This window comes from Ursus arctos, unplaced genomic scaffold (assembly GCF_023065955.2).
Source record: "Ursus arctos isolate Adak ecotype North America unplaced genomic scaffold, UrsArc2.0 scaffold_24, whole genome shotgun sequence".
NCBI classification, from domain to species: domain Eukaryota; kingdom Metazoa; phylum Chordata; class Mammalia; order Carnivora; family Ursidae; genus Ursus; species Ursus arctos.
In genome coordinates, this window is record NW_026622919.1 from 24,450,161 (window position 1) to 24,726,389 (window position 276,229).

General features: G+C 54.9%; 9 protein-coding genes, 3 long non-coding RNA genes and 2 other non-coding genes across 22 annotated transcripts in view; 6 read left to right on the forward strand and 8 right to left on the reverse strand.

The window, feature by feature from the left end:
* The window catches only part of DLX3 (distal-less homeobox 3), a 5,154-nt gene extending 2,271 nt beyond the window's left edge, over window positions 1-2,883 (reverse strand). The window contains exons 1-2 of the mRNA XM_026512287.4: window positions 2,379-2,883; window positions 1,166-1,356 (exon numbers count right to left, since the gene is read on the reverse strand). Coding sequence (XP_026368072.1) covers window positions 1,166-1,356; window positions 2,379-2,703 — 516 coding nt within the window. The 5' untranslated portion in view covers window positions 2,704-2,883. The remainder of the gene's footprint in view (window positions 1-1,165; window positions 1,357-2,378) is intronic.
* Window positions 2,884-39,284: 36,401 nt separating this feature from the next.
* Window positions 39,285-67,762, forward strand: ITGA3 (integrin subunit alpha 3). 3 transcript variants are annotated; one of them, XM_044389294.3, is made up of 27 exons: window positions 39,289-39,344; window positions 39,774-39,981; window positions 47,467-47,594; window positions 47,914-47,993; window positions 49,717-49,966; window positions 51,228-51,314; window positions 51,693-51,900; window positions 52,327-52,523; window positions 54,177-54,265; window positions 54,393-54,529; window positions 54,685-54,771; window positions 55,871-55,938; window positions 56,011-56,147; window positions 56,714-56,863; window positions 56,961-57,058; window positions 57,420-57,567; window positions 57,843-57,911; window positions 58,749-58,828; window positions 58,939-59,016; window positions 59,545-59,647; window positions 59,791-59,973; window positions 60,179-60,301; window positions 61,046-61,159; window positions 62,113-62,211; window positions 65,042-65,167; window positions 65,560-65,702; window positions 66,414-67,762. In XM_044389294.3, exons 2-26 carry the CDS (start codon window positions 39,776-39,778, stop codon window positions 65,668-65,670), a joined length of 3,156 nt encoding a protein of 1,051 aa, XP_044245229.1. In that variant the 5' UTR covers window positions 39,289-39,344; window positions 39,774-39,775; the 3' UTR covers window positions 65,671-65,702; window positions 66,414-67,762. The 3 variants fall into 3 exon arrangements, with proteins under 3 accessions (XP_057174097.1, XP_044245229.1, XP_057174098.1); XM_057318114.1 differs by lacking the exons at window positions 65,042-65,167; window positions 65,560-65,702; window positions 66,414-67,762 and having other exon boundaries at window positions 39,285-39,344; window positions 62,113-63,469; XM_057318115.1 differs by lacking the exons at window positions 39,289-39,344; window positions 65,042-65,167; window positions 65,560-65,702; window positions 66,414-67,762 and adding an exon at window positions 39,385-39,508 and having other exon boundaries at window positions 62,113-63,469.
* On the reverse strand, window positions 48,563-51,597 carry LOC130544732 (uncharacterized). The gene is made up of 2 exons (XR_008961264.1): window positions 51,523-51,597; window positions 48,563-50,936 (listed from the first exon to the last, which is right to left on the reverse strand). It is a non-coding gene; the product is annotated as an uncharacterized LOC130544732 (long non-coding RNA).
* Window positions 67,763-71,676: 3,914 nt separating the features above from the next.
* Window positions 71,677-88,358, forward strand: PDK2 (pyruvate dehydrogenase kinase 2). Of its 3 annotated transcripts, none has more exons than XM_044389295.3 (11): window positions 71,677-71,811; window positions 74,545-74,686; window positions 81,783-81,854; window positions 82,237-82,421; window positions 82,936-83,025; window positions 83,233-83,310; window positions 85,450-85,526; window positions 85,620-85,718; window positions 85,880-85,987; window positions 86,585-86,698; window positions 87,286-88,358. In XM_044389295.3, the coding sequence occupies exons 2-11, from the start codon at window positions 74,619-74,621 to the stop codon at window positions 87,424-87,426; spliced, it is 1,032 nt and encodes a 343-aa protein (XP_044245230.1). In that variant the 5' UTR covers window positions 71,677-71,811; window positions 74,545-74,618; the 3' UTR covers window positions 87,427-88,358. The 3 variants fall into 3 exon arrangements, with proteins under 3 accessions (XP_044245230.1, XP_026368910.1, XP_026368911.1); XM_026513125.4 differs by lacking the exon at window positions 71,677-71,811 and adding an exon at window positions 72,432-72,667; XM_026513126.4 differs by lacking the exon at window positions 71,677-71,811 and adding an exon at window positions 72,437-72,667 and having other exon boundaries at window positions 85,453-85,526.
* Window positions 88,359-88,645: 287 nt separating this feature from the next.
* Window positions 88,646-104,546, reverse strand: SAMD14 (sterile alpha motif domain containing 14). Of its 2 annotated transcripts, XM_026513124.4 has the most exons (10): window positions 104,048-104,546; window positions 100,672-100,726; window positions 94,822-94,988; window positions 94,030-94,318; window positions 93,225-93,312; window positions 93,051-93,125; window positions 92,787-92,946; window positions 91,489-91,608; window positions 91,249-91,404; window positions 88,646-90,389 (listed from the first exon to the last, which is right to left on the reverse strand). In XM_026513124.4, exons 2-10 carry the CDS (start codon window positions 100,712-100,714, stop codon window positions 90,234-90,236), a joined length of 1,254 nt encoding a protein of 417 aa, XP_026368909.1. In that variant the 5' UTR covers window positions 100,715-100,726; window positions 104,048-104,546; the 3' UTR covers window positions 88,646-90,233. The 2 variants fall into 2 exon arrangements, with proteins under 2 accessions (XP_026368909.1, XP_057173908.1); XM_057317925.1 differs by lacking the exon at window positions 94,822-94,988 and having other exon boundaries at window positions 104,048-104,545.
* A 3,349-nt stretch (window positions 104,547-107,895) lies between these two features.
* Window positions 107,896-124,297, reverse strand: PPP1R9B (protein phosphatase 1 regulatory subunit 9B). Its single transcript, XM_026513123.4, has 10 exons — window positions 122,415-124,297; window positions 118,359-118,491; window positions 116,963-117,083; window positions 115,008-115,112; window positions 113,776-113,911; window positions 112,997-113,149; window positions 112,833-112,886; window positions 110,127-110,356; window positions 109,696-109,792; window positions 107,896-109,502 (listed from the first exon to the last, which is right to left on the reverse strand). The coding sequence occupies exons 1-10, from the start codon at window positions 123,789-123,791 to the stop codon at window positions 109,449-109,451; spliced, it is 2,460 nt and encodes an 819-aa protein (XP_026368908.2). The 5' UTR covers window positions 123,792-124,297; the 3' UTR covers window positions 107,896-109,448.
* Window positions 124,298-138,063: 13,766 nt separating this feature from the next.
* On the forward strand, window positions 138,064-148,086 carry SGCA (sarcoglycan alpha). The gene is made up of 10 exons (XM_026513127.4): window positions 138,064-138,138; window positions 139,236-139,355; window positions 139,456-139,610; window positions 139,769-139,841; window positions 140,195-140,393; window positions 140,796-140,958; window positions 141,906-142,114; window positions 142,313-142,339; window positions 147,436-147,628; window positions 147,893-148,086. Exons 1-9 carry the CDS (start codon window positions 138,105-138,107, stop codon window positions 147,614-147,616), a joined length of 1,161 nt encoding a protein of 386 aa, XP_026368912.2. The 5' UTR covers window positions 138,064-138,104; the 3' UTR covers window positions 147,617-147,628; window positions 147,893-148,086.
* LOC130544737 (spermatid-specific linker histone H1-like protein) lies at window positions 142,978-145,329 on the reverse strand. Its single transcript, XM_057318128.1, has 2 exons — window positions 145,236-145,329; window positions 142,978-143,782 (listed from the first exon to the last, which is right to left on the reverse strand). Exons 1-2 carry the CDS (start codon window positions 145,267-145,269, stop codon window positions 143,058-143,060), a joined length of 759 nt encoding a protein of 252 aa, XP_057174111.1. The 5' UTR covers window positions 145,270-145,329; the 3' UTR covers window positions 142,978-143,057.
* An 8,543-nt stretch (window positions 148,087-156,629) lies between the features above and the next one.
* COL1A1 (collagen type I alpha 1 chain) lies at window positions 156,630-172,853 on the reverse strand. Its single transcript, XM_026513128.4, has 51 exons — window positions 172,588-172,853; window positions 170,866-171,060; window positions 170,734-170,768; window positions 170,593-170,628; window positions 170,396-170,497; window positions 169,521-169,592; window positions 169,219-169,263; window positions 169,001-169,054; window positions 168,752-168,805; window positions 168,177-168,230; window positions 168,003-168,056; window positions 167,621-167,674; window positions 167,485-167,529; window positions 167,314-167,367; window positions 167,154-167,198; window positions 166,938-166,991; window positions 166,601-166,699; window positions 166,464-166,508; window positions 166,270-166,368; window positions 166,083-166,136; window positions 165,866-165,973; window positions 165,732-165,785; window positions 165,359-165,457; window positions 165,137-165,190; window positions 164,950-165,048; window positions 164,310-164,363; window positions 164,027-164,080; window positions 163,869-163,922; window positions 163,717-163,770; window positions 163,195-163,239; window positions 163,004-163,102; window positions 162,641-162,748; window positions 162,090-162,197; window positions 161,834-161,887; window positions 161,609-161,662; window positions 161,266-161,373; window positions 161,125-161,178; window positions 160,952-161,005; window positions 160,637-160,798; window positions 160,444-160,551; window positions 160,170-160,277; window positions 160,009-160,062; window positions 159,794-159,901; window positions 159,374-159,427; window positions 159,152-159,259; window positions 158,817-158,870; window positions 158,419-158,526; window positions 158,045-158,327; window positions 157,717-157,907; window positions 157,161-157,403; window positions 156,630-157,042 (listed from the first exon to the last, which is right to left on the reverse strand). Exons 1-51 carry the CDS (start codon window positions 172,679-172,681, stop codon window positions 156,896-156,898), a joined length of 4,386 nt encoding a protein of 1,461 aa, XP_026368913.2. The 5' UTR covers window positions 172,682-172,853; the 3' UTR covers window positions 156,630-156,895.
* A 38,066-nt stretch (window positions 172,854-210,919) lies between these two features.
* On the forward strand, window positions 210,920-210,999 carry LOC113265718 (small nucleolar RNA U2-19). The gene has a single exon (XR_003320123.2). It is a non-coding gene; the product is annotated as a small nucleolar RNA U2-19 (small nucleolar RNA).
* Window positions 211,000-211,156: 157 nt separating this feature from the next.
* Window positions 211,157-211,226, forward strand: LOC113265717 (small nucleolar RNA U2-30). Its single transcript, XR_003320122.2, has one exon. It is a non-coding gene; the product is annotated as a small nucleolar RNA U2-30 (small nucleolar RNA).
* A 19,284-nt stretch (window positions 211,227-230,510) lies between these two features.
* Window positions 230,511-235,379, forward strand: TMEM92 (transmembrane protein 92). 2 transcript variants are annotated; one of them, XM_026512289.4, is made up of 5 exons: window positions 230,511-230,667; window positions 233,309-233,334; window positions 234,154-234,228; window positions 234,352-234,547; window positions 234,789-235,379. In XM_026512289.4, the coding sequence occupies exons 1-5, from the start codon at window positions 230,599-230,601 to the stop codon at window positions 234,894-234,896; spliced, it is 474 nt and encodes a 157-aa protein (XP_026368074.2). In that variant the 5' UTR covers window positions 230,511-230,598; the 3' UTR covers window positions 234,897-235,379. The 2 variants fall into 2 exon arrangements, with proteins under 2 accessions (XP_026368074.2, XP_057174180.1); XM_057318197.1 differs by having other exon boundaries at window positions 230,525-230,667; window positions 234,352-235,379.
* A 1,889-nt stretch (window positions 235,380-237,268) lies between these two features.
* On the reverse strand, window positions 237,269-239,552 carry LOC130544747 (uncharacterized). The gene is made up of 3 exons (XR_008961293.1): window positions 239,426-239,552; window positions 238,516-238,748; window positions 237,269-238,191 (listed from the first exon to the last, which is right to left on the reverse strand). It is a non-coding gene; the product is annotated as an uncharacterized LOC130544747 (long non-coding RNA).
* A 19,475-nt stretch (window positions 239,553-259,027) lies between these two features.
* Window positions 259,028-266,388, reverse strand: LOC123001796 (uncharacterized). 3 transcript variants are annotated; one of them, XR_007191142.2, is made up of 3 exons: window positions 266,247-266,388; window positions 264,533-264,758; window positions 260,266-264,057 (listed from the first exon to the last, which is right to left on the reverse strand). It is a non-coding gene; the product is annotated as an uncharacterized LOC123001796 (long non-coding RNA). The 3 variants fall into 3 exon arrangements; XR_007191141.2 differs by having other exon boundaries at window positions 264,533-264,811; XR_008961299.1 differs by lacking the exon at window positions 266,247-266,388 and having other exon boundaries at window positions 259,028-264,057; window positions 264,533-265,831.
* Window positions 266,389-276,229: the final 9,841 nt, after the last annotated feature.

Below are 276,229 nucleotides of genomic sequence, written 5' to 3' on the forward strand. Positions count from 1 at the left end.
GGGCAGTTCGTGGTATTTCGTTCACATTAGAAACCCAGACGCAGAGGCGCACAGATCCACAGAGACAAACACACACCCACGGCAGCATCGCCATGTGCAGGAATGTGCCCACTCACAGCATCACACTCAGACCCCAGGTTATGAAGATACACACAGGCACGGAGGCACCCAGGTCCATGCCCCACGAACGGGAGCACCAGGAGTGCTCGGGGGCTGGCTCACGGGGGGGGGGGGGGTTTGACCTGGGGACTCAGGAGCAGGTGAGCCATGATTCCCCAAATTTCCCTTGGGGTATCTCCCCCTCCCCCTGCTGCTCCCCACCCCATGACTGGTACAAACAATGAATCAGCTCCTCACTGGGTGACCCAGATTCCCAGAGGACCGGGCCCCACGCAGCAACCCAGGCCCGCCTGTCAACACCTGTAGGGAGCCAGGCATCCACCAGCCACTCCTCCCCTGAGCAGGCACAGGCTGCTGGGGGCTCTAGAACAGGCTGGGGGGAGGGGTGGAGCTCACCTTTGAGTTCCTATCTCCCTTTGGGGGGAATCTCCCTTCCTGGCTTGGGGCAGGGGAAGGGCTGAAGCGTTTGGGTGCGGAGCATGAATGTGGCGTCTTGGTAGAACCATACATTTTTGTACACGCGCTCACCACTGTGCACAGCCATGTACACAGCCGCGTACACGTGTCCCTCCATCAATCGACACGATGACCCTGGAAAGGTCGCACTCCTTATGCGACCATTCCGACCCATTAGCATGTGTGCAAATATCCACGCATACACGCATGTAGGTACAAGGCTGCACACACATGCCTGGCCTAGTGGGGGGGACACGGGATGAGGACTCCTGGGAAGTGCGGGACAAGCACTGCTGAGAAGCCTGGGAGCTAGGGAGTCTGGAGTAAGGGGAGGATAGCTCTCCTTGTGACGGACACACACAGTTGCACAGGTTCACAAATATGCACGCCTGTACACGTTTTAATGCAGACACTTCCGACAGCAGTTGAGACTTGGCATGGGGGAGGGGTGGCCTTCCCTCTATCGGCAAGGGTTTCAAGGGCCTGCCGGGGATTCCAAAGGCCAGCCGGCTTCGGCGGCGCCTGGGGAGCCCCCGGGTCCCGCGCGGCCCCACCGAGCCCCGGCGGCCCTCGCCGGCCCCGCACTGACCTGTGTCTGCGTGAGGCCCAGCTGCGCGGCCAGCTCAGCGCGCTCGGGCAGCGCCAGATACTGGGCCTTCTGGAAGCGGCGCTGCAGGGCGGCCAGCTGGTAGCTGGAGTAGATGGTGCGCGGCTTTCGGACCTTCTTGGGCTTCCCGTTCACCATGCGCACCTCGGCTTCCGGCTCCTCCTTCACGGAAACTGCGGGCAACGCACCGGGCGGGGGGCGGCTCAGCTTGGGCCTGCGCCCCCTGCGCCCTCCGGGGCCCCGCCGGCCGCCCCACGTTGCGGGCCGCCCGGCTGCGCGCTCCGCCGCCCGTGCCCCGGCAAGCTGCCGCGGCCACCGAGCCGGACGGGGACCCGGACGTCGCGGCCGCCCACGACGCGCGCCCCCAGCCCGCAGCTCCGCGCCCGACCCCCAGAGTGCCGTCCCTGGCGCCGGCCACCCGGGCGGGGACCGCCGAGGCTTCGCTCGGACGCCTTCCCGGCTCGCCTCCCAGCCTCGCGGTTCCTCGCCATCCGCCTGCCGGCCGCCCCCTTCTCGCCCCACCTTGCCCTCGGTCACCTCTCTCGCTCTTCCCCTCCGTTCTCCCTTCCTTCCTTTTTCTTTTTTTAAACTTTTTAAATTTTGGAATAGTTTTAGATTCGCAGAAAAGTTGCAAGCATAGTACAGTCTCCCTCTTCCTTCCTTCCTTTCTCCTTCTTTTTTCTTGGCCTTTCCTCGGTTCCTTTCTCTCACTTTGTCGCTCCACATTTCTCTTTTGCTCTTTCTCCACCTTTCTCTTTTTTTCATTTTTCCACTTCTCAGTCTCCGCTTTCCTCTGTGTATGTGTGTCTGTCTGTCTGTCTGTCTTTCTCCATGTCCCCCTTACCATTCCCCCCTCTCCCCCGCCCACAGCCAGAGGGTCCCTGGAGCTTCCAGTCCCCACTGCGTAACCCCAAGCCCTTGCCACCCGATGGAAGAGCTGATGTGCCCGCAAAAACACCTCGCTTCAGAGGTCCCCTGACACCCCTCTTCTTCCTCCCCTAGTTGGCCCCATCCTCACGGAGACGCGGGTGCCCAGCCTTGGGACTGAAAGGTCGTCTGTCCCCTCTCGGGGTCATCTAGCCCACTCTGTCTAACTTGAGACAGCACTTTTCTCCCCCCCCCCCTCGACGCTTCCCCAGATTTGGGCTTCCGTTCCCCGCCTTTCTCTGCTTAGGGGAACCCTCCAAGCTCTCACCTGGGTCCTGGGCTGGCAGCGGCTGCTCCCGGTACGCCCCGTATTGCCTGTAGGAGGCTCCATAAGTATATTCCGACTTGGGCGAGTAAGCGCCCGTGCCCGCAAGCCCGTTGAGATTGAACTGGTGGTGGTAGGTGTAGGGGTTCACGGTCTGGCCGTAGGGCTGGCCCGAGTAGTAGTCGTGCTGGGGAGCGCTGTAGTAGCCCAGATCGGTGACCGAAGACTCGGGCAGGGTGGGCGAGTCCTTGGAGCCCGCATGGCAGCTCAGCGAGCTGGAGATGTCCGTGAGGATGCTGCTGAGCTTGCGATCGAAGGAGCCACTCATCCTGGCGGGCGCCGCGCGTCCCGGGGCGGGCCTGGGTCGCTGAGCCGAAGCGGGCAGGAGCTCCGAGGAGGTGCAGGAGACGCGGCGGGGGTGTGGGTCCGGAGGCCGAGGGGAGGGCCCGCGGGGTCTCGGGGGAGGGGAGGCCGAGGAGCGCCTAGACCATCGCCGGCCTTCCGGCGGTCGCTGCGCGCCTCTCGTCGCGTCCCAAGCCACAGTCAAATGCTGCCAGCACCGCCCGGCCAGCCGGTTATAGACTCAATAGTGGAGCCGCGGAGGGAGGCTCCAGCGCTCTGATTGGCTGCAAGTCTTGCCTTGGAGGCAAAACATGTTCTTGCGCTCTTTCGTTCTCTCTCTCTCTTTCTCTTCTCTCCCCCATTCTTTGTTGTTACCCAAAACACACACACGCACACACGTTACTCCTCTTGTGGCTCCCTCCCCCAGTTCAGACCCCCCTCCCTCCCCCGTGTCTCCCAAGGAAGGAGTGGGGGGAGGGTGTCTCCGCTGGGGCCCCCAGGATTTGTCAGTCTGTCTGTCTCCCTGGCTGCTGCTGGGAGATGGGGAAGCAGGGGAATTTGCCCATTGGGTGTTTGTGGAGGGAGGTGGTCCAAGGTGGTGTGTGTGCCGACACTCTGCAAATGACGGGCGGACAGATGTGCCCAGACTGGGAAGGACCCAGGGCTCGTGAAAATATTGTAATTTCTTTTGCAAGCATAAGAAAAGGGAAAGACATTTTAGGTTGAAGAAAATGTTTGACTATATATTGATATATTTACAGCAATGCAGTCATAAAATGTAATCTTGGATGCCTTTACAGAGAAAGGGGCCCGTCAGGGCAAAGTGCTTTGGTACTGTGAAAGTCATAATGGGGCTGAGAGGGTCCTGTTGGAGAGGCAGCCCCGGGGGGGGGGGGCAGGTGTGTGTGGATTTAGGGGCTAATGCAGAGGGTGGAGGGCCATGACCTGTCTGGTGATGCAGTTTCAGAGATTGCCCATGCTTGCCGGAGGGAGCAGGGGACCTGGGGTCCCCATGAGGCTGGGTGGGGGGAGACACAGGCTGGCTCTCTGTGTGTCTCAGTAAGTTTGGGGGCAGATTCTGTGCATTGGGGGCAATACTGGGGGAATGTGGGCATTTGGAGAGATCAGGTATATGGCACGGGTGTATTGGGGTATGTTGTGTAAAGGTTTCACGTGTTCCACAGTATACAGAGATGCACAAAAGTGCACGGTGTGTGTGCGTGTGTCTGTGTGTGTGTGTACACTCGCGCGGGCATGGTGGGGGAAGTATAAGCAGTGTGAGTGGAAGGCCATGGGAGGGGGTGTCAGCGTTGTGCATGTGTAGTTGTATGCAGATGTGTATAAAACTCTTAGCACCGTCCCAGTTTCCAGGAGCTGGGAACCGTGATGATCCATTGAGTCCTGTCCCTCCCTTCTAGAAGGCCCTGAAGAAGCTCCCCTTCCTGCGATTGGTGGCTCCACAGTCCTATCTGGCCTGTAAAGTCATCCAAGTTGTTCCCATCGCCTACAGCATTTCTCCATTCCACCCCCAATTCTGTTCTCCGCCTTCTTCTGGGGGGAGGGGGAGCTCCTCCAAATCTCAGTTCCTGGCCGTATAGGACCTTCACACAGGGCAGCCCCGTCAACTCTGAGGTCCCCTTCGACTGCCGGGCAGGGCTTAAGGCGACCCAGGACACGCAGTGCCAGCGCGCCACCTTGTGGTCATTTCTGGGCTCTGCAGCCTCCCCAAGTCTCGCCAAAGCCGGGGGAGGGGTTTCCCTCCTAGACTCTTCCGCCAGGCAGGGAAGTGTGCTGGGGGCTCTGTGCCTCTTTCCAAAGTTAGACTCCGCGGGCAGGCCATCAGGGGCTCCCAGGGCTTTGGGAGCTGCGGTGGGCGGAGGCAGAGGGCCCCGGTCCCCGGGCCGAGGGGCAGGAGTGCCCGCCAGGTCTGAGCCGCTCCGGGGAGGAGGCAGCGTGGGAAAGGTGGGGGCGGGGGCCGGGCGAGGGGAGCGCTATCTGTCTGTCTATCTCCGCGTCCCCCCAGCGCCTATCGCCCGCCGCTCTGAGCCCGTGGCGGGGCGAGTTGCCACCCGCTCGGGATGCCCTCTGTTCTGTTGCCAAGAGGGCGCCTAGAAAGCTCGAGGCGTTGGGGGCAGCGAGGGCACTGGCCCGGCCGGCTCCCCTCCCAGGATGCGAGCGGGGGAGGCGGGCAGGGCCTGCTTTGGAGCCCCCAGCTCCCCACAGAAAAGGGACAGCATATGGCAAGCCCCCTTCTCAGCAGTTCATTCATTCATTCACCACCGAGGCAAGGAGGGCCAGGTGATTCAAGATGGCAGGGAGTCAGTCTACCTTCCTCGTGAGGTCCTCGCAGAAGCCTCACTCCTTTCTCTCCTCACCACCCCGCCAACCTGCAGCTCTTAACTTCAGTAAGTGAGCACTGGACCAGGAGTCCGGAATCCTGGAATCCTGGAAGGGTGGTGGATTACATTAGCATAGTTTCTGTGCTCTCCGTTCTGCTTTGAAAGTCTGAAAGAAATGGACAAAAATGCACACTGAAGACTTAAGTGAACAATTCAACAATTGTTGGGTAATGTGAGATTAGCATCTAGTAGTCCATTGCACGCTGGGCTCCAAGCCTCCGGGGACTGTATCTTGCAGTTCACTACTACCTTTCAGGTACCTAGAGCAGGTCCTGACACACACAACCTCAGTCCTCAATAGATGTTTGTTGAATGACTAACTGAGACTCTCTAGTCCTGGAGAGGGACTGAATCATCTTGGCTGAGTGCGCTTGCAGAATGAGAAAAGGGGGAGGCATGGAGCCCACACTGGCATCAAGCGAGCTCACTCCAAGGTAGGAGCAGCTTCCCAGATAGGGCCGTGTGTGGCCTCACAGGGACCGGCAGGCCAGCAGAACTGGAACCCCTAGCCCTTGCACAGACACTTGCAGGCTCAGGAGTGGCGAGGTTGTCAGCCAAGTAATGGGACCAGTGCTACCGACTGCACCTCATCCGGGCCAGCAAGATGAGCAGGTGTCAGTCAGGCCAGAGTCCCGCCCCTGGTGGAAAGATGCTGCCGGGCAGTGTGTTAGGGGTCTCTGGGAGGCTGGCAGGACGGAGATGCTGTGCTGGCCAATGCCCAGGTCCAAGTCCATCGTCCACCCTCTCCCTGGGCATGAGAAAAGGTAGACTGTTGAAGCAAGCTGTTTCCTGGAACCCAAGTTTCATGCTATCTGGGCATGGCCACAGCCGCTGGGCTCGCAGAGTGCCAGGACCAAGGGGAGGAACTCAGGAAGGAGGTTGGAGACGGGGTGAGCTGGCCCACCCTTGCTCTCTCCTTTGCCCGGGGAGCTGACGCCATCTAGTGGTCGATATTAGGAGGCCAGAGTCCGGCTCCACTGGAGAGATGGTGGAAACGAGCTCCATGCAAAGCCCCCACCATCATACTCAGAAGGAATATTCTCTTCACTGATATTTTTTGGAGCCCTATATCAGCACGAAAAATTCACTTTTCATCATCACCTTGCCTTACTCCACAGCTGCCTCCTCCCTCCCCCACCCATCCTTGTCTAGCCAGTGGCTCCTTCTCTTAGGTTTGTCATTTGTAAAACAAAAAGTGGATTATTGTGGGGCACCTGGGTCCGACTCTTGAATTTGGCACAGGTCATGATCCTGGAGTCATGAGATCAAACTCCATGTCCAGCTCCAAACTCGGCGGGGAGTCGGCTTCCTCTCTCCCTCTCCCTCTGTCCCTTCCCCTGCCCCTGTACTCTCTCTCTCATATAAATAAATAATTCTTTTTTAAAAATGGATTATTAGATGGCTTCTGAGGTCCCTTCAAACTCTGATTCTAAATTCTTAGAGACTCTTGTCACTCAAGGGAGAACTCGCCTTTACCTTCTCACCAATTCCCTTGGACATATACCCCAGACCTCCGGCCCTTGGCAACCCAGATGTCTCCTGGAGTCCTTCATCCATTCAATAAATCCCTCCTGAGCCTCTGCTAGACTTGGTGCTGGGGATGGAGGATGAAAAAGACAGACACAATGCCCTCTGCATGGAGCCCACGGTCCAGCAGGGGGAGTAGACACAAAAGCCACCAGTTTTACTACCATGTGACATGTACTGGGACAGGTGTGGCACATGCTGCTGTGACATGGTGACATGGAGGCAGAAGATATCTGGACTGAGACCTGGAGGATGTGTGAGACTTGGCCAGGAAAAGCAAGGATAAGGGGAAGGAGGGAGTTCTGGGAAAAGTTTTTGCAAAGGCTCATGGGACTGCCTGGGGCACAGCATTGGGGGAGAGTTGGTTAAAGGTAAAGCTGGAGTGGAGCCGAAGACCCAGAGCACAGAGCCCTTAGAACCCCAGAGCAGGGGCGCCTGGTTGGCTGGCATTAGGCATCTGCCTTCGGTTCAGGGCCGTGATCCCAGAGTCCTGGGATAGAGCCTGGCATCGGGCTCCCTGCTCCGCTGGGAACGCTGGGAGCCTGCTTCTTCCTCTCCCACCCCCCCTGCTTGTGTTCCCTCTCTCGCTCGCTGTCTCTCTGTCAGATAAATAAATAAAATCTTAAAAAAAAAAAAAAAAAAAGAACCCCAGAGCAAAAGAATGGGCTTTATTTAGCGGCTACACAGAACCACTGAAAGATATTAATCAAGAGAAGACATGATTGGATGTTGGTTCTAGAAGCGTCCCTCTGGCTGCCGTGTGGGGATGAATCAGAGGGAACAAGATTAGAAGCTGGGGAACAACCAGGAGGCTCCTGAAGGAATCCAAGCAAGAGGGCAATTGGGTCCAACGTAAGGAGGAGGCAGTGAGGATGGAGGGAAGCAGATGGGTTTGAGAGACAGCAAGGAGGCCGAGCAGTAGTGCTTGGGAATGGACTGGAGCTGAGTGACCAGGAGAGGGGACCGTGGGGAATAGCCCCCACGCTTCTGACTTGGGCAACGAAGTGGAAAGTTGAGACCGTTCTCAGAGAGAGAGAGAGAGAGAGCACCAAGGAAAGGGGCTGCTTGATGAGCAAGAGGGTGCCTGTTTCCTTTTGCTTTTTTAAACTTTCACGCATGAAAGTGCGCAAATCAGGGGCGCCTGGGTGGCTCAGTCGTTAAGCGTCTGCTTTGTCTGCCTTCGGCCCAGGGCGTGATCCCAGGGTCCTGGGATCGAGTCCTGCATAAGGCTCCTCTGCTGGGAGCCTGCTTCTTCCTCTCCCACTCCCCCTGCTTGTGTTCCCTCTCTCGCTGGCTGTCTCTCTCTCTGTCAAATAAATAAATAAATCTTAAAAAAAAAAAAAAGAAAGTGCGCAAATCATAAATAACGAATTTGTGTGAACCAAACATGGCTGTGTAACTGGCAGCCAGGGCAGGAAGTGAGAGCACCAGCTCTCAGAAGCCCCCTCAGGCTCCTTTCCCGTTACGACTCCCCAAGGGTGAAGTCTCAGCTCCTAGTACTACAGGTCAGTTTTGCAGATTTTTGACTTTTGTGTGTGTGTGTGTGTGTGTGTGTGTGATATTTATTTATTTATTTATTTATTTATTATTTATTTATTAAAGATTTTGTTTATTTATTTGACAGAGATAGAGACAGCCAGCGAGAGAGGGAACACAAGCAGGGGGAGTGGGAGAGGAAGAAGCAGACTCATAGCGGAGGAGCCTGATGTGGGGCTCGATCCCATAACGCCGGGATCACGCCCTGAGCCGAAGGCAGACGCTTAACCGCTGTGCCACCCAGGCGCCCCAATTTTTTATTTATTTTTTAATAAGACTCTTTGATGTCTGTCTTCTTCTGTTCAACATTACGTTTATGTGGGTTTGGTATTATTGGTTGTATTTGTAGATCATTCATTTTCACTGTTGTATGCAGGGTTCTAGCATGTGAATATACCACCATTTCTTTATCCGTTCTACTGTTGGTGGGCATTTGGGTAGTTTCCTGTTCGGGGCCATCATGAGCAGTGCTTTGAGCTTTCTCGTTCATGTCTTTTGGCGCACATATGTACACGCTGTTGGGTGCCTGAGAGCGGACTTGTGAGCTACAGGGTGTATGTTTGGCTTTCAAAGATACTGCTGGGGGTGCAGGGGGGCTCCTGGGTGGCTCAGTTGGTGAAGCGGCTGACTTCAGCTCAGATCATGAGCCCAGGATCCTGGGATCGAGTCCCGCATCGGGCTCCTTGCTGAGCAGGGAACTTGCTTCTCCCTCTCCTCCCAGCTTGCTATCTCTGTCTCTCTCTCAAAAACTAAATAACATCTTTAAAAAGAGAGAGAGAGAGAGAAGATACTGCAGGGCCCCTGGATGGCTCAGTCAGTTCGGTGCCCAACTCTTGATTTCAGCTCAGGTCATGATCTCAGGGTTCGGGGTTGAGCCCTGAGTCAGGCTCTGCGCTCAGTGCCAAGTCTGCCTGAAATTCTTTCTCTCCCTCTCCTGTCCCTCCCCTGGCTTGCTCTCTTTCTCCCTCTCTTTCTCTGAAATAAATAAATAAAATCTCAAAGACAAAGAAAGAAGATACTGCCAAGTCATTCTCCCAAGTGGTTAGGCGCTTAGCTCAGTCTGGCCATGTTGAGTCTGACCGGCTTTGCTGGAGCTGTCCAGCAGGCAGTTGGCTCCATGGGTCTGAAAAATCAATAATAAGTCTGGGATGGGAGATGCAAATTGGGGGTTTGGGGCATCTTGTGGTAAGTGAAGCCACTGGCATGGATGAGATGGTTCTGGAAGGGAGGGAGAGAAGAGAGCCAAGGAGGGTTCTACGGCAGCTCCTGGGAGAGAGTGACCAGATTGGTGCGAGGCAGTGCGGAGGGAAGTGGCCCTGAGTGTGTGGGTGGGTGGTGGTAGTGGTGGTGAGTGTTTCAAGGAGGAGGGAGTGGTCAGCAAGCTCAAATCCTGCTGGGGACATGCGGTTCAGGCAGGATGAGGACTGAGACGTGCCCTTTGGATGACATTTCAAGGGGGCAATCAGTGATATCAGGAAGAGAGGTTCAGTGGAGGGGAAGCGGGAAGGCTGTTTACAGCTGGTTGAGGGACAAGTAGGAGGGGAGGAAATGGAGAGGACAAGTGCAGACAACTCTGTCATGAAGCTTGGCTATGAAAGGCAGGAGGGAGTGGAAAGCACGGTAGCTGGAGGGTATTTGGCCTCTTGGGGGGGCGTGGGTGTGGGTGTGCGTGTGTGTGTTTCAAATGGAAGCAAGCTTGTTTAGATGTCAATTATAGCAGCCAGTAGAGAGGGGTTAATCAAGAGATCCAACCCTGAGTAGGTGGGAGAGGAAGGATCTGGAGCCCCACCCAAGGGGTTAGCCTCCGTTGAGTCAAGAGGGAAGATGCAATGATAAGGGCTGGCTTTCACGGAGCACTCACTGTGTGACAGGCACTGTTCAAACATTCTACACCTGAGTTCATTCAGTGCCCCACCACTCTGTGAGGTGGGCACTCTCATTTCCACCTTTTGACAGAGAGGGAAACTGAGGCACAGAGAGGCTAAGTAAGTGGCACATTCAAAATTTGAACCCAGGCAGTCTGACTTTTAATCTCTATGGGTTGGAGGTATGTTTGCAGGTTAGGAGTCAGAAGTAAATGAAAACAAAAAAGGTACCGTAATCTCTACACCCAATGTGGGACTCAAACACAATCCCGAGATCAAAAGTCAGATGCTCTACTGAGCTAGCCTCAGAAGACAATTGGATAACATTGGGTACAGGACACATGGATGTTTGTGATGTATTCTCTGTATTTTTCTGGATGTTTGAGACATTTCAGAGTAAAAAGAATGGTTCAAGGTATTTGGGGGTTCCTGTATGGGTGTGTATGCAAGGTTTGTGTGAAGTTAACAGCTGAGGAGAGGGAAGGAATCAGAGGCTTAAAGAAAGTGCAGAAAGGTGAGAAAGTCTGAAGTGTAGCATTTGCCATGGGGACCAGGAAAGGACTGATTACAGACATAGAAGAACTTTGGGTTGTCGCAGCCCTCTCTGTGGTGGGACACTCTAAGGTTGTAGTGACCCAGGGTGCATCGTGGGGTCCATCCCAGGTGGTGGGCTGCTCTCCAGGGGGCTCTGTGGCTGGCTGTGAGCAGACAGTTGGGTTGACACGGGTGGAGGTTTGTTGGATAGGCAAGGGAGAAGCAGGCATTAGAAAAGTGGTTGCCGAAGTGGTTTCTAGGGGAGTCCAAGTTGAGCAAAGAAGGAAATGAAGAATGGGGTGATTGGTGGAGAAGCAGAAGAAAGGTCCAGGCTGGAAGTCCCCACGTGATCAGAGGGAGGCAGCAAGGGCTTCATGGAGGGAGAACTCTTGGGGTCAGAGAGTGGGAGGTTGGAATTTGTTCAAACTGCAGAAAACAAAAGAAGAAGAGAAAATCTTGAGTGAAGCCAAGGGGAAAATACCACCTTATTTATAGAAGAACACATATATGAATTATAGGGGCACCTGGCTCGCTCAGTCAGTAGAGCATGCAACTCTCGATCTCAAGGTCATGAGTTCAAGCCCTGTGTTGGGTGTAGAGACTACTTTAAAAAATAAATGAAATTTAAAAGAAAGTTATATATATATATATCTTATATATATATAATTCATATATATATGAATTATATTGGATATCTCAGAAACCATGCAAGCAAGAAGAAAGTGGAGTGACATCTTTAGTGTTGAAAGAAAAAAAACCCATAGAACTCTTTATCTAGTGAAATATCATTCAAAAATGAACATAAATATTTTCTCAGTCAAACAAAAACTGAGGGAATTTCTTGCCAGCAGACCTGCTTTGGAAGAAATGTTAAAGGAAGTTCTTCAGGGAGAAGGAAAATGGTAAAAGTAAAAACCTCAGTTCTGTGTAAAGAAAGGAAGAGTATAAGAGAAGGAATAAATGAAGATAAAATAAAATATTTTATTTTTAGAGGCGCCTGGGTGGCTCAGTCGTTAAGGGTCTGCCTTCGGCTCAGGGCATGATCCCGGCGTTCTGGGATCGAGCCCCGCATCAGGCTCCTCGGTTGGGAGCCTGCTTCTTCCTCTCCCACTCCCCCTGCTTGTGTTCCCTCTCTCTCTGGCTGTCTCTTTGTCTGTCAAATAAATAAATAAAATCTTTAAATATTTTTTTATTTTTATTATTCTTAACTTATCTAAGAGAAACATGTTTGTATAATAACAGCAACAACATATTGGGTAATTACAACTTATGGATAAGTGCAATGAATCACAGAAAAGTCATAAGGGACAGGAGGGACAAATGCAGAATATTCTGTTATAAGATACTTGTACTGGCCATGAAGCAGCAGAGTATTATTTGAAAATGGACTTAGATCAGGTAAGGTGTATATCACAAACTCGAGGACAACAACTAAAATGTTTTTTTAAAACTATAATTGGTATTTCAGAGAGAAGAGAAAACGGAATAATACAGAATGCTCAACTGAAGCCAGAAAAGGTACAAAAAGAGGGGACAGATTTCAAAAAGAAAGAAATGGAGGCAAGTGCAATAGACAGAAAACAGCCACTGAGATGGCAGGTATTAATCCAACCAAATCAATAATCATTTAAACGTGAATGATATAAACCATCTATTAAAAGACAGAGACTGACAGAGTGGATAAAAAAACAAAACAGAACAAAACCTAGCCATATGTCGTTTATAAGAAACCCACTTTAAATATAAAGATACAGCTGATTAAACATACAAGAATCAAGAAAGATACACCATGCTAACGCTAACGAAAAGAAAGCTGGGGTAGCTCTATTAGTTTCAGACAAAGCAAACTTCAGAACAAGGAAAATAATCAGGGATAAGAGGGGCACTATATTATGATAAAGGGGTTAATCCTCCAAGAAGACATAACAATCCTTGACGTATATGCACCTAACAGGAGTGTCACAATACGTGAGGCAGAAAAAAATAATTGAACGACAAGAAGAAAAAGATAAATTGCTATTATAGTTGGAGACTCCAACACACCTTCATTAGTGATTGAGTTCGAATTATGAACCGGGTTGAAGAACAGCGAGGAGTTCAGTGTGGTTGGAGAGAGAGTGAGCAAGAGTACCGGAAGATGAAGGCAGAGAGGTGATGTGACAGGTGTGGAGGGATTATGTCGGGCCTCACAGATGTGGTAAGGACTTCGAATTTTACTCTGAGTGAGATGAGGTGCCATTGCAGAATTGTGAGCAGACAAGTGATGTAGTCTGACTTGTTTTTTTATTGTCATGTGTCTCCGTGTGGATCTTTTCAAATTTATCCTACTTGGAATTCTTTGAGATTCTTGGATGTGTGGATTCATGTCTTCCATCAGATTTGGGTCAGTTTTAGCCATTATTTCTTCTAATAGTCTTTCTGTCTCTCTTCTTCACCTGGGACTTCCATAATGCATATGTTGGTATACCTGATGGTGTCCCACAGTTCTCTTAGGCTCTGTACTTTTTTTTCTTTCTTTTTTTTCCTTTCTGTCCATCAGGCTGGATGATTTCAATTGAATTTCTTTCCATCACTGACTCTTCTCCTTGGTTGAATCTACTGTTGAATCCCTCTAGGGAATTTTTCATTTCAGGTATTGTACTTTCAAGCTCCAGAATTTCTATTTGGTTTCATTTTATAATGTCTATTTCTTCACTGATATTCTCTATTTGTTCAGAAACCATTCTCTCAATTTCCTTTTGTTATATGTCCATGCTTTTCTTTAGCTCTTTGGGCATATTTTAAAAACCGTTGAAGTCTTTGTCTAGTAAGTTCAATGTCTTTGTTTGTTTCTTTGTTTGTTTGCTTGTTTTTGTTTTTGTTTTTGTTTTTGTTTTTAGTAAGCCCAATGCCTGTGCTTCCTTTCTGTTAGTGTCTTTTCCTGGGAATGGACCCTGTTTCTGTTTCTTTGTAGGCCTTGTAATTTTGTTGTTGAAACTAGGTACTTTGATTTTATAATGTGGGACCTCTGAAAATCAGATTTTTCTTTCTCTCCAGGATTTGTTGCTGTTGTTTGCTGTGGGACGCCGTCATCCATTTGTTTAGTGACTTTTCCAGACTACTTTTGCAAGGACTATATTCCTTGTCATGTGTGGTCAATGAAGTGTTTGCTCTGCTATTTTAGCAAATGCCATTCAGTCTATAAACTTCTTACCAAAAAATAGAAAAGATCTCACTTGCAAAATTTCCTGCACATCCTGTGAACAATGCTGCTAAAAGGCCAATGATGTACGTAGTTGAAATACTGAAGCTCTCGGGGCGCCTGGGTGGCTCAGTTGTTGGGCGTCTGCCTTCGGCTCAGGGCGTGATCCCGGGGTCCTGGGATTGAGCCCCACATCGGGCTCCTCCACTGGGAGCTTGCTTCTTTCTCTCCCACTCCCCCTGCTTGTGTTCCCTTTCTCACTGTCTGTCTGTCTCTCTGTCAAATAAATAAATAAAATCTTTAAAAAAAAAAAAAAAAGAAATACTGAAGCTCTCATAACATTTTTATTTTTTATTATTTTTAAAGATTTTATTTATTTATTTATTTATTTATTTAACACACGGGGAGAGAAAGAGAGCACCCACAAGCAGGTGGAGTGGCAGGCAAGGAGAGGGAGAAACAGCCTCTCCACTGAGCAGAGAGCCAGACATGGGGCTCAATCCCAGGACCGTGGGATCATGACCCAAGCCAAAGGCAGACGCTTGACTGACTGAGCTACCCAGGCTCCCCCATAACAATGATTTTTAGTCCTGTTTCAGTTTCTTTGAAATGTGCAGAAGCATTTAGTGAGATTACTAACCTTATACACCTGGAAAGAGATCATCCTTAGACACATGCCTACTAGATGACTATCAGTATCGCTGTCTGGGGCAGAGATGTTAGAATGTCGACCTGTAAAGTCATTTTTTAAAGGGTGAGAGAAGAGAAATGCCCTTCTCTAATTTGGAAGCATATGAAAGGCAAAAATGAAGAAAGGAGGGGCGCCTGGGTGGCTCAGTTGGTTAAGCATTTGACTTCGGTTCAGGTCATGATCTCAGGGTCCTGGGATCGGGTCTAGAGCTGGCTCCACACTCAGTGGGGAGTCTGCTTCTCTCTCTCCCTCTGTCCCTCCCCACATCTCTCTCTCTCTCAAATAAATAAATAAAATCTTTTAAAAATGAAAGGGATCACAGTAAAATGGAAATTTATATGCTATTTTTCCAAAACTGATGATTTTGGAGAGGCCATAAGGAGCCTACGGAAGGATGAACTGACTGCATTTGAGTTGTTCAATATCATGTGTAGGCTGTGACAAAACTCATCAAGAAAAAAAAAAGACTCACATTTAGGAAATAAGACTGCTTCCGCACTCAAAAAAAAAAAAAAATCAACCTAAGATTTTCTTAATTTTTTAAAAATAAGAACTGTAGCTTATTTAACATCTGCATTGTCTGGGTTCTCCAGAGAACAGAACCAACGTGATATCTGTCTATCTGTCATCTATCATCTAACTGTTGTAAGGAATTGGCTCGTGTAGTTATGGAGAGTGGAATCTCAAAATCTCTCTTACTCAGCCTTTTATTCTATGCAGGACTTCAACAGATTAGATGCGGTGGGGGGGGGATTTCCCTTCCCCCCCTCCCCTTTCCCCCTCTGCAAACCACACAGTGGGGAGTATAATTTGCTTTACTCAGTCTACTGATTCAAATGTTAATCTCATTCAGAAATACCCTCAGGGACACACCAGAATAATGTTTAGCCAAACACCTGGGCACCCCATAACCCAATTCAGCTGACATAAAACCAACCATCATACAATCCAACTTGGATTTCACAGTTCAGATTACCTTTGTGGGTTTGTTGTTTGTTTTTTTTTTTTTTTAAGATTTATTTATTTGAGAGAGAGAGAAAGTGCTCAAGAGAGAGTGGGGGGAGGGGCAGAGGGAAAGAACTTCAAGCAGACTCCCCACAGAGTGTGAGCCCCATGGTGTGGGAGGGGGGGATCAATCTCTTGACCCTGAGATCATGACCTCAGCCCAAATCAAGTCAGCCGCTTAACTGACTGACCCACCCAGGTGCCCCCAGATCACCTCTATGTTTTAAAACCATTTTCCCTAAGAACGAAGTCAACTTTCTGATGACATCCGAATATTTAAAAATGCTGGGATGTTTTAGATGTGGCTAGTCTATATGATAAATTCATAGACTCAAAGGACCAATTGATAAACAGCTGGTCTACCAAAATAAGCCTGTAGATACAAAGTAGATGGGCATTTGTGAGGAGCCCATAACGGATTCCCACAAGTCTAAAAGCCTGCTCTTGCAAGTAAGTAAAATCCCAAGCAGTCCATGCTCGTGTGTTTTTGTTGAGGGTGGATTTAGTTGGAAATTATCACACTGGACGGACACAAGGAATCAATATGATGTGGGCTTGATAAGCACAGAGCTGTGGGTCCAAGTGAATTTTACACTTGACTGTGTGAAGTTTCCACACTACATGAAAGAAAAGGAGGCTGTCCTAAATAAAGGCTGCAGGAAGTTCAGAGAAGTATTATTGGAATAGAAAACTGGGAGTCACATTATCCTACCATGTCATGGGCCAGACAGAAACATCCCATTGTTTTTTTATTATTATTATGAAATATGAGCAATATCTGCTTGATTTGTCCTATTACACTGATGTTCTCCTTTTTAAAGTCTTACATTTATATATTTTAAGAATATGCAATCTACAGTGCCTACCTGGCTCAGTTGGAAGAGTGTGCAACTCTTGATCTCAAGGTTATGAGTTCGAGCCCTACATTGGGCGTAGAGATTACTTAAATGAATAAACCTAAATTAAAAAAAAAGAATACACAATCATATAGCCCACAGAATTTAAAAGCCCAGCAAAGAGGTCTTTTTTTTTTTTAAGATTATTTATTTATTTATTTGACAGAGAGAGAGACAGGCAGCAGAGAGGGAACACAAGCAGGGGGAGTGGGAGAGGAAGAAGCAGGCTCCCTGCAGAGGATCCCCATGCGGGGCTCGATCCCAGAACGCCAGGATCATGCCCTGAGCCGAAGGCAGACGCTTAACCCCTGAGCCACCCAGGCTCCCCCCAGCAAAGAGTTCTAAAGAATTCAAATAAATTTGTCTATATCAGATATAAAGAGATATCCTAAAAATATCGTTATATTTTTCTCACACATATTATTTAATTGGTCCTATTATCATTCGGCACTAACTGCCTCTTTTAACTAGTCCTATTATTTCATTTAAGTAACGGCATTTATAGACCAGGAAAGAAAATAATAAAAGAATAACACAATTTCAAATAAATAACTATTTTCATACCTTTATGTTAAAGTCATAAAACATGCTTAGATCATATATTGTCAAGTTTTCATTTTTGTTTCTGGTATGGCTGCATCCCTCTTAAAAGATTGGCCCTCTAAAAAGCTAGTCACTGTGGCTGAGGGACTTCACTGCCTTCCAGAAGCCCGGAGCTTCACAGAGCTCAAATGAGGTCTACTTTTCTCTCCATCTGCTTTCTGTGTGGCTACCCCCGCCCAGCCTTCTTCACGGAACAGTCCTTGCCAGGAAAGCGCTTCCCCAGACACAGTCCTGGGATTGGGTCTCCATGGGTGCCCTGAGTTCACACGCCCGTCCCTGAACCACTCACCGAGTAGTGGCGGAGCCTGGGCGATCAGCTCTCCCCAGAGCTGGAGGGGGCTGGAGGGAGCCAGCGCCCTCCAAGACAGCTTGAGGGTGGAGAAGTAGCCAGGGGAAACCCGGGACTCTTCCCAGAAGAGGGAGAGGTGCTGTGTAGGCAATACATCCTTAGCCATCCATTACCCTGCCGGTGGCCAGCCAAAGTGCTTTCTGCTCAATTGCTCTGGGCCAGCTCCCTGGGGCCGAACAAACATGCATCCATTTTATCATTTACCATATTCTATTGAGATAATCCGTCACTGTGGCTCTTACTGATTGGACAGCGCGTTTGTCAAGGACAGGGGCCGCGTCTGATTCCCGCTCTGTCCCCCGCACCTTGCCCCCAGCCAGGCACGGAATGGATGCCCTGGGATCCCCGTTCTTGCCTCTGTTCTCGGCCCTCCCTTCCCTTGTTCCTTGCACAATCTCTTCCACTCCTATGGCCTTCGACGGCAGCTCCCGCACAGGTCTTCCCCTTGGGTCCAGAGCTGGGTTTCCTACTGCCTTCTGGACGCTCTATCTTGGACATCCCACCGGCAGTTCGAACTATGTTGGAAATGGAACCTCCCGTCTTTATCCCTAAACACTAAACTTTCTCCTCCACGGCTCCCTTTCTCAGGGACCATCGGTCATCAATTTACTTTTCTCTCACCTGCCACCATCACTCTACTCCCACGTGTTTGCTTTGTTTTTGTTTTCTAAAGATTTTATTTATTTATTTGTCAGAGAGAGAGAGCACAAGGGGGAGCAGCAGGCAGAGGGAGGGCTCTATGAGGGCTCAACCCCCAGCCTTGTCTTCCCTGCCTCCCATCCCCCTTGTTCATTCAGTGCTCTTTTCAGCGGTGCATTTGATTGTGTGGCCACTGGTGGACTTGACAGCAATTTGACTTCCTGTGGTAAAGCCTCTGGTTAGACAGGTGGTCCCTTTACTTGCCGGTTTCTCCCTGTAGACTGTGGGTGCCAAGGGAGCAGGCGCGATGTCCCTTATCTCTGTGACTCTAGCCAGCGTTTATCCCGGGACTGGCGTAGAGTAAGTGCTTAGCAATTGTTCAACGAGTGAATCAGCAAAGCAGTTACCGCAGAGTTCAGCAAACTTTGGAAAGGGCCAGGTGGAGAGTAGTTTAGCCTTTGTAGAGAGTGTGTTCTCCATTGCAACAAGAAAACACCCACAGACAATATACAAATAACACTGTATTTACAAAATCAGGTGGCCCCTCCTCAGGCTGACCTTCCAGTCTGGGTGAGGGGAGGGGAGCCCTCTGATTCTTTCTCTGCCCTGAAGACAAGAGGGAAAAGAGGAAAACATGAAGGTCAGAACACAGGTAGGACTTCCTAAGGAGCAAAGGTTAGGGAGGAATCTCTTTCCTTGGAGGTTTTATTTACTTTTTTTAAAGACTTCATTTCTTTATTTGAGAGAGAGAGCGAGTGGGGGGGAGCAGAGGGAGAGGGAGAAGCAGACTCCCCCCTGAGCAGGGAGCCAGATGCGGGGCTGGATTCTAGGACCCTGAGATCATGACCTGAGCCGAAGGCAGACGCTTAACCAACTGAGCCACCCAGGCGGCCTGGAGGTTTTAAAAATAAAAGAAAACTGCCAGAGTATGCTGAAAAACAAGGTGGTGTGGCCTGGAGGCCGGAGGAGGTGCGAGGACATTGTGATAACCCAGGGGTCTGCCTTTGGGCGAAGGGCGCTGCGCCCTGACCATGGGCTGCAATGAGCGCAATCGCCACCAGGTGGCGGGCCTGCCCATTTCTAAATGCTGAGGCCTCTGGCTGCTGGGAACTCCATTTGGTTGATACATTTATTTATCCATCATTTATTCATTCATGATTTGTATTCCCCAAGCACTTTGGACTCCTCATAAGTGCCAGCAGGCATTGTGCTAAGTGTGGGGGGAAGCAAGCAGCCAAGACTAAGTCTGTATTCCAGGCACCTGCATAATTCCTCCCTACCCAGCAGCAGGTGAAATGCCCAGATGAGCGTCCGTCCGTAGTGGTGGTTAGGCGTCTGTGGGGCAGGCCTGCTGCCTGGGTCTGTTCCCACTGAAGCCTTGTGGAATGGCACCCCTTGCCCTCCGTTCTCATTCAGCCAGAGCCAACGGGCAGCAGGCCCTGAGCAAGGTTTGGATTGCCTCCCACCCCAATCTCAGGTCGCCCACAACGTGTCTCAGGTGCAGCCACACACTGGTCCCTGGGGCTGAGGTTCTCTCCATCTCTGTTCCTCTTCCAACCAGGGCCAACCTCAAACCACCAGTTCCTCCCCTCCCCCGTTCCTCCCTTCCCTTTGCTCCGTTCTGGCAGCTTTCTCAGAAGTGTCCATGCAGAGAGCAAGAAACAGGCACCTGGAGCTGGCCCAAGGCCTGAGGGTCTCAGGGTTGCTGTACCCCTTCTGCCAGAGGGAGGCCCCACGGATCCACAGAAAGGCAGGGTGGGCAGGGGTTAGCTTGGAGGCTAAGAACACACCTGAGAGTAACGGCCTTGAATTGAATTGGAGGCTCTCTGCGCCGGCTTCAGTGAGGACCATAGGGGCCCCAGGCGGCTCCTTATGCTCTGGGACTCCCGACCCAGCAGGGATGGGGTAGCACCTACCGGGGTCACTTTCTGGACAGGGTCCCCAGATGGCTTCCTCGGCCATCTGCCATGGAGCCCCGTCCTCTGGAGGAGTGCCAGCCACTGTTCTGCCTTATTTCCTTCTCCCCTTTCCCCCTGCCCCAGCTTCCCTGGCAACTGGGAACCCCCTCCCTCAACCCAGGCCCCGTGCCTTCTGACTCACTGTGCAGCTCAGCTGGAAAGCATCTGGCCATGCCCATGGCCCTGGCGTCTGGCCCGCTGGCCCTGCATGAGAGGCACCCCTTCCTCAGAACTTCCACCAAGTGCCTCCATGAAGATTATGTCCGTTGAAAACTTCCCCACCCCATCCCCAAGAAGAAAATCCCCTCTGATAAGTGGGGGTGGCAAAGCACCCCACCCTCAGTACCCTGTGCCAGGTGGAGTGGGAGTCCCAGCTCTTATCAGTTCATCACATTCCGAACATTCCTCGTGGGCGGGGGAGGGGGGGCCAGAAGAGGAGAATGCCGCTTGACCTCAATATCCCAGGTCTCAGGATACTCCAGCTTCTCCCCCCACCTCCCACCCCCCACCCAGCGCTCAGGTGCTTCCCAGCCCCTTGCCTCTTGGTCTCTGTGTCTAGCTCCTCATCCTCTTCTGGGCTGTTCTGTTCTTCCTTTCCCTCCATTTTCTCTTCCCTCTCTCAGCCCTGTCATCCCAGGAATTTGCCGTAGAAAGTGAAGGGACCAGACTGGGGTTCTCTGCAGGGCCTTTGTCCCTGTTCTAGGCAATCAAAAACTCAGGGTTTGGTCTGGCCCCAGCTCAGCACCACTTCTCTGCAGGCCTTGGGTCCAGAACTTGCCCTCTCTGGTCATGGGCTCATCCCATCCCTTGAGTGCTGGGGTTCAGGGGTCTGAGTCTTTGATCTCTAAGGCCTTCTCAGAGTGATGGTCCAGGGTCGCCCTGGAGAGAGTTCCCCAAAGCTTCCTTCCAAACTGCACAGGACCAGAAGTGAGGGCCAGTTCCTCCATAGCCTCTCACCTCCACCCAGCCCAGGCCCCCTCCCTCTCTTGCTGCCTGCCCACCTTCTTTACACAGCATCTGTGGGTATGGGTCCAGTACTTGGGCAAAGTTGTTCTATTCCTAAAACACATGCACATCCCTCTACCTTCTGGCCACCTCCCAACTCCTGACCAGAGTGGTGGTTGAAGGGGGGGCTGGAATCTAGGACCTTGAGTTCTAATTTCTGTGTCTGCGACCAACTTACTAGGTGATCTGAGACTAGTCACTACCCTACCCTGAGCTTTAGTTACCTGAGAAATGATGGGAGTGGACTGGTCATCTCATGTTCCAGAGCCAGCGAGGATCCCCCAGAGACCTAGACTAGACGGAAGTTTAGATGGAGGTTATGAGGGGGAGTCATCCCTTTTGGAGACAACTCCTTTTTGTTTTTTAAGTGCAGAGCAGACTACTCTCAGGGGCTCCCCTCCCACGCATTGTTCCCTACCCCAAGCCTTTAGACCATTCTCTTATCAGAAAAATGTCCAAAAGAGTAGTGCTATGAAGAGTATCTCCAGACACAGACAGCCAACATCAAGCTTAAGGGCAAAATATTGAAAGCTTTTCTGCTGATATCAGAAACCAGACGAGGATCTCCCTATCCCCACTTCTGCCCAGCACTACACTTAGAAGTCCCAGACAGGGCAATATGTCAAGAGAAAGAAGTTATGAGAATTGTAAAGGAAAAAATAAAACTGCCAATATTTAGATGACATAATGGTACACAGAGAAAATCCAAAAAATGTATAAACTATTAGAATAAATAAGTGAATTTAGCAAGGTCACTGCATACAAGTTCAGCATAAGAAATCAAGTGTTCTTCAATATACTAGAGAAATTAGAGAAAGGAATTCAAAAGACAACATCATTTACACACCATTAAAATATCAAATTCTTATTGAGAAATAAATCTAACCAGAAAAGTAAAAGATCACTCAATACACAGAAAACCATAAAACATCATTGAGAAATACTGTAAAATATCTACATTAACAGAGAGGTATACCGTGTTCATGGATTGGAAGACTCAATATTGTAAGGGTATTGATTCTTCACAAATCAATCTATAGATTCAATGCAATCTCAATCAAAATCCTATCAGAAACGTGTGTGTGTTTGTATCAACAAGTTGATCCTAAACTTTATATGGAAATACAAAAGACCAAGAATAGCCAAGACAAGCTTTTTTTTTAGAGAGGGGAGGGAGAGGGGCGAGAGGGAGAATCTTAAGCAGACTCCATGCCCAGTGTGGAAGGGTTCACAACCCTGAGATCATGACCTGAGCCGAAATCAAGAGTTGGATGCTTAATCAACTGAGCCATCTAGGTGCCCCAAGATGCTCTTGAAGAAGAGAACATTTGGAGGACTCCTAGCACCGGATATTAAGACAGTGTGGTGTTAGTGTGAGGCTAGACCAGTAGAACAAAATAGAAAGCCCTGAAACAGATCCACACAAAAGTGATGACTTGATTTTTGACACAGATATTGTTGCTTCACTATATGGAGAAAAGCATGGTCAGCTCAATAAATGGTGCTGGGTTGATTGGACATTCATATGGAAAAAAGCTATCTTGATCCCTACTTCACATCACACACAGAAATAAACTTCAGATAGAACACAGATCTAAATATAAAAAGGTAAAATAACTAGAAGAAAATATTAAAATATCTTCATAAGTTTGGGGTAGGCAAAGTTTTCTTAAATAGGACACAAAAATCACTAACCTAATGGAAAAAACTTGATAAATTATTCTCCATTAAAATGAAGAACTTCTGTTTATCAAAAGCCCCATTAAGAAGGTGAAAAGGAAAGCTACAGAGTTGGAGAAGATATTTGCAACACATAAGGATTGTATCCAGAATGTACAAAGAACTCTTACAGATCAATAAAAGTAAAATGGACAACCCAATAGAAAATGGGCAAGAGACTTGAACAGGCACTTTGCAAATTAGGCTTTTCAAATGGCCTGTGAACAGAAGGGAAGGTGCTCGACATCATGTCACTAGGAAAATGCAAAAACCACAACAAGCTAAATGAAAAGACCAACGAAATATGGCAGGGATATGAAGCATATAGCACTTTCGTACCCGCCCAAGGGAGTATAAGTTGGCAGCACCACCTTGGAAAATTTTATGACAGCATCAGTTAAAGCTGAACATACTCAGCCTCTATGGCCTAGCATTTCCACCTCTGGGCACGTATCCAACATGAAAAGCATACATTATGTTCCAAAAGAAACACACAAGGATGTTCACCACAGCACTATGGCCAGTGGCCCTGAACTAAAACACCCAGATGTCCATCAGCAGTAGACTAGATCAATAATGGGTGGTCTATTCATATGGCAGCATACTATACAATGCAAAGGAACAAGTTATAACTGGAAGAAACAATGCAGATGAATCTTGGGCAGCGTGGGTGGAAGGAAACAGAGACAGACAAAGCAGAGGACAGAGAACCAACAAGATCACAAGATGATGGGCGGACAGGGTGAGATGGAGCATGGCCGTGGGAGGAGAGGCCGCTGGGTGCTTGGACACCAGTGGTATCTGGTAGTCAGTGGTGGGTGGAAACATAGGCCACCTCCCTCCTTGGTCACCTCCACCCCTCAGGAATGACACCCTCCCTCAGTGTTCCATGGGCAATATTTAAGGAGGAATTAAAGAGGGAGGGCCTGACCAAGTGTGGAGCCAACAGCTCACGGGAGAAGGGCTGTAAGGACATGGAAAATCTGGCAATCGGTGGAAATCAGAGGGAGAGGGGAGCACTCAGGCCCCTTGGGGTGAGGGTTGATGCTTAAAACCCCAGCATGGATTTTCACATGGGAGGGGCAGACTGAGTCTGGAAGTCTAGGGAGCTCATGAACCTGGGTGAACCTGGGGTTTCACGTGAGGTGAGCAGGGGAGATTAGATGTGGTGTAGGGCCATCCATTCCATGAACTTCCCCCTTCCCCCTTCCTGCACTGGTGCAGGGCTGCAGAAGGTCAGCCCCTCTCTGTCGGACATGACACTGACACGTGGACAAAGTCAGTGGCCAAAGGCCTAGATGGCTGGAGGAGGCCAAGGAGATTCACCTCAGTGATATCGGGAAAGACATGCAGGAGAGACCACCCTCCCCAACCCACCTCCCAAGTCTTTGGGTGGAAGGACTCGGACCCCCAAAGAGCCAAGCAGCGTCAGCAAGCCCTGGGGAGCTGGGAACAATGACCTGCTGCCTTGCAAGTCAGGGGCCAGTCTGGGGAAGCTGGGGCTAAGGGACCGGGGTCTTCTGCTCCCCCCAGGGCCAGTGGAGGAGAAGGACGACAATGGTCTCATTCGTCTCTCACAGTTTGGAGATCCCAGTCCTCTTCAGCCTTTGTTTAAGCTGCTTCCCTATGGATCTGGTCTGTCCGGACCCTGACAAGCCCTCACCTTCATGGACCAGCATGACCCCAGCTGATCAGCAGGAAAACCAGGGGAGGCAATGTCTTACTATCTCTATTGTACAAATGAGGTCCCGTCATGGGCCCAAAGTGCACGGCTGGGAAGCCATGGGGCTGGGGGTCCTTGGGAGGTGGGAGGCTGTAGAGAAGAGGCAGCACCCTGGGTGAGTTGGCAGGAAGACAGGGAGCACGCTCTGCTCCTGTGGTTAGGGGGGCTCCAGTTTGGTGTAGAGGTGAGGGGGTGGCAGGGCTGGACATAGCCCCCAAGAGGAATAGGACCCTTCTCATTCGAGGCCCATCTCCAAACGCCACCTCCTCCAGCAAGCCTTCCTCGACGCCTTCAGAGAGGCTGTCCCTATTCTCATCCCCATCCCCCAACCTCCCAAAATGTAGAGCACGCCAGCCCCTCCAGCAGAGTAGGGCGCTCGCTCTGCCTGTCTCCCCACATAACTCACAGACATCTGTGCAGCAGGGCCAGGGGCTCCCGGGGGCAGGCCCAGGGCAGGCGCTCACCAGCACTTCCTGAGTCAGCTCCACCTGGAAGACTTCCTGAGGGACGGAGCCTTGGAGCTTGGGAGAGGCCAGAGGACCTTTCAGATGCTGGGGGGAATGAGAAGAGAGAAGAAGGGACATGAGTGCTGGGAAGAAGTGCTCACATCTGCCATGACAGCCACATTTCCCACCAAACACCCCAAGTCTAGGGTAGGCCTGCTCTTGCTGCCTTGGCTGGGAACCCCCAAAAGGTGTGGAAGACCCGGCCTACTCCTCTGACCAGTCCCAGCCAGGGAAGCCCGGGTATGGGGAAGGAGAGGCCACGGTGAGGCAGAGGGCCTGTCCTTTACCGGTGCCCTGGACCCCAGGGGACCCGAGTTTCTCAGGACTGCAGGCTGACAGCCCCTCCCAGCACTGACCATGAACAGATGGGGGCTCCTCTGGGGGCAGATGGGTGGCTCCTCCCATTGTCCTCAGGGGTGTTTGTGGGGAAAGGGTGGCCTTGTGGGAAAGGAGAGCAGGTGTTTACCTGGTCAGGAGAGACTTGGCTGAAGTTCAGATTCAGCTCCTTCAAGCACACCCTGAGGGAGAGAGATGCCGCCCCAAACCACCCAGGCATGGGCGGGGACGGGCAGACACAGAGAAGGCCAAGGGTCTGGGCCCTCAACACTTCCGGAGAATCTACAACCACTTTTCCAGGCCTAGGCCCGCTCCTCTCCCCAAGGCTTTCAGGTGGGCGGCACCTGGGTTCCTGTCCCAGCCTGTCTGTGCAGAGATGAGAGATGAGGACTGGGGGGACAGGGACACGGAGGGAACCGGGACAAGAGGGCGGAAGTAGGGTGATGGAGCCGAAGGAGGGGGCAAGGGAGAAGGCTCCAGAAGGGACATGGGCAGGGGCCCTGGGAGTGGGGCAGGGCCCCACTGGCCCAGAGGTGGGGAGCTGCACAGGGCCGGCCCCTCGCCACTGCCACAACCTGGGTCTTCACTTTCCGGGGGCCCGCCCCCCACTAGCAGGTGGTTCCAGGTATGTGTCCAGGGGCTGTCGTGGGTGATGTGACCGTAGTCTGGGAGGTGGCTGCTTGCCGGCCCAGGGCAGCGCCCCCCACTCCCGTCAAGCTCCTTGATGATCTTTTCCCATCAGCTCTGCCTTGACGGCCATCCTCCCGCCCGGGATGGAAGGCAGGCAGCAGCTTATCTGACCCAGCCCGGCCCTGGGGGAGCCGCCGCTCTTGGGGGCCTGGAGAATGTGAACCAGGGAGACCAGAGAGACTGTTCCCACCCCCATCCTGGGAGCCTGGGAGGCCCTCTTCCTGCCCCCAGTTTCCCAGTCTCTCCTCTGGGAGCAGGCCTGAGGCTTCTGGGCGGCAGCCAGATTCCTGGCGGGAGGGTGGGCTGTGGGAGGGATCTGTGGGTAGCAGCTACTGTTCTTCTATGGGTCCCATCCCCCACGTGGGGTGAGCCAGGCTCCTGCCTCCTCCAGCTTCCCCGCCCTGCGTCCGGAGTCGGCTTGCCCGCCCGTGTGAGACGAGAGTAATGGACGCAGCCAGGGCCTGACCCAAGAGTCTTGGCTCCGGGCCCAGCACTAGGAACACTGTCCGTAAATATTTGGGGAGTGAATCGTGCCCGCCCCTCCGCACACAGACGACTCTTTCCTGCAGCCACAGAAGGCTTGCAGGAGCAGGAGGCCGCAGTGTGCGTCCCTCTGCCTCTGAGCTGGGATCAGCATCAAGGATCAGCAGGGCCCTCCGCCAGATCCGGCCGCAGACAGGAACAATCTTCTTCACCACCCACCATGGTACCACATCAGCCATCCCCCTGCCTCGAGGCTGGACAGAGTCTGCTCCAGCTGGGAGACCCCCGAGCCTTCTCTCCCGTTTGCTGATGGGCGTTCTTTCTGAACCCTAGCATCCGCCCTCCTGGGAGCCCTTGGCTTGGTATTGGGGTGGAAACGAACCCTGTCTGGCCTTTGGAAAATAAACTATGGTCCTCACCCGGCTCTACCGTGCCCCTTTCTGGAGAGCTGTCTGCCCGCTGTCACCCTGGCGGGAAGGGCTGATCCCTGGGCAGAAGCCCCGAAACTCCTTGGGGGTCCCCTTCCTTGCCCCACCAGGAGCCTGGAGGGGGTCACACAAGGGGACCTTTCCACTTTCCTGCAGTGTCAGATTGAGACAACAAGGATGTCTTTTGAAGGACACCTCTGGACCACTCCCACCCCAGGCAGCTGAAAATTCACCTGCTGCAGGGGGACGGCTGAAGTGCTCTCAGGGTGCTCTCTGCCCGCGCTCCTAGGGATCAAGGAGCAGCTGCGGATGCAGGGCGGACCTGGGCTGGGCTGTGGGACAGGAACGCTGGTCAGGGCTGGGAAGAAGGCAGCTGCGTGCGCTTTTCCAACATCGCCCTTGTCTAGAGCTCGGTATCTAATCTCATTTCATGAGGCTGCCTTGGCCCACTGTCTCATTGTGTAATATCAGGCAAATTATTGCAGTGCTCTAGAGCTCAGTTTCCTCATCTATAAAATGGGGGTAATAATAGTGCCTGTTTCATAGGATTGTTTTAAGGAGCAGATGAGGGGCATTTAGCATGGGATAGAGTATACACTAAGTATGCAATAAATGTTAACCATTATGACTGAGGCTTTCAAGACTTAAAAGCCAAGTTTCTCAAGTTCTCTCGGCCCTGAGCTGTGGGTGTGCTTCTCATGGCCTGGGGGAAATAAGGTACTCTGGGACCAGACAGGCTCTGATCAGGTCAACCTGGTCCTACCCACTCTTGCCCCCCACTGCTCCGGCTCCTCTAGGTCTCCAGACCTGGTGCCTTCTCCCAACCCCCTCCAGCCTTGCCAGCTGGTGCCCATCCCACTTCCAGGAAAAGGGACATAAACACAGCCAGGATGAATGAAAGCCCCCAGCATCCTCTCCGGAAGCGCCAGGGTGGTGGGGAGCTCCTGTCCGGGTCAGGGAGGGTCTCGGAATTCCTAGAGCTTGGGTGGGGGAACCCAGGGAGGAGGGAAGCACCGTTTTCAGGAGCCAAAGAGAGGTGAGGCAGGATGGTGTCCCCCCTCCCCCCAACAAAGGTCCTGTTCAGACCCCTGCCACCCTGCCTGCACACCCAGGGGATGAGAAGTGCTTTCACACTGTGGTTTTGACTTGCATTTCCCTGATGACTAATAATGTCGAACATCTTCCTAAGTGTTTATTGGCCATTTGTGTATCTTCTTTGGAGAAAAGTCTATTCAGATGCTTTTAAACCACCTCGCGGGCACCAAGTCGCTCGGCGGTCCTTCCTCTTTCCATTCTCCCCACTGCTGCCTGTTCTTCCTCGAAGGAAGCCCAGCTCTAGCCAGACCCACCCCCCACTGCTTGGACCTTCAGTGGCTCCCCATTGCTTGTGGCCAAACTTGCCAAACTGTGTTCTGTGAAACATGTTTTGGAAACAGCAAAGAGAAGTTCCTCTGAATATGGTGCCACGGTAAACTACGGTCATCATCGCGGGAAACGTTGCAAACTCCAACATACTCCAAGTTTGCGAGCGCACGTCGGCTCAAAGCATTCCCAAAGCAAACACTCCCCTCCTGGACCCAGAACTTCCTAAATGAACATGACAATAGATTCACACCCTGCCTTGTCTGTTCTTTTTTACAGCTTTATTGAGATACAATTCACATGTCACACAACTCGCTCAAAGTGTACAATTCTGTGGTTTTTAGTCTATTCGCAGTCATGCAACCCTCACTACAATCAATTTTGGAACATCTTCCTCACCCCAAAAAGAAACCCCACACATGCCCTTTAGCCATCATCCCCAACCTGCTCCCCCATCCCTCCCCCGGACCCTAGGCGACTACCAATGTGCTCTGTGTCTCCGTATTTGCCGATTCTGTACATTTCATGTAAATGGAATCGTACCACATACAGCCTTTCGCGACTGGCTCCTTTCACTCAGCAAAATGTCTTCGGCCATACCGTCATGTGGATCAGCCCTTGATTCCTCTTTAGGGCCAAACGACAGTCCGGTGTGTGGACGTGATACGTTCTGCTTGTCCATTCATCAGTTGCTGGACATTCGGGTGAGTTTTACTTTGGGGCTACTGTGAGCAATGCTGCTAGAAACATCCGTGTGCAAGCTTTCGTGGAGGCGTATGTGCTCGTTTCTCTTGGGTGTACACCAGGGAGTGGAATTGCTGGACCGAAAGGTCACTCTATATTTAACTCTTCGAGGAAACGCCAGACTGTGTTTTGAAGCCATGACATCATTTCACATCCCCACCAACGGTGCGCGAGGGCTCCGAGTTCTCGGCGTCTTTACCGACGCTGATCTGCCTTTTCGGTTCTAGTCATCCTGGTGAGCGTGGAGTGGCTTTGACTTGCATTTCCCCAATGTCTAGCATCTTCTAGGCTTGTTGGCCGTCTCCGGGCCTTGCTTGGAGAAATACCATTCAGATCCTTTGCCCGTTTTTAAGCTGAATTACTCGTCTCTTTCCTATTGAGTTGTAAGAGTTCCTTATATATTCTACTACCAATCTCGTATCCGATACGTGATTTAGAACTATTTTATTCCATCCTATGGGTTATCTTTTTGCTTTCGTGAAGGTGTCCTCTGAAGCACTGTGACGTTTTAAAGCGTGAAGAACAGTGTCTTAGTCCGTTCGGGCTGCTGGGGCAAAATGCCACAGACTGAGGAGATTCTGAACAGCAGACATTTACGGCTCCCAGTCCTGGAGGCTGGAAGTGGAAGGTCAGGGCATGAGCGCGGGGGCGGGTGGGTGCGGGTGGCGAGGGCCCTCTTGCAGGTGCAGATTTCGCCCTGTATCCTCACATGAGCCTGGGAAGCTCTGTGAAGCCTTTTAAAAGGGCATTAATCCCAATCACGAAGCTCTGTGCTCTTGACCTAATCACCTCCCGAAGGCCCCCCCCCAATACCACCATGTTGGGGATTAGCTTTTTAGCATGTGAATGTCAGGGTGGGCCACAAACATTCAGACCACCCCCCTACCCCCGTGGCATTCGGTTTCCCTATATTTTTTTCTGTTGCTTGTGCTTGTGGGGTCGCATCTGGGAATCCATTGCCAGATCCAAGATGACAAAGATTTAGCCCAGTGTTTTCTCCTAAGAGTTTTATAGGTTGAGCTCCTGCATTTAGATCTTTGATGCACTTTGACTTCATTTTTGCATGTGATCTGAAGTGGGGGTCCAGCTTCATTCTTTTGCACGTGGACATCTAGTCCTCTCCACCGTTCCCCCTTGTGTGTGTATGTATATATATATTTTTAAGATTTTATTTATTTATTTGAGAGAGAGTGAGAGCTAGAGAGAGAGAGAGAGAGCACACACAAAGGGAGAGGGAGAGAGATAAGCAGACTCCCCTCTGAGCAGGGAGCCCGATGCCGATGACAATGCCGGTCTCGATCCCAGGACCCTGGGATCATGACCTGAGCCGAAGGCAGATGCTTAACCCACTGAGCCCCCCAGGCTACACCGTCCCCCCCCTATATTTATAAAACATCCAGTAGCAGCTCATGGAACTCTGGGGGAGCACTAGCTGGGAAATGGCAATCTACAGGGTCGGATCCAAGTTTCTCAGCCTGACCAAAGCCCCCGGCCATGTGCGCCCGACTTAACCTCTTTCCACCTTGTCTGCACTGGCCTCACGCTGCTCCTTAGACTCCTACTGGGTTTTCCTGCCTCTGTATCCAAGGACACGCTGTTCTGATGCTTCCCCCGCCAACGCCAGCCCTGCACACACGCACACACCACCCATCTTTGCCTGCTGAAATTCACTCATCTCCAAGGAATAATAATAGCTAACATTTATTGGGCACTTGCTATGTACCATTTCCCCAAGCAATTTATTTGCATTATCTCATTTAATTTTTGCAATAATCCCATGAGGTATATACTCCTAGTATCTCCCTCTTACAGATGAGGAAGCTGAAGTTCAACGTGAGTAAGGAGCTTGCCCGAGGTTACTCAGTCAGCAGGTGATGGAGGGAGAATTTGAACCCAGGCCATCTGACTCCAGAGTCCCTTGCTCTTAACAAATCACCACCCTCCCCCAACCTTTGCTTATTACTGCCACTCTGCCCACCACGTCATTAGTACCAAAATATATTTACGGAGCTTTACTATGTATTTCACTGAAATAACAAATTAGTGAGCGAGTAGAAGAATGACTAAGACTGCATTGTCAGAGCTGGAAGGGGCCCAAACCGTGATGGGCATTCCAGGACAACGCTCTGATCTGATGGATACGGAGGTTCTGACACTCGTCCAGAGTCGCTAGGCAGGGGGCAGAAACTGTGTCAGGACCAAGTCTCTTCCCCTCCAGCCTGGCAGTTTTGACACCACACCTGCCGTCCTTCCTTTCAACACACATCTATCGAGTACCTTCTCTGCGCCCCACCTCAGTCCGAGCTCCATCTGAGGCAAACAGGACAAGACCCCTAGGATCCTGCTCTGTCTCTTCTCCTGGGACAGGGGTGGGGTAGGATGGGGGCTTAGGTCTGGTAGGGCTCCCCCTGGGCTTCAAGACCCTCCCGGCCATCCCTGGGCTCCGGCCCAAGTTTCTCTGTTCTCTTGCAGAGAACACTGGGAATGGGAGGCGGCAGTTGGCCAGGGGCACAGGGCGGGCCGGGAGGAAGGACCCCGGGTCCGGTTCATTTCCTGGCACCCTTGTTTGCCGCGTGCCGCTGGCTTCTGGTGGCTGTTTCCGCCCCTCCCACCGCCTCCCTGGATGCGTGGGCAGCTGGCCCGAGGCTGGAATTCTCCCACCACACTCAGTTTGGGCTGCCTCTCAGCTGCGCCCTCCCCTCAGAGCCCAGCAGGTCGGGATTAGAATCCTGCCCCCTCACCAGCGCTGTGACCTTGGGCCTGTCAGTTTGCCAGTCTGGACTTTTGTTTTCTTCTGGAAAAGGGGATAATAGGACTGACCTCACAGGCTTGTCATGAAGAATAAAGGTCGTGATCTACATAAAGGGCTTGGCAGAGTGAAACCCTTTTCTCAGCCCAGTTCCCCGCATTTTCCTCCTCCAGGAAGTCTTCCAGGATGCCCACTCTCCACTGTCTCCCTATCCTTGTGTTGGAGTCCCACTCTGAGCCCTGGGGAAGGTCAACCAGGCTCCTCTGTGATAAGGGTGTTGTGATGGGGTTCTCCAGGTGCCAATACCTCCACTAGCTCTCAGGGGTCCACTTCCTGGACAGAGAAATGTCCATGCCCCACATGAATGGAGCCAAGGGGAACCTATAAGAAGCACTATGAGTTGTTTGATGGACCAGAGAAGATTCAATTTGATGCATATCATTGACCTCCACTCCAAGCAGAGCACTGTAGTAGGAGCTATTGGCAGGGTGGAAAGAGAGAGAGGGTCTGAGCTTGCTTTCCCTGGGAGTCAGGACTGTTGGGAGGTAGACAGCCACTGTCACCCCCACCTCTGTCTCAATAAAAAATAACATGTATTGACCTATTTACTATGTGGCAGGCACTGCAATTCTCATTTACTCTCCACTGTGACTCTACGGTTGCGTGCCCCTACTCACTCCAGTTTGCAGATGGAGAGACTGAGTCACAGCGCTCTTAAGCAACGTTGCCCAAGCTAATAAGTGACATATGGCTCAACGTGACACGTGCTCTATCCGAGAGAAAAACAGGGTTATCCTGGAGCAGAAAGCATCTGTGGAGGCCCAGGGAGCCAGGAAGACGGTGGACCTCAATTGGCCTTGACGGAAGGGGAGCTGTCAATGGGCAGAAAGATGCTGGGGTGCTGCTTGCAGGTCAGGGAACACCCTGGGCAAAGGTCTTGAGAAAGGGGTGAGCAGGATTTGGAGGGTGAAGATCTTCCCCCCAAGGCTGGGACCATGGGGAAAGGATGGGAGTGTGGAGTGCGAGGACCAAAGGCAAGCAGGGGGTCATGGAGGACCGCAAGCCCCAGGCTGAGCTGAGCAGCTGGGTTTTTTAGGCTTGGTTCTGCAAAGTTGTCCAAGGTTTTCTTGTTTTGTTTTGTTTTTTAAGATTTTATTTATTTATTTGAGAGAGTGAGAGCAAGAGCATGAGCGGGGGAAAGGGGCAGAGGGAGACACAGACCCCCGCTGAGCAGGGAGCCCAACTCAGGGCTTGATCCCAAGACCCCGAGGTCATGACCTGAGCCAAAAGCAGACACTTAACTGACTGGGCCACCCAGGCGCCCCCAAGGTTGGTTTTGAATAGGGTCAGGGTAGGAGGGCCTCGGCGGCCGGATCATGATTGTCTAAGGCAAGAGAGGGTAAGGGCACAGTGTGTGCCCCCATGCCGGGTGCTCTCCAGGTATGATCTCGGTCAGTCTGCCAGCTGTCCCCAGGGTTGGGCACAATCATCACCACTCTGCAAAGAAATGGAGGCTTGGAGGTGACCAAAAGTGAGTTCGAGGCTGAAACGCGTTGGGGTAGCAGATCCCACTGACTGGCACCCTGGCAGCGAGCATGGGGGTGCAGTGCTGTGAAGCCTAAGGCTGTCTATGGGAGCAGAGAGCAGGGTAGGCATGGAATAAATGAAGTGGGAGCCCCTGGGGTTGTAACTGAGGTCACCAAGAGAGCGAGAACAACAAGAGGGCTAGACAGAACGAAGGACAGGGCTGGTGGGCCTGGAGTCCCGAGTCCAGGTGGTGAGTGGCCTGTGGGGCTTGGGGCTCTGGGGACCATCTCAGGGGAGCTTGCTGTGACCCCAGCCTGACCACAAGGAGCCAGGATGCCACGGCCCGGTTGATGTCCAGGCTGAGGCTAGTGCTTCTAGGGAAAGGCCTCTGAGAACTTCCCTCTGCTGGTAGGTTTGGGGTACACCACTTTGGGGCCCATCCTGGGCTCTGGCCTCCTTGTCTCTCTCCACCTCTGTCCTGGGGCCTCTGGCAGATGGCCGGGCAGACCTGCACCTGCACCTAGGAGGCCCTAGACGTCCCACAGACTCACAAGCCATCCCTGCCACTGACCTCTCCCCGCGTCCCCTGCACCCACCGGCCACCAGCTCTTGCTCCCGCCCTCACCCAAATACCTCTCAAGCCCGTGTCCCTCTCTGTAAGAGTCCAGGTCCTCATCCTCTCTCATATCCCTCCCTGCATCAGCCCCAGATGGGTCTTTTGAATCCCCAAATGCTCCCACTGCCTGGTGGGAACCCATCCGCTCCCTTCAGTTCCAAGGCCAGCAAGCTGAAGCCTGCGTGTGTCCCTTCCAGCCTCTGTGCTTGCGATCGCTGCCCGGCTGCCTGGTCCAAGGCACCTCACTGGGCCCATGCCCATGTGTATGTCTGCTAGTCCTCCCCCACGCCGTACACCTGGGTTCCGTCTGGCTCCCAGTCCAGCCTCCCAGCTACCGTCAGGAGGGCTGCCCAGAGCCGTTCTGCCACTGAGGGAGTGGCCTTGTCATCCCTCAAGCACCCTGCGACTGACTCTTCCCTTCAGTGGAGCCCAGGACAAGGTGGGGAAGGGGACCTCCAGAGGGAAAAGGCCAGGACTCTGGGCATTGTTTTGCAGGAAAGTGAAATGCCTTCCTCATTGCCCGATCACGCTAACAGTTAACCAGGGAGGGCAGTGCCAGGGGCCTGTCTGGAACCCCTGCCCGCCCCTCCCACCCCCATGAAATCATTCTTTGTCCCAGCTCTGGCCTTTTCCCTCCCTTCCTCTACCTTCATGCTGCCTGAATCATTTATCCCCCGGGGCCCTGGTTTCTGTGGTCGATGCTGTAACATCCTGCCCCGTCCCTGCCAGGGAGCCCACGTGCTACACCGCCAGGTAGAGCTCCCCGCCTTTTAATAGGAACCTTCAGGAGACAAGGCCTTAGGCCACAGGAAGGTTGCCTGATGGTGAGAATTTCTGTGATCCTGGCAGGAAAGGAGAGGGCCCTTAATGAAGAGGGGAATTTCTGCTACCTCCCAGATCGAACTCCAGAGGGTGCCCTGCCTCGCACATCAGACTCAGGGCGCCTAAGAGCTGGGCTTGTGCCCTCTCCCTGCCCCCCCCCCCCCCCGTTGCCCTGTAGTCTGCTCCTTAGCTCACTGAAACCTGTAAGCAGATTGCAAATCAGGGGTAGCTGGCTTCAGTGCCCCGCTGCAGCGGTCCCCGCAGGGGTGGGGGCCACAGTGAGGCCCCAGGGGGGTAGGGTGCTGGGAGGAGGAGCAAGGGTGGGGAGGAGGCTCCAACCTGTTACTCAGGGCCCAGCTGGGTCCGGAGTGGGTGGGGAGGAGGAAGTGAGTCAGTGGGCACAGCGATTCATGCCTCAGAATTCCAACCTTCCTTTTCAACCCACTGAGCCAAGACATTTGTCCCAACAGGATCCCAGGCTTGGGGAGGGGACAGGGGCAAGAGGATATGTATGAGACAGAGCTGGCCTCCCACTCACCTCTCCTGGGTTCTCTGCTTTAGGGCCATGAGGAGTACGCAGCCAATTGCATTCGGCTGGACATGCAGTGGGTTGAGGGGACTGTGTCTGAGGGACTGTCGGGGCTGCTGGAAACGCAGGTATAGTGAGAACAACTACCACGTACTGAGCGACTTCTGGGCCCCAGTTCTGCTCTTTTCCCACAGACCTGCGAGTCTGGTATCTATAATCACACTGCAAGCCCAGACTAGAAGTCATGGTAAGGGCTGGAAGATTTGAGAGTGACTGTGGGTCACCCCCCACTGCCCTTCCCCCCATTGTCCCATAAGCACGGGCCCTAAAATATCATGCCCCACAGGTTTAGACTTGCCATGTGAGAGCTCTCCACATGTGGGGTCACGATGAAAGCTCGGGCTCCCCCAAAGTTGCCCCGCTTTATCTTTGACACTCCTGGAGGTTCTCAGCTCTGTGCCAGTACATAGTAGGGTGTCCGTGAAGCTTTGAGGCTGACACATTCCGAGCCAGTGAAGGGCGCCTGCCTGAACGTATCTAGGTCACCGGAGAAAGGAAATCTGATAAAACCATTCATGCTTCGTTGCTCCTCCCTCCCTCCTCAGTAATTTGCATTTTCAACTCAGATCAGAGATAGAGACCTGAGTCTTAATTCAATAGCAAAGATTTGGTCCACTTAGTTCAACACATCTTAGGAGCCTTGGGACACACGGGATGCTGGCTGGGGAATAACGAGACATTTCCTCCAGCCCCTTCATTGCACCGATGGGGAAATCGAGGCTTGGAGGAGGAAAGGACCTTGCCCAAGGTGAGAGGGCTGAAGAGAGCCCCCACTCAACCCACAAGGCGCCTCAATTCTGCTCCATTTCTCTCTCCTCCAGCTGCCCGTGCACAACCTGTCTGCGCTCGGACCTTCCTGTGAGGAGTGAGGGAGCAAGTGGTGCGGTCCAGGGCCCTGGGAGACCGAGATGGGGGGGGGGGGGCAGAGAAAGGCTAATGCAAACCCAGCAAGAGCTGAAAAAACCAAGGCACCTTTATAGAATCCCGACATTGTCATCGTTGTGACAGAGAAAACTTCACCCCAAACCAGGCCCCAGTAACTCTTCTGCTTTCTTCTCTCCCGAGCCTCTGCCCTGCTAGTCCTTCCCTTCTCTCTTGTCCAGATACTCCTCCTCCAAGAAGCCTCCCAGCCTCCACAGCAGAACCCATAGTTGACTTGTTGTCACCATTCCTCGCAGAAGCAGACGGACCCCACCCAAGGTTTTGCTTGATATCAAGACTGATGACACCACACACAGGCCAAGAGGGTATTAAAAAGTTTATTATTTACATAACTGAGGTCTCTGGGGAGAGCAGGGCTGGCCTGTTGAACAAGGTCTGAAATGGCCTGAGAGAGCAAGGAGAGGAGGTGGCCTTCTTGTGGTTAGGGACTGAGATCAAGGTGAGCATTTGTGTGGGAAAGGGGTTCGAATCCCCCATGGCCGCCAAAGAAGGGAACAGGGCCCCTGGGCTTTGTTATCAGCTTGTCCGGGTGTGAGGCAAAGGGGGAGAGGTGGGCTTACAAGCTGTCAGCGCTCAAACATCAAAAAAAGGACTCTGATTCCTCCTCACACGTGTTATTCATGTGCCCTTGTTTCTTTCTGTCTACCTTTCTAGGTGGGGCCTTTCTCCATGGAGAAGCATTGACGTGACCGAGTCAACTGAGGGATGAGATCAGGCTGTGGAATGATAACGTCGTCGCCAGAACCAGGGGACTTCAGACCATCGTCATGAACTTGATGTTTCTCTTTCTGCATCTCTCCGGCGCAGAGCCCCTTCCAACGTCCACATCTCCCTCCATCCCCACTTTGTCTCCCCCAGATCTCTCTGACACTCCCCCACATTCCTTAGCTCGAGCCCTCCCCCGCTCCCAGGCGCCCTGCTCCCACTCCCACATTCCCTCAGGATACTCCCCTGGAGTGGAAAAACCATCCCTCATCCCTTTCCTGCTCCCAGCCCTGGGATCGGACATGCTGATCATTCCTGTTTGGGATGGCCAAAGAGATAACGCCTGGCATAGAGCCCATCTGTCATCACAGGATTCTCAAAGCTGTTTCAGGTGGGACTCCTTGCCCACACGGAGCATCCACCCTGGCCCCTGCCCTCCTGGCCCCAGCCGTCTCCCCTTCTCCAGGAATAAGGTGGAGGACCCGGCAGCCCGTCCAAAGGAGAACAAGCTAACTGGTCAACTTCCATCCAGGTCAGCTTTCTGGTCCTTGCCCCCAGATGTCTCCTAATCCCTTGTAGGCCATGGGGACAGACCCCAGGGAGAGGCTGGGTGGCTCTGGGAGTCACAGCTCGGGAACCAGTGCTGTCCTAAGGGCAGACAGCGATGAGCACCGTAGAGAAAGCTGTTATCGCAGTGGCTTTCGTTCAGATGCGTCTGGCTGTCTGGCCAACATCTGTCTGGGACTCCTCTCTTCCAGATGCAGCTGTGGTGAGTAGTTTCCAGTCCTAGCTCTGCCCCCCTTGAGCTGTCTGACCTTGGACATCCAGGTTTCCTCCTAAGTCAAATGAGGTTGATAACCCTGACCTCACGGGGAGGATGGGAGGATGAAATAAGAGTCTGCACGTGAAATGATTCATCAGCTCTAACGTTCAAGTCCCCTTCCAGGCGCTCAATCTAATTTTGTACTCTGACTCCTTCTTCCTTTCCTTAGGGTGGGTGCCAAATTGTACAAGCTTCACCCCCCCCCCAACCTAGACCTGCCCTGAGTATTGTGCAAATGTTAATGATTAGCATAAGGGGTCAAGAAGGACTCCTAGAGGTCAGATAATACAGGACTAAAATCCAAGCTGTGCGGTCTTCACCAAGTTGCTTAACCTCTCTGAACCTCGGGTTTCTCATCTTAAAGCAGATAACCCTCAAAGATTGTTGTGAAGATTTAATCTAATAATCTTTATAAAGCACTTAGCATAGTTCCTGTTGCATGAGCACTTTCTTTTTTTTTTCTTTTCTTTCTTTCTTTTCTTCTTCTTCTTCCTTTTTTTTTTTTTTTTTTTGGAGCACTTTCTACATAGTAGTTTTCTTTTTATTATTATAAACTTTCAGAGACAGGGACTCTAAATAAAACTAAACTAAACTAAATCAAGAGTGTGAGGGCTGAAGGCTGAACTTCTGAGCCAAAAGAAGAAAGTTCCTTCAGCCTGGAGGGGAAAAAAAATGTGCAGGGGAAGTGGGTCTTTGTGCTGCGATATGAGAAATCTGAGTCCGATTCAAGAAAGTACATAGTGATCTCTCGAAGTCCCGTTTCAGTCAGATTCTTCTGAGGATGACCGGACCTTTGGGCCCCGCCCACCTACCTCCACCTGGCACCACCCACTACACACCTGTGGAGGCTGCCGTCCCCGCCCAGTCTCCAAACACTTAGGCTGAGCCTGAGTAGGAGGAGGAGACCTTTGGGAATCTGCTGGGCTGGGCCCTGAAGGCAGGAGTGAATGAGATGTGAGCACAGTCTGGGCCCAGCTCCCTGGCCACGCGGTGCATTCTAAGGAGAAGGGACTCGTTTCCACCCCGAAGGGTTTATAAGGGATAGCAGAAGGCGGGGCCCTTTGGGGGAAGCGCTGTCTTGTTGCTTATCACAATTAGCAAAGCTTGGTTAGTACCACTGCGAAATATCTGTCTGGCTTTGCTGAGGTACCGTACCCAGCCCGGATCGGGGTGGGTGCGGGCGGGTGGGCAAGAGAAACACATCTCGACAAGGACAGCGAAGGGCCTGGGAACGAGGAAGAACGTCCAGAGACCGCCAACCGCCTCCCAGCGCTGCGGAGGCGAAGCCAGCATTCCACCCAGCGGCGCGCGGATGTCGCCTCCCAGATGCGCCAACGCCGGGGCTCTCCAGCCGGCCCGCAGAGGTGGCCGCGCTTGGAATGGCCTTTCCAGCAGCAGTAGGAGCCGGAGCAAAGCAGCCGGACAAATCCCACCCCCGGCCCCGCCCGTCCAATCCATCTTGCTGGGGAGGTGACGCTTCCTGGGAGAAGCAAGGGGCGGAGAGGGGAAATCCAAGCCTTTGGGGGCTCCCGACAGGTGTTTGGGGGAGAGGGCGGAGCCTGATTAGGGAGGATGAGGAGGGAGGGGCGGTGCTGCCCCTTTAAGAGGCGGTGGCGGAGCCGGGACCTTTTCTCTTTCCCCGGAAGGAAAGCGGAGCCCCGGCTGGGCGCGCAAGGTGGGGAGGTGCGGAGTTGGGCGTGGGGAGGCGGGGCGCGCGCGGAGGGGACCGCTCCCTCCCGTCTTCCTTGCGGTCTACCGGTCTGCGTTCCCAGATTCGCCGCCAAGCCGGGATCGCAGGCTACCGTGCGGCCGAGGGGGCGCGGCCGGGACCAGCTCCGGGTAGGGTGGCCGGGGCGGGGGGCGGTGACTCGCCGGCCGGGAGGGCAGGAGAGTAGACCCGCGAACCTCGGAGAGGAATCTGAGAGCGCAGAGCCTGAGCGGACGTGAAACTGCCCGGGGCTGGGGGCCAGAAACTTCTCAGCGCTGCCGGGCTTAGCGACGCAGCCCGCCCTAGTGTTCTCCGGTGGCGCGGGGAGCAGGTGAACAGGTCCTCGCTCCCAGCTCCACGCCCTCACGCGCTCTCGCCCCGGCCCCCGCCCCGCAGCCATGGGACCTGGCCCCCGCCGCGCCGCCTGCGTCCCGCGCCCGCTGCTCTGCGCGCTCGCCCTGATGGTGGCCGCCGGCGGCCGCGTCGCCTCCGCCTTCAACCTGGACACCCGATTCCTGGTGGTGAAGGAGGCCAGGAACCCGGGCAGCCTCTTCGGCTACTCGGTCGCCCTCCACCGGCAGACGGAGCGGCAGCAGCGCTACCTGTAAGTGAGGCTGGTGGGGGTGGGGGTTGGGGGGGGGAGAGTGTGTGTGCAGGGTGCGGATCCAGAGCCGAGTTGCAGCCTGGCTTCCAGGCCCGCGAGGCGCGGGCTCTAGTGAACCGGGATTAAGGGGGCGGAGACCTGGGCAGCCCTTCCCTGCCCAGGTCTGGCGGGAAGTGGAGGGATGGGGTGTGGGATGGGGTCAGCAATCACCGGCAAGTGCTGACCCCGCCGGAACCTGTCTAAACTCAGCCCCTCAGCCCTTTAAACCACCCTTGAAAGTAGAAGTGGGATCCCCATTTCCTGAGCCTCCTCCCACTCTGTCGACCGGGTACCTAATATACGAGTACTTCTTTCCAGGGCTGGGACCTGGGGAAAACTGCCAGGTAAACACCCAGTGGATCCCTCTTTCCCCCTTTCTGGGGAAGAACCTGTGGGCCTATGTGTTTAACCGCCCGGGGCCTTTACACCTCGCGTTTAGTCAGCGGGCCCTGCCAGCCACACCCTCTGCAGAGCCAGGCTGGAGGGCCTGTGCCGCAGCTCGGTGCTTGGTGCTTGGCGCTTGGCGGTTGCAGGGCGAGGTAATGGGCGAGTCTGGGCCTTTGGAACTGTCCAGGAGCTCCCTCTGACCCCTTGAAGATGGGGAAGTAGAGGGAGCTGTCCCAACTCCTGCTTGGTCTCCTGCCCCCCACCCCACCCCCAGCAGGGACGCCCTCCCACCAGACATCTTCCCTGCATTCCACAGATTCATGCTGAATCTTCAACCCTGAGTGTGTTTGTTTTGGTTTGAAGAGGGAAATGGTGTTTTTCTCTTCTGTTCGCCTTCCCCGACAGCTGTAAGGAGAGGGAGGGGGAAGAGCTATCCACAGGGGAGAGGAGCGAAGGAGATTGCACCCAGCTGTTTGTGTTTCCTATCCCCCCCCCCCTCCTTCCCCGCTGCCACTGACACACTCCAGCCTAGAGGGGCAAGTCTAGGTTTCAGAAGTTTCTCTGCCCTGGGCTCAGGTGCTGAGGTTGGCGGCTGCAGGGAGAAGGCGGCTGGGGGAGGGGAGGCTACCCCAGGAGGGAAGGAGTTAGGATGGGTCAGGCAGGTCCCACCTACCTCTTTGGGCTGGGGGACCTACCAGGTAATCTACCCCTACCTGGTGTCTAACTCGGCTGAGCAACAGGACGTGTCTGATACAGGGTGTACTGAAACCTCTCCCAGCTCTGGCTGGGGCCTGCAGAAACTTGAGGAAGCTTGGAATGTCTAAAGTCCAAAATCTGCCCCAGCCTTGGCCTCTGCCCTGCTGGCCCAGCCCTGCCCAGTCTACCTACCTACTTGGCCTACTAGCTTGTAGCAGAGGCTAAGGCCACCACACCCTTCCCAGCACAGCGCCAGCAACTGTGGGCTGCCCCCAGCCAGCCCTTCATCTTCGGGAGACCCTAAAAGGGAGCTCAGCACCAGTTTCTATGCTGGTGCTCTTCCTGCCCCAGCCCAGAAAAAGATTTTTAGAATTTCTTTTTTTTTTTTTTTTAAGGTTTTATTTATCTATTTGAGAGAGAGAGAGAGAGAACAAGTGAGCACGATCAGGGAGAGGGGCAGAGGGAGAAGCAGACTCCCCACTGAACAGGCAGCTGAAAGTGGAGCTCCATCCTAGGACCCTGAGATCATGACCTGAGCTGAAGGCAGACGCTTAAACGACTAAGCCACCCAGGCGCGCCCCAGATTTTTAGACTTTCAATACTTAATCTGCATGATATAAGGCAACACTGGGTAAAAAGAATATCAGGAATCCAGAGTAAATAATGAAAAGCTGGAGTAGATAATGGACTCTGTAAACCCCACCCCACCCCCCTACCCGCTATGTGACCTTGAGCAAGATATTTCCCTTCTCTGGGCCCAGTTTTCTCCAAAGAGGGGTTGGACCTGGATCTGTATCCTCCTTCCTGCCTCTGTTGGCCTAGAAGAGGCAGCTTGGCACTGGGGAGGGAGGAGAGGCGCCAGAGTCCCCCTGCCAGTTTCCAGTCTTGGATCTGTCACTAATACCTGAGTCTTAATGTGGGGGAGGGGGACACCATGCCTCCTTCATGAGGTGCCAGTGGGGCTCTGGTGAGACGCTGTGTGTAAAACGCTTTATACGTGCCCATGTCTCTGGGGAGCAGCTTAGGGCTGTTGTGCTGAAGCCAGGCCCTTACTACCCACGGGCCTCCCCCAAGATGGCTGAGCAGAGGCTTTTCTTCCTGGGTGGCTAGAGATGGCATAAGGCCTGCTAGGAGCCCAGAAGGTTCTCAAACTAATGAACCATGGAGAGGCAGGTAGTTCTAGATAGAGTTCTGGGCCATTCTCTCGGGTATCCTGTCTTTCCCCGGAGGTGGTTCAGTATCATGGCTCATCTCCTCCTCTCACTGAATTCTGCCCCTTGGCCCTTTAGGAGGGCCAGCTGGGCCAGCTGGGCTTAGCTGCAGCCAGCTGTGTAGCCAGATGTGAACAGCTGCCTGAGTGCACAGCTCAGGGGAACCAACAAGTTAGGTCTTACGTTCTGTTAGCCTACGAGCCCTTTCGGAAAAGGGGAGAGATTTCCTGGTCCTGAACAAACTCTGAGCCTGGGGTTCACAGAAGGTCTGCAGGAGGTTTGCGGGGGGCTCCTGCAAATACACGTGAAATCCTGCGTCTGTGCGTTGTTCTGGGGGCAGGGGGAGGGGGAGAATACGGCTTTCATCATATTCTCAAAGAAGACCTTATTCCAGAAATGGTTAAAAACCCAAGTGTGGACCCTCTTTGTTCTGGATCGGAGTTCCCTGCCCACAACATCGGAGTTCACCCCAACCCAGGCCCCAGCTTCCCAGGTGCCGGAAGGGAGGGGTGACAAGCAGGGCCGAGGACCAAGGTGCTTCGGGCTTCTGGGTGAGATGCGTGTCGAGGCCTGGGGAAGCAGAGGGACTGTTCCTCTGGGAATTGGTCCCTGCCCCCCAGGCCCCAGCACCTGCTCTGTCGTTCCCTCGGGGAATCCAGTTGTCCTGGTCTGGCCTGACGTTGTGGGCTATGGAAGATACCTCTGGGGCTCTCTCTCCCCTTTGCCCTCGTGTGGAATTGAGGGTGTCTGTGGAGCCTGGGGCGGGAGGCGGTGGCCCTGGCTCCTGGCCCATGAGGTCATAGCTGAGGTGGGTAGGAACCGGGCTTACCTGCCGCACTCTCCTGAAACATGTTTCCCTGGGCAGGGCAGGCGCCTGGCAGCCTCCAAGGCTCGTGCCAGAGGAAATGGGCAGAACAGCTGCGGCTGCAGGCAGAAGGCCTGCCCGCGGGGCGCCCCGTTCCTCGGGCTCTCTCCAGTGACCAGCCCAGGCCAAGGAGTTTTGTACCGGGCAGGAGGCAGGGGAAGCCTGATCTCGTAGAAAAAGAAGTGGAAGGGGGTTGGCCGGAGCCCAAACAAAGGAGGAAGAAGATGTCTGTTGCAGCACGAGGGATGGAGGGTAGACCACACGAAGAACGCCCTGAGGGATCAGATATGGAAAAGATACTAAGGAGGCAGCCAGAGGGAGAAGAAATGGGAAAAACAGCCTTGTCTGGGGCCAAGGCCTCCTTCTCCTATCCTCTCTCATTCTCTCGCTTCCTCCAGCCTGTTGCTCTGGTTCTAGGGCTGAGTCACCAGAGGGGAGAGGGGGCTGGGTGGGCAGCGTCAGGACGATGTAGGGGGAGGACGGAGAGGGCTGCGGTTCAGCTGCCACAGGAGCAGCCTCTGGGGAGACGGCTAATTCAGGCAGCAGGATGGGCACGGAGCTGGCATCCAGCATCTGAGAGCGGCCCCCACCCGCCCCCGGTCTCGGAGCTGGAGCGGCGCCCTGTGCCATCAGCCTCCCGGCCTGAGGTGGTGGGGAGCCCTGAGGGGTGAGGCGCGGGGCTGTGGTCTCAGGGCTGCCCCTGGTACCCTCCAGGTTAACCGAAAGCCTCCCAGGAGCCTCCCTGAGGTGAGGCCTGTAGAGTCTTACAGGCGCTGTCTCTGAGCATCACCCCATCCCAGGGCTCCCCAGGGAGCCTTCTTCTCTTCGGGAAGAGCCAACCTGGTGCCTGGAATGCTCCTGGGCCCCATTCTCCAGCCTCCTCCGAGTCTGCTGTTTTCGGCTTGGCTGTTGCATTAGCTGTGAAATCCCCCCCCCCCCAGGAAGAATGATGGAATGGGGGTGAGGAAGTGCTTTTATGGAACTTGGAGTTCAAGGGCTCCCCAGAGGCCAGGAGGGGCTGGCTGGCTGGAGCCAAAGAAGAGGCTGAGGAGCTGTTCAAAAGCGCTTGAGAGGTCATTTCATCCATCCCCCTAGCTCCCGGAGGGGCCCAGCCCAGCTCCGGGAGAGGGCAAGTCAGATCTCCTTTCTTCCGTGCCCCAAGAGCTGGGCAAAGCCTCCTGCTAGCCTCCCCTTCTGACTGCTGCCTGGAGGTTGGGCTCAGTGGTGGTCTGGGAGGGGTCAGCTTTTGGACTCACTGACCTGGACCAGACCCAAGAGTAGGCTGCAGAGGTGCTCATTTGCGTGCTGTTTTACATTTCATTTGCATGCCAGGAAGGCATCTCCCACACCTGGCTGTGGCTCAAGGGAGCTGGACCTGACCCTCTACACATGCCTTCCCCCATCCAACTCCCAGTCCTCTGGCTAGAGACCCATTGGATCCCGGGCTGGGAGCCAGAGGGCCTTAAAGGGCCTCTGAGCAGGCCAAGTAGGAGCTAAAAATACTCCAGGGGGGTTGGAGGGGGGCTCCTTGTGGAATCTCTGGGGAGGGAGGGGCCTGGGATGTGGGGCTGGAATGAGGGTACCCAAGGCTGGTACAGGGTGAGGGCTGAGCGGGTGTAGATGGTAAAGGGATTTATTTCAATCCCAAATGCCGTTCATGCCCAGCTTTGCCTGCTCGGTACCCCAGGAGGCTAAGAGGAGGGGTCCCTCAGCCCACTCCCTCTGAGATGAGCAAAGCTGGGAGGTCATGGCCACCCTGCTCCCCGGCCACCTCATGTCCCCCCAGCTTGGTCAGGGCTGCAGCAGGGGGACAGCAACACTTCCACTGCATTTCACACCCTGGAAGGCAGCCTGGGCTCTCCAGGGACGCCATTCCCCCTGAGGCCTGGACCTACCCCTTCAAGTTCACCAGAGCCAACTCTCTGCCTCTACCCTCAGCCACATCTGGGCAACTGCGCCAGTGCGACTCTGCCAGTGCCCCACCCCCACCTCGGAGACTCCACCGCGCTGGAAGGACTACTAGGTCCCATCCTCGGCTCCCTCTAAACAGCTGAACCTGTCTGCTCTTTGCCCTCCGTTTCCAGACTCCCTACCCAGGTGGGGCAAAAATTCCTGGGTGCTTGGAGGAACACCTGGGGCTGAGCAAAGGCCAGACCCTGATGCCGCCAGAAGTCAGACTTGAGTGCTCACGTTGGCCATGACTTCATAGTCGGAAAGCCCTTTAGAAGAATGAACCCATTTATTCCCCTCAACAACCCTGGAGGTTGGTGGGACAGTTGCTGTCCCCATTTCACAGACGAGGCACTCACAGCTCAGAGAGGGAAAAGAAATTGCCCTCGTGCGGCAGAAGAAACCTGAGAACCAGACCCTTTGGTTCTTTTCCCACGGGCTGAGATGTCCCTTTCCCACGGGCTTTTCCTTCGCTCTCTCACCTGGCAGTCGCGCCAGGCGCAGAGGTCCATGGGTGGGCAGGCAGCGGACTCACGAGGCACCCTCTCCAGCCCAGACAGAGGGTGACTAACCGGGCCTGGCTGCCACCCTGGGGCCCTGCCAGCCTTCCTGCCCGCACCTCCTAGCCCTGCCCTGCTGGGAGAAGCTGCACCCCTGCCCCCAGGGACGCTGCCCTGCTCGAGGAGGTCGGAGCTGAGATGTGAGGCGCAGGCGGAGGTCCCGCCCCCTTCCCAGCACCCCCGGGCGGTGCATTCCTGACAGCCAGTGGGCGGAGGCACCCCAGGTCCCGGCATGCCCAGGCCCTGCCCTGCCCACTCCCTGCAGCCCTCTCTCACAGGTTCCAGGCGGGAGCCGCAGGCGGGGTCGTTGCTGTGTACCTCCAGACGCTGACGGGAAGCCCAGAGCCCGGGTTCTGAGCTGGGAGCCTCAGGGTGATAGCGTTGCTGGGGTCAGATGGAGGAGTACCCGGGAGGTGCCTGCCACCCAGGAGGCTGCGTCCGCTGTCCCGGCAGAATGTCCGGAGGCTGCAGGGAGATGATGCCCGGGGAGCAAAGGGTGGTAGAACTGAGGTGCACGATATTTGGGGCTCTTGTTCAATAGGCAGGTTCTGGGGGTCCACCCCCAGATTTAAGTCAGATGGTCTGTGGTAGGCTGAGGAGTTGGCCGGTTTTTAACAAATAGGCCAGGGATTTTCTGAGGCTGCTGGGCCAGGAACCGTCTTATGCGATACTGCTCCCAGGCTGATCTGCCTTCCTCTCCTCTAGCCACCTGTCTGGGATGGGATGGGTGGCCAGGGCCCTAAGCACCCTTGTAGGAACTTGCAGTAGGTGTCCCCAAAGGTGGGTTCTGGGCAGGATGGGGGCGATCCCCACTCTCGGGCCCACCTGCCAAGAACTTGGCCCTGTGGCCCCATTGTCCGAAGTGTCAGGCGCCCAGGCGCCCATGCCTCATATGCCTGTCTCACAGTAGTGGTGGTGCCGTGCGGGGTGGGGGGAGAATAGACATCACTCAGGTCGCCTAAGGGCCCTGCTGACCCCAGCTCACCCCGCTCCAGTTTCGGGGACACTCCTTGCGTCCAGTGTCATCTCCTGCTCCCATTCTTCAGTGCTAGCTAGCCCCTAGACCCGAGTCCTCATATAATTTAGAGAGGAAGGACCCAGGCCTCCAGCATCATCTCCCCCAGGCCTCCCAGAAGTTGAACCCTGTGTCAGGATTCCCCCAGTCATTCTCTCTTCTGGTCTACCTTCACCTCAGAGGCCAAAGCATCCTTTCCAAAACCCAGATCTGATCATGCCACCCCCTTGTTTAAAACTCCCTTCCTACCCTGCCCTCCTCTGTCCCCCCTCTCGCCCCCCCCCCCATGTTCCCAGCTCCCACTGTACAAAGGGCCGTGCGGATCCTGAGTCACCCTGCTTGCTCATGCTTCCTGGCCCTTGTGCCGGTCATACCTCTGCCTACAGTGCCCTTCCTCCCTTCCCCCTGGTGAGCCCTGGTCATCATCCTCAGACTGGATTCCCCCTTCTGTGAGCCTCCGGGACTACTCCCCACGCTGCCTCTGGGCAGGTTTTCTCCCTGCTTTCCTCTCCGGAGGCACATACTGCAGACGTCTGTTTTGTCTGTTTTCTTGCCCGCCTCTCCTGCGTTGGCCACTCCCGGAGGACCGGGGCCAGGATCCATTCATCTCCTGACCCCAGAGCCTGGCACAGAGCCTGGCACCGGGGACACAGCAGGTGCTGAGCAAACATGTTGAACAGAAAGTTGGTTGAAGCGGGCTTTGCGGAGTCTGAGCCGGGGGCCCACCAACCTCATTGCATTCCCACCCGCCCCTCCCCCCAGGCTCCTGGCTGGTGCTCCCCGGGACCTCGCCGTGCCTGATGGCTACACCAACCGGACCGGTGCTGTGTACCTGTGTCCACTCACTGCCCACAAGAACGACTGTGAGCGGATGGACATCTCAGAGAAAAGTGAGGGGAAGGCGCTGGGGATCAGCACTAGGTCAGGAGTCTGCTGGGGGGGGGGGTAGCACAGAGGGTGACCTGGAGGAGCTATCAGGCTTACCTGGGCAGTTTCCAGTCCCTTCTTGTCCAGCTGGGAGGAGGGAGCGCTAGAGGAAAGTGGGACCACATGGGATCTGTGGAACTGAGATTGATGGTGGGCTGGAGAAGGGCATAGGGAGGGTGGCCTGCAGGAGTGGAGGGCCAGGAAGACCAGCCCCTGTCCTCTGGAGGCTCTGAGCACTGGGAGGATGGGTGCCCCAGCTCATGATCCCTCCCATGCCCACAGGTGACCCTGACCATCACATTATTGAGGATATGTGGCTTGGGGTGACGGTGGCCAGTCAGGGCCCTGCAGGCAGAGTCCTGGTAAGTGGGCCCTCACTGCCAGCTCCCCCCACCCCAGCCCTCTCCTTCATTTCCCAGGAGCTGGGGAGGGAAGCAGAGGGCAGGAGAGGGGTCTTCGGTGAGTGAGCTGAGACCTTGCAGATGTCCATTTCTGTGGCTGGCTGTCTCCACCGGCCTGAGTGTCCCCTCGATCCTGCACTTATGGCGTGCTGCCAGGGCCTGGCATGGCCTGGGTCCTGTCTGAATCACCCACTTCCTCTCCCCTCCACCGCCAACCCTCCCGGGGTGCTCACCCTGCGTGGGAATGAGCTGAGGGAACTGTGAGAAGGAAAGGGCAGAAAGAGCCTGGGGCAGTGAGGCCTGGGCCCGCTCCTTCCTGACAGGCTGGCCGGCGGAAGAGGCACAGCCCTGCTGACCCCAGCTCACCCGCTAGGGTTTTGGGGCTACTCCCTGCTGTCACTTGTCACTTCCTGGATGCCTTCCTCCGTGTCAGCCCCTGGGGTCTCAATTTCTGAATCCCAGATAGGCATTTCTTTTTTTTTTTTTTTCCTTTTTTAAAATTCGATGTGAAATTTACAGACAGCGAAATGTACAGATTTTAAGTTTTAATGAGGTCTGACCAATGAAACACCTGTGTAACCCACACCCATTAAAGAAATATTTACATCACTCCAGAAAGTGTGCCCCCGTCCAATCAATCACCACCCCCATACTCATCTCTGTTGCAATTTCTGTCACCTTTGAACACGGTTTTAAACTCCGGGTTTGCATCAGTTCACTGAAACGCCATTTTAGAGTTCTGGAAGGCATGTGGTCTAGCATTCCATTTAGGGCGGTTGCCTGCTTACCCGCTCAACAGATGGTCACCGAGCACCTACTGTGTGCCCCACACCTGCTAACACTAGCAGCAGAGTGACCCAGGCCCGCTGCTGGTGGAGCTCCCAGCTAGAAGAAGACACGGAAAGCAAGCAGGCAAGGCCCAGGCCCAGGTCTGGATTTCGCCTGGCCCCTGGCTGCTTTACGAACACCCTGTTCTGATTGGTTTGTCCCACAACTGTTTGTCGAGCCCCTCCAGTGTGCGGGGAGAAGCTATGACAGAGGCGGGAGCAGCCTAGCGCTTAGGAGCTCAGACTCAGGAGCTGACAGCCTTGGTTTGAGGATTCTCTGTGTCTCTCTAGATGGGAGATCTTAGAGACTTGGTTCTCTGTGCCCTGATCTAAAATGGGGGGCAGTGGAAATTGTCCCTACTCTGCAGGGGTATTGGGAGGCATCCTGGAGTTAATATGTGAGGAGCTTAGACTTCTGTCCGGCGTATAATAAGCACTCAGTAGGTGTTAGGGGCTATTATTACTGGTGTCATTGCCATTATTATTTTAATAATGGCCCATCCATTAAGAGGGCAGAGCAGAGAAGTAAGTTCCTTCATCTGCTCTGTATCTAGCTCCTTTTGGACCCAAGATCCCGGACCCCACACCCCCTCATCCTTTCCCCTTTTCCTTTTCCCAAGATCTGTAAGCCACGCTCAAATCCAGGACCTCCTGGCCTTCCCAAAAAGTGTTCCCAACCCTCAGAGCAGATTTCCGAATTCTGGGAAGCAGATGTGGGTCCAGGCGTCACTGTGGGAAGACAGAAAAGCTGGGAGACCTCTTTTCAGCTCTGCTGCAGCAAAGCCAGAGGTGCCCAGGGCCCAGGAGACGGTCGGCCTCCGGTCCCCGCCGCGGGCTCAGGCTGTGTGTGTCCCCAGGTCTGCGCCCACCGCTACACCCAGGTGCTATGGTCAGGGTCGGAGGACCAGCGGCGCATGGTGGGCAAGTGCTACGTGCGGGGCAATGACCTCGAGCTGGACCCCACCGACGACTGGCAGACCTACCACAATGAGATGTGCAACAGCAACACTGACTACCTGGCGACAGGCATGTGCCAGCTGGGCACCAGCGGCGGCTTCACCCACAACACCGTGTACTTCGGCGCTCCCGGGGCCTACAACTGGCAAGGTAGGGGCTGCGGGGACGGCGGGAGGAGCGGAGAGCCCCTCTCCCAGAGGGCAGAGGAGAACTCTTTGCTCATATCACGCCTCAAGCACTTAGTATGTTAATTAATCTTACATTACGCATAGGAGGCAAGCGTCCTTGCGCCCATTTTACAGAAAACTGAGCCTCAGAGAAGCGTAGTCAGTTGCCCAAGTTGCCAACAGTAAGTTATGAAACCTGAACTGGAACGCAGGTCCGTCTGGGCATTGAAAACCTTATTTAAAAAATAAAACATGCTCCTGGTGCAACTACTAACAGGGACAGTAGGATTTGGTAACACAAAGAGTGAGAGTGCCCCTCCTCCCCCACCCCCTCCCTTGTCCTGTTTCCCCACGCAGACTACCGCGCGTCCTGGGCAGCCTCTGACTTGTTTTAGAATATATAGCTCTCTTTGAAGAACACACGCAGAATCACACTAAGCACGCTGTTCTGCTGCTTTCTCTTTCCACTTATCAATGAGCCGGGGGCATTTTTTCCTCATTGATACATAGAGGGCAATCTCTGGGGGGCTCGTGGAGGTTTTCTTTGTATCAAGAGCTGTGCTTGTAACTTTGATGGCCACGCTGCCGCTCGGGGGTCTGAGGTTCACGCACCCTCCGTCTCTGCGTCTCTCCACCACACAGGTCGTAGCCCCAGTGAGCCCTCTCTCCTTGCAGCACCCTTGTTAATTGCAGAATCAACAGGCAGAGGGAGCCCCGAATCTCTTCCTCTTGACCAACAGGTAGCCCAGGGCGTAGTCGTAGCTCCAGACTCACCGGAGGCTGAGGCCTCTGCTCAGTCCTCTGGTCCTGCCTCCCCCACCCCCGGGTCCTTTAGAACCTCGGCAGGGTGGCAGGTACCCTCCAGCAGCAGTCCCAGGGAACAGGGGACAGGTAGGTGGCCCGAGTTTGGGGGCAGGACCAGGAGATAATGGCGTGGAGTCTGGCCTCAGTGTCTAGAGTGAGGGAAATGTCATTTAGTATCCAGGAGGCTGGATGACCGGCTTCCAGCCCTGGCTCCACAGCTACTCCCTATCCCTGAGCCTTACTTTTCTCATCTGCAAAATGGGCATCATCATTCTATCTCACAGAATTATTAAAATAGAGCGGACGTGATTTGCCAACGGCAAAGTGCTCACAAATAAAAGGGGTTATTATATTCTCATTGGGTGGGGGTGGCAGGGGAACCTGGATATGGTGGTTGGAGGAAGTGGTGGTTTAAACTCCTCCTCTCCCCTTCCCCAAAGGAAACAGCTACATGATTCAGCGGAAGGACTGGGATTTATCCGAATATAGTTATAAGGACTCAGAGAACCAAGGAAACCTCTATATTGGTGAGTCGAGCTGTAGTGGCTCATGGGGTGCTGGAGGGAAGGAGGGGGCTCAGTTCCTAGCATGCTGGCCTCTCACCTTCAGTGCCTGGTGGAAGAGTGAGGCCACAGTGCAGGTGCGACTAGTGGCATTTAGTTCAACTAGCACATACTTATTCAGCATTACCTGTATGCTGGGCTTGTTCAAGCACCCAAAATGCACAGTCCTTACCTTCATGGAAGTCATAGTCCGGTGTGCAGGCAGGGCTGGAGGCTGGGCGTCCAGGGTCCACTTTCTTGCCCAACTTGAAATAGAGGAATAGAAGATATTTGGGGAGTCTGGGGGGCAGAGTGGAAGGGGACAAAGTTTACAGGGCTTTGACCACCTTCCCCCCATCCCAGGATACACAGTGCAGGTGGGCAGCGCCGTCCTGCACCCCACGAACATCACCATCGTGACAGGTGCCCCCCGGCACCGACATATGGGCGCTGTCTTCTTGCTGAGCCAGGAGGCAGGCGGAGACCTGCGGAAGAGGCAGGTGCTGGAGGGCACGCAGGTGGGCGCCTATTTTGGCAGCGCCATTGCCCTGGCAGACCTGAACAATGATGGGTGAGGATCCAGGGACTTTCTCTGGGGCTAGGAGGAACGGCGAGGGGGGCAGGCTTGCCCAAGCCAGGGCAGAGAAATGGAAGGTTGCGACTGTTCATTTGTTTGCTTGCTGTTTACAGGGATTTGCATGTTGATGTGCAATTAGCCTTGAGGAGACTCTGGGTATTTACATGTCAATTGCATGACACCCGCATCTCCTTTTGTCCTTTTATGTTCTCGTTGATGTGGGTTGTTTGGGTGTGATCTGCGCTCCCTGGCTTCTCCGTGACGTGTGTCTTCTATCAGACGGGTCATGTTGGCGTTTCCATGTCCTTCCCGTGAACCATGGCCAGAGATGCTGTTGGTATAGCCATGTGCCCTGGCACACTCGTGCCCACTAAGCAAGGGTTATGTTGTCTCATCTCTCCCTCCTTCTGTCCCGTGCAGGTGGCAGGACCTCCTGGTGGGTGCCCCATACTACTTTGAGCGGAAGGAAGAGGTAGGGGGTGCTCTGTATGTCTTCATGAACCAGGCAGGCACCTCCTTTCCTGCCCACCCCTCCCTCCTTCTCCACGGCCCCAGTCGCTCCGCCTTTGGCTTCTCCGTGGCCAGCATTGGTGACATCAACCAGGATGGATTCCAGGGTATGAGCCAGCCCTCCTGCCCCAGCACACCCACTGACTGAGTGCCAGTTGCATACCAGGCTTGACAGGGCCCGAAGAGAGGACGGGATGGGGCCCAGGCCCAGGGAGTTCACAGCAGTAATACAGAGAGGCCATGCAGAGGGAGCCACCAGCGGCAAGCTCGGTGGGCCTTCCAGAGGAGTGGATGTATCACTGGACTGAGTGTGCACACACAATAGAGGGGGAGAGAATGGGTATCACGTGAGTGTGGGATACTTGCTCAATCTACCCAATTTTAGTGGATGTGGTGTGTTCACATCAGAGATGAATGAGGCTTGGAGAGGCAATGTGGAGATGGGGTAGATGTTTTGAAAGTCAGACGGGGGAACTGGGGCCTTACCTTTGTGTAATGGTGGAGGGGTGGGTGTCCAGAGAACGTTTTGGGGCATGGATGTGATATGATAGCTTGGTACCTTGAAAGATGGTTCTGGAGAGTGATATGGGATGGATGGGGGAGAGCAAGGCTGGGGGTGTTAAGATCAAGAATGTATCAAGAGTGGGATGCTAAGGGCTGGGACAAAGTGGGAACCCCAGATATAGAGGATGTCTAGTGCTCTGCAGGACTTGGGAATCAATCAGACCTGGGGTATCAAGGAAAGAGATGGAAGAAGGAAGAGCCTGGTTGCCATGAGAGCACCTGGCTTATCTGGAAACCACTTTTTCTGACAACCTCAATTTCCAGAACATACCTGAGAACCAACAGGAAGGCAGAGGAGTCTCTAAAGAGCCCAAAATAGATGCTAGAAAGTTCGGTTAGCAAAGCCCAAGCATTTACAGATAGATGAGTCCTCCGGTTTCTACTCAGGACCTACTTACTTTTCCTACATACTTTTCTACCAACCGTGGCTTTCCGGTTCCCTAGGCCTTATCAGATCAAAAGCCGCAAACTAGAAAGAGTTTAGTAAAGGTTAAGGAGATAATAAAACATGTGGGCTTTATTTGTGGAAATAACGGTTAGAATTTTAAAAGTCTAAAGTCTAAGGAATTTTCACAAGAAAAGTGATGGTATGATCAAAATTCTGGCCCCCGGTGTTAGACAGACGTGGACTCAGCTATCGTCTTTCTACTCAGTAGCTGTGTGACTTCGGGTTTTCTGAGTCTGCTTCCTCACCTATAAAATGGGACAGCAGAACCTAACCCCAGCAGTCTTGTCAGGATTAAGTGAGATCGGTGCTTGAGAACTACCTGACAAAGTCACCGACGGGGAACACTTCCTTTGTGACCGTGCTGGTATATGTCATTAGAAGAACCGGGTGTCTGAAGGGGAGGCTGGTGGGGGAGATGGAAGGTACCATAGTAAGGGGAAAACAAACACTAGGCCGGTGCTCAGGAGTCTTGAGTGTAGGCGTGCCTGTGACATTAACTTGCTGTGTGACTCTAGGTAAGTCCCTTGTCTCTCCTAGACCTACTTTCCCACAATATAAAAGGAGGCAACTGGGCTCACAGTGGTCCCAGTTTTAATCCTGAGCCATAGAGCTCCATTCCCTGATGTTCCGAACACTGCCTGGCAGTGTGAGCTCTGTTTCCTGCTGGACCCTGTGGCCTGGAGTGCAAGGTAGGGGAGACATGGGGCTCCCAGGACTCAGGGTGACGTGTCCCGCCTCTCCTCTCCAGACGTTGCCGTGGGAGCCCCGTTCGAGGGCTCGGGCAAAGTGTACGTCTACCACAGCAGCTCCCGGGGGCTTCTGGGACGGCCGCAGCAGGTACGGGTGGACAGGGACAAAGGGGGCTTCCCCTCCTTCCCCTCACCCGCCCTCTCCCTATTCCCCCTGGGCCCCGCTCCCCAGAGCTCACCTTGAGCCTGTCCCCACTGCTCCCCTCTATCCCCAGGTAATCCACGGGGAGGAGCTGGGACTGCCCGGCTTGGCCACCTTCGGCTACTCACTGAGCGGGCGGATGGACGTGGATGAGAACTCCTACCCGGACCTGCTGGTGGGGAGCCTGTCAGACCGCATCGTGCTGCTGCGGTAAGCCAGGGCGATGGTGGGTACGACCACCTCCAGCCTTGTCTGCGTGGGGCCCCGCTCCGTCCTCCTTCGGCACCAGCTCCACGCAAGCCTGAGCCCCGGGCCTGGCCTGGCACATGCCAGGCAGGAAGCACTGATATCTGTTTTCTTTGCAGGGCACGGCCTGTCATCAACATCCTCCACAAGACCTTGGTGGCCAGGCCATCCGTGCTGGACCCTGCGCTCTGCACAGCCACCTCCTGGTGAGACTCTCGGCCCCTGTGTGTCCACGCACTCCTCCCAAACCCCTCTCCGGGCAACTCCTGATATCCCACCCTTCGAGGGTTGAATCCTGGGGTAAGCGTTGCCGCTCCTACCTAACCTCATTAAAAAGCCACTTCCTTGCAGGAGGTAATGGGCAAATTGGAGGGTTAGGAGGTCATGGCGGTTAGGAGTGGGAGCTCTGGATGGCCTTGTTCAAATCCCAGCTATGCCCACTGCAGTGGTAGGGGTGGGCTCTGGGGAGTGAGGTCCCGGAGGAGGAGAGAAGAGGGAGACGCTTAGGTGGACAGGAGAGAGAGACACCTTGAACAAATTGTTCTCTCTCCAAGTCTCAGATTCATTGCCTATAAAACAAAGTTCATAATAATAACGAATTTATGGGATTGTTGTGATAATTAAATGAGATAATGTACAAAAAGCCCTTTACATGGCACCTTCTCCACCGGAAGTGCTCAGAATATGTTAGTTGTTAAGATGGTGACAGTAATGGTGGTGATGACCCCACGGCCTTTGCGTGAATGAGGCCTGGATCAGAAGGGAAAGGGACCCAGAGCAGAAAGCAGGGGTGAGCAGGAGAAGGAGATCTGCACAGCGCGTCCTGTACAAGACCGGGCAGGGCACCAACCAACTGATGACTTTGGGCAACTCCTGCTCTGAGGGCCTCAGTTTCCCCATTGGTGACCTCTAACCCTGTTTTCTTTTTTTAAGACTTAATTTATTTATTTTAGAGGGAGGGGAAGCAGCAGAGGGAGAGGGAGGTCTCAGGCAGACTCCCTGCTAAGTGTGAAGCCCAAAGAGGGGCTCAATCTCACGACCCTGAGCTCATGACCAGAGGCGAAACTAAGAGTCAGACACTTAACCAACTGTGCCACCCAGGCGCCCCCTAACCCTGTTTTCTATGGCTTTCATGGGAGTGGGGAGGAAAGAGGCCAAGGACACCCCAAACCAGCTCTGTGGGCTCCCCAGATTTGCCCCTGCCTTTCCTCCTAAGAGCCTGGCCCAGTACAAGGGTGAAGGCCGGGGCCTGGATAACTGGGTCCCACTGTGACCGCTTCCTCTGTGTCTCCCGCCTCCCAACAGCGTGCAGGTGGAGGTGTGCTTTGCTTACAACCAGAGTGCGGGGAACCCCAACTACAGGCGAAACATCAGTGAGTGTGGGAGTGTGGGGAGGGGAGGGGCATGCTTGCCTGGCCACTTGGTAACACCCCATCCACTTCCAGCCCTGGCCTACACATTGGAGGCCGATCGGGACCGCCGACCCCCTCGGCTTCGCTTTGCACGCAGCCAGTCAGCCGTTTTCCACGGCTTCTTCTCCATGCCTGACATGCGCTGCCAGAAGCTGGAACTGCTCCTGATGGTGAGGGAGGGGCCAGGGATGGGACATGGGCTCCAAGATCTCTGGAGGAGGTTAGCTAGAGTCCCCCCAGGTCAGGGGCATGGGACTGGAGTCTCCCCGGAGACAGAGGTGGGGGGTGGCTGGCCTGGGAGGCCATAGGTCTGCAGCGGGTACAGTGCACAGAATGTGGCAGAAGGAGATAGAGAGCCTCTGAGAAAAGTGAGGGGTGTGAGACTCTTGGCTTAGTTGGTGTCTCAGGGTAAAGGGGCCCATGAGTGTGGGACCAGCTCAGCTGGACCAGCTCTAGGATATCACGGTTGAAAGAGCTCATCCTGGGGACCCCGGGAATGAAGGGAGGTTCAACAAACCCCTGACCCCCCAATATGCCCTCCACCCCATCTCTGGGGAGAAGGAGTCCCATCACCTTGCTTGTGGATCAAAGTTGTAGGAAGGGGGTCAATTTGGTGATAGGGCCAGAAGGGGTTCAGCTTTACTGGTTGGAGGGGGCCTCAGCTCCTCCTTGAGGGTCCAACTTGGGGAGGGGCAGGGGAGCGCGGCGCTGGGCTCAGCTCCCCCTCCTTCCGCAGGACAACGTCCGCGACAAACTCCGTCCCATCATCATCTCTATGAACTACTCTTTACCTTTGAGGATGCCCGAGCGCCCCCGGCTGGGGCTGCGGTCCCTAGACCCCTACCCGGTGCTGAACCAGGCGCAGGTTCTGGAGAACCACACCGAGGTGGGTGGGGCCCGGGCCGGAAGGGCGGGGACCGGGAGGCCTGTGGGGCGAGAGGGCGCTGTGGGGGATGGACCCTCACGCCTCCGGCCACCCCCAGGTCCACTTCCAGAAAGAGTGCGGCCAGGACAACAAATGCGACAGCAATTTGCAGATGCGGGCGGCCTTCCTGTCGGAGCTGGGGCAGCCGCTGAGCAGGTGCGCTCTGGACCGCGCGCTGATTGGCCAAGGGAGGGGCGGGGCGGGGCTTCATGGGCTAAGAGAGGGGGTGAGGGGCGGAGCCCTGCGGGTCTGGGCGATCCGAGCGACCCTGGAAGATGGGTGCGGGGGGGGGGGGGCTCGGGGAGAGGCGAGTGGAGAGCAGGGACGTTAATGGGCCGGGTGGATGCTTAGGCTGGGTTCGCTGGCCAGGAGAGGGGCTTCTCCAGAGGCTAGAGGGCCGGGCCGGGCTGTCCCGAGAAGGGACTTTCTTCACTTCGTAGACCTGAGGGGCGGGGCCTAATTGTCCCGGGCCGGGGCGGGGCTCTGGGCTCAGATCCGGGGTCCTTCCCCCACTCAGGCTGCAGTATAGCAGAGATGGCCGGAAACTGCTCCTGAGCATCGATGTGACCAACACCCCAAGCAGGGAGCGCGCTGGGGAGGACGCCCACGAGGCGCTGCTCACCCTGACCGTGCCTCCCGCCCTGCTGCTGTCTTCAGTGCGCCCCGTGAGTGCCTCCCCCCCCCCCCGCGCAGGGCTCAGAGCCCACCCAGGGCTCCACAAGCATTTACATCCTTATATGCATGTCATTGACATGTGTTCTCATTTGTCCTGTGTCCACCCTGCTTCCTCTCGGCTGGGCTTCCTCAGGTGTCTGCAGCGTCTCTAATGCTAGGAGCAGCTGGTGCTCAAGCCTCTAGGGCATCAGACCCAGTGCCACAGGGAAGGGGCGGGAGATGCCCTATTCTGACCACTCAGACCTGATTCCTTTGCTTTCCTCAGGCTGGGATGTGCCAGGCCAATGAGACCATTGTCTGTGAGCTGGGGAACCCCTTCAAGCGGAACCAGAGGGTGAGTGCCGGCCACACCTTCCCAGCCCTGTGGGTCCCAGGCTGCTACTCTGATGAGCTCCTTAACCTTGCTTCTGCCTGCCTGCTTCCCAGGCTTCCTTGAAGCAAAGAGCCAGCGTAGGGGACAGGGAAATACAGGAGGGCAAGGGGAGAGACCCAGAGACTGAGAAAAACGGGGCCGCTAGGGAGCTATGCACAAAACTAGAGCAGGTGGGGGTGAGGAACTGGATTTTGCTGAGCACCTACTGTGTACCGGGCCCTGAGTCCAACACTTCACACTTTTTTTATGCTGCAATTCTCACAACCTTTCGAGGCGGTAGATGCTACTTTACAGAAAGAAAATACAGGCTTAGAAAGTTACGTAACTCAGGCGCCTGGGTGGCTCAATCGGTTAAGCTCCTGATTCTTGATTTCGGCTCAGGTCATGATCTCAGGGTCATGAGATCAAGCTCCTCTTGGGGCTGGGTATTCGACATGGAGTCTGCTTGAGATTCTCTGCCTCTCCCTCCCCCTCTGCTCCTCCCCCTGCACATGCGTGCTCTCTCTCAAATAAATAAATAAATCTTTTTTAAAAAAAGGAAGTTACAGTAACTTGCTCAAGGTCATGTAGTTGAAATTAGCAGAGATGGCATGGACAGAGAAGAAGGGGAAAGGGAAGCAGGATGAGGCTAACAGGGTGAAAGAGTGCACGCAGGTGGCCAGGCAGAGGCCCCTGGCCCAGAACGGGGTGGGAGGGGGGAGGAGGCCAGAGAACCAGGGTTCAGCCCCTCTCTCCCCCACGGCATCACCCCTGCCTGGCCCCAAACGCCCCTCTCTGCCTCCCTGGTCCTCATGGCAGATGGAGCTGCTCATCGCCTTCGAGGTCACCGGAGTGACCCTGCACACACGGGAACTCCAGGCGCAGCTGCAGCTCTCCACGTGAGTGACCTCAAGAAGCCAGTGTGCGTCAGGGGTGAGGCGCCCTGGGACCTCCTCCAGCCCGGGCCTCAGCTGACACCTCTCCCCTACCCCCTGCCTTCCTGCCCCAGGTCAAGTCACCAGGACGACCTGTGGCCCGTGACCTTGACTCTGCTGGTGGACTACACACTCCAGGCCTCACTCAGCATGTGGGTAGCCTCCCTCCCCCAGCCTGCTGTGCGCGTGCCAGGGTCTCCCTGACCTCAGCGTGGCTCCCAAGCTCCTCAGACACACCTCTGTAGGCCGGGTGTCCTCTGCCCCTGGGTCGCCCCTTCCGTTAATAACAATCATTATCGTTGTTATTATTTCTTCCCTTGTAAGGCAAGTAGCAGTGGAGGAATCAGCCACCCTGGGGCCCAGGTGTTGGTGTGGCCCTACCATTTCATGAGAGCTCATTGGGCTAGGAATTTTACATACAGCAACTCACTGACTTCCCACAACAGCCCCATGATATAGCAACTGCTATGAACTCCATTTTACAGATGGGGAAACTGAGGCTCTGGGAGGATACCTAACTTGCTTGGGCAGTAACTAGCACACAGAGAGTAAATGCAAAGCAGGGACTTAGCTCAGGTCTGCCTGATGTCAGAGGAGCTGCAGGTCGCCTACCTTGGTGCCCATCCGCTCTGCCAGGGCCCCTCCCATCCCCCCCAGACCAGCATCTTTCTTACCCTTAGAGTGAATCACCGGCTACAAAGCTTCTTCGGAGGGACAGTGATGGGCGAGTCTGGCATGAAAACTGTGGAGGATGTGGGAAGCCCCCTCAAGTATGAGTTCCAGGTGAGGGGGCCATGGGGACCCTGGGCGGGGACTCCTGGGAAGGCGGGGATGGGCCTGGGGGCTGAGGGTGTGAGGGTTGGGGATGGGTGAGATGGAGATGGTTTTCCAGGAGGCAGTGGCCATGACACCCCTTGTGCCCACAGGTGGGCCCAGTGGGGGAAGGGCTGGCAGCCCTGGGGACCCTGGTCCTAGGGCTGGAGTGGCCCTATGAAGTCATCAATGGCAAGTGGCTGCTGTACCCCGCGGAGATCACCATCCATGGCAATGGGTCCTGGCCCTGCCGACCACCTGGAGACCTTGTCAACCCTCTGAACCTCACACTCTCTGTAAGCACACCACTGGGGGGGTCTTTCATTTACATCTCATTTGCATCGTGTCTCCTTTGCATGCTGCAGGGCAGAAAGGCCAGTGTCTTGCCCTCCCTTTCCTCCTGCACCTTCAGGAGGCTTCCTCGCCCCCCTGCCCTTTCTGCCTCTCCCCTGACTCTGCTCCCACTCCTTCCTCCCAGCCAACATCTCCGTCCCTCCTCAGGTCCCTGGGGACAGGCCACCATCTCCACAGCGCAGGCGGAGACAGCTGGACCCAGGGGGAGGCCCGGCCCCCCCGCCAGTCACTCTGGCTGCTGCCAAGAAAGCCAAGTCTGAGACAAAGCTGGTGAGTGGCCAGGACAAGGTTGGAAGGGATCGTCCCCACCATCACAGGGCGTGTGGGCACCAGGGGGCACCGAAGCAAGGGAAATTGGGTGCTAGTCACCAGGAGACCCCTGTGCCATCAGGCGCCCCTAGTCAGAGGGAGGAAGATTCAGCTCCTACCTCAGCGGGCATCCCTCTGCTCTTGCCCTTGGGGAGCAGCCAATCCAGGGGGCCAAAGGAAGAGACACTGGCTTTATTCCCGTCCTGTTGGGGGTGATATAGCTGCTTGAAGTCTTGGATGTTAGAGCTGGGAATGGGAGAGGGAGGACGGAGGGGAGGCAGGGAGATGGGGGTGGTGCAGGGCGCCCTCTGTTGGAAGGGAGAAAGGAACAGGCCTGGGAAGCCAGTTGAGGCCTCACTGGGTGGAGAGGGAGGAAGTGGTGTCCCAGGTGGCGGAAGCTGGTGTGAACAAAGGCTCAGTGTGGGAGGGGGTGGGAAGGGGGCGCTGGGCCCCATTTATATATGAAGGGACCAGATGTCATGTTATCTACGTCCCTGGCATCTATATGTGCTTGGTCTAAAGCCTGGGACTTCAGTGGGTAAGTGTGGGGGTGGGGTGGTATGCACGAGTGAAGGGGTGAGGTAGGGCCCCTTGGGGTTGGCATGGGTGGGACTAAGCCAGGGGAAGAGCCAAAGGGAAGGGGTGAAGCAGGAAGAATGTGGAGTCCCAGACTGTCTCACGTCCTGTTTTCCCTGCCCACCTCAGAAGTGTGGCAGTGACCAGGCCCGCTGTGTGTGGCTGGAATGCCCCATTCCCGATACCCCCGTCATCACCAATGTGACAGTGCAGGCACGAGTATGGAACAGCACCTTCATTGAGGTTAGTGCCTGGGTCTGGAGGTCTCTACGCGCCCCCCCTGCCAGGGTGGGGAGAGCAACAGGGAGAGGGTGAGGCCAGTGTCAAGCCAGGCCTCATATGCGTACGTGTGCTGTGTGCGCGCGTGTCCGTGAGAGCATCGAATTTTACACAGGCGGCGTTGTGCACCTGTCACTGTATGCCTGTCAGCGTTAGTATGTGTGTCTGCGTGTGGACATGATGTCATGGTCGTCTCCAGCCAAAACGACCTTCTCCCGTGTGTCCATTATTCCGTCCTGCACCTGTTCCTTTCCCACGCCCACATCTTTGCGGGGCCGCTCCCTCCCCCCGAAGGCCAGATCCCCTTCTGTTATCTCTGCACGGAAACTCCTCTTCAGCCCTTCAAGCTCTCCCGGCCGCTCCCCCACCAGTGAGGTCTTTTCTGAGGGCTCTGGCTGCAAACGACCTCTCCAGACACCCCCAGAGCTTTCTCAGAAGGTGCGCGTGCCACCCACCACGCTGTGCTCTGGGTTGCACTCACATGCCAGCCGCCTAGACCAAACTGTTCTGCCCATGACGAGATCAGAGATCTTTTCGGCTTTGGTGGGGCGTACGGTTTCTGCCGCGCGTCTTCAGTCCTGCAATTGAGCACAAGCTGCCATTAACAATGTAGAAATGAATGGGCGTGGCTGCGGGCCAAAAACATTTTATTTACAAAAGCATGTGACGGGCCAGATTTAGCCCAGAGACCTGACCCTAGACCGTGACCTTCCTTGTCTCTGCTGTCCCCCGCATCCGGCATAGGACCCGATGCATGAATGATGTGCGTTTGTGTGGACAGATGCCTGGCTCTCGGATGTGCTGCTGAGAGATGCTGTGTGGCGGGAGGCTGCCCTGGGGGGGAGGCTCAGGGTCAAAAGGGAGGCTCAGAGGGGCTTCGGCGGCTTCTTTGGACCCACTCCTTCCCCCCCATTCAGGATTACAGAGACTTTGACAGAGTCAGTGTATCCGGCTGGGCTACCCTGTTCCTCCGAACCAGCATCCCCACCATCAACATGGAGAACAAGACCGTGTGGGTGAGTGACGTGTTCTGGAGCCTCGGTGCCTGGCCAGGGCCCGGGAGCACAGGGCAGGTGATCAGAACACTCACACACGTTAGCTACACGGTTCTCAATCTTGGCAGCACGTGGGACTCCACTAGGACTTCCGGTGTCTGGATTATACCCCTAAGCAATGATCTGAGTCCGTGGAGGTGGGACCCCAGGTGGGGTACGTTTACAAGTCCCCCGGTGACTCTAAGGAGCAACTGGGGCTGAGAATCTCTGTGTGAGCTTATTCGATCTGCACAACTTCTCTGTGAAGATGTTGTATCTCCGTGGAAACTTGAAAACAAAGCTCTCAAACTTGATTCTGAGTTACATCGGAGAGGGGGAAAAATGACAATATTGTCAATAATTTTTCGTGACAAGGCTATAGTGGAGATATGGAGGACATGATACCAGAGACGAAGGGAGGGTTGCTGAAATGTATTGGGGTCTGTCTCCTCAAATAAATTAAGATAGCGGAGGAAGGGCCAGAAAGACCAATGGAACAGAATAGAAATTTACGTTGTTATACAGATGTCATTCTTTTCTTTTTTTAAAAGATTTTATTTATTTATGTGACAGAGAGACAGCCAGCGAGAGAGGGAACACATCAGGGGGAGTGGGAGAGGAAGAAGCAGGCTCATAGCGGAGGAGCCTGATGTGGGGCTCGATCCCAGAACGCCGGGATCACGCCCTGAGCCGAAGGCAGATGCTTTAACGACTGCGCTACCCAGGCGCCCTATACAGATGTCATTCTTAACCAATGGAGAAAGTTGGATTATGAAGTGGTGTTGGGAGAACGCATTTGAAAAGTAAAGACAGACCTTTACTTGACATGATAACCAAAACTACAGTGGAGTTAGATTAAATATTTAAGTGGAGGAAATAAAACTGAATATACCAGAAGAAAATTCAGGAAATAGTTTAATAAGAATCTTTAATTATGGGGAGAGGGAGTTAGCTGACTAAACCTGGAAGTTGCAAAGGAAACATTTGACCAATTAGATTGTATGACATTTTAAACCTGTACACAGCAAAAGAGACGATAAAAGGAAACTAGAAGGGCAAACAATAGATTGCTTTTAAAAAATTTCTAGCATATAAGACGAAGGATTGATATATGTTTTTAGTATGTCTGGGTAAAGGGTAGCATAAACACAAACAGGCAGTGTACCCAGGGTGAACTAGAAATGGCCACCGCCGTAGTCAGGACATAAAAATCACAGCCACAGGACTTTTTTCCCTATCAGATTGGAAAAGATTAAAAACACAAAGGCTGTCTGGTGCCGATGAGGTAGAAGGAAATGCTATTGGTTAGAGTATAAATGGATGGATTCTTTTTGGAAAGGAATTTGTCAATATCTATTAGAGTTTAAAACGCACACTTCCTTTGATCCAGCCCATGATAATATATCTTAAGGAGCTAAGAGGACGAATATGCAAATATAAATATATGCGGATATTGGAAAGCGTGGTTTATAATGGCGTGGAACTGGAAACACTCTACATGTCTTTCAGTAGGAGATTGGTTCGATACATTGTGGTACATTTTCTAGAATGACTATGCAGTCGTCAGAGGTCAAGTTGATCTTTCTTAACTGACATCAAGAGATGATGATTATAGCTGAAAGAGGGGGCAGGGCAGGTCGCAGGAGGGGTGTGCAGCACACAGAGACCCCGTTTATGTGGAAGAAGAAAGGGCATGTGTTTAACATATGCATGAAAAACTACGGAAGGAGATTCACCAAAATGCTGAAGAGTTATTTCTAGGGAGTAAAATGACTGGGAACCTTTAGTTTTCTTGATATCATCTGTATTTAAACAAAAATAATAATCAAAATAATTTTTAAAGAAATAACCATATATAGTCAGAAAAAATTTTCTCTCACTATATAAAAAATACATTATATGTAATATAATTCTGTTATATATATTATATAGCACTTCTATGCTATGTATGTTATAATGTTATTATATACAATATTGCATTATATATGTTATAAAATATATATTATATATAACATAACAATGCAGTTGTATAATACATATATTTTGCATTGTATATATGATTACATATAGTGTATATAATATACTTTTATAGATTAATATAAATAAATATATCTATATATATCCACTGTAAGGGAAGAAAAATAATGGTACTCTATGCTCTGCATTCTTTGCTTTTTGTAAATATTTATGAACTGCTGCTTATGTACCAAGTATTGCTCAAAGCAGTTTACTGATAGTAAACACATTTAATCTTCACCAGTGACCTATGTAGTAGGTATCATTCTCATAATCCCCATTTTCCAGATGAACAACAGAGAGTTTAAGTGATTTGCCCAAGGTCACACAGCTAGTGAATAGCACAGCTGGTACTTGAACCCGGGTAGCCTGGCTCCAGAATGCTCTTGACCACTTTGCTATACACCGTCAGGTAGGCATTATGATTTCCTTAACAGAGAGCGTGAAATGGAGGTTCAAAGAGGTGAACTTACTTGTCCAGGGCCACGCAGTTCATCAAGGATGGAGCTGGTACTCAAGCCCGGATGTGTGGGTTATAAACCCAGACTCCAGGCTGCATCCCAGATCTGAAGCTGGTCCTTTGGAGCCAGGTCTGCACCTAGGGAGAACCAGAGCATGGAGGTATCTGCGGCTGTCAGGGGGCAGGCAGGGGCTTTTCCTGGTGCCTGAGTGCCCCCTGCCGGTAGGAGGTCAAACAGCAGGGTCCTGAGCCCAGCTGGGACAGGAGGGGTGAGCATGCAGCCTTGGGGCCTAAGGGGGTGGACACAGGGCTGAGCCCCTTCTCACCCCCTGCCAGTTCTCCGTGGACATTGACTCTGACCTGGTGGAGGAGCTGCCAGCGGAGATCGAGCTGTGGCTGGTGCTTGTGGCTGTGGGTGCCGGGCTGCTGCTGCTGGGGCTGATCATTCTCCTGCTGTGGAAGGTGAGGACCCCCAGACCACCACCCGGACTCCCGCTCTGGGACCTCCTGCCCGCGGACCCTCACCAGCTCTCCCTTCATCCCATTCCTCACTTCCATCCCACCCCCACCCTTCTCCTATGTTGTCCCCACCTCCTCCCCAGCTTGCAGTCTCACCCCCTGCCCCCCCACCCCCATCCTCACCTCACCCACCAGGACATCCCTGCCTGGTTAATGGGGGGATCTGCAGGCTGGAAAGGGGAAGCCAGGAGCTCTGGCTTCTGGCCACACCACCAAGCAGGGGCTGGGACCCAGGCATCCAGGCTCCCCAGCCCTAAGCCCCAGCCCATGAGTGCTGCTGGCCAGGACCCCCCAGCGCCCCCTGATGGCCCATCCCCACCTCCTCCCCTCCGCAGTGCGGCTTCTTCAAGCGAGCCCGCACTCGCGCCCTGTATGAAGCTAAGAGACAGAAGGCGGAGATGAAGAGCCAGCCGTCAGAGACAGAGAGGCTGACGGACGACTACTGAGGGGGGCAGCCCCCTGCCCCCGGCCCACCCGGGTAACGCGGCCTCCGGGCCCTCTTCCCTGAGCCCCGCAGCTGGCCGGGGCCTCTGACTCTGTCCTATCTGCTCTTCTTCCTCATGGGCCCTCTCTGCACTTCACTCTGCCCTCAGCACCACCCCAAAGGGCAGGCCACGGTCTCCCTCCACTCCCTGGGAGAGCTCAAGATGTCTTCTCACTGCCTCCCCTGAAGATCTGGGGCCCCAAGAGGGAGCCATAAAGTGCTCCCCATGCCCCCTTTGCTTTCTGGGGATCAGAAAAGGACCAAGGCCGAGGCTAGGCCCCATCTCTAGGCCACGCAGCAAATATCCAGAGTGATTCTGGCCTCCATTTCCACCTCCAGAGAAGGAGGGGACTAGGAGAGTCCTTCACCTAGAACTGGTACCTTTCCTCCTTGGAGCCCCTCCGGGGTGACACACTGGCCCCCCGCCCCCACAGTGTGATCAGGGTAGACCACCATGCTTCCTAGCCATCCCATCAGCAACCCTCTGTCTCCAGCTGCCTCCCCCTCTCCTCTCTGCCTTCCTCAGCTCATCCTTCCTCTGGGGCCGAGGGTGGGCAACCTCACCCTCCCTGTCACAGTACAGGGAGATGGCATGTGTTTGGGTCAGGGGTCCTGGGTGGCGGAGGAAGGGGCTAGGCACATCGTCCCACAACCTCGAGGACTGGATGCTGATGCCCTTCCTCTTCTCCTCCCCCTCCCCCCCAGTGTGACTTCTTTAAGCGGACCCGCTATTACCGGATCATGCCCAAGTACCACGCGGTGCGGATCAGGGAGGAGGAGCGCTACCCACCTCCAGGGAGCACCGTGCCTCCCAAGAAGCACTGGGTGACCAGCTGGCAGACTCGGGACCGATACTACTGACGTCCTCCCTGATCCCACCCCCGCTCCCCCAGCCCCCCTTCTATTTATCATAAGTTATGCCCCTGCCAGTCCACAGGGGCACTGCCTTTGGCCGCGCCAGCAGGTTTGGGCACACCCAGCCCTTCTAGCACAGGCACAAGCTGTCTGGCCACGGGCTTCTCCCCGCAGGAGGGCTGGGCCATGGGCCCTGGACACATGGGGGGGCCCACTGCCTGTGGACTGTGCTGTGCACCATGGATGGTGCGTGGACATGCGTGTCCCTGCCTCCACCTGTGCCAAAACCAAGCCAAAGGGCCTCCCCCACCCCAGCCAGGAGGAAAAGGCCCCCACTGTGGTGACGCCCCCAGCATTCACACTGGACCCATCTTGAGCCATAATCACTGGACTGACTCTGCTATCGAGACTACAACTACTGACAGGGAACAGCGCACCAGGCACCCCCAGCCGCGGCTCCCAGCGCCCGTGCCAGAGAGCGGGACCCACCTCAGGTTGCCCACAGTGGCGTTTCCAGGACCTGGCATGCTTGGACCCAAGAGCAGAGCGGACTAGAAGGAAGGTCCCCAGGATGGCTTTCCTTCACAGAGCTCTGTGAAGCCTGTCTCCTCAGAGGAGGTTCCCTTCCGGCAGGAAATGCAGTCTGAAGAAACGAAGACCGACAAGCCCGGCCGACTGCAGAGGGACTGCCCTGGGAGCGCGGAGGAATGCTCAGCAGAGGAGGGGACCAGTCCTGGGCCAAGGAGCTGTTGGAAGGAGAGAGGAGATCCCACTGCTCACTGACCACTACCATCCAAGCCTCTGAAGGCCCGGAGAGACACCCCCCACCCCAAAGATCCCGGAGGGAGCAACACTTGAATGTAGAACGGGGAGGGAGCCCTGTCCCTGCCCCATCGGCTGGAACGTACTCTCCCCTCACTGACCATGGGTAGGGGGCCTAGAAGGGGGGTTTTTGGCTGTCCTTGGCTTTCGGAGCCAACTTAGCTCTGCCTCCTTCTCCCATGGGCTAAGTCCTGAGGCCCATTCTAGAAGGTGAGGCTGGTTCCAGGAAACCTCTCCAGACCCCTGCCTTTTGGCAGTCCCCTTTTCCAGTCCCTACACACTTCCATGGTACTGTAGCAGGAGAGCTCCCTCCCCCTCCTTGTGCCTTCTTTGTACATAGGCTTCTCACTGCAACAATAAACAGCTCCCAGTTTGTATGCTCTGCGTCGGCCTCCATTCCCCACTGCCCACCCCATCCCAACCCCAGTTCAGTCTGTTGGATAGTGATGTCATCTAGCTGACCCCTAGGTGGACAAAGCCAGGTGCGGGGATCTTCGAGGTTGGGAGGGTGAAGATGTATGCAGGACATACCAGTCCCTGCTCTCAGGGACAGCCTGATCTAAGGGATGGTCATGGACATATAACTGAGATCCAGAACATAAAGTCTGGGAAAGGACCTGAGTAGACTGGATAGAATCCAAAATGGCTTCTTGGCAGACAGTGTGCTGACCCTGGGGAGGGAGGAGGGAGGTAGAGGTGGTGGTGTGCAGGGTCCGGAAGAGGAAGGTTACTCTGCTGTAGAAGCAGATGGTCCTGGATAGTGGTGGGGGGAGGCTAGGTGCCAGGGTGGTAAGAGCCTGCTCTTCTGCCTCGATTCCACGCCCACCCCTAGACACCACGATGAGTAGATCAGAGGGTGAACCAGTGACCCAACACTGGAAAGACTGGAAGGTCATGGTATCCCCCAGTGTCTGGGCAGGAGTACCTGGAGTCCTAGTCTTGTGGCCATTCCTCCAAGGATGCTTCAGTCCCAAACCTCCATAGCCCACAGCACTGGATCAAGCCCTCTGCTTCACAAGGTCGCCCTTCCACACGGGCCTGGGAGAACGGCAAGGCTGCATTCCCCATGGCTTCTTTGTCCAAGTTGTGGCATAGGTTCTTCTGTGAGTTGTCCTCAAAGCTATGACCTTTGGAAGACTTCACTGAAGGCTGAAAATTACTACTCAGACAAGCCTAGTGGCAGATCCTTGATTCAGCTGCTACGACAGCCCACAGACCCAGGCTGTTCTCCCAGGAGCCCCCCCTCCCCGATGTCTGCCTCGGCGTCCCCCACCGGAGCCCACACCTCCCTGCCCCTCACGTTCTGTGCTGGGACTGCCCTTTCCAGGGTGGATTAACAGTGGAAGGTCCAGTTCCTCCAGGAAAACCCCAGCCCCTACCTGGAGCTCTCAGAACCAGTAACGGGAACCCCTCAGGTCCTTTTCCAAAACCTGGGTTATTCACCCGGTCAGGAGTAATACCGCGTGTGGGTTGGCAAAGCCCAGCTGAGGCTGAGCAGAGCTCAGGCCATCTCAGTCCTGTCCTTTGCAGACACTTCCTGCTTAAGATAAAGGATCTAGGGATCTACACATCCCTCTGGCCAGCTCCACAGGCTCAGCCCCCAGTCGTGTGTGTGTGTGTGTGTGTGTGTGTGTGTGTGTGTGTGTGTGTGTGTGTGACAGACTGTTTATGCTTGGATGAGAACACACAGTCTCTCTTTCTCTCTCTCACACACACATATGCACACACCCTGCAGTATAAGTAATCATTTTCAGGATTGGTGCTACACTTTTATGAAAGAAACATAATGGCAGGGGCACCTGGGTGGCTCAGTCAGTTAAGTGGCTGCTTTCGGCTCAGGTCATGATCCTGGGGTCCTGGGATCGAGTCCCACACCGGGCTCTCTGCTCATTGGGGAGTTTGCTTCTCCCTCTCCCTCTGCCCCTCCCCTTGCTTGTGTTCTCTTTGCTCTCTGTCAAATAAATAAATATTAAAAAATCTGGAAAAATTTTATGAAAAAAAACCATAATGGCAGAGAGGCAGCGATGCCCACTTTCCATAAAAGGTTCTCAATAACGGCAAGCTTCTGGAGCTCCTCAGAGCTGTAGCACCTCCAAACTGTTCCCAAAGAGGGTCTTGGCTTTGGAGTCACTAAAAGGACCCATAAGGTGATTCTCCCCCTCTGGACACATGGCTGGATTGCACTTCCTGGACCCTCCTGGTTGGATGAGGTCATGTGACTAATTCTAGCCAATCAGTTGTGAGCAGGAGGGACGTGGCTCAATGCTGGGCGGAGACCGTTAATTGCTGGGTGAGAGTCCCCGCAGTTCTGCTTTCTTGATTCAGCTGCTGTAGAGGCTTGCCTTGAGATAAAATGTCTGTCAGTCTGAGTCCCTGAGAGTCCCCCTCCCACCACCAACCTGCCCTGTACATGTAGTGGGAAATTTGGGCATGGTGGGGTGGGGAGGAGTTTAACCTCAGCATCATCTAACTTAGCCTGACCACACCATGCCACCCCCATTACCACCCTGCCGCTATCTCTGCAGAAGGAATTCTGATCCACGCACCGAGGCCACAATATAGAAGTCCAGCACTAAGGAAAAGATCACAGGAAATCTCGCTCTCCTACACCCAGCCTCAGAGTATACAGCCTTTTCTTCATTACTTACATTTTTAAAGAGACTTTATTTATTTATTTATTTATTTATTTATTTATTTGAGAGCGGGGAGAGGGGCAGAGGGTGAGAGAGAGAATCCTTAAGCAGATTCCCCACTGAGCCCGGCTTTGGGCTTGATCTCATGACCCTGAGATCATGACCTGAGCCAAAACCAAGAGTCCAACGCTCAACTGACTGAGCCACCCAGGGACCCCTCCCTACTTAAATTTTGACAATAGTAATAGCTGTGGGGCGCCTGGGTGGCTCAGCCCTCAAGGGTCTGCCTTTGGCTCAGGTCATGATCCCAGGGTCCTGGGATCAAGCCCCACATGGGGCTCTCCGCTCTGCGGGAAGCCTGCTTCTCCCTTTCACACTCCCCCTGCCTGTGTTCCCTCTCTCGCTGACTCTGTCAAATAAATAAATAAAATCTTTTAAAAAATAGTAATAGCTGCTATTGATTGATTATTTACTATGTGGCAGGCACAGGGCCAGCCTTTTTCATAAGTATCTTGTATGCTCTTCTGGGCAACTTGAAGACTGCACTCACCAACATTATCAATGCTTTAATTGTTAGCTGGAAGGATGTTTGGTGGTCCTCCCTGATGACTCTGTGGCATGTCTCCCTGCTGGTCCCAATTCTTTTTTCACACTCGTTTCCCTTCTATGTGCCAGATGCTGTGCCTGGTGCTGGAGACAGAGCAGTGAATGATACGGACACAGACAGCCCTGCCCTCCTGGAGCTTAAAGTCTAGTGGAGGAGACAGATGAGTCAGCAGACAATTTCCACTTGGTGTGATAAGAGCCAAATGGTGCTAAGATTGGGGAGGTCTAAGGAGCCCTTAGAGGGAGCCCATAACCCAGCCTTGTAGGGTCGGAGACTTGAAGAATGGATAGGTGGTGAGAAGAAAGGATGATCGTGACAGAAGAGACAGCATTTGCAATAGCTTGGAGACTGGAGGCTGGTTCAAGGCAGTAGGTAAGCATGGCTGGAAGTTGAGCAGGGGAATGTGGAGAGAGGAGGCTGGAGAGTTAAGCCAAAGCAGATCGTGTGAGAGCTGGAAAGTGCCAGTAAGAAGCGGAGAGCCACTGAAAGTCTGTGAGCAAGGGAAGTAACAAGTTCAGATTTGCTTTTGAGAATGATCCCTGAGCCTGTTTCCTCATCTATATAATGGGGATAATAATAGCACAAGAGAGCCGTCTGGAGAATTAAAGGAGATAATGCATGCCAACACTGCCTGGCACACAGATGATTATTCATCCAGCCAAGAGCCCCTTCCACTGCGAAGCCTTGCGTAGCTCCGTGTTAACTGTAATCACATTCTGTTATACAGTAACTACTTATTTACTTATGCGGCTACCTCCCAAACTAAGAAATGAAATGATCGAGGGAAAAGCCTACGTCCTTATCCTTTCTGGGTTTCCTGTTCCCAGCACAAAGCCCAGCACAGATTGAGCACTTGGTCAGTGGGGCCCAGGGACTGAACAGTTAAAGAGAGAAAACATCAAAGGGACAAGACGGTGGCCGGAGGAGGGGGGCCGAGGGGGGACTGTCAGGACGTACCGCGTTCCACCACAAGAGCGCGCGCTGCGTTCCTACAAGAGCTCAGGGCAGCTGGGGAAGGGCAGGCTCCCCGGCTCCCTGCACAGATCACCTGCCACGACCTTTCTCTAAGGCAGCCCAGTGCGAAGATGGTGGCTTTCTCAGGTCACAGGAGTAGAGAATAAAGTGTTTTGAAACCTGCACTCACGGCGCTGATGTGAAGGGCTGTCTCCACCGCGGCCGGTCGTTAGTAAGGGTTTTGACTCTGGGTGCGGTCTTTTCCTGAGCCGCTTGGATCTTTGTGGAAGTGGGTGGGGGCACGTCTGTATGAGGGATTAGCATGGGCTTGCATCCTGATGCCGAAGTTTGCAAACTTTCCCAGTCCGAGTCACTGTCATCCGGACTGGGAACCCCCTAGATCGTCCCACCCGAGGGAACGCAAGTGGGGATCAGGACAGGTGAAACAGGTCCCTTTGAGAGGGAAGGGATTCGTTGAAAGCTACCCGGACAATTTCAGGGAAGGCGAGTGAAGCAGATTTGGGAGGGAGCGGGAGAGGAAGAAGTGGAAAGGGAGGAGGAATGACGGACCTCTGGGGAGGCAGGGGTTAAGCGGGGCTTGGCCCGCAGGAGGAAAGGGCGGAGCGAACGCCCGGGAGGCGGGCTGTCGGCGCGGCCTCCCGAAAACAACAGGCCGCCCAGGGCAAGGACGGGGTTAAGGGGGTGGGTCCTGGGTGGGAAGCCACGTGCCGGAGCGAGAGGCGATTGGCTCTTCCGGGCTTGTTTGTGAGCGGCCATTGGCGACGTCGGGGCGCCGCGACGAGCCGATTGGCCGGGGCTTGGAGGACTGCCCGGGCCGGGGCGGGGAGGAGGTGGCCGGTCCCGGTCGCTGGGCCGGGCTGGGCCGAGCTGGGCCGAGCTGAGCGCCAGCGCAGCCCGCGGGGGAACCGGAGCCCGAGCCCAAGCTTCGGCCGCCGCCGCCGCCGCCGCCATGCGCTGGGTCTGCGCGCTGCTGAAGAATGCGTCCCTGGCAGGGGCCCCCAAGTACATCGAACACTTCAGCAAGTTCTCCCCGTCCCCGCTGTCCATAAAGCAGTTTCTGGACTTTGGTATGGAGTGGGCGGGGGGGGGGGGCTGGCCGTGGGGGCCCGCGGGGCGCGGGAGGCGGTGAGTGAGGGGGCCCTGGCCATGAAGGGTTAACGCGGAGGAGAAGAGAGGCCCAGCGTGACAGGGAAGGGTTGCTGGGGTACAGGCAGGAAAGGGTTAAGGCGGGGGGAAGGGGCAGGGACTGGCCCTGAAAGGGTTAAGGTATCCTGGGGACGAGCTCTATACTGGGCTGTCAATGGGAAGTGGGGGCACTGAGAAAGGAAGGGTCTAAGTATCTTGCTGGGCTTTGTGAGAGGTCTTGGAGAGTAAGGGACAGCAAGGAGGTGATGTTAGGGTAGAAAGGGAGTGGGGTATATCCAGACAGAAAGGGTTAATGGTGGTTGGCCTAGTGACTCAAAGAGAAGGAGATGGAGAGGAATGGGCTGGGATGCTGGTGGGAGTAACAAGGCGGGGTTAGGAGGTGCAGACATCTGGAAGGAGACCTGGGCTGGGCTGGGCACCCTGGGGTCAGCTGGGGACCCGGTTCTTTCAGAAAAAACGTAAACAGGAGGGAGGTCGCTGATCAGTATACCTCCACCCACTGAAGAAGCTGGCCCCCAGCTGGCCCACTAGGCAAGGACACTTGAAGAGCAAATCTGTTTGGGCTTGGCTCCCTGTCCCCAACCAGGCGGAGGCCTGGAGCACCATGAGGTGGAGTCAGGAGGCTTGCAGCCTTGGCCACCCCTAGGTTCCTGGGCCAGGATCACCCACCAGCAAGGCCCTGCGGGTGCCTCTGGAGCAGAAGCAAGGCTGTGCCACTGTGGCCACTGAAACAGGCATTGTGTGGGCCTTGTCTGTCTACGCTGTATTTCCATGGTGCCAGCTGGGGATTAGGAGGGGGTGCCCAGGTCTCTCAGGAGTTGAAGAGACAGTGCCTGGCTCAAGTTACAGCTGCGTCACTGATGGGAGGGGGTGGGGAGGTGGCAGCTAGGACACAGGGCCCCTGTTTCCCAGGACTTGTCTGCCTGCCCCCCTGCCCTATTTGAGCTGTCCGCATGTAGGAAAGCCCCCTGGGCCCATTCCCAGCCACCAGTAGCTGTCCGGTTCAAATTGGACCCCGATTATAGAAATGGGCCAGGTGGGGCTCACAGTAGAGTTTGGTCCACTTGTGCAGTGGGGGAAACGATCGGAAGAGTAGTCGCATGCCCTAGGCGGCAGATTTGGAAGCAGAACTTAGACTAGCATCTAGCTCTTCTGACTCTAGGCCATGGCCTCAGTCCACCACTCCATCTTCATCTTGAAGCCAGACCAAGGACCAAGATACTTGGGTTCCCATCCTTGGGCCCTGTGTGCCTCACACGTGGGCATTAACGCAGGGGCATCTTGACCGTGGTCATCAAGACCAGCCTGAGTGAAGACAGACTGGGCCAGAAATGATGCTGGGGCCCTGCTGCTGCTATGGTCCAGGCATAGGGCCCCCCAGCCAGGCCCAGACCCGGGAAGGGGTGGTTTTCCCAGGCTCCTCTGCCCACCCGATCCACCCCACCCTACCCCTTCCACCCCTCAAAGCAAGTGTCTGCTAGGAGAGACAGAAGATGAAGAAGTGAGGTAACTGAGGCCAGAGGCGGCTACAGATGGGCCTGGGATTGGCCCTGTCCCCTGTGGTTGAAGGCAAGCTGGCTGGAGGGGTGGGGGTAGGACACAAGCTTGGAGAGGGTTAGGCAGGGTGGCATAGAGGTAGGAGCACTGCAGGGAATTAGGAGAGCTGCTTTGTTCTGTGCCCCAGGCCACTTCTCTGAAGTCTCAGGAAATGAAGGATTAAATCAACCTGACCCCGAGATGACCTCTGGCTCCAGTGGTTTGCAGCTCTGTGGACTCACCTGTCTCTCTCTCCCTCCAGGGTCCAGCAATGCCTGTGAGAAAACCTCATTCACCTTCCTCAGGCAGGAGCTGCCTGTGCGCCTGGCCAACATCATGAAAGAGATCAACCTGCTTCCCGACCGAGTGCTGAGCACACCCTCAGTGCAGCTGGTCCAGAGCTGGTGAGACCCCTGGCCAGGCCCCTGCAGCTCCCACTCCACTGCCAGATGCCCCCAGGCTCCCAGAATCTCTGTGTTCCCAGCAGCCTTGAGGGAGGTGGGGACAGAGGGGAAGCACAGGGGCTCCAAGAGGCTGGAGAGTTGCCCAAGGTCAAGTGGAATGCTAGGCCAGAGCAGGGACTGAGATAAAGCTCCCAGCCTCCATGCCCGTGGACCCGCCCTATACTTACCACTCTCCTTTCTCCAGAAACCCAGGATCCACCTGGGGAACCGTTTTCACAGCCAAAACCCAAACCACGCGAATGTCAGCATTCACCACCAGCTCTGGTTCCAAAAACCCAGCCCCTGCTGGGTACTGTTTATCTGGGGGCAACACTGTAGGAAAAAAGAAACAGGAAGAAACAAATTTTCAAATGATGTAATCCAAGCTACAAGTCAGCCTGGTTTGGATGTTGGAAAACACTCAGACACAGGGATGGCACAGTACCTACCCCCGAGAACTTTGGAGGGCTAAAGACCAAAAGTTACAGCAGTAGCAGAGGGAAATCCTCAGTAGAGGTCGCTCTAGAACTCTGGCTCAGGTTAAGTAACTGGATAACATGAACCAGTGGCCGGTCACATGAAGAACAAATAAGAGTTTGCTGTGTGACTGGCGTGCAAATGGTTAATCCTGGTTGGTCTTTGGTGGCATCTGTGCCTAAAGGCTTTGCCAGTTCTCCTGGCTATGGTGCGGCGTGGCGGTGGTTCCCTGTTGGGTTCAGGAGCAGGGTCCACACCTGCTGTGAGCCCAGCGCCACGCTGGGAGCAGGAAAGCAGCAGGAGCGGCTGCTCTCCAGGAGCCCGGGAGCTGGCGGGGAGCAGGAGAGTAGGTCAACTGAGAGTGACGTAGATCGTAGATCGTGGCAGGAGGAGTGAGCTGCCGAAGGGTTACCTTTACTAAAGAACCAAAATGTTATTTAAAAAGTAACATGGATTGGGGCTCTTTTCCTCCTCATCATGGGAGTATAACATGTCCGCTTGGACATTTGGAAGACACAGGAAAACAGAAGAGAATGCCACCCACTTCCCCCCACACCATAACCAAACACTGTGGTAGGGTTTCAGAAGGTCTTAGTGGTGCCCTTCTAGCATCGTTTCTATGTACAGATATATGCGTAGGCAGGACTTACTCTGATTTAATGAGATACAGTAAGGAAAGTGTTTTGTGCACAAGGCCAGGCTCCCAGCAGGCGCACACGGGATGTTAGCTGAAGCAGAGAGTTGTGGGGAAGTTGAAATGGACGCATAGAGGAGGTGACATGTCACTGGGCCTTCCAGGGGGCCAGAGTGGCCTAGACCTAGAAAGAAGGGAAGGGCATTCCAGGCCTCGGAACTGCTTGTGCCAGGGCGTGGAGGCAGGTGAGGGCCCAGCGACCTCACTCTGTGCCTGCAGCGCTTTCGGGGCAAGCTGTCAAGGGGGACGGGGGTAGAGGGCAGGGGCTGGCGTTCCTACAGCCCAACCAGGTCACCCCTCACTGGGCCCTGGCCCTCAGAGGTCCAGGACATCTGAGCCAACCAGCATCTCCCACCGCGGGGTGGTGGGGAAGTCGTGGGGAGGAGACAGAAGGTGCCATCTGTTCCTTCCCCAGCTCTGCCCAGCTGACTGGCCTGGCTGCCTCTCCAGCGGGCCCCTGACGCCAGGACAGGCCCTCTCAGGCCCCTCCCTGGACGCTGTGTTCCTAGCGAGCCGGGGGATGTATGTCGGGATGCGGGGGAACAGGCAGCTGCCGAACTGCTGGGGATGCCCCCAGGCCCCTGCAGAGGCCATATCTGAAAATCAGTTACGCATGTGTGGGCTTGGCCTGGCCTTGGAAGTCATGTCCAGCCAATAGCAGGACAGGGTGAAGTTAGACTAAGAGCGAACACTTCCCAGTGGTTGATTCAGCTTGGAGGAGAACAGCTACGGGATGGCTAGAATGTCCTGACACACTGACCAGAGCCCACTGAGGTCATTTCCAGAGAATGGGCATCGTCGGCTGCAGCAAGAGAGACTGAGGTCTGAGGGGAGGAGGGACTTCCTGATGGGGCGAGGGGGCCACCTGTAACAGAGTGCAGACCCCCGCTCCAGGAGAACCCACTGCCAGCTTGGACGTAGAGGTGGTGGAGGTGGGCAGGGTTTGCACGAGAGGAGGGGGACAGCATACCAAGGAGCCTGGCAAGAGGGCCTCTACCCTCAGAGTCCGACGTGTAAGGAGCAAACGCTGCCGTTTGGAAAATGGAAAAGTCTGGTGCAAATGTTCTGTGCGGTAGTAGTGATACGGTGTGGTAAAGGCTGGTGGCATTGTTACTCAGCTGTAGCGAGCTTCTAGGCAAGAGTCAGTGTGGACAAGTTGAGCATTCCTGGTTTTAAATAAACCTGGTAAAGTGTTTCAACCAGACAGACCTGGTGCGGAGGGAGCCCATTTTGGAAGTGACTGGAAGACGGTAGAAAGCCCTGACCGTTGGCATCAGTGTCAGCATACTTGACTCTGAGGAGTGGCTTCGCTGCTTGCTGGATACTTAATCCTCAGCAAACCCTCTGGCCTCCGTGAGCCTCAGCTTCCTCACCTGTAAAATGGGGATCCGTTCTGTTTCTAATGCAAACGCCACGATTAGATGCCAAAGTGTGCGGAACTCTGTCCACACAAGCTGTGTCCCCGAGCTTCGGGGACACAGGACCTCCAGACCACAGATGTGAGTGGGGCCAAGGTTCTGTTAGACAACGTGGTCACCATGGTGATGGTGATGATAAAAGCAAACAGCCCTGGAGGGTCTGGAGTCCCCATGCCCCCGGAACTATTCTAGGCATGTCCACATAGTCACCCAATTAGCCTTCCCGACAGCCTTCTGAAGTAGGCCTTGCCATTACTCCCATTTCGATGAGCGGACTGAGGCTCGGAGAGGTTCGGACATGTGTCTGAGATCACTCAGGCAGCAGGTGGGAGAGCTGAGACCCCAGCCTAGGCTGTGATCTGGCGGCTGCATTCGTGAGGGGAGAGGAAGAGTGCTGAGAGGGTAGGTCCACCTTCCCGGAATGCACTTGGGCTAGCGATGCGAGAGCACAGAGCAGGAGAGAAAGCCAGCCTGAGGGGGGTGTGGAGCTGGTAGGAGTGTGCTTCCAGAAAGTGGGGGAGGGGGGTTAAGTGCCAGTTGCAGAGTAGAATCATGACAGCAGTCACTCTTCTCACTAAGGGTCTCGCAAGGGCTGTAGGGGAAGGGGCGGGAGGCGGTGTGGCCAGCGCCTTCTCAGGAACCTCCCCTGCCTGTGTGTAGACCCCAAACCCAGCCTGCGGGGGACCCGCATTCCCGCCCGGCGGGAACCATAGCCCTTGAGAAGAACCACCGCCATGGCTGTGGCTCCAGTGGCCCGCGCTGCACAGGCATGGAGCCGGGGCTGGAGTCACGTCCTCGCCGAACCCCTCGGCCTCTCCCTCTGTAACCAGAGTTGAGACTGAGGATGTCGGAGTGGTACTGCCGTGAACCCCATTTTCGAGCCGGGGACCGGAGCGGCTCAGTGGCGTCTATAGGGCACAGCTGGCCACAGGACCCGAGCCTGCCTGGCTCAGGGCCTGCACTCAGCTCCCCTCCAGAGAGCAGCTTCCAGATGCGGGGCAGGTCTGCCACCTCTCCTCTGCCTTGTTCACACTCCTTACTGCCAGCGGCTGTGGGCCCTAGTGCACGGTGCGCACACACTCACACACGCTACCACGCACATGCCCCCTCCACCTCCCTCCACATTCCACCCCCTGCCTCCCAAATCCAGGGCTCTGGGCAGGCTAGAAAGCTCCAGAAGGCAGGAGTCCTGGGCGGCCTGATTTGGTGCTGAGGTTGGCAGGCCCAGGCCTTCCCTAGGGCAGCTCTCTTGGGCCTGCATTGCCTGCTGGGCCTGCGCTGTCCAGCCGAGGGGGGATGTCAATGCCACATCTGTCATCACACCGCTGCTTTGGGCCTCCTGGGTCCAAGCCCAGTTCTTTCTCTGGCCCTCGGTGTGGTGCGCAGCCCAGGAACCAGTGTCACTCCTCAGTGTCTCTCCCTTTAGGACCAGATCTTGCCTGAGGGCGACATGTGGGGTGCCAGGCCTCCGCGGGCTTCAGGCCAGGGCCAGGGTCCTCTGGGAAGATCCTTCCCATCTTGTCCTCTCCCTCCGGAGTGCCCACGAGGAACCACTCCCCGGACGGAATGGCCCTGCGAGGGAGGCAGGCAGGGGTCCTAACCCTGCTTCATAGTCCCGCAGACTGAGGCCCGAGGCTGGCGGCCCTCCCCATACCCGTGCTGGCGGGCACTGCCCATTGTCCGTCTGTCCTGGTGCCCTTTGCTCCACTTCATTGGCCATGTGACCAGGCCCCACTTCTGTTCTCTAGGGTTCTCAGCCTCAGAGGGGTGGTGCCAGTAGCTAGGGCGCTGGGCCTACCCCTGCACTGGACGCTGTCCCCGCCCCTTCACCTCCTGGCCCAGAGGGCCAGTGCCTCCTAGCTCCCACCCCCGCCCTCCCTGCCTCCCCCCTCCATCCCACCCCTGTCTTCAGAAGGGGTTCTGGGCCCCACTCTCCAGCTGGTTTCCTCCCCTTCCTCTCCCTACCTACCCCAATCTTGCACACTTGCAGGTTTTCTCCCCAAATCCCCTCGCCCTCACAGAGTCATGAGCAGAAGGCTTTATCCTGCGCATGGGGGAGGGGGCAGGGATTGGGAGCTCGGTGACAGCCTCATCTGTACAATGGGGGCAGCAGGCGCACTCACCTCACAGGCTACCACGGAGGCGAAAGTAGGGGAGCCGAGCCCTGTCTGAGGCTGGCGGCAGCCATCACCTCGGCCGCAGCACTGCTGGGACCAGTGTGGATGGTGAGCGGTTGACCACGTGGTGTGAACTGGGAGTCACACAGACATGGGTTTGAATCCCAGTGTGGCCCCTTACCGTGGTGCCTGAGCTCATATCACCTGCTTTCTCTGAGCTGGTTTCCATCTACAAAAAGGGGAAATACGGCATGCTCCTCAAGGCTGCTGGGGGCCGGGAGGCCCCGGGTAGACTCTGGGCACAGGCACTCCGTAGGAGAGTCGGCCCGCCTGTTATTACTCTCCAGGGAGCTTGATGCCTTTGGTGTGCCTCTCTGATTGTCTGCTGGGGCTGCAGGGATGGGGGGGAGCAGGGGCGGGGGAGGCTGGTCTCTTCTGCTGGGTGGGGAGGGCAGAAGGGGAGCACCAGGGCTGGGACGGCCCCCTTCCTGCCATCCGTAGCATGGTGGTTGTCCAGAGCGTAATTACAACAGGACCCAGAGCCTACGCCCAGTACAACCAGGAGGATGGTGTCGGGTGCCGCGTGGGGGCTCAGAGGATGCCCTGAGCTGTGGCTGGTGTGTAAACCACCTTTCATAACAAGGGCACACATCTAGAGAGTGCTCACGGCGTGCCAGGCACAGGGCTAAGTGTCACCTTTGACCCTCACTGGAAGGCAGTGATAGCGGTAGGTACAGAACCCTCCACTTTCCTGGTGAGGAAGCTCAGGCCCAGAGAGGCTCCACGACTTGCCCAGGCCACACAGCCCGGAGGGGAAAAGCCAGGACGGGGACCCAGCAGAGCCAATGCCCTGGCCAGCGCCCCCACCCCCTCCTCTAGTGTCCGAAGCGAGAGAGAGAGAGAGAGAGAGAGAGAGCACAGCGGTTGGTAGTTGAAGGGGGAAGGGTATTCTGGGCAGAGGGGCCCTCAGGGACGCGGAGGTGAGCATTCTGAGCAGACCCGGCGCTGCGCGGTGGCAAGAGTACGAGGATTAAGTCTTCATGACACCGCCTCCCAGCCTGATGACTGCTTCGGGCCTCAGTTGAGGAGCCTGTGAAATGGGGCTAATTCTTGCCCTTCTTACCTGTTAAGGTCACAGCACTGTGTATGTAGGAATGTGGCTACCATGGAGGGGCCTTTTCTAGAGAGACCTTAGGCCACAGAGCCCTCTGTCCCAGGGCTCTTGGCAGCCCCTCCTTCCTGCTGGCTACAAGTGTTTCTACCAGAGAGAGGCTCCGCTTTGTGGCCTTCCCCAGGAGAACAACCCATGGGCTGGACATGTTAGCAAGGAAGTGGTGGGTGTCCTGGCTTACAGGGGCAGGGGGACAGCGGCTCTAGGTTGGCCCTGTCTGCTGCTACAGGTGAGCATGACTCCCTTGCACAGGCTGGCCCCCTGCTGCCTCGAGTTCGGGGCTTCCCAACACTCCCCTGGTTCCCCAGCTCTTCTAGGTCCTGGGGAAATCGGCCTCCAAGCCAGGCCTGCAGATGGGGGGCCGTGGGGGGGCCACACACTCCTGCTGGGCCTTTCGAGTGAGCTGTCCTGGCTCTCCGTGGGCTCCAGCCCCACCCACGGTCAGACCTGGGCATGCCTGCCCTGCTCCTGTGTCCTTCCCACCCACCATTTAAAATCCACTTCCCTAGGCAGACTGCACGGCCCTGGTGCCCAGCTCCGAGCGTTAGGCCATAATCCTCACTGAGCCCCTGCTCTGTGACATGCCCTGGGCCAGCCGCTCTGCCAGCCATGCCCCATGGGATGCGACGGTAACCCTGCAGGACAAATGTTAGGATCGGTTTCCATGACGAGGCTCAGGGAGGTTAAGCGACTTGCCCTAGCCTTCTCTCTTGGTCAATAACCCACGAGACCCCGAGGATGCGATGAGCCCCAGTGCCCTCCGAAGACTGCTATTCTTGGATTCCACAGCAAAGGTGCTATGAGGGGGACCAGCAAATGAGAAATGTTCTTGCATAACTTACTGTGTTGTCAGGGAGACTCGCATACAGATGAAATGAATTGAGAAAAAGTGTGGTGTAGCCTGTCAAGCAGGGCGGCTCTGTGTGCTGCTGCCCACGGCAGGGGCGAGGCAGGCGTGGGGGCGGCTCTGCGTGCTGCTGCCCACAGCAGGGGCGAGGCAGGTGTGGGGGCGGCTCTGCGTGCTGCTGCCCACGGCAGGGGCAAGGCAGGTGTGGGGGCGGCTCTGCGTGCTGCCGCCCACGGCAGGGGCGGGGCAGGTACAGGGGCAGCTGAGTGGTTGGGAAGGGGGCCCAGCCTGGCCTGGAGCTGAGGTGATGCCCCCCCCCCCCACTGCACACAGGTATGTCCAAAGTCTCCTGGACATCATGGAGTTCCTGGACAAGGACCCCGAGGACCATCGTAACCTGAGCCAGTGAGTGAGGGCCCCCGTGGAGGCAGGAGGACAGGTACAGGCGAGGGGCCCTGGGTCACAGCCCCGAGGCAGAAATGGCCAGGAGGAGGGAAGAAATGATCCCTGTCCTCAAGGATATCTGGTCTGAGGGGGAGTTAGCCCCTGGCCTCGGTGTCCTTCAGTCTGATTGGGGGGGATCCATGCTCCTGCCCGCGAGGAGCTCCCCTGGCATCGGGCAGGCGGTGGGAGAGTCAGGCTGGGCTTGGGAAGCAGTGGGGAGGGCGCTGTGTGTCTGTCAGGTTGGGAAGGGTCGAGTGAATGAAGACACGTGGAGAGGAGGTCGGAAGTGGGGGTGCCCCAGGGTTGGGCCCGGGTGGGGGCCAACAGCCGCCACGCCCTGCAGGTTCACTGATGCCCTGGTCACTATCCGGAACCGCCACAACGACGTGGTCCCCACCATGGCGCAGGGCGTGCTGGAGTACAAGGACACCTACGGCGACGACCCGGTCTCCAACCAAAACATCCAGTACTTTCTGGACCGCTTCTACCTCAGCCGCATCTCCATCCGCATGCTCATCAACCAGCACAGTGAGCGGGGCTGGGGGGCCTGGGACCCGACGGCACCTGCCCAGCTGCCCCGTGCAGGAGGAGGGCCGCAGCGCCCTGTGTTGTCGTGAGCGCTTCGGAAGGGAAGTTACACCACCCCGTTCCAAAGCGTTCCATGTGGTATTCGCCGCAGCTCTGTTGTGTTCAGAAATAGTTTGTCGTTTCGAGTTTGCTAGTCCCAGACTGTTCGCTGTGATTGTTGAGAATTATAACCCATTGGAAATTAAGTGAGTTCCTCACGCTCAGATAATGTCGGATGCAGGATGGTAAATTGATTTTTCCATGCCGTAGCGAAAGGAAGACCTGTAATGTGGGCTGTGTGGGGGACCAGGCCCGCTGAGAGGAATGCTTCAGGTCTGCAAACAGTCCAGACGTGGCCCGAGCCGGGCACCGAGGGGCCCAGGGTGGGTGAGAGGAGAGGTGTTAGATATAGGGGTGGAGTTGGAGAGTCCTGGGGGCAGGAGGGGGAGCCCCACCAACAGCTTCTCGCCCGCAGCCCTGATTTTTGACGGCAGCACCAACCCAGCCCACCCCAAACACATCGGCAGCATCGACCCCAATTGCAACGTCTCCGAGGTGGTGAAGGGTAAGCCGTCCACACCATGCTGGCGCACGGAGGAGCCCCAGAGACAGCCCCCCCAGCTGCCTCGCCAGAGGATGCGCCGTTCCCCCGTGGGTGGGGGCCTTGTCCTCTTGGGTTTAATGTTGGTGGTGCCTCGTGCCAGTGCCAAGCAAGAGGACTGCCTGCTGGGTGGATGGCCCCGTTCCCTGAATGGCCCCTCTCTTCCCTCAGATGCCTACGATATGGCCAAGCTCCTGTGTGACAAGTATTACATGGCCTCGCCTGACTTGGAGATCCAGGAGATCAACAGTGAGTGAGCGAGGCTGGGTGCGCATGTGTGCGCGCGTGTGCGAGTCTGTCTGTCTAGGGCCTCTGGAGAGGAAGGGGAGATGGGGAGTCAGGAAAAGAACCAGAGGAAAAAAACAAAGGAAAAGAACTGGATGGGACAGAAGCAGAGCTATTATTGACTTAGTAGTGGTAGTATTATTACTAATTTATTTGGTGAGTATTTATTGAGCAGTAAACATGCCAGGGAACATCCCTGTTCTCACGGAGGTTACATTCTTGATGCTGGGGAGGCTGGGGAAGGGGGCCATTAGCCAGTGAGCAAATAATCAACAAGCTAATTTCAGATGGTGACAAGTGACAGGGAGGAAACAAGATGAGCTCACGTGACAGGGATGGGGAGGAGCTTAATTAAAAGAGAGGTTTCCCTCTTTCCAGCCCCTGGGGTGGAGTGGTCAAACCTGGCTCCCCACCCTCATGTCTCAGTTCCAGCTGGAGAAGGGGAAGAGGATGGAGAAGGGGAAGAGGATGGAGAAGGCAGGACCCAGAGGTTGGACAGTCACTCCCCTAAGTCACCTGGCCAGGCCCAGCTGCCAGGGAGGCTGGGAACTCAGTCTCTAGCTGGGCAACTAGGAGCCCGTTAGAACTTTGAGGGAGGGGTTATCTATGACAAGAGGGGGGGAAGAATGGATACAAAAGGATAGCTGCAGGGGTCCTACTTTGGGTGGGGTGGGTGGTCAGGGACCAGCAGGGCTGGTGAGGGGGCTGGGAGATGGGTGGGGAGGCACTGGACACAGAGGCCAAGGCATGCAGGGCCCATGGGCCACAGACAGCAGCTGGGATGTCGTGTGCAGCAGGGAAGCCCACTGAAGGGTTCAAAGCATGGTGATGCCAGGGTCTGACTTTCGTTCTAAAGATATTTAGAGGTTGGAGGGGGCAGGCGAAACCTCAGGAAGGCCAGTTCGGAGGTCACTGCTGGAATCCAGGGGAGGGGAAGGCAGTAGAGATGGAAAGAAGAGGGTAGATTTGATAAATATCTTGGAGGTAGAAAGGTCAGGACCTGCTGATGAACCAGGAGGATCAGGGATCTGGAAGTTTCTCCACCCTTCCCCTCCCCCACCTGCTCCTCAGCCACCCCCTGCCTGTGTGCCAGAAACCTGAGTCATTTCATGCCTGAAAGTCACGCTGCCCCCATCTTTAAGGCCCAGTTCCAGTCCAGGTCCTCCGAAAAGCCTTCTTAGACTTTCCAGAAAACTCGGTTAGGCACCCAGCTGCCTGGGTGTACCTCTGTAATGCACTGTCTGAATTACTTGGGAGCAGAGATGGAAGGACAGAGACCGGCCACGTTACTTCAGTATCCCTAGGGTCAGGCGCAGGGCCTGGCACGTAGCTCCGGGTACAACACCCAATGTAAAAGTCAGTTGTGCCTTTGCCTAGACTTGAATTTCCGAGAGGGTAGGGCTGAATTGTCTTCATCTTTATGCCCCACTGCCCAGCACAGGGCCCGAGAACCCTTCATTCATTAACCCATTACACATTCATTGAGCTCCCGCTGCAGACAAAGCTCTGTGCCAGGCACTGGGAAAAGACACGCGGTCCCTAACGCCAAGAAGCTCTCCAGCCTAGAGAACCAGGTGCAGCACCCCTCCCCTCCCCCCACTGGATTCAGAAGTTCTCCAGCTGTTCTGGGGTCCAGGTGAATGCTAGTAGGCTGGCTATAGGCTGGATAGATACTTTCGGAAGAGGTGAGGGGCTAGATGAACAGTGGATGAATGGAAGGCTGATCTGCCCTCTGGGAATGACTGTAGGTGGGAAGGATGGGTGTTTGAACGGATGCGTAGTGGAGGGACAGCAGGTGGTGGTGTGGACGCTGGATGCGTGGATAGAGGGATTAGCGGACGTTGAGTGGATACGGTGGTTGCGTGGATGGATGAACGGGTGGATGGATGGACATCGTGTAATGGATGGATGCTGTGTGGGTAGATGGTTGAATGGACACCAGATGCGCGGATAGCTGGATGAACAAACGCTGGCTGAATGACCCGGCAGATGGTTGGCAGGTAAATGGGTGGTTGAGTGCTGGGTGCTAGGTGCTGAGTCAATGAATGCTGAATGGTGACCTCTTGACAATTTCCTGATCCTTGGTCTTGACTTTCCCGGCAGCAGCCAACTCCAAACAGCCCATTCACATGGTCTATGTCCCCTCCCACCTCTACCACATGCTATTTGAACTCTTCAAGGTAAGGGGATTGGGGGCGCTGGTCCTCTGCGGCGCGGGGGGATGGTTAGGCCTAGGCCGATCTCACTCATCTCTTCCACCTTTCACTCCACAGAATGCCATGCGCGCAACCGTGGAGAGCCACGAGTCCAGCCTGGTCCTCCCACCTATCAAGGTCATGGTGGCCTTGGGTGAGGAAGATCTGTCCATCAAAGTATGTGACCCTTGATTTGGGGGCCAGAGAGCAGTGGGGTGGGGACTTCCCTCCTGCCGGGAGATAGGCTCAGAGAAGACCCTGAGGATGGGGATGACCAAGAGGTCGGGGTGTCGGGGGGGTGGGGGCATGAGCACTGAAGCCACGTCCGTCTCCCCCAGATGAGTGACCGAGGTGGGGGAGTCCCCCTGAGGAAGATCGAGCGACTCTTTAGTTACATGTACTCCACAGCACCCACCCCCCAGCCTGGCACCGGAGGGACCCCACTGGTGAGATGGTTTCCCTCCTGTGCCCCCCACTTCCTAAAGGATGCCTGTCTTTTCACCGCTTCTCGTCAAACTGTCACTCTCCCCGTCTCTCGCTTCCTCGCCTCCCGTGGTCTTCGTTCTTGTGTGGCTGTATGCGGGGTCAGTCATCTCTCCCAGTCCGGGCCCCCTCCCGCTCCTCCCATCCCCCCAGCCTGCAGCCGCCCCCCACCTGAGCTGCAGGTGTCTGTCTGTCACCTTTCCTCAATTCTCCCTCTCCCTCTAGCGCCCCACGAAGGTCACTCATCAGCACCTCTCTGTCATGCCCAGCAGGGCAGGTGGGGTTGGGTTTGGGAACTTGAGACCCAGGAGCCCCGTGACCTGTCCAGACCCGCTGTCCAGACCCGCCAGCTCCCAGGGCTGAGCTCCTCCGCCGGCCCGCTGACTGCCCCCCGCAGCTGAGACTGCTCAGCCACTCTGCCTCCACCGGACTGACTGCCCTCCCCCCAGGGAGATCCTGGGAATCCCCTGGCCCACCCCCCAACTCAGCACGTTGGTCCCCTGGCTCCAGGAGGCCCAGCACCAGTCTCCTGGTCACGCTCCCTTCCTGCCCCCGTGTAGGCTGGCTTCGGGTACGGGCTCCCCATCTCCCGCCTCTACGCCAAGTACTTCCAGGGAGACCTGCAGCTCTTCTCCATGGAGGGCTTTGGGACCGACGCTGTGATCTATCTCAAGGTGAGGGTCCGGCGCGGGGCCCAGCTTGCGGGGCGTGCTGGCCGGTCAGCCTGCTGGCAGGTTTCGTCTCCGCCCCTCCACTCCTTTCCTCGTTCCAGACTGAGAATCAGAGCAAAGCTACTCTTCCCCAACCTGCAGAGACGTTCCCAGCTCGGCAGGCAGTTTAAGGAAGTCCATGGTCCGTGACTAAGACCCCAGTTCTGGGGATCTGTGACTTCCTATAAGCAAAAGGAAGGGGGGTACCACAGAGAACTTGTCATTCGGCTCAGGGCCAGACTGAGGCCCAGAGTCGGCGACCTCCTTCAAGGTCACAGCCCACCTTCCCTCTACCTCCCTGACCCTTTGAGTAGCCTCCCGGAATGGGCAGGAGTGAGGCACCGAAGGGACAGGTCCTTTCAGGGGTCTCTCTGGCCCGGGGTTCGTTGTCTCGGCCAGTGTCTGACATCTGGCTGGGCTGACTCGGACACGGGGTGGGACATGGGGGCCATGGTCTGACACCACCACAACCCACGCCGGGAAAGGGGCGACTGACCAGGAAGTGGGCGAGGCACTGGGAAGCGGGATGGGCTGACCCCGATCCTCTCCAGGCCCTGTCCACGGACTCGGTGGAGCGCCTGCCCGTCTACAACAAGTCAGCCTGGCGCCACTACCAGACCATCCAGGAGGCCGGCGACTGGTGCGTGCCCAGCACAGAGCCGAAGAACACGTCCACGTACCGTGTCAGCTGAGGGCCGCCCGCTCCCCTGCACCTGAGAGGATGGACTGCCATCTCTGGGACTGGCCACCACGGCGACCCTCCCCATCCCCCCAGGTGGGGGGAGGGCTCTCCCTGATGACCAGCTTCTGTCTCTATGGAAATCACTGCGGTGACCAGGCTGTGGTCTAAGTGCCAATCTCTATCTCTCCGGAGACTCCTCGGTGGTCTCCCTGGCGTTCGGTCTCTGTGGACGATGCCTAAGGATGGGGGGACGTCTCCATCCTGACGGTGGGGGAAGGTCCCAGAGCTATGTTTCCATGGCAGTCTTCCTTCTGAGACCAGAGCTGCCACTTTTCTGCCAGGGGTCCAGGGTCCCCCCCTCACTGCCCTCCACAGCCCTGGCCTTCCAAGTGGACACCCTGCTTGCCTTACCCCCGCCCCAGCCCGTGCAGGCACCCCGGCCCCGGTCCAGTGTCAGTGTTAGCAAGGGGCCGGGTGTCCTTGGGGAGAGAAAGGGGTTGCACCCTCGAGCCCCTGGTTGGGGATCTAGTCCTGCAGCCTCTCCCTCCACCCTAAGCTTGAAGGTCAAGGTTAGGAGAGGGCAGTTCTCACCCAGGACTCACCCTTGAAGTGGAGGAAGCTGGGAGGACCCAGAGATCAGCTGCCCCACCAAGCGGCTCAGAGCCCTCAGGCGCCTCCCAAGCCCTTCCCCAGCACGTGCTCACACGTACAGGCCCACCTCCCGCCCCACACCCACAGCACCAGACCCCCACTCCCACTGTGCCTGGACACGCACGTGCTTGGGGTGGCTTCCTCCCTAGAATGCTCTATGTACATAGCTAGTTTTGTAGCCCCGAAAGCCCCCACCCTTCCCCTCAGCACACAGGGGTTAAAGTCGTGTGCTCCTCCCAGTGGCTGTGACGATGACCGTGACATCCACAGTAAAGAGGACATTGAATGAGACTGTGGCCTGGCTGCTTTCCTGGGGTGGGGGGAGGGGAAGAGATCCACGGGCACAAACGCACGCAGACCGCAGTCCCTGTGACTACCATATGACGCACTCGGGACACCCAGCCCAGGGCATGACTCAGTGTGCACCACAAGCACACCGCCAGGCAGAGCCATCCCTGCAGAACACCTGACAGTGCGGCCCCTGGGGACACACGTGTCACCCCCTCCACACTCCGGACCCAGCGCTGCCTGCTGTCCCAGCCCGGCCTCCCAGCGGGGGCAGACAGAGGTCACTGGCACATCGTAAGTGTTTATTGAAATAAATTGAGTACCACCCCCCCTTCACATGCAGGTGGGCGCCCATATAGCTCCTGATAGTTTCAAAGGCCTGGGTGCCTTCCACCCTCCCCACCAGCCCCTCCAACAGGCCCCGACGGTACTGGTGCCCCCATATCTGTTTCCTCTGAAGCTCCTCTCCCCGCACAGACAGCAGAGAGGAGTAAAGGCCTGAGTCCCCGGGACCAGACCGTGGCCAGAGCAGGGGTGGCCCTGAAGCCACAGCCCCTGAGCAAGAATGAGGGGAGTTGACATGCGTTGGGTCCTGTCCGCCACTGTAGGCAGGTGGAGGTGGACGGGGACTTCTAATCAGAGGGCCCCCGGCCCCACTGGTCACTGGCCAATCCTCCAGAAGCTGCCGGCCAGTGCTGCACCTAACGCTCCCTCCTTACAAGGACAGATGTCATCCCCGGGCCGCTGGGATAGATCCCACCCCTACCCAGGGGTCTGGCCCCACCCTTCTTTGTGGTGCAGGGGACCAGAGCCGGCACAACTGTGCCAGTTCTGGAACCCACTGAGGCTCCAACAGGGACCAGAGCACATGGGGGAAGGCTGATGAACCCTTCCAGAAGATTCCAGGGGAACTCCCAGATTTTGCCTCTCTACCTGGCTGGGGTGAGGATTCACCCGTTCATTGCCACCTAGGCACCGGCGGGGGTGTCCTCTGTTCCCTTTCCCCCAGCTTCCAAATTTGCTCTGTCCCCAGAGAGGGCTCAGCTGTCCTCTGAGGGAACAAGAGAAGTGGGCCCTGTGCTAGAGAGCAGGTCAAAGACCAGGCCTTGAGTGGGCCCCAGGAGGGGCAGGCCTGTATGGATGCCATCTCACCATTGGGACCCACAGGACAGGGAAGGGGAAGGACGTTTTCATCGTCCCTTTCTGCTCCTAAAGTCCTGGCAAAGATCGTGGGGGTAACCATGCTGCTCTCCCCGCTCTCGCCGCTCTCCCGTTGAGTGCAGACTGGGAGTCTAGCCCTGAGTGCAGGTTGCTGCAGTGCCTGCCCGCCTCCCCTGGGAGCAGAAGAGCGCTCTCCCAGCACACAGCCACCTCGGAGAGCTAGAGAAGAGCTGCTCTATCACCCGCCGCCCCTGCTGCGATGCTTCCTACCTCTCTAAGCCCTGGGACCGGGGCCCCATCTCAGAGCCTCTAGCGGGCAGGCAGGCAAGCCGGCAGGCGTCCTAGCTCACCGCTGGCCAGCACCGCCACGGCCTGAGGGCAGAGGGTCAGACTGACCCGGGTGCCTCGGGGAGCCCAGACTTGCTTCAGCCCCGGCCTCTCTGTCCTCTGCCCGTGTCCTGCCAGCTCCCCTAGGAACTCTGTGCCAAACAAGTCCTTAAAACCGGATTTATCGCTGGGCCCTCTCCCGGGGTCTCCCTTTCTGGGGGATCTGGGTCCAGACAGTGACAGGGTGAGAGAGGGCATGTACCCCCTGAGAGTGTGGGGCCCGGCCAGCCCAAGCTTGGCGCCCAGGCCCCGCCTCCCCGCTGAGGCCTGCGCCCACCGTGCCCGGCGGCCACCAGCGCCTGGGTGCCAGTGCCTGCCCCCCGCCAGCCCCTAGCTCTTCTTGGCCTCCTGCTCCCTGCGCCGGAGCTTCTCACGCTGCCGTGCGGCCTTCTCCTGGGCCTTGCGCTCCTTCTCAGCGGCGGCGGCCAGCTCCTTCACCTTCCGCTTCACCAGCGTCCGGTCATGCGAGTTGCTGAGCCCCAGGCTCTGGGGAGGAATTCACGGGTGAGGGAAGGAGCCCCAGCATCACTCGGGCCCCGGCCAACCCCAGCCCCAGCTTCTCTGTGCCCTGGGGGTACTCTGCCTGGAGCTCGGAGAGTCCTCACTGAAGTGTGACCTCCACCTCCCAGACTGACCCGCGGATCAGAATTCTGAAGGGGAGCCTTTGGGAAAGATGCTGATGGAGGCTACCAGACCTTTTGCCCCCTGCCCCTACCCCTGGCAATATTCGACTCCCATTCTTCCACTCAGGAGTTCAGCTTTGGCACGATCCCTGCCCCCCTCCCCACCCCTGGGCCCACAGATAGGGAGTGACTTGCCCAAGGTCACACTGCTAGTCAGCGGCTGAGGCCCCTCCCCATCCAGAGACTTCCTGGGGCCTGTCCTCAACACCACTTGCCTAAGCAATGTAGTGGAGGGTAGGGAACAGGCCAGAAACCTCCCAGCACAGAGACCCGAGACCCCACCCCCCCACAACCTCCCCTGACTACCAGCAGCCTCCAAGACTGAGAATCAGGCAAGGTGATCAGGGAGAGGCCTGATTTCTTCGGACAGCAGGAGACTCAGAATCAAGAGTCAGGTGATGCGACGGTCCTAGAGGTCAATGTTAACCTGGAGCCTTGGGCTGGGGCTTGAAGGTCAAACTGAAGGACTGGGCTCGAGTTTTGAGGCAGACGGGGGACCCATGCTAGAGTGCAAAGATCAGGCCAAGGACCTTGCCCAGAGGTCAGAGGTCAGAGGTCAGGGTAGTGGCCTTAGAGGCAATGAAAGATTAGGGTGGGGGGCCCCCAATCCTGGAAAGTTGCCTTGGGCACTGGCTGGGTCCCGGCTCTCCTCCTCTGCCCACCTTCAGTTTGCTTCCGTCCAGCTGCAGGAGCTGGGGCCCATCCACCTGCCGCGCGGCGAACTCGGCGGCGTACTGCTCCAGGTTCAGGCTGTGCAGCCACTGGCCCACCTGCTGGCTGGTCCAGTGGTGGACAGTGGGGAGGGGTTCATCCAGGAACTGGGGTAGAGACCAAGGACAGTGAGCAGGAAGACATGGCCTGTGGCCTGCACGCCCCACACTCAGAGGTCAGGGCTTGCTTACCTCATCTGAAGACTGGGACAGTGTGTGGTAGGGGTAGGAGCACTTGGTCTCCTGCCGGGGACCACTTGGGATCTTGGGGCTGCTGCTAGGGGGTGTGGAGTCATCACTCAGGGTGGATTCCTAGAGAGGAGGGGTGCATGCCGCTGAGGAGAGAGCTCACCCCCAAGCCCAGGGGGGTCCCCCCAACCCACAGCTCTCATTTGGATGGAGCTGAAGCTGGGGACTGGGCACCAGGAGTAGCTCAGTGCTTCCTATGCACAAACCAAGGGCTGGGCGGGCACAGAGGACATGGGGAGTCATGGGAGGCCTGAGGATGAAAGGCCCGTAGGTCATGGGGCTAGAAGTGAGGCAGAATAGTTAGCAGGAATGGCAGAGGTCTCAGACTAGGTGTCCCAGCCTGCAGGCAGCTGACCAGGATTCCCCCAGGCTAGGTTAGGGGTTCTCCCTCTGTGCCTCCCCATCATAGCCTCTAGCACCCCGGCTTGTAAGTGCCCGGGTAGAGATCAGAAGCTCTATGTGGCCCTGGGCTGTCTGTTCACCATGCTATCCGAGGGCCCAGCACGGGGGAAGGAAGAGATGGAGGGAGTGTGTGCAGGGAGAGAGGAAAGACGGAAGTCCCAAGCCAGACGGAGCTCTCTCTCCCCTGAATTCGCAGCTTTCTGATCTCCTCTGCCCCAGGAGCACCTAAGGAACAACCCCAGAACCCGGCAACGAGCCCACGTGGCAAGACCCTTCTCTCTGGGCCTCCCTTCGTTCATCTGTACAACTGGGGTAAGCGCCTGTGGTTCGTGAAAGGAAAGCAAAGACGGCGCTCAGAGCCTTGTGTAGCGTAGAGTGTGGCATGAGCAGACACAGTCCCGCGTGGCCACTTTTGTCCCCCACTTCTCCCACAGGGTCACGAGCTTCCCGAGCACTGGCTAGTTTGGGCCCCCTTCATCCCGTCTTCCTCCAAGCCTCAGCCCACCACACAGGCGGCCCAGCAACTGAGACAGGGGAGCCAGGCGGAGTCAGCAGGCGCGGAGGAGGCCTCGGGCCGGGAGGGTAACAGGGGAAGCCGAGCTTCCATGGGCTGCACGCGGTGAATGACTCAACGGAGGAACTACTCAGAATACGAATGAGTGAACAAGTGAATGAATGAACTCAGGGAATGGATGAACTGATGAATCACTGAATGGCTCCATGGATAGACAAACGGACCCCAGGAATGCCTGGATCCCAGCCTGAGCCGGGGGAAGTACCATCTCCTCATGTCACCTGAGTCTGGGCCCAGTACGGGGGCAGGGAGGCCGCGGACTCACCTGAGAAGCTGACTTCTTAGGGCTGAAGCCCTCGTGTTTAGGGGAGCAGGCGGGCGAGGTGGTGCTGCCAGAGGACGCCGAGCCCTTGCCGCTGTCTGTGAACCAGGAAAAGGGCAGGAACGGGGAGCCCCCTGACCTGCCGGACCCCTCCACTGACTCCCTGGAGAGAGAGCACCCAGCATGGGCGTGGGCACCCCGGGGACGGCCGGGCCCCCAGGGAACCACGGGCGAAGCTGTGGCTGAGGCACAGCGCGGACCGCTTACCTGCTGCCCATGGACAAACGGTTGCTGCCCTTGTCCTTCCGGCTCTTGCTAGTGGACGCTCGGCGTAAGGTGACCCTGTGAGGGAGGGCAGGGGGGAGTGGGGCAGTGCTGCCCACCGTGCTACCCTGCACCCCAAAGCTCCAGGCCTTTGCTTCCGGCCCCTTCTCCACTCACCCCAGGTCCAGGAACTTTCGGCGAGTCTTCTTATCCAGGCCAATGGTGGGGCTGGCGGGCTCAGGTGGGCTGGCATCCCGGCTGTCATCTTTTGGGGAAGAGAGGGAAGGAAATAGCCCGTGTGGTAGCTTGCCCGCCTCCTTCAGCTGCCTCTTTCGACTTAGAAGCAGGCAAGTTGGCTCTGGTGCCCTTCACTAGCTGTGTGACTTTGGACGACTCACTCTACCTCTCTGAGCTTCCTTCATCTCAAATATGGGGATAACACCTGACCCACAAGAACACCTGCTTATTTCATGGGATATTTATGAAAGCCTTATGCAAACCATGAAAAAGGAGGGACCGCGACGATTCCCTGTTCATTTTATCCCGACTGACTTCTAACCAGCCTTCCCATCTTGGCTCGCGTGTCACTTTCTCAGAGAAGGCTTACAGGAGGCTCCCCCCATGTCCTTTCACCCCGCTACGTCCCCCCCTCCCGCCGCTGCAACCGTGCACGTTTCTCACAGAGCACTTATTACAACTTGTAACTATACATTTAATTAAGGGATGATTTGATCACTTCTCCCTTAAACTGTAAGGAATGATTAGATTGTTTCTCCCCAAAACTGCAAGCCTCGTGAGGGCAAAGGCTGCCTGTTTCCTTACTTGTGTGTCCCAGTGCCCAACAGTGTCTGGCACGTTGTAGGCGCTCAGTAAGTGATGGAGGGAGCCTCCGTGTGTCCCCCCCCCCCCCACCATGAACCGGCACGGGCCGCTGCAGTCCCAGCGCTCGCCAGCAGGGGGTGCCGCGCCGCCCGCCGCTCACCTTCGCTGTGGGGCTCCGCGCGCGGGTGGCGGCGCACGAAGCTGGGCGAGCTGTCCGAGGAGGGCGCGGAGCGCGGCGGCGAGCCGGACGCGGCGGCCAGGCCCTCGTGCGACGCGGCGTTGTGCAGGGGCCGGTAGCGTGTGAGCGGCGAGGGCGGAGGTTCGTCTTCGTCTAGGCTGCGTCGCAACCCCGGAGGCTCCAGGCAGAAAGAGCCCCCGGCCGGGGACCCCGGGCCCGAGTGCAGAGGCGAGCGCAGCCGGTGCAGGGGGCTCCCGCAGCCGTCGGTCACCTGGGGGAGGGGGCGGCCGCTCACTGCCAACCCTCCTCTCCGAATCCCCAAGGGGCTGGGCGTTGCTCTCACTCTGCAGACTGCGACCCCGGAGGCTCGGAGGCTCGGAGGCTCAGAGGCTCCGGAGCAGCGAGGAGCTGGGGGACTCAGGGAGGGGAGGGTTGTCCTCGTGCCCGCGGGGCCATGGGGGGGGGGCCTGGGCAGTGAGAGGTGGGAGCTGGGGGGGCCTTCAGCCACGTCGGCTGGGGTTGAATCCCACTTCCTTCCCTTCCTGTGTGAATTTGTTCCTGAACCTCTTGGAGCCTCAGTTTCCCCATGTGAAGATGGGAATGATAATACTTTGCTTAAAAGTTTCACGCGAGCCATAGTGAATGCAGGTAACCGTTGTTGGCGTCACTATGTCAGAAGTCTGGGAGTGTGGTTTCCCTGGAAAAGGGTTTGGAGGGATTGTCCGGGGGCAAGAGCGTGGGTAGGGTATGCGTGATTGGCAGTGTTGTCCCAACCTTGCCTCCGGGCCCATCGGAGCCTTCACCCTCCTCTGCGGAGCTGGCGCTGTCCCGGAGCCTGGATCGGGAGGGCCGGTGTCTCCGGCCCTTGGCCAGTAGCTGGGCTCGGGCCTTGTGTAAACTGCTGTCCAGTCTGACGGTCTCTGGCACAGCCAAGTCCAGGTCTGTGAACCAGGCGAAGGGGGCCGAGACCAGACACATGAGGACAGCAAGCCCAGAGGCCCCCAACCCCAGGCTGCCGCATGCACTCACACCCCAGACACTGGACAAACGCTTCTGAGTGCTGGGCGCTGGGAATACAGATGAGATGGAGAACGGGGTCCCCACAGTCTCAGAGAAAGCCAGACACATCCGCACGGAAATACAGCAGTGTGGTGGGACATCCCACAGGCACAGAGGAGGACAGGACGGTCCTGTTTGGATGGGTCAGGGGAGGAACCACAAAGCTGGTCTAAGGTCCGGTGAGCGTTTAGTAGAGAGGAGGCTGGGGAGCTGGTCTATGCAATGCTGGGAAGTAGGGAAGAGCGGGGGGGGCGGGGGGCACCCCTTCCAGAGCACCTGGAGGGTAGGTTTGTGGAGAGGAGGGCTGGGGGGAGACCAGACCCATCACGGTGATAAGAGCCACCATTTACGAAGCGCCTACTATGTGCCGGGAGGTTCATACAGCACCTTATGGACTCAAAACAACCCAGGAAGCTAGGCACAGCTATTATGCACCTTCTACGGATTTGATAGCTGAGCCAACTAAGGCTCAGCGAGGTTCAGTCTCTCGCCTGCAGCCACCAGCTATCGGTGTCTGGGCTCTGAGCCTGAGTAGAGTGGCTCCAGAGACTGGCTGCACGGGGACCCTGGCTTGCTGGGCCATGCCCGGCGCTGCACTCAGACCCAGCACTACTGAACGGGAAAACCCAGCCCCCATATGGTCTGCCTCTCCCATCCTGGGGTCAGTGGTGCAGGCCTGGGTCCCGGATGAAGGCAGAGTAGGCAAGCCCCATGGATCATGGGTAAACCCGACTGCTCCTAGTTTCTCTTCTTACTCGCTCCCACCCCCTCCCCTGGGAAAGGAAGTCTTCACTCGGCAGCGCCCCCAAACTTGGGGTCTCCAGGCAGAAGAGTTTCTTCCCAGACAGACCTTTCTTCCCCACTCCCCCGCCCCATGATCTCGGGGTTTGCCCATCCCATCACTCATGCCAGCCCTGCCTTGCCTGCTCTGCAGACACCCCCTAAGCCACCCCACTTGCTGGCCTGGCTTCACTATCACCTACTGGTTCAGCCCTGACCCCTCCCTGAATTCCAAGGTTGGGGCCCTCAGCACCCACCAGGGAACTTGCTGTGTCAAAGGCACCCAGGCTCCTCGAATAATCCATGGAAATGAACCTCCCACCTTGCATCAGACTGGCTTCCCCTTTGCGCCTTGGCCCCATGAAAGGCCCCATCATCCACCCCATTCAGACAGCCCCAAGCTCCCCTTCGCCCTCAGCCCCGCCCCAGCTGGCAGGTCACGTGTCCAGCTGCCTACTGGACCCCTCCCCTTGGCTGTCCGACAGGCAGCTTCGGCATACATGTCACCTGTGACTGGCAGCCTCATCGCCCCGGCGGCTCAGGCCACGCGCTGGAGTCGCCCTTGACTCTTTTCTCCCGCCCTACAAACTCACCGAGCTACAAGTCCTGTTAGCGCTACTTCCGAAATATGTGTAGACATACTGAGATTTTATGGTGAAATGTATGACATTTTGGATTAGGCTCAAAATAATCCAGGGGAACAGGAGTGGATAGAGGTGGGGGGCTGGCCGTGACCTGATGGTCGTTGAGTGACAGAAGAACGCAGGATGGAATGCGTTATGCTCGTCCCTGTACGTCCCACTCCCCGCAGTAAAATTGCTGTTTCTATGTGTCTGTGTGTGCACAGCCGCACATGCGTGCCTCCACGCAGAGAGGAAGAGGAGAGAGAGCAGAGGAAGCAGGGAGAAGAGAGGAAGGGAGGGGAGGGGAGGGGAGAGAAGGGGAAGGGAGGGGAGGGGAGAGAAGGGGAAGGGAGGGGAGGGGAGAGAAGGGGAAGGGAGGGGAGGGGAGAGGGGGACACACAGCCTCCCTGGTCTAGATCACTCTCAGCTCCTGCCTCAGTTATTACAAAAGCCGTCCAGCTGGTCTTCCCTTTTCCCCCCTTTCCCACTGACAGTCTATTTTCAACACCGCAGCAGCTAGAGTGATCCTGATAAAACATGTCAGCCTTTGTCACTACTCGGCTCAGAACCCTCTGGGGACTTCATCTCACACAGAGTAAGTGCCAAGTTCTCCCAGGGGCCTTCCAGACTCAATCTGTGCTCCCCTTACCTCTCGGAGCTTCTACTTCTCTCGCTCTTGCTCCCTCCACTCTGGCCATCCTAGCCTCCTGGCTCTTCCTCACACAAGCCTCACTGTACCTCAGGGCCTTTGCACTTCCTCTTGCCATTTCCTGCAAGGCTCTTGCCACAGATTTCTGCAGGGTTGTCTCTTTTGCCTCCTTCAGGTCCTTGCTCAAATGCTTTCTATCACGGAGGACTTTACTGACTATTCAATGTACAATTCCCCCCAGAACCCCAGCCTGGTTTTTCCCTGTGTCATGTGTCGTTCTCCGGCGTGCTGTGTATTGTACTTAGTGTACTGTGTCTCCACTCGTTAGAACGGCAGCTCCGTGAGGGCAGACATTCCTCTATTTTGTTCACGACTCTAACCCAGAATGATGCTGGCACATAGTAGGTGCTTAAAACAAAACACACTTCTGTTGATTTGCCTTCCTCACAGCCCTAGAACATGGCCTCTTTCCTCCCTCTGGACTAAGGGCCTTACTCAGGTCTTCACCAGCCCCGCTGGCAAGCCCTGCCCGCAAGCCCTGCCCCCTAAGCGTGGCCTCAGCAGCCAGCCCTCCCGCACTCCCTGCCTTGAGCCTCCTGTCTGCCTCCCTCCCCACTTCCCACAAACTAGAAGAAACTTTCTAATGCACATTTCTGACTGTGTCCCATAATTGCTTGCTTTTGAAACCCCAGGCAGGGCTGAAGTGGGGATGGGGGGGGAGTGGGTCCCAAAGCCAGTAACACAAAGTCCACGCCCCTCAGCCCCCCATTCAGGCCCTGGGGCGGGGGGGGGGAGGTGTCCCAGCTCACCCCATCTGTGTCCCCCGCCTTTCCCCCTCTCTGCAGCGTGCTCTTGTATGGACCATGGTTCAGAGCCGCTGGCCGGGGCTGAATCCAGTTCTGCCATTTGCCAACTGGGTGATGCTGGACAAGTTCCTTACCTTTAGGGATTGGCTTCGACCTCAGTAAAATGGGGGTCATAAGAGGAGGTACTTCCTTCCGGGGTTGTGTGAGTGTCAAATAAGGTAACCCAGATAAGGTGGTTCCCCAGAACGCCCGTGGCTCCGTGCCCAGCGAGCTCGAGCTGCTGGTGGCGGCGGCAGCGAGAGCAGCACTAACCTGTGACAGTCTCCCTGGGGCCTCGCACACAGCCTGGCACACGGCAGGGGCTCCGTGGAATTTGTGCAGGGCAAGAAAGAGGCAGGGTCTGGGGGCTCTATTTTAGATGAGGCAGCCAGGCTGTCTGGGTGTCAGGAAAGAGCCAAGGTTGTAGGAAGAACAAGAAGGAGCCTTCTAAGAAGGGAGGGTGTGGGCCATGGAGCCTGCAAGGAGAGGGGGCTGGCCTGGCTGCAGGGGGCGGGAGAGGGTGGACCCCCACAGCACCTGCTGCACGTGTCCCAGGGCAGCGGTGGGGGCTTGGCGAGGGGAGAGAGCCTGTCAAAGGACCGCTATGTGGGACCCCAGCCTTGACACCACTCCTCCAGCTCCTTCACTGCCCCTGCTTTGCTTCTGCTGTGTCCGGGCCCTGCGGCTGAGCAGAGGGAGGGAGCCCTCTGTCCCCTGCTCCCCCCACGACACAGCATCTCCAAGCATTATCTGCAAGCAGCAAGGATTGAGGACCGAACCACAGAGTAACAATTGCGAATCCTTACTGGGCTCTCACTGCGCTAGCTTCACAATCACTAGCTCATTTCAACTCCCCACAACCCTAGGCGGGAGCAACTCCAGGAATGCCGGGGGCAGCCTTAATTTGCCCCAGAGCTCCTGACCTCTGCAGAGAGGGGCCAGGGTGATAGGCAGTCTGGCTCCAGAGACTCAGTGTGTAACAAACAAGCCCCCTACACCTCTTTTGAGGCAGAGATGGGCACGACTGGTGAGTCCAACCCCTCATTTTACAGGTGGGGAAACTGAGGCTTGGAGAGGAAAGGTTTGGCCAGAGGTGCGGAGGGAGTTAAGGAGAGCATCCAGGCCTCCTGGCTCCCTGACTAGCATTCTTGCTGTTCTGGGCGGTGGGGCAGGGAGCTGCCGAACATCCCCTCCACCTCCAGCCCTCAGCTGGTGCCCAGCCCCCCCGGGGCCAGGGAGAAGGACCCTTCTTCTGACTCTGGGCCACATCAGGACTGTGGGGCCGCTTACCTTGGAGGGTCTAGGGAGCAAAGGAACTCCCGGGGGTGCTGAGGTGTTTCTGAGGCCAGGTGGGGCCTGCCTCCCCTCTGGTCCTGGCTCTACCTGGGTCCCTGGCCTCCGTCCATCTCTGTGTGGGTCTGTCTCTCTGTCTTTCTCTCCCCAGCCCTGGGCAGTGGGGAGTCATGAATATTTAATTCCTTTCGTATCAGGAAGCAGGCAAGGCATCCTAGAGCCACCTCAGCAGGTCCGGGAGAAGGAAAAACAGGAAGGGTTGGGGTGGGGGTGGGAGTGGAGGCCCAGAAGACTGGGAGAGGGGGAGCTCACTTCTGTCCGGCCAGGCCTGGGTGCAGATGGTGAGACCCAAGAGTCTGAGAGGCCCAGAGGCAGCTGGAGGCTGGAGGAGTCCCACAGGCAAACCCTCCATTCCATGCGCCCCAGGGAGGCCAGGAAATCAGCACTCCCAGGAGCAGGGAAGCAGCAGTCCCTGGCATTGCCAGGGCAAGTGGCCACTCAGGGGAGAAAGGGGTGAGCTGGGGAGGGGGAAGAGGGGAGGGGAGGGAAGGCAGAGACGAAGAGAAGCCGGGAGCCCCTTGAGGCTGCACACCAACGGGAGAGTCCCAAGGGCCGCTCCGCTCCCAGGCTACAGGCTTCGGGCAATGGCTTCTGTCCCCACCTCCCCCTCCGTGATCCTCCCGGTCCTCCCGGTCCTCCCGTTCCTTGCTCCTTGACTCTTCCCCCAAATCCAGCTGGGAAGCAGCCTTTCCACCCTGGGGCATGCTGGGCGCTCTGCCCTGTCCGGGTGGGCTTTGCCCACACCGCACAGCAGACAGCCTGCGGGGGTGTGCGTGTACCCCAGCGTGTACAGAGGGGGTCGGCCTGGGGGCACCAGGGCTCTGTGTTCTACGTATTTGATTTCCATGCATATCCTGCAGGCCGAGCTCCGTTCCCACACGATGTGGAGGGAATGGCTATCCCCTGGGCTGGATATGGTACATAGCCGCACAGTCCGGACTTCCAGGCCCTTCTAGCTCTGCCCCTAACCTGCCACGTGATCTTTAAAGCAAGTCACTTCAGCACTCCGTACTCTCGGCTCCTTGTCTGTACAATGGGTTCACCTCTTGGCATTGTCGTGGGCGTAAGTGACGTTGTGCGATGGGGTGTGAGCCTCGTACCTGACATGAGACAGCACTTCACAAATGGAGACCCTTATCGTTGTGGTTGTCATTGGCATAGAGTGTTAAGACAGAGACGCAGGCCGCCAGGCCACAATACACACACACACACACACACACACACACACACTCACACAAAGGCACACACTGATGTCCCAGAGGGAATCCCCCCAGTGCCGGTGGCCTTGGCTGGAGTTAGAGCAAATAGAACTTACCGAAAACCTCATCCGCAGGTTCTCGTAGCTTTGAAGAAGCCATGACTCAAGAGAGCTGAGGGGAACGGAGGGCGGGGAGAGAGAGAGACTACGTAAGAGATTCAGGGTGGTGAGGGGAGACAAGGGACCTGCCACTGGCCGCCTGCTCCTGGCCTTCTGGCCCCTCACCTTCCCTTAGAACTCTTCCTGCAGCCCCTTGGAAAAGAAGTCGTCTGAACCATACCCCAGACGGTGGGAGTTGGGGCAGGAGGCAGAAGTAGAGGAGTAGGGGGCAGAAGCAAATCCAGGGTGTAGACACAGGCGGAGTCCTGTGGTTTGGGTCCGAGCTGATTTGCCGTGTGCTTTCACACGGCTCACTGAACCTCCCCCCCTTCAGAGCCTTGGGCCTTTCCATCATCGGCATTCCCCCAAAACGTCCGATCATCATAAACTGTCCAACAGCAAACCTGGGAGAAATCTTGGGGGATTATTAAATCCAATCCTCTCATTTTCCAAATAAAGAAACAGAGGGGAGAATGACTGGCTCAAGGTCACATAACAAGCCAATGGCAAAATCAGGAGCAGAATCCAGGTCCTTCCATCCAACCATCCATCCATCTACCTGCCCACCTACGTAGCCATCCATCTACTTGCCCACCCATCCATCCATCCATCCGTCCGTCCGTCCATCTACCTATCCATCCACCCTCCCATCTCTGCACCCATCAGTTCATACTAACTACCCATCCATCTTCCCGTCCATCACCCAGTCCTGCCTGCCCCCCACCCCCACCACTGGTGTGCTCACCACCTGCCGTCCTGAACACGAGCTGTTCAGGAAACTGGCACCATCAGCAGGGCCCCTGTTCTTGACAAACCCGCAGTTCTCACAGTTCCAGACAGACTCACAGATGCAGAAGCTGTGAGGAGTACTCATAGCACCGCGGTGGACAGCCAAATCTAGTGATGCAAGTGTGTTCCGGCAGGAAGTGTGAAGGGTAGGGGTTTGGTTTGCTTTTGCCTTTTGGTGGGAAGCAAGGAGGGAGGCAGGTGGGGAAGCAGGACGCACGCTGCTGAGACAGCTTGGGCGGGCTTCCTAGCAGATGCAGGAGGCCCGCAGCCTTAAACCTGGGTGTTAGAGGGGAAGGGGAATACTGGACAAGGGGACGGGGGGAAGCTCAGCGGCAGGGGCACACTGCAGGGCTGGGACATGAACTCCAATTACTGCGAACACTCAGGTGCCCACGAGTAGAGCAGGGCGCTGGCCTAGACATGCATTTGACAGGCATGGGAAGGCTAGGCGTCCTGCTTGCTGGAGTCTTTTCCAACATTTCTCTCCTGATATTACATATACATCATCTCATGGTGAGCCATGCAGGCTTGAGATTCATAGTATCCCCACTTTACAGATGGGAAAACTGAGATGCAGGAGGTAAGAGGCGGAATTCAACCTCCACCTGTCTCCTGCCCTCCAGCCCTATCCTGGGGGATAACCTGCAGTTTTGGAGGGCGCGCTGAGGAGAGGACCCTGCGGGGAGAAGGGAGAAAGGTAGAGGAAGGGAAGCTGACCATACTGTCTAGGACTGGGAGAAGCTTCTAAACCATCTCCACCCCAAGCTCCATGGATGCTTGGGGCTGAAAGCAGGAAATGAGATATGAGAAGGGGCCAGGGGACATGGGCCCCCCAAGAACTCTCTTGCCATTCTTCAACTCTGGATGCCAGTAGCAAAGAAATTCTAGAACCTCTCTTCCTGCCTGAAGGGCCATCTTGGATGGGAGGCTGCCCCAAAGAAGGAGCGAAATTCCCTCATTCAATCACAAAGCCTCAGCTGACCAGGACCTGGCTGCCCCCTCTTCCAGAAAGCTGTCCTAGACAGCGCTCCCTCCTCCCATTTGTCCACACAATTTCTAAATTCACCCTTCCCCAACCCCTGGGAAATAGGGGTTTTTCATACTTCACTGATTCCCTAAATGGGTCATATCTCTCTTGCATCAGATGGGAGCCCCCTGAGGAGAAGGGAGGGTATTCCCCCATCAGATTAGGGACTCTCTGAAGATAAGAAGGGTCTCTCCCATCAGAATGGAGGCTCCCTGAGGTCAGTAGTGGTGCCTCCTCTCTTAGATTAGCTGAGAATGGAGATCCCATGTGTTCTTTAGTCAAAGTCCCAGTCCTGGGTGAAGACCCCCTGGTGGATAGAGTCCTCTTTCGGGTATCCTCTGGGGTAGGCTGGGCCTTCCAGCTCACACCTGTGCCTAACCCATCCTGATTCAGCACAAATGGCTTTCCCTCCCTCTCTTCAACCACTAACAACCTGGGGTGTGTATGGGGGACCCATCCTACACTGTTCCATGGGGAACTCTGGGAAGCAGGCCATCCAAGGGGTCACCAGGCCCCTGTCACCAAAACTGAGCTTTGGAAAACCACCCCCCTTCACCCTCCTACACACACACACATTCTCTCTCTCTCTCTCATAGGCACACAATTAACCAGGAACTGCCACAAGGTGGAAATGAACCTGCCCTTCTGAACACAGCCTGGGTACTGAGGCTACCAGGCCACTCCCTCCTCCCAGAGCTTCCAATTCCCAGAAGAGTAGCACCTATGACCCTTGACTTCTCGGAGAGTAAGGGAGGCTTCCCCGGAGCCAGGGAAGAAGAGAAAGGGTACACAAGCGCCAGAGGGGAGTGGGAAGTAGGAACAGGCTGGTGGAGACTGTCCACAGAGCTCCAGAGAGAAGGAGGAAAGAGGAGGAAAGAGATGAGTGGGGCGGGCGGGGAAAGCAGTGGTGGAGGCCAGGCTCCCTCTGCACGGAGTGAGGCCCCAGGGAGGGCTTCGAGGAAGGGGCGGCTGTAGGGAGAGGGGCAGGCCCCAGCGGGGCAGGCAAGAGGAAAGGGGCCCGGGAAGAGAAGAAAGAGACCAAGACAGAAGTGCAACTGGGAAAGACCCGGGAAGGAAAGGCCCGGGAGGGGAGGCTGGGGGCAGGGGGGCAGCGGAGAGCTGGAGAACGCGGCGCCCCCTCCCCTAGGCCCCAGCTGCGGCGACGGACGAGTGGGACCGCGCTCCCCGCGCGGCGGAGGCCGGGGCACCTACCGCACTCCCAGTTGGGGCCGGGCGGCTAGTTTCTCTCCGGTCCAGCCATCCAACTCCACGCCGGGCAGGAAGGAGTTAAGCCCTCTCCCCCTCCCCCCACACCAGTTTTTTAAAATTAATTTCTCCGGGAGGGAGAGGATTAGGGACACAAATCCTATCTCCGCCCCCTCCCCCGGCAGCCCAGCACCCCAGCTCCGCGCGGCCCCCCAGGATAGGGAAGAAAGGCCCTATCCGACCTCACTCAGGGTCCCGCCACGAGCCCCGGTGACCCCGGCTCTGCTTCCCCGTCCACGTCGGGGTCCTCACCTCCAGCACCAATCATCTTCAGCGTCCGGCGCCGCGGGAGCCCCTCAGGCCCATGGTGCTCGGGGCGCGGGCCAGGCGGGGAGGGGCGGGGGGCCGTCACCCCGGCCGCGGGGGGCTGCGGGCAGGCTCGAGCCGCTCCATCCCGGGAGAGGGGCGGGCGCGGGCGCCGAGGGTCCGGGAGCCGGAGGGGATGGGGGGGAGCGGGAGAGAAGGAGAGGGTTTGCGGGGAGCGGGAGGCGCGGGCGGGGCTGGACCAGAGCCCTGACGGGAGGATGCTCCGTGCGCGCGCGCGTGTACGCGTGTGTGCGCGCGTGTGTGTGCGCGTGTTTGTGTGTGTGCGTGTGAGCCAGGGAGGAGGGAGGGAAAGAGGGAGGGAACCACCTCCCCGCCCCGCCGCCAGCCGGGCCCCGCCGGACGCAGGCCCCCCGCCGGGCAGGCAGACACGCGTCGCGTCGCGTCCGCGGGGGTCTCCCGGGAAGGGGCGGTGCGGGGGGCGCGTGGCGGGGAGGCTGGCGCCGGGAGACAAAGAGCGGGCGGGAGGGAGGGAGAGGGGGCGGAGGCGGCAGGAGGGGAGGGAGGAGGCGGCCCCGCGCGGCTGCCGGGCGAGGGGATTCCGAGTTGCCGCTACTACTCCGGCCGCGGAAGTCCGGGGGGTGCGAGCGGCCCCGCCTCTGGACCCACCGGGCTTCCGCCTCCTCCGCGAGGTCTGTGAGGGCTCCCGATTCATCCCGGCTTTGGACGTCCATCGAGCAATCATGTGCACCAAGGCCTGGGGGCACCTAGGGGAATAGAACGACCCGGGCCAAGGCGTCGGCGCTCGCGGCGTTGTGGGGGGGGGGGGGGGTGGACAGACAAGTGGGGAGGCCCTCACAAGCCCGGGCGCCCTGAGCCCCGGTTCACAGAGGACACTTCGGCGGCGCCGAGACGGCGCACCGAAGGATGCCGGGGCGGCCTGGGGGTGGGTGAGGGTGGAGGTGGAGGTGATCGGGGAGCCTTCCAGGTGAAGGTGCTGTGTTGGCTACCCCTGCAGGCCAGGGCTGGGTAGAAGTGCTAGTGGGGCTGGGGGGTGGAGGGCAAGAGAGGAAGAGGAGTGAGGCTGAGAAGGTGCAGGGGTGGAGGGGGTGCTTCAGCTTATCCTGGGAGCCAGACGGGAAAGTAACCGAGGAGTGAGGGGCTCAGATTTGCTTTTTAGGAGAACTCTTTGGCTCCTCTGTGGAGAGTGGATTGGAGAGGGCAGCCTGAGGCAGGAAGAGCCTTGGTGAGACTGGTGACAGAGGAGGGCGGTAGGCATGAAGATCGCAGATCAAGCTGAGCACTATTCAGGATACAGAATGGAAGAAATTGACCAGATTTGAGGACCGCTGGCCAGGGAGGGAGAAGGAGGCCTTGGCTGGAGGCTGGAGTCCGGGGGGGGGGGGGGGGGATGAGATCACACTTGGAGTGGTGAGCTGGAGGTGGTGGCAGGCCAGCCCGGGGAGATAGCATAATGATCAAGAAGCTACCGTACTGTGATGGCGTAGGAGCCCTGCATTGTAGGAAAGCACTTTCCCCGATTATCAATGTCACTCTTACAATAAACCTGGTTGTTTCTATTACCCCCATTTTAAGAGGGGAAAACAGAGACTTCAAAGAATGAAAATGGTTTGTTCAAGAGCAAATGGTGAGGTTGGATAGAGGGGTCCAGAGCTCAGCCGGGAGGTGTGCGGCCTGTAGGGATAGAGCTCCCTAAGGGTCGGCTGGGGTCTCTGTAGTCACAGGTCTCCAAGGGGCTGTGGGAGGTGGCATGTTGAGCCAGGATGGTCTTGGGGCTGTGGGTGAAGACTGAATTAATAAGCTTTGAGGGCTGAAGTTATCCTAGGAAATCTGTGGGAGTTTGGGGGTCTCTGCGTGTCTTCAGAATCTGCTGGCGGCATGCAGTGCAGGCTAGAGTGTGGAGATCTGGGGAGTTGGTGGGGACTCTGGGTGACATCCTACAGGGCTAAGTCTGGGGTCTTGGTGTTCAGGCATCTGGTGAGATCTGAGTGGGGGGGGTTGGTTATATAGGCCCTGCAGGGAACAGGGAGATCATGGGTATGTAACATCAATGCTGGGGGGGCAGGGGCAGGTTCTGCGGAAAGGTGTCTTCTAGGCTATAGGGCCAGGGAGGAGCCCCTGTTCCTAGTGATGCCTAAGCCCCTGGGAGTTCAGAAAATGCCCTTCACTTGATTTCCCTCCTGTGTGACAAGTATCGGGGTTGGGGCAAACCTGCTCAAGCTCTTAAGAATGGAGCAAGTGACAGGGCAGGGCTGAGGTGACAAGCCTCACATAGGCCTGCCCACGACCACTTGACATAGCCCCAAACACGGACATAGGTCATGGTCACATCACATTTTAGGCCTGAGAAACTCAAAGCAAAGCCCCACATAACAGCCCTCGCCATACAACACGCTCAGGCTTAGACACGGGGAACCACCTGACCGACCTTTTGGAACATACGATGTGCAGGCCCCTCACATAATACACAGGACAGATGCGGGGGCGGGGGGCAGCAGGACCTCACCCTAGAAACAGCTACAGTCAGACCAGCAGAAGCCATCACAACCCCCACATCTGCCTTCCCACCCAGGTTGGTTGGGCCACGTCACTTCTTGGAAGTTCTTGGCTAGGTTTCTTGAGTGGGGCCTCAGGGACCTCTGTCTCTGGAGCCATGACCCGTGGCCTTGTGGTTTGGTGGTCTCCGATACTGGGATTCAGCCACCTGGATCTTTCTTCCCAGAAGCGTCCCAAGGATGATCCCCCCAGAGAAGATGCCTTGAGAGGCATGGTCACCATGCCCGGGTTTCCAGGTGCTCTCCAAGTGGGCGGCAGGCTGGACGGGTGCTCTCCAGCCCTGCGGTGTAGAACTAGGGTTTTTGAGAGCTTCCTCTCGAAAGTGGGAAGCCTGAATTTGGCTTGACATGAGACTTGCGTGACAAAACCATGCTCAAGGGAGGGGCTGCCTCAGGGGCTGACTGCCACCTGGAGTTCTGGTAGAGTCCAGTCATCTCAGGTGCTGTCAGGGACCTATCAGTGACCTTGAAGTGCCCCGATGTTTGGGACTTCATTCCTTTGGGCAAAGGGGAATGTGAGAATCCCCTTGGGGGCCCAGCCACTGAGCCCAAGTGCCTTGTGCCTCTGTTATCTCACACATACGCACCCCAGCACCCCGAGCAAGGCAAGGCTGGCATCAGGGACTGGCCAAGCCTTGGCCCTACCCCTCCCTGCTGTCTCTGTTCTCTGGGACGTCACCACATCTTGTCCTTAGAACCCTGGCATCTGGACTGCCAGACCCATTCTATTAGCGCTGGTGAGTTAGCAACCAGACATGCTGGCGTAGGGCAGGGGGCTAGGGCTACTTAAATTTTCTAGGACAGAAAGATTCTCTAGGACCCCGGGCACAAAACTGCTCTGAGTGTCACCTCCCACCCCCAGGAGACCTCTGATCCTTCTGGTACCTCAGGTAGGGTCCCTTGTGAGAGTAGGTGCTGCATATCCCCATGAGGTTAGACTTCTCAGGGAAGGGACCTGCGGTTGGCCTCACCCTATCGTATCTAACCCATTCTCTGAATTGTCAGAGGCCTCTTAAAAAGGGGAAACGCGACGGGGCTAAGGAACTCTCTAGAAACCCCAGCCCTGCCCAAGAGGAATGGATAAAAAAGCATGGGTGCTGATGGGGGAAATGGTGGCAAAGAGGGAGTTTGCTGGAAGCGGGAATATAGTATCCCCACGAGAAGGATCCTCAGTCAAGGCAGCACCGGTAAGAAGGGACCTTGGGGCACCGACCGACAGCCCTGTCCCACCCCCAAGAATCAAGAAACCAGGCAGCGAGGCTCTGGGGGCTGCTTTTATGGGGACGACCTGACAGAGGGCATGGTCCGTACAAAACCGGGAACAATACATACATATATATATTATATACAGAGACGCAGTCCTGCGGGGGGGCGGGGCAGGGGCGGTGCCGGCCCGAGAAACCGGAAGCGCCCCCGAGGCCCCGCCCACCCGGCCCCGCCCCCTCCATCCGCTGCGGCGAAGGAGGTGAAGTGCGTGGGCCCGGGCACTGAGACAGCCAGCTCTTTCAGGGGGTAGGGGCACGTCTGGGGGCGGGGGTGGGGGGCGAGAAATACTGATCGATGGCGTGGTCTATTTACAGGGGACGAGAAGCCCAAACGGATGTGATGGGGGCTGTTTTTAAAAAATGAACAAAAGTCCAGTCTGGGGCAGGGGCAGGAGGAGGAGGCAAAATGAGAGATGGATCCTGAAAGGGGAGGGGCCCCGAGGGGGGGGGGGTCTCACCTCCCTTGGTCCAAGCCCCAATTTGGGGTTCAAGTGGGGAAACGAAGAGGATTTCACTTAGAAAGCAGGCTGCCAGCAGGGCAGCCCTGGTCTCCAAAAAGATGAGTAGTAGTAAAATTTTGCCCTCCAGTCAAAACCTTGGAAAACTGTGGGTGTGGGCGGAGTGAGGCTGAATTTGCGATGTTAGTACAAGGCTTCCAGGTGTGGCCCTGGGCAGGGCAGGGCCTGGCTCCCCAGTGGGAAATGTTCCGCTTGCCTAAGACCAGGGGCTCTGTAGCCAGGCCCCCTAAGCTGACCTCTCTCCTCCCTGGCATTCCCAGGCTTGGCCAGGAAACCCGGAGCCCAGCGAGGCCATAGAACAGTTCCAGGAGGAGGTTATGGCTATTTGGCACCTGGGGGTGGGGAGGCACAAGGAAAAATTGAGGGCTGCTGCCCCAGGAAAGGGGGAGCTGGGGACCAGGTGTCCTGGACTCTCCCCTTTTCCCGAAGGATGCATGAGAAATCAGTGCAGGGCCAGACCCAGCCTCCAGGCTCAGGGGTGGACTCTGTCCCTCCTGGGTGGGGGGGACCAGGATGGGAGGAGGTGTGGAGGCAGCCCCTCCCAGCAGGAGGGTCAGAATGCAACAGAGACAGCACAATGATGGGGGACAGGGAAAGGGCCAAGAAGGTAGACTCTCAAGTCAAGAGGCCCAGGGGCCACCTAGGAGCCCCGTGGGCAGGGAGCAGCCTCCAGATGGTGAGATGCTGGGAGAGCCCCCAGCCCCATTCCAGTCCAGAGACAAAGGCTGGAGGTTGTAAAGTCTGGCAGTATGGTCTGCAGGTCCTTGTGTCCATCCACCACCCAGGCCAACCCCTCGGCATCCCTTGGCCTCTGTGCCTCAGCCCCACAGGGCAAGAAGGAGGCCGTCCTTCCAGCCACCTCTGTCTTCCCAGGTCCTCTGGTCCCTGAAGCTGGGGGAGGTGGGGCGGAGGGTGGGGAAGTCGGGGCACCTGTCCCCAGGCTGGTAGGGGGCGGGGTGAAGTATTGAGGACAGGGAAGGGAGGACAGTGGGAGGGGATTCATTATTGTCCGCTCAAGGAATGATTCCTGTTAAGTAGAATTGGAATTCCTCAGTGTTTGCAGGTTTCCTTCCAGTTCTGAGATCTGGCAAACAAAAGGGAGAGGGGGTCAGGCCTGCGTACCAAGTGTGGGCCCTGCCCCTTCTGACCCCCTAATGGGGACATGACCCTGAGCCAGCAGCATGACTCCCTCTCTCCCTCCAGGATTCACAGAGGGGGTACGAAAGGGGGGCTTGCCTGCTGCCCCCTCCATAGGCCCCAGGGCCCCCCGGGCCTACCTTGTCCAGGAGCTTGTCCATCTCCTCCTTCCTAGCCAGCTCTGACTCTTCCAGAACCCGGCGCTGTGCGGTCTCCTTTTTCAGGAATTCGATCTCCCTAGGGATCAGCAGGGGATAGACCATGGGTATCGGTGTGTAGTCTGGCTTCCATCCAAGGAGTCTCAGGACCCTCAGCCCTGTCCTCAGCCCCACCGGGGCAGCTCTGTCCCTCCCTGATGTTGGGAGGCCCCAGGTCTTCCCAAAACCTCTGGGGCCTGACTGTGCTGGCTCTGGTGCCCAGTCATTCTGGGCCCAGGTACCTCCACCATGAAGCCCTCCGACTTCTGCTCCTTGCCTCCCTGCTCAGCTGGGGGTGGGGAGGGGCTGCCACTAACAGCCTCTCAGTGCTCCCTGGGCCAGGACTCCCCGCTCCCAGCCCCCTGAGCACGTACTTCTGCTGGTAGTCCTTGATGAGGCGTTTGGCCTTGCTGTACTTGCGCTCCAGGGCCTGGTACTGGGCCTGGGTCTCCCGCAGGTGCTCGTCCACAGCCTGGCACAGGCTCTGGGCCTCGCCCCAGTAGCCCTCCAGTTTCTCCATGCGTTCCTTGTTCTCCTCCACGCTCTGCTCCAGCTGGGCCTTCTCCACCCGCCACCGCCCCTTCTCCTGCTCTAGACTCTGCAGCTGAGGGAGGAAGGAGCAGTCAGGGACTGGGGGGGGGGGCGGCACAGGGAGCCAAGGAGCGCCCCCGTCCTGGCACCAGGGCCGGTCTCTGGCTGACCCCTGCGGATGTGGAGCCCACTGCCCCCCAACTGCTAACTCTCCTTGGCTGAGCCCGAGCACTAAAAGCTGGAGGGAAGAGGTGGGGGCTCAGCCGCAGAGCCCCCAGTCAGGGCCCCCACACTGTGCCACGCTCCCAGCAAGCAAGAGGCCCAGGTTAGTCACTGACTCACTCTGTGACCTGGGGCAAGGCAACTTCTGTCTTAGGCCTCAGTCCTTCCATCTGTGAAATGGGACTGATCCCTGCCTTGCCAAGCTCACGGGGCTCCAGTAAGATGATAGAGGCAAAAGAGCAGGCCAGGGGACGGTCACCATCGCTCTCTGTCCCCTCTGCAGCTCGGGGCCTGCTGACCAGCCCCTGTCTCTGTGGCTTCCTCAACAATCCTGGCTCCTCTTCTACCTTGTCTCCCAGCTCCTCACAGGCACCATGCCCCAAATCTGCCCCCACCCGCACAAACCTATTCCTCCTTTCCACGATCTCACTGCCACCAGCGCTCAGCCTCAAGCCCCTGCCTGTCCCTCCAATCTCCTTGGCTGCAAACGCCACTTGCTGTCTGTGCCCCAGCCACACAAGCCTTCCTGCAGACCCTCAGACTTGCCCCGTTCCCTCTTGCCACAGGGCCTTTGCCCATGCCGTTCCCTCTGCCTGGAATGTCCCCTCCTCCTCCCCGCCTTGCCCCATTATTTCCCACTAGCTCACCCCTCCGCTCTCTGCTCCATCTATCACTTTCCCCGAGAAGCCGCCCGTGATTCCCTCCAGCAGCACCCCCTCGCGCACACACACCCCTGGCTGGCTGAGGCTCCCCCCCGCTCTGGGAGCTCAGTGACCCTGTGTGCTCTTGCAGGACCGCGTGTCTGTTGATAACAGTACAGACATCAGTGCGCACGCTACGCTGCCCAAGGGCAGGGATCAAATGCGCTTCTGCGCACTGCAGGGCCTAGAACAGCGCGGGGCACACAGAAGGCACTCTGTAGGCGGCTACAAATTGACAGCACGAACAGACCTTTGACTTGACCCCTGGGCCTTCGTGCTCTGCCTCCACCCGGCAGCAGCGAGACCTATCATCTCGCCCTCAGCAACGAGCTCCAACCCGCCCTTCGTCTCCGTGCCCTCCGCCTACACTCGGGGCAACCCTGGCCGCCATTTACCCCAGGACACAGCCACGGCCTCTCACTGCTTTGCGAGCCTCCGAGTCCTGCCCACCCTCATGCCCTCGTAGGCAGGGGCCTTTCCCCCTTCTAATCCCCATGTGGCCGCAGGGCCAAGGCCAGAGTCCTTGGTGGGGAGGCGGGACCCTGCCAGCCGCAGCCCCCACCAGCAGGCCAGCTCAGCTCCCACCTCGTCCCCACAGGAACAGCTGCCACAGCCAGAGGGCCTCCTCCAAGCTCAGCCTCTCTCCCCCGGGGGGTGCCCTTCCTCACCCTCAGTCACTAAACTCTGCCTGCCCCTCAGGGCTCAGCTGTGACCTCTCCTCTCCATGGTCGCGTGGCCCCCACGAGCCAGTCTCTCCCCCGCCACCCCGGAAGCCCCGCGGCCCCTGGGACGCCTCATGTCCAGGCCCAGTGGGGGCCCAATGCAGGCTTTTCATATGAAGTCTGCGTATCAGCATGCCTGCGCGCGTGCTGGCACCCGATGGGCTTTGAGTGGGTGTCAGTACATAATATGTACGCGAGTTTGTGTGTCACGAGTGTCACCATCTGGGAGCGTCGGCAGCGGGCCCTGCGTGAGAACGCACATGTCCCGAGAGATGGCTGTGCTGTGTGTTCCGCAGCAGACGAGCGTAGAGGGAGTCTGTGTATCCAGGCTGCTGCCCCTGGGCGTAATGTCAGGTGAAGCCTGGGTCCCCTGTCTCCATGTTCACACAGAGTGGATGTCCCCAGGGATCCTGGTGAGTGGGCCTGGGGTCCAGGCTGGCATGTGTCAGTGTGGGTATCCCTGGGGAGCTTACACTGATCACTGGGACTGTTTGCAGAGGACAGGCGTGGGACAGTAAGAATGTGAAGACATCCAGAGTGACCTAGTGTCACTCCGTCTAGTAGCTGATAGCTCGATTTTTTATTTAGCACCTTTTAGGAGTCAGGTGCTGTGCTAAGGATTTTGTATGCCTCATCTCACTCAACCCTCACAATGGAACGTACAGTGTTGGCGCTATTATCCCATTCTAGAGGGGAGGAGACTGAGGCACAGAGCAGCAAGTGGATGGTGACACACAGGGGTCCAGAGCTCGAGCTTTTAACACTACGCTCCCCTGCCTCAGAGTAGCTTGTTCTGTATCTGCCTGTGGGCGATGGGTGACGGTTCCGTATTAGTGTCCGCAGGTGTGAGGCCAGGGGGTCATCCCCTCAGCCCTCATTCCCCCCTCCCCCGTCACATTCTTACCTTCCTTTTCAGCTGCTGGATCTCCGCCTCAGTCACAGCGTGCTTGATCTGGAGCTGTGGGGGCAGAGAGGCAGGTGCTCGGCTCTGGCTGGAGTCAGCAGTGCGGCGGGGCAGGGTAAGGCCCGCCTCTGCCCTCCGCCACCCCAGGGACCCCCTCTGCCCACCTCCTTGAACTTGTGCACCAGCTTCTCGGGCTCCATGTCCACAGGGGACAAGGCATCCTCGTTTTCCGCCAGCTCGAACACCTCGATGGCCATCTCGCCACCCGGGAACGTGGGGCTCAGTTCCTCATCCTCGTCAGTGGCATATTCTCCTGTCTGCGAGGGGGGCAAGGAGGCTGTGCACGCTGCCCACCTCGGCCTCCCTGAGCCCCGAGGAGCAGGGCTTAGACCGGCAACGGTCTGTCCATGTCAGACTGGGAGCGACCCGGGGCTGTGGGCCATGCCTCCCGCATCAGGCTGAGGCCACCCCAGTGGCATGGTCGGTGCCACCCCAGCGGCATGGCCAACAGCCTGGGGAGTCCCCCGAAGTCACAGGTGGTTCCCTCGTGAGACTGGGACCCCTGAAGAAACGGCCTGTGCTTTCCCCCTCACACTATGGCTCTCCTGAGGTCTAGAGCTGCGTCCTTCCTCAGAGTAGGTCCCCTAAGGGTAGAGGCTCTGCCTTCCCCACAGAGTGGAGACTCTTTGAGGGAAGTGCATTTTCCTTGTCGGAGCAGGAAGGCTCTCTGAAGACAGAGTGTGACTCCTGCATCAGACTAAGGGTTCTTTGAAGGAAGGGTCTGCAACTCCTCCCTCAGTCTGGGGACTCCCCCAGGATAGGGAAAGGTGTCCTGGCCTCCTTCAGGAGGCCTGGGAAAGCGGCAGAGGCAGAGGAGGGAGTGTGATGCTCCATCCGGCCACCAGGGGGTGATGATGCTGCCGGCCAGGCCGGGAGTCCCTACCTCCTCGTCATCCTCCCCGTACTGGGCGTATCTCTGCTCCATCATTTCCCGCTGCCATCGCTCCTGTTCCAGGGTCTGCTGAATTAGCTGGGCCACCTCACTTTGCTCGCCTGGCCGCTCCCGGCCAATCATAAACCTGCGGGGGCATGAGCGTCATCCCCCAGCCTCTGTCTTCAACTGGGTGATACCATCACCCCCCTAGCTGATGCTCCCCTCTCCACACCCAGACCCTCCCAAGGGAGGTGAAATGAGAGGGCTGAGTCCAGAGGCTGCGGAGTGTTAATAATGAATGGGGGAGCTGGGGGCCCTTCTTGGGTTTCCTTCCCTGGACAGCCAGAAGGCCCACTCACCCTCGCAGCCAGTTTTGGGGGAGGGGTGATGTCAGCCAAACCCCTGGTGCGCTGCAGGGGACAGGAGCTCAGGGGCTGCCACGGCAGGGGGCTCTTCCTCCACCACAGGGGAGAAAACGAGGCCAGGGAATGGCGAGGCTGACCCATCCCAGCAGCCGGCTTCCCCATTCCCCTGCCCTGGGGCTACGGAGGGGCGTCTGGCCTGGCGTGAGCTTCAAGCCCCCAGGCTTCAGGAAGGGGCGGGATGATGGTGAGTGGAGATTAGGATGGAGAGGAAATAGTGGAACTTCCAGGCACTAGCCCCTCCTCTCCGTGGCCACCCACATCCTGTTTCTCTCCACCACCCTTTCCTGGGGGCAGTGCCCCTTTTGGAGAGGGCAGGGAGTGGTCCCTGCATGTTATGCCAGAGAGGACGTGGGGGAGCTTCTAACCCAGTTCCCTCAGTTGACAGGCCCGGGAAGGGGAGTCCTCCCAGGATTACACAGCCGGTGAGGAGGGAAGGATGAAGTGCCTGGTGGGGGGGACCCCAATTTGGATGGTATTCTCCCTGCACATCTTGATTGTTCAGTGAATGAGTCACGGACAGGCAGGGGAAGGAGAATAAATCTAAGAAGCCAGTTTGGAGGCGCAGCAGAGCACAGGCCTTGAAGCCCGAGCGCCGGTGGCCAGCAGCGCTCAGGGGCTTGGGAGAGGACGGCAGGCATGGGGCAGGGCTATGGGCACAGCAATTCCTTCAGGCAGGGAGGCCGTGGAAGCTCGTCTATAAGGTGGCCCACTCGAAACCTTACGTGGGTGTAGGCGGGCAGGCAGAGAGGCGGGATGGGGGCCAGGCCTCCTGTCTGCTCCCACTTGCCCACCCAGCGCGGCCCTGCCGGCCCTTACCGCACGCGACCCTTGGTGTTCCGGAGCACGGAGGCTGCAAAGCTCTGGGTCACTCCAACCAGACTCGTGCCGTCCACCTCCACCAGGAGATCATTCACTTGGATCCTAGGAGAGGCCACATTGGTTAGGGGGGCCGTCAGGGGGGGAACTGGAGCGGAGGTAGTGGTGGTCTCCCTCCATCAGAAACCTGAGGCTCAGTCCCCGCCTGGGTCCTGGTACTTTGTCTACTTGCATAAAATGCATGGGGCCAGAGGGTTGGGGATCAGCCAGACCCGCCACTGGGCAGTGAGACCCGGGCAAGCAAATCCGATGCAGGCAGGCAGGACCAAGCACACTTCCTGTCATAATCACACCCTTGTCCCCTCCTCCTTCACACCGGACAGAGTGGTGTGACACCCACAGAGCTCAAGGCCACCAGCCACACCCAAAGCACAGGTGACACACAGTCCTCTTATGGGTCTGCAGATTTTCTCCCAAATGCCTGAGACCCCCGTGGCACGCTCTTGTGCTCGCTGCACCCAAGCCAGGGCCACAGCCCCCACCACGTTCTAGTGTGGCAGGAGAAGCCCTGGCTCTCCACCCCAGAAGGAGAGAGATGGGGGTGGGCCAGCCTGGCCGGCCAAGGGGGATGGCAGGACCCCTGGCCACCTCCTTCCTCCACTGCCAGCCTCCTGCGAGCTCCAGGCCTTCTCTCAGGGCTCCTCTGCGAAGTGGAAGCAATGGCCTGTTGTGAGCGGCTCGCCCCCTTGCCCCCCACATGCGGGCCCTCTCTCCCATGTGCACACACTCCCCACGCCGCTGACAGCCAACAGGTGACCACAGGAATGGCTCTGGAAGTCCAAACTGGGGGTGGGGGGTAAGTGAAAGAGGAGGGACTGTCACTGTCCTTTTGTCCACCCCCCCATGCCACGTGGGCCACAGCAGGCAGAAGCAGCCTGAGTGGGGCAAGCCCAGCTCTAGCACCATGACCCCAAAGTCAGCCAGCCCCTACAGGGACACCCACTCTGTCACAGGGAGGGGGTCTGGGTTTGGAGGTGCCACCACAAGGCACCCCTGATACCAAGTGCCAACAACCCCGGGGATGCCCTAAAGCCCTTCCCACTCCTCCCTGCGCACCCCCCCCCATGATACATACACAGCGGAGTGGCCCACAGAGGGGTTGCTGGGCTGCCCAGGGCTCCAGGAGGCCCTCCTGAGCCTTCTGACCCCTCCAGGCTCAGATGCCAAACACAGGTACACATGCTCACACACACGCACACGCAAGGAGCAGCCTCCTTCGCGGGCACACCACACTCCCGGATCCCCCTTGCTCTCTCGGCTCCGGCCATACCTGCCCGCATTCAGTCCCCTTCCTGGAACGTTTTGCACATTCTGCTCCCTCGGCCTAACCAACTGCTGCTCATCCTCAGGCCCTAGCTCCAACATCACTTCCTTCAGGAAGCCTTCCCTGCTATCCAGAGGGAGCAAGTCTTGCTTTTTATGCCTTCATGCCACCCGGTACTTTTCCCACGTTTTCTACGTGCCCCCTTGGATGTCTGTCTGCCTCACCACACCACATGCTTCCTGAGGGCAAGGGAAGTCATCACGGACTCCCCAGGGCCTGGCTCCAGCCCCACCACAGAGCCAGGGACTCGATATTTGCTAAATGGAAAAAAAAAAAAAGCTCAGATGTATCCACCAGGAACAGACTCCATGGCCGTGCTCTCCCTCCCATGGCCCACACACGCTCAAGACCAGGACGTACAACGTCTCCAAGCAGCCCCCTCCCCACCCCCCAAAGAACGTAAGCACCATGAGAGCAGGGGTCCCATGGGGTTTGTTCACTGCTGTACCCCCTAGACCAGCACCTGGCACATTAAGGCTTCACGAACACCTGAGTGCCACACAGACGGGCCCATCCCGGCTCAGTGGCCTGGCCTGCAGCTGACAGCAGGTGGGGGAGGGGGAGGGGGTACCTGCCATCCCGGTGGGCCGCACCACCCTCGGTCACCGTCTTCACAAAGATGCCCAGCTTCTCCAGGCCCATGTCCGCCCCGGCCCCCATGCCGATGATGCTGATGCCCAGGCCCTCGGAGTCTGTGGAGCAGAAAGTCACGACAGGCCGGTGTTGGAAGGTGGGGATGGGGTGAAGCGTCCCAGCCAGGGCTTGCAGGGGACAGAGTGAGAGGCCCCTCCCAACCCCCAACCTCACCTAGGGCACGGCTCGATCTCAAGCAGCAGTCCCCATGCTTAGGGGATGTCCACAACTGAGGAAGGGACACCGTTCTGTGCACCCCCTCCTCGCCAAGCCAACTAGGAAGCTCCTGGGTCACCCCCAGCCCTTTGTCCCTTGAAAGAAACGATGAGCAACAGGGCATGCTGAGGGTGGCCTGGGCAGGTGCAGTGGGGGGGTGGGGTGGGGAGCCAGAGACTACTGTAGACACAGATGAGGGGTATGGAGGGGTGGAATGGCATGGGAGCAGCCATGATGGGGTTGGCCTTCTTCTCTATGCAGATTCAACCAAACTTAGAGTCTCCGTGACTGAGGACCTCCTGCTCTCCTCTCCACAGCTGTGCCCTCCTGTCTCATGGGCCTCTGACACCCGAACTCTTATCGTCCCCCACAAACAGGCTCTTCCCGTCTGCCACTCCCTCACGGGGCCTGGGAGTCACCTGGATTCCTCTCTCCCCCTCACAGTCTCAGCCAGAGCAAACAACCACCAGATCCTGCAGACTCTACCTCCCAAGGATCTCTCGAGTACACCCACTTCCCACGCGGCCACCGTCTTGTCCACACCACCGTGGTCTCTCTCCATCCACTTATGACAGCACAGCCCGACGTGGTCTTTCTAGAATACCTTTGCCACGCCTTGCCATGGTTTCCCGTCCATCTTAGAAAATAGACAGCGTCCTCCACATGGTCTACGAGGCCCTGCATACCCTGCTCGCCCTCGTGGTCAGAATCTGGCCAAGCCTCTCTCCTCTTTCCCGCACCCTCCCCTGAATTCCCATCTTCAGAGCTCAGCGCAAGCACGACTTCCTCGACTTCCTCGGGGACCCCACTGACCTGAGTCCACGTGCTGTCGTAGCGGCCCCTCCCGTCCCTGCCCAGCACCTACTGCGGCTCGGAAGGACCCAGTGAGCTGTGACTGCTCCCTCACTGCGCGGCCCACACGGAGCCCAGGACCCCGCCCGAGCGGCCCTGGGGACCTGGCACCCGAAGGAGCACAGAGCGAGGCCGGCCCGGGGCGGGGCAGGGGCTCTGGCTGCTGGAGTCCGCGTGGCTGGGGGTGCCGACAGGCGCCCAGGGCACAGCTGGCGCCAGAGAGGAGATCCCCCCCCACCCCCTGCGGCCTGGTCCCGGCCTCTCACCCTTCTCCAGCTCCACAGGGAACAGCTCCAGCCTCTCCACCCGCTTCTCCAGCTCGTACTCGGCCGAGGCGGCCATGGGGTCCACGTCCTCGTTGCGCCGGTCGTAGTCCTCGTTGGAATAGGTACTGAACACCTGCAGAGGGGCCGCTTGTCGGAGGCAGGAGCGGAGCTGGTGGCCAGGGGCCGCCACGCCACGCGCCCAGCGCCCAGCGGCGTTCCTCTCCTGCTCCCGGCCTCCCCAGCCCCAACATGAGCCCCGCTCGGACGGCAGGCCCTTCTGGTGCTCGAGCCCCCGGTTGCCCCATCCACACCATTATTCCCTCCCACAGCCCCGACTGGCGTTGAGTGTGGCTGCTGTGGAAAGAAAGGAAGGGCAACCTCCGAGAAACCAGCCGACTCAGGAAGCCAGATCTCCAGGTCAGAGACAGACCAACAGACTGGGGCAGAAAGAAACACGGGGACCCAGAGAGCCAGACAGGGGCAGACACAGACGGCAGGAGAGTGGAAGGAACAGGCTGAGCAGGAGTGGAGGGGCACAGGAGGGGAGTGGGAATGGAGAAGATCCTGGAGGATGCCAGATGGGGAGAGAGGGGGGAGCGGGTGTGAGACGCAGGGACAGGGGAGGGAGGAGGAGAGAGAGGAACAGAGGAAGACAGAAGGGCACCCAGGACCCAGCTGACCTGAGCCTAAAGTTGAGGCCAGGGTGGGGGAGGGAAGCAGGAAGGACCACTTCCACCCCCATGGGGAAAGGGCAACCCTCTACTTGAGGTTCCTCTCAGGTGACAGAAGGTGGATGGGGGAGATCGCCAGGCCCATGTGGCCTTGCCTGCATGGCCAGGCCTCAGTTTCCCTCCAGAGAAGCAGCTCTGAGGTGTGCCCCTATCCCCAGCACACTAGAAGGCCCAGGCCAGAGACCCGGGACCCTGGTGAAAGCAAGGAGCTCGGGGAGGTGGCAGCCTCTCTGACTTTGTCCCCAGTGAACCCAACCTGCATAGGGGCTCCAAGGCCAGCCCTACCTTGTTGTCCCCTGTGCCCCCCTGCTGTCTCCTTCCTGTGTCTCTCAGTGAGAAGGGGAATTCTGACCCTCCTCCAGAGAACGGAGAGGCTAGGGCAGGGGCTCTGTGGGAGAGCCTAACTCTGGGTCCAGGTGGGGTACCCCCAGTGGGAGGTTAATGAGCACCATTTGGGGTACCATGACACGTTCATGCTTCATTGCCTACAGTGACAGGTTGGCACCACTTGGAGCCAAACGGGGGCGAGGAAGGATGGGAGCAGCTCTATCAGACGGCTGGGCCTGAGGCCTGAGCAGCTGGAGTGGAGCACCGTGTCCCCCGAGGCCCCTGCCAGGGCCCCCTCTCCTCCAGGAGCAGGCCCAGGGGCACCCTGGCAGGCAACACACTTGTGTCCCAGCCTTTGTTTGGGCTCACTCAGTGTCATCCTCCACTCCCCCCCCACCCCAGAGCCTCGCTCCCATGGCGGGGTTTCACAGGATGAGAAGTGCAGCTGGGAGGGGCTTACGTAGCCACTTCGCTCCCTGCCCTCGATTTCACTACATCAGAGAAGTCCAAGCTTGGGCCCTTACAGCTCATCGTCAGTCGGGCCGTGGTCAGACTGCCCTCCTGACATCTGGCCACTGGCCTCCGAGCCCCCTGGAGGGATGGGCCACCCAGTTTGCACACAGTATAAGATGTCAGGTCTACTGCCAAGGTCACCTGGGTCAGCCAGTGGCAAGGCAGGATGAGACTGCACCCAGCTGGGCCCTGGTGGGTGGGTCACCTGTGACTCTGTCCCCCTTGCACTCCTGCCCTGGGCCTGGCAAATCGGCTTTGGCCCACTTTTGCATCTGAGTCCCCTGACCCTCAGCCTCTGCTCCAGCGGACAGGGTCCCTTCATCCCTCAGTCTTTGTGGTGGTCTGGGTCAACGAAACCCCTCCCCGATGGGTGTGCGTGAGCGCTGGAGCCAGTGAGCGAACACACCGTGACCTCCAAAACACCCTCCCAGCCTGCCCTGGGCTTTGCCCTCCCCTCTCTTCTCAGCTGATCAAATCCTGCCCCCTGCAGGAAACCCAGGCCTCGGGCTCAGAGGCCCCAGACCACCCCTCACATTGCCCACCACGATGTGCCCAGCCTATCAGCGGCTTGGGCCCAGTCCCCTGCCCCAAGTGACAACATGCAACTGGGCTCTCTGTCCTCAGCAGAAGCCTCCATAAAGGCAACAACTGGGTCATCCGCAGGGCACAAGACCTGGGAATCGGTGTCAATGCAGGATGGAGGCAGGGAGGGGCAACAACGGGGACCCACCGTCCGTCCACGGTTGGGAGGAGGAAATCCCCAGCAAGGTCAAAAGTCAGACACACCAAGGCGGCACCACAGACCACTGGCTCCCACGCTTCTGTGAGCAAGTCCCCAGGGAGCTGGGGAGCACTGCTCCAAATCGTGCGCTATTTTTTACCCAAAATCAGGGTAAGGTGTCAAATATAGAAAGTCAGAGGCCCCGGACTGAAAGACCAAACTCCATCTCTGGATCAGGCCGCTCAGAGAACTGGTGATGGGGGGGGGTCCCCACCTCCTCCTCGGGTCCCAAGAAACACCCTCATCCTCCATTCCATCCAGGATCCCATGACCCTCAGGATAGGGAGGGTGGAGAAAGGACTTATGAGGTTGCAGCCCCAGAACGGGGAGGGCTGGCCTGGCAGGAGTAGCACCTTTCAGGACTTGGCTGGGGTTGAGGCAGGGGGGGGGGGGCAGCTGCTGATTTTCTAGGAGGGCTGGGAGGAATCGCGGGCAGCCTCAGTGTCCAGGAGCAGTTATGGAAACTTTGCGCAAACGGACGAGAGCTTGGCTGGGGAGAGGTAAAGGCAGGGTCCAGGCCTGGGAGAGTCCAGGGCCAGGACAGCCCCCTCCAGCAGACCAGTGCTGGGCACAGCTGAGCCTGGGGCACTGAGAAAGGGCCATCTAGGCTGGATGTGCCAGCCAAAATGGGAGGGTGGCAGGAAGCAGGGGTGACCTAGGGCTCTTAATTCTTCCCGGGGATGTCCCCACCACCCCAACAGCACTTTCTGAGGATCTCCAGGCACTGGCACAAGCCACAGACTAATCACCAAGAGTGGTGGCGGGGATGGGGGGACTGAGACCCCCAAAAGGGGCAGCTCCGGCCGGTCTTTCAGGATACCCAGAGAATGTGGCAAGAGCACTTGGAGTTTGCCAAGGCCATGGGAGTCTGCCCTACCGAGCAGCCAAGAGCAAAGGCATGTGGGCAGCTGCCAGGCATGTTGGGGGCTTTCCCGGCCCCACCCCTCTCTTCTGTGCCCTGCCCAAGGCCCAGCCCCCTCCTGGGCCAGGCCAGGGGCCTGCTCCCTGCCGTACCCAACACCTCCACCTCACCAGCTGGCCCAGCACAGACCCCAGGGAACAGGGCCCCAGCGCCAGGCCTTCCCCCCACCCCGAGTCACATGGCCCCAGCTCAGCTTACCCTCAAAGACCTGCTTCCCTCTTTCACTTCTGCAAACTTGGGGTGGGGGCTACAGACAGGATGGAGGAGGGTTGCAGTCCCCTACACCTTCGTTTTAGGAAGTTCTTGGCTCCTCCCTCCTCTCTAAGGGGAACGCAGAGGGTGTTTCTAAGCTCCCCCACCTTTCCCCTCCCCCACTCGGTGGAGTAAGGACCAATGTGGGGAGGGTCTCCTGAGGACACACACAGGGACACACACCTTCCCACCACCCAAGCCCCAGCCTCAGGCAGCCTCGGAGAAAGAGTGCCTGGGAGAGGAAGGGGAAGCAGGTGTCCCGGGACGCGGGTGCGGCGGAGCCAGGGCGAGGCAGCAGGCAGAGGAACCTGAGGGCAGGTCGGGGCAGGCCGCCCTGTTCTCGGGCCTGAAAATCGTCCCCCTCTGACAAACAGCTGGAACTCCCCCACACCCCCCTCAGGGTGGTAACTTCTGGGAAGGGGGCTGGGTGGCAGGGGCTGACTCAGCCTGCCAAACCCGGCTGGCGAGGCGGGGGCGACGGCGTGCACGTGGCAGGGGCGGCGCGGGGGCGGGGAGGGGGGTTCACTTACTTGGATGGGCGCCGTGCTGAAATGGATCTTCCGGCTCGGGGCCGGGTCCTCTTCCTCCGACAGCCCCGGGATCTCCACGCACCCCGACTCGGGCTCGTAGGGGGGCTCCCCATCCTCCTCGTCTTCTTCGTCGTCCTCCTCCAGGGCACTGCCCCCAGAGTCCTCCCCCAGCCCACTGTAGGCGCTCACGTCCACCAAGTCAGCCTCCGAAAAGTCCTCCTTCTTGGACTCATCCGCCTCCTCGGGGGCCACGTCCGGGGCCCGGCCGTTGCCCACCCCTCTTTCAGGCGCCGCCACGGTCGCCGTGGTCTCCTCAGGGGCCGCCTGGGCCTTCTGCTCCTCGGGCGCGGGGCTGGCAGTGGTTGCCAAGGTGCTGCCATTCTCCAGGGCCGCGTGGACCGTCACCTCCGCCTGAATCACCTCCCCGGGCGCCGCCTCGGCCTCCGACTCCCCGCTCTCCTCCACCTCCACCGGCTTAATCTTCCGCACCTCCCGGGGCTTGGGGGGCGGCCGGGCAGGGGCCACTCGGTGCTGCGGAGGCTGCTGCCCTCCGGGGCCGCGATCCTTCTCGGCCGGCGCATCCCCCGACGGGGCGGGCGGCGGCGGCGGCGGCGGCTGGAACACCCGGGACCGCTTACTGACCAGCTTCGAGTTGACCTGGGGAGCCCCGGCGGCCGCGGCCCTGGGGAGCCCGGGCCCACGGTGGAGGCCGGTCCTCGAGTCGGCCTTCTCGAAGACGGCGCTGAGCTGGCTGACCGTCGGCGACACGGCGTCGGCGTCCAGCTTGTCCAGCGCCTCGGTGCTGCCGTTGAAGCGCACCACGACGTCCAGCTTCCGGTCCTGCAGGCCGGCGCGCTCCTGCCTCAGCAGCCGCCGCGCCGCGGCCTCCTTGTCGCCGCCCGCGGCCGCCGGGACGCTCCGTTCGAACAGCTTCCGCGTCTCCTGCAGCCGGGACGGCGGGTGCGGCGGCGGCGCGGGATGCGCCGAGGGCGCGGGCTTGGAGTCGAAGCGGCTCACGCGCTCCGACACGCTGGTGCCCAGCTTGAGCAGGGCGCTGTGGTCCACGTTCTCGTTCAGGCTGCTGGCCCGCGGCAGCGACAGGCGCACGCCGCGCTCTGGCGCCCGCGGGGCCTCGGTGGGGCCCGCGCCGCCGCCCGCCTCGCCCGGCGGCCCCGCCGTCGTGCCCATTTGCAGGAACATACTTTTGATGCGGTGGACGTTGGAGCCATATTTCTTGTGGTGGGCCGCCTTGGGCGCCTCGTCGGGCCCGGGCGCGTCGGGCGGCTTCAGCGCCTGGATGCCCGCCTCGTAGGCGCTGCGGTGCGGGGAGGCGCTCCGGAGGGGACCCCCGGGCCCCCGCGGCTCCGTCTTCATCATGGTGGGGGGAGACGGGGGCGCATCCCCTCGCTTCCCGCTCCCCCCCTCCAACAGGCGGCTGGCCAAGTCGGGACCACCGCCCCCTCCCCCCCGAGAAATGAAACCCCGGAAGGCCTTTTTTAGGCTCCCCCCAAACCAAGCTGCCAAAAACAGTTAACCCCGCTTAAGGGGAAAAAAAAAGGGGGGGAAAAAAATCTCCGAGCGCCCTGTGTGGGTCGCCTCCCCCAATCCAGCTGCCACAGACAGCCAGCCCCTCTTTCAGAGCCCGAGCGGCCTGCTACGGTCGTCCCCACCCAAATTAGAAAAGCGGCGGCCGGGGCCGGTGGGACCGCGCGCCCTGCCCGCGAAGCAGCGCCGAAGGCGCCGGCTCACATCGTCCGAGGCAGTGTCAGCGGGGCTGGCAGCCCGGGCGTCCCCCACCCCGGCCGGGGGTCTCGGCTCTCGGGGGGCCCGGCACCCCGGCGCCCATGGCTGCTCGGCCGGCCCGGGCTGCTCCGCCACCGCCGCGCCACCCTCCCTCCCTCCCTCCCCCCCGCGCCCCGAGCCTCGGTCTTTCTCTGGCTCTGCCCGAGCGGCGGCTGCCCGAGACCGAGCGGCTGCCCTTCTCGCCGCCGCCGCTGGGGGACTGGCACCTCTGGGTCCTAAAGGGATCGGATTTCCGGGGCCGGAGTCTGTGAGCCCTCCCCTTCCCCTCCTCCCGAATGTTATCCCCTCCCCTGCCCGTCCCTCTCCGACCCCCTGACGCTGACCCCCGGTCCCGGCCTGTCCTCTTCAACCCTTCCATCCCAACCTCTGACTGCGGCTTATCACAACCCACAAAAGCACAGCCCCACCAAATATTGGGGGAGGCAATCCAGCCCCAGCGGTTTCAGCGTGGGCCCCTCTCCACCCCAAATGGGAAGGGAGATTAGGGGGGCGGGGCAAAAGATCGTTGCCTTCAAGGTCCTGGGAGTTCCCTAGTCTGGTTGAAGACCATCAGCATCAAAATCGCTGGGCACTTTAAAATTTTTTAAATTCATATTTCTGGGCCCTCCTCCAAACTTTGCGAAACAGAATCTCAGAGGCTGGCCCAGGAATCTGTATTTTAACAATTTCTCATGGAGAACCTTTTGCAATCATATAAGGTGTGAAAGCTTAGCCCAGGGTTGCTGGCCTTGTGGTGGAGGAGGAAGGAGAACAGAGAGAGGAAATGGTCCTCATCCCCCAGGTGGCAGCCCCAAGCTGGCCTTTGCCCTTTGGAAGTTTGAAAGGGGGTGTCCTGTCGCCAGCCTGCTCTGCAACCATGCTGCAAGGGAGGGGGTAGGATCCCTGTCTTCAAGCCCCTATGTGGGTGCTTTTGCCTCTCAAACAGGACGGAGGAGTTTGGGAGGAGGAATTCTGGAGGCCTGGGGCGAAAGTTTCAGCAGTGAGAGCTCTAGCTTGGGTCTCTGGTCTAAATGTTCCTGGCCACTGTACGCAAGTGTGTGTTGGGGAGGCAGGGGGAAAGATGGTAGTGACCTCCACATCCCCTGCCCTGGAAACCCAGGAAGCTGTTGTGATGCTCTCCCCAACCCCCATATAATCCACAGCAAGGAGCCAGGGGTTGCCCCCTACCCGTCCCCAGCTGCCAGGCCTGGGAGTTAAGGTCCACCCCCTAGACCGTGACAGGTCCAGATGCGCTGCTTCACTCCACAGATCCCAGGAAATGATGAACAGTGTGGACCCTAGGACCCAGGGAACAACTCAGGCACAAAGCCTCCCCCCACTCCCAGCTGCTTCCTGCATCTCAGGCCTTCCTGCGGTCTCTGCGTCCTCCCCCGCCCTCTTCTCTTCCATCCTCTTCCTCTTCATCCCAATCTCCCACTCTCTCCCCAGCTTGCCTAGAACGGCTGTTGTAGGGAATCCTCCCACCCCTCCACTGTAGGGGTGTCGGTGGGTTTTGCGGGATATAAGCCGGTTAGCACGTGCAAAAGAGCGTGGGGGATGGGGTGTGGGAAGCTGCCTGGGAATCCTGAATATTGGGACGGGGAGGGGCCTGGAACCACAGGATTGGATCCTGAAGCTAAGGGAGAGGGAAGGTTTGGGCTCTGAGCAGAGACCGGAAATGAACCCAGACCTCAGGCTTTCCAGTGCCACCTGTCTCTTTGCCCAGCTGCCCAGGACCCTTCCCCCTCCCCGATTTTATACTTTGGGATGGGACAGACTAAAGAAGCCATCCTCAACCTTCCTAACCCTTTTTAGAAGACCTTTAGGAATGAGCTTTGGGACTTGGGTTTCCAAGTTCAAAGTCTGGAGCTTGAAACCTGCCTCCCCAGCAGGCCCCCCAACCCCTCTGTGGAAGTCAGGGGATCCAGAAACCTCACCTAATTAAAGGATGGGAGTTTGGGCATTGTCCCCAGAAGTTCTTGTGTGGACTGGAGGAGGGCGCAGGCCCCTGGGTGTTCTGCCCAGAATCTCCCACACCCTTTAGTGAGTCATCTAAACTGGTCCCAGCCCAAGGGGTCTGGGCCCACGCTTCTGGCCAGGTGGGAAATCCAGCTCCTAAGGGTGGGGGGAGGAACTGAGAACCAGCAGTCAGGCCCAGTGACCCTGGGACCCCAGACACTTCCAGCAGCAGCTTGGGGGGATCTGGAATTGCTGGGATCCTTGGATCTCCCTTGTCCTGAGACTTCCAAGGGAGAAACCCTTTTAAGTGCTTTGCGAAGCAGGAGGGTGGAGTCGCCTGGAGCTTGGATGGCTGAGGCTAAGGAGTGGGATTATTATTTCATGGGCTCCTGGTTAGCTCAGCCACACCCCCAGCCAGAATTCCCTAAGAAGCTTTTATGGAGCAGTAAGTGCTTTACCATCACTCCTTCCCCGGGGTCAGGCACCAAGCTGGCTGGCCTGCGAGGCTGGGGTGGGGAATGGAATATGAGCTCCTCCATCCCCTCCCTGCCAGCCTGCCTGGAGCAGAAATCCCACCTGCCAGGAGGGTGAGGAGAGGGGGTTGGGAGGGTCATCACCCAACTGGAAAGGTTTAAACCTAATTTTCATCCCCCTAAGCTGTGATCCTCACCTCTCTTTCTGTTCAGCAACCCACGGCAATTTAGCCATCCTTTCTATTGTCCTTTGTGGAGAAGGCCTTGATGGCCAAGTTGCCTGGTGGTCTTTAAATGGTGGTCCTTCCTCACCTGGCCCTGGAAGAAAGGGTGAGGTGGTTCCCAAAGTTGACCCAGGAGCTAGGCTGCCAGAGTTCAAACCCTGGCTCTACCACTTGCTAGCTGTATGACCTTGGAAAAGTCACTTGGTGTCTCTGCCCCAAGAGGATAAACTGAGGAAACTGGCTGGAGCGCAGAAGGTAGGGGTGTGGGGAAGGAGATGCCTTCCCTAGTCCTTGCTAAAAAGGCGAGAGGCTTCTACGGGGAGAGAGAATCTGCTCTCGACCCTTCTGCTGATAGAGCCCCTCCCTGTTTTCCCACCTACCCCCAGATCTGATGAGGGCCCTCTGACACTAGTCCTCGAGGCTTGCCAGTTTTAAACACCGGGTGTAACGGGTGATGAAGGCAGGGAGATCTGTGATAAGTCCCAAGCCCTCAGTGCCCTGGGCTCGGGCCTGGGCTGGGCGCCAGGCTGGCTTGTCTTCCCAGCCCTGGGGCCTTGAGACTTGGCCTCTGAACATTGCGTTTCTGTGGCCACAATCATCGGAGCAGAGGCTGGCCTGGACCCTGCCCTTCGACTATTTTGTGCAGAGCCAGTGGTCCCTGCCCAATCACTCGCCTTCATCCGTCCTCCTCTGCCAGGGACTTGGGCAGATAAGAAGATGCTGGAAAGGCATATGTGTTGTTACACGACTACATGGAGGAAAACTTAAGTCCAGGATGTCGGTGCTGGAGGGGCCCGCCACGGCCTTTAGTTGACCCGTTCCCAGGGGGAATGAGGAGGGCTGAGACGTGCGGAGGGAAGTGACTTATCCAGTTTTAGAGGAAAGACCAGGCTGTGGTTCACAAGGTCTGAGCTGAATCATAGCTTCACTCAGTTGCTGGGTGACCTGGGGCTAGTCATTTCCCCTCCCCAAGCCTAATTTCCTCAAAAAGCTCAATTTGAATGTCTGAGTGTGTCTCCTGAGCTTGGAGACCCCGGGTCTGGCAGAGCAGAAGAAGGGCTCTGAAGCCAGACCGTCTTTGTTCCCCACCTGCCACTCCCCAGTTAAGGGACTACAACAAATTTCTTCATCTGTAAAATGGAGACAACAGAGCAGCCTCCTAGTGTTGAGGATTAAATGAGTTCTGTGAGGCCTTATGCGTTTAGAACAGCTCCTGGCACAAAGAAGGAGCTTGATGAGTCTACTGTTAACTGATCACGTGTGTATCTGAACACACGTGGAAGTGTGTGCACACGCGTGAGCAAGTGTGGCCAAAATGGGCGTCAGTGTTCGTATCTCGTGTGTGGGTCTTCACGAGACTTCCAGCCTCTTGTTTCCTTCTACGGTCAATTATATGGAAATCGGAGACAGAAGCACCCTCTGTCTGTAGCTTCTTGAGATCCTTCGGGGTCATCCCAGGAGTGAAGGTGACCTCCCTTCTCTACTTGCCAAAGGGCTTTTCACTCCTGCCTCTTGGTGCCTCAACTCCCCCACTGCCTGTGCAGGGACAGGGGTCCCTTGGGATCCACCCACAGAAGGAGGAGTCAGGGTGTGTGTGTGTGTGTGTGTGTGTGTGTGTGTGTGTGTGTGTGTGTTGGGATGTGGGGAAGGGGTGGGACACAGGAAAGATTTCTCCAACTCATCAGTTGCCTTAAAAGAAAGCCTATATTTAGCCAGGCTTACAGGGCCTGTAAATACGTATTTTGCAATGCAGACAGCCATAGCTGTGGGAGCTCCAGACATATGCGGGGAGGTCAGAGAAAAAATTACCCGGAAGGATTGGGCAATGTAGTTTGTCATCAGCAGATTCGAAGGACCCTTTCTACTGCCTGCTCCCACTGCTAATAATATACATTCCTGTGTTTCGATGGTGGTTTCTATTTTTCATCTGCTCCCTGGATCTCGTGCAGACGGTGCCTGAGGAGGAGAGACTGGCTCTGACTTACCTTCCTCCACAGCCTTTGTCTCACCTGCTCTGGGGCAGGGAAAAGAGCATCGTGCTCACGCCAGCTCCTTTCCCAACTGGCTCTGCCAGGCTCGGCCTGGCACAGCACCTGCACGGGAAAACCTCCAGAGGCCAGATCTCCTGTCTCCTACGCTCAACCCCTTGCACTTGAGGTGACCTTGAGGGGACAAATCCTGCCACTTCAGAGCAGTTCTCTTTGAGAAAACTCTTCTTTCTTAAAAAAAAAAAAAAAAAAGCATGCATACATGATATGTAAATGTTATATATGTTATTTTAGTTTGAAAAGTGTCTTCAAAAATAAGAAAAGTTCAGAGAATCACATAACAAACAGAATTTATTTCTTTTAATTTTAAAAAAAGATCTATTTATTCATTTGTCAGAGAGAGAGAGAGAGAGAGCGCACACACAAGCAGGGGGAGCTGCAGGCAGAAGGAGAAGCAGGCTCCCCGCTGAGCAAGGAGCCAGATGCAGGACTCGATTCCAGGACCCCGGGATCATGACCTGAGCCGAAGGCAGACGCTTAACCGACTGAGGCACCCAGGCATCCCAACGAACAGAATTTCTAAATGCTGGGGCGCCTGGGTGGCTCAGTGGGTTACGTGTCTGCCTTTGGCTCAGGTCATGATCCTGGGTCAGGCTCCCTTCTCTGCGGGGAGTCTGCTTCTCCTTCCGCCACTCCCCCTGCTTGTGCTCTCTCTCTCTCTCAAATAAATAAATAAAATCTTAAAAAAAAAGAATTTATAAATGCTAGCCTTGTGTCATTTTTGCTTCAGTTTCTTTCATAGGAAAGGACATGAAACTTGGTTCTTTCTCTTTGTCTCGGTCCCATTGCCCTTTACACCCACTGTCACAAATTTGGGATGTGCTCTTTGTAGTCCATAATTTATTATTATTATTTAAAGATTGTGTTTATTATTTATGAGAGAGAGAGCGTGAGCACATGAGTGGGGGGAGGGGGGCAGAGGGACAAGCAGACTCCCTGCTGAGCAGGGAGCCCCCCAAATGGAAGGCCTCCATCCCAGGACCCTGAGATCACAACCTGAGCTCAAGTCAGACACTTAACTGATGGAGCCACCCAGGTGCCCCTATTTTTATTCTTTTTAATTGTAAGGTACTTAAAATAACATAAAATTTGCTCTTTGAAGTGCTCAGTTCAGTAGTGTGAAGTACATTCACGTTGTTGGGCAACGATCACCACCATCCTTCTCCAGAACTTTCTCATCTTCCCAACTGAAACTGCATCCCCGTTAAACACTAAGTCCCCACGTCTCCCCGCCACCCCCCTCCCAATCCCAGCCCCTGGCAACCACCATCCCACTTCCTGTGTCTACGAATGTGACAATTCTTGGTACCTCATGCAAGGGGGACCATATAGCATTTGTTCTTTTGTGCCTGGCTTATTTCGCTTAGCATAATATCCTCAAGGTTCATCTGTGTTATAGCATCAGAATTCTCTTCCTTGGGGCACCTGGGTGGCTCAGTCCAGTGGGCATCTGCCTTTGGCTCGGGTCATGATCCCCAGGGTCCTGGGATCGAGTCCCACATCGGGCTCCTTGCTCAGCGGGAGTCTGCTTCTCCCTTTGACCCTCCCCCCTCTCATGCTTTCTCTCAAATAAATATACCAAATCTTAAAAAAAAAAAAAAGAAAAAAAGAATTCTCTTCCTTTATGAGTCTAGCCCATAATTTGATATTTTCCCTACATATCGAAGTATTCATAAAATAGCGGACAGTAATGCTTTCTGTATTATTAATACGTACGAAACAACCATCCTACTGTGAGGATCATTTTGCGTCATTTTTTCCATTCGGTGTCTTTTTCACAACGGAGCCACGCAGATACATGTGGCATTGATTCCTTCCCTTTAACTTCCGTTTGGTATTTCATCGGGGGAATAAGCCACAATTTATTTATCAGCCCCTCTACCGAAGGGCCTTTGAGGTGTCGCTCTGTTCTGCTGTTATAAACAAGGTTGCGGCGGGGGGGGGGGGGGGGGGGGCGCCTGGGTGGCACAGAGGTTAAGCGTCTGCCTTCGGCTCAGGGTGTGATCCCGGCGTTCTGGGATCGAGCCCCACATCAGGCTCCTCCGCTATGAGCCTGCTTCTTCCTCTCCCACTCCCCCTGCTTGTGTTCCCTCTTTCGCTGGCTGTCTCTAAATAAATAAAATCTTAAAAAAAATAAATAAACAAGGTTGCAGGGAACCCCCGCGAACTGGTGTGAACCCACCTGGAGAGCGGATACCTCAGAGCCCAGAGCAGGGCTGTGGGCAGCACACTTTCTACTCGGCTAGTTCTGCCTGACCACCCTCTCCGGCAACAGCCCCGCCTTATGCTCTCACCCCCAGCATTTGCACAAGATGTCCTGTCTGACCACATCCTTGCCAACATCTGCTCTTGGGAGACTCTTTATTTTTGCCAGTCTGATGGGTGTGAAGTGAGACCTTATTTGAATCTGCATTCCCGGCTTAGGAGGTCGGGCGTCCTATCATTCTCAGTGGCCATCCTGGGGTTCCTCTGGACGAATTGCTTACGTCCATATCCTTTGCTAGCTCTTCCACCATTTTTTTTTCCTGGTGCACCTTTTGATACAAGTTACAGAAAGCCCAACTAGATGTGGTTGAAGCAAAAAAGGAATGTGATGATCTCACATAACAAGAAGTCTTAGGGTTGGTTAAATTCAGCATCTCAGCTGTGACCATCAAGAACCAGGTTCTTTCCATCTTTCCACAAAGTCCTCCTCATCATGTTGGCTTGCCTCTTAGACCGGCCCCCTCGTGGTCCACAATCATGGCCTCTCCTCGGGTGTCTTGTGCAGACAGGTAGAAGGATAGAAGAAAGTGGATGTTTTCTTCTCGGTGTCTCTTTCCCAGAGGCCCCACAGGAGATGTCCCTTCTGGTGTTGGTGGCCAAAACTGCATTCACGTGCACGCCTAAACCAACCACTGACCGGAGGAACCGAAGTATCGTACTGTATTTAGACCGGTCACCATTCACCTGATGCAGTTGGGGAAGGCCCAGCCTCCCCAGAAAGCCTAGACTCTGGATTCCTGAATCAGACCAGGGGTCCATTAGCAGGGAAGAAGGGAAGGAATGCTATTTGGGGTGGCATGCGAAAGGTCTGTGCTTACCTTATTCATTTGTACGAGTTCTTTATATATCTTGAATACTAAACTTTTAGTTGTTTATTATTTATAATTCTAATAAAAAAATTTCTTTTAGTATGGTTGACACACGTCACATTATTTTCAGGTCCTTTTATCTGTTTCACATGCTGCCAACATTGTCACCCAGGCCGTTGCTTGTCTTGCAACTTCGTTTATAATGTGATAGCAGAAAGCTTATTCTTTTTTTTTTTTTTGGTAATGTAGTAAAATCAATCAATCTTTTGTGAGTTGTGTCTCTTGTCTGAGAAATCTTTTCCTATCCTGAGATCTCCTGCATTTTCTTCTAAGTATTTTAAAGTTTTGGGTTTTTTTCACTTTAATGTCTTTAATCCATCTGGAACTAATATTTATAGATGGTGCGAAGATTTTTCATTCGAAAAGCCAATTGTCACAACACTTTTTACTAGTCTGTTCCCTCTCACTGAGTCGCAATGCCGCTGACATCATAAATCACATTCCCACATATGCTTGGATCTGTTTCTGGCACTCTGTCCTATTGATCTCTTTGTCTAGCCCGGCACCAATACCACATTGTTTTAATTACTATCGCTTCCAAATAGGTCTTGGTATCTGTCAGGGGCTTATTCTTTTTCAGAATTGTCTTGTCTCTTCTTGGTCCTTGGCTCTTCTGCATGAATTTTAGAATCGGCTTGCCTACCTCTCTGAAAAATCCTATTGGGATCTTCACTGGACTCACATTGAATCAGAAGATTAATATGGAGAGATTTGTATTCCTGACATTGAGGCTTCTCATCCCTAAATTTAATACATCTCTCCACTTATTCCTTTTATAGCCTATAGTTTTTATAGTTTTACAGCCTATCGTTTTGCTTCATAAGTATCTGTGAGTTTTTTGGCGGCTCTGTACAACTTTAATTTTATTGTTAATGATTTATTTTTAAAAAGATATTACAGTTTCTAATAACTTAGTGTATAGAAACACTGTTGGATTTCGTATTTTATTTGTATTTGGGTATTAACTTTTGTCCAGCAACCTGGCTGATCCCCTTATATGCTGGAGAATCAACTCCCTAATAACATGCCTGTGGAATCTCTTGGATTTTCTATATAAATAATCATACCATCTGCAAAAAATGTCAGAGATTTTGTTTCTTTTCTTTTCCTAATCCTTCTATCACTGAGCAATGGCTTCGAAATCTGACTTCTCCCAGCTCTCAGGCTGTGCCCGTGGCCTCGCCCTGGGCAGCTATAGTCTTGCACCTTCAGTTCTAAATAAATAAAAGACCCCTTACTTTCTCCAGGGCTTTACAGTTTACAAGGCACTTCCGCTTTCATGATCTCGTGGATCCTTATTACCCCCACTTTACAGAGAGGGAGTATCTCTTCTCCATGTCCAGAGATCTAGTTGGGCAGAGCACGTTGCTGGGAGCCCTCTGACAGTCCCTCCCCTCCTGTTTCTCCTGTAAGCTGAAAAGTTTGGCCAGGGATGGTCTCTGGTATTCTCAGACCCATGATTGATTGCTCTGGGCGGTCACAAGGCTCAAGGAACGTCTTCGAGGGCTGAAGGCCAAAGATAAAAAAGGGAGGAGGCATCTGGGTACACTCAGGTCCTCAGACTCGCGCCCCCAAACGTCGTGGAGGGTGGGGAAACGGGGACGTGTCCTTGGAAGTCGGAGGGCTGATACAAATGATGGAGATGTGGGAAAGAGGGCATTGTGTCCAGCCCCCGGCCTCCAGACGGATTCTCCTCCCCGCTTGTTAGAACATCCTCTGGACCCGGAAGGGGAGGACGAAGCAAGGCTCGGGGCCATGGGCCTCCTCCTGCGTCGCCCCCTCTAGCTGCCGCGCTCAGCAAACACTTCTGACGCGCAACCCCAACCCCGGGCGGAGCGCTCCCGCCCCTCCACCCGGCCCCCGCGACCCCCCCGCGCTGTCCCCGCTCTGCCCCGATATTGCGCAGGCGCGGGTCCAGGCTGCAGCCTCGAACGCGCCCTCTCGTGGCTAACTCACAGATCGCATCCTTTGTTGTGGCGCTGGGGGCGGTGAAGAGGAGTGGGGGGAAGATGTGGGTGGAGTCTGGGACGCAGATGCGACAATCAGATCACAATGATGAGAATCCCTTTCCTTTGTCCCTCATGACAACATATAATCCCCCGTTGTAGATGCAGCTGAAGAAAATATGGCCCTCAGAAATCAGGTTGATAGAGACAGAAGTGGAAGGAGAGAGTTGGAGAGATGATGCATTCATTCAATCATTCATTCATTCAGCAAATACTCACTGAGATGGGGAAAGCCAGGGACAAAGGACCAGAGGAATTAAATCGGGACACTGACAGGCACAGATCAGGCAGAAAGCCCAGAAAGCCGGGGAGACAGGTGTGCAGAGGCAGAGACCTGACCCACCTACCTGTCCCCTCAGACGGATGCTCCGACTGGCGAGGGGCCACAGAGGGAGCTCAGGAAGGGACAGCTCGAGGACCAGGAGGGACACTAGTCACAATGGACCGAAGCAATCAAATATGCCTAAAGCCATACCTTCATAATTATGCTATGTTTTTGAAAAGCTAACAGGCTGAAGTTTGAGGGTTGCTAGAGAATCCACTCATTATTCAGAAACTGGCAAATACAGGGACAAAATCAAGTATTTATCCTATCTTTCCTATACGAGCTACAACACTCAGTAACCAAACAGTAAGTGAGGGGCAGTTTCTGTGTCGAGAATTATGCCGGCTAATAAGGGAAAGAGTGATTGGATGTGAGTATCGCCACTTGGGGGAGGGGGAGACTGATGGATGCGGCACAAAGCCTCGGCGGTGGCTGTGCTTCTGGATGGAAGAAGCAATACCACCATCTGTGAAGTGGTCTTGCCGAAAAAAATCGAACCTACACCTGATCAGGACTCTCAATCCAACTACAATCTGCAGGAAATAACAATGTACAGGAAATACAATTTACAGGAAGTACAGAGGTCAGAGAGACTTGTTAAAGAACACCCGAGAGATGCAATCAGCAAAACCCAGACTGGAAAACTGCATGACAAATGGCCTGGTTCTCTCAAGGAAAAAGACAGAGAGAGAGAGGTTTGGACTGGGAACCCATGGATTTAAAGAGATTTAAAGGGGCGGCGTCGATCAGTTGCAGTGTGTGTGCCTTATTTGCATCCCGATTCAAACAAATACACTGTAAAAAAAAAAGACGTTTATGAGAAATTGGAAGTCTGAACACTATAGGTCTGAGAGTAAGGAATTATTATTAACTTTAAGGTATACTCATGAACCAGGTGTAACAATTGTGATTGTTTAAAAAAGAGTCATTCTCCGGGGCGCCTGGGTGGCACAGCGGTTAAGCGTCTGCCTTCGGCTCAGGGCGTGATCCCGGCGTTCTGGGATCGAGCCCCACATCAGGCTCCTCCGCTGGGAGCCTGCTTCTTCCTCTCCCACTCCCCCTGCTTGTGTTCCCTCTCTCGCTGACTGTCTCTATCTCTGTCGAATAAATAAATAAAATCTTTAAAAAAAAAATAAAATAAGAAAGAGTCATTCTATTAAAAATAATAAGTAAGAATAAAAGAGTCCTCATCTTTCAAAGATACGTGCTGAAATATTGACAGAGGAAATGAAACAGGAGGGAAAGTTCCGGGAGGGGGGGTACAAATGACAGGAGATTGGCCACAAGTTGCTGACTGTTGAAGCTGGGGGACGGATATATGGAGGTTTCATTCCTTTATTCTGTAGACTTTTGTTTTGTTTAAAATTTGCAAACTAAGGGGCACCTGGGTGGCTCAGTCAGTGAAGCATCTGACTCTGGATCTCAGCTCAGGTCTTGATCTCAGGGTCGAGAGTTCAAATCCCGCATTGGGCTCCACACCCACCAGTGCAATTTGCAAACTACAAAGTTTAAGGACCCTGTGACCCCACTCTCTACGCCCAGGCCCCAGTGAACAGAGATGCTGAGCATTCTAGCAGCGGCTTGCAATCCAGACAGCTCTGAGGTGGGGAGGTCCTTCGGTCAGCCACAAGGGACTTCCAGGGGACTTCTGGACGGCTCCTGGCACCGTCCCTGGTTGGGGGAGGGGGAGAAGCATCCATAAGGAACCTGGTCTCTGGGGGCCTGGTGGCACTGGGTTCGGGCACTGCTACCTTAAGACTGCTGAAGGCGTGAGTGGAGGGCTCCAGAGAAGAGCAAGGGAGTCACGCGGAGCCACCGAGGGGCTGAGGCCTGGGCAGCTGGCCAGACGGGCAGCTCTGCCTGCTCCCTTAGAGCCCCCTGACTCTCCCTCTGCCTCCAGAACCTTTCTCCCTCATGCCCTCCATCTCCTTCTCTGGGAAGGCGGAGAGGCGCCAAGGTGACTCTGGGACCAAGCCTGCCCTGTCTGAGAGCCTGAGTGGATGCTGACTCTGGAATTCGGTGTCTCTCTGGGGATGGGTGCGGCGGTCAGGCGGGGGGCGGGGGGGAAGATGAGGACTAAGTAACCCGTCCACTGGTCATTCCGGTCTTCAGGCCAACACTGTGCCCCTCAGGCCCCACCAGAGCTGGTCCCCGGCGTCCATGTTTGGGGTGCTGGTCACAGCGGGGAGGTGGCGCTGCCCAGGAGGGATGCTCACGGGCGCACCGGGGATTTTGGAATCCTGGCACCCGCAGGTCCCCGTCTCCTTCTCAGGACGTCTAGGGAGAGTTCCCCTGTCTGCTCTGAGTCAGAAGCCCCCAAAGAGAAGGGCATCCCACCCCCTTCACACCTGGAGCCACAACCCTGGCCGAGGCAAGAGGGAGGGGGACAGGGCGCCCTGGCAGCCAGGGCACGGGCCTCAGCTGGTCGGTAGTATGGCCTTGAGGGGGGCTGGTCATGAAGCCCTGGTGCCTCACTCTTCTCATCTGAAAATGGGGGTGAAAGCAGTCCCGGGAACTGCCACGGGGATAGAAGGAATTACCGTAGGGGCGGTGATGGGAAGCCTGGTGCACGGTGGCGGGGGGGGGGGGGGCGGTGGGCTCAGCCGATAGTACCCCCCCACCCCTCCACCCCCGTCCACTTGCAAACTCCGTGGGGGCAGGTGTCTCCCCACCCCCCGCCACCGCTTCCTCTGGGTCCGGCACACAGGGGGTGCTCTGTAAATACGCACTGAGTTCATGAGATTGTGGCTTCGTCACAAGCACACCGAGAGGTAAGCATTATCTTGCCAGGCCGTAGGTGTGGGAACAGAGCCTAGAGCGGACACTTGAGTTTTTCAAGGCCACGTCTCCAGCGAGTGGTCAAAGCGGGACTCGGGTCCGGGCTGGCAGGCCTCCAAGCCTGTGCCAGCCCTTCCGCTCCCCCGGCTCTACCTGCCTAGTGCTGTCTGGGGTGCTCTCTCTGCACAGACCTGGGGTACAGGCTGGGGGTGCTTGCTCTGGGGATCAGGGCTGGGTGAATGGGCACCGAGCTGTTCTGTGTGCTGTTAAGAAGACTGTTGCCCTGTCCCCCCTACACCTGCTTGTTGCCGGGCCCTGCGTCGGGTCTGGGGATAGGAAGATAAGAAGATTCTAGTGTCCCCCCCACCCCCACCCCCGCTCTGCAGTGCTGTGCACAAGGGCCAAGCGGGCACCCAGCTCGGCCTAGCGGAGGAGGGGAGCACAGAAGGCCTTCAGGGAGGAGAGGAGGCCTGTCTTGAGTCATGCCAGGTGAGTGGCAGTTAGAGAGCATGTCAGTTGGGCGGTCAGGCAGCAGAGCAAGGCTGGGCAGAAGCCTGGTGTGTGTGTGTGTGTGTGTGTGTGTGTGTGGTTGGCAGGGGTGAGAGGAGGGGATTCTGGACACGATGGCCAGGTACAGGCAGGGTCTAAAAGCCATCAACAGCTAGGGACTCAGGGCAAAGGGAGCCCTTAGCGTTTTCAGAGGGGACTGAGGTAGTCAGGTTGGTGGTTTAGGAACCCTTCTCTGGCCACTGGGAGGGGATCCCTGGAGGGACCTTGTCCTGTGAGGAGAGTGTTCACCCCAGATTCAGTGCCTGCTTGGGTGGGGATGGGGAGGGACCCACTGGCAGAAGCTGGGGCCAGCTGCTCTGGGACACCTCCCCCGTCGCCCCTCCCTCCCTCTCTCCTCCTCCCCTGCTCCTGTCTCTGTCACTCACAGGGGCCAGACCGGGCTGGGGCAGCCATGGCTGCAGCTCTAATCTGGATTCTTCTTGTGGGCAAGTTGGGGCCTTCTCCTGGGAGAGGCCCAGGATGAAGGGACGGGATTTACGGGATTCACGGGTGAAGAGGTGGAAAGACAGAGGTCCCTCGGGGGGAGGGATCCGGGGCCAGGGGCCAGAAGGACTTTGGGGTGTTCATGCTGTGTCCAAGGGGAGGTCCAGGGAAATGGGGCTGGGAGGGGGGCTCTGGGATGCGGGGGCCTGAGAGCTCTGAAGGGTGGGGTGTCCTAGGCAGAGGTGGACCTGACAACACAGGCCCGGAGTGTCGTTGGCCCTTTAAGGGCCGGCCCTTTAATGGCCCTTTCTAAGCCCAGGCTAAATTTGGCCTTGGGAGGGTGTGGGGGCCTGCTAGGGCAGGTCCTTTCCCTGGGGCTCAGGATCCCATTTGTTCAGCTTTTATTGGCTTCTGCTGTGGGCCTCTTGCCGCCTGTGTATAGGGGAGTTGGGAGGGAGTCCCAGAACGGCTACCCACCTCCTCCCAAAACTCCTTCCCTCCCCCTTCCCCTCCAGCTTCCCAGGCATTCTTTCTTAAAAATTTTTATTTATTTCTTTATTTTTTTAAAGAGAGAGAGCAGAGAGAGTGACTGAGCATGTGTTTGTGGGGGTGGTGCGGCAGGGCAGAGGGTGAGGAAGAGAGAGAACCCTAGGCAAGCTCCGCGCCCAGAGGGGCAGAGCCCAGCACGGGGCTCCATCTCAAGACCCTGAGACTAGGACCTGAACTGAAACCAAGAGTCGGATGCTTAACCGAAGGAGCCTCCTAGGCGCCCCGCCCCACAGGGCTTTCTTAAGGGTTCTTTTACAAGTGTCCTTAACACGCATCCATCCCCCCACCCCACGCCCCTCTCAGCCAGTCTCCCTGCCCTGTGTGACCCCTCAAAGGGAGCCTAAAATGAGGACTGGGGAAGGGGGCTCCCACACATCCAAACCCAACAAAGGTCTGGGATTTGTCACTGAACCCAGTGTGTGGCACAGCCAGGACTCCACCCCCTGTCCTTTCCTGGGAGCCCCCCACAACTTCTCCTGCCTGGAGAAGCTTCTCCCCAGCGCAGGAACAAGGCTGATGCGTGTGTTTCGGGGCTGTGGGGTCCCCACAGGTCTCCTGGCAGGGCTGGGGGATGCCGAGGCCCAGCAGCCCACCCTGCAGCCTCTTGTGGGCCGTGTCTTTGTGCACACCTTGGACCAGGAAACCGTCCTGCGTGGTCCTGAGCACGCCGGTGAGAGGGGCCTGAAGGGCATGGGGGGCTGGCGGTGCCTGACCAGGGGCCGGTGAAGGCTCCTGTCGTTTCTCCAATCCCCTCTCCTCCCTTCCACCAGATGTCCCCCCCACCGCCCCTGTCACCTACCACGCCCACCTCCAGGGACACCCAGACCTGCCTCGGTGGCTCCGCTATACCCAGCGCAGCCCCCGACAGCCTGGCTTCCTGTACGGCACCCCCACCCCCGAAGATCGTGGGCGCCAGGTCATCGAGGTACTGGCAGGGACCCCAGTGGCTGGGTCCCCTGTGGGCATTCGTGCATGCTCATTTACATAATTTAGATGCCTCTGATTTGAGGGTGTTTCAGTCCCCTCCGCGTTTCTCCCCTCGCCCCATCCCTCAGCCCTCTTCCGCATCCCCACCCCAACCAGGTCACCGCCTACAATCGGGACAGCTTTGACACCACCCAGCAGAGGCTGGTGCTGTTGATTGGGGACCCAGAAGGTACCATCAGCCCCGCCGAACCCCCGCCCCACCTCCACCCCCCTCTGATGCCAGTCTTGGAGGATTTCCCTTGGAAGGAGAGAGAGGGGTGTGAAGGGGACACTTGGGAGTAATGGGAGCGGGGTGTCCTGAAAGGGCTCTGGAGTTGTATTCTTGGCCGCTGTGGACAGTCTGTGGGGCCTTGGGAAGCTGTTGAGGCTGTGGGAAGGGCATCTGGGGTCTGTGAGGGGTGGGAAGTTAGGGAGGAAGGAAGGAGTCTGAGGGGCATGGGGAGGAGCTCGAGTAGGGGAGGCTTGGGAAGGACCCGTGCAGGACTCCGTGTGGGGCCTCAAGTGCCAACCTGGCATCTCCAGGCCCCCTGCTGCCATACCAAGCTGAGTTCCTGGTGTGCAGCCATGACGTGGAGGAGGTGCTGCCCCTGACGCCTGCCAGTCGCTTCCTCACAGCCTTGGGAGGGCTCTGGGAGCCGGGGGAGCTCCAGCTACTCAACATCACCTCCGCCTTGGACCGTGGGGGCCGCGTCCCCCTTCCCATTGAGGGTCGCAAGGAAGGGTAAGTGTGCGACCCAGGAGGGCTTCCTGGAGGTGGCGGCAGCTGGCCTTCTGGGAGTGGTGGTGGGCACGGAGCACCTTCGTGTACCTTCACACCCATGTGTATCTCCCAGTTCCACAGCACCGTCCACTTCCCTCCAGCCGCCCCTTCATCTTCTTGCCCTTCCTGGGCCCAAACCCTGAACTCTATACTCCCTGATACCCCATGAGGACATAAAAGACCCAACTATCAAGAGACATTCCTGGGGGCATAAGCCCCCCCAGAAGACTGGGGTGCTCTGTGTACTCTCACCATAACCCAGGTCTCAAGGTGGTCCTGCAACCCCAAAACTCCAGGGCCCAGTGCCTGCACCCCCCCACCCCTCCCCCCCGTTTGCTAACCGTGGCTTCTCTCTGGGCCCAGGGTTTACATCAAGGTGGGCTCTGCCTCACCCTTCTCCACCTGCCTGAAGATGGTGGCATCTCCCGACAGCCACGCTCGCTGTGCCCAGGGTCAGCCTCCGCTTCTGTCCTGCTATGACACCTTGGCACCACACTTCCGTGTTGACTGGTGCAATGTGTCCCTGGTGAGGAGGGACCCTGGCTCTGGGGGATGGGGATGGGGCCTGGTCCCCATCACAGTCTCCTCCCTAGCCTTCTTCCCACCCTACCTCTCTGTTCCTGTTTCTTTCTCTGATTATGCACGCGCGCGCGCGCGCACACACACACACACACACACACACACACACACACACACGCTCTGAAGTTCCACCTCATCCCACGAGAGGGCGACAGAGTCCATAATCCAGAAAAGGGATCCTGGGGTCCAGAAGTCCCCTATGCGCCCAACCCAACAGCTAGAACAATCATTCCAATAGGGCAGTTCCAAAAACCCTTTCCCCACCAGGGGACTCTTTGGGACAGCTCTGTCTGCTTCCTCCTAAGGTGTGACGTAGCAAATCTGCCCGTGATATGGAAGAGAGAGCTCTCACCCCCAAATTATAAACCACGGATGCTCACTACTGCTCTTTGGGATATTGAGCAGTTATCTGGGGTCCCTAGAGACCCTGACTTCCTGGGCTGGGAACCCCTGGAGTACTCTGCTCCCACAAATTGACCCACAGTGCAGCCAAGGTCTGATCATCAACAGCATCCTTGAGGACTTGCTGTGTGCTGGGCTCTAGCCAAGCAACATGCTTCACCCTCGCCGCCACCCCAGAGCGGACCGCTATTAGTCTTCTGACTTTATAGGTGGGGGAGGGAGGCACGGGGAGGGAAGTCATCCAGCCCAGCCCTGTCTGAATCAGGAGTTAAACCCAGGCAGTCGGGCCCTAGAGTCGGGCCCTATACGGACCTGCCTCTCCTCACCCTTCTCTCTGGGCTCCTAGCCCAGGGCTTGTCCTGCGAGGTCACCCAGGCTGGGGAGACAGGCAGGAGGAAGCCCTGTGGTTGTGTGGGGCACCCCTGCCCCATCCACTGTGGGTCTCCGTGTCCAGCCAACGGCTCGTCGGTGAGCCCTGGGCTCTCTGAGCAGGTGGATAAGTCTGTGCCAGAGCCCGCAGATGAGGTCCTCACCCCAGGTGATGGGATCCTGGAGCATGACCCGTTCTTCTGCCCTCCGACTGAGGCCACGGCCCGAGACTTCCTCACCGATGCCCTGGTCACCCTCCTGGTGCCCCTGCTGGTGGCTTTGCTGCTCACTGTGCTGCTGGCCTACGTCATGTGCTGTCGGCGGGAGGGACGGTGAGTGGGGGGGACAGAGGGCAGGGAAGGCCCCGCAGAGCACCCCCACGGGGCTCCTTATGGCCATTGTGCTGCCTGGGGACGCAGACCCCTCAGGGAGCGGGGCCCTCAGCCTGGGGGGATGGGGATCTCTTGCCTGGCCTGGCACCAAGAGGGGGTGGTGGATACTAGCTAATCCTCTCCCCCGATTTTCCACAGGCTGAAGAGAGACCTGGCCACCTCGGAGTGAGTAGGGGAAAGCTGGGGGGCTGGGTGGGAGCATCCCTAGACTACCAAGCTAGGCCCCCTCCCCCAAACTCCATGAGCAGCACAGACCAGCCAGATTACTCTGGGCTAATGGGGGCCACGCCTGGCTGCTGAGCTCCAGGTCTGGGCTGGCTGGTTGCTGGGCCTGACTTCTCTTGGTCTGGCCTTCTCATTTTCTGGGTCTCCGTGGAGGACTCTAACCTGGGACACAGGAGGGGACCTGGCCAGGTGTGGGGGCCTGTGGCTACCCTGGGGGAAAGGGTTCGAGAAGCAACTTCAGAGGCTGCATGCACACGCATGCACACACGTGCACACATGTGCACACACACGCACACACACTTCCCTGAGTCAGACACTAGGTGTTGTTCCAGGCTGGCTTCTGCCACACGACCAGCGTGACGCTCTCTGGCCCTGGTTTCTTCGCCTGCCAGATGACGGGGTCCTTGAAATAGCTAATGTCTGCGGATGCGTTCAATTCCTCCAGCCCTTCCCAAATCCATCTCACTGTTACTTTGCTCAGGTTCCCCCCCGCCCATGGTCTTACCCCTCCTCTGTCCCCAGCCTTCTTCCACTCCCACTCCCCTGAACCCCAAAGATTCCAGGAGGCAGGTGTGAAATCAGTTAGGCTTCTTTTATTCCGGCCGCACGGAGCCTGTGGCGGGCCTGGCACACCTGCCTGCTTGCCTGGCCTGCCTCCTTAATTGCGGCGGCATCTGGCCACCCTGCGAACCTCCTTGCGTAGCCGCTTGTGCCCCCTTTGGGAGCCCACCAGCAACCGGCGCTGCCCGGGCCGGCGCTGCCCAGACCGGCGCGGTCTCTGGGCCCTGAGCTTGAACTTGGAGGCAAACTTCTTGCCCATGCGGAAGGAGCCCGAGGCCCCCTTGCCGGTCACCTGCTTGAGAACGCCCTTGTCCACCAGCCCCTTGAGCACTCGCTTAAAGCGCCAGGCGTTCCGGGTCATGTTGTAGCCCATGGTGGCGACCGCCTTCTTCAGTGTGGCGAGGCTCACGCGGTTGTGCATGCCCCTGTCCGCCACAACCCCCAGGATCACCTTGGATATGCTGGGCTTCCGGCGGGCTTTGGGGCTGGCTCGGCGCCCAGTCTCATTCTTGCCGGAGGCCCCGGAGGCGCTGGCCTGCCGGCCCGCACCCTGCACTGTGTTCGAGGCCAAGGGCGCAGAGGGGGGAGGTGCCAGAGTGTCTTTCTGCATCTCTCCCTGCGGCGGGTGAAGGGAACTAGGAGCAGGGACCTCCAGGGTGACGGCGGGAAGTCTCCACGGGCTGCTCTTCGGTGGGTGAGGCGAGTCTCTGTTCCTGGTTCCCTCAGAGGCTTCCGCGGAGGGCTCGGGCCCCAGCCTCCCCCTGGGTGGCCAGAAGGAGGACCAAGGATGATCTCCCACGGCTGGCCTCAGCAGACTTGTGCCTAGGGGGCAGGGGGTGGCAAGGTTACCTCTGTGGTGACCTCAGGGGGACATTGTGAGGCCACCAGAATCCTGTGAGGGTCACAGTGGTCCCATTGTTCCCTCCCGGGAGGTGCGGACGGGAGTTGCCAGATACCGTGGGCATCAGACGAGCCAGGTACCCCGGGAAGAAGGGCTGAGGCTGTGCGGGTGGATGGGTGGACCCACGTGGTGTGTACGTGCGCGTGCAGGTGTGTTGAGAAACGTATGCACCTGAACCGGCTGATTTCAGGGTGTTCTGAGACCCCAGGGTTTTTTTTTTTTTTTTTAAGATTTTATTTATTTATTTAAGAGAGAGAGAATGAGAGCAAGTGGTGGCGGGGGGTGGGGGAGGGAGAGAGAGGGACAAGCTGACTCTGTACTGAGCATGCAGCCTGATGTGGGCTTCCATCCCAGGACCCCAAGATCATGACCTGAGCTGAGATTGAGGGTGGGACACTTAACCGACTGAGCCGCCCAGGCACCCCCTGAGACCTCAGTTTTAAAACCCACCATTTTGACCCCACCAGCTCAACCCACTGGGTTAAGGAATACAAACATTTTTGCATCAGAATTATACCCACATTTCTGAGTTGTTACGGGGCGAGTATTTTCCAGAGCGAACAAAACTGTAATTCCTTGCTCTGCCCAGGTCGATTCGATTCCTTGGTCCCCTTTGATCACAAAGCAATGGAAAGGCTCTGCTCTGCTTTGCCTTTTTTTTTTTCTTCCTATTTTCATTTTTATTTGATCGAATTTTTTCCCCCATTGAGATGAGTGATTTTCCATGTCAGTTTTTCAAGGAACATTTTATTCCTCAATTTTTTTGGCCTGTGCCAAATTTGATCAATTATATCTTCTGCCATCGTGGAAATTCCCTTCTGACCAGTGGTTTCGGGCATGGCCAGTGCTGCTGGCTCACGCTGGGAGCCCTGAAGCTCTCAGGAAAATCTGCTTCCCCCAGCAATGTTGAATCAAACACCAGGCTTACTGTGTGCCGTATTAGCCCTTGTTGGTTTGGATTTTGAGTTGATTTATTTCTACAAATCCTTTTTTTTTTTTTTACTTGTTCGATGTCTACCATTTTTCAAATTATCCATAAATTGTGATTCTGCTGCATGTATCAGAGTTTGCTGATCAGAAAGTCCTCCAGCCTGACCCTCTTCTGTGGTCTGTGTGTCCGAGACAGGGCTTGAGGGCTATGTGTTAGTGGCGGAAAGAGTGTGTGTGTGTGTGTGTGTGTGTGTGTGTGTAGGAATGCCCGCCTGTTCCTTCGTCTGCCCAGCTGCTGATGTGGAAGGGCTGTGGGGGAAGGCAGCAGCGGGGCTGGTTTCTCCTCCTGCTCTGGAAAAACATCCCCAGAACATTTTCCACCTGTGTGTGTCGCCAGAGTAATGAGACCCAGATGCAGGGCTGGGGGGGGGGGGGGCGCATTACCTGCCTGGCTTCCTCTGGTCCTAAGCATCCACATGCTTCTTGCTTCCTTGCTCCCTCAGCCTCCCCTTGCCTGGGAATGGAAAATTGTGTTTTGGACAACTCTGCTTGCCAAATTCCAGACTCAAGAGCTCATCTTGACCCTCCCCTGGCCGTAGAGGGTGACTCCGCCTCCTCCCGCCAACCAGACAGGACTTGGTCCTACTCACCGCCCCCTCCGCCCCCCCAAGGAGTGTGGCCCATTCAGCATGAAGCTAGAAAGTCTGACCTGCCGTCTAATCTCTCAGGCTCTAGCTGGTGTTGGGGTCCACTGAGACTTGGACAGGTGTGGGGATCATAGCCCCCCACCCCCATTTGATCAGTAACCCAGAGGCAAGTAGGGTAGTTTCCACCCTGCCTGGGACCACCGCACCTTTAAGGAAACTAATTCTTTTTTTTTTTTAAGACTTTATTTATTTATTTGAGAGAGAGAGAGAGAGCGAGCACAAGCAGGGGGAGCGGGAGAGCGGGACCAAGACTCCCTGCTGAGCAGGGAGCCTGATGCGGGACTTGATCTTAGGACCCTGGGATCATGACCTGAACCGAAGTCAGACACTTAACGACTGAGCCACCCAGGCGCCCTCTTCTTTTTTTAAAGACTGGTCCTCCTGCCCCCAGACCATTTATTTTGAGAGTTGGCTGGGGGAAGGCAGAGGGAGAGGAAGAGGGAGAGAAGCAGACTCCTGGCTGAGTATGGAGCCAGCTCAGGGCTCAGTCTCAGGACCCTGAGATCATGACCTGAGCCAAAAATCAAGAGTCGGTGCTCAACCGACTGAAACACCCAGGCGTCCCAAGGAAACTAATTCTTATTGTTTGTAATGAGGAGTCCCTGCTGTCTATCTCACCTGGCAACCAGGGAGTCTGGGAAAATATCTCCAGGCTGGACCCACAAATGTGGATGAGTTCGTGTAAAGAGGCTTGGAAACATCCCTTTCTGGAGGCCAAGTGCATCAGTGCGCCAACTAGAATAAAATAACACTAAGGATGATAATAGCCATATCAGGCTTCCTGTAATATTAGCTTCCCTTTGCTGTGATGCTGACCAGGACACGTCGAAGTGTGTTTCCTGTGTTAACTCGTTTAATTTGTACAAAAACTGCATCGCAATTGAGGAAATAGTGGCACAGAGAAGTTAAGTGACATGCGTAAGGTCACACAGGCAGTAAGTAGCAGAACTCACATTCAAACCCAAAGCAAGTCCTCGTGCTTAGTTACACTGGGCTACCCCACTTCTCAGCATGAACTGAAGCTTGCCCCAGACAGCAGAAAGCAAGCTCGTGAGAATCTCAAATGAGAATACGCTGAGCTTTCTGAGAAGACAGAAGAGAGTCTTCTTCTAGAAAGCCTAGAGCTCAGAAAGGACTTCCTGACTGCCCTGGGGATTTCAGGCCCACTGCAGAGCCAGGGGCTGGCCTCAGGGAGCTGTGGTCTGGACTAGAGGCAGAGAGCAAAGACTCAGTGTCCAGAGCTAGCCCTGGGGCGGGGGTGGGAGAAGTCCAGGTACAAAGGCCAGCGAGGCTTGATGGGAGGAGCGGGAAGATGAGACCAGGGAGGTCTGGCTGGAAACAGCAGGAGCCGAAGGAGGAGGTGGGAAGAGATGGAGGGCGGAGGTTGGCCAGACCAAGACAAGGATGACACAGGGAAGATTAGATGGTCAATGGTAGTAGAGAGTATTAGGGGAGCGAGCTGAGTTCTAGAAGGGGCCTAGAGGGTCATCGGAATATAGAACCCAGTGAACACTGGCCTCTGGAAATATGAATCCACCGTGGGAATCTATCCATGTCGAGCATCTCCGGAGCTCTTAGCATGTGCCAAGCACTTTTCCAAACATTTTTCTCGTTTAATTTGCACCACAGTGCTAGGAGGTAGGTTCTAGTTTTATGCCCATTTCACAGTTGACACTGGGGCACAGAGTGGCTCGGCAACTTGCCAGGGACACACAGCTTTGAATCCAGGCTGTCTGCACCCACACCCTATGCCTCCATCACTGGACGCTGAGCCTGCACCAAAGACCTTCCTGTTTGTCCTCCCCTTCCCGCCCCCCCTCCTCCCAGTCATGTGTAGGTGGGGAGGACTGCAGGGTGGCTCAGAGGCAGGGCCACCCTGAGCCTCGGGTGGGGGTTGACTCCCAGGGCTGACGACTGGGCCGGCCCTGTGCTCACAGCATCCAGATGGTCCACCATTGCACCATCCGCGGGAACACAGAGGAGCTGCGGCAGATGGCATCCAGCCGGGAGGTGCCCCGGCCGCTGTCCACGCTGCCCATGTTCAACGTGCGCACGGGTGAGCGGCTGCCTCCGCAAGTGGACAGCGCCCAGGTGCCCCTCATCCTGGACCAGCACTGAGAGCACAGCCAGGTGGGCCTGGGGGGCGGTGCCAGCCCCATTTCTGGGACAAGGTGGCTCCTGGCTTGAGGCTGGGGCAGATGGTGGGCAGGGGGAGGTCAAGGGAAGGGGCACACAGCCCTGCCTGCTCCTCTGAGGCCGCCATGGAAGGTGCTCGGCAGGGCTGGGGCTATGCCCCCCAGTGCCCGACACTCGGGGTCAGAGGGCTGCGGTGGGGGCAGGAGGACCAGGGCCTGGGCATCACAGTCCCTCACCCCCTCACCCCTGCTGTTCCAGTTCCAGACCCGGCCTCCCGCTCCTCTCTCCCCACCACGCACAGAGCAGCTGGCCCACAGCCACATCCTTCCTCAAGATTCCGGCTCTTGGCCTGATGGCCCCCAGACTTGGAACAAGCAGAGAGATGGCGGGAGGGGGGAGGTGAGGGTGTCTGGGGTCCGGATGCCCAGAATAAATAGCTGCCACTCTGCTCACCTGTTGCTGTGCCAGTTCCTTCTTCTCAGCAGCCTCCCACCAGCACTTGCTGCCTCAGTTTCCTCTTCTGCCTTCCGGGAGCCCTCAGTGTGAGCCAGGGACTGCCAGCCTGCCCTTTGGACTCTGGGCATTTTGCTGGTTTCCCAACTTCTCTGGAAGGAAGAAGGAAGGACCTGCTACCTGTGGCCCTGGTCTTACTCGTTGGACAGAACCTGACAGCAAGGCGTTACTGGGTCATCCCACTTTACAGAGGAGGAAACCGAGGCCCAGGGAGAGTAAGCAACTTCCCCAAGGTCACAGAGCAAGCCAGTGGCAGAGTTTGGATTAGAACCTGGTATGTCGGGGCCCCTGGGTGGCTCAGTTAGTTCAGCGTCTGCCTTTGTCTCAGGTCATGATCCCAGGGTCCTGGGATCGAGTCCCGCATCGGGCTCCCTGCTCAGCTGGGAGTCTGCTTCTCCCTCTGCCTCTGTGTGCTCTCCCCCTCTCTCAAATAAATAAACAACAATCTTAAAAAAAGAAAAAAGAAAAAAAGAACCTCGTATGTCCACTTACACGCTGCTTTTTGGAAGGCTAAAGGGTTCTGGCAGCAAGAGGTCCAGGCTCTTATCTGTCCGGATCCCCTAGAGGAAGAGCCCCTTTGTAACTCACGCTGCGAGGAAGTGAGTTATGAAGAGAGGAGTTGGAATATGGGACCCTGAATGCCTGGGCTCAGTGACCCCTTACTGGTGGGCTTCTCCAGAGTCTGGGCAGAAGTCAGGGGACACCACGTGACCTGGCACCCTTGCTGAGCTGAGTGTCACCAGCTTGGCCCCGGAGAGCTCAGATGGCTAGAAACAATTCTCCCAGGTGACTACAACCACACCAGACCAACTAGGCCCCTGCCCACCGCCGTCCTGAGCCACAGCCAGTCTCACATCTGACCCCTGCCTTGGGAGGCCAAGCCAGAGATCAGGCCCGAAAGGGGACCCAGATAAAGGAGGGATAACAGAGGAGCAAGGACTCACAGCCTAGGTCTCAGGCCCCTGGATCTGGGTGGCAACTCCAAGAAAATCCAAAAAAAGACAAGGCTTCCTCCATGGTGACCTCAAAATCCCTTTTTGAGTTTGACCACCAGGCCTGTGATCCACCCACTGTCCTGGGGCATGGGTGGATCCCTCTTCCTCCCCCCAGGGGGCGGTGGACCGTGCAGATGGGGGGCTGCACGTGCAATTTTCCCTTACTTGGAGACAGGGGCCCAGGCTTGGGGTTGGTGGGGAGGGCAGTCCCCAGTCTCATGGTGGCATGTCCTGGGCCAAGGACCGCTGAGGACGGCTAAGTTTCTGAATATTGTAGGGAGGTGTTCAGAAGTGTACAGGCAAGGGGGTGTGAGTGTCCCCTTGGACCTCTCTCCTTTCCCTCATTCCCCAGAGTCCCCACCTTCGAGTATGTCCTGAATCCATCCACTTCTCATGGCCTCCCCTCTGACCTTCCCGGCGCAGCACCAGGATCCGACTCCTGGGCCCCTGCAACAGCCTCCCCACCGCGCCCCGTCCCTTCTGCCCCTCCAGTCTCAGCTCCAGCAAGAGCCGGGCCCATCCTCTCAAGAGAAAGATTGGGGCATCTCGCCCCCTGCTTTTGACTCTCCAATGCCTTCCAGTCCCACCGAGAGTAAGATCCATGCTCTTGACTGGGGGTGCTGGCCTTGCCCAGCTCTCTGACCTCATTCCCACTCTTCACACCCCACTGTGGCCATACAGCCTCATAACACGCTCCTGCCTCAGGGCCTTTGCCCCTGCCCTTCCCTCTGCTGGAACCCCGCCCCCTCCCCCATCCAATAAGCCCGCCCTCACTCGCTGCCGTCCTTTTGGTCTGTGTCCAAGGGGCGGCTCCTCAGAGAGCCCCCCCGGCCCCCCTGCTTCCAGGGCACCCTGCACCCCACCCCGTGCCCTGTCCAGGCTGGCTTCCCACTCTAGATAGAAGCTCCAGGAGGGCAGGATTCTGGGGGCCGCCGGGGATGCGGGCAGCGTCTGCGCCCAGTAGGTGCTCAGGAAAGAGTCTGAAGGGAGGCTCAGGTCTGGGCATGCTCAGAGCTCTTAAGGAAGTTGCTCCTCTCTGGGCAAAGGGGGTGGGCAAGGCCACTGCTAGCGCCTCCGCCATTATGTTCTCGTCTCCCTGCCTGCTGGGCACCCAAACCCGTTAGTTAGTTAGTTAGTTAGTTAGTTAGTTAGTTAGTTATCCCATAAGCATCTGCGGAGGCCAGCAGAGGCTCAGGGCGGGCACAGGGGAGGTGCTCAGTAGACGTGTTTGACTGAGTGCCTGTTGGGGTAGCCTCCCCCCACCCACACGGGTCCCCTGACAAGACAGTGTCTCTGTCTCTTCATTTCCTCCTTTGCCTTGAGGCCCCTCATCTGGCCGGAACCTGGAGTTGCAGAGTCTGCTCGGGCTGGAGGCTCTGAGCTGCCAGCCTGCTCTCCGGGGTGCCCCTCCTCGACCCCTGCCCCCTGGAGGAAGGGGCTGCCTGCTCCCTGTCTGCGCTCTTGCCTTGCCGGGGTAGCCGGGGCAGGGAGCGGTCCCGGCCGGCCCCTTGCTTCCCTCCGCTGCCCGGCTCTGACTCGAGATCTTGGCTCCCGGGAGCGCACGGGAGCCTGGCTGCCGGCCTGGGAGGAAGTGGCCCAGACGAGGCGCTGGGAGGATGGCGTGACCGAGCAGGACACCAAGCCTTGCCCTGGCACAAGGGCGTGCACACCCAGGCACCCCCGGCAGCGCATGGGAAAGGCACGGTCATGCTCAGCACCTCTCTCCTGGCTGAGGGGTGAGGTCCCACGGCAGTCACACCCAACCCTCCACAGCCAAGGGAAAAACAGCCACCACGGCCCCCCAGCCCTCTCCACCCTGAGATGCGGCCTCATGCCCTGCTCCACCCTCAGCTCCTCCAGTCCCATGGCCAGCGCTGCCCCGAGGCCCGGTGTGGGGGCCCTCAACCTTCACCCTGAACAGGGCCCCACGGTGGCCTGACTCTAGACGTTCCCTCAGCAGCTCTCAGTCCCGGAGGAAGATGTCTGCCCGAGGGGAACAGAGGGCCCTGCCTACTGCTGCCCTCCATCCCCACAGGGCCTGTGTCTCCCCGATTCCTCATACACACACCCTATCTACAGGGTGGGTTTGTTGGGATTTGGGCTCAGAGCAAACAAGACTCGAATCGCGCCTCTGACAGTTCGTTTACTCATAAGACATTAACCATAACTGCCTGGGGGCTGTTGGGAGGCTTTGCCAGCCCTGGACGAGTGCCCAGCCTCCGGCAGCTCCCAAGACAGGAGACTTTATTACACATGAACCCTCGCATGAGCACGCCCAAACCAGAGGCCCGTCGGTCCCCCTGCCCCGTGAGGTCCAGATTAAATGAGCTCTGTTTACGTTCTGGGCCCTGTGAAGGGTTCACGCTCTCCTTCTAAGTCTGGGGTGGAGGCTGAAATTCCCATGCTTCCTGGTGCTGGTCTGCTGGCCAGTGAAATAATATTTTGGGGGTATATTGGGTTAAATAAAACGTTATTAAAATTAACTTCACCTGTTTCTTTTTATTGCCTTACTATGGCTCAAATGAGAAATTACATCTGTGGCTCGCATTCTATTTTTACTGGGCAGCGCTGGTTTCACGGCTCTTCCTTTATCTCCACTCCAGATCAACCCAAACCCAGAACTCAGCCCCTTTGCTCGCTTTCTCGAACACCTGCTTATGCCAGACCTCCGGTGCCTGCGTGAGTTTTCCAAAGTCTGGAGGAGTTGCAGGGGCCGGGGTCTGCCCCTTGAACAGAACTTGAACACGTGGCCTCCTTGTTCTAAACTGTGCTTTGGTCCCCATCCCACCCCGTCTTCCTCTTCCTTCCACCGCCTTATGCCGAGAAAACCCCACTCTCCGGCATCCGCACACACCGAACTCACCTCGTTTCTGGGCCTTGCTGTGCACGTGCTCTGCAAAGGCGTTGAAATCTCCGCGTGTGGAAGGGCTGATTACCCTGCTAGACCAAGGCCATCCTTCTTCCCGGGTCTTGCCTCCCAGTCCGTGGACATCTCTCAGCTCTACTTGGTACCCTCCGGAGCTCCCAGCGGGAAGGGGACGGAGACGCGTGCTCATCAGCGCTCGGGCTGCATGGCCCTGACACTTGGGGACGGTGGTCTCTCCCCACACCCAGCTTCTTCTGGTTTTTCCCCTGCTCCTCCTCGATCAGCTGCCCCCATTCACCTGCAGGCCCTCCTATGCCCTCTGGCACGCCTATGCACACGCACGGCCCTACTGCTAGATAGACCCTTACCTTCTCAGTTCACACGGCATCTCTTCTGCTGCCGTGTGTGGGGAAGTGGTCCTCACATATACAGACCCCCCACCCATCCCCAACACACCCACGCGTGTGTAGGGCCCCTTTGAACACAGCCACGTTTGTTGATGGGTGGGCGGGCCGCAGACGGTGAGACACATTCTCATCCACACGGGGGTGTGTGGGAGGCACCCGCCTACCCACTCACACAGCCTCCCACACTCACAGCCGCCGAGCAGGCTTCCCCTGTGCCTCCCGGTTTTGAGAGCAGCCCCACGCTTCCTCTCCTGCTCTACACACAGCCCCAGGTGCCCCGCTCGCCTGAGGCTCCCACACTCCAGCTAGACGGCCCCCCAACAACCTCTCCCCTCCTCAACCTCACCCATGTCCATCCAGGAAAGTCTTGGAGGCCCCGGGGCAGCTGAGGGGTAAAGAGCTAACCCGAAAGAGGAGGGAAATCTGCCACGTTTTGGTCGGGAAAAAAATCCTGCCAGGAGACGGGCTCACACCACAAAAGGGACTCAGGATTCTGAGAGAGCAGCAAAAATAAAAAATCCAAACAAAGGCTCCTTCCTTTCTAGAATTTTCCATCTGAAGTTGACTGAGAGATCAGCCTGACGAGTATAGCCCATCTCCTCACAGAGAAGACGAAGGGGAGTCCCGTGGAGTGGCGGAGGGAGCCGCCGGCGCTGTGCCACGAACAGGGGGCAGCCGGGGCCTGGGGGAGCGGGTCTGGGCAGCTCTATTTAGGGCGGCTGTGATGTCAGCCGAGAGGAGGGCTTGAGTCGGGAATGTGGTACAATGGCCCCTTTGTCCCCCTCCCCTCCTGTCCTGCACACACACTGAAACCGCATTCTGGCCTCGCTCCCAGCTGCCCGGCACAGCCCTGCCACACGGTGTCACCTCATGTGCCCTCGTGCGGGCGTGTGCACACACATGCACGCACACACTCATGTCCCCGTGCGCAGATCCGTGCATACCCACTAAGAGGCATATTCACTCATTTGTCTAAAGGTGCTCAACACGGTGGCCCCTAGCCGCTTGTAGCTATTAAAATTAATTACAGTTAAATGCAATTTAAAGTTGAGCTCCTCAATGGCATCATCCACAGGTCCAGTGCTCCTGAGCCACGTGGGGCTCGTGGCTACGCTATTGGACCCCACAGACGGAGTGCGCTTCGAGGTCGCAGAAAGCACTGGCCTGGGGCCTTCCACGCTGTCCGCTCCCCCGTGGGGGCTGGTTTTCCTTGCTCCTCCCCTTACGCCTGCTTGTTCCCGTTCAGAGTGAACGGCACATACAGCTCCATGCTCTCGCCTAGAAAGCTCCCCTTGCCACCTCACGTTCTCGCTTTAGTCTCCCCAGTCTCTAAGCAGGGCCCGGTGCCCAGCCCTGCATGGCACGCCTGGCCTCTGGCCTCAGTCAGCCCCACTGAGCCTGGAGAGCATGGGGGGAGGGGGGTGGGGAACAGAAGGGGGGAATGAGGGGACGCAAGATCTGGAGTCCAGGGGGCTGAGCAGGCAGAGGAAGGGACATAAAGAAAGGCCTGGACGTGGAAAGCATGGTGCATACGTGGGAACTGTGGTCACCCTTTTTGGCTGGTGTGATAGGTGTGGGCAAGGGAGGGGACAGCGAGAAGGCACAGGTGGGTAGCATCCAGGTAGAGCCTTGGCTGTCCCCTGGGGGCAGGGGGGGATCCTGGAGACCCGGGGCAGACGGGGGTTCCCAGGCATCACCCATCCATCACCGCACAGGTCAGGCAGTTTGCCTATGAAGAAACCCTCATCTACATGTCATATTTCCTAACCACTCGAGACTAATTCCTTTACTACACTGTCCAGATCGTGGTAGGAGTGCTAATGATGAATTATTAAAGGCACAATTAATCGTCATGACCACTTGATGACAGCAATGGCATTAGCTTTGCCGCCGATGGCCTCTTAGACTTTGTTTCTCTGAGACCCGAGGGAGGGACGGAGTGGGGGGGCCTTTCTTGCCTTGGCGGTTTAGGCCCTGAGACTTTGGGTGGGTGGGCTGGGGGCATGGGCTTCAACTTCTCCCTGTCTCCAGGTCTCTGGGCGCCTGGTCCGCTCCGACTTCTCGATACCTCTGTGTCCCCAGAGACTACTCACGGCTATCCCCCTTCCCTGAGGCTGGGGAGCTGAAAATCACCTTTTCCCTCCAGGGGCCTCAGGTTCTCAGGCAGGCAGGGGTGAGTGGTGGGCAGAGGGGGAGGGAGAAGGGAGGGAGAAGAAGGAGGCAGAGGAAGCAAGAATGTTTTGGAACGGATCAGGCGTGGGCAAGAGGCAGAGGCCAGACTAAAGGACCTGCCAGGCCACCATGCACCCCGGTGTCATGGGGACTTAGAAGGCCAAGAAGGACCTGATACCTGTCCAGAGGCTCAGGGCCTGTTGCCCGCAGGACAGCACCCTGTAAGTGCCTTGATGGCAGCTCGAGGGCCCTGGGGAGGTTCCTCTGAGGGCAAGCGGGCTCCCTCCCTCTTTCCCTGGATCCGGAGAGCCAAAGCCATTCCTCTCCTCTCAGAGACCCTTCTGGAGCTGTCCTGCCTGTGGCTCCGTTGGGGGACCTCAGAGTGAGCGAGGAGGGAGGAGAAGCCAGACGACCCTCCATGTTTGCCCAGGGAGAGGCCTTGCTGAGGGGCTCCCAGGTAGACCTCACCAGTCCCGCCTCCCTCAGCCATGCCCCCTGGGCAGTGTCTTCCACTCGCCCCCCCCCCCACCTTGCGGGGTGCCCACAGCCACAGCGGAGTTGCTGGCGTTGATGGAGAGTGGGCCTGAGGTTTGGGCAGCCCAGGATCTGAAGGGAGGCATGTGCACACGCGTGCGCTGCTGCACGTGGGGGTGGCCTGTGTGGCCCTGTGAGTAATAAGGGCATTTGGGAGACAAGCCAGGAAGACTGCATGAGGGAGGGGGAAAGGGTTAAGGCATAAGAAAGGCAAGAGGAAGGGGGGAGCCCCTGTGGACGGTGTTAGATGAAGAGGAGGAGGAGGGGGAGGAGGGAAAGGGCAAGAAACAGGAGAGCCCACCCCCCACCCCCCGCCAAAGCACCCACCCAAGGCTCCCCACCCCGCCCCCCAGACTCCAAGGCAGGAAATCAGAAGGCCACTGCAGATATGTTTGGGTCATTTCCACATGCTTTATTCCAGCAATCAAAATAATTAAAAACATCTCAAATTATTATACACATACAAAATAGGTACAGAGTCTTGCTTCCTCCCAGCCCTAGGGGAAAAAACTGCTTTGCGCTTTGGGAAGTTTGTGCTCTGAAACCCAGAGAGAGGACACAGGACAGAGAGGCCGTGAGGATGGGGTGAGCTGAGGAGCGGGTTTCAGAGAGAGACAGAAAGAGATGGAGAGAAAGGCGGCCAGGGGGGCGGAGAGGGGGTGGAAGGGAGCACCGAGCTGCGACACTCTCTCCCTCCAAGTTAAGTAGCACCTTTAGAAAATTCACGAGTCCCCATCCGCAAGGAAAAAAAAAAAAAAACCAAAGAATAAAAAAAGACTTTGAACAAAAAGGAACATTTGCTGGCCTGGGGGTGGGGCGCCTCGACTTCTATAGCACCGGTGATTCCTTCCCCACCCCACCCCATCACACAGATGTAGCACCTTTGATATAAAATGGGGAGCCCCTTCCGCCCTGCCCCCACCCCCGCCCCCACGCAGTTGCCCCGGTGACACACAAAGACAAGAAGAGGTAGTCCTTCAGCGACACAATTACACAAGGAACGGAGCAGTCTCTCCCACCCAGCCCTGTCGCACGGGGGATTGACACATGTCCCCGAATGAATCCGCGGTTTCCTTCCGCTCTGTCGTGGCCCCTCCTGACTTTCCTCCAAACCAGGCAGGCAGCGAGGGGCCCGTGGTCCCCCAGCACGCCCCCTCGAAAACGAAGAGGGGATTGATGCAGGAGCCACGGGGATGCCAGATGGTGGAGGCTTCTTTGGCAGTCTGAGAACCTCAGGTCCCCCCAGGGTTTGGGGGTGCTGGGTGAGGGGAGCGGGCTGGGAGTGTGGGGGTCACTTGGGTGTTTTAGCATTGCCTTTGGTTGCTGGGCAGCCAATGCATTGTTTCCTGTGTCTTTTGGGGAGACTTAGATTTGGGAAGCAGTGAAGGGGAGGCCCCAAGGAGGGATGGAGAAAGGAGCAGAAAGGGCAGTGTTGAGGCATCATAAGCCCAACGGGCAGAAAAGGACTTACCCCCATATGGGTCTTCAAGCAAGTGGACCAAGCTTCCTTTTTTAAAAAGTTATTTATTTATTCTTTTTTTTTTTTTTTGGTAAGGTTGAATGCACTTTTGGTTTTTGGTCATGTTCAGTTGGTCAAAGATAAAAACTAAGTTTGAGAGATGAATGCAAAGGAAAAAAATATTTTCCAAAGTCCATGTGAAATTGTCTCCCATTTTTTGGCTTTTTGGGGGGTTCGGTTTGGGTTGTTTGTCTGTTTCCAGGGTCAGGGGTGAGTGGGTTGGGTGGGAGGACGCCGGGTTGGGTGGGAGGGAGTTTACAGGAAGCAGACAGGGCCAACATCCATGCCGAATTCCTGGTCTGGGGCGCCGACGTCCAATGGTGCCACATCGATGATGGGCAAACGGGAGGTCTTGGTGGTTTTGTATTCGATCACTGTCTTGCCCCAGGCTCCGGTGTGACTCTGGGGTGAAGGGGAGACAACGGGAGAGGGGTGTCACCGGGTGGGAGCGGTGGCGCGAGGGCAAGTACGGCCTGCCAGGGAAGCCGGAGCCCAGACAGCGAGCCGACCCGGGACTCACCGTGCAACCGTCGTAGGTGACACTGTAGGTGAAGCGGCTGTTGCCCTCGGCCCGGATCTCGATCTCGTTGGAGCCCTGGAGGAGCAGGGCCTTCTTGAGGTTGCCGGTCTGCTGGTCCATGTAGGCCACGCTGTTCTTGCAGTGATAGGTGATGTTCTGGGAAGCCTCGGTGGACATCAGGCGCAGGAACGTCAGCTGAATGGCCACATCGGCAGGATCGGAGCCCTGGCCACCGTACTCGAACTGTGGGGTGGGGGTGGGGGTGGGAGAAGCGAGTGAGTGACCACGCCAGAGCCTCCAGTCCCCGCCTCCCTCCCTGGAGTCCTCTGAGAGCATCCCGGCGGACCCCTCTCCCATCCAGAAATAACACCCCTTGCTCATCCGTGAGCACCCTGTGTCTGAGCCAGGATCAAGGGCCTATGACTCCTGCCTCCCAGCCCAGCTCTGTCCGTCCCCCTTAGCAGAGGTCTAGTCCACCCAGGACCTCCCCTCCTGCCCCTTCTGAGCCCCGGGCCAGCCTCTCTTGGGAGAGCGGCTCCAGGTCCAGCTGACGCACCTGGAATCCGTCGGTCATGCTCTCGCCGTACCAGACGTGCCTCTTTTCCTTGGGGTTCTTGCTGATGTACCAGTTCTTCTGGGCCACATGGGGCTGAGTGGGGTACACGCAGGTCTCGCCTGTCTCCATGTTGCAGAAGACCTTGATGGCATCCAGGTTGCATCCTTGGTTGGGGTCAATCCAGTATTCTCCTGCGGTGGGACGGAGCAAGATGGGGTCAGGGCAGGTAGGGGCGGTGGGGCCCACGGGGGCATCTGGACCGCTCAGGGCTCAGCGCTGTCACGGCAGGAGGGGGAGGAGGAAGGGCACCGCAGGGGCAGGCCCTCACCGCTCTTCCAGTCGGAGTGGCACATCTTGAGGTCCCGGCAGGTGCGGGCAGGGTTCTTGCGGCTTCCTTCAGGGCTCCGGATGTTCTCGATCTGCTGGCTCAGGCTCTTGAGGGTGGTGTCCACCTCGAGGTCACGGTCACGGACCACGTTGGCATCATCGGCCCGGTAGTAGCGGCCGCCATCGTGAGCCTTCTCTTGAGGTGGCTGGGGCAGGAAGCTGAAGTCGAAACCGCCGCTGGGAGGACCGGGGGGACCAGGGGGTCCAGGAGGGCCGGGGGGACCCTGCACAAAGAGGGAGAAGAGCCGGGATTACCAGGGTCCAAGCGCCCTTGGGGCTGAGGGCCACGGGCGGATGGGGTGGAGGGCTACGTACAACAGGGCCAGCATCACCAGTACGACCACGAGGACCAGGGGGGCCAATGGGGCCTGGGAGACCGTTGAGTCCGTCTTTGCCAGGAGAACCGGCAGAGCCAGGGGGACCCTGCAAAGGGGAAGATGGTTGGAGGAAGCCTGCTGGAAAGCACAGGACCACCAGCCCAACTCTGCGGAGAAGCAGACCACCCTCCCCACCTGGCTTGGCCTCCACGGCCTCATCCTTGTTCATTCCCACAGTCAGGCAAGATTGTCCAGGATTCTTCTTCCCTTCTCCCAACCCCTGCCCCCAGAATCCTTCTACAGAGAGGTGGGGACACCTGTGTTCCAGGCAGAGGGCCCTGAAGTGAGCCTGGGCTTGGGCCCCAGCAAGGGAAGATAGATAGAAGCATGACTTACTCGGGGACCAGCAGGACCAGAAGCTCCAGAAGGACCTTGTTCACCAGGAGAGCCCTGAAGGACAGATGCAAAGGCGGTAAGACCCTGTGTGGGTCGAGTGTGGCCAGCCCATTATTCTGGACATCTAATTCCAAGGTGTTCACAGGCTAAGAACCCCTCCACCCCCTCTTTGTGTCCCTCACCCTCCAGAAGCCCCTTAGAAATGTCTATAGATCTTTACACCCCAGTCCCTGCTAAGGAAGAGGGAGAATGACTATCCGGAGGGGAAACTGAGGCAGCATCCCCCCTCATTGTATAACAGGGCTCAAGGGCAGCTGGGGGCTGAGCATACTCACGGGAGGACCAGGGGGACCCTGGAGACCAGAGAAGCCACGGTGACCCTTTATGCCTCTGTCACCCTGTTCGCCTGTCTCACCCTTGTCACCACGGGGGCCTTGGGGTCCCTAGAAGAGAAGAGGGGACAGGCTGTCAGATGGAAGGTTCATTAGCACCGAGTGGGGTGTAGTCCACATCCGGGCCAGGTACTGAGGACACGAGGGCCAGAGCTGGGCACTTACAGCGGGACCACGAGCACCAACGGGGCCGATCGGGCCAGCAGGACCAGCAGGACCCTGGGGAGAGCACAGAGCATGTTAGATCCTTCTACGGCCTGAGCTGCGGGATGAAACCACCCCATGGCCACGTCCATCCCTCCTGAGCCCCAGATGAACCTTCAGGTGACTTCAGGCTTCGTGTGAGCTGGGGTAAGCACGTGGGGACAAACCCCAGTCCTCGGGGGAGGGGAGGGCCGATCTGGGAGCAGGGCCTCGAGGCTGGGCTGTGGCTTGGGTGTTCAGGAAGGCCAGGGGCCCGGCCATCTCGCAAGACCCCCTCCCCCTCCCCCAGCCTCGGTGAAGTCAGATGCTCATCTGCAGGCCCGCGGGCCGGCCCGGAGAGTCCCCAGCCCCGAAACAGCAGGCTAGAGTCCGGCTACTTACAGTCTCACCACGGTCGCCGCTCTTGCCAGCGGGGCCAACAGGGCCAGGGGCACCAGGAGCACCAGGGGCACCAGGGGGTCCAGCAGGGCCGGTCTCACCACGGTCACCCTGAGAGCAGCAGAGGAGGGGACGAGGAGTCAGTCCCAGCTAAAGGGGCCAGGCTGGGGCTGGGGAGCAGCAGGTGGGGCTGTGGCCCTGGGGAGCAGCCCTCTTACCTTGGGGCCGGGAGAACCATCTCGTCCAGGGGAGCCTTCAGCACCAGGAGATCCCTGCAGAGAGAGAGGGACAGGTGAGTATCAGCCAGGGGAAGGGAGGCTCGGGCAAAGGCCAAAGTGGCCTCGTTGGGGGCACTGGCACGGGGCTGGCGATGGCTCACCTCACGTCCAGACTCGCCAGGGGGTCCAGCCAATCCAGGGGGGCCCATGGGACCAGGGGGGCCACGCTCCCCACTTGCTCCGGAAGGACCTTGCTTGCCAGGTTCACCCTGAAGGAGAAGAGAGAGTCAGGCCAGAGACAGGGTGGGGGAGGGCCCCCAGCTTCATCTCCCGCTTCTGTTCTCTCTGGCCCCAGTGCCCCCATCCTGCAGCCTCCAAGTCCGCAGTCCCAGTGATGGTTCGTCTCGGGAGTCCCCGAGGTGAGGGGGCACTCACAGAGGGGCCGGGAAGACCGGGGAAGCCTCTTTCTCCTCGCTGACCGGGCAGGCCGACCACACCACGCTGTCCAGCAATGCCTTGAGGTCCAGGAGTGCCGGGAGCACCCTGGGGGAGGGAGGGGAGGGTGAGGCTCCTTGCAGCGGCCAGGAAGCACACCCCCGCTCGGGAGCCCTCCGGAGCTTGGGCTTACAGCAGGTCCATCAGCACCAGGGGATCCTTTCTCGCCAGCGGGGCCAGGGGGACCAGGGGGACCGACTTCACCAGGACGTCCAGCGGGGCCGGTCTCACCACGGGGGCCTTTGCCGCCTTCTTTGCCAGCAGGGCCAGGGGGGCCAGGGGGTCCAGCATTTCCCTGGGCAGGGAGAAGGGGAGCTGTCACATTCCAGTGGATTCTGGAGCGCCACCGAGGCCTCAGAGGAGCCCACCCCCCCTCCCCCCACCTGTGCCCCTCACCAGCAACACCACCCCCCCCCCCCGCCAGAGCAGCTCCACTACGGTTACTTACAGAGGGGCCGGGGGGACCGACTCGGCCAGCAGCACCAGGGAAACCAGTAGCACCCTGGCAGAAGAGAACAGAGAGGTCAGAGGCAGCACAGCCCCCTGAGCTGGCCCGGCCACCCCTCCCTCCGAATAGCGGTTGGAAGGAGTCCCAGCAGAGAAGCGGAGTGAGATACTCACAGGGGGACCGGCACTGCCGCGAGCACCTTTGGGTCCAGGAGCACCAACGTTACCCTAGAGGAGAGCACAGGGCCGTTAAGACCGGGCCGGTCCCGGGCCCAGGCCTGCCTGAAGCTCAGGGCCGGAGGGTGAGATACTCACAATGGGGCCAGGGGGTCCAGTGGGTCCAGCGGGGCCAGGGGGACCAGCGTCGCCTTTAGCACCAGCATCACCGGGTTCGCCTTTAGCACCGGGTTGGCCATCAGCACCCTGGGGGAGGAGGGAGGACGGTGAGCAGAGGAGCGGGGCATGGCAGCTCAGGGGATCAGGTGGTTCCACGGGGCTTGGGAAGGGCAGAGACTCCAGGAAGAAAGATGCTCGAATGGGACACGATCCCCTCTCCGCCCTCCTTCCCTGACTCCGGCCGACGCCTCTGTCCTTCGGCAGTCACCCAAGGTCCCAGGTCCCAGCGGGTGATAGAAATGATGGGGGTCTTGGTACTCACAGGGGGGCCAGCGAAGCCAGCAGGGCCAGGGGGACCAGGCTCACCACGGTCTCCCTAGAAAAAAAGGAGGCAGGTTGGAGTGGGGCCCTGGGCTGGGGTGGAGCAGAGTTGGGGGGGAAGATGGGCCCCGAGGAGCCTTCCCCAGGGCCCAGAGCAGGTGAGAGTGAAGGTGGAGGAGGCAAGAACTATGAAGCCTAGGGCAGAGTGTGGGTCTTCTGTACTCACGGGGGCACCACGAGCTCCAGTGGGACCAGCAGGGCCGCTAGGACCAGCTTCACCCTGAGAGGGACGGACAAGAGGCTCAGGTCAGGGACACATCCTGAGTCCTCCCAGGAGATGACCCCAGGAGAGCCTCCCCTCCCCTCTGGTCCTCCCACCTTCGGGTCACCAGCTCAGAATGGCAGGACCTGCCTCCTGCCAAGAGCCATGCCCAGGCTTGTGGGGAAGCTGTGTGTTAGGGAAGATGGTAGGGCCACCTTACCTTGTCACCAGGGGCACCGGCGGGGCCAGGAGGACCAATGGGTCCAGTCAGACCACGGACACCATCTTTGCCAGGAGAACCGTCAGCACCTTTGGGACCAGCATCGCCCTAAAGACACAGGAAAGCCTGAGACTTCCAGTGTGGGACAGGGAGGTGACCTGGAACACCGTGCTAGTGTCTGGGACTCCTCCCCAGCTCTGCCCTGCCCCCAACATGGGCTCAGGACTCGAGATCTTTCAGAGGAAAAGGCATCTGCTTGGGGACTTTGATGGAACTTAGGTTAAGAGGCCCATGCCTGTGTAGAGGGATGGATAAGGGGTCCCCAGCCAGGAGGTCCCCTTTCTTTCAGATGCCATGGTCATTCGTGGGGAGGGAAGAGCCTGGATAGGCTGGAAAGGGATTTATCAGCCAAGAGGCCAGAGGGGAAGGAGGGAAGATTAAGGAGATGAGGGGCAGATCCCAGGGAGGGTAAAGAAAGAGGCTGGGGCGTTCAAAGCAGAGGGAGACAGAGATGGGAGCCTGCACAGCTGTGGGGGTGGGGGGTAACTTACTCTGTCACCCTTAGGGCCGGGAAGCCCAGCTGCGCCTCGTTCACCAGGCATTCCCTGAAGGCCAGGAGCGCCCTGGCTACCTGGGGCTCCGGGGGCACCAGCATCACCCTAGGTGACAACCAAGAGGACTGGCATGAGGCCTGGGGTCCCAGGACTGGGTCACAGCCCTGAGCCCCCTCTTGATACCTCCCAGTCTCGGTGCTGAGGATTAAGAAGGCTCCCAGCCCAGAACTTCGGGCTGCACATGGACCCCACCCCGTCCTGTCCCTCTCCCATTCCTCACCCACATCTTGGGGGGCTTTGGCCACAGCCAGGCACCCCCGCCTCAAGAGGGGCTGGACCCGGTCCCCCTGCTGCCCTCACCTTAGCACCATCATTGCCAGGGGCACCGTTGGCTCCACGGGGACCTGCGGGGCCGGGGGGACCTTGCACACCACGTTCACCGGGGAAACCTCTCTCGCCCTGGAAGGGAAGGACAGGGCGCGTGATGGCTGCTCCAGAGACAGGGCCAAGCATTGGGCATCTCAGCAGGAACAGCAAGAGGCTCTACTTACTCTTGCTCCGGAGGGGCCGGGGGCACCAAGGTCGCCAGGAACACCCTGAGGGGGAGGGAGGGACAGAGAGTGAGCCAACCCCACCTTGGCCCTCCCCACGCGAAAGCATTCTTGTTCTCCTCCTGGGGGCTGGCCCTCGGGGTCTGTCATTAGAGACCAAGTCCTTCTCAGGCCTGAACTGGGCTTAGCTCTCTCTTCCTCCTGGGGCTGTGTCAGAGACAGCCCCCTCCCCAAAATCTGCGCTCAGGGAAACGTCAGAGTTATCCCGGCAGCTCCAAAAAAAAAAAAAAAAAAAAAAAAAAAAGTCATCCGGGCCAGCAGCCACGCGGGCCGTCCTGATCATATCATGCAGATGTTCAGCTCTCTGCTTCCCTCTGTGTGGCTCCCTTCATGACGGGAAGTCCTGCGGGGTGTCTAACCTGGATCCCTCCAGCTGCTGGTTATCTGTTTAGCTAGGAGGGCTGGCCTCTCCCTTGAGGTGCCCTGCATTCCCCACCTCTCTGGCCGCCTGCGACCTCTTACCTGTTCACCGGGTTTGCCTGCTTCACCGGGAGGACCAGCGGGGCCAGGGAGACCCTGGGAAATGGGGGAGGGAAGGAAAGGGTGAGATTAGACTCTGAAAAAGAACAAGGGGGACCCCAGACCTTCACCCCCTGCCAGGCGGGAGGCCTCACCTGGAATCCGGGGGAGCCAGCTGGGCCTTGTTCGCCTCTCTCGCCAGCGGGGCCCTGTCACAGAGAGAACGCTGTGGTCACAGGAAGGTCCAGGAGAAAAGGGGGACGGGGTGTCTCCACAGTGCCCCCTCCCCAGACTGCCTGTCAGGGACACTTACAGCAGGGCCAGGGGGTCCCTGAGCCCCAGCTTCTCCGTCTTTGCCAGCAGGACCCTGTGGGGAGAGAGCAAAGGACTCAGGGTGGGGAGGAGGTGGCAGGGGAGGAGGGCAGCTGCTAGAGGCAGAGGGGCCAGTGGGGCGCCTGAGCAGGGCACAGAGCAGACCCCGCTGGGGGCTTCCGCTGCCCTGGTGAGGGGCTGCCCGTTCTGTGCCCCTCATGTGAGGAGGGGATGTGTCACGAGCAGGGGCAGTTTGGGGGCAGGGACCACAGGGCAATACTCACAACAGCACCAGGGGGGCCAGGCACACCTCGCTCTCCAGCCTTGCCAGGCTCTCCCTGTGGGGAAAGAGAGTCAGAGTCAAGGGGGCTTAAATGGGAAGCCAGGCCTCCTGGGTCCTTCTGGTTTACCCCGAGTGACATTTTTTAAGGGGTTTTCTTTTCTCCCGGCTCTGGTACGCTTGGCTGGCTGTTACCGCTGGTCCCTTCGTGTCTCCTTGAGCCCTCTCCCCCCAGACCACGTGTCCCTTCAGGCTGCTGCCCCCACCCTCTCCCTTACTTCATGCCACCAAATGCCCATGGTGACCTGAGCTGCAAAGGGCTTTCTTCTCCTCTGGAACCTCCTTTTCAACCTCCAAGAACTCCCCAAGATTTAGGGGTGACTATCATATTACAGGCCCAGTCTACCCCTCTGTGTGTGGGGGGGGGGCTATTCCAGCAATACTTATTTCCAAGGAGAGGGCGATGGGAGGAGAGCCAGGAGAGGTCTCATTTTCTGAATAGGGAGACTGAGGCCCAGAGAGGGGCAGTGAGTGGCCCGAGGCCACACAGCAAGTCAGTGGCAACACTGGGACTGGTGCCCAGGACTCTCATCTCCCAGGAGTGCCTGCCCCTGGCTCTGCAACTTTCCTCCATGAATACTCACAGCAGCACCTTTAGGCCCAGGGAATCCCATCACGCCAGCCTGACCACGGGCACCGGGGGGGCCTGGGGGGCCGGGGCGACCATCTTGACCAGCGGGACCCTAAGGACGGAAGGCACAGAATCGGAGGTGAGGACAGAGGGTGGGTGTTCGGGAGAGTGGGAGGGGCCCCGGGGGGAGTGATACTTACAGGGGGGCCAGTTTTGCCATCTGGACCGGGGCTGCCAGGACTTCCAGTCAGACCCTAGGGGGAGGCAGACAGGTGTGAGCCAGGTGGGGAGAAGGGGGACCGAGGAGGGGAGGGGCCACCTCAGGAGGCAGATCCACGGTCCTGGTGCGGGGCGCCTCATTTCAGACCCCACCCAGGACGGGCATGGTCTCAGGACAAGCGGGGCAGAGGGGCCGGGCTCACCTTGGCACCAGGCAGACCAGCTTCACCGGGACGACCCGCTTCACCAGGGGAACCTTTGGGGCCAGCGGGGCCAGGAGAGCCACGTTCACCAGCGGGACCCTGGTTGGGGGAGTCAGAGGGACAATCAGGGTCTCAAGTCTGGGCTTCTTTACCATGGGCCAGCTTCTTACTCCTCCCGGTGGGGCAGAGTGGGGTGCTCTGAGGGGCACTGGTGGAAGGGGGAAGGTCAAGGTGAAGCCCAGTGTGAAGAGAGTCCGCAGCCACGGTCTGGAGCGTAATGACTGGGGCAGGAGGTGGGGGGCGACTCCACGGGGACAGGAAGGGAATGCCTGGGGCGCAGCAGGGTGGCAGCCTAGCCGTGAAGGGAGCTGACCTTGGGACCAGCGACACCATCTGCACCAGGGAAACCACGGCTACCAGGTCCGCCCTGCAGGGGGAGAAGAGACCGGTGAGCTCCAACATGGGGGCGCCAGGCTGGCGCTGGGGGACAAAGAAGGGGGAACTTACACGCTCGCCGGGGGGTCCAGGCAGGCCAGTGGGTCCGGGTTCACCTCGGGCTCCTCGCTTTCCTTCTTCCCCAGCAGGGCCAGGGGGGCCTTGAATACCAGTGGGGCCCTGGAGAGGGCAGAGGCCAGGGGAAGGCCAGCAGTGAGGGCTCCCATCCCCCTGGGGTCTCCCCCCAGGCGTTCCCAGGGCAGACAGGCTGAGCTGTGGGGGAACTTACGGGCTCTCCCTTGGCGCCAGTGTCTCCTTTGTTGCCGGGAGCACCGGGTTCACCCTGCACCAGGGAGGAAAAGAGGATGAGCAGGGAGTCGGGGGTACTCAGCTGGCCTGGCTCCTCCTGCTCCCCGGGGGGGGGCACACTGGAGCCAGTGCGTGGGCTGGGCCACTGGTGACAGAGGGGTACTTACGCTGTTACCCTTGGGGCCAGGAGGACCGCTGGGGCCCTGGGGTCCAGAAGGGCCTCGGGCACCGGGGAAGCCGGGAGCGCCAGCAATGCCAGGAGCGCCCTGTGGGAAGCAGAAGAGGTTGAGCCCGGAGCGGAGGGCAAGGGGCCGGTGGCAGGGGGGCACCGGGGCAGCTCTGACACCCACGGGGTACGTACATTAGCACCTTTAGCACCAGGCTGTCCGTCAGCACCAGGGTTTCCCTGTGGCACAGAGAGAGGGGGTGAGTGACAGGCCGGGACTGGGAACTGGGGAGTGGCCCGGCGGGCCCGGGCGGTTAGGAGACGACACTCACAGCAGGGCCAGCAGCACCAGCAGGGCCAGGGGGGCCGGGCTCACCACGCACACCCTGGGGACCTTCAGAGCCACGGGCTCCTTGGGGACCAGCTTCACCCTGGATGGGAAGAAAAGGACATGTCAGGAGCCAGCCTGGGAGCCCAACCTCACCTTTGGATGTCGGGGTGGGGGGAGGGGAGGGACAGGAAGCCCAAGAATCAAGACTCCCAGATGGGAGAAGAGGATCCCAGGACAGAGGGGAATAGGCTTCACTGGGTCCCTCCGGTTTGGGGAGCAGAGAGATACCCATCCCTTGGCCTGTGGGAGCTGTGCTCAGAGGAGGGCAGGGGGCTCACCTTAGCACCAACAGCACCAGGGAAGCCAGGAGGACCAGCGGGGCCAGTGGGACCCTGTGAATGAAATGGAAATGTCAAGAAGGAAGGTGGCAGCGGCAAGTCCCAGCCTGTGACAGAAGAGGTCCTGGGATTCCGAGGCACATGCCCCTCCCCCGCCAAGAGCTGACACTGAGAGCCCTCCCCACTCCCAGGCCTGAGGTCAAGGGCCATACTCACAGGGGGCCCAGCAGCACCAGTAGCACCATCGTTTCCACGAGCACCCTGCCGGAGAGAGGGGAAGCCCCAGTTACGTGCGATGGGCACGGGCCAGTCCCTGTAACTCATCAGGAACTCCTGCCAGAGCCCAGGCGTCCCCCAAGGGGCCAGGAGTACTTACAGCAGGGCCAGGGGCTCCAGGGCGACCTCTCTCACCAGGCAGACCACGGGGGCCCTGACAACAAAAGCCAGAAAAGCCACATAAGATGGGAGACCCTACCCTTTCCCCCCAAACCTCATCGTGCCCCTATACCCTGCTCCCTCTCTTCCTTCTAGACCTGGGCACACTCACCATCTGACCAGGAGCTCCATTTTCACCAGGGCTACCGGGCTCACCCTAGAGAATAGAGAATACAGTCAGGAATTCGTTCATGGGGTGGGAATTGGGGGGGGAGGATGAGGCCCACGACATTTGGGCATCTTCTTACCTTGGGACCAGCAGGACCAGCATCTCCCTTGGCACCATCCAAACCACTGAAACCCTAAGATAGGAAGAAGGGCCAAGGTGAGTCCCGCTGGAAGGGGTGGACCACCTTGGTTCCCACTCTGAGCTGAGAAGGTGCCTCAGGAGGTCACCGCAGCCTCTGTCTCTGCACTAGACTAAACCCCAACTGGGCCAAGAGCTCGCCCAATCCCCTTATTGAGATTTCTTTCCCGATGGAGGGAAGTTCTTTTGGATAGCTACTCTCTATCCCTTGGGACTTCTGTAGCTACCCCCCACCAGCTTGCACACAGGATCTTTTGGGGTAAGGGGCTGGAAAGGTCGGATGCTGGGATTCTGGGAGCTTAGATGGCTCAAAGGGGACTTACTCTGTGTCCCTTCATTCCAGGAAGACCAGCTGTTCCAGGCAATCCCCGAGCACCCTGGAGAGAAAAGAAAAGGAGGAGAGAGGCAGGGCCATTAGAAGTTGCCACTGGGGACACAGCTCCCAAATGAAGCCCCCCTGTAGCAAAGTCCACGGCCAGCCACGCATCCCCACTCACCTGAGGTCCAGGAGGCCCACGCTCACCAGGACGACCAGGCTTTCCAGCTTCACCCTGAAAGGAAGAGAAAAGGCCATCATGCCCCTGTCCCCCGTGGGCTGCAAAAGCGCGGAAGGGCTGAGTTTTCTTAGTGCTGTCGAAGGTGAGGATTAGGAACCCAGAATCTTATCTTTGCATTTAGAGCTCAGCTTAAATCTACTGCAAGATCCTTGTTGGGTGAATTTTGAGTCCCTCCAAAGGTATTTCTGTTTATTTCTATCTATGGAGAGCAGATCTAAGATGCCCAGAGCCATGAAGCTTAAGGAAGTCATTCATCCCGAGAGACGGGTTTGGGGAATGCATCAAGGTGGCTGGGGTGAGGGGAGGGCCGGTCACCTCCACTGGGGAGATGGGGAGACATCCCACAAGGGGTGGAGATCATTGTTCAAGGGCCGTCCCGTGCATCAGGGAGAACTTGGCCTCCTTTCTCTGGGCATCACCCCCAAAGGTGGTGGGGCACTGGAGTGGAGATTAGAGGGACCTAGCCCATGGAGGTGTTGGGGGCTAGACGGGATCTTCTCGCCTGGGCTACTTACATCATCTCCGTTCTTGCCAGGGGGGCCAGGGGGACCACGGGGACCCATGGGACCCTAGAGGAAACAATAAGAAAGGAGATTAGAATAACCAGGATAACGGGGGAAAAAAAGAAGGGGAAGGCTGGGATTGGAAGGAGGAGGTAGAGAAGACCCCAGACAGCAGGGGGGGAGGGGTCCTTCAATAGGAGAATCCACGTATTTGTACAGAGACAGTGCATTTGCATAGGGTACAAGTTGGGGGGCACTTACTGAGGCTCCAGGCTCGCCAGGCTCACCAGGGGGGCCTTGGAAACCTTGGGGACCCTGGAGAACATGGAAAGAGGGATTCGGTTAGAAGGACAGGTCCCTACCAGTCTTTCCCCAGATCACTAACAAATCTCTCAGAGCACCTTCTCTACCCTCATCCCAATCCTCCCTTCTAAAGACCAAAGCGCAGGACAGTACATGATGACATCCTGGATACTCACAGGTGCGCCAGGGGGGCCAGGGAGACCACGAGGACCAGAAGGACCCTACAAAAGGAAAAAAAAAAAAGAGAGAGGCCATAGCGATACCTCTGTAGGAAAGTGCAATGTGAGTGTGGTCTTGCTATCTCCCAGTGGTTCCTGTTGGGACCACCCAGTTGTCTTGCATCCTCTCTGGACTTCAGGTTCCAATGGTCGTCTTGACCTCCTGAGTTATCTATACCACCCCCATATGCCACCACTGGCCCATCCTGTCTGGATCCCACTGGCTCCTCTTCTGTCCTCTCTGCCCCCCAGTGGCTCACCATGGGGCCAGGCACGGAGATTCCTCCAGTTGATTTCTCATCATAGCCGTAAGACATTTGGGGAGCAAAGTTCTAGAAAAAAACAAGAGAGAGTGCATGAGAAATCAGTGAGTTGAAAGGCAGAAGACGTCACTGACAGTGGGATTTTGACATTTGCCTCCCGATGTGACGCACTAAGAAGGACAACAACATCACTTGTGAGATATTCCTGCCAAAAATGCAGGGCCCAACTCTAATTACGGGGACACATCCAGCCAACCCAAATTGAGGGACAGTCTTATAAAAAGAATTGGCCTCTACAAAGCAACTGGCTTCTTAAAAAAATTTCAGTGTCATGAAAGACAAAGAAAGTCTGAGGAATGTTCCAGAATAAAGGAAACCGAAGACACTTGACAGTTAAATGGAATTCATGATCCTGGATCAGGAGAAAAGATGCTATAAAGGGCATTATTGGGATATTGTTGAAATTTGGACAGGGACCATATGTTAGATAACAGTTATGTGTCAATGTTAGAATTTTGAAATGTAATCATTGTGCAAAGGTCAGGTAAGAGAAAGTCCTTGTTCTCAGGAAATACACACTCAAGTATTTAGGAGCAAAAGGACATAACATCAGCCGCTAACTCTGGCACAAATGGTTGAGAAGGAAAAATAGCGACAGTTATATGTATACATAGAGACTGATAAAGCAAATGCGACAAACTGTGAAGTGTGTGTGAGAGTTCTTGGCACTAGTCTTGAAACTTTTCTGTACGTTTGAAATCATTTCAAAATATAAAGTATGCCATCTGCCAAAAAAACCCACAAAAAAACAAAGAACAGGAGGTGAGGGGAGCACACAGGGCCTGCCAGGACTGTCTTGAGTCTTCACTTACTCCTCCGAGGCCAGGAGGTCCGGGGGGGCCGGGAGGTCCGGGGGGGCCGGGAAGTCCAGGCTGGCCGGGGATGCCATCTCGGCCAGGGGGGCCGGCAGGTCCCTGCAGCGGGGGAGGGGGAGGGCAGCCGTGAGCGCAGGCCCTTAGCCACGCGCACCTACAGCCCCCACAGCCAAGCGAAGGCCACGCTTACTTACCCTTGGACCTCGGGGGCCAGTGTCTCCCTTGGGTCCCTAGAGGGTAGGGGGAGGGGAAAAGAAACAAAAGAAGCCGGGTTAGAGACGGAAAGCGCTTGAGGACCCTCGGGCGGCTGGCAAAAGTCGAGGGCAGAGGATTACCTCCACTCCTGTGGTTTCTTGGTCGGTAGGTGACGCTAGGGGAGAAGAGATGCGGGTGAACGGCGGGGTCTGCACCCGGTGCCCCCGGCAGCCCCGCCCCCCGCCCCCCAGCCCCAGGCCCCCGAGCTGTACCCTCGCCGTCGGGGCAGACGGGGCAGCACTCGCCCGGGGGGACTTGGGCGCCGGGACAGTTCTTGGTTTCGTCGCAGATCACGTCATCGCACAACACGTTGCCGTTGTCGCAGACACAGATCCGGCAGGCCTCGGGTTTCCATACGTCTCGGTCATAGTACCTGAGGCCGTTCTGTACGCAGGTGACTGGTGGGACTGGGGCAAGAGGGGAAAGGAGGGGCTGTCAGCGGCGCTCGAGCCCCCCACGTCGGGGCTCCAGGGACTCCAGTCCTACCCGCCTTTCCCGTCTGTCGTAAGGACACTTTTAGATTTTCCATTTCCCGCCTCCTCCTCCCCGCCCCCCCTTCCCCAAATCCTTAAAAGCTCATCTGCTCCTCATCAGGGCCAGTGACAGCGCCGAGGCGCCTGGCCAGGGCGGCTATAACTCTTTCCAGTTCTCAGGAATTTAAACAAAGCTTTAGGCCGGAGTTGCTTCCAACTCCCAACCCCAGCCCATCGGCGCTAAAGCCAAGGGAAATAAAAAAGCCACTGGATGGGGGAGGGGAGATGGGGGAGTGGGGAGGAGAGAGAACAGGAGGGGCCCCACCAAGCGGGCAGGCTCGGGGCGTGGGGGGGGGCGTGGTATGGGTGGAGACGGGGGTAGGGTCGGGGGACCGGTAGGAGGAGAGAAGGGAGGTCCAGTCCCCATGCCGCCCCATCCCAGGGCAGGTGGGATTGCGTGGGCGGGGCTAGGATGATGGGGCGGGGCCTAGTGGCCTGAGGTCCCGCCCAGAGACTTGAATTGGACCCCCAAAGTAGGATACAACGTAACCTCCGGCGCCTAGACATATCAAAAGCCCTCCCTCGGGACAACCCCTCCTTCCTAAAACTAGCCAGAGCCTCTGGGTCACTCTTTAGCCAAAGAACCAAAAAGTCCGCAAATAGTAATGAGGCTAACTAACCACGCCCACCGCGCGGGCTTCTACTCAGACGGCCACTAGGTGGCGGGCAACACTAAGCAATTTCCTGGGACGGGCCACTTTCAGAGACTGAGGCTACCCAGGCCCTAGCTTTATTTTCCAGGACTAAGAGGTGGGGTCCACAACAGGCAATAACGCCCGTCCACTTAATGAAGTTCCTGCGCGAGGAAGCGCTGGACGGGGAGGCACGGGATTCAGTGCATATCAGCAGAGGGCGCCAGGACCCCGCCCTGCCAAGTCCGCGCCAAAGTTTCTCATCCTCCAACCCGCCCACTCTCCGCGCCCCCTCCCCCCTCAGCCCAGCACCCCCGCGGCCCCAGCAACACTGTCTAGCCTGCAGAGAGGGCAAACAATCTTTCCTTATGAATCATCCCACAGCCTTCCCGATAGCTTTTACATCTTGTGCTCCAAACTCCCAGCACGGCGCCCCCGTCCCATCTTCGACGTACTTTCCCCTCAGCCAGCCCCCAGACCGCCCCCCGCCCCGAATTCCCCCGTGGTACTCCACAGTGAGCGCTCGGGACTCCCTCCTGTGCCAACTCCCGCGGCGCTCCCTCCTGCCCTCTCGGGGGCGTTCATCTCCACCCTCCCCCCCAGGGTGCACTGCCTTCTCTGTCACGGCGCCCGAGAAAAGCCCTCACCATCTCCCTTCCATCCCTGAGCCTCCGGAGCATCCCGAGATTCAGTAAGTCGTGGACCCCCGGGACCGAGCGCAGGGCAAGATACCAAGTAGCCCTGCACTCCCTCAAAGTTTGCGACTTACTGTCTTCTTCTTCTTGGCCCTCCTCTTGGCCGTGCGTCAGGAGGGCGGTGGCCGCTACGAGGAGCAGGAGCCGGAGGTCCACAAAGCTGAACATGTCTAGACCCTAGACATGTAGACTCTTTGCGGCTGGGGTGGGGGTTAGCGTCCGCTCATGCGTGGCCTCACACTCCGCGTGCCTCCTGCTCCGACCCCGAGGAGAAACTCCCGTCTGCTCCGACGACTGGCCGGGGCCCCTTTTATACCGTCCTGATGGAGAGCGGGGAGGAACTCTGCCCCTGGGAGAGGGGGAGCCGGCGGCCCGTCCCCCAGCCAATCAGAGCTGCCTGGCCCGGCCCCCAATTTGGGAGTTGGAAGGGAGAGGGGGAGGAGGAGGGAAGGGAAGGGAGTCCACCGCACATCTCCCCCCTTCGCAGCTCGGCCTCCCCAGCCCCCCAGCCCAGCCCGAGCCAGAGATGCTGGGGCTGAGGTTCGGCTAAGTCCTCGGTATAGCGTGGGCTAAAGAGTGGGTAGTGGTGCCCCTTGGGCTTTCTTCCTGGGACTCCCCCATCTGGAGGAACTGGAACTGGGGAGCGGGGAGGAGAAGCTTCCAGAGGTGGAAGGAATGAGGGTGATCTGGAGCAGGTAGTCCTGGCCATGCCTCATTCACCCTACAGACATCCTGGGCAAGAACTAAGGGATGGGTATGAAGAGGCCGGGTGCTCTTCTAAAACAGGAGAACGAGCACATTTAAAAGATGTGCCTGTTTAAGGGTGTCTTCTGGTGTGGCGGGATACGGAGCTCAGCCATATCTCGGAAACAAGTTAGAGATTCCTTTGCAGACATTAGGAATGAGATACTTGGGTGGGGGTTTGTTGGCAAGAGGGGGTTTATTGTGAGGACGTCAGTTCTGCCATGCTCCAGGCTCCAAGATGGACTGAAATGCTCTCCCCCAAATGCAAGGTGTGACTCAGAGAGATGGGGTAGGGAGGCTGAGACACCGGTGAGAAATTTGTGTGATCTCTCCAGGAGGAAGCGCGGAGGTTAAGCGATAGGGCAGCAGAGTGGCGGCGGGAAGCTCCTGGGACTCTTCCCCCCAGAGCAGTGAGCTTGCACAGGGGCAGCTGTGATCACTAGGGACCTAGAAAAGGGTCTTGGGTGAGCGCTGGCCAGGCGGTGGCCAGGGCCTGGTTAGAGACCCTCCCGCCCCCGCAGAGTCAAACCTGGGAGCACTTGGGTAAAAGACTTTGGACCAGAGAGGGGGTGCTCCTTCTGAGCGCTGCAGAAAGCCTCTCCCTGGTCGTACCTGGACTCAAGGTTGGGGCATATGGGCGAATTTGGGTGTGAGGGGGAGGCTTGCCTTTGGGGGTTTGGGATGGAATTGCAGGGAAGGTCGAGTGACCTTATTTTAGAGGATGTTCCCCACTTCCCCACCTCTTTCCTGAAAACCGAAGGCATTGCTCTCTGCCCCTGGAACCAGGAATCATCTGTACCCTGAAAGGGGGGTGGAGACCCCAAGAACAACAGGCTGTATTTGGGGGAATGCCCCAGAAGCCAGTGTCCTCCCTTCCCCACGTCCCAACCTCCCAACAGCACTCTACTCTTGGCCCTACCAAAATCTGTGGGCCCAAGAGAAGGCAGTTGGGGTCCCTTTGCAGTGTCCATCAACTCCAGTCCCTCCTGCCTGGGTACCCCACCCCCAACACTGCAGAGCTGCAAACGTGGAAGCGGGGAGTCCCGCCTCCCCCAAACCATCCAAAATTCCATTGCCTCCCCCCCCCCGCCCCTCTCCACGCCCTCCCCCAGCTGGTTTTGTGCAACGAAGGCAAAGGAAAAAAAAAAAAAAAAAGACCAAGGGAACAGAAGGGGAGGGAGCCACGTAGGCCGTGGGCAGCCAGGATGAGCGGTGCGGGTGGGGCAGCGGAGGGAGAGTGCAGGGGCTATAATTAAAGGGAAAATATAGAGTTTCCAGAGAGGCAGGGCTGCAGACAGCAATGGAGGGACGGGCCTTCATCAATTATCCCCACCATGTGGCAGCGACTTGTGGCCCAGGATCTGCCCCCGCCTAGTGCCAGCGACGGCAGGGCAGGACAGCATTGGGCTGCTGAGATGGCAATCCCCCCCCACTCCACCTCCTGGGGGTCAGGGACAAGGGGGACAAGGGTCCTGTCCCTCTGCAGTGACTATCTGGGAAGGGGTGTCACAGGCTTGGGATGAGGGTTGCCATGACCTGCCCACCTCCCTGGCTGAGTTCTCGAAGCCAGGACTCCAGCCTCCAGTCCCCTCCCTGGGCGCTGCTGGCCCAGGCATCCCAGGCCTGTCTTAAAGAAGAGATGGAGCCTCAAATGACAAGGAGTTGCTACGTCTCAGACCCGGGGTTCTGAAGGATGTTCGGGGACCCCTGGAGTTGGGGGTGGGCTCTGCGTGTGTGTGTGATGTGTGACAGCCACGGCCCCAACATCCAGTTTCAGACCTCTGTCCCAGGAGCTGTGGGCAGAGGCTTTCCAAGCATTCTTTACACGTGGCATAGAGCTGAGGCCCAGGGCCTCCTCTGCCACTTTCGACTTGAAACGCTTGGCGGGCGCCCAGCCCGAAGATGTGTCTTTAATTTCTGCAGCATGACAGTGAGAGGAAGAATGTGCTTGGGGTCTCCTCCCAGCCTGGCTGGGCCTCCTTGGGCTTGAGACTTGGGGGGGGGGTGATGAGGGAGGGAGCTAAGACAGGGGAGGAGACGCCACCTCATCTTTAGGAAACTCTGAAGCTCTGGCTTCTTGTGGAATGTTAGACTTCAGTTGGGCATTTGGAGTTGGGGGGGGAACAAAAGCCAAAATCTCCCCCCACACACCCCCAAGCAATGGTAAAGTCATCAGCACTTAGGGAAAAAAATTCCTCAAGAAGAAAAACAGAAAGAGGAAAGTGCTGAGCTCTGAGTTCTCTCCCTCTCCAAATTTCCCCAAGTGCCCTCCTTCCTTGAGAGACGGGGCAGGCCTGTGATCCCCAGTGGCCCCCTCTATCGGGAGCCCCCCAAGCCCCTGGTCTGGAATCTGTGGTGTGGGACTAGGGAGAAGTAGGGCACCTGGTGTGTGTGTGTGTGGGGGGGGAGATCAGCCCTTTCCAGCTGCTCTGAAGTTCCCCTGCCCTCCTTCCCCAGTCTTGACCTTCCAGAATGTTCCTCTCCCCCCACCCTGGCGCCAACGGGTAGTAGAGAGAGGGTCCTTAGGAGAGGTTTGAGGAGAGAGAAGGGGAGGGGGTCTGAGAGTGTCGCTATAGTTCACAGCTTGGTTTCCACGGATCCCTGTCACAGAGCTCTGCTCTGGTCCTATTCAGGGTCCCTGGGGGCAGAGTATGGGACAGACCTCAAGTGTGTGGGGTTCCCTCTCCCTCCCTTTGCTCAACATTGCACCGGCCTGGCCCTTGGGTCCTCAGCTGTGTCCCTTAGCTTCTAGGCACAGCTCTGCTCTCTCTCAGCCTCAGCCTCAACCCAAGTCCCTCAACCTTCGGAGATGTCCCTCTGTCTCTTCATCTTTTCCAGGTTTAGAGGGAAGATGAGGAATGAAGTTTGTCCGTGTGGAGTGTTAGGTGCCTGTGAGACATCCTGTCAGAAAGGTGGGGGCTACCCTTGCGTGTTTGGTCTGGAGCTCGGAGGAAAGACAAACAGGGGCCCCCAGGACAATGGTGTGGAAGGAGTTGTCTCCAGAGTAAGCATGGAGGGAGGAGAGATGAAGGGCTGGGACAGAGCCTGAGGACCCTTGGGGGCTGAAGGAGTGGGAAGGGGAGGAGGAGCCCCTCTGCACAGGAGACAGGACAAGAGTGGGAGCAGAGGGCAAGGAGGAGAAGGATGGTGGGTGTCATGTATGCAAGGGAGGATTGTTCTAGAAGGATGGAGAATTAGATGCTGCAGAGAGAATTAGTACCATTAAGGGGCAAAATGCCCCCTGGGTTTGGCAGCATGGTGGTCATTGATGAGTGCCCTAAGTTTTGGTGGAGTGATGGGTGAGGAAGCCAGACTAGAGGGGGCTGAGGAACAGGTAGGAGGCCAGGAAATGGAGTCAGAGTGCACAGAGCTTGGAGGAGTTCAGCTGTGAGGGGAGGAGAGTGAGTAGATGCCCGATCCTCCTTCGGTCTTTCTTTCCCCGCTCTCTCCCACCCTTACTCCTGTCTGTCTGTCCCCTGCCTTCCTCCTCTTCCTCTCCCATGGGACTCTGGTTCTTTCTCCACCCTTCCCTCTCCTGAGCTCTTTCTCTGGGTCCCCCCCTACTTTTGGCTCTCCCTCCTCTAAGATACCCACATCTAGGCCCAGCCAGCACCTCATTCTTTTCTAGAGTGTGCCCTCTATCCAGGCTCTTGAAGAGAAGTCTTGATTTCTAGTCCTGGCAGGGTCCGCCCCATTCTTGGGTTGTGGTGGGGGGAGTCCAAGTAGGGGGAAGTGGAGGCAGAGGAGCCAGGGACGGGGCTGGGATGATTCTGGGGGAGATGGGCTGGGGCATGATCCATTAGTGACATTAAGACTCCCCAGGTCCACTCCAGCCACCTCACCAGGTCCCCAGTGGGTCCCAACCGAGAACAGGTGCTGGATTCTGTTCTCTGGTGATCTCAAGTGACGAGTCAGCGTCCATCTTTTCCTGCTGGAGTGTGAGCTCCTGGGCCGGGGGCCTGGCACGGCTTGATGGCATCTCTAGCCCTCCCCTGGTCTGGGGGCACAGCAGGCTTCATTGAACTGCTATTTCTGTCTTTCTGGTTTGGTTCTGTTCTGTACTCACTTTAGCCCCGATCTCTTTCCCCACTGCCTTCCTTTTTCCTATTCTTTCATCCCCCTACCCCACCCCTATTTCTCCTGGTCATCTATTTTCCTTCCTTTTCTTAGATCTTTTCCTCCTCTTTCTTTCCTCTGCATCGGTCCCATTGTCCCAACCCCTCCACCCACACTCTCCTCCCTCCTTCTCTTTCTCTCGTATTCTCTTCCGGTATCTCTGGCTCCTCATCCCTTCCTGGGGCTGTCTTCTGATGCTGAGGCTCACAAGCATGCAGCCTCCACCCCAGGCGAGCTGCCAGCCTAGGGGGCGGGGCCTAGGGAGTCTCTCATCACAGCTGGAAGTCTGGTCCTAGTGCCTAGGAGGTGGGTGCAAAGGCTCCTTTGAAGCTTGGATCTGAAAGGGAAAAGAGCAAGGGGTAGAGGGAACCTCTGTGAGATATAGGCATCTGTCCAGAGCCCAGCTGCTTCCTTCACCCCCTCCCCCCCAACAAGGAAACCTTGGCCACAGGTGCCTGGTGTCTTTCTGTTCTACCTCGGCCACCAGTTCTTCCTGGCAAACCTGGGATTCGGGAGTTTCTGGGGCTGGGGTTGAGTGGGGGATGGGGGAATCCCAGTCTTCTCACTTGTCCCAGTCCTGGGCAGAGCACCCCTATAGACAGAGTGTGGCTTGGATGGAGAAAGGATCCAGATGGCTCATTCAACCATATTTATCTGTCAGGCACTTTGCACTGGGGCCTGGCCAGTCAGGGCCTGCCCTCATGGAGCTTGTGTCTGGTAGAGACAGACAGGAATGACATTGCATAAATAAACACGTCATTGCAACTAGAAAGGTCATGAAGGAAAGGAACATGGAGCTCTGAGTAGCAGGCATCCCAGGGAGTCTAGACCTGGGGGCCCAGTAAGGCTTCCCTGAAGAGGTTGGCAGATGAGCTAAAGACACCTTAGGAAAGGGGTAGGTGGCAGGGTGGGGTTTGCAGTGAGTGTCATGGTACCATATAGGCAGAGGCTCTGGGACAGAGGGAAGCATGAAAGTTCTAGGTGCCCACAGAATCCAGAGAAGACCAGGGTGACTGGAGCACAGGAAGCAAAGGCCGGAAGGCCAAAGAAGCCGCATCAGGAGGTTCAGTCCGGTCCTTAGAGCCCTGGGCCCCAGTAGAGGGTCTGAAGCAGGGAGGGGCAGAGTCAGGTCTGTGTAGAAGATGGTTGTCATCACTGGGGAGGGCTGTGAGAGAAGTCAGCTGCTACAGGGCTGAGAGATGATGGCAGCCTGGATCAGGTTGAAGAGGATGGAAACAGAGAAGAGAATGGATTCAGGAGCCTTTGGGGGGCAGAGTTTATAGGCACTGGCGTAGGCAGATGCGGGAGTATGGTGGTGAGGAGCAGGGATGACTCTTAGTCTTCGGAGAGACTGGATGGTGTGGTACCCTTGGAGGGGGGGTTTGGGCGAGGGCCCCGTGTAGGGACGGACATCCTGAGTTTGGTGCCTATTGCAAGCATTCTAGTCAATTCTATCTGGTGGATGGTTACTGAGGACTTCCTGCGGCCAGCCCTGTGCTGAGAGCTCTGGGGACAACAGTTCCTGTCCTCAGGGAATGGGGAGTCTGGGTGGGGAATAAAAGAAAGACAGAAATGTCTCTCACCCAGGGCAGCACTGGCTGTGTGATTTTGTGTAAGTTTCTCCATCTCTCTGATCCTCATTTTCCCAATCTGTGGAATGGGGTAGTAGTGAGACCACCTTGCTGGCCTGTGTCGTGCTTGGTGAATGGAAGGCTCCAGAGAGATGCACAGGTGATGAGAATGCCAATAGGAGAGAAGTCGGGTTTCAGGGAGGAGCTGCTCTTGAGCTGAATCTTGGAGGTGAGGGACAGGTTTTGAATGCAGGGTTGGAATGGGAGGAAGGGCACTGCCAAACCTGGGAAAACCCCCCCTGACCTCAACAGAGACAGAGGTCATGGAGAGAAGGCCTTGTGCAGAGGAAACATGGAAGCTAAGGCTGGAAAGGTAGGCTGGGGCCAACTTCTAGAGGCCTTGAGTTCTGGCAGAAGAATTTAAAATTTGGTGGCTGTAGAGAGCCCATGGCTGCTTTTGAGCAATGTATGGTTGTAAGCCTTTTGCCAAGGACTTGCTCAGAAAACCTCTACCTTGGTGGCAGTAGAGCTCAAGTGAGAAGGCTGGAGCCCTTGGGGGAGAGAGGGAGATGCAAACAAAGTGGGTAGGATCTGTGGGTCTCAGACCATTAAGGAAACATGCCTTGGGAGCAGGCAAACAGGTAGACCAGATGACCCCTCCAAAGTTGGTGTTCCATTGCTACTAGGCTCTGGAGCTTTATATTCTTTCAAAGTGGGAATATGATACAACAACGGATGTTCAGGTAGAATGAAACTTTGAGCTCATTCTGCCCTGCTCTCCCCTCCTCGCCCAAATGAGAAAACTAAGGCTCAGAGGTAGCGAATTGACTGTTTGCAGTCACACAGCTGAGACTGAGGAGTCCGAGGTAAGATCCCTGCTGCACTTTAAGACCTTGAGTGTGGCGGCTGCTGGAGAGCTGGAGGGGCCGGGAAAGGAACTGGGGATGGTGGGGGGCTCAACGTATCCAGGGATCCCACATGATACCAGTCCAGGCCTGGGGAGGACAGGGCAGGAGAGTTGTTCCCCAACACTCAGCTGAGCTGTGTGGCCGGAGGGGGAAGGGAGCCTGGTGGGCAGGGTGGAACTGCCACATGGAAGAGGCTTGATGGGAACCATCTGGCCTGGCTGGAGTGTGGGCTGCAGGGAGGGGAGGAGCGGGAGCCGGGAGACAGGCCATGGTGGGCGGGTGGATGGCGGGTTGGGGCTGGGAGTGGCCGGCCCGGAGGCCCCTACCTTCCAGACTGCTGCAGCCCAGATGCCTTCACAGCCACAGCCTGGCCCATCCAACCCGCTGACCTCATTCCCAGCTCCCCTCCCTTGCAGGCCCCCCTCTGCCTGCCACGTAGGCTAAAGGCTTTACTGCCTCTTCTGCTGGGGGGAGGAGGGACTGGACATAGGCACCCTGAGCCCGGAGCTCTGCCAGGTCAGGCAGACCTGGGAGGGAGCAGTTGTATGCCCTGTACATCCAGACCACTCTGGGCCTCAGTTTCCCCTCCCCAGAGAGGAGGCCAGCAAATGGAGGGGTCTGGGGTCATGGGAGGAGCACAGCGGTGAAGGACATTAGAGTGGATAAGAACTAAGGGGGGGCTCCGTGGAGATCATCAAATCCATCCCCTTGCCTCCTTAGGGCAGGACGGTGTGATTCTCAGGCCCGGGAAGGGGTAGCGGCAGAACATTGTCCTCCCCTCAAACCAGTCTCCAGAAAGAGAGTTCCCTGAAGGCCAGGGAAGGGGGTGTCTTCGGTAACAAGCAGCCTTCGCTGCTCCTGTTGCAGCGGGAGCACAGTTTGTGGCTAGGATGGAAGTGGGGAGCCCATGGTCGCTCCTCCCTAGGGTATCTCTCAGTGACCTTCCCTGAGCCTTTCCAGGGCTCTGCTTCTTGACCTTCTGCCTTCCCCTCGCCTCCCTGCCCCCTCGGGGCCTGGGTCTTCTCCGGCTGCCCCAGCTGAGCAGAGGGCTGTCCTGCCCCCTCTCAAGGCGTTCCGGGCCCGTGAGTCATCGGGAATGTCTGCTCTGGTTGCAGCTTCCCTTCCCTGGCTGTGGACCCTCTTTCCCCTCCTCCCCCACCCTAAGGACCGAGGGTGCTTCTCCCAGCCAGGGGGCTCTGGGGGAGGAGTGGGGAAGCCATGAGCAAGAGCGGGTGTGGGCCTGCTTAGAGAATTTCCCCCGATTCCGCTTCAGCTCTCCCAGAGAGGGTTTCCTGTCCTTTCTCCCACCGCCCAGGTGGGGAAACTGAGGAGGGACAGGTAGGGGAGGGCCAGACTTTGGTGGACTCAGGCTCCTCCCCGCTCCATTTTAGGGCTCAGTTTTGCCAAACTGGGAATGGGCCCAAACCTCTTTCTGAAGGGCCCTCCCCACGTTTGAGGCCGGGTCGGCAGGAAAGCTGGAGAGGCTGCAGCTTCTGCCACGGGCTCCAAGGATGACACGTCCCGGCTGGCTGGGGTGGGGAGTCCACGTCTGCAGGAAAGGGGGAGGCCCGATGCTGGACCCTTCCCCCAGGGGCCCTGCACCCTTCGAGGCTGTCGCCTGCCCCTCCTCCTCTAGCTGGAGGCTGGAGGGGAGACCGAGGCAAGGCCAGGGGTTAGGAAGAGTTCCCAATCCTCTCCCCGTAAAACGTGTCTCCCTGGCCCTCTTCCTCCTCCTCATCCCCACCCCCCAGCCCTGGATTAGTCGTCTAGACCGAGGGTCTGGCACCCGACTTGCCCAGGGACAGGGCATTTCATTCCCGAGCCCGCTTCCCCCGCTGCCGAACAGCAGTCTGGTCACAAGAAGTCCCTGCCGGTGGTGTTGGCCTGTGAATCTGTCTCTTCCCGGGCAGACAGACAGACGCTCAGGCACAGACATACACACTGCCTCACACACATTCAGTCACACACTCTGACAAACACTCTTTCACACGTATATTTGTGTGTGCACGGGACCCTCTGCCTGCTTAGGTCTGGCAGACCCCCACATTTCTATTTCCCTCTCTCTGAGGCCCCCCATTTCTTCTCTCACTCTTATCACCCCCCCACCAGCACCCCTTTACATCCCCCCGCCTCCTGGTTCTCCTCCTCCCGAGGTCACTGGCAGGGCCAGGGCAAAGCAGGAGCAGGGGGAGGGGACATCTGACCCTGCCAAAGCCGATTCAGCCACCCCCTCAGGTCCCTCGCCTCTCTGTGAGGTTCTGGGTGGGATGGGGTGTGAGAGGGGGAGGAATGGAGCGCAGAAAATCTTGCTTCTTCCCAGCGCCGGGGACCCGCACAAGCCTGTCCCCTGCCTCTCTTTCCTGAAACTCACTAACATCCACTTTCAAAAATATCTGTCCCACCGACATCCTGGACCTCCTGTAAATGTGATTATTTTAGCAGTGTGTGCTGGCTGCCGTGCCGCGGGCTGCACCCTTCGAGGAACTTCTGCCTAAGGGAAACTGGTCGGAGCTCAGAAAGGACTGTTCCAGGGGATGAGCTATCTGTTGGCCAGGAAGGACGTGGGAATTGGGCAGCAGAGCGCACCCCTCCGACCCAGGCCAACTCAGGAGTAACCACAAACATCTGTACCAGGCTGGGCCGTAAGCACTTTACACGTTTGAACTCTGTCCTCCTCACAAAGCTCTCTGAGGGGGGTGCTCTTATCGTCCCCAATTTCAGAGGAGGAAAGAGAAGCACAGAGAGGTTAAGCCAGTTGCCTGGAGTCACAAAGCTAGGAAGTGGCTGAGCTGGGACTCAGGCAGGTCCAAGAGACCGAGGGCAGATGCCAAGGGATGCCCCCCTGCCTCGCCCGAAGAAGTGGCTATTTGCACCCACATGCACACTCCATCTGCGCGTGCGTATGGGAAGGATCGCGGGGACAGGTGGCTGGAAACCAGCCGCAGGAGCCACGGCAGCCAGAAAGCTCTTGAGAAGTGCTGTTTGCTGGCGGCACCTGACACATCGTCTCACCTGAGCCCTAGGACAGCTCTGGGAGGTCGGTCTTCACACCGAGACCCAGAAGGATCAAGGCATTGCCCTGAGACTCCCTTCCTAGAGCTGGGAGAGAACCTAGGTGCCCCGGCCGCCAGATCAGCCTTCTTTCCATTGCCTCATGTCTCCTGTATTTGCAAATCCACACAACCACCGGCCATGCATAGCCACGTACCACAGACCACATACAATACAGGCAGAATGACAGCCCTCGGTCTTTCCTCGGTGGCACTTGGCTCCTCCTCATGGACAATCCCCCAAGGTCTTACACCCATTCTGGTCTTACACCCCGCCCCCCAGCCAGGAAGTGCTGAGGCTGTGACTAGATCCCACACCCGCCAGGCCTGGCCGCAGAGCCGGTGCTCTTCCCCGTGGCTCTCCATCACTGCCGCCCTCACTATGACCCAGCCCGGAAGCACCCCTTGCACACACCACGTCCACACCGAACATACATGCAGGTAACCGATGCAGGAAAATCATACCCATGACGCACCCACATGCTACCGGCTGAGTTATTTGGTGTTTTCTGCATGCCAGACACTGCCCTAAGTGCCCGATCCACGTTAGCTCACTGAATGACCACAACAGTCCTAATGATATAGGTGTTGTTAATATCCTTAGCCTCGTTTTACAGATGAAGAAACGGAGGATCAGAGAGGTTAAGTAACTTGCTCAAGGTCACACAGCGAGGAAGTTGTGAAGCTGAGATTTGAACCGAGGCTCTCACCACCATGCTATAGCCTGCTCTCTAAGGTGGGCTGGGTACAACTCATTCAGCCAGGCAGGAACAGCTGTGGACTGCCCCATTGTGCCCAGCGCTGTGCCGGGTCCTCCCCGCCTCCTCCACCTGCCCCTGCCCAGCACCACACAGTAGATGAAGACTGTGCTGATCTCACTCTCCTTCCCTCCCAGGGAGCCTCCTCCCCAGGCAGCTAGGACATGTGGATTTTGGCTCTAGTTCGCATTTGACACCTAGTGAGGGAAAACACTGGGGCTGTGCCAAAGCCTGAATGAGGGCGCAGAGGCAGGAAGATGCAAATGGGGTTGCCCAGCTGGGGGCCAGGGCTGGGTCAGCTGGGGGCCAAGGCTGGGGGGGGGGGCGGGCAGGGGCAAGGGCGGGGGAGGGACAGGGGCTCTCTGCTTCTGCCTCTATTTTGGGCTTATGCTCACATCACTTCGGTATCACTCCATCTCAGATCTTCTCGCGGCCTCTCTGGCTGATTCTCTCCCCTATCTGTCTCCGTGTGTGTGTGTGTGTGTGTGTGTGTGTGTGTGTGTGTGTATCTCTCCCTTATCCCTCACCTGTCCTTCCCTGTCCCTTCACTGCTTGTCAGCTGCTCTCAGTGCTTGTGAGGACAATGGATCAGAGATTTCGTTACCCACCCTCTGAGCAGATATCCATATCTGAGCAGGGCCCACTTCCAGGGGACCCGTCAGCTCGGTCCCAGGACCCTCCCTACTGGTTTCTTCCTACAAAAGGCACAGTCCTCTCCTCTTCGACCCTTCCTCCGGGGCTCTCCTATCCCCGAATACCAATATCTGAAAGTCAGCCTAGACATCACTAGTCGGCATGTCTGGAATGTATCCTGCCTCCCCCTTCAGAATGTGTCCCTCCCATCAGACAGGAGGCTCCCAAAGGTAGAGACTAGACTCTGTCTCCTCATTTAGACTGAGGGCTCCCTGAGGGCAGGCTCTGTGTTTCCCCACCACATTGGGGTTCCTTGAGGTCATAACCCAGGTTTCCTCCATCAGACTGCGGGCAGGAACTGTGTCTCCTCCTTCCTCTGGCTTCTCCTGGGCTCAGCTTGGGCTGTGCTTTGGACAGTATTTAGCTGGGATGAAGGGTCTGAAGCACAAACCAGCCTCTCGATCTCCCTTCAAAGTCTGCTCAGACTTTAATGTTTCGACAGTCCCGTCTACTCCAGGGAGCCCAGCTTCAGTTGCCTCTTTCCCAGACGGGTCCTCACTTTCCTGGAGAAGCTGGAGAAAAGGAAGGACAGGAGCGTGGATATCCAACACTCCACACAGAGATCTGAGGGCAAGAATCCTCCCCAAGCACCAATGTTCGGACACCCCAACCCCACCTAATATCCAAGCTTGGCATCTTCCTGGGAGCCTTCCTGCACCAGCAAAGCCCATCTTTCTCCTCATTTCTGGAAACATTTAGAACTCATCTGTCTGATGGGTTCCTAATGCAATTTTTAAAAATATCTTTTTTTTTTAATTTTGGAACAATTTTAGATTTACAGCAGAGTTGCAGAGGAAACGAAGTTTCCATAAACCCCTCATTCCATTCCTCCCAATGTTCAGAGCCTACAGCGCCGTGGTACGTTTGCCAAAACTAAGAAGCCAATGTTGGTACAGTGCTATTAACTAAACCAGACTTCGCTGGGATTTCACTGGTTTTTCTTTTCTTTCTTTTTTTTTTTTTTAAGATTTTATTTATTTATTTGACAGAGAGAGACAGCCAGTGAGAGAGGGAACACAAGCAGGGGGAGTGGGAGAGGAAGAAGCAGGCTTCCAGCGGAGGAGCCTGATGTGGGGCTCGATCCCATAACGCCGGGATCACGCCCTGAGCCGAAGGCAGACGCCTAACGACTGTGCCACCCAGGCGCCCCTAGTTTTTCTACTAATGTCCTTTTTCTGTCCCGGGATCCCATCCAGGATGTCACACTGTATTTGCTTGTCATGTCTCTTCGGTCTTCTCTGGTTTATGACAGTTTCTCCGTATTTCCTTATTTTTCACCACCTTGATAGGAGTCCTGGTTAGGTATTCTGTAACATTTCCAAGTGTTATTTTTCAGCAAGAAAAGACTTTTTTTTTTAAGATTTATTTTTATTTATTTGACAGAGGTAGAGACAGCCAGTGAGAGAGGGAACAGAAGCATGGGGAGTGGGAGAGCAAGAAGCCGGCTCCCAGCAGAGGAGCCTGATGTGGGGCTCGATCCCAGAACGCCGGGATCACACCCTGAGCCGAAGGCAGACGCTTAACCGCTGTGCCACCCAGGCGCCCCGACAAAAGCCTTTCTGCAAACAAAACCTTGCGCAGAGCCCTAGCCTATGAGTGGATGAGAGCGGGACTGTTTCTGTCACAGCAGTGACGGGAAAGGGCGCGGATGAAGCTGAATACAAATCGTCGTGCAGCCCCGCGAGAACGCTGAGACACACTTCAGGTGTCACGGAACCCCGTTTGAAAACCGTTCATTCAGGCCAAGCTCTGCTGGGTCCATGCTTTTGTTCTGTGAAGCCCCGGACAGGTCGTTACAGACTCAGGCTCACATACTTCTGGTGATGGGGCCACCACTACTTTTCGAAGAAGCTCTGATGGCCGGAGAGGCCTTTGAAAATTCCCCTGCCCCTGCCCCTGCCCCGGCCTCTGGGGTAGGCGCCCCCCGGGTGCGCTGCCCAGACACCTGCCGCAGGACTGAGACACCCATTCCCCCCCCCCCCCCCCCACGGATAGCAACATGGGAGGCTGCTGGGTCCCCAGCCCTCTCCAAGAATCGCTGTCAGCCAAAGCAATGCTCCCTCCTCAGAGGCAGTCAACCTATGACTGGTCGACGTGAGGGTACAAAAGCTCCAATCCCTTGTCTCAAGGGGGCCAAGCCCGAAGGGCCACCTCAGCTCCACAGCTCCTGGTGGGATCGGCTGAGACTTCTGTTTGGAATGTGTTGCAGTTAACGATCTCCCTCCGCTAAGTCCTGGTTCATTCGCTCTCCCACAGATCCGTGCACACAAATTTCCATTTCAGAGTCCATTTCCCAGGGACCTGTCCCAAGATGGTTGGTACCAGGAGTGGTCCAAGGGAGCAGACTTTAGCTTTTTAAGATTTTATTTATTTTTTTTTTAGGTAATGTCTACACCCAGCATGGGGCTTGAACTCACAACTCCAAGATCAAGAGTCACATGCTTTACTGACTGAGGCAGCCAGGGGCCCCAGGAAGCAGACTCTGTAATAGGATTTGGGACTTGGATCGACTGTGGGCCAACTTCACACTACGTAAAGTAGAAATGCTAGCTAGCATTGCCATAGCAGACAGACAGGGAGCAGAAGGCGCAGAGAAGTGGGCATGCTGCAATGGCTAAGTCCTGTAAAACCAGAAAGTCACCAGATAGCTGCTGGAGGACCACAGTGCACACTACCAAGTAATCCCCTTGCAGCTGCTGGGCCAGGCGGGATAGCTTTACTAACGCAGATGAGCACACCTTGGGTGCGTGGTATGTGGCCATTGGTCCAGTGAATGCATTCTTTTTCCTCCCTATCAGGAGCAGCAGAAACGATTTGCATTCACTTGGGATGGACGATGGTACACGTTGGAGGTCTTGTCCTGGGCATGATACACTCGCACTCTCTGTCATAACATAGTCTGAAGGCTCCTGGATCATCTGGACTTCTACAGAATATCAGATTGGTCTACTATTTTGACGATCGACAATTAACATCATGTTAAGTGGATCAGAAGAGAAAGAAGTGGGACCTTTCATAAGACACATGCATTCCAGAAGATGAGAAGCAAAAAACACCACCAAAGTTTAAAAGCTCATAACATCAGTGAAGCCTTTAGGGGTTTAGAGGTCTGGGGCATGCATGGACATCCTTCCAAAGACAGGGAGAAATAATTGCATCTTGTATTTCTCACCACAAATAAGAAGGCACATCTTTAGGGCTTTGCAAGCGTGGGAGAAAACATAGTCTATGTTTGGGAATATGGCTCTGACCCATTTACAGGTGGCATGAAAGGCTGCCGAATTTGAGAGAGACCCAGAGCAGGAAAGAGCTCTGTAACTGTTCCAGGAGTGGTCTCTGGCACCTTCGGACCCACAGACCCTATGGTTTTGGAGGTATTTGTGACATCAAGAAAGACTTCGACACCCCCACAGGAGAATCACAGTGTAGACCCCTAGGGTTTTGGAGAAAGGGCATCTGCATTGGAGGATTACGCTGTTTGAAAAACAGCTTCTTGTATGCCCTGGTCGAGGCAGAGTACCTAAGCAGGGACATCAGGTGACCATGTGGCTGGAGCTGCCCATCACGAGCCGGGTTCTGACAGACCCTTCCTGTTTCCACGAGTCTCCTTCAAACTGAGCTGCCCAGGTTTCTGGTGATCACATTGCCCTAGATCTCTCTTGAATGTCCGCTGATGTGTCGATCAATGTTCCCCCCACGAGGAATGCCACTCAGCCAAGAACACTCACTCCCAGCTGGAGGTGGCCAGAGACCACTGTAAAAGGACACCCCCACCCTCCATCTCGTGACTCAGACAGTAGGCTTGCTGGTTATAGAAATTTTCCTCAAGTGTGGTCCCCATGGGACCACACCATGGCGGGGGGGGGGTCCCTCAAGGTCTACAAGTGGTCCACAGATGGCGGAGATCTCCAAGGGAAAAAAGGATGGAATTATTTTACTTATAACATTCAAGTGCAAAATTGATTAAGATTTTCACAGCAATCCCATTATGTCCTTAACAACTGTCCCATCTTCAACATTGTGCATGAGCTCCAAGGTTTGCGTTTGGTTGATGCTTCTTGGCAGTTTTTCTCAGGCGATATATTTTCATGTCATTTATGGGTTTTGGTTATTAGTTTTGTGATGTGTAATATCCTCAACTCAAATAAGTCAACAGCTCAGAAGCGGCTCATTAAAGCTTGAGAAGAGTGACGAAAATAGTAACCCAAATACTACAGCTGCGCAGAGTGTTACAAAAGGAAATAGTGAACAAGAATCTAGTTTGAAAAAATGTAAATCTCGAAGAACCGGGGACACATGTGATGGTTTCGCACAAGCAGCTGAGAAAGAAAAGTGTAAATACGAAGTACGATGTTGGATATCCAACACCGGACTTCACCGGACCAGCTAACCAGCCCGTCTTAATCCCCAGTGTGTTGTGTGTTGTGAAACTTTGTCAAATAGTGGCATAAAGCCATCAAGACTTTAACATCATTTTTTAAACAAAGCCCAGTGACCTTTCTGGTAAACCATTAGAGGTTGTTTTTTTTTTTTTTTTTCCAGAATAAGAGTAAAATAAGCTTTCCAGGACAAAAATTGATGGATTTTTCCCCCACTAAAGGCAAGAAGAAAAACAGAACGACCCAGGCAGCATTGAAAATCGCAGTCCTCTTAGTCAAACACAGATACAAGTAATACTATCTGAGAAGCTTGTGAAAGAACTGTTTATTCATGACACATTCTGCTCAGAGAGAGAGCAGAGCTAACTTCCGGCAACCTTCCTTTATCGATGACGGTGTTGGACATCACAGGGTACCAGCTGCGTACATTATGAGAAAATAATTTGGTTTTAGTAAACCCGGCCATCTTACACGCCTCATTAAAAATCGAACAGTTTTGCTCCTCTAAGGTTAGGTTTGGACTGTCACAACTGAACATCTCGTCATCTGGGCAATCTGTTTAAGATCTTAGAACTGGTCTCACGTGGCACGATCAGTGATTTGAAGAAATAGTTTCAACTCATCTCTCTTTTCATACATTCATATGGGTCTATGTGTGTGACACTGGTTTAAATCAAGGATGTCCAGAAGCGCCTTGCTGACTCCGTTGGAAGAGCCTGTGGGTCCTGACCCTAGGGTCGCGAGTTCGAGCCCCATGTTGGGTGTAGAGATTACTTAAATAAACAAACTTAAAAAAAAATTTAAAATCAATATTGTGCAGAGTCCAACCACACTTAGCATGTGTGTGATTCATATATCTGAGAAAAACATTTGATAACTTTTAGTTTTATCACTAAAAATCCATGCTTCAGGAAAAAAGACTCTTTGCTTGCATGAATTGTTTCATGAATCATGATATGAATTGAAAAGATGGTTTGAAGGGGCCCAGGTGGCTTAGTCAGTTAAACATCTGCCTTCAGCTCAGGTCATGATCCCAAGTTCTGGGGACCAAGTCCCACATCAGGCTCTTTGCTCAGCGAGGAGTCTGCTGCTCCCTCTACCCCTCCTCCCTGCTCATGATCTCTTTCTCTCTCTCTCTCCCTCAAATAAGTAAAATCTTTTTAAAAAGTATTTTTAAAAAGATTTTATTTATTTATTTGCCAGAGAGAGACAGAGAGAGCGAGCACAAGCAGGGGTAGTGGCAGGCAGAGGGAGAAGCAGTTTCCCTGCCAAGCAAGGAGAGGAGTCTGATGTGGGACTTGATCCCAGGACCCTGGGATCATGACCTGAGCCAAAGGCAGACGCCCAACCAAATGAGCCACCCAGGCGCCCTAAATAAAATCTTTAAAAAAAATAGAAAGAAAAGATGGTTTGGCAACACTGCTGAGGGAGCACCAGGAAGGGCAGCCCTCCAAGGAAGGGAAAAACTGTGCCTGAAAGCCAGTTTCTATCTGTTTCCTGGTTCCCCCCACATTTTGGCAATGTCAACTATTGTCCCCCAATATCCTGTGATCCCTTCTCTTAATTTTTAGCAGGATGCGGGACCACTCAGAATAAAAACTACATTTCCCATCCTCCCTTTCAGCTAGATGTGGTCATGTGACAGTGTTCTGGCCAATGGGATGTGAGCCGAAGTATGACTTTCAGGTCTTTATAACGAGTGGGCATGCCTTTCCACTCCACATTCCTTCAACTCCTGCTGGGAATCTCTTCATGGTGGGCCACCTTGAAGCAGGCTAGTGAGGGCAAGACCTAAGGGTAGCAGAACAATAAGATAGAAGAAGCATGTATCTCTGGACAAACTAATGGGGAACAACCACCTTCCCACCCCTAGACCACCGATCTCTGGACTACCAACCGGAAGAGAAATTGATTGCTGTCTTGTTTAAGCTCCTGTTATTTTGGATCTCCGTAATGCATGGCCAAACCAAAACCCTCTCCAATATAGAGTTGAAGGAAATGGTCAAAATCGTGCCTATGATCCAATCTCGTTTATTGACCATACTTCTTTCAGTATCCTATTCAAGGACAAGGGCAGCAAGTCCAAGAGTCTACTCTTCCACCCTGAGACATTCTAGCTTTGGAGGAAAAGGTTCCCACAAGAAGTTTTTAGAAGAATGATGAGATAAAACCATTTTCTTGTGTCATTGATAATGCCACTTAAGACCTGTTCCAAGATTTTAAGTGTCCTGCTCACAGGGCACTCTGTTCAATTTCCGTATTGCCCAGACATAACGAAACTATTATGATGTTCGCCGTTGAGGATCAACTAAGCAAATTTCTTAAAACCAAACTGCAGTGTGACTGCTCCAGTATGAGAGTTTGATTCTGTCTCCACACTTGGTGATTTTTGGTTCTGCGCAGGAGAATGGAATCAATGACATATTATTAAGATTAATATAAAACCACATCCAAATATTACATCAGAACTTAAAGAATTCTTTCTGGAGTCAAATTCAACCAAAGAGAGGATTATAACTCCATCTGCCACTCTCCCTCCCTTTCTCTCTCTCTCTCTCTAGGTGAAATACTCAGTCTTCTAACTTTTAGAAGCTTTGTACCTGTTGACCTAGCGTCGAGACGAGTGGAAAATAGTCTACAGGGAGGAAGAGCTCTGTGATTTCTGAATTCTTGTTTGGTCTGAATCCACAACCATCGGACAGCCACCAAACATTTGCTGCCATTTCTAATGACCTGTAATTGTGGTTTAGGATTTTCTAATTTGGTACAAATAAGGAGTAAGAAAAGAAACTGACAGGATGTGAAAACCCTTACGGCCTCTTACTGTCACAGGGCATGGATATACTGGTGGAGATTTTCAGAAGGCACCATCCCTCTCATGATACAAAACAATTACCTTTCATATTACTTTTACAAAGCTGCATTTTTATTATTTTAGAAACACCATGTTCTTTTAAAATTTGCTTAAACGTGGTGGTTGGTGTGAGCTCAACGCCCATTAGGGGATTGCTGATGTAGGAGTGTGAAAAATATTTTTCCCTGCTGCCTAAGACTGCCCGCACATTCCAGGGCAGATAAAGAAATCCCCAAAGCCAATGCAGGGAGGCTCCCAAGACCTGTCAGCGACCATCCCAGCCTCTCCCGGTGGGTCACAAGCTCCCGCTCACACAGTGTCCCATCTGCTCCACTCCAAGTCCAGGGTGGAAGGTATGAGTGTTCCCATTTTACAAAGGAGGACCCAGAAGCCCTGGGGAGCTACCCCCGCAAAGCCACCCAGCTAGTGGAGGAGGATGGAGGACAACCACCTACGATTTTATGCTCCCCAAAATGCTCTTTCTGGCAAAACCACCTGAACTACAGACTAAACACTGCTCGGGTTTACTGAGGGCTTACTGAGTACAGGCCCCTTGCTTCTGTTGCTCCAACCTTTACAACAGTTCTATAAGATAGAGCATTAGCTCCACTTTCCAGACAAAGAAACTGAGCTTCAGAGAGCTTAGGTAACTTGCCCTAGGGAGTGGCAACTGGGTCTCAAACTGAGGTCTGACAGCCGAGAGCGGGGTTTTAACACCCCACCCCCAGACTGACATCTCTTGGGCTCAGGGTTCTTCTCCCTCTAAAATCTGGATCCCTGGGCTCTCATCGGCGCTGCGCTCTCCTTGGCCCCGGCCCGCCACCTCTAAGAATCCCCGCAACAGCTTCCTACTCCTCTCCCTGCCCCCGCCTCGCTCCTGTCCAAGCCCTTCTCCAAAAGGCCTGGGTGGTCTTCTGGGCGCGTGCCTGGTTATTCCTCCCGGCTCTGCACCGCTCCTCCCCGGCAGTGGCCCCCCTCGCCAGGGCAGGGCCCTAGCCCTCGCTTCCCCAGGGCCCTGCCTCCCCAGCTCCCGCGCCTCCCGCTCCCGGCTTCGAACGTGCAGGCCCCTGGGCGCTGCCCATCCACCCCTCTCCCACCTCCCGCCCCACGCCTCCCGCTGGTGTCCTGCCTGGTCCCGCCCGGAGGCGTCCCCCCGCCCGGATTCCCTCTGCCTGCGTCTTGCCCAGCTGGATTCCCCACCCCACCCCCGCCCGGATCCCGCCGCCTAGTCGCCCGCCACCCCCCCCCTCCCTACCCCCAGCCTGCATCCGGCCCACCCGGATCCCCCTCACCTCCCCGCCCTCCCTTCTTGGGCCCCGAGGCCCGGCGAATGGCCTCCTGCGGACCCCTGCATCCCTGGGGGACTGGCCCCTCCCGCTGAGTTCCCGTGGCCCCGCGGGGCCCAGCTTTCCTTGGTTTGAAATATTGTGCCTGGACGGCTCCGTTGGCTCATTACACACACACACACACACACACACACACACACACACACACACACACACACGTGAGCGCGCTTCCACCACCTTCATCCCGCTCTGGCCAGTCACTGTGCCCAGTCACTTCTGCAGACTCGTTTTCTTCGGTGTCTCTAGAATCCGGGGCCCATCCGGCCTGTCCCCAGGCCCCCTGTGTCCGGCTTGCATTTCGGAAACAGGCCCCCACCGCCCCCGGGGCCGGCTCTCCGGCAACGTGCCCGCGGCCCCGGGGCGCACAGGGCTCCCGGGCCCTGGGGGTGAGGTCCAGGAGCCTCGCACCGCGGGAGCCCCCTTAGCCTTGCCCGCCGTCCAGGGCTTCAGGGGCGACTGGAGGCCTTCCTGCCTCCTGCCCCTCCTCTGCCTGGTGCATTCTCCTCTCCACCGACTGGACTCCGCGTCCTTCAGAGACTCACTCTGCCTACACCCCTGTAGGGAGCCGTCCCTGACCCGCTCGCCCAGGCTTGCGCAGGACCCACACTTCCCCTAGAGAGCCCGCGCTCCGCCTGGCGGTTTGCCCTCCCCCATCCCACCCTCCCGCCGCCGCTCCGGGAGGCCTGGGGCCGCTGGTCCTGTTCATGCTGGCTGGGCCCTAGCGCAGTGCCTCGCTTGTGCAGACGCTCAGTGAATCTGGTGGGAGCACGATAGTGCAGCTCTGGACAGCTTGGGCTCCGACCTCCAGTCCAAAGCCTAGCCCCTCCTTTAACAGCCGTGTGACTCAGTTTCCTCATCTCTAAAATGGGGATAATAATAGATCTTTCTCAGGGGGTTGCTGTGAGAAGTGAAAGCACTTAGAGCAGTATCTGGCATAAGTAAGCGTATGCTGCACACTAGGTAAGATGTAATTATTATGAATCTCCTTCGTGTTGTTAGTTTCTCTTCCACCAAACAGCAGGCTTCTTCCCAGTGGGGTTCAACCTAATCCTTTCTCAATTCCTGACTCCTCAGGGCCCTGCCCAATGCATGGCATGGGGCTGGCTGTCCTGCCCGTGGACTTGAGTATTTGTGAAGCTCCCCTCCCCTGCCCTGCCCCAGTCAGCATCCTGACCCCTGCCTGACAGTGTTCCCACTTGACTCCCCTCTCCTGAAGGTTCATGTGCTCCTGAAAGCCTGACCCCTGCACCATTCACTCAAAGGCAGTCCCAAAATCCAATGGGAGAGTTTCTGTCTTCCAACACACCCCACTCCAGGGTAGTGAGGTGCCATCCCTCAGCCCCAGCTTGGAAATTCCGAAGTTCAGAGAGCTCTAGAAAGAGCTGTAGACGTGGAGAGAGGAGCCCTGCCCCCTAGTCCTGGCTCTGCCACTGAACAGCTGTGTGACTTTGGGCAGGTTGCGTTAGCTCTCTGAGCCTTACTTTCCATACCTATAAGATGGAAATCATCCATGCTTCCGCCCTCGTAGGGTTGGCCGGACGCCAATGGCACAAACCAGAGACAAGGCGCTTTGCGAATGGAGGCTGTGTGAAGAAATGCAAAGCAAAGTCACCATGAGGTTGGAAGGGGGGAGCAGGACCAAGTCTGCAAGTGGCTCCGGTCAGGGCTGTGCCAAGGGTGTGGCCACTGGGCTGTGGGCTGGGCGGCAAGCTCTTATGAGGTGAGGTTGATTGGGGATAAAGTCTTAAGCCCCCAGGCTTTGCCCAGAGTCACTCAAGGACTTCTGTTTGGCAATTGTCTCCCTACCACCTGCTCTCCGCTTCTCCAAAAGTACGTTCAAGTGCGCCTGAGGGCCCCACACTCCCACCGAATCCTGATGCCCAGCGGTGCTGTCGTGTCTGGCTGGCAGCTCCAGCTCTCTCTTCCTTCCTCCCCCTGAACTCCAGCCCAGCTGAATTAGGAATTCCTAACATTAGTCATGATTCCTTTAGCGGTAAGTGCCAAGAGCCTAACTCAAAGTGGCTTAAGCAGAAAATTAAAGATATTTGGCTTACTGAACCCAGAAGTCCAAGTACAGCTGGGTCTATGGGCTAAAATGATATCAAGAGGACTCGGTTTCTTTCTCTCTCCTTTTTCCTTGTCTCTAAAATGCCTTTCTGTGCCCTGAAACAGTCCAGCTCCATGTGGTGGTCGCAAGCCATCCCAGGTTTATTTTCCAAAAGTTAAGCAACCCCAGGAGAAAAACAGCCTCTTTCACAATAGTTTCAGAAAAAAAAAAAAATCCCAGTGTTGACCTATATTGGGCTGACTTGAGCCCTTCCCTAAACCAACGACGGTGGCCAGGCAGATGAAATACGCTAGCTGACCTGGGCATGTGCCCACACCAGCAACACATGGACCGGGTGTGGGGGAGGGGCAGCTCCCCGAAATAAAATCTGGAGGCTGTTTCTGGAGGAAAGAGGAATGAACGCAAGGGAAGGCAGAAGCCATAGACGTCTAAAACATCCTACCCCTTGGCTGCTAGCCTATACACACACACATACTTTTTCCATACACATAATTTTTATAAGGTTTTTTGTCACCATTTTCTTTCTTCTTGTTTAGAAATAATTTCAAATTTATAGAGAAGTTCCAAGAATAGCACCAAGACATTTTTTTTTCCTAAAGCATCTGAGAACAAATTTTCAACATGATGTCCCATCACCCCTGAATAGTGTAAATCCCGCAAACAGTGACGTTCCCCTACAAGGCAACCACAGAAATTAGAGATGCATTATTGTGATTTATTCAGATTTCACCATTTGTCCCAGTAATGTCATTTGTAGCCAAAGATCCAATCCAGTACCACGGTTTAGATTCAAGTTGTGCGTTTGGGGCAGGAACATCACAGAAGGGATGCTGCGGTCTCACTGCACTTTCTCGGGGGATGCACGACTTCACTTTCTCCCATTACTGAGGATGCGCACTTTGGTGGTTTAAGATGTGGTTTGCCAGGTTTAGCTCTTGTAAGGGTATCCCTTTTCCTATTTTAATTAGTAAGTTTTCTCATGGGGAGGTACTTTGTAAAGTACTATGCAAACTCCCATTCGTCATCCAACTTGGACATTAATTTTAGCAGCCATTGCTCTCTCTTGGCTGAAATATTGTTATTATGATAGTTGCCAAATGGTGACTATCTAGTTCCGCCAACCCTTCTGTTATTCTACTCAATGGAAAGCTTCGTCTTTTCTTCATTTATTTCTTCGCTTCTTTATATCAGTATTAATATTCTTTCTTTTGATGTTCAAATTGTCCAGATTCTGCCAGTGGGAACCTCTTCAAGCTGACATACGTGTCTTTTTGATTTGTCCCCTTTGTGGACTGAATTATGTTCCCCCCAAAGTTTTTGTTGAAGCCCCAAAGTGACTGTATTTGGAGATGGGGTCTTTAAAGAGATCATTAAGGTTCAATGAGGTCAAAAGGGTGAGCGCCTAATCCAATAGGACTGGCGTCCTCATAGGAGGCTAAAGACACCAGGGTGGCCAGAGGAATGGACATGTGAGGACACAACCAGAAGGCTGTCATCTGCAAGGCAGGGAGAAAGGCCTCAGGAGAAACCAAACCTACCAACACCTTGATCTTGGACTTCTAGCCTCCAGAACAGAGAGAAAATGAATTTCTGTTGTTTAAGCCCCTAACCGGTGGTATTTTGTTCTGGCAGCCCCAGCAAACTAATTTAGTCCCTATCATTCTTTGAGTAATTCCTTTCTTTCTGGTACAAGATGTTCCAGGGTCGTTTTGTATTTTCCCTGCCCCGGGCCTGGAGCCAGCCATTTCTTCAAAGATTTCTGGTTCCTTTTAGTGGAAAGTGGTACTTAGAAACCAAGATGTAGGTGGTAAGTGCTCACTGCTTTTGGAATGTCACTGTCCCCAAGCCTTCTCGAAAGATAGAACTAGGGAATGCATACACCTAGACATATTCACATCTCCATTTATTTCTTTATTTGTCTACATTGGAAACTATAGATTGATACAGACACCTCCAATTCTAATCCAAAACCACAGGGTGCATTCTAGTTTTCTCCTTTTCCCTACATGTAATGTCCTTCTCCAACAACAAGAAACCCAGCTTCTGTTTTCTTTAATATATTTACTTATTCGATCTATTCCTTGTTTGTAACCAGTCTCCATCTCTGCTGCCACTTCCTCCTCGTGTGGATTCCATCCACTCTCTGCACGGGCTCTGTAACCCCATTCCAGGCCACCTCTCCACATAAATGCCCTTCCCTTGCCACTCAGGCTGACTCCTCCTCACACTTGGTCATCCCCCGCCATGTGGATGCCCTCCTTACTCTTCTCAGTCTGACACCCCACACCTGGCCACCCCATATGCATGGAATACTTCTTAAACATACTGTGGTTGTGGCTTCCCCATGCAGGGATGCCCTCCTCACCCAGGCTCTAATAAACTGGATGGGGCCATTCCAATGCATAGACCCCTGTCACCCTTGTCAGGCTGACGAACCATGCCAGCCACCCCCTCCTCAAGGTGGATGTCCTCATCGCCCTGCTCTGGCTCTGATCCCTTTCTCTGGACCACTATAGCTTCCACCACCAACGGCATCTACCTTGCTCTGGCCTACCTGATGATTTAAGGGCTACATTGTTCAGGTAGAAAAGAAAAGAGAAGGGAAAGCAAAGGAAGGGAAGGAAAGGAAAAGAAAAGAAGGGAAAGATGAAAGGGGAAAGAGACAGGAAGAGGATTTTTAAAAATCGAGGTAAGCATACTTACTTTGAAGTGCATACATTTGGGGCACCTGGGTGGCTCAGTCGCTGAAGCGTCTGCCTTCGGGTCAGGTCAGGATCCCAGGGTCCTGGGATGGAGCCCTGCATCGAGCTCCTTGCTTAGTGGGGAGTCTGCTTCTCCCGCTGCCTCTGCCCCTTCCCCCTGCTTATACTCTCTCTCTCCCAAATAAATAAATAAAATCTTTTTTTAAAAGTGCACAAATCTTGGGGCGCCTGGGTGGCTCAGTGGATTAAGTGTCCAACTCTTTTTTTTTTTTAAAGATTTTATTTATTTATTCGACAGAGATAGAGACAGCCAGTGAGAGAGGGAACACAAGCAAGGGGAGTGGGAGAGGAAGAAGCAGGCTCATAGAGGAAGAGCCTGATGTGGGGCTTGATCCCATAACGCCGAGATCACGCCCTGAGCCAAAGGCAGATGCTTAACCACTGTGCCACCCAGGCACCCCTAAGTGTCCCACTCTTGATTTCGGCTCAGGTCATGATCTCAGGGTTGTGAGATTGAGCCCTGCATGGGGCTCCACACTGAGTATGAAGCCTGCCTAAGATTCTCTTTCTCTCCCCCTCTCCTTCTGGCCCTCCCCACCTCGCTCGCACTTGAACACACACTCTCTCTCTCTCTCAAAAAAACAGTAAATAAATAAAGTGCACAGATCTTAAGGGCATACTTCATAAGCTTTTACAAAGTGGAATTTTACCAGCAGCCCCTTAGACGTCCCCCTCATACACCATCCAATTATTACCCTCCCCAAGATAACTAACTTCTAGCACTGTGGAATAATTTTGCTGATTTTTAAACGTTATGTAAATGAAACACATTGTATATTCTTTTGTCTGTGACTGACTCCATTGACTCAATGTTCCGTTTGTGAGATTTGCCCATGTTTCCGCGTGTTGCCGTAGATCGGTCTTTGGCATTGCTGTATAGTATTCCACTGAAGGAATAGACCACTATTTATCTACCCATTCCATCACCGATGGCTACTTGGATTCTTTCTAGTTTTTTACCATTAGGAATAATGTGGCTAATATCACACTTAAATGCCCTTTTGGTGCATATATGTGTGCACTTCTATCGGCTCTGTACTTGAAAGTGGAACTGTTGAATTATAATGAATGCATAAGTTCAGCTTCCGTAGTAGTTATTGCCAGGGGTTTTGTAAAGTGATTGGATACACACTTCTCTCAGCGATGCGAGAGTTCCAGTGGCCATCTCTTTGCCAGCGCTTAGAATTATCAGTCTTTTAAATGTTAGTCTTCCTGGGGAATGGGTGCTGGTACTTCATTGTGGTATTAACTTGCATTTCTCTGATAACTCTGTTGAATGCCTTTTCATGCACATATTAGCTATTTGTATACCTTCCTTTATGAAAAGTATGTTGTCTTTTCCCATTTAAAAAAATCATCAAATTGTCTATCTTTTTCTCTTATTTTGTAGGATAATTTTAATATATTCTGGCTAGGAGATCTTTGTCAGATACATACATTGAAAATATCTTTCGGGATTCCTGAGTGGCTCAGTTGGTTGAGTGTCTGCCCTTTGGCTCAGGTCATGATCCCAGGGTCCTTGCGCAGCAGAGAGCCTGCTTCTCCTTCTGCCTGCCTCTCCCCCTGCTTGTGCAGGAGCTCGCTCTCTCTCACACACACAAATTAATAAATAAAATCTTTAAAAAAAGAAAAGAAACTATCATTCATTCTGCGGCTTGCCTTTTTGTTCAGTCATGTCTTTTAATAAATAGAAGTCTTTGATTTTACAAAAATACATCTTTTCTTGATAATTAGTTGTGTGTGTTATTTAAGAATTCTTTGCCTAATTTTAAAATAATGGGCTTATTTTCTTTTGCTATTCTCCACTGTTTTCTTCTAGAAGCTTTCTTTTTCTTTTACTGTGTGCATTAGTCTTTTTAGATGTAGTCTTAAGGGGCACCTGGGTGGCACAGCGGTTAAGCGTCTGCCTTCGGCTCAGGGCGTGATCCCAGCATTCTGGGATCGAGCCCCACATCAGGCTCTTCCGCTAGGAGCCTGCTTCTTCCTCTCCCACTCCCCCTGCTTGTGTTCCCTCTCTCGCTGGCTGTCTCTGTCAAATAAATAAAATCTTAAAAAAAAAAAGATGTAGTTTAAGTTTTACCAAGGATATACATGCACATGGTTTAAGAGGCAAAGAGTTTACCAGGCATATAAGGAAAAGGAGCAGTCCCGGATCCCTTCATACTTATTTCTTGCTTCCCCAAGTCGTGATTTTCCATTCAATCAGCTGATTTTTTTGAGAGAAATTCTCCTTATCTCTAAATAACAAGGCTTTGTGGCCAATTCTTGATTTTTCAGTTTTAGCCATTCTCTTTTGACTTCCCAGTATGGAAGATGAGGATGTAATTTTTTTTCATTCTTTGCCTCTACCACACTTAATCACACTCCCAGGCCCACCAAATCTCCCAATATGGTTACATGATAGTTTGGGTTAGGCCAGTTTGCAGTGTTTACCCTATTATGTCGATGTAATTGTTATTCATGTCTGAGCTGGATAGTGTACTATGATCACTTTTGCTTTTTCTTCGGGAGTTAATAATTATCTTTTTGTGGTTATTGCTGATGTTCATTTAGTTTTCTAAGTAATGACCACTATTTCAACCCTAGTTGTCCAAATCCCCTGTTAATGTTCGGACACATCAGGTATTCTGCCAGTTTCCTCTTCTTGAAGCGATCCATGTTGCAGACCATGGATCCACCCCAATCCCATGTCTCTCTAACCCCCATGAACGGCGCTCATGCTGAAACCCTCCACCATCCTCCTTAGGTTTCCTTTGCCTCTTTCCTACATCCGATTCCCTCATTTTCTTTTTTTTTTTTTAAAGATTTTATTTATTTATTCGACAGAGATAGAGACAGCCAGCGAGAGAGGGAGCACAAGCAGGGGGAGTGGGAGAGGAAGAAGCAGGCTCATAGTGGAGGAGCCTGATGTGGGGCTCAATCCCACAACGCCGGGATCACACCCTGAGCCGAAGGCAGACGCTTAACCGCTGTGCCACCCAGGCGCCCCATGATTCCCTCATTTTCTGAAGGCTATGTCGTCCTCCTTCTTGTCTTATTCTCTTGTTTTTAGGAGTACATCCTCCAATAGATTCTAGAGAAGATGTGCAAAGGAGTTATAATTTCTGAAACTTTGAACATCTAAGAATGTCTTTAATCAACCCGCGCACTCAACTAATAATTTTACTGGGTATATAGTTCCAGGTGACAAATGGTTTTCCTTCACATTTCAAAGGCATATTTCTATCGTCCTTTACACTTGTATTAATGATATACCTAGGAAGAATTTTCTGTATAGTTTGAAGTAAGAATCAAAGTTTTTTCCCCCCAAAATGGATAGTAAATTTATCCAGTAGCATTTATTGAAAAGATCATTCTTTCCCCACATCATATCATTGGACCATATAAGTGTGGGCCTGTTTCTCAACACTCCATTGTATCATTATCAATCTATTTGTCTGTAAGTTTTAACTGTTTTACTGTTCTAATTTTTGTAGCTTTGAAATAAGTCTTCCTAACAGCTAGTTTATGTCCTTCAACTTCATACTTCTTTTTTTTTTTTAAGATTTTATTTATTTATTTGAGAGGGAGAGAGAGAGCAAGCACAAGTTGGGGGGAGGGGCAGAGGGAGAGGGAGAAGCAGACTCCCCACTGAGCAGGGAGCCCAATGCAGGGCTCAATCCCAGGACCCCAGGATCATGACCTGAGCCGAAGGCAGACACTTAACTGACTGCGCAACCCAGCCACCCCAACTTCGTACTCCTTTAAGACCATCTTTGTTATCCTTTGCCTTTTGAATTTCCATATAAATTTTAGAATCAGCTTATCAATTTCCACCAAAAAAACCCCCTTCAGAGATATCTAATTGAATTTTTAAAAAACTAGTAGATTTGAGATTTAATTCACATGCCGTACAAATCATCCACTCAAATAAGTGTATAGTTCAGTGGATTTTAGTATATTCACAGAGTTGTGCAAACATTTGTACAATAAATTTTAGAACATTTTCATCACCCTTCAAGAAAAACCCCATGCCTGTTTGCAGTCACTCCTCCCTACTCCAACCTTAGGCAATCGTTAATTCTTTTTTCTGTCTTTATAGATTTGCCTATTCTGAACATTTCATATAAATGGGATCATAAAATATGTGGTCTTTTATGACTTGCTTCTTTCACTTAGTGTAATGTTTACAAAGTTCATCCATGTTAGCATGTGTCAGTATTTCACTCTTTTTTATGGCTGAATAATATTTCTTCGCACGGATGTACCACATTTTATTTATCTCTTCATTAGTTGATAGTCATTTGGGCTGTTTTCGTATTTGCACTTTTATGAATAATGCCACTGTGAACAATCATGTGCAAGTTTTTGTGTGGACATTTTTTTTTTAAAAGATTTTATTTATTTGTCAGAAAGAGAGAGAGCACAAGCAGGGAGAGTGACGGGCAGAGCAGGCAGAGGGAGAAGCAGGGTCCCCCATGAGCAAGGAGCCCAACGTGGGACTCAATCCCAGGACCCTGAGATCATGACCTGAGCTGAAGGCAGAGGCTTAACTGTCTGAGGCACCCAGGCGTCCCTGTGTGGACATGTTTTAATTTCTCTTGGGCATATACCTAGGAATGGAGTTGCTGGATCACATAGTAACATTTTATTTATCCTTTGTAGAAACTGACCAACTGTTTCTAACCAACTGTTTCCCAAAGAGGCTTCACCATTTTTAATTGTTACCAGCAGTGTATTGGGTTTTATTAAGATTGAACTGAAACTGTTGGCCAATTGGGGGAAGACTGACCATTTTACAATATTGACACTACCAATTTATGAATATAGTATATTCTTATTTCTTTTTTTTTTTAAGTCTCTTTTCAGGGTGACTGGGTGGCTCAGTCAGTTAAGCAACCAACTCTTGATCTCAGCTCAGATCTTGATCTCAGAGTTGTGAGTTCAAGGCCCATGTTGGGCTCACACTGAATGGAGAGCCTACTTAAAATAATAAATAAATAAATAGTCTTTTTTCCTCTCAGTAATACTCTGTAAATTTATAAACATATTTTGTCAGATTTTATTCCTAAGTATTTAGGGTTTTTTTAATCTAAAAAATGCTATTGTCAATGAAATCTTTTCTCATTTTCTAATTGCTTATTGTCAACTTATAAAAATACAATTGGTTTTTGTGTATTGATCTTGTTTCTAGTAACCTTGCTAAATTTACTCTTTCTTCTAGCATACCTATAGATTTTTTAAGATTCTCAACATACATAATCATGCCATCAACAAATGACCACAGGTTTGTTTGTTTTTGTTTTTGGGTTTTTTTTTCCTTTTCAAATCTTACATCTCTTTTCTTTTTCTTGCCTTATTGCAATGGCTAGGACTGCCCATAAAATGAAATAGAAGTGGTGGTGGTGGACATCCTCATTTATTCCAGTCTCAAAAGGATAGCTTCTAATACCTTACCATTAAGTGTGATATTTATTAAAACTATTTTGTTTTAGATTATCAGATTAAGAAAATTCCCTTTTATTCTTAGTTTGCTATGAAATTCTCTTCATGAATAAATGTCAAATTTTTATTGAATTTTTTTCACATCTATTGAAATATGACTTTACTCCTTTATACTTTAGTGTAGTAAATTACATAATTGGTTTTCATATGTAGGGGCAACCTCACTTTCCTGGAATGAACTCAAATTCATCATGATACATTATCATCTTTATATAACACTGAATTTGTTGCTATTATTTTATTTAGAATTTATATCCATGTTTTAACAGATATTATTCTGTAATTATCCTTTTGGTAATGTTGTAATTGGGTTTTAATATCAAGATTATGTCACCCTCATCCAAAAAGTTAGGAAGCTCTCTCTCTCAATCTCTCTCTCCCTCTCTCTGTCTCTCTCTTCTGTAAGAGTTCATGTAAAACTGGTGTAATTTCTTTCTTTAATGTCTTTAATGTTAATCCACCAGAGAAGCCATCTGGACTTACAATTTTCATTGTAGGAAAATGTTTAATTACTGACAAATATTTCTAATAGATATAAGACTATTCTTTATGTTGTCTTCTGAAGATTGGTAACTCATGTTTTTCAATGAATTTGCCCATTTCATCAAAATTTTCAAGTTTATTGGCAGAGAATCATGAAAATATCCTCATAATATTTTAATTGTCTGTAAGATTTATGGTGATGACCTCTTACTGTTGAGGTTGGTAATTGGTGCCCTTTCTTTCTTTCATGATCATTCTTGGTCTTTATTATTTCTTCCTTCTCTTTTATTGGGTATGTTTTATTAGGGGGTTTATTTTGTTATTTTAAATGACTTCTCAGACTTTCTTCTTTTCTAATGTATGTATATATGTCCATAAATTTCCCTCTAAGAACTGTTTTAGCTACCTCCCAAGTTTTAATATGTTTCATTATAATTTATTTAAAACATTTTCTGATATCAAGCATAATTTTTCTTTGAGGAATAGGTTATTTTTCTTTAAGGAAACACTTGGAGATTTTCAAGTTATCCTTTTATTACTGATTTCTAGCTCACTTCCATGGTTGTCTGAGATCATACTCTGTATAATTTCCTTTCTTTGACATTTTCCAAGACTTTCTTTGTGACCTAGTATAAGGTCAATTTTGGTAATTGTTCCATGCATGTGAACCTGAATATATACATATATGTATATATATATGAACCTGATATATACATATATGAATTGCTATATATCACCGATATATATATGATATGATATGATATGATATGATATGATATGATATGATATATATATCACTCATATTGGTTTGAATTCTCTCTTTGCTTACTTTTTTCTTCTTCAGCTTTTCTATAATTGCTAAGGGAAGAATTTTCCCTCTATTTCTAGTTTGGCGAGACTATTTATCATGAATGGGTTGGAATTTGTCAATGTTTTTTTCTGCATCTATTGATGATTGTGTTATTTTTATTCTTAAGCTCATTGATATTATGGATTGCATTAATTGATTTTCAAATGTTCAACTAGCCTTGGATACTTGGGATAAATCTCACTTGGTTGTGGTGTATACTTCTTTTTCTATATTGTTGGATTTGATTTGCTAATATTTTGTTGAGAATTTTTGCATCTGTGTACATGAGAGATGTTGGTCTCTAGATTTCTTTACTTGTACTGTCTTTGTCTGGTTTTGCTATTAGGATAATGCTGGCCTCATGGAATAAGAGCGAAAGTAATCTGTCTGCTCCTATCTTCTGGAAGAGATTGTAGAGAATGGGTGTAATTTCTTCCTTAAATTCTTTGTAGAATTCACCAGACAGCCCATCTGGGCCTGGTGCTTTCTGTTTGGGAAGGTTATGAGTTATCAATTCAATTTCTTTAACAGATATACACCCATTCAAATTGTCTATTTTTCCTTGTGTGAGTTTTGGCAGATTGCGTCTTTCAAGAAATTGGTCTATTTCATCTAGGTTGTCAGATTCGTGGGCGTAGAGTTTTTCATCATATTCCTTTATTATCCTTTTAATGTACACAAGATATTTCACAATGCTCTCTTTCCTCTTCTCCTTCCTGGAAGCATGAGGGGATTTTTCTCTGATTGAACCCTTTTGGAGCTCTTGGAAGTAAAATTCACAGAAGTGTAGGGCTCCTCTATACCTGGGTCCCTCTGAAATTTTTAACTTTCAGACGTTTACACTGAGCCTCCTGAAATTCGTCAGTTATACTTCAGGTTTGCCTACCTTGGCACTGATCCCTGCAGAGATTTCTGCTCAAGTAGATTGTGATGCTTGGTATCTGCCTATCTGTCTCCAATATTGGAACAGGAGTTTGCCCTGTCATGGATCTGAGAAGAACTGTTGATTTTTTTCAATTTGTTTAGCTTTTTAGTTGTTTTTAGGATGGGATTATGACTTCCAAGCTTCCTCACATGCCAGATGGGAATCATCTTTATCTTTTATTATTTTTATTTTTTTTAAGATTTTATTTATTTATTTGACAGAGATAGAGACAGCCAGCAAGAGAGGGAACACAAGCGGGGGGAGTGGGAGAGGAAGAAGCAGGCTCCTAGCAGAAGAGCCCGATGCGGGGCTCGATCCCAGAACGCCCTGAGCCGAAGGCAGATGCTTAACCACTGTGCCACCCAGGCACCCCAAATCATCTTTATCTTTTAAAGATATTTTCACTTGTTTGCCAGTTATTTTACAGTGCTTCAAATACGTCATTTCATTGTTTTCTCATTTCCATCATTTCTGTGGAAATAGATGTCAGTCTTATGTCTTAAAGATAGCATATAATTGGGGCTTGATTTGTAAAGATCCAATCTGATAGTCTGTCTTGGAGGATTTAGATCATTTACAGTGATGTAATGATCAGTATGGTTGGGTCTAAATCTACCATCTTAATATTAGCTTTTTTAAAATAAATTTTTGTTTTATTTAAATCAATTAATTAATATATAGGGTATTATTAGTTTCAGAGGTAGAGTTCAGTGATTCATCAGTTGCATGTAACACCCAGTGATCATTACATCACATGCCCCCCTTAATGCCCATCACCCAGTTACCCCTTCCCCCAACCCACCTCCCCTTCAGCAACCCTCAGTTTTTTTCCTATGGTTAAGAGTCTCTTATGGTTTGTCTCTCTCTTTGATTTCATCTAATTTTTCCCTCCCTTCTCCTATGATCCTCTGTTTTGTTTCTTAAATTCCACATATCAGTGAAAGCATATGATAACTGTCTTTCTCTGATTTCACTTAGCGTAATACCCTCTAGTTCCATCCATTGTTATTTGTTTTCTATAAGTCCCATGTATTCTTTCTTTTCTCTTCTTTTCTTGCCTTTTTAAAATTAATTGTTTTAAAATATTCCTTTGATCTTTACTAATCCCTTAATATCCATATTGCTTTTAAATATTTTTAGTGGTTGTTTTAGGGCAGGAGTCAGCCCCTCACCTGTTTTTTATGGCCCATGAAACAAGAACTCTTTTTAAATAACAGGCTTAATTTTGTAGAACAGTTTAAGAAGTATATAAAATTGTGAAGAAAGTGTGGCTTTTCCATATGTCCTGTGCTCACTCTTCTCTATTCCTAGCATCTTACCTTATAGTATGGTCCGTGTGTTACAATTAACGAACCAGTAGTATACATTTTTGTTAACTAAGGTTCATACTTTATTCAGATTTTCTTAGTTTTTAGGAACTGTGATAAAATAAGGGGGCCCAGATGGCTCAGTTGGTTAAGTGTCTGACTCTTTTTTTTTTAAAGATTTTATTTATTTATTCATTCAACAGAGATAGAGACAGCCAGCGAGAGAGGGAACACAGGCAGGGGGAGTGGGAGAGGAAGAAGCAGGCTCATAGCAGAAGAGCCCGATGTGGGGCTCGATCCCACAATGCCGGGATCACGCCCTGAGCCGAAGGCAGACGCTCAACCGCTGTGCCACCCAGGCGCCCCTAAGTGTCTGACTCTTGATTTTGGCTCAGATCATGATCGAGTCCCGCATCCAGCTCCACATTCAGCGCAGAGTCTACTTGGGATTCTCTCTCTCCTCCTCCCTCTGCCCCTCCCCTGCTTGCACATACACACACACAGTCTCTCTCTCAAATAAACAAATAAACAAATAAATAAAACCTTTCAAAGTATGATAAAATACACACAACAAAAAATTTACCATCTTAGGGGCGCCTGGGTGGCTCAGTTGGTTAAGCATCTGCTTTCAGCTCAGGTCTTAATCGCGGGGTCCTGGGATCGAGTCCCACCTCAAGCTCTCTGCTCAGAGGGGACTCTGCTTCTCCCTCTCACTATCCCTCTGTGCTCTCTCATGCTCTCCCTCTCTCTCAAATGAATAAATAAATAAATAAATAAATAAATAAATAAATAAATAAAATCTTTAAAAAAAATTTACCATCCTTGCCATTTTTAAGTGTTTGGCTCAGTAGTGTTAAATATATTCACATCATTGTGCAACCCATCTCCAGAAGTCTTTTCATCTTACAAAACTGAAACTCTATACCCATTAAACAATATCTCCCCGTTTTTCCCTCTTCCATCCCCTGGCAATCACCATTTTACTTTGTATTTTTATGAATTTGATCACTCTAGATACCTTACATAAGTGGAATCACATAGGATCTATCTTTTCATGACCAGTTTATTTCACTTAGCCTAACGTCCTCCAGGTTCATCCATGTTGTAGCTGTGTCAGGATTTCCTTCCTTTTTAAGCTTGGTTAATATCCCATTGTATGTATATTCCACATTTTGTTTACCCACTCATCCATCAACAATTACTTGGGAGATTTCCTCAGTTTTTACCTAATGTCCTTTTGTCATTCCGGGCTCCAATCCAGGATGCCACACTACATTTAAACATCATGTTTTCTCAGGCTCCTCTGGGCAGTGACAGCTTCTCAGACTTTCCTTTTTCTTTTTTCTCTTCTTTCTTTCTCTCTTTCTTTTCCATTCATCCATTTTTTTATGACTTGGACGATATTGAAGAGTAGCGGTCAGATATTTTATATAATATCCCTTTATTTGGATTTGTCTGATGTTTTTCTCATGCTTTGACTAGGGTTAAGGGTTTTTTTAAGGAAGACCACACAGGGGAAGTGTCATTTTTTTTGTTTTTTTTAAGATTTTATTTATTTATTGGACAGAGAGAGAGACAGCCAGCGAGAGAGGGAACACAAGCAGGGGGAGTGGGAGAGGAAGAAGCAGGCTCCCAGCAGAGCAGGGAGCCTGACACGGGACTCGATTCCAGGACTCCGGGATCACGCCCTGAGCCGAAGGCAGATGCTTAACGACTGCGCCACCCAGGAGCTCCGGAAGTGTTGTTTTAATCACATCACATCAAGAGTACATACTATCAATGTGACTTATCATTGTTTATATGGATCTTGAATCAAGAGTACATACTATCAATGTGACTTATCATTGTTTATATGGATCTTGAATCAAGAGTACATACTATCAATGTGACTTATCATTGTTTATATGGATCTTGAACATCTGGCTGAGGTAGTATTTTTCAGGATTCTGTAACATTACCCTTTCATCCCTTTCCATACTGTACTGTTTGGAGGGAAGTCACCGTGCCCAGCCCACATGTGTAAGGAGTGGGGAGTTATTATCACCTTGAGAACAGAGTATCTACATAAATTATCTGGGTTTCTTTTGCCTGGGAGATTTGTTAAGAATAGGTTTTACATTTTTCAAAGGTTGAAAAATTCAAAAGAGTAATATTTGATGATATATGAAATGGTTTGAAATTCAGATTTCAGAGTCTACAAATAAAGTTTTATTGGAACACAGCTATGCTCACTCATTTACATCTTGTCTATGGCTGCTTTTATATGACGACAGTAGAGTTGATTAGTTGCAACAGATAATGTATGGCCTTTGACATCTAAGATGTTCACTCTCTGGCTCCTTACAGGAAAATGTTGCCGACACTTGATCTAGGGTTTACAATATGGATCTTTAACTTATAACGGTTTTCCTTCAAATAAGATTATATCACATCAGGGTGCCTGGGTGGCGCAGCGGTTAAGCGTCTGCCTTCGGCTCAGGGCGTGATCCCGGCGTTATGGGATCGAGCCCCACATCGGGCTCCTCCGCTATGAGCCTGCTTCTTCCTCTCCCATTCCCCCTGCTTGTGTTCCCTCTCTCACTGGCTGTCTCTGTCTCTGTCAAATAAATAAATAAAATCTTAAAAAAAAAAGATTATATCACATCGTGTAAAAGTTAAAAACTTAGTATCGTCCCATTTTCCCTTCTAATACTTTGTGCCATTGTGTGTATACATTTCATTTCCACGTGTTATAAACCCTACAATACAGTTTATTCTTTTTTATTTAAATAGCCAATTGTCTATTAAACCAATTTGTAAGGGTGAAAAATATCTTTCATATTTAACCACATATTTTCCATTTCAGATTCTATTTATTCCTTTGTGTAGATTCAAATTTCCATCTGGCATCGTGCTCCCTCTGCCTGAAAAACTCAAACATTTGTTATAGTGCGGGCTGACTAATGACAAATTCCTTCACGTCTGTGTGTGCGCAAAAGTCTTCATTTCACCTTCTTTTTTAAGGTATTTTCACTAAGCTTAAAGATCTAGGTTGATAGTACCTTTCTCACTCACCACTTAAAAAAATTATATTCTATAGTCTTCTGGCTGCGTAGCCTCTGACAATAAGGCCGTGATGATTTTACCTCTCTGCATGTAATGTCCTTTTCCCCCTCTAGTTTCTTTTAAGATTTTCTCATTGTCACAGACGTTCAGCAACTTGATGATAATCGACCTCACTATCATTTTGTGGTGAGTGCTGAGATTCTTGGATCTTTGGGTTTCTAGTTTTTGCCAGATTTGGAGAATCTGGGGTCACTATTTTTCCATTTTCTCCTCTCTTTCAGGGCGTCTGCCAGAAGTATGTTAGAGCACTTGATAGCCTCTTCGAGGTCACTGGTTCTCTTATGTTTTCAGTGTGCTTCTTTTTTTTCTCCCCGTGCTTCCTTTCAGAAACATTCCACTGATATGTCGTCATATGGCTTCAAGTCTACTGATCTCTTCTTCTGCAATGTCTAATATGCTGTTAATCCCATCTATTCAAACTATATTCAAAACACATTCGGATTATATATGTTTCATTTCTTCAATTTGTCAGTCTTAAGGTTGTGTCCTTGAAGTAATGTGCCTCTTAAGATTTATCTCTGTTTTTAATTTTTAGCAAGTTAACTACAATGCGCCTGAGTATGGTTTCTTTGTAATTACCCTATTTAGTTTGGTGCTTATGCCAAGTATAGAGTATTTTTGGCTAGTATATTTTGGCCAGTAATATTATTTCTACCCCATTATCTCTCTCTTCTCCTTTTTGGACTCCAGAAACATATGTTAGAACTTTTGCTGTATTGCATGTAACATTAGTGCTATTCTCTGTCTTCTCCGTCTTTTTTTTCTGTCCGTGCTTCAATCTAGGTATTTCCTGCCAAACTCCCTTCTGGCTTACTAATTCTCTCTTCTGCTCCATCTACAATGCCTTTAGATCTGTGTAATAAATTCTTAATTTTAGTTATTGTATTTTTTTCCATTCTAAGATTCCATCTGATTCTTTACTGTTCATGAATCCCAATTCTTTTATGAAAGCCTACAGTTTTTTTATCTATTTCTTTACACAGTAAAATCTCATTTTCAAACTGTGTCTTGATGAAAATAGCCAAATTTGAGCATCAGAAGACCTTCCAGTCTACCTAATGCCTAATCTCTGCAGTTCTGAGAAGCAAATATATAAAGTAATTTAAAACAATAAGGCTTATGCCTGTGGTGTGTGTGTGTGTGTGTGTGTGTGTGTAAAAGTGACAGTGGATAACTGAGGACTTGCTGATGGATGAATGAGAATGGGGGGATGTGTGTATATAAAAGGTTAATCAGTTCTGAGCAATGATGAAAAGGTTTTACTACTGACCTTTATAACTGTGAAGGTTTCTACATTTGATCTGAGCTCAGAATTGAAAAACAAGAACAACAACAAACTATGTCTGATAACTCTAATATCTGGATCTCCTGGGAGGTTGTATTTTCTATGATCTGTTTTTCTCTTAGGTTTCAGGCATTATTCCAGTTTCTTTACAGACATGATAATTAATTTTATTTAAGTTGAAGCAATCTCAAACTTACAGAATAGTCCCTAATATAGTACAAAAACCTATTCCTCTGTCTCATCTGGGAGGAAATTGCCACTATCTCCCAAACACTTCAGTGCGTGGTCCTTGTGAAGAAGGACATCCTCTTGGATAACATCATCAAAGTCAGGAAATTAACATTGAAGCCTGACTGCCATCTAACCCACACCTCCCATTCACATTTCACCAGTGATCCCAATAAAGTCCTTGTAGCAAAAGGATCCAGGACAGAATCACATTATTACCTGTGGTGCTCAGATATCTCTATTCTCCGTCAACATGGAATGACGTTTCAGTCTCTTCTTAACCTTGATGACACGCATGTAGTTATGCATGTGTTATAGGCCCATTGTTTTGTAGACGGTCTCTTAACTTGGACTTGTCCAATGTTTCCTCCTAATTAAATTCAGATTGAGCATTTCATGTAGGAATGTAGCAGAAATGATACTGTCTCTCTCCCATTGCATCCTATTGGGTCCTGCCTGATTGTCATTTGTCCCATTACTGTGGTGTTCGCTTTGACTACTTCATGAAGTTGGTGTCTACCAGCCTTCTTCACTGTAAAGTTACCTTTTTCCCTTTACAATGGATAAATATTTTGTAGGAAAGCACTTTGAGAATGTGTAAATACCTCATTCCTCAACAGACTTTCCATGGATTCATTCATTTATATTGGTATAGAGTCGTGGATCCCTATTTTATTCAATAAGTTGGAATCTATTAATATCATTCGTTATTTTGATGCTCAAAAGAATCAGACGCAGCCAATGGAAGTCCTTCCCAGCTGGCTCCTGCGTTCTTCTGACATGTCTCCATCATTCTTTGACTACTTATTTTTAGCAGAGCTTTATTGAGTATAATTCACATACCATACAATTCACCCATTTAAAGTGTACAATTCAGTGGTTTCTAGTACATTCACAGATGTGTGGCATCACCACGGTCAATTTTAGAACAGTTTCGTTGTCTCCAAAGTAAACCTTGTAATCTTTAGCTATCCTCCTCGTATCCTCCTGTCCCTACTTCAGCCCTAGGCAACCACTAATCTACATTCTGTCTCCGTACATCTCCCTATTCTGGACTTTCACAGGAATGGAATCCTATAACACGTGGTGTTTTGTGACTGGCTTTTTTCACTTAGTATCATGTTTTCAAGGCTCAACCAAGGGGTAGCACGTATAATTACTTCGTTCCTCTTTATGGCTGAATAATACTCCGTTGTATGGATAGACCATGTTTTGTTTGTTTTCATCAGTTGATGGACATTTGAGTTGTTTCCACCTTTTGACTGTTATGAACAATGTTGCTATAAACATCCCTGCACAAGTCTATGTGCGGACATATGCTTTTATTTCTCTTGGGTGTGCTTAGAAATGAAATCGCTGGGTCATATGGTAACTCTATTTAATCATTCCTGAGTACTTCTTTTATTTTCTGGCACAAGATGATTCAGGCTTGTCTTGTACTTTCCCTGCCCCAGCCCTGTAATCAGCCATTTCCTGAAAGGAGTCCTGGTTTCTTCTGGTGGACAGCGGTATTTAGAAATCAAGACTTGAGCATAGCATAACGTATAGAGTTGTCAAATCACAGTGTTGTACAGCTGAAACTAATGTTAACTGTGTGTCGACTATACTTCAGTTTAAAAAAAGGAAAGAAATCAAGACTTGGGTGCTAGCTATGCTCATTATTATTAAGATGTCACTGCTCCCAAGCCCTCTCGGTGGGTGAAGCTAGGAAATGTAAGCATGTATATACATACTTGTACGTGCATTGACACATACACACAACATAAACACCTATGTACACACTGACATCAACATTTATTTCTATATCTGTTTATTTTGAAAATCATGAGTTCTCACCAATACCTCCAATTCCAACCCCACACCATAGGGTTCATTCTAGTTTTCTCCCTTCCCATATTTTTAACATGTTTTGCCAACACTGAGAAACTTGGCTCATTCTTTCAACACATTTCCTTATTGGATTGGTCTCTCTATGGGTAACCAATGGCCCTTGCCCCTGCTCCCTGTGCAGACCCCTCCTAAGCCCTCCTGGGCTCCAACACTCTGCCCCAGGCCACCATGACCACCCTCTCCCCCGCCTGGACATGTTCTTCACCTCAACAGGCTCTGACATCCCACACCCTTTGGATGCCCTGCCCCCGCCTTTTCAGGGATGCCCTTCTTATCCCCTGTGGACTCCCCTTCTTGGTGCTTGGCCACCACCTTAGTCAAATGCCCCTTCAGGGTCCAACCAATCTCCCTCACGGAGCTGGCCCCCATGTGGATATCGTCCTTATCTTGTTTGGATCTTAACATCTCACACGAGGTTGTCTTCCCCCTTGGATGCCTTCCTTTTTCTGCTCAAGCTCTGACATTTGGGTGAGGCTATCTGCTTCCATGATTGAGTGTTGACTCTCTTCTCTCACTCTCTCTCTCGCCTGTCCCACTGCCCGTCCTGCTCTGGCTGTCCCCCCAAGCAGAGAAGCCCTCCTTACTTCACTGGAGCTCCCAAACCATTGCTGGACCACTGCATTCCCCAGCCCCACCCCCAGGGACATCTACCATGCTTGGCCTATCTAAAGGCTTCTGGACTGAATTGTTCCTGAAGGGAAGGGAAGGGAAGAGGAAAAGAAAGAGGAGGGCAAGGAGAAGGAGGAGATGGAGGAAGACAGCTGTCTGCCTGACAATTTTTTATTGAAAGGTCAACGTGGTGTGTGACCGGTTATAAAGGCTCTGGTTGATGTCATCTTCTTCCACAGAGAACGCCATTCCCTTCCAGGGTCCCAAGGTAAGCCAGATTGCAGCAGGTTGAGGAGTGAGCTCCCTGGCTGCTGAGACAGCCCTCAGAAGTGTGCTGGGAAGGGAGGAGAGGGCCTGGAAGGTGACGTGGGGGTTCAGGAGCGCAGGGTGGGGAGAGACACTAGCCTGTGTCTGTGGGCAGACGGGAAGGAGGCCCGTCCAGTGGGAGATGTGGGCAGCACCTGGAGAACCAGGGAGGGGAGGGAGGGCAGCAATGCGGGGCCCTGAGCCCGGGGAGGCGGGCTTTGGCCAGGAGAGGGGACCACTTCCTAGGGCGAGGAGAGGAAAGGCTCAGGCCTGCCAGGTGTCTAGGACTTTGGCTGGGACCCTGCCTGCATCTCTGCGCACCTCTGTGCGGCTGAGGTGAGCTCACTGCAGAGAAGGGTAGCCCAGGGTGGGGGAAGGAGGTGGAAGGAACAGGATGCAGCGGGGGGGGGGAGCGTGACTCAGTGATGGGGGGGCGTGTCAGTGAGGGAGGGGAGCTTGGTGGCAGGAGGGAGCTTAATGAGGGGAAGGACCTGGGGGAGGCCATTAATTGGAAGGGGGCTTGGAGGTCCCATCTCTTTGTCTAGACAGGGAGCACCTGAGAGCAGGAACTGTCCCTTCCCCTTTGATAATGGTCCCAACACAGAGCCTCAGAGTGGGAAGTGAAGAGGTGGCCTCTTTTCTTATTCTTTTCCAGAGAACCAGTGGGTGGGGAGGGGGGAAGGCAGCAAGACTGCGAGCCCCAGACTTTCTGCCTCATGGTGGGTGTGGGGAAGTGAGGGTCCCTCCCTTTCTCTCTCCTCCCCTCCTCAGTTAGGTCTTTGGCCCGTGGGATCCTGGAGCAGACCAGTGTCCTGCGTGGGAGGGGAGTGGGGGTAAGGAAGGGGCTGGGGGCTTCCTCTCTGCCTCCCTCCGTTCCCCACAGGTCAGGCAGGGGGACCAGGCTGGATTTGTTTCCCATTTTGCTCTTGGCTCTTCTGGTGGAAAAATCGAAGCACTCCCCTTGGTACAGCTGAGGCGGAGGGGAGAAGGCGAGAGCGTGGCTGGGAGGCTGTCCTGGCAGGGAAGTTGAGGGGCAGGCGGGGCCTGGCTGGGAAGGACTGCCCCCCCCCTCAGCCCCCTCGTTCTACGTGGCTCTCCAGGCCCAGGCTTCAGTCCTACAAGGCTGAGGTGGAGGAGGAGGGGCCAGGGAGGAGGCCAGCCCTGGCTTGGGTTCAGCCTCAGGCCCTTAGCACCCTCTTCCCAGGCTTATTGCCAAAACAGCCTCCGAAGGGTGACTTAAAGTCCCCTTGGTGTCCTAGAAGGAACCACTGGGAAGCTGTGCAAGAGGGAGCCAAGTCGGGGTAGCCCAGGGCTTTTTCCTAAGGGGGAGGCAAGCTCAGAGGGTCCCCCAGGCAGCCACTGGGCATTTCTGGACACCTGGAGACATGGGAAGCCTTTCTGTCCATGATCCATGTCACCTTCACGACCACCCCAAGCAGCATTTTATGCCCCATTTTATAGGTGAGGAAATGGAGGCTCTAAGAAGTCAAGGTTTGCAGAGCCTCAAAGTGGCGGTCAGGATTTATGTCTGGCTCATTGGAGAGCGTTCTCTCCCCAGCACTGGAAGCCCCGGAAAGCCTTCCTTCCCGGGGCCCAGAGCCCCCTGAACAGCTAGCTCTTGGTGGGCTGCCCCATCCATCGGGGAGAGAACCTGCAGGAAGCCATGGGGTGCTTTGGGCCATGCCCCTGCCTCCGCGCAGCCCCGCAGTCTCTCCCACTGTCCCCAGCACCTCGTCTGGCAGAGAGGATCCCGGGGAGACCTCCCACCCTCCTCTTGTGGAGCTAGCGCCACCCCCACTCCTCAGTCCATTTTTCCAGCCACCCCAGTCCCTCACCCAGGCCCCCTCTCCAGCCTGATGGAAAGAGGAGCCCAGAGAGGAGCCCAACCACTTTCCCTCTGGAATCTGCTGCCTCGGCTTTCGGATGGAGAAACCATCTGGAGTGTATTACGGGCGGCAGAGAAAGCCGAGAGCAGGAAAATGTGAGTTGGCCCCCGAGGCTCCCGTCTACAGGAAGAAGGGGCTCAGTGCTCTTCAGAGGATGGGCCAGCAGCTCCCCCCACTTTCCCAGTCCCTGGAGGGGGCAGATAAGAGGTGTGCCTGGGAGAGGATGGCCTGCGGAAGACAGTGTCCAGGCCTCTGGACACGAGCCTCTTATCTTACCTACTCTCCCATTTCACAGATGAAACTGAGGTCCAGAGAGGGATAGTAACTTCCCCAGGATCACCCAGCAAGTCATAAGGAACAAGGTGGGAGGGAGAGCCCTTCCACATATATTTACATGTCAATGGACTGGACATCCCTAGAGTTGGGATGGGGGCGCAAAAGTTGGAAAAGGGGGCAGGCTAGAGGCTGGAGGATTTTTCTCTCCCTCAGCTTCAAATGAGTGAAGTAAAGGGGCAAAGGCCAATGAAAACAGGAAGGAAGATCCTTCGCTCTTTCTGGGTCTCCATTCCTCGCCTCCCAGTCCCAGTCCTGCCCCACTTGCCGCCTTCCCCTATGCCTGGTTCCCAAGGCTGGCTGGGTCCCTGGGGGTGAGGGCCCTGGAGGCTCTCCCTCAGGGTGGGGGTGGGGGGGCCCGGAGCCCCTCCCCCATGCGGGCCCCAGCTCCAGACGTGGCAGGGCCAGCAGGAGTGAGGTTTCTCTGCTCCCTCCCAAGTGCTGTGCTGGCGGCTCCCGAAATAAAAATCAAATGTGGGCTTGGCAGAGGGAGTGGGGTGGGAGAGCGGCCGGCAGCGCTGGGCTTCATTCTTTCCATTGTAACTTCACCTCCTAACCTCTGGCATTTTAATTATTCTCCTACCCGCTTGCTTCTGCTGGGGCCAGAGGGTGAGCTCACCCTTTCCTCTAGCCGTCAAGGGGGCAGCATGGCCTGGACCCCCAGCCCCCATCCTGCTCCCCAGAAGCGGGGGGGGGGGGGCGAGGGCAGGTCAGGGGCACCGGCCTAGGTGCTCCCTTCTGCTTCTGCTGGTCCCTGAGGGCGCCTGGAGAGGGCCGGGCTCCCAGACCTCCAGCCGGGAACCTATGGTACCGTGTGTGAATCATTGGGTCCGTACACCCACTGCTCCGCTGAACGGCAGCCACCGTCTTCAGCCAACACATGACCGGCCCACCGCCCATTTTGTGGACGCTGCAGACATGCTCAGTGCGTGCAGAGCAGGGCCTAGGACCCGGTCCGCAGCTCCTGGTCTGCACTCTTGCCAAACCCACGAAGAGGGCAAGAACAGCTCAGGCCTGATCATTTGCTTCCTCTCCCCAGGGTGTCCATTTTTTTCCCCATGGTAAGTGATTTAAAGCATTATTTTCATATTAAAACATACAAGGACATAGTATGCGGTAAGGAGTAAAACGCCCTATGAGTTTTTTTTACAAGTTCTCAGAAAAGATCTCCACTTGGGACTGTCCACAGACGCCCGGGAACAGCCTCTTCCCCCTGGGCCTGGCCACGAAGCAGGAGGAGACAGTGGGCATATCTGCGTGTGGCCAGTTTGTTCGGACCCCAGGCTGTTGCCGAAGATGTTGCTGGGTGAGGGGGGGCAGCCGTGGAGCATGCCGGGAGGCAGTGGCCCAGAGCCGAGCCCTCTGCTGATTCTCATGTCTCCCGAGAAGGTCCGTTTCCACGGGACAAGCAGCACAGGCCCAGGGCGGCCTCAACTTGGACCCCAGGGCCAGCACCCCAAGCAAGGCCCCTGCTTGTCCCCAGGTCCTGGCAGCTCCCCCACCCCACTGCCTCACTGCCCCGCCCTGGGACGAAGCCCTCTGCCTTCCTCCTTCTTGCCCCGTCAGTCTCCCCTGAAGGAATGTTCCACCAAGAAACAATTCCCATGCACTTACCCTGCCTGTGCCAGGCCTTATCGTGGGCACTTACGGCCTCTGTCCCAGGAGAGCTTCGGCAAGCAAGGAGTGAAGTGCGGTGCAATGCACTCAATGCAGTGTGTTGGGGGTGCGGGGGGGTACTCCTGGGAGAGAAGTCCTGAGCCAAGCTCAGGGAGCAGAGCATTAGATAAGACTTCCCAGTCTGGAGCCCTGAGGGAGAGCGTGGCTGGCCTCGGGAGCAGCCCCTGCAACAGCCCAGTATGAGCGAGAACCCAGTACAGAAGCTGCAGGTGTAGAGGCTGCGGGGGCGGGGGGGGGGGGGCTGGGGGGGCAAGGCAGGAGGGAGATGCAGGAGTGCTTAGGGTGGCGGTGGGGGTGGTCAGATGAGAGGATCGAATGTGTGTTCTGGGAAGATTTCAGGGTGACATATGGTGGACTGGCTGGAAAGTGATCGGCGTGGAGGAGGGGCGGCCCCTAGGAGGCTGCCACCCGCGGTCCAGGTGGGAGGTGACAGTGGCCAGGCCCAGGCCAGTGGCGGCAGGGTGGAAAGAGGTGGCCAGATTGACAGAGATACAGGAGGCCGAAGTCACAGGACTCGGTGACAGATGGGCAGAGGGATAAGGGCTGGCTCCTGGCTTTCTGGATTGAACATCTGGCCGGGCGGTTTTCTGCCGAACGCAGTGATCCACGCTGTGACCCACCTAGAGGGGCTTCCCAGGCGGCTGGAGGTGTGAAGGGCCCCCGCAGAGAGGGCCAAGAGAAGAGGCCAGGCCCCAACCCGGGGCAAGACAGAGAAGACAGCGCCCCTGAGGGGGTAGAGAAGGAGGAGCCGGAGAGGGAGGTGGGAAACCAGGAGAGGAGGGGGCTGCCAAAGCCCCCAAAGGAGGAGGTCTCCTTAAAGGCCAACGATGTCAACAGCCACACAAGTAAAGCAGGCTGAGGCGCGGAAGGGACACATTGTCTAGGGACCAAGAAGCTTTTGCCTTTTTCTGACCCTTGGTCATGGTTTCTCCCTGGCCCCAGCCTGCCCAGATCTCTGTTCCCAGGTCCCACCATCCTCTCCATGCCCCAGGCTCCCCCACCCTTCCATGCCCCTCACTCTTCCCCCGGTGCCCTCTTCCACCTCACTCCTTCTCTCTGACCCGAAGACTCCACATCTTTCTAAGAGGAACTCCATGCCCCCCCTCCACCACTTGGGTCCTGGCTGTCGTCCCAGACTTCTGAAATCACCCACCACCACCACCAACAGTATATACCATCACATACACCTCTCACCAGCGAATCACGCAGATCCAGAAGCTGGGCCGGAGACGAGCACACACCCACCTCTGGCCTCCTGGGTAGCTCACAGTCTCCTAGATGCAACCCCGGTGGGCTGCCAGGCTCCAGACCGGCTCCAGGCCAGCCTGGCCCCCAGGGGCTTCTGGCCTAAAGGAGAGAGAGAAGCAATGACCCCAGCAGGCCCGTGCAGATTGAGAGGGGAGGCCCAGAGAACAAGCTACGGGAGTGTGGATCCAGCAGAGGGACCCTAGCAGACTTCACAGAAAAGGCGACTGACTCTGCCTGGGGCCTGAGAGGACTAGCAGGATTTGGTCAAGTGGCCATGGCAGCAAAAGGAACCACAGGAGGAGGGGAGGGTGAGAGAGGGTGTGCCCGTGGAAAGGGGCCCACGTTTGCACGGCAGCCCGTAGCTCGGGGTGGCTCCTGGCCGCAAAGAGGGGGCAGGAGGCTGCAAGGTGAAGGGGCCAGAGCACAGGGGTGTGGGGTACCTACAGAGACCTCAGACTGTGTCCCCCACTGCCTCTTGACCTGGGCCTCTCCAACCTGGCGCTGCTTCCCTCCTCATTCATTCATTCATTCACTCACTCATTCGGGAAATTTCCTCCTCTGTGCCAGGTAAGTGCTGACGACACTGGGAGGGCCAAAATAAAGTCCCTGCCGTCCCAGAGTTTAAGTTCCAGGAAGAGACCCAGACTCTAAAGCCATAAACAAATACAGACTGAAAATGAAGATCATGATAGGGGTTGTGAAGAAAATAATGACTGGCCACTGAGAGTAGAGCCCGTGACCCAGGCCTCCTCCGTGCGGGCAGAGCCTGCGTCTCCATCAGACGTGGAGCCCCGCACGTCTGCGGAAGGACAGAGAAGGGAGCATCTGGGGGCAAGAGCTGGGTGCGCAGAGAGCTCCCACGAATGGCTGCTTCCCCTGCCATCGAGCCTCCAGCAGGGCCCCCCTTCCTCCAGCAGCGCCCACCGCGCGCTAACTGCTGCCCCCACCACAGCCGCCACCACGTCCTTCAGCAGCCACTGCTGTCGGTGCCTGAGACCCATGAGCCGGAGCCCTGGCCAGCAGGTGCAGGGGGCCCAGGGAGGGCTCTGCAGACGGACCCAGGATCCGAGGGTGGCCGCAATCTTGGAAAGGAGCCCCCCCTTCCCAGACAGGCCTGAGGAGGAGGACTTCTCTCCCCCCTCCCCTCTAACCTCTGCCCCATTAAACCCTTAAATTAACCTCAGCCCCACCCCAGCTGGAGAGAGTGCCCCAAAATAAATCTTAAATTACATGCTGCCTGGGGGCAACCACAACTCTCCTTCTTCCCTCTCCAGCAAGTGGATCCACCCTGACCAAAGCTGGGGGGCCTCCCCCCAAAATGGCTATTTATACGGCTCCCCTCTTTGCCGTCTGGACCTGCTGCCCTTTGGTGGGTGAGGCCCAAGCAGGCTACACAGCTCTCCCAGGAAGTTGAAGTCAGTGGGGGAGGCTGTGAGACTCCCCAGGGTCTGACAGGGCACGGGGATATCATTTACAGTCCCTGTCAGGAGACTTCGGGAGTGCTGCTAACAGTTACACCCAGGCAAGGGTAGATCTGGATCTCGGGCACACTGGGCTTCTGGTCACCCAGGAATGGGGCCCCGGACTGCACTCACTCTCCCCGAATTCAGGTTTCTCAGGAATGAGAGAGAGAGAGGTGTCTTCACCCCCTGGTTGCCAAGCGAGCAGTTCTGGAGATGGGCAGCCCCTCCCCCCCAACCTGGCAAGGGCAAGATGGCTCTGGCTCCAAGGACCCCAAGCACAGGGGGATTTTGGTGTGGGGGGCTGGGCAAAGAAAGTGGGAAGCTGGACGTGGTTATTTTGAGACCACAGGGCCAAGCCAAGGACCTCCCTGGAAAAACCACCTTCCGTTCTGGGAACCCAGCTCCGGGTTGGAGCTGCTTTCCTCAAGGACTACAGAGAAGGGAGGGGAGGGAAAAGGCGAAAGAGAAGGAACGAGAAGACAGTGGGAGATAGAGAGGAACAGACGAACAGAAGTAAGGGAAGACACAGACCCAGAAACACCCAGGTGCGTGACATCACGGAGGCCGGGAGGACGGGGCGGGCCCCGCCTGGCAGCACCCGGCCTCTACTGCGTGGCACCCGTGAGCCTGGACGCCTGGCCCCTGCCCCCTGGGCTCCTCTGCCCTGCTTGTCAAGAGTGTGGATGAAAGGTCTCCAGGCCACCCCCGGGGTGGGGGAGCGGCGGGGTCGGGGGGGGGGGGGGGGGAGACCCTCCTGCTGCTCCTCCCTGCCCCACCCCTGCCAGGGGGGCCCCTCCCCTCTGCTCCCACTGGCTGCCCCTCAGAAGGCTTCCTGGGGGTGAGGCTTCTCTGGCCTCTCCGTTGCCCTGCGGGGGGGCGGGGGGGGAGCGCAGTGAGTTCAGAGGGTGGACAGGTAGATAAGTGCCCCCTCTCTCCGTGGCCTCAGCCCCAGAGGAGGGGAGGGGACTGATGCTGAAGGAGGGGGTGAAGGGGGGTGAGGAAGTAGGGAGGCCAGGAGAACCCGCCCCCAGGAGCTGGCTTCCAGGTCTGAGTCCCAGGAGCAGAGAGTGAGGTGGCCCAGGGATCGGGCAGTGGCTGCGGTACGGCTGTGTCTGCGGGTCAGGTGCACGTCCAAGTTCATACCTCACGCATGTGATTTAGGGGACAGGGCTCGCCCACGGACTGAGAAGGGAGCGAACAGGACAGAACAAGAGGAGCGGGTCAGGGGCCACCACTGTAAGGATATTTGCATTCACAAATGAAGTGGGTGCCAAGAACTGTGCCGAGATCCTAGAGGAGAGAGTACTTGGGGGGGGGGCGGTGGGAGGGAATAGAAGATCCCACCAGTGCTGCCTGGGAGGGGTGAGGATTCCTGCAGTGTGGGGGGGGTGCCAGTTACAACAGCTCCTCCCCCTTATAGGTGGTAACATGTGTCCCTATTAAACTTGATTATCCGGCCGCTTACCAGGTCCCCATAATCCCTACCTGCCCAGAAAACCCTGTTTATGGGGCCTGGGGCATCGGACCTGCCGTTCAGCTGGAGGAGGTCACCCAAACCACAGCAGAGCCTGGAGTGGAGAAGCAGTGCCCAGCGTGGCGGGCACCGGCTCAGACACTTAGTGCCCTGTTTACCCTGGCATGGGCAGCTGGCACAGGTGGGGCTCTCCAGGGAGCCGCCAGAGGCACGGCCAGCAGACCCACCTGGAGGCCAGAAAGGAGGCCAGGACTGCGCAGCTGGGGGAGGGGTGCAGGGAGAGACATCCAGCACGGCTGCAAACCTGGACCTCACATAGCTGCACATGGGGCGCGAGCCCCCCAAAGCTCCTCGGCCTCTCAGCTGCGCGACAAGAGATGATCTCACGGGCCAGGCGGGGCCCAGGGAGTGGGGAGGCTGGAGGAGGTGGAAGAAGCCTCAGGACTTTGGAGCCCTGCTCTGGTGTGCCTGGACGCCTCTGGACTCCCCAGGTCTGCAGGACTGACCCACCCAAAGGCACACGCCATCACAGCCCCCCACCCCGCCAATCACCACACCCATACTGTCTCCACGTTCCTCCTCCATCATACAGACCATAGACGCCATGCCCCACTGCCCAGCGCACCCGGCGTGCACAAGGGCTTCTAATACTCCGCACACAGATACAGCTTACAGGGGTCAGACACACGATGCTCGCCCCGATCCCCCCTACCGCACATGGACCTACACTCTAGCAGCAAGGTCCTACACACACACACACACACACACACACACACACCCTCCTCCCAGCACCACACCCCCCAAAAGAGCCAGGAGGGGTCTAACATTTCAGTCCTGAGCTTCTCCCCACCTCTCCCCCCATCTCTATTCCCCTCCCACCTCCTCTACCCACCCCCTCCCCACTCACTGCCCCCCCCTTCTGCCTCTGTCTCTTGGTCTCTGGGTGACCTCCTAGCAGAGCCCCCTGCCCTGGAGCCTCGTTCTCTCCTCTGCCCATCTGCACCCAGATTGCACATCTGGGCGGCTCCCGGCAGCTCCACCCGCCCGGCCCAGGGGGGCTCCAGAGCAAGGGGAGCTGCAGCCGACAGTTGCTGGGGGGGCCTCACTTCCCCCTGCTTGTCATCCCCCCCACATGGACCGCCCACCCCTCCCCACTCCGGGCTGAGTCATCCCCACATCTGGAGGCTCGGCACATCTGGAAGAGCTGAAGCCTGTGCAGCCAGCTCCACGTGGACACCCCTCCCCCACACTGCATTTCACTCCCACCCCTCACAGAAGCTGGGGTCACCCCCTCCACCCCGACCTGGGCTGGGCCCGTGTCACCTAGCAGGCAGGCAAGCGCCTCAGAGACAATCTCTGCAACAGGACGTCTACTGACCACCGGCTCCTTCCCAGGTGACAGTGACCTTGGCCCCTTGGTGCCCACGGCACCGGGCAGGCAGGACCGCGCTGGCCTTGGGGGAGGCCAGGCCCCAGGCTGGGGGAGGCCGGCGAGCCCCAGTGAGGAGGCAGTGGTTTGGCCCAGCAGGCAGAGGGAGTTTACCCTGGCGAGAGGCCTTGAAGCCAAACATCGTTCCCTAACCTCGCAGACACATCAAAGCCGGCCAGGAAGGGGCCCTTCAGCAGAGGAAACCTGCAGTCCTGGCCGCCTGACAGCCTGGCTCCGGGCGTAAGACCACCCTGTCCCACTCAGCAGCCCAGGCTCAGCTGGGGCACACGCGGCCGGGGCCGCGGGGCAGAAGAGGACGCTTCTACACCCTCTCCACCTCCCCCAGTGCTGCAGACAGACTGGGGACTGGCCCTGCGGGGGAGGGTGACACCACGGGCACCGGGGCTTAGCATTGGCCCCTAGAACCAGGCTCCCTCCCAAATCTGCCCCTTCCCACCCTGCAGGCAGGCCAGGCCAGGCCGATGGGCTCACTTGGTACCACAGCCTAGAGGAGGAGGGCCACCTCCACTGTTGGGGCCCTGACTTCATCATCCCCCAGGCTCCCCTGTCGGGGGTGGGGGGTGGGGGGAAGGACCTCTCCACGTGGATGAGGAAGAATGGACAGGACAGGGGGCTTCAGCTTCGGGAAAAGAAGGAAAATAGAAGCCCAAGAGGAATGGGAAGATGAGAACTGGGCTGCAAGCCACGGGGCCTCTCTCCAGGGATGGCAGGGGCCAGAGGCGGAAGAGGGGCTGGGAGGCGCTAACAAGGGAGGGAGGAGGTGCTAACAGGGCCACTGGGGTGAGGGGGATCCTGGAGGCCGCCCCCTAACGGCTGGCCTGGTGATAAGGTGGGGGAAGGGGGGGCGAGGAGGGGGGCCACCACATCAGCTGGGGAAGCGGGGGGCGGGGGTTGTGCATACACGCGTGCACATGTATGTACACACAGGCGGACACGCTGCACGCGCCCACACAAGGGTGCGTGCGCACAACTGGGGCCAAGTCTGTCCTGGGCCGGGGGCCAGATGATGTGGCTGCTTAGAGGAGCTATGGTTTGGTTTGCGGAAGAACGAGATCTCTGCCCACCTCCCTTCTCCCGGCCCTCTGCTCGCCCTCATTCTTTGCCTGACCCCCAGGTCCTTAAGAAGCGATCCGCTTCAGGGGTGTCTCAAGCTGTGCCTTCTCTGCATTTTAGTCTGAGCCCCCAGACCCATTAGAGGCCCTCCCCTCGATGTGCCCAGCCCCCGGAAGGGGCTGCTCTTTCCCCTGGCTGCCTGAAGTCCCAGCTTCTTTGGGACTGGGAAGTTCTTCTGAAGTCTGACTACAATCCCCGGTAACACCTGGATCTGACACAAAGGCACCTACACGTGGGGTGCAGGAGGGTCCTCTTTCAAGGGGCCAAGTAGAGCAGAGCTAGGAAGTGGGAGATATCAGGGGATTGCCAACCCTTTTTTTCTCTCTGGCTACAGGATTCTATCTAAAGCAGTCAACACAAGGCTGGGGGTGGGAGTGGGGCTGCAGAGAGGGGGAGGGGCAGGGAAGCCTTGGGGAGAAGGAGACCCAGAGAGAGGGGACCAGGGCTTGGCGCCCCAGACTCTCTACCCCACCTCTTGGAGGTGTTTCTCTCTCTCTCCACCCCTGGCCGTGCCCCCCTGAAACCTACACTTTGGAAGAATAATGGCTCCCAAATGCCGTTTTTGTCTCTGCTTAGCCTCTGGGAAGGTGAGTGTTAGTGGAGCCCCTCCAGCCGCTCATTAGGATAATAAGCTGCCTGCAGCGTTAAGTGTCAGGTGGCCGGCCTCCCTCCCCCCTCCTGGCCCGCAGGTTGGTGGCTCAGACTTGGGATCAACTCTAGAAGTCACCTCCCCACCCCATGCCCATCACCCGGAGAATGAACGAGGGACCAGTGGACTTCAGTTTCCAAAGGAATGCTGGGAAAGGAGGCTCAGATCCTGGCCCCATGGCCAAGCATTCCTGTTGGCAACCCGACATGCATCCTGCGGCCGCCTGGAAGGTGGACTGTGAGCCAAGCAGTGCTCGCAGCTCGCCCCCGTAGGAGTTGATCCCGAGGGAGCGATCTTACTCACTGAGAGGGTATGTGTCCACTTGATGGGGGGTGGTCGGGAAGCAGGAGAGATGGATTCCCCCAAAACACACAGCCCAGTCAGCCTGGGACAACCCCCCCCCCAAAATGAGAGCCCTCTCCCCCCGCCCTCCCAAGGATTTTGGGAATTCATTCCCTAACCCCTCAGAGAAATCCGGCCCCTGACCCTGGGAGGCCCCCAACCGGCTTCAATTCAGGGACAACAGAGCCAGTGTTTACTTGGAACCCGGCGTCATGGGGAAATGAAGATGAATCAGAACTGGGCCAGCCCCCGCAGCCTGGTGGGAACATTAGAACATGTAGACACTCTTCTAGGGAGAATGGCCCAGGGCCAGCAGAGAGGCTGAGAGAAAAGGCCTGGGTGTGAAGATCCGAGTCCTGGAAGGCTTTCTGGAGGAGCTGGTATTTGAGCTCAGCCTTGAAGAATGTGCGAGAATTTCTTCCGTTTCAGAGGGGGTCTGGGGACAGGTGTTCTGGGTGGGGAGAATGGCTCACGCAGAGGGAAGAAGGGAAAGAACAGGGGTCTGCTGGGTGGCTGGAGGACGTGCGGGCAGGACACAGAGCACACGCATGGCAAAGGCAGGCGGGGAGCCCGTGGGCATGAAGGCGGTGACAGGGAGACACCTGTGATGAGCACAGGCGTAGTCCCCCTGGGCTCTCAGCCTGAGGGAGACGTGGGCAGCCACCAGGAGGCCAACCCTGGCAGCCCTCAGCTGGCAGTGGGGGAGCAGAAGTGGGGGACAGACCAGAAACAGAACGAATTACTCAAATCCCTGGTCCCAGCACCACCGCCAAAACCGGTCCCCCTGTGGTCCTCTAGGAAGAGTGGTCAATACCCCCGCACTGTCTGAGGTGGGTCCCGGGCCCTGCCCTCTCTTACCTGGCTCTTGGGTGGGGCCCAGACTCACTTCATGGCCAGCAGAGGGGGCTGGACTTCAGTGGCCCATCCAGAGGGGGCCGAGAGAGGGTCTCAGACTGAAGCAAGGCCCTTCATTCCTGGGCACCTCACTGGGCCTTGACGTGAAATGGAGAGAAGGAGCTTGGGGCCCTTTTCCTCTGCCAGGAGTTAAACATTTACTGCTTGTGAGGATTAGGCTAGCGTTTATTTACCGTCACTGTATGCCAACCCTGAGCAGTTTATGTCATCCTCACGATGACCTCTGTGACCCCCTGTTCCCCACCCCCACCCCCCACCACAGAGAGTCTGGAGAGGCCAAGTGAGGGTTAGTGTCCTAAGACCACACAGCACACCGCGGTGACACACTTCCCGACACAGTCTCTCCCTCCCTGCAGCAGAACTGGGCTCGAGCAGAACAGCGTTCTGCAGACTTTGAAAAGAAAGATCCAGTCCAACTGCCATAAGTCATTACGGGTTATCAGCGTCCATCACGGCACAGGGGAGGGGCTGAGAGGCACAGAACTCAGCCTGGCTCTTCCCCCTCACTTAGGACTGGGCAAGACCCGCCCCCCCCAGCCCCCTGTGAGGAAGTCCTTCCTCCAGACCACCAGCTTCTTCCTCCCAGGCTGCCTGTGGGTGTGGGGTCTCGAGGCCTGCAGGGTTCTGGTCCTGACTCAGCCCCAGGGTCCTGTGTGACTTGGCCTTCCCACCCCTCCGGGCCCCTGTTGGCTTCTCCGAGAGGGGAGCAAGTGGACCCGCTGACCTCCAGGACCCTTGCAGCTGGGCCCTCGTAGGCTACAGACAATCGGCTCGTTCTTCGGTGAATGGGCTGGGGAGGCAGCTAGCGAGTGTGAAGACATTCCGACTTCACTGCTCTTGGGAAACCCCAGATGGAATCTGGCGTGGAATCTAGAGGGACCCACTGACCGCCTAAGGCCTCCGGGCCTCCCCTCCTGCGTGCCTAAGCGCACACGTACAGGCATGCCTACACTTCGCTCCCGTGGCCAGATTGAGGGTCCAACAGAAGATGGTGTCCTGTGCAGGACCTTCCTCCTCCGGACAAGAGCGGCCTCTGTCTCCTCTGTCTGGGGCCCCGTTGTGCCCCCGCCCCTCCCCCGACCTCACCCATCAAGAATCCTGGGGCCCCCTGGGAGCCACGCTGGACGTTGACAATGAGGTTTGGGGTTCCTGGCCTGAGTTGGGACCACCCACTTCCAGGTCCCTCACCCCGTCCCCGACTGCAGGAAGGCACAGAGAAAGGCAGGTTGGTGTCATGAAAAAAAAAAAAACAACAAAACTGGGGACCAAGAGGCAGATGCCAGAGGCCCTCTGGACTTGACCCCATGAGCCTCCCTTTCCCACTGGGGAAATGTGGGACAGGAGGCGGAGGGGCTCTTCTCAAATGTCTGTGCCGATGACATTTTAGGAACATGGGTAGGGGTTGCCAGGTTTAACAAATAAAAATACAGGACACCTAGTTACAGTTGCATTCCAGATAAACAACATATAAATTTTAGTGTAAGTATGTTCCAAATATTGCACGGGAATATTTAATCTATTCATACTAAAAAATGATTCAGTTTACCTGAAACTCAAATCTAACGGGGCGTCCTGTATTTTGTCCAGTAGCAGACAGCGGAACTGTGTCAGGTGGATGCCAGAAAGCCAAAGGGGGTAATGCCAGCCTCCTGCCCCCCCCGCCTGCCCCTCCTCGGGGCACTGGTGCCTGCCTGGTCCCCACACCGCATCAGTCCTCCCAGCCTTCCACGGCCACCCCTCAAGCTCCTCCATCCCCTTCTCAGCTCCATCATTTCACTCCCCAGGATGCCCTCTTCCCCTAAGCTCACCCATCTTCCTCTCTCCTAAAGGCCTCGCCTCTGCAGGACTCCAGGTCTGGGCGGAGTGGCAGGGGATCCCAGCCCTGGGTGTGGGTGTGACAGGGCAGGGGCAGGAGGGAAGGAGGGGCAGGAGGGTAGCCCAGCTTAGCAACAACCTCACTAAGGAGGGAGCGGTGTGGGTGTTGCTGGGAGAAGGTTCCGAGACTCGATGGGTTAGCCCCCTGTTGGTAGAGGGTCTAGCTGGGGCCAGAGCCAACTGCATGGGCAGGAGGGAAGAGATGCCCTGCCCGTGACCTTCTCCAAGCTCAGAGTCACCGGGAACTGGAAATAGAGGCCATTTTGTGGGGCCAGACACTGATTTCACTTGGCTCAGGAGACTGGAAGATTCTGTCCTTAGGGGCAAAAAAAAAAAAAAAAAAAAAAGGGCCAACAGATAATGAGAAACAGAGACAGGGAAAAAGGGACAGAGAGAGACCAGGGAGTCGGTGAGAAATATAGTCAGGGAGACACAGGACCAAATCAGAGACAAAGGAAATAGAAACACAGAGAAAGAAATAGACTCCAAGGGAGACAGTGATTCACAAGCGGAGATGGGAAAACAAGCTCACACGCAGAGATGGAGAGGAACCGCGTGGAGAGGGCGATGGGGCGAACAAACAGGAGGACAGGGAGAGACAAGGAAAGGTTACACAAGACAGAGATGAGAACAGAGATAAAGAGAAAGCGGTGAGAGAAAAAGCAAAAGACAAGACAGCCAGGGGAGGAAGTGTGTGCATCCCTACCAAGTTGGGGATCTTTTTCAGTGGCAAAGTCAGATTAGGGACGCGGCAGGAGACGCCTAACCAGCTGCTTGCTGAGTCTCTCCGGGAGCCCTCCCTGTCTCCCCGGGCCGGGAGCAGCACCCCACCCGCCAGCTCCACTGCGCCCCCTCCCCAGGGGTCCGGGCTCCATCTCTCCCCCTCCGGCATCGGGTCCACACGTCTCCTTCGTGTTTGGGCATCTGGCTCTGGCCCGGCGCCTGTGGTCCCCCGAAGCGGCCTTCCACCCCGCCCACCAACCAGCTCCCCTAGGGCGGGAGCTCTGGGGGACCCGGCCGCAGGTCCCAGCGCCGCGCAGCCCGGCTCCATGGGAATCCGGCGTTGGGCGATGCTGCCACCTGCCGGCCGGACCTGGGAAGCACAGCGCGCCTGGAGGGCTGGGGTGCGGCCGCGGAGGGTCGGAATCCGGCCTCCCCAGCCGGTACCCGCCTCCGCGGGGTCTTTCCTGGAATCCGGATGGGCCTGCTCCGCCGCGCCCCTGCTCGCCTAGCTTCCGCTATTCCCGACCGCTGAAGAACCAGGGGGCAAGTGTCTGAACCCTGGGCCTTAATTTCCCCTGGAGTCAAATGGAGGAAGTGCACCAACACATCCTCCCAGGATTGCAGGGGACCCTGGGCAGACACGAATGCTGTGCTCCTGAAATCAACCAGGCCTCCAGTCCCTCTCTTCTTGGCCAAAAAAAAAAAAAAAAAAAAAAAAAGTGACACCTCCCCCCCCCCCCCCCATACAACGCCCTCAATCCACTCCTGGGCCTCTGCCTCCCTCTCCCGCAACCTCTGTTCCCCGCAAGCCTAGATGAGAGGCGGCTTGCAGTGGGCGGCTCGCTCTGCCCGCATCCTTTCCCCCAGCGCCCCCCACCCCACTCCCGGCCCCGCGCAGCACTGCCTCCCTCAAGCCTGGGGCCACTTAAGGGTGGAGGAGCGGGGACTGGCAAGGAGTAGCTCTAGAACTGACCCCACATTTTCTTTTTTTTAACCAGTTAATCTCTTCTACCTCATAACTTCCAAGACCCAAACCCGATCTCTTCCCCTCTCCTCCCCTCCCCCTCCCTGCCCCAAGTCCGGCCCTTCGCGCGTGCATAAGCTCCGCCTCCATCCCGAGGCGGGGCCCCATAGGTGGAGAGACGTGGGAGAGGTCGCGGCCCCGCCTCTCCCCTCCTCCCCTTACACACGGAAGCTCCTTGGCCCCCGTGCCAGGATGTCCGACACCTGGGTCCCCGGCCTCGTACCCACTTTGCTGTTCGGCCTCCTGGTCGGCCCCCAACAGGTGAGCGCTGGGGAGGTAAAGCTGTAGAACTTTCAGGGCCCTACCCTTGTGGGTCAGGGGCCTACTTCTGGAGCCCGGTCACCACCTTCCATTGTCAGGATTTCCTCGTGACCGTACTCGATTAGAGACTTCCTTTCTCTCTGCTGGGGAGGTGCAGGTGGGGGCAGCCTAGGGAGGCCCTGATAAGGCCTGGGTTCCTATCGCGGAACCGTATAGGGGGGATCGTGTGGAGGGACCCGGCCCCCGCCCACCACCATCTGACACCTAGTGCCGCTCTGTGAGTGGGGACTTTGACCCTCCCATTAGCCTGGCCTCGACCTTCCCGCTTCTTCCCGGTGCGTCAGAAAGGGGACTGAAGTCTGGTCGTCTGGCCAGCTTATCACCCTAACTCTGTTCTTCCAGTGCTGGGTGACCTTGGGGGAAACTCTGGCGCTCTCTGGGACTGTGTCTCTGCTTATGCCTTAGGGGAGAGAAGGCTCCTTCCACCCCTCCCAGGAGTGGAAGTAGGATTCCAGCCTAGGCAGGATTTGATCTGGCTGCTTGACCCAAGGCTGGGTTGACCTCTGAAATCTGTGATTCTGAGCAGACCCAGGGCTGATGCGTCCCCTCATTGCTCCTGTTCCTCCGTTAAACTCTGAAAATGTTGGGGAGATCATTCTGGCAATCGACATGGGCCTAGAACAGGGATTTTTTTCACTTCTGTTTGACAATGCCAGCGACATCCCGGGCCCCCTCCCCAGAACAGGGCACAGTCACACAACTGTGTTGCCTCGTGGGGCCGTGCCGGTGAAGCCCTGGCGCTCCTCCTCGGCCAGCTGTGGGTGCCAGCACTAAGCCGAGCATCCCCCTGATTTCTCCCAGCAACTTCAGGCGGCAGGTGCTGGTAATCTCCCCACTGCACGTGTCAGCAAGCTGGGGTTCTCCACGACCACGCTGACGCCCAGTAAAACTCAGACTGAGCCACCTTAGACAAGACCAGCCCTAGGTTAAAGTAGGGGAAGAGAATTTGGGAGACCTACCTTCCCAAACAGCAACCCAGCGTTCATTTATTAAACCTGTTTGTTTTCTGTCCATCTTAGTTGGGGGCCTGGAGATGGGGAGAGACCCGGAGAGATGGGGTCTGGAATCTGGGGGAGGGGAAGAGGGTGCTGCCGAGTGCCTGGACCCCTGGGTCTGTCCCCAACTCTGCAGTTGCCTCTGTGTGCTGTGAAGCTCCCACCCTCTCTGGGCCAGCCTTCAGGGGGTTCATTCCTGCTATAGTCCCCAGGGGCCAAGGCTTGTGGGAGGGAGGCTTCCGGGTGGAGCTGAGCCCAGAAAAGGGGAATCAGCCCACACCTGTTACTGGCTGTCGTTGGTTTTCTTGGCTTTATTGTCGTTAGTAATTGAAAGGTGATTGAGTTATTTTCCAGTGAAGGTATGAAGACGTGGTAGTCGTGGTAGGTGTGCTGAAGTCGGCAACTTACTCTTATGCTGTGGTTGTTTGTCCCCTGAGGCTGGGGTGGAGTGACAGATAACCTCCCATTCCCTCCCGTGTCCCACCCCTGCATTCCCCACGGCCCCCCACCCCTCTCCCCGCAGTCTGGGAGCAGCAACCGGGTAATCAGCGAATGCTCTTTCATTCATTCTGCCAATATTGTGATGGTTGGGTGTTTCACCAGTGATGAGACAAAAATGCCTGCCCTCCTGGGGTTCACATTCTTCTGATGAGACAATGAACAAGTCAGAGGGAAGCCTGCAGTGTGCTCGATGTGGGTAGAAGCACTGCAGAAAAGCCAGGTGAGGGGCAAGGAATGCTGTGGGGGTGTAGACGAAGCTTTCAGTAAGATGGGCAGAGAGTGAGAGGCAGGAGCCAGGCTTGCCGATACCCGGGGTAAGAACGTTCCAAGTGCAGCGTGTACACATCATTGCTAGTCGTCCGGGTAACTTCTGGACCAGTACCCTGGATGCCCTACCGAACTGGTGCAGAAGAGGAAGGGAGGGCCCAGGAAAATGGGCCCGGAGAGGAAAGTCTGGGTGGCTTCAAAGAGCAAGGAACACCCCCCCCCCCCCCACCAGGCGGAGATCCAGAAGATGAATGGGTGTTTGGCAGACTATGAAGGATGGAGGCAGGAGGAAGAGGGCCTGCCCTTGCACGCAGGTGTAGAACAGCCAGGAGTGTTCTGGGAACTGTGCGTGTGCATGAGGGCAAGGGGGAGAGGCTGGTCGCGGGGGAGTCCAGGCACCAGGGAGCCACTGAAGGGGGCCCCCAGCAGGGTTTTGGGTGATCAGATTTGCTGGAGAGGAACTTGTCTGCAGTGTGGACAGTGATTGGGGTAAGCAGGAGGAGAGCTGCTGGAACCCCTGACTGTACTTGAGCCATGGAAAGGAGATAGACTAGAGGGGTGCTCAGAGGCAGGAGCTTACAGACCTGGGGGTGAGGGGTGTGGTGCGGAGAGAAAGAAGAGCTGGGGGCACCCGGAGTCAGCTGGGGCTCCAGGCACAGACCTGGAGCGAGGGTGGCGAGCAGGCTCCCGGGAGGGTGCTGATCCATTGGGAGCCCGCTGCAGGCTCAAAGCTACCAGGGCAGCAGGGGGATAGGGATGCCGCCCCACCCCTCGGTTTATGATCCCCCCCCCCAACTTTTGCCTCTTTTCTTCCACAGGCTGCTGCCAGATGTGGACTTTTCTTGTAAGTCTGGGATTTGGCTATAACTTCCAGTCTGGGGAAGAGACACCCCAAATCCTTCCCTGTCTGCCTTCATGGGGGGCGCAGAAAGTTACCCCATTCGTCATCTTCACGCACTGCCCTTTCTAGTGGAGAGGGTTCCCCGCTCCTCCGACTCCCTGCCCTCCTCCTCCAGCCAAGAGGGGAGGAGTTGCAGTCGTGGGCGTGTCTGAAGTCTAATCCCCGCCCCTCTTTCCGCCCTCTGGGTCTCAGGCTGTCTCTCCTCCGAGGGTATCCCCCCCCCAGGGGTGGGGCCGCAAAACCGTTTGTGCCGTTCTTAATACATAAATGTTAAAAGGCCTGAGCGCAATAAGGAGGGCTGAGGGGGGTGGTCCCTGAGCAGATGAATGTTCCAGGGACACCCTCTCCCTCCCCCCTCTTAGTCCAGGGGCACCAGCGAGGGCTCCAGCGAGTTAGCTCCCACTGCTTCCCTCCCGGTCCATCTCCTTCGAGGGCTCTTGCAGCCACTGCAACACGCCGCCCCTAAACCTGCCCAGTGAAGTCGACAGGACATTCTTTACACCCATTTCATAGATGAGGAGAGTGAGACCCAGAAAAGAGTGGAACTTGGCACAAGCAGTGAGATGAGCCTAGAATCCAGCTCCTGGGTCCCAGCCCCAAGGTCCCAGCCCCAGGTTCTCCCACAGGCTCCAAGGAGGGCCCCTCCTCCCCACCCTGCTGGGGCGTGGCTCGTTCCCCGAGGGATATGGGTGAGTTCGGGGGAGGCTGGGGTCTTCCTGCCACCTTGGTACCAACAGCCTCTCTTTGCCACCCCCCCCCCAGCACCTGCCCCAAAGGATTCAAATGCTGTGGGGATAGCTGTTGCCAAGAATATGAGCTGTTCTCCGGCCCCCTGAGGTGAGCCCAGGGCCGGCTCCTCGGGCACAGTGTCCGTGGTGGTGGGGGGAGGACTTCCGGTTGGGGGGGTGGCAGGGGCAGCCCAGAGAGACTCAGGCGGATGTCGGTGGTTCCTCACCCCAGGGTCTTCGTCATCACCGTCCTCATCATTCTACCCCTTTTGTGCATCTGCGGCCTGGCTAAGCGGTTCTGTCGCAGCTGCGGAGAACAGGAGCAGGACCCCCCAGTGGATCACCAGGGGCTCCCGGAGCCACCCTCCATTGTCCCCCCAGAGAGGGTCAGGACGCCCACCTTTGAGCCCCCGCCCCCCTACAGCGAGGTGGGTGTCTCTGTCCCACTCCTGGCTCTATTCCTCAGTTGGCCCTCCCTCCCTACGGTGCAGATTTTTAGAGCCATGGGTAACAGTGGGGCCCTCCTTACACCAGGCCTCCGGACCTAGAGGGGGCTCTGCAGCCGCCACGGGGCGCCCCTCCCCCTGGTAAAGACACTCAGCCAGCACGTGGGTGGTGAGGGCTGCTGCCGGGCCCTAGAAGTCTCTGTGTCCCCTCTCTTCCCTGCAGATTATTCTGAAGCCGGTCCTGCCCCCCATGGAGCCGCCCCCTCCCTACAGCTTCAGTCCTGAAGAATTTGCCGAGGTGCACAGGGGCGTGGACAACCCAGCCTTCTGAGCCCCGGCCACCTGCCAGGACTGCAGCCTCGGCCCCTCCCTGCCAACACCTCCTGGGTTAAGCCAGAGACTCCTGGGACCCCTGTGATGCCCCATCCATCCTGCCGTGTCTCTGGCTCTTCTTGGTTTTAACTTATTGCTTTTCCTGTCCTGGTTCACCTAAGCTGCCTCTCCTCCCGAGAGCTGGTCCCGAGTGTCAGCGTCCCCCTGCCCCCCTCCATCCCATGTCAGAGGCTGCTAAGGAGGAAAATGTCAACCCTTGAGGCACCTAATGGTGGAATGGGCTACTCTGAGGAGTGGAGAGAACCCTGTTTCTGGAGGGCATACACACCTTGCCTGGACAGCCAGCTCTGAGAGATTCTAGAGGGCACTGCTGTGCCGCGGGAGACTGATTGGACTGCGTGGGCTCCGAGGTCTACCTGAATAGGGAGGACCCCATTGAACCCCTCCTCATGTGTACTCACTAAATTTTAGCTGATTGGCACTGAGAGTCTGCCTCCGGCTGTGTGGGGAGGTCGCGTGGGGAGGTCATCGGGGAGTAAGCCCAGGCACTGCTGGGGTGCGCTGGGGGGCAGATCCCTGCACCTAAAATCTCACCATTGATGTGTTGGTGATGAACCTGGGCAGACGGTACCCCTGTGAATCACCCTCTGGGAGAGGATCTTTGCAGATGCTTGGACCCAGCCCCAGGGCTCAGGGTGCTGAAGAGCCTGGACAGGGAGCTGGGATGGCATGAGAGTGATTGTCCTTTTCTTCCCCATCCCATCCTCCCACTGCTCTGCCCAGGGGCTCAGCTCCCGGCCTTTCTCACCGTGGGGGTGGGGAGGGGGCAAAGGAGAGGGGTGTGGGGGAGGCTGGCCATCTGTGGGGCAGAGCCTCCGAAGACCTTGATCTGCCCCGCCCTGGAAGCTCCTGGAGGGAGAGGAAAGGGTAGATTCTCCCTTGCTCCAGCCCAGTGTGGTTCCAGGCACTGCCACCTGAGCTCATCTTTGGGATTAACCCTTAAGAGGAAAGAAGCATTCACCATCGCGTCTTGCGTCTTTGTGGGGCATCAGTCCCCATGGGGCCTACAGCAAAGCGTGGAGGTGGGGGACTAGCATGGGGGATGCAGAGTGAGAAGGGTTCCCCCCATGCTGGTGTCAGGGCCCAGGTAGGGCTGGGCTCCTCCACCGAGACCCTGCCTTTGAGCTGCTCCCTGCAGCCCACACATGCCTCTGGCCTTCCTCCCCAGACTAGTGGGCACAGCCACAACACTGGCCAAAGCTCCTGGAAGGATCAGAGGTAGGACTGGCCCTGCTGTGTGGGCAGGGATGCCTCCGCCGGCACTCTCTTGAGAATACCCAGCCTTAGGGTGTCACGACCCGGGCAGTTGGCAGGGCCGGGGGCAGGGACATGGCACAGCCAGACCAGAAGATGCTAGGAACAGGGGCTGCCTGGCTGGGGCTGGGGACAGAGCTCCAGAGAGAGAAGAGTAGTTAGGGACAATATCATGTCAGTCATGACAAGTTTCCCTGAGTTTCAGGGATTGATCTGGCAGAGCAGAAGGAAGATGCGTCTGCTTTGTGCAAGGGTGGCTAGCCCCAGTTGGAGCAGTCCCAGGGCTGATGCTGCCCCTGTTGGGTAAACACCCACCTGGGCGGGAGGACGTGAAGCGATGGGCTTTGCAGACCCGGAGGAGGAGCTCTCCTTCATCCCAGACGCCACCTCCTTTTCATCAAAGATGGCATGAGACCTTTCAGTCCTCCCCAGTGGCAGTGGAGTGGCCCAAGGGAAAGTCAGTGGTCATCCTGAAACCCAGCATTGCTGGGACCTCGTGGCAGACACGGCCAGTTCTAGGTCTCTCTGCTTATTAGTGGCAGGCGGGGAAATAGCGTGACCTTGGAGGGCAATCTAGCAGCATCCTCTCCCGCCACGAATCGTTACAGAGCTCCTACTATGTGTTGGGTACTATGCGTGGCACTGGGTATCCATTAAAATTGAAAATGCACGTGACCCAGCAGCTCCACTTCTGGGAATGAGCCTTCAGAAAAGCTCGGACAGAGGAACTCAGAAAGATATCCATCGCAGCATTGTAGCTGGGGGGTAAATCAAAAGACCAGACACGTCGTTGTCGGGAGCCAATTAAATGTGCCACGTCCGTCCATAGCATGAATGCAATGCAGCCTTTAGAAAGGATGAAGGAGGTCAGTAGCACCAGCCTGGCACAATGCTCATCATTCGTTGTCACAGAGAAAAGGCAAGTTGCAGAATAATAGTCTAGGTCTCAATTTGTAAGTATATACTTGATCATGCATATTTATATATTTTTTTTTCTTTGCAAATGTATAGAAAAGATCTATACAAGATGCGAACCAAACCACACCCACTGCCCCACGTCTAAGAGTGGTTGGCACTGTGGGATGGAGGGACAGAGGGAGCCGATGGTAAGGGAGGATTTTTACTATGTATGCTTTGTCGTATTTTTTACAATAAGCAAGCACTGCTTCCTCAAATCAAAAAAAAAAAATTCTTTAATGGAGAGAGAGGCAGCTTTAGAAGTTTATGAAGACTCGCCTTGTGGACTTTGATCGACAGCAGTTCATATATTACCAGCCCTGCTATGAGGGAGAGGCTGGAAGAGCTCCGACATTTGGCACACATATGACATGTGCTGCCAGGGACGAGAGCAGCAGCGGGCAGGGGAAAGCCTGGACACCTGCCAGATGTTTGAGAACATGTGATGCCCACATGTTCGCTGATGCAGCTGTGGGACTGGCAGGCACTCCGTACGTGTCGGGTGTCTGGCTGGTTGGTTGGGTGAATGAGCAATTTCACAGTGACCGAAAACTCATCCTTTGCACTTGGTTTAACAGCTCGAGCCTAGTGAAAGAATATTGAAAGATGGAATCATGGAAGGAAGGAAGGAAGGAAGGAAAGGAAGGATTAACTGAGTGGGAGAATGAACGACAGAACAAGTGTGCAGATCTGCCACCAGACGTTTGTAAGGACACGTGTGGCGTGGTTAACAACGAGAAGGCACTCCTTGTGGCTGTGAACTTCTGTCTGCAGGAGACTCTCCCCAGAGGCTGGGGAGTGCAGGGGAAAGCCTTGGGGCAGGGGGCAGGCTGGGGGATGAGGGGGAGGGATGACAACAACAAGAATCTCCCCTCACTCTGGGGCTGAGATTCAGAACTCTGGCTTCTGATCTTGAAGTTTCTGCACCTGGCATCTTGGGTCTCAGTTTCTCTGTGCAGTGAAGAGGTTCACCCCTTCCAGCTCCGGTAGGAGGTAGCTCTCGGACTCCCACGTGGGGAGGGCTAAGGAGGTAAGAGAATTCAGGGATCCCCCTTGACTACAGCAGCCTCACCTCCACCCCCACATTAGCCACGCGCCCCAGTGTGTCATCCCTGGTAACCCTCAAGCGCCCCGCTCCCTGAGCCTCGCCTCCTAGTCTTACAGCTGCACTAGCCCGGCGGCAGCAGCTCTCTGAGCCCATGAGACCTCCAAGCCTTAGCCCCCCAGCAGCGCCATCCGCCACGTCCTCACTGGCCTCCTTACGCAGCCTGGAGTCCTTGATCCAGCCCGATTGTCACTGCCCTGCCTCCAACCCCTCTATCCCCTTCTCCATCCCTCGTACTCACCTGGCAAAACCCCAAACTCTGGTTGGGTCCAGCTTTTGCTCAAGGACCAGCACGCCTGTGCGGTTGGACTCCCTTTAGAATCAAAACCGCAGATCCCAAGCGGGCCCCCAACTCCTCCAACATGCCCTGGAAGCTTCCCAGTCTCATTCTGGAGATGACTGATTTGTACCTTCTACTCTCTTTGACTCTCCCACACGCCCAGCCTCAATTTCAGCTGGTGATGGTGCCACGGACTTCAGAGACAGAAAAGAATACAGTCACAGGAGAACCGCCTGATACCCGCCCCCACCTCTGGTGACATCCCCTCTCTGGGCTTCACCCCCTCGTACCCTGTCAGGACCTCGTTCCCGATGCTGCTGCATCAGCTGTTTCTCCCTCACGAGTGGACCTTTGTCATTCTCTTCGGGGCATCAGTACGCCTCATTGCCCATCTTGGAGAAGCCCTGCTTGACACCCTCATTCCCATGCCTGCTGGTCCACGCCCCTCCTCCACCCCATCCTCATCCGGTCTGCTCCAGCCAGCCCTTTGTCCCCATCATTGACCTGCAGTGGCTCCTGTCCCCATCACCACTGACCTACATTCTGCCGAAGTCAGAAGTCAGTTCTCTAACCTCATGTACTCAGTCTGTCGGCGACATTTGGCACACTTGGTCACTTCCTCCTCCTCGAAAAACTTTCTTTTCCAGACTTCCCTGATGCCACCCTCCCTGGGTTTCCTCCTACTCACCCACAGCTCCCTCTCAGGCTCCTTCGCTTTCCCCTCCTCCTCCACCATCTCGGAATGATGGTTGCCCTGAGGGACCTGAGTTGACTGTCACTCCCTTCTTATCTTCACCCACTCCCACTGTGGCTCCCATCCAGTCTGGGCCTTCAGAGACCATCTACTGCTCGGCGGATCTCAAATCCTTACCTCTGGCCAAGGCTTCTCCCTCGAACTGCAGTCTTCTGTCTTTAACTTCTGCTCAACTGCCTAACACCTCCACTCGGACACCGAAGGAACACACCACAGCCATGACTAGGCTCTAAATTCCTGCCGCCCCCCCCACCCCGGCCAAGTCCTTCCCAAGTTGTCCCACCCTGAATAGAGGGCAGCCAGCCAGCTGCTCGGGCCAAAACCAGTGATTGTGACTTCCCTCTGTCTCTTACCCTCTCCGCCTGCCTTGAAATTAGACCCATAGGACTTGTCACCATTTCACAGTTCCAGCCCTAGACCAAGACACGGTCAAGTCTAGCCTAGGCCATCCCAGTGACATTCTAACCGGCCTCCTGCCTCCGCTGCTCTTGCGTCCCTCTCGCCCGTGCTGTTCATGCGACACACTGAAGTCAGGGAGATCTTTCTAAAGCCCAAATAGGACACGTCATTCCCCTGCTTGAAAGCCTCTGCTGGTTGCCCATTGTGCTCAGAATAAACTCCAGCCCCCTGACTGTGGCCTGCAGGACGTACCAGGTGTGGTCCCTCCCATCCCCTCCAAAATTACCTCTTACTTCTCCCCTCCCTCCTCACTGCATTCCAGCCATAGCGGCCCTCTCTCTGAGCCTTGACTGTCCCAAATCAGCCTAGTTCAGGGCCTTTGATGGCCTTTCTCCTTGGAATTGTTCCTCTCCCCTGAACTTCTCCCATAGTCTTCACATGGCAGCCACCTTTCATCACCCTCATTCCAGTTCAGCTGTCACCTCCTCCAAGAAGCCTTCCCTGACCATCCCACTCCATTACATTCACGGCACCCCTCTCTCTTCCTTACCATGCTTCCCAGTACTGAAGGGGCTCGTATTTATCTGTGTGCTTCCATGTTTACGATCTGTTTCCCCACTCGGAACCCAGCCTCCTCCGGGACGGCATTTTGCCATGTTCCCTGTCCCATCCAATAGTGCCCATGTGGTAGATGTCACTCTTTGTTGACTGACTCACACTTTGGCCACCGTGTTCATGGCCACCTCGAAAGCAAAGCTCAGAAGTTCCTGCAAGAGAAATACCCAGGTTAAGGAGCTCCTGGAGGTAGTTTATCTCCCCATAAAACCTGTTTTCCTTCTCATAATCCCTGTGGAACTTCGGGATCCTATCATCTTACGGAAATTTGAGAGAAATGTTGATGTAGTCCAACCTCATCTTATTAGAGATTCGATGAACAAAGTCCGGGAAAGAGACGTGACTCATCCAAGATCACACAGCTGGCAGGACCAAACGTTGGGTTTAAAACTCAGTCTCCTCGGAGTACCTGGGTGTCCGACTCTTGATTTCGGCTCAGGTCCTGATCTCAGGGTCATGAGATGGAGCCCTGAGTCAGGCTCCGCACTCAGCGGGGCGTCTGCCCGAGCTTCCCTTTCTCCCTGTGCCCCTCCCTTCCCACTGTGCACCTACATGCACATGCCTTCCCTCTTTCTCTCTAATAAATAAATCTTAAAAAAATTAAACTCAGTGTCCTCAAGGTGATAGAGATGGAGAATGAATCGGTGGGTGCCAATGGTCAGGGGTGACGTGGGGCAGGCAGCGGAACGGAGTGGGTGTAACCATCAAGGAGTGGCAGGAAGGACGTCCTTGCCCTGGCGGAATGGCTCTGTACCTTGTTCGCAGTGGTGGTTACAACAGATCCACGTGGGTGATAAAATGACACACGCACACATTGTCCCAGTGTCAGTTTCCTGATTTTGAAAATGTGGGTAAAATGTACCCACTGGGAAGAACTGGGCAAAGGGAACTCGGGACCTCTTCCTACTATCTTTGTCACTTCCTATGAATCTGCAATGATTTCAAAATAAAAAGATTATTAAAAAAATAAATTTCCTGGCTCCACATTAAATTTTTTTTTTTTTTACGTTGTTAAAGATCATTAGGTCAAATTCAGGTTCGGTGTTTGTGCCCAGGCTCCAATACAAAGCCATGTTTATTGCTTTTGTTAATTTGCAGTTCATTTGAACTAGTAATTTGCATGTAGGGGGATGTAATCCGCAGACTCCGCTGCAGTGGTGAATGCAAAGTTGAATCGATCTTCTCCCTCCTTCGTACCTGACCATGACTTTCTTGTAGCCAAATGTGTTTCCTGCTCACACAGAGACGCAGAGACAAGAGGAAGAAGACCTCAACTTCAGAGACGTTTCCTGGGCATCTAGGCGCACCTCCATGGGGCATGAGATATATATATTATATATGGTATATACACACAGTTACCAATTTCTATAGTTTGTGGACTTCCGAACTAAAACATCATATAAATAAGTCTTATTCTTCCGTCTCTTATCCCCTACCCAGCTTGCTTGTGCCATTTGGTTGCTTTTGTTGTGGTTTTGTTTGTTTTTCCAATTTCCTGTCCAGTTTTTTTTATTGAGGTAAAAGATACAGAACGCGAAATTTGCCATGACCCTTTTGAAGCGTTCAGTTCAGTGGGACCAATGGCATTTTTGCTTGCAGCCATCGCCACCTCCATGCGGGGGTTCCATCCAAATGCATAGCTCCTTTCATCTGTAAAACTGTACCCATTAGATAGTAACTCTCCATTCTCTCGCTCTTTCCCCCCAGTCCCTAGCAACCACCATCCTGCTTTCTGACCCTATGACTTTGACCCCTTATATATGACTGAGTGCCTCATCTAAGTGGAATCATACAGTATTTGTCTTTTGGGTCTGGCTTATTTCACTCAGTAGAACATCGTCAGGGTTCATCCATGTGGTCGTGTGTGTCAGAATTTCCTTCCTTTTTAAGGTTGAACAATATTCCATTGTGTGTATTTGCGTATCCGTTCATGTGCTGATGGAACTTGGGTTGCTTCCACATTGTGGCTATTGTGAATAGTGCTGCCGCGAACTTTTGCTGTACAAATAGCTCTTCAAGACCTTGCTTTCCATTCTTTTGAGTATAGACCCACAGGTGGAATTCCTGGGTCATATGGTAATTCTATGTTCAGGTTTTTTTTTTTAAAGATTTTTTTATATATTTAAGAGAGAGAAAGTATGAGCAGTAGGGGCAAAGGGAGAGGGAGAGAGAATTTCAAGCAGGCGCCACACTGAGCACGGATTCCCGATGCGGGGCTCGATCCCACGACTCTGAGATGATGACCTGAGTGGAAACCAAGAGTCAGGTGCTCAATGGACTGTGCCCCCCCCAAGTGCCCCTCTATGTTCAGTTTGTTGAAGAATTGCTGTACTGTATTCCAGCATGGCTGTACCATTTTACATTCCCACCAAGAGTGCACAAAGATTTTAATTTCTCCATTCATTTTCCAGGTTTTTTGTTTGTTTGTTTGTTTTTTAAAGACAGGTGGCCACATGCAGCATTTCATCTAGATGTGTCTGGAGCCTGGGAGGCTTGACTCTCCGACATTCTCCTACACATGGATCCTGAGAGCTCGCTTGGAGGATCTGGCCCAGGAACGCAGCTACCCGTATACCCTTGGCTGGAAGAACAGCCTCTATCGGGAAGGGCGTCCTCTTCCATGCAGCGGGGAGGGTGGGGAGGGGACACCCGCCTAGCCAGCTAGACCAGCCTCATCAACCCTAGCAATCAATGGGGTGACAGATGTCCCAGGCAAATTGCCCTCATATCCTGTTTTGTGTGGTTTTGATAGTAGCCATCCTAATGGGTGGGAGGTGGTATCTCATTGGCTTTCCATTTCTTTAATGATCAGTGATGTTGAACACCTTTCCGTGTGCTTTTTTGGCCGTTTGTAAATCCTCTTTGGAGAGAGATCTACTTAAGCCCTCTGTCCATTTTATTTATTTATTTAGAGAGTGCGGACAAGCAGGAGTTGGGCGGAGAGGGAGGGAGAGACTCTTAAGCAGGCTCCACACCCAGCACAGAGCCCTACCTGGAGCACAGAGCCCTACCTGGAGCTTAATCTCACTACCTTGAGATCATGACCTGAGCAGAAATCAAGAGCGGGATGCTTAGCCACCGGAGCCCCCCAAGCGCCCCAGCCCTCTGTCCATTTTAAAATCAGGATGTCTGCATTCTTGTTTTTGAGTCTTAGGCGTTCTGTATATATTCTGGGTAATACTTCTTTATTAGATGTATGATTTGCAAATATTGTTTCAAATGCAGTCGGTTGCCTTGTTACTCTTGATATTGTCTTTTTCTTCCCTCCTTTTTAAAAAAGATTGTATTTCTTTATTTGACAGAGAGAGAAAGAGCACAAGCAGGGGGAGTGGCAGGCAGAGGGAGAGGGAGAAGCAGGCTCCCTGCTTAGCAAAGAGCTCGACGCCGGACTCGATCCCAGGACCCTGGGGTCATGACCTGAGCCGAAGGTCATGTCATGACTGAGCCCCCCAGGTGCCCTGATATTATCTTTTGATTCACAAGAAATGTTAATTGTCATGAAGTCCACTTTGTCTATTTTTTTCTCTTGTTTGTACCGTTGGAGTCCTATCCAAGAAATCATTGCCAAAGCCAATGTCATGAAGCTTTTGCCTTATGCTTTCTTCTAAGAGTTTTACAGTTTTAAGTCTTACATTTAGGTCTTTCATCCATTTTGAGTTAATTTTTGCATATGATGTTAAGCGTGGCTCCAGCTTCATTCATTTATGTGTGGAGACCCAGTTTTCTCCGCACCATTTGTTGAAAGACTCTCCTTTCCCCCATTGAACGGTCTTGACAGCCTCATCGAAAATCATTTGCCCCTGTGTGCGAGCGTTTGTTTCTGGGCTCTCTGTTCCGTTCCATTGGTCTAGATGTCCGTCTCTATGCCAGTACCGCACAGCTTTGACGCCTGCAGCTTCATGGAAGGTTTGGAAACGAGGAAATGAGTCCTCCTGTTCTTGGTTTTCAAGACTGTTTTGGCTGTTTTGAGTCCCTCAAAATTCCATGTGTATTTTAGGGTGAGTTTTTCTATTTCTGAAAAAAAAAAAAAAAAAACCAACCCATCATTGGGATATTTTAATTTATTTTAGAGAGAGTGAGCGGGGGGGGGGAGGGCAGAAGGAGAGGGAGAGAGAGAGAGTCCCAAGCAGACTCCATCCTAAGTGCTGAGCCCAACACGGGGCTCCCGCCCACAACCCTGAGATCAAGACCTGAGCTGACACCAAGAATCCGACACTTAACCTTGACTGTACCACCCAGGCATCCCAACATCTTTGGGATTTTTACAGGCATCGTGTTGGGTCTGAAGATTGAAGAGTATAGACATTTGTCTTCCAATTCATGAACATGAGATGTGTTTCCGTTTATTGATATCTTCTATAAATTCTCTCAGAAATGTTTAGTAGTTTTCATTGTAAGAGTATTTCACCTCCTTGGTTAAATTAATTCCTAAGTATTTTATTCTTTTTGATACTGTTACAAATGTTTGTTTTGTAATGTTCTTTTCAGATTGTTCATTGCGAGTGTATAGAAATGTAACCGGTTTTTGTGTGTTGACTTTGTATCCTGCTACTTTGCTGAATTCATTTCTTAGTTATAATCATTGGTGTAAAATCTCTAGGGTTTTCTACATATAAGATCCTGTCATCTGTGAACAGAGAGAATTTCACTTCTTTTCCAGCTTGGGTGCCTTCTGCTTCTTTTTCTTCCCTAATTTCTCTGGCTAAACCTTCTAGTACTATGATGAGTAGAAATGGCAAAGGCGGGGCGCCTGGGTGGCACGGCGGTTAAGCGTCTGCCTTCGGCTCAGGGCGTGATCCCGGCGTTACGGGATCGAGCCCCACGTCAGGCTCCTCCACTGGGAGCCTGCTTCTTCCTCTCCCACTCCCCCTGCTTGTGTTCCCTCTCTCGCTGGCTCTCTCTATCTCTGTTAAATAAATAAATAAAATCTTAAAAAAAAAAAAAAGAAATGGCAAAGGCAGACATTCTTGACTTCTTTCTGATCTTAAAGGAAAAGCCCTCAGTCTTTCACGATTGAATATGACATTCCCTGTGGGTTCTTTTTTTCTCAAACCCAACCAGTTTCATAAAACTATTTGACAATAAAAGGAACAAAAGCATCACACTTAATTTCAGGATGCAGCTATAAATTTAAACTCAATTCTGTTTGTGACATCGCCACCCATGCTTCAGTATAAAGCAAGCCCCAATGTAATAGCGGGGGTTTTGTACTCTTAATCCCCTTCTCCTATTTTACCCAGCCCCCCACCCATCTCCCCTCTGGCAACCACCAGTTTGCTCTTTATGTTTAAGAGTCTGGGTTTTTTGTTTGTCTCTTTTGTTCTTTGTTTATTTGTTTTCTTTCTTCAATTCATATGAGTGAAATCATATGGCATTTGTCTTTCTCTGGCTGATTTATTTTGCTTAGCATGATACCCTCTAGATCCATCCATGTTGTTGCAAATGGCAAGATTTCATTCTTTTTTATGGTTGAGTAATATTCCATCGGATGTCTTTACCACATCTTCTTTATCCATTCATCTACCAACGGACACTTGGGTTTCTTCCATAATTTGGCTGTTGTAAATAATGCTGCAATAAACAGGCCTGCATGTATCCTTGTGAATAGTGTTTTTGTATTCTTTGAGTAAATACCCAGCAGTGGAATTATTGGATCCTATGATAATTCTGTTTTTAATTTTTTAAAGAGCCTCCATACTGTTGTCCACAGTGGCTGTACCAGTTTACATCCCCACCAACAGTGCATGAGGGCCCTTTTTCTCCACATCCTTGTCAACACTTGTTGTTTCTTATGTATTTTTTTTTTTATTTTAGCCATTTTGACAGGTGTGAGGTGATATCTCTTTGTGGTTTTGATTTGCATTTCCCCGATGATCAGTGATGCTGAGCATCTTTTCATGTGTCTGTTGCCATCTGGATGTCTTCTTTGGAGAAATGTCTGTTCATGTCTTCTGCCCACTTTTTAATTGGATTTTTGGTATTGAGTTCATAAGTTCTTGATACATTTTGGATACTAATCCTTTATTGGCTGTGTCATTTGCAAATATCTTCTCCCACTCAGTAGGTTGTCTTTGGTTTTGTTGATTGTTTCCTTTGCTGTGCAGAAGCTTTTAATTTTGATGTCATCCCAAGAGTTTACTTTTTTGTATCCCTTACCTTAAGAGACATATCTAGAAAAATATTGTTTCAGCTGATGTCAGAGAAATCACTGCCTATGCTCTTTTCTAGGATATTTGTGATTTCAGGTCTCACATTTAGGTCCTTAATCCATTTGGAGTTTATTTTTATGTCTGGTGTAAGAAGTAGTCCAGATCCTTCTGCCTGTGGCTGTCCAGTTTTCCCAGCACCATTGGTTGAAGAGATTCTCCTTTTCCCATTGCATAGTCTTGCCTCCTTTGTCGAAGATCAACTGACCATAGAATCGTCAGTTTCTTTCTGGGCTTTCTATCCTGTTCCACTGATCTGTGTGTCTGCATTTTTTCCTATGTGTCTATTTTTATGGCAGTACCATAGTGTTTTGATTACTAGAGCTTTGTTGTGTATCTTGAAGTCTGAGATTATGATGCCTCCAGTTTTGCTCTTCTTTTTCAAGATTGCTTTGGCTATTTGGAGTCTTTTGTGATTCACACAAATTTTAGGATTATTTGTTCTAGTTGTGTGAATTCTGTGGGTTTTTATTTTTATTTTTTTTAAAGATTTTATTTATTTATTTGACACAGATAGAGACAGCCAGTGAGAGAGGGAACACAAGCAGGGGGGGTGGGAGAGGAAGAAGCAGGCTCCCAGCAGAGCAGGGAGTCCGATGCCGCAAGATCCCAGGCCCCTGGGATCACGCCCTGAGCCAAAGGCAGACGCTTAACAACTGAGGCACCCCGGCGCCCCTCTGTGGGTTTTTAATAGATAGCTTTTATCACATTGAGGTCATTTCCTTCCTAGTTTGTTGTATTTATCACGAAAAACTGTTGAATTTTGTCAAAGTCTTTTTCTGCATCAACAGATGATCGCGTGTGCTTTTCCCCTTCATCCTGTTCATGTGGTGTGTTACATGACTCGATCTTCATATGTTGAAGCATGCTTGCATTTCAGGAATAAATCCCACTCGGTCATGGTATAAAATCTTCTTAATATGCTGCTCAATTAAGTTTGCTAGTATTTCATTGAGGATTTTTGCATCAATGTCCATAAGGGATGCTGGTCTGTAGTTATCTTATAGTGTCTCTGTCTGGCTTTGGTATCAGGGTAATGCTGGCTTCGTAGAATGACTTAGGAAGTGTTCCCTCCTCATCATTGTTTTTGGAAAATTTTGAGATGAATCGGTATTAGGTCTCCTGTAAGTATTGGGTAGAATTCACCAGTGAAGCCATCAGGTCCAGAGTTTGTTTGTTTTGTTTTGCGTGTTTGCCTGAAGATTTTTGATTACTGATTCAAACTCCTTGCTCGTCATAGATCTATTCACATTTTCTACTTCTTTATGATTTCATCTTGGTAGGTTTTGTGTTACTAGAAGGGGCCCTCCTCTTTGTGCCTCTGAGATCAGATGCAGCGATCGGCAGTCAGAGCACAGATCCCTGGTATTTGGAGGACAGGGTCCTTTTTGCCTGTCCGGGTTCCCACAAGCTGTGTGCAAGGCGCTCTGGGAAGACACGCACAGCTGGCTGCCACCTGGATGGGACGGGGGATGGGCAGCTACTACTGTGCTAAGAACTGAAATTGACTGAAATTAACTGCAATTTACTGCCCAAGCCTTCCCCTGGAACTTGCAAGCCTTTAATGGACTCCGGAGTTCCAAAAGAGTTACATCAGACAGTGGTTGCCAGTGCAATTGTTGTCTAGGCGAGGAGATAGATTCCTGAGTTGCTTTCTGCTCCAGGATCTTCTCAGAATCCTTTCAAAGGGATTACATTTTAATTGTATCCGTTTGAGAAAATCTATTGTGTTAGCTGAGATTTGACCAATAATTTATGCAAAACTTGCTTTAGTTTCCTGCCAACATTTTCTCAGAACAAAGGTGGTTAAGAACTTTGATCAGAGACTCGAGAAGACACTTTTTGCTGTTTTGACACAGCAACATCAGAACTTCCATTAACAGTCAAACTCCAGGGACACCTGGGTGGCTCAGTCGTTAAGTGTCTGCCTCCGGCTCAGGTCATGATCCCAGGGTCCTGGAATGATTCCCGCATCGGGCTCCTTGCTCAGCGGGGAGCCTGCTTCTCCCTCTGCCTCTGCCGCTCCCCCTGCCTGTGCTCTTGCTCTCTCACTCTTGCTCCCTCTCTGGCAAATAAATAAAATCTTTTAAAAATTTTTTAAAAAATTAAACTCCAAACTTATTATACTGCACATTTTTCCATCTGTCCTGTCCCTTAGATTCTCTTGGATCTGTCTCCACTTGCACCCCTTCCGCATTCACATCCTCACCCTGGGACTAGGGAGCAGCCGTTTTTCACTAGGTGGCTGGCTCTACCTCTCTGGCCACAGCTGACCGGTGCAGGGTGGGCGCCGCTCCAGTCTGGGCCCATGAGAATTTCGGATTTGGAACTCCGTGCCGTCTGTCTAATTTCCGGGTTGCCCAGGTAGCGCAGCTGTCAGACGGAGGTCCGGCGGCCCCGGGGCCGTGCTGGCCACTACACGAGGAAACCTGGTGAGCGGGAAAGAAAGAAGTCAACATTTAAAAGAAAGTGGAGGGACATCTGGGTGTCTCAGTCGGTCTGCCTTCGGCTCGGGGCATGATCTCAGGGTCCTGGGATTGAGCCCCACTTCGAGCTCCCTGCTCAGCAGGGGAGCCTGCTTCTCCCTCTTCCTCTCTCCCCATGCTCATGCTTTCTCTCTCAAATAAATAAATACATAAAATATTTTTTAAAAAAAGCAAAACAAAAACAATGACAACGACAAAGAAAGTGGAGATAGGAGACAGAGAGAAAGTCCTGATGACCATTAAATGCCTGGCTCTATTTGTTCCTGAGGTCCAGCTGCCTTCCCATAGCCTGGCCACTCCCCTCTTCTTTGGCAACCAATAGCTAATGATCCCCCACTTTGCTCAAGCTAGTGTGAGTTGGTTTATTGTGGTTTGCAACCCCAAGAGCCCAGAGTAACCTACTGGACCCCCTCCCTCACTTTACAGATGAAAAAACAGATTCTGAGAAAGGCTCTACCTTCCCGGAGGCTGTGAGGTGAGTGAGTAGCTGGGCTAGAATTAAATCTTGGGTTTGCAGACAGCAGTCCGGTGTGTTTCTGCCCGGCTGCTGTGACTGCAGTGCCATGTGACATTTCTAAAGCCTGTAGGAGATTTCCAAAGCCCTCAGTGGGAGGGAAATGCCTCCGTACCTCCTCCTACCTGCAAAACAAAGGGAAAGGGATAAAAATAGGAGACCACCAAAACATAACTAGAGACCTAGGACCTGGAGGGTGAGCACAGGAAACTGAGGATGGGAAGAACAAAGTCAGCCTCCGTAGAGGTAGAAACTAAAAGGGTACCACACTATTTATGGCTGAGCTCTCAGGGATCAAACGAGATCTTTATCTCTTTGCAAAACTCCCCCCCAGGATTCAGGTTAAACTGAGCCAATGAATATCCTCTTAACCAAGGCTAATGGAGATGTGAGACCCACTCAAGGGTCGGCAGCCCATGGGGCCCCAAGCCTTCCAGACTCCTGAGGTCGCCCTTAAAAAATAAGATGGCTTCCGGGGGGGGTGTGTCCAGATGCCTGTGTCTCCCTAGTGGCAGCACCTCGCCAGCCCTGTGAGGTTCTGTAGTTGGCGCTCTCCTCCTGTTCCCTCACCCCACCCTCGACAGGCTCCCACCTGCTTCCCACCTCCCAAGCCCCACTGACAAAGTCGTGTAACAAGGGCGATGGGCTCTGGCGGGTCACGTGATAGATATGCGGGCACAGAGTGGTCACTGCTACATAGATGACCTAAGGACCCTAATTGGAAACGTGTAGCGAGATGGTGTGTGTAGACAAGCAAGAACTTGTCTCCAGAACCACCTGTTAGTTACATCCCAGCGAACTTGCTGGAAGCAGCTTTTCCAGCCCCATGAGGCAATTGTGCCAGGGCGGGGGGTGGGGGGGTGCTCAGGAGGTTTCAGGAAGAAGTGGCTGGAAGGACAAGTTGTTCGGTGACCCCACTTAAAGCTACCTAGGACAAGGCCGATCTTTACCCAGGATGGGCAGAATCCCTTGGCCAATGCTCTGGTAATGCGGGGTGCCCCGAGAAGACACAGTCCCTGACATCTCCCAGCCCACTGGCCCCTGGTGCCCTCTGACCCTGCCACAGTCACGTGCCACTCCGGTGGGCTCCTGGGGCCGAGGGCAAGTTCTGGGCAGCCCCAAACCCCACCCGCTGTAAAACCTTCCCGAAAGGTTACATTTCATGATGTGCGTTAATCACCCGTGAGCTTGAGACTCCAGCCCTCCCAGCTCGGGGCGCCTCACGTGCGGTTTCCCCGCGCCCCACCTGCAGCTGGATCTCTCTTCCTCTCCCTGTGTTCCCCAAAGACCCCCAAACTGCAGGCTGCAGCCCACTCTGAAGAGCATTTTAACTCTTTTTATCTAAGACTTTCCATGACTCTGAGGTCTTGCTTTCCATGAACAGAAATGTGCGTCAAGGTGCTTTTCCTAATCCAGGGAGTAATTGTCTCTGTTAAAGTGATTATGCTTGATTCTGGACCAGCAGATATAATTCACAAACCCTAGCAAAAGTTTTCATATAGCAAAACAAATGTCCTCCCATCTCCAAAACAGTAACCCGATCCACGTGTGTGGTTACTTCACTTCCCATACTCAAAAGTGGGACATATATTCTTTTTTAAAAAATTTATTTAAATTAAATTAATTAACATATAGTGTATTATTAGTTTCAGAGGTAGAGGTCAGGGATTCATCAGTTGCATATAACACCCAGGGCTCATTACATCACGTGCCCCCCCTTAATACCCAACACCCAGTGACCCCATCCCCCAACTCCATCCCCTCCAGCAACCCTCAGTTTGTTTCCTATGATCAAGAGTCTCTTATGGGGGACCCCTGGGTGATTCAGCCAGTTAAGCGGCTGCCTTGGGCTCAGGTCATGATCCCAGAGTCCTGAGATTGAGCCCCGTGTCGGGCTCCCTGCTCAGCGGGGAGCCTGCTTCTCCCTCTGCCTGCCTTTCCCTCTGCTTGAGCTCTCTCTCTCTGTCAAAGAAATAAAATATTAAAAAATATGTATTTAAAAAAAAAGTCTCATACGGTTCTGATTTTGTCGTTTTATTTTTCCCTCTCTTCCCCTATGCGCCTCTGTTTGTTTCTTAAATTCCACATATCAGTGAGATCATATAATTGTCTTTCTCTGATTGACTTACTTCGCTTAGCATAATGCCCTCCGGTTCCATCCGCGTCATTGCAAATGGCAAGATGTCCTTTTGTTGATGGCTGGGTAGTATTCCGTTGTATGTAACCACATCTTCCTTATCCTTTCATCTGTGGGACGTATATTCTGATAATGGCACACAATCTGCACCAGCAGAACTACCCTAGAAAATCCAGGATGTACTGTCATATTTATTTTTCCATGGGTCACACCGTGCTCACACCGGAAGTGGGACTGGATCAATTGCACGACTCTCCTTTAACCTGGGAAACATCGGGACTCCCCAGGGCAGCTTCTCAGTCCCGGACACAGGAGAAAGCCTTGGGGAGGCTCTGGAATCCTCAGAATAAGCTGTGAGAACCAGATGGGTTCAATGTCAAGAGCGTTTGGCAGTCCCTCAGAACTCCTCAGTGACCGTGATCTGTCCTAGCCAGGTTCCCCGGAGCACCTGGACACAACCTGCCAGGCTGACCACCCTCCTCCTGGGGCTTCCTGTCTGTAGTTCCTATTTGATGTCACTTCACCGGGCCCTCTGTACTAGACCCGCAAGGCTCATGGAGGAGTCCAGCTTGGTCTCCATGGGGGGACCCTTTCCTATCCTGGCCACAAGGAGGAGGACGCCCGCCACTGGCTCTAGTCTCCTGCGGTGATCAGTGTGACAGTTCGACAGCTCGTGAGCAGATGGCAAAATGCCTGACTGGTGATGAGGACCTTCTGTTTCTTCCTCCTTCCAGACCCAGCCAAAATCAAGCCTTGCCAGTCTGTCGTTCTTCTTCACTGTGATTTAAACCTTTTACCTCCTTGATGGGGAAGAGGCTTAAAGCTGAATTCCTAGAGCCAGGATAGACTCTTTTAAGCTGCCTGCGGTTCCGGAGGGTGGCTGGAAGGCAGGTTTGAACAATGAGGTCCACGGACCCCCAGTAGAGTCCTGGATAGAATTCAGGGAATCTGCAAACTGAAATGGGAAAGTGCTTATGCCTTCATTTTCACAAACTTCTACGTGCAGTTTGGCACGAAGGTAGGCAACAAGCCACGGCGATGTGAGCACAGTGGGACCTGTGGATTTGTCCCACAGAAACCACAGATGTTGTGTCTCACCTTACAGGCATTGCCAGTGCCTCGAAATATCATTTATACTCAGAACTACTTCAGGATTAAGTTAGTTATGAGACCCACCACTAGATCTCTTTATTTAGTATTTTTATAAAGAAGCACATGCATTATTTTATGATAATTTTCCCAAATATTTTGGTTATTGCTTCTTAATACTATTTGTTTCTTTGTTCCAATGTCTTTTATGTTATACATTCAAAGTGCATTTAGGCATTTTTCTGACAAGGGGTCCATAGACTTCCACAGATTGCCAAAAATGCCCAGGGCAAAAATAAAATTAAATTAAAATTAAAAAATAAAAATAAAATCTCTGAACTCTGGGAAGAGGGTCCAGGCATAAGATATTTTGGGGTTCGGCGGGGAGTGAAATTCTATTTATTTAAGAGACAGTGGAAGCTGTTTGTTTGGGAACCGCATCTGTTTCTGCGAGGTAATGAAGACGGGCCCGCTCTCGGAGGTTTCGGGCGGTAGCACTCCTACGGGCCTGCGACGAGCCTCTCTCTCCATGTGTCTGCCACCTGCCCTGTCTGATCTGTCCCATGTTCCTCAGTGAACTCGGCCTGGGCCATCACCTTCCCCTCCCATGTCTTTTATATCCTGTCACTTGATTTACATGTGTCTACACATGCATCGCATGGTCCCTCTGTCATGTTTTGGTCCAATGTCTGCCGGGGTGGGTGACACATCCCACACGTGTCGGCCACATGTGCTCATATGAATTTCACATGTGAGTCACTTGTCCACTGGGCAGAATTTCCCTGATAGGTCTAGTGTGTGTCTGACATGTAACTATCAGGGTAGCTCATTCATTCATTCATTCATTCTGGAGTTCCTACTCAATGTGGCAGTCACTGTTTCAGGCTCAGTGGATACAACAGGGAACAAAACACCAAAAAGCCTGCCTTCCTGAAGACAAGACAATAAACGGCAGAGTAATCACTAAAGATTCGATTGCAAATTATTATTATTTGATATAATCCTAACAACAACAGCGTAAGCATATAAATAAGTAAGTAGGCGTCATACGTAAATAAATGACATAGTCTGTGACCAGGTGATGAGTCCTGGGAACGTGTAGGGCAAGGACAGGGGGACCAGGGTTGTGGGGCCGAGGGGGTACAGCTGTAAATCAAAAGGTCCGGGCAGGCTCCCTGAAGACTCCGTAGAGCCAAGACTTGAAAGAGGCGAAGACAGGAGCTTTGCTGTTATCAGGGAAACATGTCCCCAGCAGAGGAACAGCAGGTGCGAGAGCCCAGGGGTAGGAGTGTGTCTGATAAGTTGGAGAAACGTCCAGGAGGCCTGTGTGGCCAGAGTGGGAGGAACCATCGGAAAACAATAGGACTGAACCAGTTTCTCTCAGTCTCCAGGAATTCCAAGTTGGCTTGTTATCCTTGGCCCTTGACGCCATGTGCCACACGCCCATCTGTGACACAGAGTCCGGGCCTTGCGCAACCGTTGTGCAAACCACCGCTCATTGTGAGGCTGGGTCATTTGACACACTCCGATGAGTGTAATCTCCAGGGATAAAGACGAAAACCAAAAAACCTTTCTGTAATGGTGGGTATGGCTGCTGGGCCAGAAAATGAAAATCGTGTCCCTAGAGGGAGACGGAGGGAGGTAGGGGAGAGGTCACGGCGCTGCCGCTTAAGCTGGGGGCCGTGGTCACCATGCTGGCCTCGCAGGATCTGTTCCCACCTCTGTAAATCGAGCTAAGAATCCCTTGGATCGCGAGGCTAGAAAGCAAAACCGAGCCTCCGGGTCCCAGCCTGACTGTGGCTCAGGCTGGCTCGCCTTGCGTGCGGTCACCCCCTCCACTCCTGGCCCCGAAGGCCCCGTGCTTCTCCTTTGACACTCAGAACTCACTTGAGGACTCGAGGGTCAGCTCAGGTGCGCAAGGTAAGATCTCGGCCTGGCTTCTGCTCTATTTTGAATCCCGAATTCTCCCCCTTAACATAATGCTTCAAATCTTCTTGGGGGAAAAAAGCTAGAGACTAAATCCTAAACAAATAAAAATGTGAATTAGACCTGGCACGGTTAGTCTCATAAGCATTTGAGCTTGGAAAAATGTTTCCAAAGCCCACTTGTCACCTTCCGTTGGCAGGATGCCACCCTCTGGGACTCCTTGTCCTCTGCTGCCATCGTCTGGACAGAGGAGGGATTGCGGGCACGCAGAGGGACTGACACCCACCGGGCCAGGCGGGGAGGTGGGACAGCGGGAACTGAGCCCCCTTCTCACTGACTGGGAGACCCAGGGCCTACTCCGGAGGGCCAGCCATGCCCCTCACATGAAGAGGCAGGGAGTGGGGCTCGAAAAGCTGGTTTCTAGGCCCATTCCAGGGCCCAGAGAGGGCCCAATATCAAAGGATGGAGTCCCAACAATGACAGATGTTCCCCGCTTTCCTTCTACCAAAGAGGAAACCCAGACCAAGGCAGTTATGTGTTTTTCTCAAGGCTTAGGAACAGAGTCAGCATTCGAACCCAGAGCCCTGAGCCAAATTCAGGGTCGCTTTAGAGCCTGGCCACTCAGAATATAGTCCGTGCCAGGCGGACTCCGCATCGCACAGGAGCTTGCTAGAATAATGCAGGATCTCAGGCCCCCTGCAAGCTTCCCGAATCAGGCTCAGCATTTTAACAAATCCCCCTGGACAACCGGTAACGTGTGTCAGAGTGTGTGAAGCGCTGATGTTGGACACACGGGCTTCCGACTTTCCTAGGAAACCCCCAGGGTCTCCACGCTCACTGTAAAGAAACTCCGACAATATAGGAAAATTTATAGCAGAAAGCGATACACGTTGTGTGGTCTAAATATCCTGCAGCACACACACATCTTTATACAAATCAGACTATTCCCCATGCTGTCCTGTGTGCTTTGCTTTTTACTTAGGGTTCTTAAGTACGATTTCTGTTTCGAAAGAGTCGTTGTTCAACGAAGATTTGCTAAATGAAAAAATTGCCTAAAACAATAGCCAGGGGTGTATTCGTTCTCTATTGCTGCATTCGAAATTACTCCCAAACCGAGCACTTTCTACCAACAAATCTGTATTACCTAACAGTGTTTCTGAGAGTCCGAATCTGGGAGTGGCTTGGTGCGTAATTCTGGCTCAGAGTCTCTCGCCACGTCACTAATCTGTGGCAGGTGCAGCCACTTGCTCCAAGCCAGCACTGCCGCGTGCCTGACCTCACACGCTGCCATTAGTCCTGTCAGGGATCCCTGCCTCCACCCCTGCACTGCTCTCCACCATCCGTCCCTTTACCGGCCATGCTGAGCTTGGAAAAAGGCAAATCCCACCGTGTTCCCTCCTGCTTAAAATCCACCCAGGGTCTATCATGGCTCTTAGAGTAAAGTATAAAAAATAAAAGAAGGGGTGCCTGGCTGGCTCAGTTGATTAAGTGTCTGACTCTTGGGTTTGGCTCAGGTCCCGATCTCATGGGTCATGAGATCGAGCCCCATGACAGTCTCCCCACTCAATGGAGTCTGCTCGAGAATTTTCTCCTTCTGCCCATTCCCCCTGCTCATGCGCTTTCTCTCCCTCTCAAATAAATAAATAAAATATTTAAAAAAATAAACAATACAAAGCCCGGCAGGTCTGGCCTCTGCTGAAGCCCCTCTCTCCCCTTCTGGCCTTAGCCCCTCATCGCCTACAATCCAGCTACATCGATCTCCTCCCAGCACCCGCTGTGCGCCAAACTCCGTCCCTCCTGGACTCCCTCTAAATGGAACTCCTTCCACGCACACTCCAGACACACACATTTACATGGGCGTGTGTGCACACACAAGGCAACCTCACAAACTGTGCTCCCGCTCTGTTCTGTCTCCCGATGCCCAGCGAGCGCTAGGCCCTCCGTAAATATTTGTTGAACCCACAACCTTTCATCCCTCCTCTCGGTGGCAAATGTTCTCCCTGGATTGTGGTTTGCCTTTAACGTATTGTTTCTTTAACCGTCAGAAGTCTTCCATTTGACCTAGTCAGATCAGTCGGTGTTTCTTTTGGGATTTCTCTGTGGCTTTGTGCACAGAACATTCCAGAGTTTTGAAGAAGAGCCAAGGCCCGAGTTTGAGGAATTCAGTTAGAAGGAACTGGAAGCTGGCGGCCTGGATGGAAACTGGTGGAGGGCGTTCCGTAGGTGGGCGAGACCACGTTCAGCGGCAGCAGGGACAGGGATAAGCAGGTCCTGGGCACGAGATTCTTGGCCTACACACCTTCCTGGTGCTCACCAACTCCCTAACGGGTTGGGAAAGTGTTAACGCCCCAGGACGTGTCAAGGGAACGCAGGTCAGAGCCTCCCATCTGTTAGGTACTGACTTTGAAGGTAAGCATTGAAGGACCAAGTAGTAGTTTATTAGGTGCAAGCTCTGAGTGTGTGTGTGTGTGTGTGTGTGTGTGTGTGTGTGTGTTCACATGCCTAAATGTGTCTGAGAGAGGTTTTGGAGAGAGAACAGTATCTCCGAAGAGCGCAAGTTAGGACGTGTTCAAATGGTCTTCGTTAGGTCCCCGAAGAGACCTGCAGTCACCTGCTGTCTCATCCAGAAGCCACCGATGGGGCAAGAAGAATGTTTCCTGATCAAGGCGTGTGGCTGCGTTCTCGAGGGCCTCAGCCTGGCCTGGGTTTCCACCGAGGGGTTTCCTCCCGTGCTTCCCCACACCCCTGCCGGGAGAATCATGGGCAATGCCATCAGTGCAACACAGCGCCGTAAGCTCGAGGCCCTTCTCCGCAGGCGTCCTTGACTCCCGGCCTGCAGTCTCACCCTTGCCCGTGAGAAGGGGCTGCCTTCTGGTGCTCAGAGAAACGCCTGTCAACTGCAGCCGTGTGGGGACAAGGTGCAGCACGTAAGCCCGTGGGGTGGGAATGTCAATAAAGGTGCAGCTCAGGCCTGCCCAGCCCTCCGCCCGAGGCGACATGGGGAGGGGAGGCTCCAAAACAGTGGGCTGGGTCAAGTCAGAATGTAATGGTGACACCCTGACTCCCAGGTGTTGGCAGGAGCCAGGCCCTGTGCTCGCCCTACTGCGGCCGGAGGTAGTAGGTGTAACTCTCACCCCCACCTTAGAGAAGAACCAGGGCTCAGAGAGGTTCTGTAATTCGTTCAGGGTCACTCAGCTGTGCCTGGAGGATCAGGACCCATGTCGCCTGGCTCTAGAGCCCGTGAGGGGAACCCCGGTGCCCTCCGGTCTCCCAAACCGTTGTGGAGCGCACGTGCCCATGGGCTGGGGATGGGCACACGAGGCAGGCCCGGGACCTCGGTGTCTGGCATCTGGGCTAGGAGCCTGAGGCTGGGGGACGGACTTTGAGTCCAAAAAGCAAGAGCTTCTTGGGGGGGTGGGCGTGAGGCTATTCAGACATTTCTTATAAGACGAGCACCTCCCCTGCCTCATCGCGTTGCTGGAAGACGACTATTTCAGTAGCAGCCGAGCTGTGTGGGCTCCAAACGGTTGGCAGGGAGCCGGCTAAGCCAGGTAAGGACACGGCTGGGAAACACCGGAAACTGGGCTTGTTAGAACAAAATGTTACCCGCGAGGAAGGCCAGCGGGGTCTGGGCTGCATGACAGCTGGCAGCAGGAGGACCCAGGACAGGGTGCCGATCTGGGCTGTGAGAGGCACAGGCACGCTGATGAAGAACAGAGGGGGCGGCCTCCCCTTGCAGCGAGATCCCTGCTGCCTGCCTGGAGGAGGGTGCCCTGCAACGTGGGCTGGAGGCAAGGGGGGGAAGCAGTGGAGTGAAGCAGGTCAGGCAGAGACCCCAGACTCTCTCCCTGGTGGTCCACCCCTCCCCATCCCAGGAAGCCGGTCAAAATGGTTCCTCACTGACCACCTCAAAGCATAAGACTCCAGGAAGCGTTTGTGCGACTGTGTGTCTGTGCGTGTCTAGAAACTTCCCCACTTCCACGTTGGAACCAAGACTTATTTGGCAAAGAATGTCATCCTGGGGAAGGAGACTGACCGCCCAGAAACAGGAACATGTAGGTGGCTTCGTTTCTCAGAGGTCCAGATATGGCTTATTTGTCCAAGGCTCTGGGATTTTTCTAAGATAACTAATGGAACAGTCGCAGTGTGAAAATGTGTGCTTGTGCAAACTTTGAGGGATTCTGAACGTGGAAGTCTGGGGTCTGTGTCAGTTAAGGCTTGTGTATATATAACGGATGGGAAGTGTGAGAAAACTGGGGCTTATATCACTTTTTGAATTTTTTTTTTTTTGGCAGAAAAGTCATATGCTAAGAGTTTTCTTTGGAAGGAATTAGAGATATGACTGTGTTAGTAGATTTGTTTTGTTTAAATTAATAGACTTTTTTTTTAGAGCAGTTTTAGGTTTACAGAAACATGTAACGGAAAATATAGATTTCCCACGTACCCCTCCCCCCACACCCACCTTCCCCTTCTATCGATATCTTGCACTAGAGTGGTAAATTTGTTCCAGTCGAGCCAATACTGACGCATTGTTATTAACTAAGTGCATATTTACATTAGAGATCACTCTGCGTGTTGTACGTTCTATGGCTGTCGGCAAACGTGTGATGGCGTCAATCCACCACTGTAACAGCAAACAGAATAGTTTCACTGCCCATGTGCTCCTGCTGTTATTAATAGATTTTTTAAAGGAAGATTTTAGATATAAGGGACTCCTCCCTCCACTTTCTTCCAGAAAGTGGAAGTTATATTGTGTCCCTTCCCTCCCCATGTCCATCCCCTCTCCGGTCCAGAAAGCCAGTCAAAAAGGGTTCTTCCTGTCATCCTCAGAACAGGTGGCCGGGAAACGCTCGGCACCCCCAGTTCCATGTGGCAATGCGGCGGGCCCCTGAGGAATTGAGGGGACGTTCACGTGATTGTCCCCCGACATTGCAATGGGACATAGTTCCCCGAAGTCCCAGCTCTGGAGCTCCTGGATGGATTCCATTCAGTTCATCCACGTGCCGTGTCACTTCTGGTTGGAAACAACAGAAACCCGTCTAATTAAGCAGCAGAAAGGATTTAAACTTCACAACAAGGACAGTACTTAGATCTGGTCCCAAACCAGCTAGACTCTGAGTGGTGTCTGACACTTAAGGGTTGTCCCCACGGACCCCTCATCTTGCTGGGGGGATGACGCCTTTTCCCTTTCATTGTTGGTGGGGGGGGGGAGGCTGTCTTTTTTTTTTTTTTTAAAGATCTTATTCTTTATTCATGAGAGACAGAGAGAGAGAGAGGGAGAGGGAGAAGCAGGCTCACCGCTGAGCAGGGAGCCCAACACGGGGCTCCATCCCAGGACCCTGAGATCATGACCTGAGCCGAAAGCAGGCACTTAACTGACCAGGCGCCCCTAAGCATCTGACTCTTGATTTTGGCTCTGGTCATGATCTCAGGGTGGTGCAATCGAGCCCTGCACAGGGCTCTATGCTTAGCATGGAGTCTGCTTGAGTTTCTCTCTCTCCCTCTGCTCCTCCCCACTGCGCGCTCTCTCTTCTCTCTCAAATAAATAACTATATCTTAAAAAAAAAAAAAAAAAAAGACCGGGAAAGAATCGTGATACAACAGTCCAGGATTGGTAGGGAGGGCCAGGCTGGGATTTTGAGCCATGGAATCTTAGGGACACAGAGGTTGATGTTTCCCATTGGAGAGCTGATAGGTTTTTCTGGAAGCCCCTGTTAGGGGAGAATCAACTATTCGCCTAGGCAGGACAGTCCCCAGAGAGCAGAGAAACGTGAATGAAGGTTGAGGATAGCTATGTCCTATTAATGGAGAGGATGAGGCATGCTTTCCCTTTCTGGCATCCAGCCTGAGTGTGGGGGAGACCGTCTGGGTTCTGATGAGCTCCCTCAACAAGGCAGATGCATCCCGGCCCCAGCCCTGGGCCTCCGGCTCTATCTCGAGTGTCTCTCCACCAAGATGTGTTTGCCCCCTTGGACTGGACTGCAGCGAGCCGTCCACAGCAGCTGTTTCCACGGGAAACACTCAGCCTTCCTTTCCACCGGTGAGCTCCGCAAGCTGCCACCTCTTCCCGGCCCCACCCTTTCGGTCTTCCATCCCGGAGTCAGATGTCCTGGACTCTGAATTCCAGTGGACATGTACTAAGCATTCAAAGGGGTTGTCCTCTAAGCTTAAGTAAGGGGCAGGCACCCCCCACCTACCATCTTCGTGGGGGTGTGGATAGGGGGACTCATGACACACCAAAGCTTTCTCTAAAAGGCTTTCTTATTCAGCTTCCAACCCCTTCATATACACCCTTAGAAATCATGCCGCCATGTTGGTATCTTGGTCAAACACCCAACTCTGAAGTGAAGCATCTATTTGCTTCAACCAGAACTCCCTTCCAATATCCTTTTAATAGTATCAGGACCTCGTGCCCAAGTGGTATTAACCTCATACCAATGTTTTTACTGTGGGTGTTCCTGAAGGCCTCTCATCCCAATGATGCTAACACCTGCTCTCAGTCCTCCCTCACCCAGAGGCCCACCCTCAGAGAATCTCTGAAAACAGGGGCCAGAGAAAGATTCATAATGTCTACCATTTTGAAGGTAATATCTACCATTTAGCAAGGTATTATGCTGGTCATTTTATATGTATCATTTCAAACAGTCTTCATAGCAACGCTGTAGATGGGTACTATTATTATTCTCATTCTACAGGAAAGTGAAATAAGTGCTATTATTATTCTCACCTTACAGGAAAGGAAACAGGAAACCCAGAGAGGTTAAATACCTTACTCAAGATCACACAGCCAGGGATCAGAAGGTCAGGATAGGAAGCAGACTCACGAGACTGTGGCAAACAAGCTTCCTAGCATCCATCTTCTTCCGGCCCAGCCCCAGCCCCTATTTTCATTTTGGGATCCATCCCTCCTCCCCCGTCAGCCCTCATGGTCCTGGGAGGGCACTACCGCCCCCTGCAGGCGAGGAGCACAATACCAGCAAAGTGCACTCCCCAGAATTCAATCCTCAGTCCAGGAGACAGACGTGTCTGAGGCCATAGAAGCAGAGCACTGCCTGGGATGCTGCTGTTTTCAGCTGGACTTGAACTTACAGTAGAGGGTCTGGTTGCTGCTGGTAGCCACCCAGAGGGGAGAGCTTGCCTGAGAATGTGGTCAGCACAGAGGAGAGAAGCATAGTGATCTGAAGAGGGGTGCTGGTCCCACCAGCTCCAACCACACTAGTCAGACTCTCCTCCCCGTACTAAACCCAACTGAGTCAGGTTCCCTCCTATCAAGAGCAAATGAAGAATCCTGAGACCCCAACAATGGACCAGTGCTCTTAATCCCATTGCCTTACTGGGCATTTGCCTGGAGGGTCCCGAGGCAGAGTGCAAGGCTCAGGCAATATTCCAGTGTCTGTTGGGATTCAAAGGGTCCCAATAAATTAGACTCCATGACCCTCCTTCCCCCAGTTCTGAACCAGATGAGGGGCTGGCAAAGAAATTAGGCAGATGGTGACCAAGACACCAGCTTTATGACTGTGGCAGATGGGGGACAGCGTGGTGTAGTTCAGCAATGACATCTGGTTTTCTCATACTGCACCCAAGTCATGGGCACACTGCACACGGTCCTCCCCAGCCAGGGGCCAAGCCTGACAGTGTCTTGTAGGGTCCAGAGGATCTAAGCAGAACATGTGCCTCCCCTGGGCACTGGCTCCCAAGAAGGGAAGGAGCTGAGAAGGCCTTCTGTCCACCCCACCCACCCACCCACCCCCAGCAATCAGAGAATCACAGCTCCTCCTTTGGGAGGAATGAGGGAAGGAGGGTGGAGAGAGAGGCCAGGGAGGTCAGTCTAACAAGCTCCTTCCCCATGGAAGCCCAAGCAAGATTTGAGGACCCCTCTCGTTACCTCCCCGGAACAACTGAAAACCCAACAGAAGATTAAGTCTTACGTCTCCAGTGGTATTATATTAGTTCTGAGTTCTCAATTTTGGCACTACTGACATTTTGGATCAGATAATTCGGGAGTGGGGCGGGGAACTGTCCTGTACATTGGAGGAAATTTATTTACAGTACGCCTAGCACCTCACCACCCCCACTTCCAATCATGACCATCAGAAATGTCTCCAGACGTTGCCGGCTGTCCCCTGGGGATGGAACTGCCCCAGGTTAAGAAGCCCCATGTTACCTGATCACAAAGATGAGGAAGGGCAACCATCCTAGATGCTCCGACTTCAAAAGCTAGGGGATGCGCTGAGATGGGAAAGGTAGGGACTGGGGGCAAAAGGAGAGTGAGGCTGTCTATCCCAGAGATGTTTCTGGTGGCCGGGAGATGGGGGCGATGTAGGAGTTCGAGCTGGTGGAGCGAAGAGGGATAAATGTGGGGAGTACCTGCTGAACCAGGCAGGACACTGATCCAGCAGGGCAGCTGGGAGGACTTGGGTGATGGCTGGGCAGCATCTGGAGATTCGGACGAGGGACAGCAAAGCACCCTTGGAATAGCATGCGCTGGGAGCTGTTACCTCCCTGTTGGCTGAAGGAGTGAGGGCAGGAGTGGCCTCTGGACATGAACCGTGGCCCATTGCCGTGGGTAAAGGAGTTCAGCCACTGCTCCCCCAGCCCATCAGATCAAATAAACATCCTGACCTCACCCTCTGCCTACCCTCTCATCTCCTGATGATGCCTTCTGAAGGCCAAACCCAACTGGAAACTGGAAGAAAAGAGAACATGGGAGCTACAACCCATAGATTTCTCCTTCCCAGAGCACTGAGCAAGGTGGAAAGTGGGTCTGGGGAAGGTGGGGCATGCCCAACACACACACTGGGGAGAACACTGCAGGGTTAGAAGCAATGGGTTAGAGGCACACAGAGCCACATGGACAGATCTCAAAAGCATAGTACTGGGTGAGACAAAGAGTCAGGACTAGCTACCTAACCGAACACTGTGAACATTTAAAATGTATGCCCATTAAAAATACAAAATCCAAAGCAGCAATACTCTTTCTACAAGGACACCTACAAAGAAAAGATTCACTTGCTGGAGTATTTGCCTATGGCAGGAGAGGGGGTACAGAATGGCAAAAGGGACTATGGATAAAAGAGAATAAATTATTACAAACAAAAGAGGAGCCTTGCATGGACTAGAGATAATAGAAAGACATGACTTAGGCATATGATTAACTCGAATTTCTGCACAGGAAGTTGAAATGCGGCGGGGGTGGGAGGGGACATAAAAGCAAGGGAGGGAGGAAGGAGGATGGGAGGGAAGCAAGCTGATCCAGGAAGGGGGCGGGTCGGTGTGAGCAGGAGCTGCCCAAGAGTGCTCACCCCTGCTGCAGAAGGGCCCCAGCACAGATGGGGAAGTGGTTGTCTCACGGGCTTCTCAGAACCTTCTTCACATTTCTATGAAAATGGAAGACACGTCAAGAGATTGTACAAGGTCCTCATTTCCCAAAATGATTCCAGAATTTTAAGGCCACTAAGCTTGACACCTTTGATTTTGGAAGGAATTCAAGTCCAAAGACCCAAATCAAGCCCCGACTTTGCTTCCAGCCAGGCGTGAATCATCCAGCAGATGGTGGGTGCACATTTGGAAACGAGTCGGGTGAGCCCTGGGAGCTACAGAGGCTCCCAAGACAAGCCCTGCCAAGCTAAGCAGCAATCCTCTTCTGACAGGGGTGGCGGGACCAGGGGCCATGTGGGACCCACTCTTTCTGGCTGCAGGGAGTTGTGACTCTGCACTTTCAAGCAGTGGGTGGTAGGGGGAGGAGTGGCATCTGTCAGACAATGAAGATAGGGCTGGGGTCTAGCTCAGCTTCTCTTCCCCTTCCCAGTCTCTCAGGGCCTTCCTCAGCACCTCTTTTTGTCTGCTTCTCACCTCCAACCTTCCCAAGGAGAGAGGGTTTCATTGGCTCGTCCAGTCACCATCCAATATGGAGACTACTGATTGAGTAGTTTCTATCAGTTCCGCCGTTGTTAGCTCTTCCAGGGCGAACTGGTTCTCCTGAAGTGCGGGGCTTGGTGGCACTGAGGCTTTGCACTTGCCCAAGCGACAGGTGGCAGATACAGTGGGTCTTGATTTTGCAAGCATCACCACATTCGTCCTGTGCCAGATGCTGACATCACTCCTCTGAAGGGCCGCTTAGTACACATGACCCTTGAACAACACCCATATGGTCTACATGGCTCCACTCATACATAGATGTTCTTACAGCACAGCGTTAGAACTGTATTTTATCTTCCTTATGATTTTCATAATAGCATTTTCTTTTTTCTAGCTTACTTCATTGTTAAGAACAGAGTACGCGATACTTACACAAAATATGTCAATCAACTGTTTATGTTATTGATAAGTCTGCCAGTCAAGAGTAGGCTATTAGTAGTTAAGTTTTAGAGGAGTGAAAAGTTATGCACAGATTTTCAACTGCATGGGAGTCGGCGTCTCTAACCTCCACGTTGTGCAAGGGTCAAGGGTATCAGATAAGCATGAGCCCCTTGCCCCATGGCTCAGCCCCGCCAAGATGGCCACACGCCATCCCCTCTTGCCTCTAACTCCAGCCTCAGAGCGGAAGGCTCACAAGGTCCTCCTGGTCCCCGCAGATTAGTGACCAGACCCTTCTATTTTAATCCCTTCTAGACTGAACCAAACTGTTCCATCTAACGTTTCATATCAGTAACGGTTCAGGCTTTATTGATTCCCACCCAAATACTGTCCTCTAGCCCCCAGGGGAAGAATAAGGTAAAGACGTTAGTGGTGGTGACAATTTTGCCCAACAATGTCCAGAATGACTTGGCAACCAGTGCCCTTTGGACTGGTCTTTCTGGGGGGATACAAGCATGGAAACAGAAGGCAGGCGCTCCCCCAGAGCCTCCCCTTTCCAACCCTGCCAACTGCGTCAACTTCTTCAGGGCAAAGGACAGGGCCTCCAGACCATAGCAAATAATAACTGTGAAAATGTCCCCTTGAAATATGGTGTTGCCTGTGGCTTTCAAATGGATGAGATTGAGAATGTTAAGAAAAGAACTTTCTAGTCATATTTTGTGGGTGCTAGAGGCTACCACAGAGATATCAGCTGCCCTGGTAAGCAGTCTCTCTTGTTGTGCCCCTCCCAATCTCGTAGGCTTGGGCATTCGTGAGCAGTGTGGATTTTATGGACTATTTCAGAGAGAAAACTGAGCGGGGGGCGGGGGGGAGGGATAATGTCTCTTTCCAGTCCCCAGTCAGGGTTCCCCAGGGCTCTCTTCTGACTCTCCCCACGCAGCCCCTGGCAGTGCTCAGCCCCCCACTTCCTGCTTCCTTGGTCCTTTCTTGTTTGTTTCTCTGGTCTTCATGAAAGCTAGGTCTTCATGCGGGCCCATCTGGGGCAGGGCACCAGGGGCATGCCGGAGGGGACGGGTCCACAGTCAGGACCTGGCCATGCAGGGGGAAGCCGGAGATGCCCCCGGGCCCTCCCCGCCCACCTTGCCCCTAGCCCTTTCTGAGGCTTCTGTCCCACAAGGAGAGGAGAGAATCCGGGGACAGACAGAGCATCACCCAGCCCTCCTGACGCCTCCCTGGGACCCCTGCCCTCATCACCCCATCACCCATTTACCTCACTCTTTTCCTGACAGTCCTGACTCTTCCCATGGACCCCCTTCCAGTGCTCTCTTTCTTTTTGTGGAATAGTCTGGCTTCTATCTGGGCTTCTGAACATAACCTTGCCCACTTCCCTTTCCATCATATTGCTCAGGAAACCTCACGTATGAAGATCAGCCTTTAGACCCAGCCCTTCGGTCTTCAGAGGGAAGGCCTCTGATTGGCCACTGTTTGTCACATGTCCACCTCTTGGAACAATCACTGGGTCCAAGAGGATGTACCTAAGTCAGGCCCTGCCTGAGACACGTGTCCACCCTCTTTGCCAGAGTGGGAGGGTCCTAGTGATTGACACCACCCCCACCAGGATGACGGGAAATCAGGTGCATTTGCTCCAAAACAAAGGGTGTTATTAGCAGAAGAAGGCTGGTGCGCACACAAAACCGGTAGTTACTCAGCCCTCGGAGTCCCCTTGCAAGTGGAAGCGGGATATGGAAGAGGGGAGGAAGAGCTCCCTTTCTTACTTTTCCTCCATCACCCTCTCTGCTGGATTTATTATCACTTGTACTCAAAAGAATCTATCCTGGGCTGCCTGGGTGGCTCAGTCGTTAAGCATCTGCCTTTAGCTCAGGGTGTGATCCCAGGGTCCTGGAATCGAGCCCCGCATCAGGCTCCCTGCTCCGCTGGGAGCCTGCTTCTTCCTCTCCCACTCCCCCTGCTTGTGTTCCCTCTCTAACTGGCTGTCTCTCTCTGTCAAATAAATAAATAAAATCTTAAAAAAAAAAAAAAAAGAATCTATCCTGTTCCAGAAGCATTGCAGGAAAAAAACATCATTTTTGGTCTTATTTTTAATATCCATCTGCTTTGCTAAAAATGTTTCTTAAGAACTTTAAACTATGTGAAAGTTCATTTGTTTTGAAATTCTGCAGGTTAATTCTTTTTTTTTTTTTTTAGATTTTATTTATTTATTTGACAGAGAGAGAGATAGTGAGAGAGGAAACACAAGCGGGGGAGTGGGAGAGGGAGAAATAGGCCCCCTGCTGAGCAGGGAGCCCAACACAGGACTTGAACCCAGGACCCTGGGATCATGACCCGAGCCAAAGGCAGATGTTTAACGACTGAGCCACCCAGGCGCCCCTCTGCAGGATAATTCTTAACTTGACATGCATTGAAAGATATGCTTTCTGGGGCATGTGGGTGGCTCAGTTGAGTAAATGTCTGACTCCTATTTGGCTCAGGTCATGATTTCATGGTGGTGAGACGGAGCCCCATGCATCAGGTTCTGTGCTCAGTGGGGAGTCTGCTTGAGATTCTCTCTCCCTCTCCCTCTGCCCTTCCCCCCCAATAATCAATAAATAAATCTTTATTTTAAAGATTTCATCTATTTATTTGACAGAGAGAGAGAGCACAAGCAAGGGGAGCAGCAGGCAGAGGGAGAAGCAGGCTCTCCACTGAGCAGGGAGCCAATGCGGGGCTGGATCCCAGGACCCTGGGATCATGACCTGAGCCGAAGGCAGAAGCCTAACCGACTGAGCCACCCAGGCGCCCATAAATAAATCTTAAAAAAAAAAAAAAAAAGATATGCTTTTGGTGGCTTATCCTCTCTTACGTCTTCCACAGAAAACTTCTGAATGACTTATTGCTAAACGTGACTGGCTTAAAGAGTTAACGTGATGGCTTTCCAGGAAGAAGATGGACCATGGCAGCCTGACCACAGAATTATCAGCCATCGGAAGAATTTAGGTCCTTGCCACCCTGACGAACATGTCTTGCCCCTGTTCCCACAAGGAAACTTCTTGCTTCATCTGATGACCTTGCTTCTGTGGTTTCATTTCATTGCAAGCCCTTGTCTGAGCAAGCCTGTTTCTTCATGGATGGCTGAAGACCCTTTGTGAAGGGGTACGCTTCATGAGAGCTAATACCAGAAAGCACTGTGCCAGAATCCAAGACATGAATATAATTAAAATCACATTGTATTTCCTGTTGGCTGCTGAAGCAGACATTAAGAAAGTCTTATCTTCCATAGTACATTCAGAATGCCCTGTCATAGAAAATTAGTTTAAAATGATAGCTCGGAAAAGAAATATAAAAAGCTCTCCTGCCATTTATTATTAATGTGATTTATGTCAAGTCTCTCCATGGAATGCTGAAAATGTGCCAATAAATTAGTTCAAGAAATGGTGAAAATTAATATTAATGAAGTGCTCAAACAGGTACCAATGATACTACAGCAGAAGTTTGTAAATATTTCCATAAGTAATTCCCACTCCACACACAGTAACACGGCAGTCCAAAGGAAAAAAAAAAAAAAAAAAGAATGCTCACCAGTTTATACCAAAACCTTTTTTTTTTCAACTCATAAATTTTCCAATTCACAAATTTAATCTGAGCTTCTGGTTTCTAAAAAGGTAATAAGCCGTTAGTGTTTGCACGCAGATCTCGGATGGGCTCTACATTGCAAGGAACAGAAAGCTCAAGTCATGTGGCTTAAACAAAAAGAATTTACTTGCATATTTAACCGAGAAGTACAAAGGAAATATGACTTCGGGCCAGGTTCCATGCAGCAGCTCAAAGGATGTCACCAAGAACCCGGTATCTTTCTGCCTCTCCCCTCCTGGGGGTTGTAATACGGAGCGCCCTACCTCTCACCCCACTGTGGGACCGGGGTACTCGGTCGCCCAGCTGTCAGGGGGCTTGACCCTGGACTGCTCACAGCTGAGGCACTGTTTCATACGAGTATGAAGAACTCAGATACCTCCCATGCAAATACTATCCTCTGCCTCGCCCAAGGATGTGTGGCCTCCCAAGGAATGGTCAGGGCGGGGATACAATGCCAAGTCCTCTTGCCTAAATTTGAGACACCTGAAAGGCCCCCTCAGCGCCAGAGCTCCCAGGGGCCAGCTGAGCCCTCTGCTACAGCCCTATGGCAGGTCACCAGCTTCCCTTGCTCAATCCTCCCTGGTTCACCCTCTTACTGTGTCCCGAGACCACTGTCGTTTCTGAGACCACACCCCACTTGATCTCTGGCATGCAAATCTCCACCAAAGAATCTATTTCCAGCGACCCAGACCTGTGATAGCTGAAGCCAGGGAAGATTTTAGGAAGGAGACGCTAACACCAGTTTGGAGCTGGAAGGTGGAGCAGAGCAGGCTGAAGTGGGACAATTGTCAAAATTTTCACCGGGGATGTGCTGGGATGGAAACTGATGGATGGGAAGACACTGGAGGAGGCATCTCCCAGGCATTTCAGAGGTGGCATCACATGACCGGAGGCCATCAATGCTTAAAGAAAGGCAATGAAAGTTTGAGGACTTAATCATCAATTTGAGGCAAAGTGTGAAAGTCTCCTTGGCAGCAAGTAAAGAGAGACTCTTATCTTCTGCAGCTGGAGGGCAGAAAAAGCTAAGAATCAGGTCTGGGAATTCACTGGAAGAGGAAAGGAGCAGCTGCAGGCAAGATGGCCGCAATGGCGACCCTTCTCACCCAACGCTTCAGAAAGACACCTTCCTCAGGGATGCCTGGACAGAGAAGCCAGTGTGATTGTGTCCTTCACCTCTAGGGCCCCGCTACAATTCTGCCCCCACTCAGCCCCTACACCAAGTACACCATCATGATCAACCCTACAGCTACCCAGTGCTACCCAGCACCCCTCTGAAGTGATGGGAACATGCCCGACGTGCCCAGCCACCCCACAGCCCAAGTTTGGAGAGGCTAACGAAACTGTGAGCCCCCCTGTTGACAGGGAGGAAGACCCCTCTGTGGCCCCGATAACAATGTGAAAACCAACCCCAGGGGAAAAGAAAAAAAGAAGAAGAAGAAGAAGGAGGAGGAGGAGAAGGAAAAGGAGAAGAGGAAGAAGGGGGGGGAAGGAGGAGGAGGAGGAAGGGGGAAGGAAGGGGGAGGAGGAGAGGAAGAGGAAGGGGAAGGGAAGGGGAAGAGAAGGGGAGGGGGAGGAAGAGGAGGAGAAGGAAGAAGAGAAGGAGGAGGAGGAGGAGGAGGAGGAGAAGGGGAGGAGGGGGAGAAGAAAAAGAAGAATGGAGCTCCAGAGAAAGTCAAATTCTCAATCAAGACAAGTCTGCTCTGCCAAGGTCATGCCCCAGTAGAGGAGGATTGGGACTCAGACACTTGCTATGGAAACATCTGGGTCAATGCACTCAAAAATCTTGAGCCTCCAGGTTCCACCGAACACTCTAGACCTGCAGAAATGCTCCATTCTCCCAGTTTAGGGCTGAAGCTTCCCCCTCTTGTTTGAAGCTGGTACACAGGCCTCTCCTCTGCAGCATAGCATGCAACCCCTCTCCTGGCCACCAGACAAAGAACACGAGTCAAGTCACCACAAAACCCAGCCCAGGCAGTGTTGGGCCTCCCGCTAAGGGAGGATAAGCCTGCACTGTACCCTGCAAGAGCTACCAGATCTTGCCACCATGTCTTGGCAGGAGTCCGGAAAGTAGACCTGAGCCTGGGTCCCAAGGATGAGGGCCACGGGGTCAGAGCACAGAGTTTGATTAGAGAAGATTTAATAATATGGGAACACTCGGCTGTGATACAAGATTTCACCCCCTGGCAAGGACCCCAAGAGAAGGTGCCAGGATGGCTTTTGAGAGCCTGGAAACAGCAATGGTTCAAACCAAGTGAAGTAGAAAAGCCGGAACTGCTGGGGCAGGTGGTAGAAGCAAGGATCAAACGGCTCAAAGAAGAGGGCCTGTGAGGCTGGATTACCCTGCAGGGGGCCCGAAAACTCCCCCGCCGACTGTTCGCAGGAGACCCCTTAGGACACGCTTAGCCTCTTTGAGAAATTCATTGTTGGCTGCATCCTCCATTGGCCAGGGCTGATGGTGGGAGACGCTGCTATAGAACGGGCTCCCGAGAGCAGCAGGGATAAGAGGAACCTCTAATAACGGAGACCAAGTGGTAGCATGTCACTGTGGGAGAGTGGGCACAGCTCTTCTACGAGCAGCCAGGCCAGAGAGGCAGCCAGAAGTCCTGACTCTCAGACAGCCATGGAAATGGTGAAGACGACAGGTGTTCCTAGAGGCAAGATAGATGGGCAGACAGAGTACTGCTTAACTTATTTAAACATAATCAGCCACCCCAATACAAAGTCATGATCCTTTGTCTGGTTCCCAGGCTAAGGTAAGACCTAGAACCTACTGACTAAAGAAGGACCCTGCGTCACCTGGCCCGTGTGGAGGGTGAGCATCTCCCCGCTCTTCCAGAGGAAGAACTTGGGTGATTACTTGAGAAATCATATAGTGGGGAAAAGGGACTACGCAGACATTTTGGGAACTCTTGCACACGAAGTCCAAGTGGACGTGGTTACCCAGGGATCTGAGGCATCATCATGGCCCACTGGCAGAGGGAGGACACGGAGGTCAGGTAGTAAGTGTAGTCCTAGCCCTTGACCAGCTTTACAGTCATGGTCCACCAGGTCTGCAGACCCACCTAGTAGGTGTGTTCCAGGCCTCTCAATATATAATCGGGATTGACACAGCTGAGAGTGAACAGAATCCTCGCATTGGATCCGTGGCCTATGGGGTAAGGGCCATGAGAGGGAGGTAGGGGAAGGCAGAGCCTGCCGTGGCCAATCAATAGTCCTGTCTCACTGGGGCAATGGCAGACATGAGAGTCGCCCTTCAAGACCTGAAGGATGGTCTCATCACTTCTCCCATTTAGTTCCCAGTCTGACTCTCTGGCATCCACCCCTGTTAGATCTGTGCTTCTCACTTCACCACATCCGTAGCCACCTTGGGTGGCGGTGATGGGCTGACAGCCAGCTGAGAAAAAAAAGACAACGTTCCGTTCATGGATGAGTTGGCTTGGCAGGTGGGGGAAAGCCACAAAGGACGAGGGCTGCCCTAGAGCTCTGCTCGGGGGTGGCCCTGGAATGGCAGAGAGGAGAAATCCTCCCCGTGGGCAGACCTTCAGGTGGTCCATTTGGTCATCTGCTTTGTGCACAAAGAGAAGTGGCCTGAAGTAGGGATGGACATGGATTCGGGGGGAGCAGCACATGGTTTGGCTGGTCGGTCAGGGACCTAGAAGGAGTAGCACTCGAAGACTGGGAAAAAGGCGGTCTCGGGAAAGGCATGTGGACGGACCCGTGGGAGAAGGCAGAAGGTGTGAAAATTTTCTATCACCCGTTAATGTGATCACTGAGAGCCACCAGGGCTTGGGGTGAAGCCAATCCCTCTCAGTCCAGAGAGAAAGGAAAGAGGGCAGTGGGAGGCAGAAACAGCAGATGCCCACTACAGGGACAGATTTGTTTGGGGGATCAAGTGGCCAAGAAAAATGTCCCTAGCTTCTTACTTCTCGGACAGAGCTGAGAGATCGTGGTGCCCAATCTCTCACCAGAAAGGTAATTAACCAGCCCCCATGTGGACACTTTCAAGTAGGAGAGTCATTACCTCTCCCTGCTTCTCTTGGGGACATCTACAGCCATTCAGCAATGTTTCCTTATGTGGCCGGTCAGGGTTTTGTCTTCCTACCCTCCAAGGGAGGGCACCCACCCTCCCCCCACTTCAGGCCCCATGCCAAGCTAGGCTATACAAGAAAGTATTTTGGTAAGACCGAGAGAGGTGACAGATCCTTCGTTAGCAGAATCACTCAGGGAAGTCCCCTGCAAGAAGTGATCCATTCTAGCCAGGAAAAGGATTGTTTCACCGCTCAGTGTTTTGCTCAGAGGGAACTGAAACCCTCTCCCTCACACACAAACCACCTCCACTTCCATTAAGAGAAAAACCAGAAAGAACCATCTGATGGTGAGCCTGGAATGGGGAAGCACGTGGATAAAATAAAATGGCCCCGGGACTGGTGGGAGCAGGGACGGGGACGGGGAGGAAAAGAATAAGGAGAAACCAGAGAGAGAGCCTTCAGCTGTCCACTGGATGGGCTCCACAAAAAAACAGAGTAACTTCTCTGAACCACTCTTGAGGCTCGGACCGTAGAGCTGATTGTCTCACGAGATGGCTTTTCTTTCTCATCCTTCCACATTGGAAGGGTTATACTTACCTTTAGCTTGACCTGATACTAATGATGTCTGAGTATAACCCAACGTCTTCTGGTAGGGCCAGTTTCAGAGGGAGGCCAGCATGACGGTTGCCTGGGGGGAGCCCTTGGCCTTCATCAGAAAAGCGGTGCCGGCTAGCTCAGATGTCCCCAAGGGACTCCACACCCTAGAGGCACGATCTAAAGGACCCCCACTCCTGCCAGAGAGGGCAACGCCCTTGGTGCAAATTTTAAAATACTGTTCATCAGCCTGAACCCATTTCTGTGGAGGATTTCTTCCATCATGCAGGTCTCGGGGTGCAGCTACGGTTCGACACCAACTCGACACCAGATGGCTCCGATGTGCCTCCCCGGAGGCCGCAGCCGCCGTCGGCTGAAATCATGAAGCCGGATCACACGAGTGGAAGGTGAGATTTATTTTATTGTCTAATATTTAAACAGTTTAATAGGCATCCCAATGCATTGTCTGAATGGTTCGGAAAAGAACGTGTAGCAGATAGATGCCTAAGTCCCCCGTTTTTAACCTTAAGGAATTGATACAAGATTTTATTGACAGAGCATCTGTTTCTCCCCAACTACAGTTAATGTGTTTAGAGAATGTCGCTTTGAAGGGGCACCCACAGCTCTTGGGCCCCCCAGCCCCTGGCTTCAATAGCCTGTGGGTGCAAATTATCACTCGTGTCCAAACCACAAAAGCTCTTTGCTCTGGCTTGCAGCACCACGGATGCCCGGCCACCCCCTCCCCAGCTTCTCTGAATGAGGGGCCGCTCTGTGCCCAAGGACAAGCCTCCCTGTCTGAGCCTGCTCTCCAGCCAGCCGCTGCCCACATGCCTCCTGGAAGCTGGGCCCAGCTCTGCGTCTGCTTCAGGAGCTCTGCAGCGCAGAGGAGGACTTGCCCCCTGCCAACTGGTCCTTGGGGGCGCCCCGAGCCCTCAGGCTGGGAGGCACCGAGGCATGGGGAAATTCGGAGGTGGCGGAGGAGAAGGAGAACGGCCCCTCCAGCCCCTCTGCAGCTCCACACGACATCCTGTCGCCCGGGGTTCCAAAGGGACAGAGACGCCTGCCTGCCGTCTCCCCGCATCCTTCAGCTTTCCGCCCTGCACCTGTCACCATCGAGGTTCTAAACCAGTTCCTCAGGCTGGGCCAGGGGACGTGGGCCGCTCCATTCCCTCCCTTCTCCTCTCTCACTTCCTCTGTCCTGGATTTCTTTCCACACAGTGTGCATGTGCGTGTGTGTACGAGCACACACAGGCACAGACACACAGACACACACAGGAGTGTAAACTCCATGACAGCACGTATTTTTTGCCCGTTTTATTCACCGTGGTGTCTTTAGTGTTCAGAGTCGTACTTAGTACATAATAGATGCTCAAGAAATTTTGTAGAGAGAATGAAAAACAAAGTGAATCCAAGAGGCCCTCCTGCCTCCTCCTTCGGCACAGAAGCCCACGCCCCTGTGGGTATCATTTCAGACAAAACTGCCCACAGGGCCCCCAGCCCTTCAGTCCCCAAGCCCGGCTACGCTCGCCTAGGACACCCAGCCAGGGGGATGCGCTGGCCACAGGTTATCGGCATGCCCCGGCCTCAGCATGCTGGGCCCACTAAAGGAGCGAAGTCACTGGGGTGCCAGCTCCCGCCCCCCTCAGCCGGAGGAAGTCCGGCCTTCCCAGGGTCTCCTGGGATCCGCAGGGGAGTGTGGACGCGTTCGCTTCTGCCATCCTGTGCGCCTACCGCTGCTCTGCTTTTGCCACCCCACCCCCCCCTGCTGCCCACGCTGACCCAGCCCGTCCCCAGCCCCCCCACCCAGCTGACCCTCCTCTTCCCCAGCACTGGCCCAGACCATTCTAGACACAATAGTAGGAGACTAGGTCCCACCTTGTAAACACTGTGCTGCAAGAGTGAGGGGAGAGCAGGCCAGCAGGGTACACGCTTTCCCTCCATGACGTGGGGCCCACTCTCCAGGGCCTCTAAGCTCTCGGACCCCCTGCCGGCTGCTGTGAGCAGGGCAGCTGACCTGGCCTCGGCCTCCACCCCTATCTCATTTCCTCCCCTTGCCCATCAGCCCACAACTCCTTGCGCCTTCACTCTGCTCCAAGAACGCACCAACCTTGCTCCCTCGGCAGGACATCGGCTTGTCCTGGGTCACCCAGCTGGCTGCTTCTGATCTTTACTTCCTTTCGGAATGCTGCTAGGAGGCTCCTCTGAGCACACCGTCTACGGTAGCCACCAGCCCCTCGCTCGCACCTCCGCCGTTCCCTGGCGCTCACAGCATCTGTCACTATCTGAATCCGTCTTCTTTATCTCGGCTTGGGTATCACCTGCGTCTCTTCGGTAGACTGTAAACCCCCTGAGAGCAAGGATTTTGTGCCCTTCAGGTCTGTATCCCAACACAGAGTGGTGCTCGGCACATAGTAGGGCTCGAGTAAAACCCAGTGGGTGTTGAATGGTGACTAGCCTCCCTGCTTGGAGACCTGGTCCAATAACCACCGAGCCCAGAGAGAGGAGAGGTTTTCCCTCCTCCCAGTTTCAGGCCCACCTCGGGAGATCTGGCGGTTAATGATGGCTTCTAGCTCTTCCTGGCATGCCCGATGGTGGAACCGTTGACCCTCCTCGGGGAAAACACCCCAGAGGGGTATGGTCTAGCCTTAGCCCCCACCACACCAGCAGAACTCCCCAACGTCAGGACACTTCCCAGTGATCACTGAGGGCTGCGGACCACGGTCCGAGGCATCAGTGCTCTGGTCAAAGTTAAGTCCTGCCAGACCTGGGCCAGTTTCTTTTTGGCCAAAGTCAGTCAGGGTCAGGCCTGCGTGAGCTCCCTCAGAGCCTCGAGGCCCCTGATCCATGAGTGTGTGACACACGCACGCACACACATCACAAGACCACTGAAATCCATTCAGAGAAGCTTCTGAGTCTGTAAAGGGAGGCCTCCGCACAAACGCACCCCACGGCCATCTGGAAGCTGATCACTTACTTTGTGTTCGAGGGTCGATCTGGTCCG

What these genes read in the sequence shown, in the direction of transcription:
- ITGA3 (XM_057318114.1), top strand. Translation starts at nt 39,776, where the DNA reads ATGGGACCTGGCCCCCGCCGCGCCGCCTGCGTCCCGCGCCCGCTGCTC. An exon ending in TTCTGGAGAACCACACCGAG is followed by an intron (nt 56,864 to 56,960) that starts GTGGGTGGGGCC and finishes GGCCACCCCCAG; the next exon opens with GTCCACTTCCAGAAAGAGTG. An exon ending in CCAAGTCTGAGACAAAGCTG is followed by an intron (nt 60,302 to 61,045) that starts GTGAGTGGCCAG and finishes TGCCCACCTCAG; the next exon opens with AAGTGTGGCAGTGACCAGGC.
- PDK2 (XM_026513125.4), top strand. Translation starts at nt 72,550, where the DNA reads ATGCGCTGGGTCTGCGCGCTGCTGAAGAATGCGTCCCTGGCAGGGGCC. An exon ending in GACCATCGTAACCTGAGCCA is followed by an intron (nt 81,855 to 82,236) that starts GTGAGTGAGGGC and finishes CACGCCCTGCAG; the next exon opens with GTTCACTGATGCCCTGGTCA. An exon ending in TGCTATTTGAACTCTTCAAG is followed by an intron (nt 85,527 to 85,619) that starts GTAAGGGGATTG and finishes TTCACTCCACAG; the next exon opens with AATGCCATGCGCGCAACCGT.
- SAMD14 (XM_026513124.4), bottom strand. Translation starts at nt 100,714, where the DNA reads ATGGCTTCTTCAAAGCTACGAGAACCTGCGGATGAGGTTTTCG. An exon ending in CGCGGAGCCCCACAGCGAAG is followed by an intron (nt 93,313 to 94,029) that starts GTGAGCGGCGGG and finishes CTTCCCCAAAAG; the next exon opens with ATGACAGCCGGGATGCCAGC. An exon ending in CGAAAGTTCCTGGACCTGGG is followed by an intron (nt 93,126 to 93,224) that starts GTGAGTGGAGAA and finishes CCTCCCTCACAG; the next exon opens with GGTCACCTTACGCCGAGCGT.
- PPP1R9B (XM_026513123.4), bottom strand. Translation starts at nt 123,791, where the DNA reads ATGATGAAGACGGAGCCGCGGGGGCCCGGGGGTCCCCTCCGGAGCGCC. An exon ending in TCAGCACGGCGCCCATCCAA is followed by an intron (nt 118,492 to 122,414) that starts GTAAGTGAACCC and finishes GCCCCTCTGCAG; the next exon opens with GTGTTCAGTACCTATTCCAA. An exon ending in TGGTGCACAAGTTCAAGGAG is followed by an intron (nt 112,887 to 112,996) that starts GTGGGCAGAGGG and finishes CTGCCCCCACAG; the next exon opens with CTCCAGATCAAGCACGCTGT.
- SGCA (XM_026513127.4), top strand. Translation starts at nt 138,105, where the DNA reads ATGGCTGCAGCTCTAATCTGGATTCTTCTTGTGG. An exon ending in AATCTGGATTCTTCTTGTGG is followed by an intron (nt 138,139 to 139,235) that starts GCAAGTTGGGGC and finishes GGGTCCCCACAG; the next exon opens with GTCTCCTGGCAGGGCTGGGG. An exon ending in GTTGATTGGGGACCCAGAAG is followed by an intron (nt 139,842 to 140,194) that starts GTACCATCAGCC and finishes TGGCATCTCCAG; the next exon opens with GCCCCCTGCTGCCATACCAA.
- LOC130544737 (XM_057318128.1), bottom strand. Translation starts at nt 145,269, where the DNA reads ATGTGGATGCTTAGGACCAGAGGAAGCCAGGCAG. An exon ending in GACCAGAGGAAGCCAGGCAG is followed by an intron (nt 143,783 to 145,235) that starts GTAATGCGCCCC and finishes CCTGCCCCCTAG; the next exon opens with GCACAAGTCTGCTGAGGCCA.
- COL1A1 (XM_026513128.4), bottom strand. Translation starts at nt 172,681, where the DNA reads ATGTTCAGCTTTGTGGACCTCCGGCTCCTGCTCCTCGTAGCGGCCACC. An exon ending in CTGGTCTGCCTGGTGCCAAG is followed by an intron (nt 165,191 to 165,358) that starts GTGAGCCCGGCC and finishes GCCTCCCCCTAG; the next exon opens with GGTCTGACTGGAAGTCCTGG. An exon ending in CAGGCAAACCCGGTGAACAG is followed by an intron (nt 163,240 to 163,716) that starts GTAAGAGGTCGC and finishes CCTCCCCCTCAG; the next exon opens with GGTGTTCCTGGCGACCTTGG.
- TMEM92 (XM_057318197.1), top strand. Translation starts at nt 230,599, where the DNA reads ATGTCCGACACCTGGGTCCCCGGCCTCGTACCCACTTTGCTGTTCGGC. An exon ending in TCCTGGTCGGCCCCCAACAG is followed by an intron (nt 230,668 to 233,308) that starts GTGAGCGCTGGG and finishes TTTCTTCCACAG; the next exon opens with GCTGCTGCCAGATGTGGACT. An exon ending in CTGTTCTCCGGCCCCCTGAG is followed by an intron (nt 234,229 to 234,351) that starts GTGAGCCCAGGG and finishes TCCTCACCCCAG; the next exon opens with GGTCTTCGTCATCACCGTCC.